The sequence below is a fragment of the Phaethon aethereus genome (genome assembly GCF_964289735.1).
Source record: "Phaethon aethereus genome assembly, chromosome: 4".
Lineage (NCBI taxonomy): Eukaryota > Metazoa > Chordata > Aves > Phaethontiformes > Phaethontidae > Phaethon > Phaethon aethereus.
The window spans coordinates 67,365,833-67,605,083 of record NC_138578.1 but is presented as its reverse complement, the minus strand read 5'-3'; the positions used below and the strand labels follow the sequence as shown (position 1 = coordinate 67,605,083).

Below are 239,251 nucleotides of genomic sequence, written 5' to 3'. Positions count from 1 at the left end.
TCAATCAGATCTCATGCACCAGAAAATGCAACCACAGAACATAAATTCATAGATGACAGTTCATTAGTTCCACCACTCAAAAAACCCACTTGGTTTCAATACCAGGATTTCAGCAGATAATGTCAGAGCTTCTCAATGAGAATTTGACCTATTTTTTCTTCTAAATGATTTAGGGATCACCTATAGATAAGATGACAAAGCAAGGATGCCACAAAGCATAACTTAAGTGTGCACTACACAAGTGTGTGTTCTGTGAGAATCACATGGAACACATAAGTAGATTACAGCATGTTTTTTAACTTGGGGCAGTATACAGCAAAGATAGTTTAAAATACAAATTAAAAGCCTAAACAGCAAACACACTTCTGCTTGAATTATTATTGCTGCATTAGTTTTAAATTATGAGAGAAGGTAGTCATGGCACTACTGTAAGCCTACAGAATCATAGAATCATTTAGGTTGGAAAAGACCTGTAAGATCATCAAGTCCAACCATTAACCTAGCACTGCCAAGTCCAACACTAAACCATGTCCCTAACCACCACATCTACACATCTTTTAAATACCTCTGGGACATGGTGACTCAACCACTTCCCTGGGCAGCCTGTTCCAATGCTTGACAAACCTTTTGGTGAAGAAATTTTTCCTAATATCCAATCTAAACCTACCCTGGCACAACTTGAGGCCATTGCCTCTTGTCCTATTGCTTGTTACTTGGGAGAAGAAACCAACACCCACCTTGCTACAACCCCCTTTCAGGTAGTTGTAGAGAGTGTTAAGGTCTCCCTTCAGCCTCCTCTTCTCCAAACTAAACCACTCCAGTTCCCTCAGCCACTCTTCATAAGACTTGTTCTCCAGACCCCTCACCAGCTTTGTTGCCCTTCTCTGGACATGCTCCAGCAACTCAATGTCCTTCTTGTAGTGAGGGGCCCAAAACTGAACACAGGATTCGAGGTGCAGCCTCACCAGTGCTGAGTACAGGGGCACAATCACTTCCCTACACCTGCTGGCCACACTATTTATGATACAAGCCAGGATGCTATTAGCCTTCTTGGCCACCTGGGCATGCTGCTGGCTCATATTCATATGAGTACCTGTACGCAGGTTTATAGCTTTGCTGCACAGACGCATTAACTAATTACCTTTTTATTATAAAAAACAAGTCATATATGAGTAAAGGACTGTAAATCTTCCATTTTTGGTACCTCCTGCCTGTTGATTATGCAGACTATGTAGCTTCTGAAATCTTTATAAATCCTCTTTGCAGTCCTTCTTACTCAGCCAACTGTGGTACGCATAACAAAGTTTAGAGACTTTTGTTCTACAAACTTTTGTCTTCTCAACCTTTGAATTTGGTAAATCATAGCACATGGACTATCATGATATGAGCGCGTGTTCTTTCTCTTACTTTGATGATGGATTGGACCATTATTACAAAACAAAAATTAGATGTTCTGTTCATTACATTCTTCCAAATTTGGTGTTCAGGTCTGGTTTTATAATAATGTAATATTGAAGGAATATGTACTGTTCTCAAATGAGGAAATAGATAGGGATTCTGATGAGCTTTGACTTGGAATCAAATCCTTTCCTGTTTCAGAGGCATGTGTGAGGGAACCAAAAATCAAATTACTTTCCTCCTTCTATAATGTTTTTGTAATGCCTTTCTCCCTCTGTCAAAAAGAGAAGAAACAGCTTGGAACAAAATCTGCATGCAAAGTAACTTATGAGGTTTTGCCCTTTTTCTACGGTAACAAAGCAAGCACTTTGTCCTGGCCCATGTTTAGTCCATAAGAGTGACTCAGATGCCAGAAAAATTCTCTGATAGCTGATCAGTCAATGTCAGTAAATCTCTAGAAGTGCCCCTAAGCCAACATCATCAGGATTGTCAAATGGGAAAAGGTGCAATTCTGGATACAGTTATTACAAAATACTTGCCAGCAAGCAAATTACGTTTAAATGGCTGAAACAGATTTCAGGTAGGCTTTCATGATACATATATAAAATTCTTAACACCCTGCATGTTTTAAACATCAGTATAATTTAAGTAAGATGTGACCCATATGGATCGAACTCACACAGTTTATTTCACTATCTCAGCTGAAACCCAAGTCCATTAACCCAGCTTTAGTTATACCTACACATAAAAGTCTTTGTCATATACAAGGTAAGACTAGCTACTATTAAAAGATCCACACACCTCAAATTTCAAGACATAAAGAAGATATTTCTGTTGCAAAAGTTTAATACACAAGTTTGCTCCTTTGTTTATCATAATACAAACAGCTTTCCCAAAACACAATTCACAGAGACCAATTCTTTGTCTATTTGTCTGAATACCAGTACTACTGAAGTCAGTGGGATTTATTTATTTTAATACATGAAGGCAAAGTTAAACTTTACTGTTTACGCCCAGATTCTGCTGTTTTGCAGTCCAATAAAATTGGCCTTTGAAAGTGGTAGAACAAGACAGGCATTAACTGTGATGTTATGTTTCAAACAACAAAGCTGTATCAATAAAATGTATTTAAAACTTCTCAAGTTAGTGTCTCAACAAAGGAAGATGCAGTCCTAAGTGAGACTCTGATTTAATTGATAAATCACTATCATCACTATTGATCTCCATTTAAATTCATTTTGGTCCCACAGTAGCTTTTTTTACCCCAGAATACAGAATTCAGGGACTGTTTTTTCCTTCTTAGAGGGGAAAAAAAAAGGGAGATAAGGATAAAAAGTAATCAGAAGAATCACAGAATCAGAATCACAGAATCACTAGGTTGGAAAGGACCTTCAAGATCATCAAGTCCAACCATTAATCCAGCACCACCATGTCCCCTAAACCATGTCCTGAAGCGCCACATCCACACGTTTTTTGAACACTTCCAGAGATGGCGACTCCACCACCTCCCTGGGCAGCCTGTTCCAATGCCTGACCACCCTCTCAGTGAAGAAATTTTTCCTAATATCCAATCTAAACCTCCCCTGGCGCAACTTGAGGCCATTTCCTCTCATTCTATCACTAGTTAGTTGGGAGAAGAGACCAACACCCTCGTCGCCACAACCCCCTTTCAGGTAGTTGTAGAGAGCGATAAGGTCTCCCCTCAGCCTCCTCTTCTCCAGACTAAACAACCCCAGTTCCCTCAGCCGCTCCTCACAAGACTTGTGCTCCAGACCCCTCACCAGTTTCGTTGCCCTTCTCTGGACACGCGCCAGCACCTCAACATCCTTCTTGTAGTGAGTGGCCCAAAACTGAACACAGTATTCAAGGTGCGGCCTCACCAGTGCCGAGTACAGGGGCACAATCACTTCCTCATAATAAGAATAATACTCATAATACTTCCTCATAAGAGCAGCTATCCTGTTCACCTGATCCACTATACTCCTTCCAATAAAGCTTGTTTTGGGATTGACTGCAAAAAAAAGGACAAGTATGAAGTGGTTCTGCCACTGGTACATCTTGGGTAATCACATATATTATCTATAATTTTACATATATATAATATTATTTATATAGCTACTTTATGATTTTCATTTCTTCCCACCTCATAAAGCAAACAGGATTTGAGAGTCCAGTTCAAAAACCACCAGAAGTGGTACTTATTTCTTCATTGACTGAAAACAGTAACTATTCAAAAATGTATATACAATTTTATAGCTGGCTATACATACACACAAGTTTTGGAGGAATGTGGTTAACAGAACCTCTGATTACTACTGTATAATGATGGCCCAGTTGTGTATGAAATATTACTGTGCTTATGTTTTTAATACGGAAACTGGAACCAACAAGAGGCATCAGCCCCTATAAAAGCCCTGGGACACCTACTACATAGGATAGCAACACCTATCCTTTGTTTAACCTGTTTTTTACCCAGTGACCTTCATCTAAAATTACCACAAAGTAATTGGCATGCAGCAAGTTTGGCCCACCCCGTGGCACTGTGTATTTGCTTACACAACAGGACTTGCAAAGGAAAGGATTTAGAACAGTGGGTCAGAAGTAGGGAGAGACAACAAAAAGCAGACCATAGCATAACAAATGAGGTCACTATTTCAAAGGACAAGGGAAAAATCTTGAATTATTAGAGCATACTTCTCTCCAGGATCTGGAGCACCATCCAAGGTTCCCAAGTTTCATCATTCCTTTCCTTTTCAGATAGAACTGTGAAACCCACTGGCCACAACCTCTGGGCTGGTGCTGCTGGTGAGGTCCTTGTCCTCCCAGTCAGATCATCATATCCATCCCTCAGGAAGTAGTTAGCCCTCACTGAGCCCTGAGAGTTAGCTCAGGAAAGGACTGAAGGCCCAGGGCTGAGCTGAAATGGCTTTCCTGGGCCCATGGGTAAGGGGTGTGGCTGGAGGCCCCAGGTGAGGCTGGTCAGGGACCATTAAGGTTTATTAATACAGACAAGGCCCTGAAACCTAACCTGTAAGAACTCTATTAGTTAAACAAAGCATCTAGTATCACAGGGAGACTGCTCTAAGTCTAAAAGTCTAAATGGCCAACATTTGTGATCCTACTTCAGCATATTATATACCTGTACATGAAACACCAGTTATGATACTGGGAATATGGATTCCTGTGGCATATTTACCCTGAGAGCCAGTATGTCTAACTCGGTTAGACATACATTTGTCATAACAGAAGCCTGACTTCTATTTCTACCCAGAAATGTAAAGCCTAGCAGAAATATATGAAGCAGACTACAAGAAATAAATCTTGCATCCTGGTTGGAATCCATCCTAAGGGACTGCAAGGTATTCACCAGGGAAAATCCTCATCTGTAGATCTGAGATGCAGGCAGGCACAAATGAGCTGCCAAACATATGTGAATCAAGAATAATTCAATTTGCATTATTAGTTTCACTTGAAATAAAAGTCCTGGGTTTTTAAAAACACAAGAATCACAAAGTTTAACCTGCTCTGCTCTTCCTGTTTCCATCATCTTCTCCACATCCTCTTCTCTTCCTGTTTTCATAGTTGTCTTTTCCTATAGCGGGGAAAAAAAGCTAGATTAAGTTAATTTTCCAGTAAAAATATCTTAAATAGAAAGATGGTTACACATTCTATTTCCCTAGAAAATATAACCTTCCAAAAAACCCAACTTATTGAGGATTTGCTGTTGATTATAGTGTTTTTGTACAGTGACTATTTCTCCAACATAAAATAAAAACTCTTAGGAAAAAGTTAATATATTGATTCTATGTTACTATTGTACTTGTGCATATAAAATCCATTTCGTGCTCTCTAGGAGCAGGAGGGGATTAAGCCAGGTTAATATAAAATACAAACGACTGACCTTTAAAAAGCAAGTGTCTGTTTTAAACATACACAAATGTATGGTAATACAATACATCAGGAAAAAAACCTCTCTGCCACATGTATAAATGATTTTAAAATTTATTTTAATTTTTATCTATAAAATAGAATGCTTTTTTCCTGCTGCTGCCCTCCATTCTCCACATACAGCTCATATACCCCATAATACTTGCCACAATTCTAAAGAGAAAATAATTCTATTATTTTCTCTTTAAAAATCTGCTACTTAAACATTGGGAAGATTCAGATCTGGAACAAGACTGACCCCTAGTGCTTATCTATTCTATTTGTTAGGTGCTTTTTTTCTTATAAAGCCAAAAATGACCCTTCTTCAGGATGGTTTGACACTGTCATTTGATGGTATATCATCTGATTGACTGTCACCACTTGAGGTAATTAGACACTTGTTTTTTTAAAGCCCAAACACACATGGATGTCAAATACCTTAAGTTCCTAGTGTCCAGTTAACTACTTCTGTTCACATTTTTGAATGCTGTCCTTAACTCTGTCGTTAATATATTCTCAGAATGTTTCCCCTTAGCTAATCATCCCCTGCCTTGCTTCTCATTAAATATCAGTCCCTATCTCACAGTATGTTCTCTAAGCTGTAACATCTCTGGAGTTTGAGCTTAATTGTCTTTCCTATTTTTAATGAGATACAGAATTTATTACTATTCTCAAGTTAGAGAATTTCTGGGAAAACAGTAGGTTCACAACAAATCCTTGAAAAATTTGGGAAAATTTCCAGTAAAAGAATCAGTCTGGAAAGAACACAAATATACGTTCCAAGAAGTCAGTCATCCATACTATCCATCTTTTCAACCACTCCCCTACAGCTGATACAAAAGGATGTTTCAATAAGGAACACAATCTGCAAGTTGGATTCAGCTTAGGTAGTTCACCCAGGGAACTAAGTAAAGTTACTTAACTGGTTAGCTAGTGAATGTTAACTGTAACCTTAAAATAGGCAAAAGTGAACTTGAAAATAAGCAAACATATCTCATGCTAGATAGAATAGCTGAGCATTTTTTGTCTCATTGGATGCTCATTCTCCAAAGGGCTTTTATTACTTTTAGACACAGGCTGAGCTTTCTTGATTTGCTACCCCAGTTTCCTCGGTGTAAGGCTCCCGTTTACAAAATGCAACTATACTCATTTTCCAGATGCTGTCGTCGGGAGAGGACTTTGAGAGAGTGGCTGAGGGCAGTACCAGAGTTTATCAGGCTTATTCAACTATTCTGCACCAACATACATTCTGGAAATCCTCTTGCCCAACACTTCTCCTCAGCCACAGCAGAGCTCCTACCCAGCGGCTTTGAAACTGCCGCTCCCACCGAAAGCGCACCCCAGAAGGCAGGGGCGAAGGCGGCCACAGCCGTGTGCCGCCCCGGCCGCTCCCCTCGACCTCCCAGGCCGCCCCAGAGAAAGATGGCGGCGCAGCACTTTCCGCGCGCCCCCCGCCTAACGGTCGCTCCGCTGGGCGGCACGCGCCAACACCCGCCCCGCCCCCAGCGCGCGGAGACGAGCACGCGCACGCCCCCCGCTTCTCCCGCCCACTGATTTTCTCGCGAGACTGGGAGCGGTTCTCGCGCCGAGTTTGAAGCTGGGGGCGCCGGCGCTGCGGCCGTTGGTGGTGCGCGCGGCGGCTGTGGGGGACGGACGGACGGACGGATTCATTCATTCGGGTGGCGGCCCAGCGGCTGGAGCAGGAGACGAGAAGCGGCTTGGCTCGGGTAGGAGCCTCGATCTGCTTGCGGTGGGCGCTCCTTCCGCCGTTAGGAGCAGCCTTGCTGCTGTAGGGCCCTGTGCGCGGACAGCAGCTCTCTGCCTTCCCGCTGAGGTCCGGAGCCGGGGAGTCGCGACGTGGCCGTCCCCGTTCTCTGCAGCCATGGGAGCAGAAAAGAAGCTCCTGCAAATCAAAGAAGCCTTTCAGCTGGCCCAGAAGCCTCACCAGAACCACGCGAAACTTGTTGTGGCTTTGAAGAGCACCTATAACCAGGTACGGCCGCCCTCGGGGCCTGCCTGCGGCTGGAGGCGCGGTGGCGCACCGGGCTGAGGGGAAAAGAGGGCGGCTCAGGATCTGCTATGCTTTCCCTTCCGAGGGCGGGGTGCCTCTCCGGCCTTGTTTCCCCTAAAATAAGCATTGAGGCCAGTATGCCGGAGAAGGGCCCTGCGACTTTAAAAAAGACAACAAGCCACGCGCTAAACTGTTACACAGAGTTATCCCCTGCAAACAGGGGTGTAGGAACAGCCCACGGCAGGTATTAATGATGGTGCTGGAAGGTGTTTGGATACCCGAGAAGTAGGTGTGACACAGGATAGCAATGGATGAGGGTGTCTGAAACCCGTTAGCAGGTAAATATAAACTGAATGGAGCCCAGCGCAGTTAAAGCAAAATACTCAGTGAAGAGTGTACAGCAGCGGGTGTGCCCTAACAGCTGGCTTTAGTGCTTTAAAAATGTAAATGGAAGCTGTCAATTATAAACCTATTTATTTTATTTTTCTGTCGTACTGCTTTTGAAAGATGGACGGTGTACTTACCTCTTTGTTGTGTTTTGGTGTTTTTTGGGTCTTTTTTTTTTCAGTTGGAAGATAGGGAAGATTTTCATGAAGAATTCATTCATTTCCTTAAGTATGCTATGGTAATCTACAGACGGGAACCAGCAGTGGAACAAGTAATCAATTTTGTGGCTAAATTCATTACTTCATTTTATCAAATGGAGAAAGAAGATGGTAGTGAGGAGGGAGAAGAGGAGAATTTACTTCAGAATTATGTGTTTAACTTTCTGCTTGAGGTACAGTAACACTGTATTATTAAACATAACAAATGAAGACTTCATGCAGTGGGGAAAACTTACTGGCACTTGAGATGATACCTATAAACTAAAACTTAAAAAGTGAAAGCAAGGCAAAGCTAGTGCTTTATGAATAACACCACTGCCCCCAACCCCCCCCAAAAACTCTATTGCCCTCCCCCCCAGTAATCTAACAACTGCATTTCAAAAGTTAGACCTGTGAGAAAATATGAAATGTTTTCTTATTTGGCTGTCAGATGTGTCATTAGCGGCTTTACTATAGGTGCATTTATAAGTGTGAAGTTGTGGACGTGAATTTATACCATTTCTTGATAAGTAAAAATATTAAAAGATCTTAATACAAATATTGTTGGCATATGTATTATTCCATTCTGCTTATTGCAAGTGTTATGTAGAAAGAAGATCAACAGTTCCAATAGCACGAAAACACAAGTAAAATTACATTTTCTTAAACTGATGTTTTGACATGGAAAAATTACTGCTCAGGCTAAGATCACTAGTCAGCGTTACTAATATCTTTTTTTTTCTTCTAATATTTTATGGAGACAGAATGGTAAGTTAGCATTGAGTGGTAAGCATGTTTCTTCTTTTGTGAAGGCATTGCTAATTATGTAAAGTGCCTCTGATGTCGGTGATTGGCCATGATTGTTTTTCAGTTCAGTGACGTTTTAATCTTATTAAAAACAAACTTAAATGGGAAAAGCTTTTGAAATACAGAAGTGTATATTTCATGTTCTGTATAGAATATTAATTACTTACATCTGCTTGTTAATAGCAGTATGTTAGAAATGAGACAAGTGTGATTATAAGAATACTTTTTTTTTTTTTCCTTTCCCTAAGTCTCACAATGCAAACAGCCATGCAGTTAGGTTTCGAACATGTCAGCTTGTTAATAAGATTTTGGGAAATATGCCGGAGAATGCCCAGATTGATGATGACTTATTTGATAAAATTAATGAAGCTATGCTGATTAGACTTCAAGATAAATTTTCGAATGTGAGAATTCAAGCTGTCTTGGCCCTTTCGAGACTTCAAGATCCTAAGGATGAAAACTGTCCTGTTGTTAATAGTAAGTAGTATTAGTTTTTTTCTTTTGTTTAAAAACATGACGTAGTATTGAGGTTTTTCTTTTGTTTTAGATTACTTTAAAACATTTTTAAGTATTGAGTAAACAAATCTTGTTTGTTTATTCTTGTAATAATTTGTAAACTGTGGAGCTCTTTGCCACAGGAGGTTGTAGATGAAAGCTGTGAATGTTCAAAGGGAAAAGACAGAACTGCTTGGAGGAGAGATCTGCTGGGCTTTAACTAAGAGAAAAATCATATTGGGCTCAGGCTGTTCTATGAACTGAATGTAGCTTATGACTACTTGCAGTTTACAACACATTGCTTGAAAATGATTCCAATTCAGAAGTGAGGCGTGCAGTGCTGTCATGTATTGCTCCATCAGCGAGAACTTTGCCAAAAATTGTAGGCCGCACTATGGATGTAAAGGAAGCTGTCAGGAAGCTGGCATATGAGGTAAACTGTATCGCTTAATATTAATTTCAAAGACTGACTTAGGAAAAAGGCTTTAAATTTTTTATTATATTTCACTGGTTAAACACTTAAGAACAGTTAAATAATTTATTTTCACTTACCAGAATTTTGAGGGGGAGTGATTTAATACAAGTGTTCAAGTTGAAACCCCTGAACTTGACTGCAGAACTTTCTTGATAGAAACTACTTTTGTGATAGAATTTGGCTCTTCAGGATCAGACAGTAAAAGTATAAATTATGTATACAATCTGTTGTTTTCTTTCTATGCATTTGGTGATGTCTGTGAAGCAGACTTTCCTCTCCGTTATGTAATAACACATAAGTAAATGAAATTAGGATCACAGCAATACTAGTGTTAAAAATAAAAATGCATATTTTTGGTATTCCAGTTTTGAGAAATATCACTCATTACTTACGTTTACATGTAGAGGTAAGGGCAAGAAAGTATGCTACTATGTGTATTTCTTGTGCAGGCATCTTAGGCAAGATTATAGGCTTAGTAGAAAGATGGGGACAGGCTTTTTAGCAGGGCCTGTTGAGATAGGACAAGGGGTAATGGTTTTAAACTAATAGAGGGCAGACTTAGACTAGATATAAGGAAGAAATGTTTCATGACGACTGTGGTGAAACCCTGGCACAGGTTGCCCAGAGAGGTGGTAGATGCCCCATCCCTGGCAGCATTCAGGGTCAGCTTGGATGGGGCTCTGAGCACCTTGATCTAGTTTAAGATGTCCCTGCGCATTGCAGGGGAGTTGAACTCCATGATCTTAAAAGGTCTCTTCCAACCCAAAGATTCTATGATAAGATCTTAAACAAAATCATTTTTTCCCTACACAGAATCATCTTCTATTCTTTCTTAACTTAGATTAAATTCTGTGTTTTAACTGAATCTCTGTGTTAGTAGGCTTTAAGAAAAGTACATACTTCAGTCATTTCATTGCAGGTATTCATTGCTCTTGGAGCTTTAAAGAGATAATAGTTTTCATATCCAGGTGTTGCATTCAAGCAGAGCTGCCAAGCTTCTAAGCTATTTGTTAACTTCATTCTTACTTTATTTTACGTTTTCTTTCATGCACAAGAATCTGCTTGTTGTGTATTGGTACAAAGCTGATGGTATAGGTCTTACAGGCTTCTATTGACTTATGATTTCTGTAAGAAATAAAACAGAGAGCTTAAAAGCACAGGTAGTTAATGAATTCAGCTGTTAACATTTGTAGAAATGTATTTTAATGGCTTTTTTTTTAAGGTTTTGGCAGAAAAAGTTCACATGAGAGCTCTGTCAATAGCACAGAGAGTGAAATTGTTGCAACAAGGACTTAATGACAGATCTGGTAAGAGATAATCTTAACATCTTAATACGAATGTTTGAGAGAATACTTTCTAATGTTTTGGGCATGATTTATGAGGAAGCTGCGACGGCAGTAAGGAGCTCAGGGAGTCATGAGGTACCAGGTAATGTTTAAGCACAAGAAATTAATTCTGCTTGATGCTTTGGTTTTCCAGTCCCCTTATAGTGGACAAACCAGAAAAGGATTGCACTTTTAAAAAACTTGAAAGCCACTAAGCTCTAAAATAAGGCCAAATGCTATTAAAATTAAAAAACAACAATGTAATTAAACACAGAAGTAGAAAAATCTAATTATTTAATTCAGTGTATTTTGAAACATGTTTTATTACAGATATTTTTGTAAGTAATAAATATATTAAAGAATTGAAATGTAAATATTAACATCAGTTTGATAATTGTTTGAAAATGTTTCCTATGTGCTTTCAAGAGAGAAATCTTCTCAGCTGGTTAGTTTTTTGTTTAACTAACTTGAATTATTTTTTTAATGAATTTTTGATTGACCCTCATTCATTTCATCATGAAGCAGCTTTATTCTTTCTAATGTCTTCCATACTGTATCATTTTTATATAAAGAGCCATTCAGAATGTACCCATAATTCTGTGTGATGGTGTTGCCAAAAGATCAAAAGGTCACAGGTCACATACATTGGAGTGGGACAATTTTGGCCTGCCTATGTAGAATGCAAAGTTGTGGGGGTTTTTTTGTTTGTTTTTTTTTTTTCTTTTTTTGCAACAATAGCAATTATATACATGAAGTTAGCCATAAAAGCTGCCAGTTAGTTACTAAGTGCTACTGTGTTATCCACATACTTTGTCTGGAAAGTCTGTACTAAGCCCGGTTGAATTTTACTCTGAGATTTTTCTTGCTTAGTGATCAGTTGCTTGTGAACTGTGAGAAATATGATCTATGTGGATATTCATTTAGAGAGCAATACGAAAGTACTATGTGCATTGGTAACTGGAGCTCTTAAAGGTGTGACATGTATGCACGTGGGTTTTTTATCTGCCTTTCTTTTTGGCTAGTTGGGGATCATGCTTGTATGTCCTTGACAGCAAAGGAAGAGGATCAGCTGAGTGCTTTCTTACGCTGTATAGAACTCCACTTAAAAGGAAGTCCACTGAAAAACTCATGTTCTGGATTACTATTTCTTATCGGTAGACTAGTTTGTTGTTTGACCTAACTTCTTGTCTGCTGGCTGCCACACACCCTGTGGCCCACCATCCTGCTCCCCCCCCGCCCCCACTTTCATCTTGACAGATAATTTTTTTGTTTTAAGGTGAAGGAGTTTCTGTTTTAGTAATCTTTCAAAGCTGGGGGGGGGAAGCTACCTTCACTTTGTTTTCCTGTGATCCTTCATTTGTGAGCAACAAGAATTTGTTGTATTCTCTTACGGAGAAGGCACAGCCCTTCTACATGGCCTATATTTTGGTGACATTGAGGTGTTCAATATAAAGAACTGCTGTCTTTTATGATCCAGAGCAGATACATTCTCTGTTGGTGTCTATCTCTTGCTTAGGATGATTCTTCATCCCAGCTGTTGAGGACTTGCTCTTTTTCTTGACACCTAGAATCACAAGTGAAAATGTCTGCCAGAGTATGTAGCCTCAATGGTATCATTGATACCATATGCTTTTTGCTGGGCAGGAGAGGTTTATGTTTCAAATTGGCTGCATTTATATGTACATCCACTAGTATTGCCTCATTTTGATCTGTTTTGCAATTTCTATAACCTTGACTATGTATATCTTTTTTGAATTTGTGTATCTGAGTAACTCCCAAGCTACAAGAGAGGGACCTGCTTGTTCAAGGTTGCTAGGTTGAAATTTTGGATGTTTTTTTTTCCACATCAGCTTCAGAACAAGGGTTTATAACTAAACAAGACCTATAAGACATAATCCAGATTCTGCTTAGTTCTACTTTTGAGGGTGTATTCAGCTGTCAATTCTCCACTCTCATTCTCTTTCCTTCTACTACATTCTACTAGTTTATGCTTTCCACCTTCTTGGAAATGTTTCTTATTCTTAGGACCCTAATTTAGCTCTTTCAAGGCCTTTTTACAGCTCTCTGAACTCTTGACTATACTTAAATGCTGTTTTCATTATCGTAAGTTACATGTAAGAGAAAAGATGAATGTTGTCAGTGTGTGTGGACTTTGTTTCCCTTATATTGGATATTGTTTTCTAAAAGGTCCAAAGAGCATACTTGTATTATCCCTAGTTATTTTATTTTTACTTCCACCAGACTTAGCCTTTCTACTTCCCTGCTTAAATCCGTGTGTATGTATTAATGATGTACATATTCTACATGTTCCCATAAATACTTTTTTCCTTGATTAAATAGTACTCTACTGATCCAGAAGCTATTTGTTCAGCATAGCAATGGGGAGGAGGGACTTAAAGTATCTTTATGTAAACTTCATAATCCAGTTGAATAATTGAATTAACAGAAGAATTCTGTGTGTCAGTTCAGATTAAAGGTCTGTTTCCAAAAGTGGCCAATTCCTAAATGCCTGAAACAGAGCAAGTATATAACGCCTCCCCAGAATACCTCCTTGCTCCGCAGGAGTTCATGGTTTGTAGATTTTCTAAGTTGAGGTGCTGTCTTGCCATGTAACAGTTTTTGGATAGCAGTGTGGTTTTGGGGCGGGGCGGGGAGAGGGGAGCAGGGGGAGAATATGTTGCCTCAAAAATGTAGTAGGGCTCCATAGGTAGTTTTTGCTTAACTGTTGTTTTTTTTTTTTTAAGGTAGCTTGGTATTTTTTGATCTTTAACATTTCAAGCCATTTAAATTCCTGTATTACTAGATGCTGTTAAGGAGGTAATGAAGAAGAAGCTGCTTCAAGCCTGGTTACGATTGACTGAAGGGGATGTTTTAGAATTGCTTCATCGACTGGATGTGGAAAACTGCCCAGAAGTGTCCATCCCAGTACTAAATGCTATGTTTTCATTATCTCCACTTCATGACTTTGTTCAGAACTGTAAAAACCTTGACAACAGGTATGCAGAAATGTTTTCATTTCCAAAAGTTGTTTTTTTGGTATGAGAAAATTAAAGGTTATATCTAAATGGGGAGCAGAGTAACTGTTACCTGTGATAAGACTGATATTGTGCTGTAAGCCGTGATGTCTCCCTGGTGTTTGTGTACTGAACTGTTTTGGATATGCTTTTTCTTCTTAAAAAGATCTGTGTTCACCAGCTGAAAATCATTGTGCCAGGTAAGCAAGAGGAAAAAATGAGAAATGTCTTTGACTTCTTGTTTCCTGAACACTCCAAAAATCACACTTTTAGAATTGAAGAGGAAGCAGTAAATTAATGCAGTGCACTCTAAAGCTATAGTTGTGGGCCTGTCTGGCTTTAAAAAGCATCGATAATGGTGAAATAAGTCTCTTACAGGCTCTGGAAATGTGTGAATATCTTAAGAGGTTCAAAGTAAAAATTGCAGTTATGGACTTGTCAGTCTGATCCTGCACAGAGCAAGGTTTCCGTTCTAAAAGACGGGGCTAACTGAGAACTTCTTAAAGAAGTAGATCTCTTAGACTAATGACATTTTGAGAAGTGAGTGAAATTATTCAGCTTGTAATGAGACTACTTGATTTGTGGAAAATATTAGGCTTGTTCTTGTATGATGTTTCTGACTACAGCTTGAGTGATGCAGTATCAGTATGATAAATGTTTAGAGTTTTCAAGGCTATGATTTCCATTTGTTAAATTTTGTTTTAAATAAAGACTTGTCAGATTAATGGGAAGCCATCAGATAAGTTTTCATCTACATGTTGTGGAGGGTTTTTTGTTTTGTTCTTTTATGTATGTGTGAGGGACCTGAAAGTAAAAATTGTTATTGATTGTTTGCAAGTAAAATGGGATTCAAGGGGGTGAAAAGTACCACTGACAGCGATACTCTGGCTTTTCTGCTTTGAGGTAGAATTAATGCATAACTTAATCTTTGTTTTCAGAAACAGAACATTATATGCCATGCTTAGCATGGAAAAGACTATGATTATAAAAAGGAGTGAGGGTCCTGTGGCTGGTAAACGGAGGATGAGCTTGTAGAGATGCTGAGAAGCAGTTCTATTCCTTTTTGCATTTGACATGCTATGATTGCTACTCGAATATTGTGTGAAGGTCTTGTATTAAGAATGGAAGAAACAATTCATAAACAGAAACTGAAAAACAATTTAATGCAGTTGTTGCATTTCCGCAGGTTAATGGAGTTCAGTTTTCCAGACTTGTATAGTGATAACAGTGTTTCATAGAATTAAAGTACTGGGGTGGTTGCTTTAGGAGATCTGAAGGGCTGAGCAGAATCTTTCTGCAAACTGATATGAACAGCCTTAAAGTACTGAGAAGTGCAATGCAGTGAGAGGCTCGGGGAGCTCTGTGTCCTCACTTAAGAAAGAGGAAGTTATTTTTCTCAGTTTTTAAGTATTTCTATGGGGAATACCTTTGACAGGATTTTATTTTCATTTTGGGAAATAGTCTGTTTCTGTGCATTTGTTTTCTTTGACCCTATTTTCTTTATTTCTCTTCATTTATTTTTGTTTAGAAAACTGATTCCCCTGGAAGACTTAACAGCTGAGAATGTGTTATATTGGAGAGGTCTCTGTGAATATCTAAAATCAAAAGGTGAAGAAGGAGAAGATTTACTAGAGCAGTTGTTGCCAGAACCAGCCATATATGCGGATTATTTATTAAGGTACATTGCATTTAAAAATAAATCTAAAATAAATTATTTTATGTTTTATTTTCTAAAGTAGAGAATACTTCTTTATTCAACTACTCAGGTTTCCTCCAAAGCTGAAGTTGTGCTTTAACAGTGACTTTTTTTGTTTTTGTTTAACTATTTTTTTTTTTTTAAGATTTTTGAGAGGATTTACTTTTAAACAAAAACTATAAAAAGCAAATTTATAACTTGAAAACAATTTTTGGAATTCCCTTTCTCATGAATTACCAGCAAGATGGACTGCTAGATCAGTAGTATATAATTCTTTGCCATTTAAGATAATACAATAATTGTTCTATCATATGCAGCTATCTTGTGTCCATCTGTTATTGCGTAGGTTGCTGTGTTTGCAAAGAGCTGCAGAAAGAGGTTTTTAGAGTTTTTAGAAACCAATAATTTTTTTTCATTGCTCTAATTTGTGAAAATAAAGTAAAATTTGTCTGCTGTCCCTAAGAGTAGTGTTTTTGAAACTGAAGGTTCATTTTCTTCTCTCTCCCTTGCTCAGGCAGGCATGCTTCCCAAAAACATATGTTTTAAGGCAATGACAGAGCTGCTAAATGAGCCAATTACAGAATATTTAATGGGGGTTAAAAAATGAATGTTTTGTTAAGTCAAACTTTTTACCCAAGTGAAGAAAGGTAAATTTTTTTTGTCTCAGCTGGATACTTTTAGTCTTCATATAAAATTTGAACAGAGTTTGTTTGTGAGCATGGAAAATGCTGAGAAATCTTATCTGAAGTATTGTACTTGCAAAATGTAAGCTTCCTGAAAGGATTATAAAACAGATCTGTTGAAAATGCTTTGTTTTGATAGATGTTTCCAATTAAAAATACGCATATTCTTTTCTTGCTTCAGTGGGTGTAGTATACTTGTAGTACTTAGAGAAATAATTGCTACTTTTCAATGTAAATATGCTAACATGTTTCTTAAATATTTAATAAATGAAGCATCTGTGCTTCCTAAATTTTGAAATGCGGATTCAATGTGGTGGGTGTAATTTTATTCTTTCATAATTAATTTAAGAGTCCAGAAAATGTTTGTTCTCCCAAAAAAAACGTTTTAGTTTTTCCAACTGATCTTACTCAAAACGCCTTCAATTATCTTCCCCTTCAGGAAGAGGCTGAGTAAGATTAATTAGGTTTGCTAGTACCTGTTTGTAGTGCCAACTGTTAAACTAGTCATTGGTGACCTGTGCCACCAGTTGTTTCAGGTAAGATTTGCGATTGTACAAATCAGAGTCTTTATTTGCACTGTGAGAGTATAGTTAGGAGGAGCAAGAAACTGCAAGTCATTGATACTTAAGAAAAAGTGCAGGACTGTAAACTTCATTTAGATATTTCACTCTTATTTGGTGCAGGTAATATTACTGTTAAAGGATAAGAAACAGCTGCCTATGTTGTTGTACTTTCAGATGCTATTAAGTAGCAGCTACATGCAAAGTTTTTGTTTTGTCCTAACTTTGAAGAAATTTTAAAAATTTGCTAAATTTAATGAGCTGTTGCTGAAAGGTATCTGCAAAGCTGTGGTAAAAATAAGCATCTTTTTACAGCTTATATCAGTATTTGAATTTTATATATTACGTTATATTCAGTATTGAATTTTGAACACAAGAAGTTTCTCTCCAGATTTTCTGAATATGCATGCTCTCATTGATAGATAAAACTTTGATAAAAAAACAATGTCTCTAGAAAAATAAAGAAACTGAACGAACCGATTACACTTTCCAAACTATGTGGCTGAGTATCTGACAACAGATTGTTGTCTTTCTGTGATGGCATACTTGATTGGATAAAGAATTTAAAATTCACTGCACACTTTAATTATTTTCTTGTATTGTGTCTTGTGGGCAATATAATACTTCTGAACATGTAGAAGAATATAGAACCTAAATATGCAGAACAATACGAGTTGTGTATGTGAAAAATGGTACATGTATACATGTATTCCTTAGATACTGCCTTTATGCAGGGGTGCAGAAATGACATCACATGTATAACTTGTCACTTTCTGTTTCTTACTGTTCTGCATTCTCGAACAAGGGATTTTTTTTAATGATGTACATGATTTTTAAACTGTACATTATTGGGTATAAATAACTTTCTGGAACTATTAAACTATGCGAAGGAGAATACAAACATTAATTCTTAAGGTTTGTAACTAGAATAGCCACTTGTTTCTACATGACAGGTTTTTGCAGGGGGTGTTTGATTTTTTTTTTTTTTTGGTGGTGTGTTGTGTGGTGACTTTTTTTTACGCTTTCCACCAATGATTCTGCATGTAATTATATCTGTTCTATTTGGATTCAGTTACCTTCAAAATATGCCAGTTCTTAGTGAAGAACAAAAAGAAGACTTTACTTGTTTTGAAAACCTGATGACAAAAGAATTTATAGGCCAGCAACTGATTCTTATCGTAGGCTGCATGGATACCACAGAAGAGGGAGGAAGGTAAACTTAAACATAAAATATGTGTTATTAAGTGTGTGGCACTTGTGCCTGTGGACAGGCATAGAGTCTCTGTTGGGAAAGTAACCTGATCAGACAGACAAAATACAGTTCTAATGGTCTCTGGAAAAAAAGGCAGGGCCTCTCTAATGGAATTGTTCCCAACAGTGTGCCAAATATCATCTGCTTGCTTTTATGGAAAAAGTTTTAACACAGATACAACACTGGGGAGAACAAATTCATTTGTTTTCATAACATATTCTTGAGATTATGAAGTGACAAGACTGTTCATTTGGAACATAGTACATAAAAAATAAAAGGAGACAAATGGATTACTACTTAGCAGATGACTTCTTGTAAGTAGCCTGTGCGTTTCTTAACTTTTTAAGCCCAGCCTGCTAAGGCCTAAAAGGTTACATATCTCTAAGATGCCAGGCTGAATTGGACTGTGTAAACTGAGTCATTCCTATAATTTGAACAGCCTTTTGATGTGAAGTAATAAGAGAGAATAAATTTGGAAGTTCATACCATCACAGGCATTTTATGAAAAATTGCAGTTAGTACAAACACAGCAATAATTTCAAACCCTCAGTGGAATGCATTATATGTAATGCTAGACTGGCAGGATAGTTTAACTTGTAATTTGTTTTGGTTTCCAGCCAGATAACTTCTACAGTATTGATACTCTGCCTGTTTTCTGCTGGTATGATCTTTCACTGGACAGTAGTGACACCTGATTAAAAAATTAATCATTTTCTAATCAAGAGAAATGAGATGAAAACAGCAAAAGACGAACATTGCTAAGTAAGAAAATGTATTCAGCAGCTAATATGGCTATAGAGAAGTTTTTCTTAAAATGTATTATAAACTCTTCATCAAACTAACTCAAAGTAGGTAAAGTATTAACTCTTACAGAAGTCTTCCATTTTCTGGAATAAGCAAACAGATTGGTTTTTTTGTTTTTTAATGCAGGAAGCATCTGTTAGTTACTTTACAAAAGATTCTCATTCTACCTGCAACTTCAACAGCCCTTATACCTCTACTTGTAGAAAGATTACTCGGTATTGTTAAGGACGATGACAGAAGGATTCAAATTGTAAGTAATTGTAAAGGCTCATGGTTTTCTAGGCTCTGCCTTCCCTGTATATCAAAAAGCCTTTACGAAGCTTTGTAACAGAAATATCAGGAATTAAAATATTTTTAGTTTGGAAAAGCATTTATGCTTTGCCACCCCTTTTTTTTTTTTTTTAATTAGCATAGCTGCTGTGGTTTTCTAAAGATCTTTAGAGCATTTGGCTGGTGTTGTAAATTTAATTCTCCAATTAGCAAAGTATTACAGCCTGTTTCAAAATAATTTGTCATATTGGATCCAAACAGTTTTGACTAGAACATTCAAAGTCAGGCTAACGTACACTTTTAGGTTTCAGATTTCTCTTCCCTCCTTTTCATAGAATTATAGAATAGTTTGGGTTGGAAGGGACCTTGAAAGGCCCTCTAGTCCAACCCCCCTGCAATGCGCAGGGACATCTTCAACTAGACCAGGTTGCTCAGAGCCCCATCCAACCTGACCTGGAATGTTCCCAGGGATGGGGCATCTACCATCTCTCTGGGCAACCTGTGCCAGTGTCTCACCACCATCATTGTGAAGAATTCCTTCCTTGTATCTAGTCTGAACCTACGCTCCTTTGGTTTGAAACCATTACCCCTTGTCCTATTGCAACAGGCCCTTCTAAAAAGTCTGTCCCAATCTTTCTCATAAGGAAGCCCCCTTGAAGTACTGGAAGGCTGCAATAAGGTCTCCTTGGAGCCTTCTCTTCTCCAGGCTGAACACCCCCAACTCTCTCAGCCTGTCCTCATAGGAGAGGTGTTCCATCCTGCTGATCATTTTGATGGCCCTCCTCTGGACCTGCTCCAGCAGGTCCGTGTCTTTTAGTTGAGATGGGTACTAAAAGCCCTTATAAGAAAAATATTTTATATAGTACAATCTTTACATACAGCATAATTATTTAAACTTGACCCCTGAAAAATGGACCCTTGGTTTTGCTCAAATGTTTTAAATGAACCTGGGACTTAAGGACAGAGACCACTTTCGGAAAACTGCAATCCTAGTATATAGGTTTGTTATATGCTTACAGTGGAAGAACTATGGTAATCTTAGCATTATAGTACAATAGTAATAGTAAATGTGTGCATTTCTATTATTTCTATTGTCCTAGTAAAATACACTTGATTCAGTACATTCTGTTGATTTGGATGCATCATGAGAGGGAGTTAAACTGAGGTGTTCTGATACAAGGCAAACAAAATTAAGACTGTCCTGTCTCATTCAGTCTTCAATTCTCCTCATGTTTCGTCTCCATTTTTTATTGACATAATGGGTCTGACTTTAAAGAAACACCTTAACCAATGCAAAAACTCTCAGCCTAGTTCTGCTTCTAGTTCTATGCATGTATCTGGGTTGAAATTAAATTACTTATGTGGCTGCTTATACTAAATATGGTGGCTTAGGCCTTGAAATGATAGTGTTCTTAGTTGCAATTGAATTGAAGTAGTAACAGATGAAAAACCTTACTCTTGTTACTGGTAATTCTTTTTAAAGCATGTGTTCAGCCCTGTAGGAGATGGTGCCTGCGAACTGTTGGCATAGAAACTGCTTAACTTATTCATGGATGTAGAGTCTTCTATTTTCTTGCTTCCTAGGTAAATGGTAGAAAACACTAGGCTTTCATGGTTAGACTATGTATTGTTAAATGGATGATTTATTTGCGGTGAATTGGCTGTTAAGGAAAACTGCACAGAAGTGTAATATTTTTTCAGAAGGATGGTATTTTAAATTTGGAAAAGTGCTTAGTATCTGACATCTGAGCTAAAATTAATGGCACTAATATGCTGTTTGTAACAATAGATTGCAGAAATTATATCAGAACTTCGTGAGCCCATTACTACAGTCGACCAGCCTGTTGATGGTGCTGAAATAAGAAGGCGGGAGCTTAAGGTAAGCAGATTTTAATTAACAAGAAAAATATTTTTTTAAGCATATCCATCTAAGAGTTTTGTATAGTAGTGTATTATTGGCTAGCGTCAATAGTGCTTTGTTGGCTAATATCATGACGGTTATGGGATTGTATTTTCTTTTTATTTCAGTTGGCTGAAATAAAAGTGAAACTTCTTGAAGCAAAAGAAGCTTTGGGAGAATGCATTACTCTGCAGGATTTTAATAGAGCATCAGTATTAAAAGATAAAATAGCTGAGTTGGAACACATGAAAAATGATCTGATGAAAGAAGCAGAGCAGCCTGAAATTAAAGAAATGCGTGTGGAGAAGGTCTCTCTTTCCCTTCCTATATTCCCAAGTGCTGGTTATGTTTTGATGTTTATTCATAGTTTTAGAAGAAAGTGTTGCTTGACCTTGTATCTAAGTTTTTAGAATTGAAAATGAACATTTATGGTGCTGGTATTCTTCTGCATGTATAGAAGCTGACGGTATGCTCTAGCGAAAAATAGATTGCAGTTAAACTGCTCTTGTCTTTTAGTAACTACAGAATTCTGAAAGGGTCTTGTTTTTACTGCTTTTACTCCTAAATAACTGAAAACATGAACCTGATTCTCTTTTTATCATTGTTTATAAACAGATTTTGATTAATGTTCTTGCACAACAAATGTGTAGTGGACAGGGAATGTTTATTTGGGTAGGGAAAAATTATGATTAATGTCCCCATTCTCCTTATCACAGCTACCATTTGTATCAATAACCTTTTTCTCTTTTTCCCTGACCCACTTGAAGAATGATCCTGAAACACTGTTGAAATGCCTGACAATGTGTTATGAGCTTCTGAAGGTCATGTCCCTTTCTAAAGGAATTGGTCCAACCATTAATGAAATCATTGAATCTCTGGTATGTAGGAATAAATACTGTTTACATTATAATAAAAATGGATACATCATAGTTGGCCCTTACATGCTGGCAGGATGGTTTGTGATTATTTCACAACCACTTTTGCTGTATCTGTAGTGCTGTGTCTGGTGCTTTTAAGGCTTCCCAGAACCTAGTGTCTTGGAGGTGCAATCCGGATACACTGTTCTGAGTACCTATGCCAGAACTGTTTGTGTCAGACAGATACTAAAATAAAACAGGAATATGGTAAATATTTGACTAACGTATGACAGCACTGAACAGGGCTGAGTTATGCTGTGCCAAATGTGGTGCTTAGGCATCTGCTTGCCACTCTTGCTTGTACTTGAATTGGGTTTTCCATCAGCCAGTTATGAAATGTCTACTAGAGAACTTTAAGGGTATCTTGTTGTTGCTGCTGGTTTTGTTTTGTTTTTGGTATGGTGTGGTTTTTTTGTTTGTTTGTGGGTGGTTTTTTTTTTTTTTTTTTTAAGCTAGTCACAACACAAGCTTTTCATCTAGGAGTGACTGGAACTCATATAGACCTTTCTTTGCATCCCTTCCATGTACAAGGAAAGATGTTTGGGGGCGATTCCCTCTGACCCGTCTCAGTTTTCTGAAGTAGTCAAGAGAAGGGCAGCAAGGAAAAGTATGGAATGGCTTCTGTATGAAGAATGACTGAACAGTAAACTGGTGAAGAGAGGACTTAGGGGTAGGGTCTGAGAGAGGTCAGAAGTCATAAGACCTGAGTGTTACGGAGAAAACTAAAAAGGATTTGTTGATCACCCCATAAAGCTAGCAACTAGCAAGCTCAAAACAAATGAGTTGATTTTTCACGTAATATGTAATCTGTGGAATTCCGTGTCACAGGATGTGTGCATGGTCAACACTTGCATAAATTTCAAGACAGACTGAGCAAATTCAAGGAAAATAAATAAGGAATGATTAGGTAGATAGGAACAGCCTCCCAGCTCTGGTGTGTCTCAGCTGCAAATTGTTGTGACCTTGACAAGAAGTATTGGGAAGTATCTACTTAGTCTGTTTATGTAATACTTTATCGGAATTTGGTTTTGATCTTTTCTGATAACTAGACAATGGGCTAGATGACTGCGTATGGGCATTCTTAGAATTCAAACTGCAAAGAAAACTACAAACCCAATTTAGACTATCTTAAATGTAGTGGAACCACACCTGATTTCTTTCAGATGTATAAAGTATTTTTAGAAATCCTAATTAGTGTTGATGTGTCCCCCAGAAACTGTTTCTTAGGTCTTTAATTTTCACATTTGTTGTTTATTCCCTTTTTCTTTTTTTAAGATCCTGCTTTTGTATCGTGTGAAAATCCAGCAGGAACAACATTACATGAACTGGGATATCTTATTTGTTGTTTAAACTTGAACTGTTTAGTAAATAGAAAAATATAAAATGATCCCGTTGGAGCATTCACCCTGTATCTAATCTGGCTTTTCTTTTGTGTGGATTTTTCCCATTGTCTTCTCAAAACTATTCCAAGTTCATGAAAGTGGCATCTGTATTTTGTAACTTGGAAGCGGGTATTGTTTCTCTGCAAGAATGCTAATGTCTTAAGAAATGTGTAGGTTTTTTGTGCTTTTTGTTATTTCACAATGAGTGGTCAACTCAATTTTGTTCGGAAACAAATATTTATTAAAAACAAACACAAAGCAAAACACTGATGTGACTTTTGCTGTTGTTTTATTGTTGATTTCAAACAGTATACTAGATAAACAGAGTATATAGTAGTTACCACTGTTCAATCCTATATCAAACTAAAATTATTTTTAGTTTAAGGGTAAGCATATTTTAGTAGTCAGTTTTTTATTTTTAATTAATGTATTTCATCTATAAAGTCTAATACTATTATTTCCAGATACTTCCTGGCGTAACTAATGTCCATCCAGCTGTGAGAAATATGGCAGTTCTGTGTTTGGGTTGCTGTGCTCTTCAGAACAAAGAATTTGCCCGACAACAGCTTGCATTGCTGTTACAGGTAAAATGTCTGATGGGAAATGGAATGATGGTCTGTGTGACTAAGTAAATAAATATAGTATGTGTAGTATAGTGTAAGTAGTATCTATAATAAGCTATTCAACACAGTTATGTTACTTGAGAACGAGTGATTCCTGATTTCCTAAAGATCTGGATCTGGAGAGGGTGGTTTCATGTAGATTTTTCTCATGTCTAATAATATTCAAGCTTATATTGTATCTTGAGAGTAGCATGCCTTTCCTTTGTAAGGTCACCTGTTGTCTTGAAAGTCTGTAGGAATTCTTTATCTGTAAGGTCTCACTGTCTCTTCCAAATCTGGATGAAATCAGCCATATATTCATGTTATTAATGTAGAAAAGAGAAGCTGTAGGATTCTGTAAGCCTTCCTTCCTTGGGAAACCAGACTAAAAATGTGACTCTGATTGTCTTTACATTTCTATTACGTACTTAACCTGTGATCTAAAGCAATATTCAAACCAAGAAATAATAGCATGGCCAAACACCTATGGATATGGAACATGTTGGATGCCATAATACCTACGACTCCCACCTTGGTGTTAAACGTTCTAATGCTGAGCTAATTACATGAAAGATGACGCTGTTGTTAACTTTTCAGACCCTGGCTTTGACACAAGTGTAGGTGGCCATCATGCTTTATTAAGAGTGTGTTCATGTACGCATTCAAGAAAACTGACAGCAGGTGTTGAGGTGATGTGCTCCGCTCAGACAAGGTGATAGAGCTGTCAGTCACTATAGCAGAAGAATTTTAGGTTCCTAAAAAGTTAGCAAATCCTATTGTTTTTAATCTGCCTTTGAGCAGATCTCATTAAAAATCAGTTTGTTTTGTTTAGAGAGGATTTAAGTTGTTTTAGCAGCTTAGAGTTTAGACTTAAGTAATTAATTTCTGTAGGTACTAAACCTCATATTCTTTGCGTAGGCTGCCATCAAAAGCAGGGTATTGGGCTGAACACATCTAGGATCTCTGGGCTAACCCACTATGTATGGTTTTATTTGAATGTTAATTTGAACTATAATACATATAGCAACCTATGCAGCTTTGACTTTTTTTACTGTCTTGTTCCCTGCTGTCTTTTTACATACTGTTTATTTTAATTATGCTATACGGTATTTCAGAGCAGAGATTATCTTACTTTTTTTTTTGTAGTGCCTAGCACTATGGAGCTTCTACAGGCAAATGGACTTTCTGTTTGTCCAATGTCTGTTTAGATGTTCAGCAATAAAATTTACATTTCTCACATGCATGTTCACTCTGTGAGTGAAATTCAGTTGACTTGATGTAATGGAAATTGCACAGATGACTTGATAAATTCTTTCTTAGACTGTCTTCTAAATTCAGATTTAAACTCATATCACACCTTCCTAAAGTCTGACATTTGTCCCAAGTATTATAAAAAGTTTCCCAAATGAAAAAATTTTATTAAAGCAAAAAATCTTATTATGCTTAATGTTAACATCAGTAGTCTACTGTAAGATGATGTATGTATTTTCTTTATTAAACCTAGGTTTTACAAATAGATAATATGAAGGTAAAGCTCAGTGCTTTAAAGGCAATCTTTGATCAACTAATGCTGTTTGGGATTGAGCCGTTTAAAGCCAGAAGAGGCAATGACTCTCAAAGTGATAATGCACATGTTGGAACTGAAAATAGTGAGGAAGTAAGTAAAACAATAGAGGACGAAGAAGAGGCTGCTACGGTTCACAGCCTCCTGCAACTTCTTTCCAGTTTCTTAGACAGTGAGGTAAGAAATACTATAAAATTTGCCTTAGTTTTGCAGAAGATTTACCATCCCATTAGTTTGCATGTGAACATTACATGATGTGTAATTGAAATTAATGGTTTAATGTTAAAATAATTGTCCTAGAAAATAACCACAACTGTGACCCTGATAGAGACTAACGTTACTATTGAGCTAGCTTTGAATTCTGTGCAGGTGCAAATATGAGAATGTACGGAATTGCTTGGCAAAATAGGATGTAGACTATGTATTATAAAGTATTAGTGAAAAGCACTGTGGTTGGTGTGTTGTGTATATGTTCTGTTCTTTCTTAAGTTTTCAGAACTTAGGACAGAAGCTGCAGAAGGCATAGCAAAACTGATGTTCTCTGGGAGGCTGATTAGTGCCAAGCTTCTTTCTCGTCTTGTTTTGTTGTGGTATAATCCTGTGACCGAAGAGGATACTCGGCTTAGGCACTGTCTGGGAGTTTTCTTCCCTTTATTTGCTTATGCAAATAGGTATGGCCTTTGTAAATTATTATGTGAACATATACATTGGTCTAGCAGCTTTAGGAACCTTTTTTGATCTTGCAGAAGTAGAAATTGCACAAATGCAAATTAGACCTAAAGGTCTAGTTCAGCCTCTTATGTATGTCCAAAAGTAATATGCATAATCTCAACCTGTGACTATTCTGAAGGCTTTCTATTAGTTCCCTCTTACCCCTGTGGCCTTTCACTTTTTTCTTTCCTAAGCTTATAATTGAAACTGTTCTTCAAGATACAGAATAAAAGATTAATCTAAAAAGATGTGCTTTACTTATTTATGCTGTTGAGCACTACAGGTAGACTTTGAAGTGTCACTAAAAAGTAGCTAGCAGGAATGCTTCAAAAGAAAATAATTGGTGCCCAGCAGATATCAAAGCAGCAGGCTGATTGGTTGTGGTTTGGGCTTTTTGTGTTGTGTGTGGGTTGTTTGGGGTTTTTTTTTGTGGATTTTTTTTGTTTGTTTTTGTTTTTATTTTTGTTGTTGTTGTTTTTGTTTTTAACCAAAGAATACTCGAATCCAAATTCACAGCAGATTCAAACTCTTGGTAGTGGACAAAGGTGGTAGAGAGCTTATGTAAGGGGATAGGAGCTTAAATAGTAATTCTCATCTCCTTTCACTTGCTGAAAAGAAAAAATGTTTAACTTTTTGGTTGTTGCTAGTAGCTTTAGCCAGTCTAAACTAGCTGAGTTTTTATCTGCTTTTTTTGACGGTTAAGAATTATATATTACCTTACCTATTTTTCCAAAACAAATTGACTTACATTTTTTGTAGCCTATAAGTTTCCACATTAAGAGGAGTAGTTCAAGGGGGAATTGGTTTGGAGAGAAAAAAAAAACCAAAACAAATGTATTTTTGCTGTTGTCAAAAAAAACAACAGAGGGAGAAATACCCAGTCTCCTTCAGAATGGGTTTTTCCCTACTTTTGAAAGTAAGTAGCAGAAAAACTAATCTCATATGCTTCTAGTATCTCTGATATTGAGTCATGAATTAAAGCTTTTAACATTGATAAATTTTTGCCTGTGAATGTTGTCTCCTGACCCTGGGAATCTTTCTCTTTTTTTATTATTACTTGTATTATTATGAGTTGAGTTCTAATGATTGCCCACCTGAGTAATTCTCTGTATTTCAAAATCATTTGCAAATGAGGCAACTCCTTCTTGGTCATAGATGACCTTTTTCTTGGAAAGAAAAACATGGTGTATGCTTTAAGCAAAAATCAGAAAAATCAGTAGAGAAAAATACTAAATCTTAGTCTGGCTCATTGGTTTGGCATCTCTGTTTAGTTAGGAAGCCTCATTAATTTTCTGTCTCAAAACATTATCTGCATTCTGGATCACAAACGGTTCATTTTTAAGATGAATCATTGTGTGATTGGTAACTGAGGGTCTTTGCTTACTGCTACTGTGTTTTCAGAATAGAATTATTAATTACCAGGCATAATTCAGAACTGTCTGCAAAATTGCCATTCAGAAAAAAACTCATGTGATGAATGAGATTTGGCTGAGGTTCTTAACTAATTTTGGTACTGATCTCACTGAATTTTAAAATTCCATTTGTTTTCTGGGTGTTGTTCTGTTAACCCCTCCATCTGGTCAAAGATATATGCAAGAGGCTTACTTTTTGCAATTAAATATTTGAACTCTGTGTGAGGAATAAAAATGCTGTCAGTGGAGTGGCATGGCATGCTAGTAACAGGGACAGGATCCTGTAACCAGTGACCAATTCTTATTCATGGAATGTTTTCTTAAAGAGTAATAAACTCTCTGGCAGCTGAAGAGGAGAAAGTTCTGCCTTGTGCCTGTATGCTACTAGACTATTTATTTATTTTTTTTAAATTTACAGGAAATAATCTGAATGATACTCCAGTTATGCTTGAGCCAATCTAAAGCCGTAAAGCTGCTGAAAGGGAGAGTTCTTGCTTCCATTCTTTCTTGCCCCAGTTTTAGTGCTGAAAAGGTCTTTTGGTTAGCTGATTTGGCTCAATAATCCAGCAGCAAACAATCTGCTTTTTAAAAATTATTTACTTTCTTGGTTTTCTCCTGTAGTTATTTGGGTTCAAATAGGAGTTTAACAAGTATCAGAAACAAAAAAGGCTTCACTTCACCAACTAGTACCTTTTTCCACACCTTACCTTTTAAATTGTTTTGACCGGTCTTGTGGAACTACGCTTTTGCACAACTTGCTGCAGAACCAAGTGCAACATAATTTTTAGGCTTGCTTGGCAGGAGTTATTAACTCTTCTGAGAAAAGGAAGTACAAGTATTTCTTCCAAAAATCTTGTTAACCACTGCATTTTTTTTTTTTACCAGGCTTTCTTGCTTTCTTACACAATGAGATGTATCCCCAAAGAAAAATGCTAGCTGGAAGGAGAAATGAGCAGAAGACAGATTCATCTAAATAAAAGATTCAGAGAAATGTATTTCTGTCCTGTAATAAAGAATATGCCTGTGTATATCAGTTAGGCTTTCAGGAAGGATGAACTTGCAAACTGTTCAGAGGCAGGAACTGTTACTTAAAACTTACTAAAAAATACTATGTGCTAGAACTTAAAAGAAATTGGTTCTGTGAAGCAGTTTTGATGTCTTGATCCTGCTGGCTGTCTCTACCAACGTGGCTGCTCCCACTTTGCTTTTACTGATGTATTGTAATGGGTCTGTGAACTTTCATCATAGAGGAGAAAATTTAGGGGTGAATTAAGGTTTAACTTTGTCTCATTATGTTACTAATGTTTGACTCGATACAGGTCTAACCAGGAATGCTTTGAAGAAGCTTACCTTCCAACTCTGCAAACACTGTTAAATGCGCCTGCAACTTCACCTTTGGCTGAAATAGATATCAGTAATGTTTCTGAACTGTTAGTGGACCTGACCAGACCAAGCGGACTGAAACCTCAGTCTAAAAAGTCTCAGGACTATCAGGTACAGTGTGTTAAACTGGAGGAAAGCAATATTTATGTCTAGAGATTAAGAACTGGCTCTGTTCACTGACTGCTAGCTGTCTGGGCCTCTCTGAGATTCCTAGTGTCAGAAGCTGGATTAAATGAGAGACTGTTCGGGTAATGAAATCTTCTAGCTTGACTTCCCTTCACCGCTGCCTTTCGTGCCCTGCCCATCCCCCAAGTTCCCCTCCCTCTTACATTTAAAAATGCTGGTAGGAAGTTGTACCATTCCTAATTGTCTATACTGGGAAAAATATTTATAAAAATCAGTTGGTGTATGTATTCAAAATACTGTATTTTAAGAAAATGTTTACTATGTAAAATTAGTCATTAGCTACTTAAATCAGAATGATCTCATTGCTGACTTTTGTAAATAGTTAGCAGCAAAATTTCCAATTATCTGATTTCTTTCCTTTACAGGACTTAACAGTGCATGATAGTTTAGCAATGAAAATTTGCAATGAAATCCTGACGGACCCAACTGCACCAGATGTTCGTATTTATGCAAAAGCTTTAAATTCACTAGAACTCAGTAGTTCTTCCACAGAGAATCTTCTTGTTCTGCTCAATGAAATTCTAGAGGTAGTACATAAATAACATGGATCTTTTTTTTAATTATTAGCAATCTAACGCTTAAAAATGAAGTGCCTTTTGTTTACTATGACAATGTGACTGGAATTTCTCTTTTAACCAGTCTTTGAAAACTAATTTTTGAGTCATTTACAAAAATCTGAGCTGATATCACTGTATAATTTACATATTTCAGCTACCGTAGAGTGTAAAACCAGTATGAAACGGTGTGCCCAACTTGATACATTTCAGTACAGTGAGTTCTTTTGATAACTGTGGTGTAGTTAATTTTTTTTTGGTTAAAATAAGATTCACTATTAAGTCTTTTGCAGTTTGGATGGCTTATCATTAGTTAATAAATAACAGCTGAAATTTTACGCCTAAACTTATGATGTAATTGTAAGATAATTAGGCAACATGACAAGGGTGCTTGATTTAAGATGAAGTGAGAAGTGACTACAAGAGTGATGTGAAAGTTTTTAGATTGATGCTTTCATTAAGAAGAAATAAAGTAAAATTTGGGTGTGTCACAGGGGAAGGCAATGGTATACAGATATGTTGAAGAGCATGCTGAATCACTATGGGCATATCATCCAGAGGTAGCTGTGCTCCAGGACTCAGCTGGAAAGGTTCAGTTGCTTTAAGGTTTTTTCTGGTTTCCTTTTAAAAAAAAAAAGTATTTCAGGGTTTCAGTGCCTGGTGTTGATGGAGAAAGTGTTTCTCCTTTCAACTTGACTAATCATTTTCATGTCACAGTAAATGTAACTAATCCTATTAGAGGGTAAATGTAATGGATAAAAGAAATAGTTGTAAAATTAAGTAGCACTTAACATTAAATTTCTCTTCTCCAGAAAGTGAAAGATAAACTGTGTCAAAGAGCTATTGAGAAGATCAAGATGAACTTGACCAAAGATCCTAATGTGGGCAAAGGCCACTCTGAAAGGACTGAGGAAACAGGCCTCTCTGAAAGGACACAGGAAACTGATACTACGTTATCTGAAAATACTAATCAAAATGAAGAAGGTAATTCAGAAGAGGTGTAGCTTAGTAGTAGGTATGCAACTGAGTGACTTGTTTAGATGTGTATGAAAATAAGTTTTAGTTTTCCTTCAGTGAATCAATCTCATTTCTGAAAAAATGAGAAAAGGTAACATCTAGTAAATATGGATACAGCTATTTGTACTGATCTATTTTCCATTTTTTTTACTGCTTTTTAATCAGATTCGGTGTCATCTTGTTACTCTAGCATAACCATGCTGTATTTTGAGTCTTAAGTTCTGCCCTGCCCTGCAGCTCTTTCTGCTAACAAAGACAAGTATTAAAATGGGCTGCCTTTTTTTTTTTTTTAAGCTTTTTGGCACACTCATGTGCTGAGTGAATACTAGTGCCAACTAATTCATCTTTAGAATGTAACTCACTAACTTGGAAGAAGAAACAAGTAGTTTTTGGGGTTTAGTCTTTGGAGTTACCATGCCTGTCCTTTTTCCAGACTGTATTATAGCAGTATATAGCCAGTATCTTCAGTGTTGACACCGATCTGTCCTTGTTACAAGCTCATATGTTGGAGCCAGATTTGTTTTTATTGCTGTTTAAGAGCTTGAATTTGAAGTAGCTGGAAGACTTGCCACTGCTTGCACAGCTTATGCAGCTGCACGTGCCTTAGCAGTGTATATTGTGCTGGTGCCACAGAAAGTGTGACATTTTCTCAGCAGAAAAGCAATTGGATGAAACTTGTTTAGGTTTGCTTGCAACTGTAAAGCAAAGATACTGACCTGTAACTGTTTTAAGGAGATCACGTTTTCTTTTAACATTGCTTTTAATAATTCTCGTATTTTCTAGTGGATTATTTCAGGGCTTTAATCTGTTTCTGGAAGTGTCAAATACTTTAATTTTTTAGTATCTTCTATGTTTTCAAATATTTATTGAATGGGAAGTTGGAATTATGATTTTGAGAAAATAGTTGTGCTGATTTCTGCTAAAATCTGATAATGCTTGTTACTATGAATTTCTCATGAAAGAGGACTTCTGAGTACTTTTTAAAAGCAGGCTGTAGGAGAAAAGTATTGTTCCCTTCCCCTCTTCCCACCCCTTTCCAAATACATTTGGGATCATTAAAAATAAAGCAGCATTTACTACTTCAAACTTGTAAATGATAGCTGTGAGCAAAAAGGGCAACAGACCCTATTTTTGTCCTTCAATTGCTGCAAAGGAGATCTGGATTTGACGTTAGGAAAAAAAGCTTCCTAGCTATAACAGTTTGCTGAAGAAAGATGTCCTAAAATTGTTAGAAATTATAAGACTAGAATACACTATTTCAGTTGGAAGGTACCTACAACAATCATCTAGTCTGACTGCCTGACCACTTCAGGGCTGACAGAAAGTTAAAGCATGTTGTTAAGGGCATTGTCCAAATGCCTTTTAAACACTGACAGGCTTGGGGCATCACCCACCTCTCTAGGAAGCCTGTTCCAGTGTTTGACAACCCTGTCTGTAAAGAAATGCTCCCTAATGCCCAGTCTAACACCCTCCTGGCACAGCTTTGAACTGTTCCCACATGTCCTATCACTGGATACCAGTGAGAAGAGATCAGCACCTCCTTCTTCACTGCCCCTCCTCAGAAAGCTGTAGAGAGCAAAGAGGTCAACCTCTCAGTCTCCTTTTCTCCAAAGTAGACAAAGCCAAAGCCCTTAGCCACTACTCATAGGGCATTCCTTCCAGTCCTTTGACCAGCTGCTTTGCCCATCTCTGAATGTATTTGAGTACCTCAACATCCTTCTTAAATTGTGAGGCACAGAACTACACACAGTAGTCAGGGTGAGGCTGCACCAAATGCTGAACACAGCGAGACAATCACCTATCTTGACCAGCTGGTCAAATTCATCCCAGGACACAGTTTCCCCTGTTGGCTGCCAGGGCACACTGCTGACTCGGATTGAGCCTGCTGTTGACCAGCACCTCCAGATCCCTTTCTGCAGGGCTCCTCTCCAGCCACTCCTCTCCCAGTTTATACTTGTGCCCAGTGTTGCTCTGTCCTGGGTGCAGTGTCTGGCATTTGGTCTTGTTAAATTTCATGCCATTAATCATTGCCCAATGCTCCAATCTGTCTAGATCTTGTCCCTCAAGAGAGTCAACAGCACTTCTTAGTTCGGTATCGTCAAGCAAACTTGCTAACGGTGCATTCAACCGCTGCTTCCGCTATCATTGATAGATTGAACAGAACAGGCCCTACAACTGAACCCTGAGAAATCCTGCTGGTGACTGGTCGCTAGCCAGATGTAGCCCCATTCACTACAACCCTTTGAGCTTTGTCCTTCAGTCCACTCTTCACCCAGCGTGCCACGAATCTGCTCATCCATTATAAAAAGCCTTACTAAAATCCAGAAAAACTGTATCTACCACCTTCCCTTCGTCCACTCGGCAGGTGACCTTATCATGGAAGGATATCAGATTAGTTAAACAGGATTTTCACTTTGTGAACCCGTGTTTACTGTGCCTGATGATTGCATTATTCTTTAAATGCCTTTCAATAGTACCCGGTATAACCTTCTCCATATTTTTTTCCAGGAACTGACGTTAGACTAACAGGTCTGTAGTTTCCAGGGTCTTCCCTCACACGCTTCTTGTAAATTGGAATGACACTGGCTAGATTCCAGTCAGCAGGGACCTCCCCAGATGCCCAAGACCTTTGGTAGATGATCGAGGCGAGTCCTGCCATAACATCCACTAGCTCCTTCAGTATTGAGATTAATCCCCTCAGGCCCCATGAGCTTGGAAACATAGAATTGTTTAGGTTGAAAAAGACCCTTGAGATCATTGAGTCCAACTGTAAACCTGACACTGCCAAGTCCAACACTAAGCACCACGTCTACATGTCTTTTAAATACCTCTGGGATGATGACTGAACCACTTGCCTGGGCAGCCTGTTCCAATACTTGACAAACCTTTTAGTGAAGAAATTTTTCCTAATGTCCAATCTAACTCCCCTGGTGCAACTTGAGGCCATTTCCTCTTGTCCTAACCCTTGTTATTTAGGAGAAGACTGACACCTACAGAGACTCGCTACAACCTCCTTTCAGGTAGTTAAGAGAGCCATAAAGTCTCCCATCAGCCTTCTCTTCTCCAGACTAAACAACCCCAGTTCCCTCAGCTGCTCCTCATAAGACTTGTTCTCCAGACCCCTCACCAGCTTCGTTGCCCTTCTCTGGACACGCTCCAGCACCTCAGCGTCTCCCTTGTAGTGAGTGGTCCAAAACTGAACACTGTATTCGAGGTGCGGCCTCATCAGTGCCGAGTACAGGGGCATGATCACTTCCCTACTCCTGCTGGCCACACTATTTCTGATACAGGCCAGGATGCTGTTGGCCTTCTTGGCCACCTGGGCACACTGCAGGCTCATATTCAGCTTATGGACATTCAGCTGACACAACTGGTCCCTTACAATTTTAGTGTTCTCAAATGGAAAGTCACTGTTCCCACACCCGTGGTCCTTGGACTCAGGCAGCCTGAGGTCCATCAGTATTGACTGAGGCAAAAAAAGCATGGAATGCCTCTACTTTTTCTTCATCCCGATTAGTCAGGTGACCATCTTCAACAAGTATTGGTCCAATGTTTTCTTTAGACCTCCTCTTGCTATTAACAGACTTTAAAAAGTTATCTGACACAACACTGGCCAGTTTCAACTCTAATATAGCTTTGGCCTTTTGTATTTTCCTCCCTGCATATATGAACCATGGCACTCTAATCTTCCTGCAAAGCCTGACCTCGCTTCCAGAAATCATACAACTTTTTCCTCTTGAGCTCCATGAGGAGCTCCCAGTTCAGCCAAGCTGATCTTCTGCCCCACTTGCTTGAATTAAGATGTCATGGAAGGGGCTAAATAATTGTTAGGAATAGTTTACATGTGACTGACCTATGCTGGGGCAGGGTTATAGCTGAGTGATGTTTCAAGCTCCCTTGTAGCCTTTTTACCTAATTTCTAGTTTATGGAAAAAGTAGAGTTAAAATTGTGTGGCTTTTTTATAACAGCCAAAATTTTAAATTGGTACTTAAGATAAATTCAAAGTTGATTATCTGTGACTTCTGCCTGTGGTATTCTGTTTAACAGAAAATAAAAAAGATGCTCTTCATACTCCAGTTAATGAAGTTAAAAGTAAAGCAATTACAAAATTGAAATCCACAAGAGACAAAGCTGGCAAAGGTATGCACTAGGTTTTTCTGGCTAAAATACTAGTTGTTTTTAAGAAAATAATTTCACACTAACTTTTTGTGAACATACAGCTATAAAAACCATTCAGTCTTCATACTCCATTGTAGTTTTTAAAATTTTATTTGTTAAAAGATTAAAATAGTCTGTTTTGTGGAAATTTTTGTGCCATTAGCCTCTCCCAACGGCACAGAATTTAAAAAGTCAGAGTACAGGATTTCAAGATAATTTGGCCACAGTCATTTACAGTAACATACAGGTGTTCATGGGAGCCGTGGTACATTGCAGGTTTTTTCTTGTTGCTTTCATTTTGTCACCACATTCTGAATATTTATATGTTTCAATGCAACATCAAACAGTGAAGAAAAATAGAAAACTAGTTTAAGAAAAGAAATGGTGTTGTGATACAAAAAGAGGCTTTTGCTTATACTTAGGACAACGGAAAGCTGCGGCAGGAGAGAGGCCTGTGAGCAGGAGAAAAACTGGCGCAACTGTAAAATGCAGTAGTGAAAGGTAAATCCTTTTCTCTCCACCAATAATATTCTCTATTCTCTATAGAATAATATTCTGTATTCCTAATACACAGATAAATACTTAAGAAGAAAAATTTTCTTTGAACTAGTACTTTTGAAACAATAGCAGGTTTGACAGCTTCACGTTTTATTATCATTGCCTAAGAGCCTGTAACTTTTTTTTAACCTACCTTTTGTGTGTGGAGTTATCACACATTTGAGCTGACAAAAGTTAATTTTTTTTTTTTTTTTGGCTTACATTATTACTCTTCTTCCGATCCCTTTTTCTGTTTTTTTAATAACTGTTCTGTGGAGGAATCAATTTTTTAATTTAAATTCTTTCCCTCCTCCACACTTTTGTTGCTTGTTCTTCAACATGTAGTTGATAAACTTCTAGAAATGACTGATAAGGGTATATACACAGTGTATTCCTTCCCTTATGATCTTATAGGATGTAGGCATTAAAATGACATAATCTTTGTAATTTTCAACTGTGCTCACACTTTCTCAAGCAAGTAATCCACGGACTTTAGAGTGACCAGGGTCAATCATTCCCTTTTGCCTGTTTGGTGTGTTTACCTTGATACCACCTAATCTTTTGGGGGTTTTGCTTATTTTGCAAGTGCTAACACTTGGTTATCTTTACTGATACTGCTCTATCACTTGGAAAATGTTAATACCTTTTTCTCAAAAAGAAAATGTTTATTATTGTTACCAAGTACTTTTGCTCTTTAAGACCATGTTTCAAGTTTGTTAATATAAAACCTCTTCAGTTTGCATAGTGTTTTTGGCCTTACTTTAAAATATTTTACATTTCAGTGGCGATGAAATTCCAGAATTGGTCCCAATGCCAAGTTCAAGGCCTTCAAGACGAGCAAAAACAGTGGCACTTGAAAAAACAAGAATGAATCTTTCAAGACTTTTGAATAGGGAAGCAGATCAATGAAGACAAAAGGAGAGCGTACTGGTACTTAACATCAGACTTGAAAAATAAGATTTTTTTTCTCTGTTGTTAGTCATATTTAACTCTTTTTATAGTATGATCATGTATAATTCTAGATTTTTCTAGGAGCTTTTAACTTCTTTTAAGTAGATGCTTTTGATGACTTTTCCCGATATGAAATCCATCATTAATGTAATAAAACCATATTAAAATATTACCTGAACAAAACTTGGATTTTTAAATTGGATTTATTTTGCTTTATAGAGAAGAATACCTTCTATCTGCAAATAAAAATTGCTGTTGGTGGTAAGTACTTAATAGTTAAAGTTGTTTTGGTATTTAACATTATTCAGAGAGATTTTGTGACCTGGAGTGGTTGCTTGTGATGGCAGCAATTTTGAATGTACCTACCTTTAATGCCCCTACTTTCTTCATTTATTGGCCTCTGTATCTGCTGACCAGTTTTTATTGTTCATGTTAACATAAAACAGAATTAATCTTTATTGTGAATTATGCTTCCTGCAGGTATGTGTCCACTTTTATTTTAAATAACGTTGAAATGGTAAAATTGATTTTACAAACCTAAGCCTCAAAGTCTGCTACTGATCTTTACCTTGTTATATAAAATCAGTAATGTGCTTTTAGAAAAGCATAAAAATATTTGTGGTACAAAATAAGATCCAATAAGGAAAGGAATACTTAAGTACAGAAAGGACAAAAAATGAAATACTTCATAAGGTCTGTGTACTGTCATTTTAAAGTGGCATACAATTGTGGTTCTTTGTAGCTTTGAAGTTCACAAACCTTTTTCTAATGGCATATCCAGGAATAGTCGGGAGTTTGAGACACAGTAAAAGATTAACTTTAAATGGCAAGTAGTAGTCACTGGTAGCTGAGCAGATTCACTCTGGAAATGCTATTTTTTTGGTTTGGAAACACTCTGTCAATCATGTCTGTCTTTTGCTATGATATAGATAATTTCCAAGGCACTCGGATAAAACTCATGTTGATTGCTTGACATGCGCATCTCAACTACTGATGCCAAATGCAGCTTTCTAAGGAACTTGTATTTAAAATAGGTAATACACTGGAAATGATAATAGTGGTAATTCTCAGAAATGGCGTAGGGACACAAGTGAAAAATAGCGTTCCCAAAGTGTAGTGCCCAAACTATTATGCTATTTTCAAGCTTGCATATAGAAAACAGACAGGATTGTGTTGCTTTTCCTCCCTTCCAGTTTTTGTTGGAAACTTGTCAAACCACAAAATGCCAAGACACACTTTTCTGCTGATATTTGCTGTTCTGAAGCTTATGTAACTGTGATGAATTATTTTTATTCATCATTTTAAACAGAATTTTGAAGTCCTGAGCTCCCTCTTTTGATAATTCTTTTCTTCAAATCCCCAACTTGTGTTCTAGTGTGAGTTTGCAGACATGCAGCAACTTGAGATCAGAGACAGTATCTGTCCCCTTGAATGCTGCCTGAACATAGTTCAAAAGGGTGATGTATTTCCTGATTATTATATTTCTGATTGTCAATCAGAGCTTCTCTTGTGCTTTTAAAGTTTAGTTGTTCTTTTTTAATTACTTCAGTTACAAGTTCTCTCTCACCCTTGCTCTTGTGAGTGGCTTGTTCTTATGCCATGAACAGAAGAGCAAACTTCAACCAACTGCTCCTAGTCCACTCTTTTGATTGAGTTTCTAGCAAAAGCAGGATCAATAAAAATTTATGAAGTCTTCTCTAGGAATGCCTTCCTGAATAAACTGAAGACCTTCAGTTTTGCCTTCTTGTTGTTCTCTTGTACCTTGCCACCCATGCAGGTTCTGTCTCTGGCATCTCTTTGGAATGCTGTACTGAAAAGATCACATTTCCCTGAAGTCAGCTCTCGGTCAGTGGACCTCTCTGCTTTGGATATGGCGTTGCTGGTGTGTATTAGTAGAAGAGAGACACTGACACAGTGGAGTGAGTTCAGTGGAGCCCCCAAGCTGGCTGGGGGGCTGGAGTGCTTGCCCTGTGGGGAGAGGCTGAGGGAGCTGGGCTTGTTCAGCCTGTGGGTGTTGGGAGGACCCCCAGTTTACCTACAAGGAGTCTGTTGAGGAGATGGAACCAGGCTCTTTATTGCACATGATGGGAGGACAAAAAATAATGGGCATAAGTTGAAACTCAGGCTAGAACTTAAGGAGAAGGCAGCAGTGGAACAGGTTGTGAACAGTTGGAATAGGTTGCCTGGAGAGGCTGTGCAGGCTCTGTCCTAGGAGGTTTTTAAGACCTGGCTGAATCAAGTCCTGAAGAGCCTCACAGCTGGCCTGCCTTAGAGCAGGCTGTAAGGCTACCAACCTCCTGAGGTCCCTGAATTACCCCGTGGTCCTCTTCCAGGCTAGAAACTTGACCAGCAGCTGGCATGTAATTTCCAGCCCCTCTGGGCTCTTCCCCTGCCCGGCTCCCTGTTGGTGTATGCTCATGCAAAATTACTTCATCTTTTGAGGAGGGATGGCTGCTTAATTGCAGGGTAGGATGATCAGATGTGTGTTGTATTTTTCAAAGCTGATTATTAGCAATAATCCAGGTTTAAAAGTATGTGGCTGACTTTCTGAGAAAGCTGGGTGTGGTAGCAATAGAGTACATCCAAAGGTGATAAGGAGCCTGGTCTGGATGTATACCTTAGTACCTGCAAGTGAAAAAGTCTTGCCTTGGTATGCATTACTCTTTCTAGCTAAAATAATGTTGCAGACTTTTATTTACTGATTATTTACTTTTTAATTATTTTTATTCTATGGGTTGAAAGTACCCAACTTCCTGGCTGCTTAATTAAGGAATAAAATTTTAATCCCTAAGATGTTCTAACTGACCTCTAAACAGCCTCTTTGTTGCTCTGAACCAGTTACTGTGCATCCTTTTGTCTTTTTGCTGGCTAAACACAACAGGGTGTCAACCATGAGCCACACTAGACCTAGAGTTGAATCTTTATTAAATAATGGTAAAATAGCAGTGGTTGCTTATTGTCAAACTTAAAGTGATCCCATGTTTATTCCTACACTAGTTTTTTTTTTTTTAAAAACCAGTTTTGAGATTGGTTTTGTTTGCTTGCCTAATAGGTCCCTTCAGACTACAAACTAAAGCACTTTCTCTTGATAAGTAGTCTTTGGCTGGTGGCTGTTGCAAGGTGAAGGGTGAGTGCTGCACCAAGAACATTTCTTTTTCTAGTTTTGTTGTTTATTGTATGACTTAAAGAAGCAGTTAGTAAGCTTGGGCTATGCCTGTATCTGATGCCTATCTGAAAACTTTTGAACTTGTAAGCCAATTGGAACTCAGTATGACATAAAGGGATCATAATTGTTAAAAGTTAATGGAAACAGACAGCTGCCTGGAGGCAAGTGACAGAAATGTTCTGGTATTTTTACTTGGTCTCTGAAATGAGAAAATCCACCTGGCATCTGCTCCTTGAAGCTGCATTACCACTGCCTGTAAGACTTTTTATGTCCCTCTTCAAGATAGCCCTGGCTCCTTACTGTTCCTTCTGCTTTGGTGGGGCTCCACTGAAGTCAACTTCAGTGCCTCTCCCCCAGGAAGTTTAATTCTCTCTCTGGCTTTCTTGCACTATAGAATCCAAGTGCATTAAATAGTTGACATACATAAAGACCCTCTTAGGCAGCGTGTCATGATGATGAATGTTCATTCTTTTAATCATGTTCTGCACTGTCTGACACTTTGGTGACCCAATATCCTTGTGGGATCTTGTGAGACTTACCCAAATTCACGACAACTTTTTCATTTCAGTTACGGGATTGCACCTGCAAACCAACAAACTTCTGTAAAGAAGCATTGCATCTTCACTTTGTTACATAAGATGATAATTTTAAGTGAATCCTTAAAACCTTTGTTTTATAAAACACAGTATCTTCCAAGGACATTTCCTTCTGGAAAATTAGTTCTTGGCAAGTAAAGGACAGACAACTTATTAAGAAGTTGAGTTAAGAAACCTCTACTCTAGCTATTGAATGTATGACTCCAGAAAAGAGAAATGTATCATATGGTTTTATTCTAACACTTTTGTTATAGCTCTATTAATAATAAAGTTTTGATGAATGAAGTACATGAACCTTGCTAAAGCTGATCTAAGCATGGAATGTGTACAATGTAGTCAGCTACAACCATTTACTACTACTTTGAGTAGAGTTCAAAATTTTGATGTTTACATTGAGTTTTCAAAGTACACGGGGGGAGGAAAAAAGGAAATAGGAAGAGCATTTACATCCATTTTAATTGGTGGCAGGCATAAATTCATAAAAACAAAAGGGGACGAAAGACCATTTAGCAGAAACCTCAAAAAGTGCAGATACAGATTTGTTGAATGACAATCTTTCCAAGAGAGTCTCCTGCAGGCTTGGCCCTTCTTTTTGACATTATAGTCCTTAAACACTGTCACACAGCAGTTTTCAAGATCAATGAAGATGAAAGCGTACTGCAGAAACAAACTGGTGGTTCAATACATTTCAATCTGTTTGCAAAGGAGATCTCAGATTAATTTACCTTTTCTTTTTACTGCTTTTCTTCGAGGTAGTTGGTCTCCACCTGTTACAGATTTGTTTTAATTGTTATTACCATAAATCTTTACATGGTCACCTATGCCACAAATTACATAATATATTAACTTTCGTGCACAAAAATAAAATTGGGAAGTAATAATTAAAGAACATAGAAAAATCACAATACTATTAAAGGGGAACATCTGATTCTGATATAAATTTGTACTGCAAGAATTTCATGATGGTCAGATGTGAAACCTTTATACTTAAAAAAAGAAAAAGTACATCAAAATGAATAATGCTAGTAGTAATATAAAGCCAAATCACAAGATCATTTCAAGATCAATGTAATAAATGCTTATTATTCAGCAGAAAAAAAGATCAGGAACAATGTACAAAATAATAGTGCAAGAACAGCTGTGATCTATTTGTTCTCATCAGTTTTGAGATTTTGGTTAAAAACTTTACAGCTGGCGAGAGATGCTGCTGAAAAACTCAGATTCCACTCAGTGGGCTGATTAAGGCACATCTTTATGGACTTCAAATGTTCATTTTCTGTGTTCATGTCTATTGAATTCTGCGGCTCCGAGACTTTCACTTGTAGTGTGCTGTGAGAAAAGGGGTGGGAGAGGGGGGGAAAAAAAATGAGAAAAAGTTTAGTATGCTTTCCTCTGCCCCTGCAAACAAGCAAACTGGTAAGAGCCAAGATGAGATGGTGACAAACTGTGTATACTGTTGGGGTGGTTTTCTTGTTTTACTATGTTCCAGAAACACTGAGGTCAGAACCTGACTGCGCTGTGCTCTCCATGTTGTACAAGTTGATCGGGCTTGTTTGCGTTCAAGTAGCCGAGGGCCTGTCCTAGGTCAGGCTCCTGCTCGTGCTGTTCCTTCGCACAGGTGAAAGAGGTGTGTTCTGCAGGCTGGCCTGCCTTAAATCGTGTCCAGCTGACTGCTGTAAAACCACAGAGCAGGAACTGGGCAACAATGTGGGGTTGTGGCTTTTTGCTGACATCGTTAACTTAGTACAGCCACAAAAGGACTAATATGTAGACAGTTTCTATTTTGTTTCAAATCTAGGAAAATAAGTAACACAAGAAGGAAAAGGAACCCAGCCCTTTGTGGAAATCACTAAGCAGACTAGGATGTAAGTGAATTGAATCATACTCTCACTGTTGCCATATAGACTCATAGAACAGTTTGGGTTGGAAGGGACCTTTAAAGTCATCTAGTCCAATGCCCCTGCAATGAGCAGGGACATTTTCAACTTGATCAGGTTGCTCAGAGCCCTGTCCAACCTGACCTTGAATGTTTCCAGTGATGGGGCATCTACCACCTCTCTGGGCAACCTGTGACTGGGTTTTACCACCCTCACTGTGAAACATTTCTTCCTTAGTATAGTATAAAAGGCACGGTAGTTATGCACACTCAGAAGACAAGAAGGTAGAGTTTGGAAATCCTAATTTCAAACCTCTCTATCCCTACTAATCTTTAAAATTTTTTTTTTCACTGCCTACTTCCTGCAGTGATCTGTGTCCTATGTGCAATTCACTGTTTCTCACCATCCTTTTCAAATATTTCAAAGACTGCAAGAATGATACAAAGTTGGAAATATTTCTAATTACTGAGATACTAAAAATGAAGTTCTATGTGTTGTAATTAAGTGTAGGAGGTAATGATCATGCTATAAACTACCTGCACATAGTTTCTCCCATCAAAGGTGTGTTTAAGCAGCAAGAATATCTCTTAATGGCTTGTACCTGCTGCATTTCAGGACACCAGGTTCATCACAGCACTTGGGTGCAAATTATCAAGGATTGAATCTGCTGAAGTAAAATGTTTATCTGGGTGAAGAGTCTAGCTAAGGACATTCAGTAATTAATTATGAGACTATAACCTAAAACATACTAGCTTGTGTTACTCAAATACTATTGATTGACTTTGATTAAACTTTTTCCTAAGTCATGCCAAGAGGGAAAGACAGCTTGTGTAACATTGTTATTTTTCACAGATGATCTGAATCACAATTTTCATTCTTCTACATTTTATGCAAGCTCTCTAGAAGGCTGTGTGCCTGTCTGGCATGGCATGTCTTTCTGGCATGGCACTCCTAATTTACTAACCCCAGTTCCTAACCCTCTGTACCTGGGGTACTGCTCCCATGCCCCACCCTTCCTTGTGTCCCCCTTCTTCTGCCTCTACTTTTTGTCTTGTTTTTGCTTTGTACCCTTTTCCTTCCTCCTGGTTTGCACATGCTCTTGTTGGTCTGGTATTTTCCTTCCCATAGGAAACACAGAGTACAAGTGTAGGTGACAGAGAAGACTTTAGTCAGCAAGGTTACTTTCTTGAATTTACCACTTCTTCAGCCTTGAAACTTTGCCCTGTGGAAAGTCAAAGCCTTTTCTTATGACCATGGGATTAAGTGTATATATGAGGTGCTGCAAGGGCTGGCTTCTGAAGTCTTGCAGCTTTCCCCACCCCTACTCAGTGTGCTTTCCAGGTGTGGCCAAGTAGCAAAACTCAAACTCTTAACAGAAATAATTAACAGCTAAATGAAGAGATAGGGCTGGAATGTTGTTTTGTTTGGGGGTTTGTGGCTGGGTTTTTTTTGGTTTTGTGTGGTTAGTGGGTTTTTTTTTTGTGGTGGTGGTGGTTGTTATTATCTAAAAGGAACATAAATGCTGTGGGAATTAAGAAATTGCAAGCTCTGAAGGAGTATATACCTGCAAAGTGCTTTAAACAACAGCATTTCTACCATCTTTAAAGCAGTAGATACATAAACCTTGTTTAGTGCTGGGCAAGTGCCAAAAAGAAAAAACTAAAGGTTCATGCTTCTCAGATGATTTGGCATGTTACTTAGTACAATTCCTAGTTTATTCACAAAGTCAGTATGGACGTTTTCCAAACACCACTGCTAGCAGCAGGCAAGTGAATACTAGGATTTAGTGCAATTGTGACAAAAATTCCTTGCCATTTGCTTGGACTGCAAATGCAGAGTGCTATGATACTGCCAAACAGCACTTTCTGAGGGCCTGTCCTACTCTTTTATCTTTTGGGGTTTGTACAGGTTTCTCTACAGGTTGTAAAAGGGAGGACTGAATTTGCAAAACTAGAACTGAAGTATATGCTGGTAATTTCATGCAGTAATTTACCTCTTACAGAAGAACTCTAGGAAACTCAAGAGTTTGGCATTTTAAGAGAATGCATAATAATGGGAATAAAAAAATGTTAATTTTTTTCAGTTCACCACTATGAGTAACATGAACATAAAAAGTTCAAGTATTTTTGGAAATTTTACCTCAGTAAAAATGAAGTGGAAAATAATACAGTTAGAGATCTGCATTAATATATTTGTTAACCAAGAAGAAAATAGTGTTTAATCTCGCTCTTCATTCTTTTACCTGTAGTGACGTATTTTCTAGCTGTTGATGTAAAAAGGTATGAAAATGGTATATTTAAATAGTATTTTTAATTACAGTCTCTGCTTTAAGGTGTAAAATTAAATAAAGCTGTTGAATTTCTCTAGCTGAATCCACCAACAGATGCTACTGTACATTTTATTCTGCTCTGCTTACAAAAGGTCGACTGTGCACTAAGCATTCCTCGAAAGAGAGATGTTTCATACAGGAACCCTCCTGGCAGGAGGACCTGAAGGTTACAGACAGATGCTACTAGAGGCCATGAAGCCTGTAGCATGTCTCTACTCAACATCCTGGAGTTCTCTACTAGTGACAGGACACACTGGTTGGCCAGTGCAAGCTGAGGATGCCTGCGCATGCTGTTGGCTTGCTTTGGATGCTGCTGCACACAAAACCGGGGTCTAGAAAACTAGATGTTTGTGGGTTTTTTTCCAGCTTTTGTAAGTCTTGATTCCCAAATCACTGTTACTAAATCATCTCTGAATTCACACTCTTTCAATAGCACTGGAATAAACAGGCAATTGCCTATTAAGTCTAACAAATCACAGCAGCCAAATTGGAATAATGCTGATGGATGCTGAAGTCCTGGCTAGTCTCCCCTGGCTACTAAGCAGCCAACGCTATGTGTGGTTGTATGGTACATCTCCAGGCCTGCTAGGACCTAAAAAGATCATCTTTCTCCACTGAAGCTTTCCTCCTACCATTAAAGCCAAGGAATTAAATAGAAAGGTTTTTGAATTCAACCTTCTATTAAAGTGAGCAACAAGGGGCTTTCCCATGCCAACAGGCAAAAGCCTGTTTTTGTCCATACTTCCAGTTAAAACTACTTGAATACAAATATTTCTAGAAATTTTGCTTCTCTGGCTTTACCCAAATCATTGTTATGATAACAAAAACACTGATTTTAATAGGAGGACATGAGAGCTATATCAACGTATGTAGTAAGTTGATAAGCTCAAAGAACATTATTTTCTTTTTGTGCTTGGCAGCCTATTTTCTATGCAGTTTGGAACTGCACTCTTCAGGAAAAATAGGAATTTGACACCTGTTGTACAGAAATTACAAAGTTAAAAAATTCTGGCTAGCTCAAGTCCACACATTTGCTGAGTTGATCTAAGTCTATGACACATCAAGGCCACCCAGCAAAAGTAGGAATAGGGATAAATGTTTCTATCTGTTAGGTGACTCCTCAGCATTTCCTATCAAAGAGATTACCATCAATGTTGTACATTTGCATGCTTTAAAATTACTATGAAAGCATCATTGTAGGGTTATGTTTCTCTCAATTTTTTGCAACACTTATTTCACAGAATAAAAACAGCTCATTCCCAACTAGCTGAGAGCTAGGTCAAACTGTTTTTTACCCTCCTGTCTGACAAAAGTTCTGCAAACCGAACTCGTTAAACACACCATCAATGATGTGCAAATTTATAGCTTGGAAAGCATGAGAGCATTTGTGACATATAGCACTGACCTGAGGCCTTTACAGAGAGGTTTCAAAAATACTGAGTAGAAATAGTAAAATTTTAGCAGCATAGAAAAATTCTCTCTATACAAACTATTCAAACATTTCCTAGAAAAGGAAATAGTGGAATATATTAGGTTAAAATCTGCAGTGACTACAGTAGGCTCAGCATGCTTTCAAACAGAGATTTGATTTGATAATGCAACATACATTGAAATTAAAGCAAGCACACACAGATTTATTGCCTCTAAAATTTAAACTCATCTTTCCACAGTGCCAAAATGCAACAACAAAGGAATCTACAAAGAAATGTCTTGTTTCCCATCATCAAATGGGTTCTCATTGTAATAAGAAATAAGATTTTTCATCTGAGTGGATGGAATCCCGTTTGGCAATCTGAGAGAAAGACAGAAAAGCCCTGGAGATGGCATACCCAATTAGATCAAAGCAAGATAGGGAGATAAGCAATATCCAGGGAATCTTTTAAAAATTAGACATAAGAGCTGGGTTTAACACTCCTGGAGGACTAAGACAAATAAAACAGTACACAAGGCAGAACCAAGACAGGAGGTGAACTGAATGGAGACAAAAAGATGGTGAGAAATCAGAACCAGACACAGTCCCAGACTGAAGTTAGGGTGGAAAAGTTTTTTGCGGTTTAACTTGCACAGAGACAAAACTATAGAGCAGTGGGTGTTTGTTGCACCTTTTGCATCACTAATTCATCTTCAAAGAAGACAGCACAACAGTAGAACCACACAACATATTGTACGCGTTTTCAGGGAAAAGTTGGGCAAGTGGAATAGGTGACAACAGTTTCAGAGCACAGTCACAGAAGTAACATGAGTTTCCCCCCAAAACCAGTCAGCTCTAGAAAATGTTCTCACTCCCTTACACATAACAGACCAGAGGCAACATAAAAGGTTTAAACTGCAACTTCATTGCAGAAATGGGGAACCAAAAGAAGTATTAAAAGAAAAAAAAAAATCAGACTTGCACAGCCATGGAAGTAGAGTTCAGTACTGCTGGCTCCCCAAAATAGAGGGCAGCCTGGAATGTATGTTGAGAAGTTTAAGTATAGACAACATTCCTGCACCCTTTTTGAGTTATAATTATTTAAAGCAGCCTGACTTAGAAAGTTGTTTAGAACTTGTGATCTTTTCGGTAAGAACCACTATGTTTTGTGTTAGTACAGATTATTTAGCGGTCCACAGAAGGCAGAGGGTTCCTAAAGAACAAGGAAGCAAAATATTAATGTAAGCTGCCTCTGAATGGGTATGAAGAAGTGGTAAAATTTTAGGGCATAATTTACTAGTGGTGATAGCATTAGACCTGTTAAAAAAAAAATAGGACTATGATCTCAAATCATTCACAGCATACTACGGTCTTCAAAGATTTCTGAAACAAAAACCAGCTAAGAATCTAGTGGTTGCAAGGAAGCATCATTAATTTTATGACGAGCATAATCAATTCTTAGCATCCAGGTACTGCTGTGAAACAGGTCTGCCTCTGATCATCAGTTCCATTGAAGAAAACTACCTAATTTCTACACATTATTAGAAGCTGGTAGCATGCAAATAAATTTAAAAAACCCTGAACACCTGTTGTGCAGATGACTACTGTTGCATTTGCCTTAGAAATGTATGTTAACAGAAAAGTTTTTTGCGATTTTTATTCTACTTATTCATAATTAAAAATGTTTTTGAATGAGGTATGATGGTACGATAAGGCTGAGGCTTGGAGGTTCAGAACTAAGTATGCTGGTTCAGGTGGTTCTCGGGAAACAGAATGCCACCATCTCAATACTGGGATGAATACAGCTACGTGAATCTTGTCATTTGAGCTGGACTAATCTCAAATCTTTAATTCATAATAGTTTTTGTCATTACAAATGCAATCATATTATGGAGGGAGATCATCTCAGAAATATGGTGAGACAGTCCCTGGGTGGTTTATAAGCCACCAGACTTCTGAATTAAGGAAGGTCAAACAATAATTTGCAAATAAGTAATTTCATTTTCTGAGAATTCTACTACTTAAATACAATTTTAAAACAGCTGTGAGTAGTAAACTGATAAATATAAGCTATCTCAGGAAAAAATATGATATACAAAAGAAGAATTTCTTCAAACATACATCTCTAGAACTTTAGACTAGAAAGACAGGTAAGAAATACCACCACAATTTTAAGAATGGATACCTTAAGTAGAGCTCTTAAATTTATATTTGTGTTGTAACTACATTTCTTAAATTTTAAAAATAAATGATTGTTACTGAATGCTTTGTAATTTATGCTAAGTGCCCCAATAAGAACATTGAAACCTGACTTTAGGTAATTCCCGCTCCCCACCCCCCCCAACCCCCCCCCAATTTGGCCTCCATTCCGAATGGAAAACATGACACAGATAAACGCACCATCTAAGTGAGGAATAAGACAATATTTTTTTGGATTAATAAAAGTATCATATTGTATTTTTACATCTTCTAGACAAGAATTTTTCAGCTAGGCTTCCATTTCATGTACAGGAAAATAATCCACTATGTGAAGCAAACAATCAAGATTTCAATAGTTTGAAATAGACAACTTTGAGGGTAAGCCTGTGTCAGTAAAACATCAAGTATAATCTCTGTATATCTGTGAAATCTGCACCTTAGATAAGAGGAACCTGTGACAAGTTCCATCTGAAAAGACTGATTTCCCTAAGCATCTTAATTTTTATGTATGCATGTATTTTAATATGAAATGTGACAGTCTTATTATTTGAATTCCTAGCAGGACCACAATTTAGAAATACTCTCCCCTGAGCTGCAAAATTAAAACAAAGAGTAAGAACACCCTACAGAAGACCTGCTTGGAAAAACATGAAGAATGTAATCACATTACTCACTAATGGCTTAACAACTGATATAAAACATTCAAACACAAGTAGAAATGCATAGGCTTACGCTTTTGGAAGGATTTTAAGTCCTAAGCTAATGCTAACTTAAGGCCATTTCTACTGGTATGTGAGCAGTAAGGAAAACAGGTCTAAAGTTGACCATCACTGAAGAAAGAGCTACAGCCAAGTTAAGCTACCTGCCGCACTTACAGATAAACCATGACAAAAGACAGCAGCACAGATTCCTTTGATGTATGCCTGAAAGCAGAGACAGAAAGGAGCACGTGGCAGTAAGCAGAGAACAGAGAGCAGGTGAGCTGGCACAGCCATTGAAAGAAAAGTTTGTGAAACTACTGTCTAAATTTAATTTATGGTAAGGAACAGATAAAGCTGAATGCAAACAGGTGAGTTTCTGCTGCTGAAACAAATCAGACAGTAAAATCTGTCAGACTGACAAAACCAAACAAAAGAATGCAGAAAAAAAGCCTAGGTCTCCATAAAGCATGAAGTTTCTCACTGAATATTTACATCCTCTTAATGAAGCAATAGATACCATTATCTCTACTCCAAAGAACCTTGAAGAATAATCTAAGCAGCCTTTACTGATATCTAGAACATGAGAGAAATCAGCATCATAAAAAGGTCCCCTTCCTTCAGTTATGAAAAAAATAGAAATATAAATTGCTAGACCTGTTCCACAAGAACAGAATGTCCAATTTGCCATAAGAACGGCAGCAGAAACAGTAACTTTTCTGGAGTTATAAAGTGTCTAGAGCTGTTGGCCCAAAAGCACGGAGCTAGGAAGACAAGGTCTGTTTATTCATCCTGATTTTGGAAGAGGCATGTATCTTTACACTGTAGGAAAAAAATTAAAAGTTACCTGGTATTCAATAAGAAAAAGTTAATTTAAAAGTAGGCATGGCTGTTCAGAAAAGATTTGCCAAACCTGGATTTGAAGAAATCTATTGATAAAGGCTGACTGACATCTTGCTCATGTGATATTATAAATCTCTGGTCAGGTGTAAGAGATGGTATGGACCAGGACAAGTACAGAGTGACAAATACGTAGTTTAAAAAAAAAAAAAAACCAACAACCCCAAAACCAAAACGAGAATGAAATTGGGCTGCACTCATTCTGCAGTGCTCCCAAGAGTATGCTTTGGCACTCACAAACATACAGCTTGGAAAAAAGAAAGCTGATGCATGATCTGAGAATCAATTAGAGTTTGGTACTAAAGGAAGGCAAAGTATGAAAAGAGGATGGAGATGAATGTGGAGCAACCAGAGCGTAATGGTCTGAATGGTCTGAACAGTGGTTCAGACATGGGCCTGAATAAAATAAATCAATAAAAGCAATGGCGTAAAATAAACAACAGTTCAGCAGAGACCATGGCAAAGTACCAACGCAGGTTTAGTCAGTTCTTTTCACAAAGATGTAGGTGCCTATAAGGGATCACATATGAAGCACAAGTCAATGCTATATCGCTGTAAAAATACAAGTACCATGACACCGGAAAAGCAGTGGGATAGCTAACATTGGAAGAGATAGCCCATGACAAGGGTGTAATTTTCATTATGCGAGCTATGGGAAGCGGTTAGACATCCTTTCTGGGCTCATCAGCCTCCCTGAAAAAGTGTGCACGCTCTCTATGTTTCTGTCAGAGAGGAAAAAAGGGAGAAAGCTGCAGGGAAACCATAGCTAGTCTGACTTCAGTTAAAGGGCGCAATATAAAAAATAGAGTTCACAAAAATCACACACTGAGAAAAAAATAATAAAGTGAGCATTTAGATGAGAAAACAAGTCAGTCAGCTGAAAGCTGGCAATCCAGTAAGGAGGAAAAAGAAATAACAGATGGAGGAGACATGAAAATTGAAGTAATTCAAGGTGATACCTTATGCATTGAAAGGAGAAGATGGAGAGAGAGGTGTCTCAAGAACAGCGTTATTTTATCAAGGTACGCTGCAACCAATGAAAACATTATTTTGAGTCATAACCTGGTTAGAAACCCGATAAAAATGTGTGGACTACATTTTAATTATTGCTCAGTTACAATAACTTCAATATTTTTTTTTGATTAGCAGTGAAATAATGTCTATCTTTTCTGTCTTTTTATAAGGCACTATTAAAAAAACCCTTGTGAACAACAAAGTAAGCAATAATTCCAATTAAATTCTAAATTGGGACCTCAATCGAGGCTCTATTTGCAGTATTTCAAATAAATGCTTTTCTCTTAAAATGGTACATTAGAAATGTTCTCAGTTCATAGGCAGCACATATACCTGTACAAACATATATAGGTACAGGTCTATAAATCAATACATTTCTATATATTTGTATTTGTAACAAAACATAACTTGGGTTTCCAAACAGTTTCTTCTGATTTATTTTAAAATATATAATAATATCTTTTAAATAACTAGGAAGTAAACTTCATTGATGAGGACTCCATAAACTTTCTTTGCTAGACTGCACACCCAAGAACACCACCGTGTTTTGTATTACATTGGAACCAGAAAGCACGACACTACCTCAGTTACCACTAAAGGCAAAACCATCAAGCTGAGATGTTGTAGTGGTGTGTGCATGTGAACATGTCCTGGGTTCAGCCAGGATAGAGTTGGTTTTCTTCACAGAAGCCAGTGTGAGGCTGTGTTTTGGATTTGGGATGAGAAAATGTTGGTAACGTGCTGATGTTTTGAGTTGTAGCTGAGCAGTCAAGGACAGTCCAGCTTCTCGTGCTGGCTGGCCAGCGAGCAGGCTGGGGGTGCACGGGGAGCTGGGAGGGGACACAGCCGGGACAGCTGACCCAGGCTGGCCAAACGGGTATTCCATACCATACAACGTCATGCTCAGTATATAAAGCTGTGACGAAGAAGGAAGGGGTGGAGGGACATTCAGAGTGATGGCATTTGTCTTCCCAAGAAACAATTACGCGTGGTGCAGCCCTGCTTCCCTGGAGATGGCTGAACGCCTGCCTGCCCATGCGGAGCGGTGAATGGATTCCTTGTTTTGCTTTGCCTGGGTGCGCGGCTTTTGCTTTACCTATTAAACTGTTTTTATCTCAAACCATGAGTTTTCTCACTTTCACTCTTCCGATTCTCTCCCCCGTCCCACCGTGGGGGGAGTGAGTGAGTGGCTGCGCGGGGCTTAGTTGCCGGCTGGGGCTAAAGCATGACAGAATGCAAAATGCTGCTCTTAAAATCTTGGACTTCCCATATAAAACAATTTCCATTCAGATATATCCATCTAATTAGTTGTAAAAATATTTGGCTTAATTAGAATCTGAAGGCTGTCAGCAGCTTTCAGAAACACTCAGTATGTTCGGGAACACACAAGATTCAAGGCCATTTTAAAGGGAGAGTCTGTCTTTTTTACGTTGACCATAGGACACACCAGAGAGAAAAAGCCTTATGATAAGAAAATGCTGTCCTTAAAATATGGCAAAAAATCTTATTTGTATTAAATTAATATCCACTTACCAAATTAATACAAGGAAGAAAGAAGACAAAAAATGAAATATAATTTCTAACAGCTACCAAATGTCTACCCACATTTGAAACAAAATTTCAGATAAGTTCATAAGATTTAGAACCACTCTGTAAAGCCCTACAAACAAGTGTTTAGACTTCCTCCTGAAATACTTTAAAATATTAGTCTCAAATCTTGTTTAAACAGAGTTATGCCTTAAAGACATTGTAATTATAGCAAAACAAAAGGACACTGCTAGCAAAAGGATAAACAGTGAGTAAACGTGGCATTATATTTGGCTTGAAAACCTAAAGGTGTCAAATCAAAGGACAGATTGCAACTATCTTTTGGTTGGTTGAAAGAGGAATTATGGAAGGAAAATCTACCCAAGAATACATGCAAACAACAGCCCAGTCATCTCACACCATTGTAAATCTTCCCCTCGATTCTGGAACTTTTGGAATGTAACTAACTGAAGATTCTAGTACAAGACACTTTACAAAAATTTGGTGAAAGAAAAAAGCCACCACTAGCTTTAGCTTACAAACAGTAGAGCAATGCAAATAAAGACACAGTACACAATTCTCTCTAAATTAAAGCATCTTTCTTGAACAGGAATATTTTCACAGAGCTCAACATCAAAATGTGGAATTGCTTCAGTATAATTCTCCTTCTTTGTGATGGCTGGACTGCATAAATACTTTATTTACAAGTTAGATCACCACAAGCTGTGTCTATCCTTTTCTATTTAAGATCAGTTGAAGCCCCGCTTTAAGGCAGCAAACTCTTAACAGAAGAGAGGATTTTTAAAAGAGTATGTACTCGTCAGATTTTCAAAAGGGCTAGGCAGGCCTGAGAAAACTACTATTTTCTCTTCTGGAGAAAGGCTTAAGCAGAAAGACAGAAGCTTGTCTATACTTATATAGTATTATCAGCTCCCTAAAGAAAGCTGAAAAATCCAACCATTTCCTCAGGACTGAGGACAAACAGGAAAGCACGAGCTTCCCAGTTTTTGAGGAAATAGAATTAAGAAGAGATAACAAAACAATACTGAATAAAATTACAAAAAAACCCACCTCAAACCACTTATGTATTAAACTGGGTATATAAATCCTATACAAAGGCTTAATGATCATGACCCTGAGCTACAGAAACTTCCTTGCAGGTAAAGGAAATGAAAGACTTCAGAGTTGAGTTCTTTGAAAGAGGTCTACTATTCAAATAAGCAAAAGTAAAAATGCTTAGCTCAGAACCCTCAAAAAGAACATGAGCAACAGCATATCCCAAGGCAGTATGTATATGAACACAGTTTAAAACAAAACAGCACCCAAAATTTATACACCTCGCACTAGATCACATGATGGGAGAAAAAGACAAAGGAAGGAAAGATTATATAACTGCATTTGGCAAGTGGAATTCTGGAGCATAAAACAAGATGGAGTATTAGAGTGTGGTATTAGAGCTGCCGTTGCTGCATTAAGGGGAATGAGGCAGAGACCACTAAGTTCGTTAAATGCGTCAGGATTTATTATACATATATAGTCAACTATATATCAAGTCTTCCCTTCCGCTTTTATACTTCTGCATTAAAAATCACAGAATCACACAGAATCACTAGGTTGGAAAGGACCTTTAAGATCATCAAGTCCAACCATTAATCCAGCGCCACCATGTCCCCTAAACCATGTCCTGAAGCGCCACATCCACACGTTTTTTGAACAGTTCCAGAGATGGCAGCTCTACCACCTCCCTGGGCAGCCTGTTCCAATGCCTGACCACTCTCTCAGTGAAGAAATTTTTCCTAATATCCAATCTAAACCTCCCCTGGCGCAACTTGAGGCCATTTCCTCTCGTCCTATCACTAGTTATTTGGGAGCAGAGACCAACACCCTCATCGCCACAACCCCCTTTCAGGTAGTTGTAGAGAGCGATAAGGTCTCCCCTCAGCCTCCTCTTCTCCAGACTAAACAACCCCAGTTCCCTCAGCCGCTCCCCATGAGACTTGTGCTCCAGACCCCTCACCAGCTTCGTTGCCCTTCTCTGGACACGCTCCAGCACCTCAACATCCTTCTTGTAGTGAGGGGCCCAAAACTGAACATAGTATTCAAGGTGCGGCCTCACCAGTGCCGAGTACAGCAGCACGATCACTTCCCTACTCCTGCTGGCCACACTATTCCTGATACAGGCCAGGAAATGTCTCACTTACTGAGAATAGTAATTAATTTCAATATTGTTCCTACATTTTCTATTAATTTTCTTACTTTGTTTTATGGCTGGCTGTGAAAAGTAACTTCTTGTCTGGCAATTATAGTTATGAAAATTTCTATCTGCTTAACTCTGCATCACAGGTGAAACTTATTCTGACGCCAAATAACCTTCTGATGAAAAGCCTTTGTGAAAAGAGCTAGGACATGGCTGTTTGAAACGGATTTCTCAAAATCAACAGCTTTAATGACTATTATACTGTGTCTCTTTCGCATTTTACCTAATAATTTAAATTTGTTCCACACAAGGAGTGTAGAATGTGCTCCTTCATGAGAGTGAAAGCTGAAGAGACTTGCTAAAAACAATCATTTTTGTCAACTGATCACTGGTGTGAGACCGTCTTTCACAGTAAAAAGTGAGTCACATTGTGTAGCCTTATCGCTACTGGATGGCACTACCATAAGACAAATAAGCAACTATACTGGAATATTAATGCCATAATAATGCAAGTGTGTAAAAAAAGTTCATAAAATCCACCCCCTCCCCCCCATTTTTAGAACATTTATGGCAGCAGAAGTCAAGTTTAAGAAAAGTTTTGTCTGTTTTCATAATAATATAGATGTTATTTTACATACACAATCAAGAGATCAATTAGACTCATAAAAATACCAAGTTTTCATAGTTAAGACTCCTAACTCTTGTAGTCAGCTTTGAAATTATTACAAAGATTAGCAAATTCTCATTTTAATTACTGCATTCTTGATCTCATTAAGATAGCATTTAAAAACAGCATTCAAATATAATGAAAAATTAAAATTGAAAACGAACATAGTCTCTTCCAACAAATACAATAGATTTTTTTTCTAAAACTCCAGATTACTTGAAGAAAAGCCAAATTATAAGGGAGAAAATGAGAAAGTTCATTTTAGGTGAAGAATAGCCTAACTTTTTCTAGTGAATTGGAATTAATTTTTTAAAGCTTTTCTATGTGAACTCCCACCCTGATACAAAAGGCAAGTAGACAGGTATGTCACGTCATCACAGCACGTAGTACTGCCTGCTACTGTAGTAGGTCCATAGGCTCCTTTGCATCTGTGATAAATCCATACTCTCTGAAGTAGATTTTAAAAATATTCAGTAAATCCTAAGTTCCTAAAATGGAGTCTTTTATTGTGTCCCATTTTATTGCTGGATAATAGATTCTCTTATCTTAGCTTGGCTCTCCTGAAGCCTTTTTTGGATCTAGCTTGGCCAAGTCCAAAGCACATGAATGTGGTCTTCAGTGTTATAAGGAAACATAATGAACCACCCTCATGGAAAGAAACATAAATGCTTTCCTAAAAACATGCTTGCATCATTTTCTTTGCCACCACAGATAGTAATAACGTTTCAGTGTTGCTAAAGAAATTAAAATGGTCGGAACATAGATTTAGTAAAAGGGAACTGCCCCTCAGCACATCAAACGCATTGCTGAAGCACACGGAAGTTCAGAAGTCAAGTAGTAACAACAGCATATGGACCAATGTATCCACTTTATCTTGAATAAAACAGGCAGTATGAAAAAATGATATGAAAAAACTCTCTTCTGTTGCTGCAATGAGTACATGACTAGTTCTGGTTGCTTGGTACTACCTTGAGCTGTAAGAACTCAATTGCTTTACTCCCACTTGCACTTTCTAACAAAAATTAAGTATACGTGAAAATACAGTAACAATGTTCTGCCTACCTGCCACAATGCTTCACAATAAAACAGCATCACAACACCTCTCTCTTTCAAGAACATTCGGTAAGACACCAAGATCAGTAAAACTTGAAGAAAAACTTTAAAAATTGACCATAAAAGTGTATATAAGAACATTTCAAGCATGACAACAGAACAATGATATAATTTATGATACCACATCAACAAGAATACAGTCCAAAGAACATATGAATGAATAATGATATTTTCATGTGCATTGAAGTTCCAGATGCAGGAATTATGTTTAAAAACACACGCATGCATAGCTAGAAATCATGTTCCTTCTTTTTAGCCAGTAGCTATACTCTAGACTAAAAATGTTTCAATGATTTCCTTGGCTAGTACAGACAATACACAATGTTGAATCAACAAGCCGAAAGAAGATGTCCTTTTCTGTATCAGACAATCCCTTGATACTGCAACAGTACCCCTAAAAAAGATTTGGGGTTACAACTGTGGAGCAAAATCCAGAATTGTAATTCTTTGCCTTTTAAAATTTCTTTTATCAATGAACTTTCTGTCATATCCTTTCTAAAGACAACGATTGATATGAGAAACTATGAGTAAAAGGGAAAATAACAAAAATTGTAAATGAAATAATGTAAAATATCAAAATAGTTATCAGATTTCCTAGAGATCCATAACTAAAGGAGGAAAGTTATCAGTTAAATAAAATCAAGTCCAAATTAAAACTAACATGAGACTATATCATAGTAATAGGTCTTACATTGCCATAGCAAGAAAAAGTTTAAAGATAAATATAATTCAAATGCCAACTTTTCTCAACTACAGTCAAAATTACGAAATAAAAGATGAGAGAGCTCTTTCTTAATTTGCAAAAAAGAGACAGATAGATATTACTCTTTCCTTTTCTAGTTCTGGCTTTTTTACAGCAATCTTATGTCAAGGTTTTATGTTGAGTTTGGCCCCAAATCAGTGATTTAAAATACAAAATAATAGTCTAATGATAAAAAAAGCTGCACTTTCAAAAAGCAGGGTTACACTGAACGAGCTTAATATGAAGAATTTTATATATCACATAAAGCACAAGAGAAATAAAGTATACAAGAGCCATAATAGTGTTTATATTACAACCTAAATTAACTGTTCAGATTATTATCAGGGATCATTTTCTACAATATAGAATACAAAGGGGGACATATGATTTTGCTCTGGTATTTTGAATAGTATTTTTTTATTCTTTAGGCAATATAATCAGATTAACTAATACAGTGTTGTTTCTACAAATGAATACTTCTACAGCAATTTAATTCTTATTGCAGAACTGCTGTGTTTGTGTTTTTTTTTTAACTTGGTATTTCACATCTTAGTTATTTTATTGAAATGAGTTGAGACTTCTGTTTAAGGAGATCTCTTCACCCTACAGAAGAAATAATTTCACAAGTGTACCCTCTTTGTAAGTAATATAATGGCCTTTCTGAGATCACAGTTGTACTACAATGTATTATGAATATCTAGCTTTAAAAATGGATTTAATTTCACACTAGGCTAAAAAGATTCCAAGCCAATACACTTAGCACAGTAACCGTATATTGTTCTTGTCTAGAATAATTTTGTATTTTAAATTGTTCTGTAAGGATTCTAATGCGCAAACCCTTTAGAGTCAGATTCCATTTGGCATTCAATGGATACTAAAATGGATCTCTGAATGAATAATTTTCAGAAGTACATAGTACCATTTTTTACTATACAATTATAAAACCATTAGAAATAATTCAATTACAATTTTTTTAAATAACTTTATGTTAATACACTGAATTTCTGCTTTATTTTTTAATTTATCCTTCCTCACAATAAGAGAAACTACACAGTGGAATGAAATTCTGTTCCTTTTGAAATCAACAGCCAGTTGTGACTGACTTCAGATATGTCAGAATTTGTTTTTGTTGTCTGTCTGAACTATATTAGTTTAGCTCTTTTTCTCTTGGTGTATTATAGCCATAACAGAATGCAACACACCTCTTGTGGCTGAAAGATTTGTACAAAATACTATACACATTTTAAAATTGCATTTCTTGCGTTATTCTGATGCTATACAATGTTTAATTTAATGACTTCTCTGAAATAAAAATGAATACCATGCAATTAAAAAAAAAAAAAAAAAAAGAAATCCAAAGTGCTTAGTTGTTTGACTTCTCCAATTCTTTAAGATTGCAACTTTAAGATGAAGGGGGGAACAGGAACTTACCTACTTGGTACTTTGGGTAATAAGTTGTCATTTGTCCACCACTGCATGATTGTCTCTTATGCCTTTTTCTTACATTTGTATCAGTGGTCTCCCATTGTGGACTTTTTCTTTTGTTTATTCTGATCAGAACTTCAGAACTACCAGCAGGATTATCATCATGGTTTACACCATTACTTAATTTTCTGCTGTAAAACTGGTCATCCAGCCTTTCAGTCACTTTAGGAGAATTAGATCCTTTAGATGTTTCCATTTCATTTTCTTGTTTCTTTAATGTATTTTGCTTAGTAGAATGGGACCTTAAAAGAGGATGTCTCTTTTCTTCCACATAGGCCTGATTGTTTTTACTTTCAACAGTTTCAGGAGAATAAATGACATTATTTAACTTAAATGAATTGTGCTGCTCAATATGGTTGATTTTTCTCAGAAATATTCTACAATCTTTAAAGGTTTTGGATTTCCAAGTATTTTGAAACAGTTTATCTTGGCTTTGTTCTTTTCTAACGTTTTGTTGGCAACAAATTGTTCCATTTGTCTCTGCATGTGACTTAAGTACAGTTGCTAAACCAGGATGTGGGTTAAAGTCAGAAGATCCCATCATCTGTCGAACAAATGCATCTCTGGCTTCATTTTCAGTTGGCAAGAGGCTACTCTGAGATTCTACCGAAGTCTGAGTGGGCTGGATTTCTACTGTATTTTTTTCCTGGAGCTTGGGCATTTCATCACTGGTTTCCCCACTTGTACATTTAAACAACTGACTTTGGCAAAAAACCTGTAAATTTTTCTTTTTTGATCTCCAGCCTCCGGGAGCCTGATTATACAGCTTTTTCGACTGTCCCCACCTATCATGCTGTAACTTCTTAAATTCATTTCTTTTTAATCTGGCTAACGTGAAATTACTTTTCATGCTTAAGACTGGAGACCTCACTATGTTATGTAATATTTGTAATTTCCTTGCTGGTTTTGAAGGAGAGGATAGTGCAAACTTTTTAAAGTGCTTTCTGAAAGGGCAAGTACTAAGATCAGATTGTTTAGTTTCCATCTTTATCTCTCTAGTACTAACTACTTCTAAAGGATTGCGAGCATTTGCCTTTCTCACTAGAGAGAGAGACTGTGTTTCTGTAGTTTGCATAAACCAGGTGCAGAGTTCATTCATATTACACCTTTTCTGAAAAAGCATTTTTATAGGTGACGTTTCAAGTTCTACAAGGCAGGAGTCTAAAGGGTTTGACATTTCAGTACTACAGTCTTGTTCAACGGGATCCCTTTTTTCACATACACATTTATCAAACTCATTTCCCCCCACTCGCAACCAGGTATTAGTTACCTGTTCAAATCTATTATTTAGTTCTTCCAACAAAGTGTCACTTGAAGTGGAAGTAGCCCACCACCTGAGAGAGGGATTTGATGAAAAAATGGGATCTGATGATATTTCATTAATGGGCCCAAATTCACCATCCTCAAGATCCTTTTTTGCATTTCCTGAATTTCTCAGTTCTGAGGTATCTTTGGATGCTGTGCTCCGATTTGATTGCCTATGTTTTTCCTTTCGATCTTTAGCTTTTTTCAAGTGGAGTTTGTAAGATTTATGTAGTAAGGCACTTCTACAAGTAAATGCACTAGGAGATGCTAATGAATGTAAAAAATGCACTGAGGGTTTTCTGTCTCTAGCAGAATGTCTTGATGGCATTTCATGTTTTCTCGACACTGCTGTAATACCATTGTTTGAGCCATCCTCTCTAGAATCTTTCTGCATGCTCTTTACTTGACCCATGTTACTGCACAGTTGATTTCTTCTCTCCTGTGGTATGTTTTTTTCTAACACATTCTGCTGTTGTAAAGGAGGCAAGCACTTGCTAATACTCACTTTCCTTTCCTGAGGTGAAACTCTATTAACAGTCACTGATATGCCGGAGATTTTCACTTTTGCTGGCCTACCAGGTTTTCGAATGGTGGTTAACGGTTTCTTAATAGGATGTATAATATTGCTGCAAGGATGCGGTGATGCTAGGTTACTCTTGATAGGTCTGACATAGTCATAACCAGAGACCTCATTTTCAGTAGAAGAATTCTGTAAGGCTTTTACCATTTCAGTCAAAGCATTTTCAGTTTCTGCATTGTGCCTCGCTTTGCTGTGGTCATTGGCAAAATTAGAATCAATGTGTTGTGTGGGCAGAATGCCGATTACATTTAGATTACCTTCAGAAACGTGTCTCTTGGTTCTTCTTGACCTTCCAAAAACAACTGTCACAGTAATATTTTTGTTGCTGTTAACTTCTTCCATTACTGCTGCATCAGATTTGGTACTTTTACCATCACTGCTAAGTTCAGGTCTACGCTCTGTACTTTCAGTCGTGTCCGTTTTTGGTTTTGGAGGCCGTCCAATAGGTCTCTTAACCTGCTTTACAACTTGAGGACCTATTTTCTTTGGTCTACCAGGTTTTCTTTTTAAAACCGATTCACTGCTACTGCTTGATTTCTCCACAACTTCGTCATTTTGTTTTGAGTCACTTAAGTTAGTTTGACCAACTGGACAAGAGCTCGTAATTGCTTCTGCATAAACACAGCTTGACTCCTCCTTGGTATCATTTTCATTGTAATTGCAATCCTTGACACAGATGGCATGAGAAGGATCTCCCGTGGCCTGTTTGTCTAACAAAGTGTTTGCGTGCCCCTGAAACAAACAAATATCTGTGCTTCCTTTAGAAGATGCAGCTGCAGATGTCAAAGTATATTTGACTCCTTCACTACTATTAACCTCTGAGACGAACATAAGTTTAATAGGACTAGAGTAGTTTAAGGGAGGTGAGATCTCCCCAGCTTCTGAAGTGGTATGCAAGTCCTCATTACTGGAAGTTGAACCAGATGAATCAAAGGTCAGAGATTTCAAAAGGCTGTCATTAATTTCTTGATCTATAACCATTTCTTGTTTGTTTGTTGTTGCACACAGAGTTTTGGTTTTACTGATGCTTGGCACATGTGAATGTGGAAGGAAGCTCTGTCCTGTGCATCCCATTTCACTCAGAGTGAACGATAAGCCTCTTCTAGCAGCTGGGTTCATAACCTGTTCATAAGCATTATCTTTTAATTTTTGGCTTATTTTGTAACTATCCAGCAGTGAGTTGTTAGTCTTTCTGGCTAAGTTTATTGTATCTTCTAAACGCTCTACAACAACTTGCAGATTTGTATCTCTCACAATTTTGCTTATATTTATGTCACTGCACCTTTCAGCATGATCATTCTTTCTTTTCATTTTTTCCAAACTTTCTAAAGACTTTTTTGCATCAGATGACTTTCTAAACACAATATTGTTCGTTACATACACAGAGTACCATCCAGGAGGCACAATGTTACGTTTAATTCTGCCTGAGATTCCATTACTCTCATCCTTTAGAGGAATCTGATCAGTCTCTTTTAAGGTTGCACAATCTCTGTGTGTTTTTAGGAGTTTCGCCTGGCTGGCTGCAATAGCACTGTTTTCTGAAAGAACTAGAAAGCTGGAGCTGGTTTGAAAATTATTAAGAGGTAGTTTGAAAGACTCTGTTTGGTGTATTGGAAAGCACATTGGCTTGGTTTGGCAATTTGTGCACGGATTACTTTCAAGGTTTTGCAAAGCCTCATCTTCTAGCGCAGTAAAAGCATGTCTTTTGTTTGGATATATTTTATCAAAATTTTTTATAGATTTCTTTGCATTTCTCTCAGAAATTGACTTTTTTCTTGCAAGAGTTTCATCAAGGCTTGCAAGCTCCCTCTTGATTTGCAAAGACTGTCGTCGAATGAATGGTGAATCAGGAGAATTATACATTGCAAATAAAGTTTCCTGACGCTTGCGGAATCTTGTTTGGATAATTTTATTTTCCATTTGTTTATCATGTTGTCGAAGTAATTCCATAAAGCTGTAATCACTTGCTTTAGCATTATGCAAAAGAGAGGTTATGAAGTCTCCTAATTTGACATCATTTTCTGGTGCCCTGTCACTGCTATTAAGTTTTACCAGATTTGTTGCTATATCTGTAGTGTCTATTGATTTTAACTTCTCATTAATACGGTCCATTAAATCTTGAAAAATGGCAGAATGTTCAGCCTTCTCAGAATTTATATAATAGTTGTTGTTTTCTTGGTCTGTTGATAGCAATATTTCATCTGAACATTCTGCCTCTCTTCTTCTGCGTGTTTTACCTTCATATTCAAATTCTCCTTTGCTTCCTTCAGCTGGCAAGAGGGATGGAGGCTGGTTGATGGATATTTCAAGGTTATTATTGTCTAAAGTTGGAAAATCTGTAACCGATCCTTCCGATGATTCAAATTCTTTACTCTGTACAGGTGATAGTGGAGGTGGTGATGGGCTGCGAGATCTATTTGAATTTTTAATGCTGTTCAAGAGATTGCAATCCTTAGTTGAATATGTACATGCTGCTGCTTTCACAGAATGCCTGTTAAAATTTTGCGATTGTTCAGCACAATACTTATGAGAACTACATGCTTTGTTCACCATTGTCTTAATACATCCAATTGCTACAGCTTGGCATGACAAAGAATGGAAATCTTTAATACAAAGAGACAGAGGTGGTAAACAAGCGTTTGGCCTTTGATTTTGTAAACAGCACCTTTTTGTCAGCATATGTCCATTGCAATTGCAAAATGAAATGTGAACATCCTCTTCGGTAAGAGAACTGGGAGTTTCAGTGTGGACCAAATGTGTTTGCTTGCAACTGCAAACTATAGGAACATTTTCATCTTGTATTAAAAATTTTAACATAGCCAAAGTCTGTTGCCAGTGATATGAACAAAAAGACTCCAAAACTTTGTTTAATGTTGATTTTCCTTTTTCCAAATTAGCTGTTTCCTCTGAATTTGCATCAGCTGTTGAGCTTGAACTGAAAATGGAAACAAATCAAAACAAAATATAAATTACAGTAAACCACCATATCTAATGTTTGTTACAATGGTTAAACTCAAGCCTAAAAACCTGAAGTTTGCAAGACAGTTCTGTTCTATTTGCACTATTCAATCATACTTGCAAGTGTCAGTAGCAATGATGTGCATCTTATCTACAGCAGTGATAGTCCCACTATAAGAATAATCAGGAAGAAATTACAGGACAAAAAGAATAGCTTGAAAAAATAGCTTCTGCTATCTAAAAGCAATTACAATAACGTTAACTTTCTGATCCTCACCATGAATCTGAGGAGCTTAGTATTACTCCCATTTCACAAATGGAGGCACAAAGGGTAAGTGCCTTGCCTAAGGTCACAACTCAAGGTTGTGGCAGAGGCAAGAATGGATCCATCTCTCCTGAATCCCACCCTAAGATAGCCATATACCAAAATGTATTGAATGCTCTTCAGGTTACTCTTAAAGATCCTTTTACAGACATTTTTATTTATCTATTTTAAAGAACACCTAATAGGCTAACAGAAAATGGGAAAAATAGCCACTTGCTACTGTTACTGTTCTTTGCAGAGAAAAGTTTCCCTTCTAGTTTTTACATAAATTTCAGTGGTGCATCACAGGCTCTTCATTGCAATATATTACATACACATACACACACGCACACAGAGATATTTCTTCATTGAACAGAGATAATCACCACTGGAATAAATAATTTCTGTGATAAAGGTTAATACCCTTTAAATCTCAAATACAGGGTAGGCCTATATCTACGTAAGACTTCCGAGCAATTGTTCTCAAAAATATTAACTCAAAATAAAGTCACTTACAAAATGCTCCCTTAACTATTTAATTACTTTCTTATAAATTATTAAAACTAATGTCACTACTTACCTAATCAATCATTTATATTGAAAAGCTGAAAAATTTCCATGGTAGAAATTAATAGAGTTATTTCTTCAATTAAATACAAAATCCTTATGCTGGATAGCAACTATCAACAGATAGTTAATAACCTAATTCAAATGTTTTACTGAAACCAATCGCACAAGCAGAAAATGTTAGAAGAATTCTGTTTTAGAAAAGTATGTATTGTTTAAACATATCACCAAACTCTGAACATGACACTAACTTTTTGCCCTACTGTTATCTCCTGTAATTTTTTTGCATTTAAGCTTGTCCTTTGGAAAAATTTCATTTTGATTTGGTTTACAACTGTATTGATCAAGGAACAAACATATTTACAAATTAATGTGCTATAGTTATATAAAGTTACCTATTCTTTAATTAGCTCATACCCAATGTTATTAGCATCAATAACAACTTTTAACTTCAGGTTTCTTTTTGGAAGTTATACATACAAATTTGTATTTTTATTGTCCCACACAGATTTTAAAGTTTAGAGCTTAAAAACAGCCAACTACGCTTAATAATTCCTCATGTTTTTCCTTCTCCTGTAATATTTAGTATGAAATGGTATATATTCAAAATCAAGCATCTAGATGATACTAACTCATAAAAGCTTAAAATAATTGTCATGGTACTAGTTGAAATTGCCATTATGTTTGAACTGAAATAATGAAGTCTTAAAAAGAAAAAAGCCCTCTTTGTACTTGCAATCTAAAGTAAACACAGTATTATTCAAGGGCATGTCATTGCCAGGATTTAACTGGTTTTGAAACACCACTACACTGAGAAGAGTCTAAGGGTTACTCAGTCCAACAAACTCAGGAGTCACGAGGTGTTGAAATGTATCACCACACTTGTGAAAACAAAGGTTATCCTAGTAAGACAACTACAGATAAAAACTAATTGCCCTCCCCACCACTGTGACTTAAATAACGTTTTGAAAGGCTAGATAGAAAAAAAAAATGGCACTAGGTCTTCAGTATTTTGTTTGTAAATTACAGTAAATTTATTAAGTACTAATTTGCTAAAATTATGGCTATAATACAGTCTTTTTAGACTGAATCTCTAGATATGTATCTTTCTGTCTGTCTAGACTTGCAAGGTATGTCTAATGCAGTTTCACTGGAGAGCTTTAATTGTAGAGAGCCTGTATCCATTAACTGCTATTTAAAATATGCTCACTGGTGGAAGAAACTTCCAGAGCCCTAAAGCCTTCTCAAAGTCAGTAATCAAAATTTCCAAAGGCCTGAAAACTGCTTTGAATCTGCTATTGTGGAGCTCAACCTGCTGTATAAAGTAATATCCTGGTTATCACAGACATACTGGACATTCCTCTAGTATGGTTTCTTTCCTGGTTATCTACCCATGTGTGAAGTCTATAATCTGCTTTCCCTTAGCGTGTGTTAGTTTCTAAAGCTGAGAGACAACTTAACTTCATCTATGCTATAGTACCACACTCCAAATCATCTGCCAAATTTGTGAAAACACACTGACCCCTTACTCGGTCAGACAAGACAAAAGGCTTAAACAATAATTTCCTAGAAGGAAGAGCTACGACTTTCACAGTTGCATACTTCCTTCCCAGAACAGTCTTACACTTCCTACAAGTCACACACAAAAAGATGGCTAGAGAGAGTGGGTAGAAAATGGAGGGGTTGAGAGATGAAAGGATCAGTACACGCTGCTCCCCCAGTACCTTTTGTGCCCAGTATCTCTGAAGACAAAAGTTAAGCCTGGAATGACATTATTTCCCTGCTGGAGGGCAGGGGCAGTTAATACCAGGGAGTGGGGATTGAGTGGAGTCCAAATTGGGCACAAAGGCAGAGATGTGATAAGGTTAAGTACTAGCCTTTCAGTGTATTATTTTATGTATTAAAAAGTAAACCTTTGCCTCCCCCACAAATCTGAAAAACTATCAGGAAAGAGCTCTAGCTGACAACTCCCAAAAGATTTCCTTCCCCAATGTTCTATCCTCTGTCATCTCGGACACAGACAAGACAAATCAACCTAGCAGCTTCTCTGCAGACTGGCAACAGGAACAAAACTGGAAACAGAACATACTTTCAAGTACTCATATGAACAGCATAGAACTATTATAGAACTATAAATTTGTCTTACAGAAATGTTTGTTTTCTGACTCAGTTACTAAGTAAATAAATTCCTCAAATAAAAAGCTATATATTATCCGTAATATATAATAGATTTTTTTTGGCTGCAGACTAAAGGATTTAACTGTTATAAAATTAGTTTTCTGAACTTCTTCTCATTTATGGGTAATGCATCAATTCTGAGAAATCATCCTTCCTTAAAGCTACTACTTCTGATATATAAAATTCTCAGTAAATTAGTCACATGCTTAAATTGTACAGTTCTTGATCTTATGCCACTGCTAATAAACTTGTGCCTCAGGAGTAAGTCAAATGAGTCAGTGTACAGGTTTTTGTTTCTTTCTTTTTTTTTACTGAATGAGCAAATCAATCACACATCAGTGTTGTAAAATTATGTGCAAAAGCATTGAAGTGCTTTACTACAAATTACAACGTAGAAACACGTTAACTAAACAATTAAATTCATACAATCAGATTTAGGAATATAACAACACAAAGAAGAAACAGAATTACAGTACATTTACAACACAAGACAAATACATGGAATTCATTAGAAAATATTGTAATAAATAATTCATGAATTATAGTGCAATTGATTTATGCATAAATATAACTAATCGCCTAAAAATCAGTTGTTAACAAAAATCTGTCAAAAATCAAGGCAGCCACAGAGTTTTACTAAATTACTGCGACAATGGAAATACTGCAATTAAAAAACAAATACAAGTATTTGTACTGTAAACAACTAAAAAAATCAGTCTCACTAAAGTTAATATACAATTTAATATAAAATTGTCATTAGCTACCAGAAATGGTTTAAACAGCTTTACTGAGCAGTAGTTCTAAAAACAGAGGCACTGTTTTTTAATATAAAATACTTGAGAAACATTCAAATAAGTAGAAAGCATGTAGGGCTTGCTTTCACCTTCATTTAAAATTCTGCTGAAACAGGAATTTTCAGAAATTGTCAATTACTAAGTAGTGACTGGTAACTGAATTTATAAAACAGTTCAAAATGTGTAATTTAAATGACATTTAATGGAATACATAGGGGTTGGGGAAGGAGAATCTACACATTTCCCTGCCTTTCCTTAGTTGTGTAATCAAAGGTTAGCCTAATAATTAGAAACAAATAAGTCTGTTCCTTTAAACACTTACAGGTTGAGTATCATCTATAAACTATCAAAAAATATTTTAATATACTATTTCTGACCAAAAAATAAATACAAGTACTAAAATGTTGAAAATTAAGTATAATATTACATACAAAACTACTGAGTACTGTTAAGTCAATAGTAAAATGATCCCTGATTTTATGAATCCTGTTAAATTTTTTTGGTCAGGTCATCTTTTAAATGATACAAAAAGAGTACTGTAACTTGCCTTCAATATAAACTTCTGACTCAAATTTATAACATTGTCTGAAGAGTAGAAAACATCAGCATGGTACAAATATTAGGCAATGTATTGAAGCCCAAAACTTTTGCAAGTAAAACTGTATAAAGACAGATCTTGAAATGTTTAAGGTTTTTTCAACTTCACTTTTCAGTGGGGATATATTCACAAATTAATCCTTCTGGCCCTCACAAAATATGGCTTAATTTTTTAAAATGAAAGATGACCCTGACATCTGCTGTTTTGTGACCTCCTTGTTATCAGGTAGTTTTGCTTAAAAAAAGGATTCATTCTGTAATATGCAAGTAAACCTTAATCACTGAAGAAGATTCAGTATAGATCTGAGAGACCAAAGAACTGAGACACTGGTTGTGCAGTTTCAAATGATTATTCTGTTTTAAAATGGAAGTTGTTATTTTTTAGTAGTGTTAATAAATATGGGTTAGATTTTGCCATCAACGTTGCAGTACACTGGCAAATTTATCTATAAATCAAATTACCTGATGTGGCCCATATGTATCTAATGTGCCGTTTCTTTTATATAATTAATCTATACACATACATACTTAAGTGGTGGTGGTGGTGGAAGTATGCATGTGCACCAAATGTAAAAGTTGGAGAAAAGTCTTCCTATGCCAAATTAGATGCATAGAGAAAAAAACGACATTTTGAGAGGAAAAGGGCATTTATGCTTAGTATCAAATGTATGAAGCAAGCCCCCATTCTGAGTATGTAGATAGATACCTTGTGTTATTACCAAAAAAATTAAGTATGATATCAAGTCCAATGTGAATATTTTGAAATTCATGTAAAAACTGCAATATGAAGGTAATTGGTCTCCCTTAACTTCTGTTAAAAGTTACATATTTAAAGTGAACTGCCTAATGTCTAACTACCAAATTTATAAAGAATTTATATTACTGAAAGTTCAAAACAGCTTCACTGTTTAATATTTGTATTTCTATCAAGACCCTGAACTGCAAATTTGGTTATTAGCAAAATGATAATGTAACTTGGTATTCATCTTGATAAACTGAAAATGTTTTGAAATGTCACAGCAGCAAATACATTACAGTTACAGTGAGGTTTTTCAATAGGAGTGTGACACAATCCTTAAATAATTTTTAAGTAGTCATAACATCAACTAACCAGCACGTTTAAACAAAAAAACGAAACAAACCCAAATCATTCTCAAGCTCATTCTGTGCACATTATGAACATGCTCGAAGTTGCATTCCAACTTTCTTTTTAAGCCTTACAAGTTACCTTATTTGTCAAACTAAAAAGGAAAATTATGTCAAAGTCTAAATTATTTTATGCTCTTAGTATTCCATCTTATTTCATATTTAATAATTCTATAACTACAGTAATTTCTCATGTTTCATAAGTGTACACTTTGTAAACACCAATTTCTTTCTAAACCAACAACAAAATTTTCTTAAAATGATAAAAAATGCAGTTTATGCCTGCTAAACACACATTTTTAGTAATGAAATGTTTTTCTTACTTGTATTGGATATTTAAGTAACGATGAACTTTTTTTTCTTTCACAGAATGTACTATATCCTACTAATACTTCACAAATCCACTTCCTTGTAAGGAACTAGCTTTTTAAAAAAATCCCTTGATTTGTATAATCTGAGTTACTTACAATTTATTGCAAGTATTCTGTGAAGTATAAAAGTCTGCTAAGCCTTGGTCATGTATTTCCGTAATAAGATGGATTATTGAATGGGTGGAGTGGTTCTTCACCAATTAAAAATTATGCTTCACATGACAAATACTTGTTTTCCCAAAACATCTTTATGCTATTGACTACTAAATAAAACCTGAATCTTTTCACCTATTTATACAAGGATTATATTAAATACACACTACCAGAATTAAGTGAGCAACTCTATAATTCTGTCCACAGTGAAAACCCTGAATAAAACTATTTTTCAAAAGGCATGTGTGTGGTTTTTGAACTGTATAATTTCTTGTCTTCTGTCAGAGTGAGCATATGTATTTCTCACACAGTGTGTGTATACAGACATATATACACACACACAAAACAATTCGCTAACAATTACTCTACACAGGCTTGCCACTATTTTTGCAGCTGCCAGTCCCTGAATCTGTCATATTAAATAAGCCAGTATCTGGTAATCGGAGTTTCTTCTTCGGCGGAGTCTTCAGTGTTCCAGATCTTTCTTTTACTTTATATTCTAAAGTGCTGTGAGGTACCCCATAAATTCCTTGTGCTTTGGAAACACTCATTTTCCCACTCATTACCATGGCAATTGCTTCTTCCATTATTTCATGATCATACTGCCGATAGCGGCCACGTTTTTTTCTTGGTTGCTTATTATCTTTACGATCCAAACTATCTTCTGTATTTTCTGAGGTTCCATCTACTGTCCCATTCTTAGCATTAAGACACAAAGGAGAGAGGTCCCCATGCAGAAAGTAGGAGTCAACACTTGAGTGAGTTACAGGTCCAGAACATTCAATTTTGTTCTGTTTAGGGAGTATATTTTTCAATTTTTGAAGAGCTGATCCTTCTAAGACTGAGGAGGTTTTAGAAACGTGGTACATAACATCCAGAAGACCAGCAGTATCAGACTGTGTTTTGGACACAGAACTTATTCTTAGCTGAGGAATTTTTAATTGTACAGTAGGACTTGAAGTTTCATATTGTAGATTTTCACTTTTTTCTTTAAATTGAGTGACCATTCTCTGTAGAGTTAACTGGTGGAGGTAACTGGAAGCTGTTGGGAATTTTAATTCTGAGGTTTCAAGTAGACTGAGTTTACTTTTTTCTGTGCGCTCTGCTTGAGCTCTTGCCCACAAGGCTACCTTTTGTAGGACTGCACAAGTTTCTTTACTGTCTTTAAATGAATAACTATCATTGAAATCTCGAGTTTTGTTTTTAAAAGGTGCAGGCTTTCCTGCTGGTAAGGCTTCTAAGTGGAGAAGTAAAGTTTTTTGAGGTATGCCATAAAGTATGCCTGCTTTATTTATGTCCAGTGCTCCAGACTGAATGTCTTTCAAAGCTTTTGAGAGCAAACCATCTGCAAACTCAGCACTTCTTTCCACATAGTCCTCTCTGTGTCTGTGTAGTCTCCTGGATGGATGGAATGAAACGATGGTAAACTGATGTATGAGAGACTCTCACACAGCTATGGAAGGGAAGGGTCCACTCCTTTATTATACTCCTTGCTTCGGTAACATCACTGCTTCTGATACTTTTAAGCCTTTGAGATGTGGTAGTTAAATGATTATCCTAGCAAAATGTTACAGTTCTGGTAGGACAGTGCATCAAAAATCATACGGTGGCTTCTATAGCAGCCCTTCCAAGAACTTTATATCCTAGCTCAGTATTTGATAATATTCTCATGTGCTTGCTATATTCCCTTGTTCACATGCTTGCAGAGCAACACTTATAATTTTAATTATACAATTAACGTTCCATTAAATACCCAAATCCTGAAGGAGTTTTTGTTAGTAGAAACGTGACGTTACCGCTAAACAAGTAATAAAAGAGTCAACCCCCTCATAAGAAAATCTGCAGCAATAAGTACATAACTACACACAAACATCCCAGACTTACACAAAACTAGGCTTTCTACAACAATAAGATAAAGTGCTGTAGTTAACAATCAAGTCAATTTTGGCAAAATAAAACACAGTTTTAAAAACTTCTAGCCACTATTTACAACTCTCTAATTACAAAGTCATATTCATTTTAAAACTTCTTCATATCAGCAAATTAATAAAATGCAATTTTACATTATTCAACAAATACTGCTATCATAGTCCTATTTGTAATACATTACTTGGTAAGACGTACAGGTGACAAAAAGGGTCCTGCTATGGCTAGTGGATGGGAAGATGCCAAGATCGTAACAAAATCCAACATAACAATGTGTTTCACTAGTTTTGTGGTAGCTTTCAGCAGATGCAATAACGTTTTTCTTGCTGAATAAAAAAATTTAACCATTTGCCACCACACACCATAGTCAGAACCATGATGTAAGTATAAGCATGATGATTAAGAGCTCTCTCTCTCACACGCGCTTGCTCTCTCTCTCTTATTAAGGATTATTATAGATAATAGTCATTTAACTTGTTCATGTTAGTTGAAGAATATTTTAAATCTAAATATTAACATGGTCATTTTTGTCCAAAATTGAAGTTTCCTAAATAAAAGAATTCTGAAAGAATATATTTACATTTTCTTCTTCTACTATCCTGTAACTTTTAGTGTGTTATGTAATCAGTTTTCAGTTCATTTTTAGTAACATGAACTAAAGTTTGGTGATTGTTCTGATAACTTTTCTTTAAACAGAAAAAAAGGAAAAAAAGACAAATGAAACATATGATATATACATAGACACACACTTATGAGTGACAAAAATTATTCTGAAAGCAAAGTAGGAACCACATGTGTGTGTCAGTATATACAAATATGTTATGAACATAAAACCTGACTTTAGAGAAGAGAAACCTGGATTGTCTTTTACATAAGCTGAAGAGAGTCCTAAACGTTGCTTACCCAGACACTGAGTTTTCAGAACACAATGGATCATATTTTGGTTCTTCCAACCTTGCATTTTTCTTTGTAGAGAGATCTAGCACTCCATCCCCTGCAAAGAACAAGTAGTGATGATAACAGTTGTTTAAGGATCATCTCAGAAATTTTGTTAGCAAATGTTTGTACCTATGGCACAATTTTTAAGCAGTTACTTTATCTTGTAAAATTTCTGACATCTTATTCCTTTAACAATGTCAGCTGTCAGCAAATGGTTTTATGTATTTGATTTGTAACAAAACTTTTTAAAATTAAGAGGAAATAAAAAATACAACTCCAAAAATGAAGTCTTAGACAGAAACATGTGACTGCTTTCCTAAAAGTCATGTACGCATGTATGTCGCACTGTTTACTTTCAAGGCAACCAAAGCAATGCACTTCATAATATTATTATTCATATATTAATATTTACACACTGTAAACAAAGAAGCCTGATAATGCAGTTAAAATCTACGTAACTAAATCATAGGCTTACATAGGACAATAGAGACCTCAGGAGGTCTGTAGACCAACCGCCTGCTCAGAGCAGGGTTGGCTATGAGACCAGACCAGGTTACTGGATGAGAAAGTAGCACCCCAGTAACTAGGAAGAGAGCTTAAGTCCAATATAGAGGTTTAAGCATAAGACCTATGTCATTAAAGGTTCTAACAGTTTGTTTATACATATTCCCCCTGCTGCCCCCACAGATACGCAATAATGAAACTAGAGAAATAGAAAGACCTAAACTGGGGTGGGAGTCCGCTCTGTTAAGTCACTGGCAAATGTTAAATTCAAGATTTATAGTTGGCTATTGAGTCTATGAAGTATTGAAATAGAAAACCATATTTTTTAAATATCAATATTTAAGAACATTGAAAATTAAAGAAACAAATTAGCACCTGAAATACTCCTTCTAGTTTAAGTTTTTGTAAAAAAAAAAAAAAAAAAAAAAAATCACATTTAAACTACAGATAAATCCCCTAAATATATTTAATTTCATACCTTTCTTCCTTGGTTCTCTGTTTCAAACTGGGGCTGTTTTGTGTGCCTGAGCTCTGCGAATCCAATTTTGAGTTTTGAGTTTTGACATGTAGTTCAACATTCAACTCTACAAGCAACCTTATGCTAGCGCTTTTTACAGTACTGTCATTTTCATGTTACTGTGTATTATTTCTAAAACATAAATCAACTGAGTATCTTTTCCCACAGCCTCAGATGCAGACATGAAGCATGGGCTGAATAGTCCAAATACCCACACTCGAATAAGAAGTCAGAGAAATTGTTAGGATAAAATCTCCTTTATACCAATACTGCAAAGAAATAGTTTTGTGTAATAATCAAATCCAGCTATTTGTTTTGGACCATTTTTAACAATTTTTTACTGTTTTTCCCCAACTATTTTGTATTAATTAAAAAAGGGTAAAGAGAGAAAAAGTAGCATCATAAGTTAGCATAAGCGGAAAAAATATTTATAAACATGCCACTTGTCAAAGATGCTCCTTTTGTCCTGAACATGTTCCTTTCAAAGTCTTCCTTAGCCCTAAAAAAGTTAAAGGAAGGCTAATCAACCTTTCTGATGCAGTGGTATTCCAGAAAGAAAAGCCAATTAAAAAAAATAACAGAAATAGTCTACAGGGACTATTTGGCTTACCCAGCTAGAAAGTATCCCAAATACCTAAGCTCACAATATCCCCGAGTCCTGTGCAACAGACAGATTCCGTCTGTTATGTTGTGTCAGTCATACAAAGTACATCTCCCTTTCTTAAGTGTTTGTGCATTCCCTTTCACAACAGTTTCTCCATCTTCTTTGATATTCATAGGCACTATGATAAAAGAAGTTTAGAAAAGATCACTGGACAAAAAAAATACTTCACAGTTCACAACTCATCAAGTTATGAAGAGCTAATCATCTCTCTATTCAATATACAAAAAAAATTGAAGCTAATTTCATTTTTAGGGAAAAAAAATCCCAAACACCAACAAACACAACCCCAAAACTCACAAGATTCCATAATGAAACCTTAATGAAAATAATTTTAATTTACAATCATTCAGAAATGGCTTTGACAACACAAGGCCATGAGTAAGTTGAAAAATGACAAAAAAAGAACACAATGCTGAAAATGCAGGCTCCTGAAACAAAAAATTAGATACATTTTGGGCCTCTAAAAGGCAAGCAGAACTGATGAGTCATTTCAGATTCAAGACAGTTGGTTCCTCCAACACAGCAAATGTATTCATTAAGTATATGACACTTCCCCGAAGATGAAAGCTTTATAGGAAGATGATCCTCAGTAAAGAGTAAAAAGAGAATCATACAAGAAATTTTATATACATACAAAATACCAGATAAAGCCACCACACACCAGGCTTTTATTCAGCGATTTCACTTAAAAAAAAAAAACCAAACCAAAAACCCCCAAACCAAACAACACAAAACCCCCAAAAATTGATGCAGAAAGAGCTGATAAGTCAAAAAGATTCATTAAAAATACATAGTAGCTCCTGGTTTTGGTAGATCATCCTGCTTTGTAGTATTATCTATTATTATAATGAAGGAGCACCTACAGTTGGTAGGAAAGTGAGAGCATTTGCTCTAAAGCTTTAAGACATAATGAAATGCTACCTAGTAAAATGAATGTATGTATATATACACAGTAGAGACATTCACTTTGGTTCAATAGGTACAAGATAAAGAAGTTTGCAAATAGGCATCCTACAGATGGACAAAGTACCTTGCAAGGTAGGAATAGCTTTTTTAAACCAAGCCAGAACTTTCCATTATTTCTATCAAATCGCTCAAAACAGGTATTTAGGTAAGAATTCTGGACAAGAACTGAATGACATCAGGAACAGAAAAACCACTCTTTAAGGGGGTTTTAATAAAAGACATGGAATTACTTCCACTGTTTAGCTGAAGCCATGACTACTAACTACACAGTCTTCACAGACAATACTATGATACACTGGACAATATAGAAAAAATTATTAGAAGTTTTTCAGGTCTGCTGCTCAGGGTATTCTCTTGGGTTATTTCTATGCAAATTAAATGATTCTGATCTTCACAGATATGGCTCAACCTCTGGCTTTTGCTTCTCAGCACCAGATCATCAGGTACAGCAATACCATGATGTAACCATGACCAAAAGGTCATCTTCAAAATAATCAGGACCACAATCACTTGAAAATCCTCCAGACTAGTGATGTTAGAGTAACAGAGGGGGAAGAGCAAGTAACAGAAGCTGTATAGGTCACCCTTGAGTTCCTACAATTGGTAGGAGTACTGAGTCTAGCAAACTTCTCTGGTTTTTTTCTGTTTCAGGAAACCTCTCACTAGCTATTATGAATTGCCTTACTAAGTCAGACAATCTACTCTATCCAGTCCTCAGTCTCAAGACAGGAAAACCTCTACTCAGAGTGGGAGAGTACGTCAGCCTGGCCACTACCTGCAGCTCATTCCTCTTCTGCTCTCCCAGTAGCTGCTATCATTGGATTAGGGATCTCAGAGATATATCCTGGTCTACTCTAGCTTTAGTTTCTGGCCTTGGTTCCGTTAGCTGGGAAGTTGTCTAAGGCCTTTTGTGAGCTCAGTGACACTGTCCATCTCCACAACCTCCTGTTACAGCAATGCAAAAGCTGCCCCTTACTCTTTTTTTCCTCCTAAGAAGTTTCAGCAAGCCCTGCCTAGTTCTAATATTGTGAGATTTAGTAAATAACTCTCCCTTTATCTTATGTGGTAAAGTATATAGCTGTATATTGAGTGTCCATGGCAAGGTCTTAGCAGCACCTTTGAGGCGACGTCAGGGCCTGCCCTGTGCCAGACACAGATGGTTGTTGCTGTATCTCGCCAGAGCCTCTGGGACAACACAATAAAGAAAGGGCAAAAGGTGATGGATGAAGAGAGAGAAAGAGGGAACAAAAAGAATAAGAAAACAGCAGACAGAAGCCCAATGGCAGAGGAAGATGGTAGAGAGAAACCTTTAGGTACAGACTGTGGACACCCCATACCCATTCCCCTTGCACCACAGGTGTGGTGGTGGTCACAAGTGAGTCTGGAGTGAAGCTAAGCCTGAGAAAGGGGGGAGGAAAGGTGGTGGTGTAATGTGTTTTTTGTTTCCCACTACCTGAATTTAATATTTATTTTAATAGGGAATAATTTAAGTTATTTTCCCCCAAGTAAAGTCTGTTTTGCCCATGATGGCAAGCAGTAAGCAATGATCATGGCCTTATCTCAACTCATGAGCTCTCTTTCCTGTTCTTCCTGTTTTCTCCCTGTGCCACTGAGGGGGGAGCAAGCAAGGCAGCGCCTGACAAGGAGCTTGGCTGTTAGGCACCACGGCAGCCAAGGAAGAAATAAACACCTACTCCCCTCAAAAATGCACCTTTTTAGAGTAACCTTATCATGCAGAAGTATTAAACAAATTGTTTCTTGAAAATATTTACAGCTCATACAATTTATCTTCAGGAACATAGCATGTGCACCTTCAAAAAGCGTAATATTTTCCCCCAATACATATGGTAAGAACAGTGTATTAGGAAAATAAAAGGTTATTTTCATTAAGTGTTTGGAATTCTTTCAATAGCCCTGAACATAGCAATCAAAAGGCCACACAACATGTGATCCCAGTTGCCATTCTAACTTCAGTGTGGATTTTCCAGAGATACGAAACCACTTTTCAAAAATTAAGAACCGTTTCCAAATTCTAGTCCATTTTTCAGAAATTTTCATTTTGCTACAAATTTTGGTGAAATCACATGCACATTGTTAAACCGGATAATAAAATGCTACTTTAAATCATTTAAACAGAATTTTTGACTGGAATTATCCTTATTTTTCCTACTTCTGCAATAATAGCCAACAACAATGACAAAGCTACAGCATAGCTGTAAAAAGCTCATGCAGCAAAATGTCACACATTGCCAGCTACCTTCTGATGTCTTCCAATCTATGATGGAACAATGAAACAAGGAAATCTATGCAAATTCTCTTGCATTTTTCTGCTATGTTTACAAGCTATCATTTTTCCTAGAAGATACAGCAACAAGAATAAGCTTGTGTAGCTAAACTAACAGATTATGTATTTGTACAGTTTATACTTCTGCCTCTTGCAAGTCACTTTGCTTAGCAGCTTGACAGTGATCAACTCTCCCATATCTATCAAGGGACAGAAGCCTCTTGCATCAAAGTTAGCTGCTGCTGGGAACACTCCCGAAAGAGCTCAGCATCATGACTGCAAAAGAAACTAATAAGTTGCTTCAGGATATTCCAAGACAGTTCCTCACTCAATATTTTACCCTATAAGGATGCTGCTTCTTCATTGGTTTAATTTGGAGGACATGTAATATTGCAAAAACACTCAATACCACCCTACATGTTAGTTGCAGTGCACGGAAAACAAATTTTCTTTCACTATACAGAGTATTCTTTTCAAGGCCTGGACAGTCTTACACGGATTAGGAAAAAAGAACAAGATACACGTATTTCTTGAGCCAGTTGCTTCTAACTGACTGACGGTGAAGTAACTGCCTGATTAATGACCAGCAGGGTGCAAAGGAGTTAAAGCACCTTGCTAAGTTACCATACTTCCACACGTAGAAGAAAGGAGAGCATAATGTGGGACTCTGCCATCAGTCAGGTGCCAGCTGGACATACCTGGATGAAAGTACTTAAATACTCAGTACTGAATGATTCAGCACCAGTGGTGCAACAGGTTGACTTTGGCCAGTGGGTAGTCCCCCACCCAGCCCCCCTCTCACTCCCTCCCAATGGGGTTGGGGGCTAAAAAATAAGATGAAAAAGGTCATTAAGATAAATACAGGGAGATCACTTACCAGTTACCATCACAGGCAAAACAGACTTGGGGAAAATTAATGTACTGCAAATTAAAATAGATTTGGATAATGACAAAAAGACAAAAATCAAAGCACCTCCCCACCCCACCTTTTCCCAGGCTCAACTTCACTCACAACTCGTCTACCTCTCTCCCCCATCCCCAGGTGGCACAGGGGGATATGGAATAGGGGTTACAGTCAGTACGATTCCTCTCCACAGCTCCTTCCTCCTCACACTTTTCCCCTGCTCCACTGTGAGTTCTCAACAGGATGCAGTTCCTTCAGAAAAATATCCAACTGCTCCAATCTGGGGTCTTCCATGGGCCATAGAGCGAATATCTGCTCCAGAGTGGTCTCTGACATAAGCTGCAGGGAAATACCTGCTCTGATGCCTGGAGTGCCTCTCCCTCCTTCTCTGACCTTGTTGTTCATCTTGCTGTTTCTCACTGTGCCTGTCCAGCATTTTTGCTCTGAAGTAGGTTTTCACAGAGGCACCACAAACCTCACCAGTGTGCTCTGCTTTGGCCTGTTGTGGGGCTGTTGCAGAGCTGGCTGTGCCTAGCACAGGGCAGTTCCTGATCTCTTCTCACAGATGCCACGTCTGCAGCTCTTCCTAACTACCAAAACATTGCCATGTAAACCCAATACACAGGGGTATGAGGTCTGGAAGTGTCAGACCTGAGTATTTTGGGAGTACTTCAGAGATGGCCCACAGGTACTGGGGGAAAGTAAGAAGCTTTCTTAAATGAAGATAAAATCATCCATACATCTTCAGTGGCAGAATCTTATTTCAATATTGAGCTAGCACTTAGCTTGGACATGCTCAGTGCAAAAAAAAATGCTTCTAGTGATCTGGAAAATAAAGATTACTCCTTCCTGTCAACTTAAGAAAACAGACAGTCTTGTTCCTTTACTGTGGCAGTGATTCTTGGACTTCTTTAGAGAATTCATTTTAAAGACAACTGCTGTAAATACGAAGTACCTGCCTAAACAGAAAATGAACCTGAAGTATTTATACTGAGGTCATTATCTGTTTCATGGGACTTGCATTTAAAAGATTTCATCTTTGAGGACCCATCAAAGCAATGTAAAAATTTGAACTTCCTACTCTGTTACTTCACTTGGAAATTATAACAGGAATTACAAATAGCAAATGATAAAAAGAGTTGCACAACAATGAAAAGACACTACTAAGAAGGGAACCATAGTATAGCTTTTACAAGTCTGCAGACTGAAGTGGGAGATGGGAAGCACAATACAACTTCCAGGGCAGATAAGATGCCTTGAAACTGTTCTCCAGCTACAGTCTTGTTTCAATACTTCATCTCATTTCGGCAGCTCTAAACTTCACAGCAAGACTAGTATGTTTAACATCTGCAAAGCACTCCAGCAAACATGTCTGTATAAGTTCTGAGAATTTACAATATTTTACACAGTATACAAGTTTTACATACTAGACTATGTATGCTGAGCAACAATTTTAGCCTCAGATGTTTTGCTGAAGACGCACAATTCTGAACTTGCTGTTCACCCTCATTATAAGAACGATTCAAATGATACAAAAAAAGATTAAAGTACCTCAACCTCTCTACACTTGGAAGATTTTTTTGGACAAAAGATCAATGGATTTTCAAGTAGCTGAGGGTGGTAGCAGAACTTTCTTCCCGTCCCTGTCCCATTCACCCTCTGCCTTTCATTTAATTCCTCAAAGATTTATTTTGGCTTATTGAGGACCAGAACCTGTCTTTGGGGACTTTGCTCCCTCAAGGACATTTTAAATTAGTTATTCTTTCTAAAGAGCTGTTGAAGTAAGCAACATGCTATTGTGCTGACAATAGGAAAGTACTTTTTATTGCCCTTGCAAAAGAAACATGCTTCAACCTTGCCCATTATAAGTCTCTCAAAATCTGTAATTCATCCATGGCAGAGGTATGTCAAAGCACAATAGGTATTTCCTCAGGACTTGATCTGTACAAGGTATTCGCTAAACCCAGGAATGAACTGGTTTCTGCTGACCACACAGAACAAAAGCATGAATTCCCCAATTTCTTAATGTTTCTCCTGTCAAAGAGAAGGGGATGCTTAATCTAGAATAGGTATGTTTAGCAAGGTAAATCCATGTTAGAATTCCCTTCCCCCATCCACCCAAAGTTGTGTCATCTAAAAGGCTGCATCGTTAAGTACACATGTACGAAATGCGCTTTCATTCTGACCAATGTACATTTTTAAAAAAAAAAACTTAATTCTGTAGTTCTACCTTCTTTTAACTTTTTTAGTATGGTATGTGACATACAAGTAAACTTCTCCATTTGGTCTGCAGGTTTTTTGGTTTAACATGTACCCTTAAAAAAGACAAAAGTTGCTTTTGCCACTGCTTTCAGTTGCACGTAACAGTCACAACCCTTCCTGAAAATTGCTACTAATCCAAATCAAGTTCAAAGTCCAAAACACTCTTGTGATTATACTGTTACCAGTTTCAAATAGCAATATTCCTCAAGGCAAAGAAATTATTTCCTTTTTGTAAGTGATAGCGAGACAGACTTCATTTTTCTTTTTCTAGCTTTACTCTCGATTAAGAAAGTTGCACTGATCTATAATGACTAAGACATGTAGTATGGAAATCTCCTCCTAAATTTATCTTCTCTTTCCATCATTCTAACCAGAACTGAAGTGTCAAAGAATTGAAATGTCCAAGGGCTGACACAGGCAGAATACCTTTCCTCTCTGAAATTCTAGTATCTTTCTCTCTTTTCTCAGAGGACTTCTTAACAGCCATTTCTTCAACAAAATCCTGACCCACTGTTACTTGTGACAGCCACAGATGAGCTGTCTTACATACAGTGTTCTAAAGCTGAGAAATTCTGATGCTACTTATTTAATGTAGGCATTCAAAAAATTGGAATTTTTATCTGCTAACACACAATATGAAAAGGTGTTTTTAGAAAGAATGTGGGGGTTTTCTTGGCTTTTTTTTTTTCCTTCCCCAGTTCTCTTATAACATTTTTCCTGGTGTTTGAAGGAAAAAGGTATGAGTTTTCTTTAAGTGTTAAGTCGATGCAATGCCAACTTTCCGTCAACCTTATTTTAATCACATAGGATAAATTTTTTTTTTTACCCTATATACTGATTACTACTTTGGAAAGACAAAACTTGCAGATATTTGACACAGACACTTTTTTTTTTTCTTTTTTAAAGGAATAAGACATCATAAGGTAATGAATGACAGCAAAACACAGATAAGCAGATACAGAAATTTACCTTGCTGAGTATTCTGTTCTTGAGTTCGATTCACAGTGAGGTCTAGAGGGCTATCCTGTTCTTCCTGAAGGGAGTTATCCGTTTGGTTCATTTGGATACTTTTACATATCAGATTTGGTTCAAACGATGAACCATTTCTGTTCTCTTGAATTTTGCTACTTTTTGAAATGTACTCAATTGCAAACTGACGGATCATTTTTTTCATTAATTCCTGAGCAACTAGGGGAATGTTAGGATCACAGTTCTGAGGAAGATCTAGGAATAAAAAACAACAACAACACAGGCAACAGATTTATTAAAAAACTCAAACTTAATTATTTTTCTTTAGATAAATACTTGCTGTAAGCACAATCAATATGTAGTAAGTACATGTGTAATGAACACATTAATTCATAGATCTAGTAAGTTTTCCTTATGAGCTTTCCTAACTGGAGATCACTTGGAAGAACATGTTTAGCACACATCAGCAACTTTTACCTTATTCCTCTGTCATAGCATGCAAGTCAAACTATGTTGGTAGATAAGTAATGCAGGTATGGTAGTCAGGATCTGTATTTATTGTTGGTAAATAAACTGAATTTTCATTTGCAGACTTTTCATTTTCAGTTTTGAAAATGAAGAATTTTGAATAAAAGCAATGGAAGTTAAATAAAGCTATGAATTAATAAAGACATTACTTTCAAAGAACAATTATAATAAAAATAACTTGTTTTAAAGTGCAGTTCTATAGATTAGTCCTTTTCATAACATTGAACAGTTGGACTTTTGAAGGGCTGAACTTAAAAAAGAGAAAGAAAATCTGTTTCGCTTACATACTAGATTATAACCCCATTGTAGATTCAGGATTGCAATGTCTAAACTGATACGATGCTACTTGAAGTGTCCCATACAAATTGTAGTAATACAAGCAATTTAATTTTACAATGAAATTGTAAATTTTTATTGTAAAGTCTTACAGGATTTTCAGAACAGGACATTTTCAAAATCCTACCAATGAAAACATTTAGGAGAAAAGCTTTATTTCCTATTCTAAACTGTGTACACCCTATTTTTTGTTTGTGTGTGTAACAGTCCCGTGGAAAGAAGTGTTTCACTTTGAAAACAAAAAAATAATAAAAGGATCAAACATGAGATACCTATGACTTTAATATCGTCTGTCAGTTAGAAAAAAGTTAAACCTTTTACTAACAAACATAACTGAATCTACATTTGTAAATCACTGTAAAAAGAACCTAATATAAATAGAAGTACCAGAAAGATACAGAACTTAGCATAAATAACAATGTAATCAGGAAACTCACTTAAAGTAGGCTTTATTACTCATCAGTGCAATACTGCACTGATGACTGCAATACTTCATTTCACAAGACAAGCACAATTGCCCATACTCAAAAAGATTTACATTCTTCCTTAAAGTGGCAGTAGTAGTACTCATTTCACTATCCCACTCTTCCTTTTTTCCTTCAACTCTATACACACACACACAAAACCCAAAAATATCCTTTCCAATGTTTTAATCAGTGCCCATCCTTGAGTTCATAGGTAATGAGTGAAACGGATTTCATCAAGAAGGGACAGGGACTTAAAGGAAGTGTGAATGTGATACTTAAGTAGCTTTTAGCTCAGCCTTGATTGCCTGAAAGAAACACCAAAAGACATGATGGCAGTTACTGGGATACCTGTTTCAGACTAATATAAGACAGACAGATGATAAATTGAGTTTTACTTTCATGGAAGTGGAGAAACTAAAAGGATTGGATCAGGTAGATGTTTGCACGTGAAGTGTAAATTTCCCAAGAGATAGTTTAGAGGATCACACAGCATACTCGCTCAAGGATTTTACGTCAATGAAGTTTTACCCATCTACTAGCAAGAGAGTGACCACTGAGACAGATCAAAGAATGCTGCTCAAGTTTAGGATGAATGCATAGAAGATTTTTTTTTGTTTCTTTCAGGTTTATTGAAAATATATTCCATTCTGAGAATATATTTTACACCAAGAGTATTGCAAGGAATTACAAATATGCACCTATGTGATCCGCTGTCTAAAGCATACAAGAGGGCAGCTGACTGTTCAGATGCTTGTGTCAATACCTTTTGGTTGGCCCTTCAGTAATGCCTTATGTAATAAAGTGAAGCTCCAACATTTTCAAAGACTGAATATATACTAGACGTGTTGTCTTCAAGAGACCTTTATGCAAGGCATGACAAACCAAGTCTGCTCATGGTTGAAACTCTATCTTCTGACAATCTTTCAACCAGATCTCTAGCAAAATTTCTGAAAGTGGTAAGCATTTTTAGAGGAGAGTTATGAGGTGAAATTCTAAATGATGGAAGATACCTGCAAAGAAAAAGACCTCTCCCCATCATGTAACACCCAGGCAAAGGTATTCTTTGTTTATTGGTATTTCCCGATTCCTAAATAATGAATCCAATAAATGTTCAACTGGAATTCTGTCATCCTGGAGACACACTTACAAAGAAAGAAAAAATTCAACAAAAGACATTGAAGCAGTAACGCAAGAGGCATAAAAATGCTAACGTATATGCAAAAATAACAAAAGAACAAGGAAAGTCAAGAGATGGAATTGAAAAACTGAATTACCCAGGAACAACAGTAAAGTGTCTGCATGACAGGGGCATCACAGTTCTGGACAAAGAAAACTACTGATCAATAGCTTAGCTTAAAAAAAACAAACCAAAACAAACCCAAAGGCAAGCAAAGTAAAATCTGAGAGCCAGTAATCAAGAAACTCATACAAAATTAAAGACATGAAACATCATCAACAATAAATAGTCTACCGGATACCTGGTCTGGAACAACGCTGCTTATACAGAGAAATTAGTTTGTTGAATGCACCCAAGAAAACTCCTTAGAAGATTTTTTTGGAAAACAGGTGATCATCGTTGCAAGTGGGAAAGATGGTTATTTTACACCCTGGTATGATCTGTGCCTTTAAAAAGCAAAAGATCATAGAGCACAGGGGATGCAAACCATTAGCTGGAAAACACATCAGCCTGTAATAAATTTTTGCTTATTAATCACCATCCCCAGCATCAATTATTATAAAACTGCAAGACAAAACTCCTTCAGAACTGCCAAGTTTCTATTGCCTTTCTATTCCATTTTAGACTCTTCACACTGGTAACATCCAAGCATGAATTGCTTTTAGACACTTGAAGGAGAAGCTTGTTTTTACATTAGGAGAAAGTCATCTTTTGACCTAGTTGGAATAACAAAACATTTATTTCTTGCTCTTATAATACTTTAGTTAGTATTAGCTTTTTTTTTTTCCTAATAATTTCTAAAGACTCCCTATGGAAGAAAAAATGCAGCAAAATTTCTCATATAATCAACTCCTGCAGTTACTGCCAGTTTACTCAAAAAAGGTAATACTGGGGGAGGGGGGGGGGAAGTATCCCTGAGCATATAATCTGGAAGATATGCTCCAGGGGTGCAGCTGAAGTGCTCTTGCTGCTAACGCACATTCAATCTACAGGGCTAGACCACATTTAGTCTAAGCTTAACTGCCATAAATGCAAATAGTGTTGCTATCGCATCTTCAGTATCGACTGTTCTATCGTGTAAGTCATTAAATCGTAATTCCTGTTGGAAGGACCCTGGGAGGCCTCTAGTAAAACTGCCTGCTCAGAACACAGTCAACTATGAGATCAAATCAGGTTGCTCTGGATTTTAGCCAGTTGGGTCTTGAATACTTCCATGGATGGAGATTGTACAACCTCTCTGGGTAGCCTGTTCCGCTGCATGCCTGTTCTCATTCTTCCTTAAATGTAAAGACCCTCTCATTTCAATTTGTCTGTAATCTTCCATTGTCCTGCTATGTACCACTGTAAAGAGTTTGACCCTGTCTTCTCAGCAACCTCCTCAGAGGTACTGGAAAGCTGCTCTTGATCCATTCCTATTAATGCTGCTTTGCTTCCTAATGGAGAAGGAAGCTGTGGATGCATTACTACTACTTCATATTACAAGTTATTTAGAGTATTTTGAAGTTAGAAATAATTTCCCAAAGCTCTCCAAATGATACAGATCAGAAATGAGAGAGATGTTAGATATTCAAATGAAAGAAGAGAGTTATATAGTTTCATATACTATTTTCTTTTTACACGCTATAGATTAAAAAAAAAAAAAAAAAAGACTTTTTACGGGTAAATGCAACTTTTATATAAGTTTTAGTAATATAAACCTCCTGAGTGGTCAGAATAGGGTACACACACTTGAAGTGTATTATATAAAACCTAATTACTTACATTCAATGACTGTAAGTCTGTAATGAAAACATGTAGAGACCTGTAATTTTAAGTTCAGATGGTAAAGTTTCACTACACATGGGAAATTTGTAATTAGTCATATAAAATTCTTAAATGAAATTTAATGTATTTTGGGGTAAGAAAAGCATTAGGTCTCTGAGCTTAGTATCACTAGCAAATATTTCTTAATTATTATCAGCAGATGGCACCAGATAGACTTTGTATGACCTAAATTTTTTTATTTTAAGATATTTTAATAGGAGTCATGACTATAGCTACTTAGAAAGTTTTAAATCTACATGCCTACATGTATTTAAACTTCCATTTTTCACACAATTAATTTACAACACAAGGCAGCTGTATTTACTCCATGGAACATGTACGTACATACACACTACTTCAAACCCAGTAGAACGGTCTCCAAGGTTTTGGAGTAAAAGGTAGCTCTGATGTTCCTCTAGTTTCTCTCAGATCAGTGTAGACCTCCTGATATTATTAGGATAAGAGAAGGCTAAATGACACATTTGTATGATATAATCTGGTATTTTCCGCTTGTGATTTTCAAGATTACAGTCAGAATGCAAAAAAAGGCAGTAATAAAGATGATGTGTGATTATGGCTAATTGCAATTGTTTATTTTAATTCAAAGCTCACATTTAGGATTCAGACTTCCTCCGTTTATGTACTGCACCACCTCGTAACTATTCAAATCCATATTCTTAATTATTTTGTACATTAACACGATGTGTGATCGTTAGACTGCAATGCACAAAATAACAACTGATTTAACTGATAGTTCAGATGTACACATATATTTGGCAGGACAATGGACAAGGAGTTAAAAGTTCCCAAAACAGTGTTCCACAACAATATGCTATATCTTGAAAAACAGTATTTTTTCATTAAAGAGTCAAACGAGTGATTTAATTTCTTCTCTGATACAATACCAAAAGGCAGTGGAAACCAGCAGGGAATCGCAACCTCCCTTGTACTTTATGATCCTGTTGTGTGAGTAACAGAACTAAGAGCACCTGGTTGTTTATCGGCATGTTTCCTGTATTCACTCCAGGTCTTGCCTCTTCACAAAAAGCGACACATGTTTTCCGAAGCTATCCCACCTCAACAGCCACCGAACTGTCCCAACAATATTCTTAGCTCTATCCATAAACTTGTCCGGCTCACTGTCAGATCACCAGCAAGTTAAAAAAAGTATACAGTTAATTTGATTGATCAACAATCAGAAGGAATAAGGGCCAAGTTCACCTTAGTTTTTTGTTCTTGTAAACATTCAACATTTTTCCTTCCTCTACTCAGATGGTAATTTCCATTACTCTGAGATTTTCTTAAATGCAGTTGAAAATGATCAAGAAATTCAGGAGTCACTGAAGACAGTAACACTGGCAGGCAAGCAGGCAGCACAAAAAGTATGTTTTACTTCCTTAAGAAAGAAGCTGAAATCCTGATAAACATTATTTCCTGATGAACTTGTGTAAGAGGGATAGCAAGGATGTCATACAAGTTTACTGCAAAAGCTGTGACAGAATTCTTGGTTCTTACAGAAAACTTTTCAGGTTTTGAAAGGACAAGTTAGATTACTTAAAATTTTTAATAAAAAGGAACTGCAGGTATTTGATCAAGTAGTGGGTACATCTCAAAACTACGCTTTTAGAAAGTAACACTTTTTTTTGTAGTCTGAGATTATGTGTGCAAGATTACATTTTCATAGGTTTACCAGGTTACACACATACTGTCTAAGACACATAACAAGCTCATGAGATCTCTGTATCTCTGAGATACAAAGAATAGGAGAACATAAAGAGTTAAATGCAGGTATACGGTATGGTGTAAGAAAGCCATAGTCATGAATGGAAGTATTTTAGAATATAAGACAGAAACCTAGAAAAAAGAACTTCAAAAAGCTTACAGGGAAATTAGCTTTGTATGGAAAACATAGCACTGAAGATACTTGACAGAGCTGCCCAGAGAATCTGGAAAGATTCAAGTCATCCTGACCATTTTAGTTCCTCTAATTTTGTGTCTCAATTCCTTAATTTCTACAAAGGCTTTTCAGGTTTCTATCTTCTCCTGGTGGATCATGTCCTGAAAACAGAACCTGATTCACAACTGTGAATGAATTTAAATGACCTTTTCTTTTTCTTTGTTTTTCTTTAAAGAGGTCACATTAATATGGCATGGAAAAAAACCAACCTTCCAAGAACATACAATGTGGATCACTAGAAACCCATTAAATTAGTTATCTGTGATCAAAATGTCTGATCAAGCTCTTAAACATGGTTCTGCCATGTAATGATGACCACATGTGCCATATTCTAAAATATTCACAGTTGGAAAAAAAAAAAAGGATTAATATCTATTTTTTTAAAGCACAGCATGGTTTTTCCCTCCTAATTGCTTCTTTGACAAAAGAAAATGGATGCGTTTTAATGTTACGTAAGTGGAAAAGTATCAGTCTAGTCCACTTACACCACCAAATGGCTAGGGAGAGATGTCATACCTAGGAAGAAAGCATCTCGTTTTCAGATATATTGTTTGATGGAAACAATCAATGTTTCATGACAAAAAGTACTTTGGCTTTACTGAGGTGTTGGCTGAGGACAGGACTTTTTAAAGATAACTACCTACCAAACTGGTCTTTCGCTAACAGAGAGTGAAGATAGGTTCCTAGTAGGAAGACTTTGTTACTTACAGCCTCTCAAGAGTTTACCCAACTTGGCAGCAATTCTATCATCCTCTTAAAAGAAAAGAGGATTCGTCTTTGGCTGGGATTCTACAGACAAATCCTCACCTATGAATGCCCAAAGGTTGTATGCTGTAAACAATGATACAGCATAGCTGTGTGTTTCGAGATTTTCTGAACTAGTTTCTTGATGTCAAAACAAACAAAAAAAACCCCAAATCACCCTCAAAAGCAGTCGGCTAATTAAAAAACCCAGACATATACTAACTTGTTCTAAAAGAATAGGGTAATGAGACTAAATAAACACAACTCTCAAATTTGCTCACTAGTCCTAGAAGTTGTTCATAGAGGCCCTAAATGAAACAGGGATAGTTACAATAATAAAAGACAGTATATGATCTTGAGGAGTTTGCAATCGAAACAAGTGAAACAAATGTTACTTCCATTTTAAAGACAGCCAACCAAGAATTCTACATTTTTTTGGACAATGAAAGGGCATCTGTTTTAGTACCAGGTATAAGAACTGTTCCTTAGGTAAGCAATTACCTATTCCTTTTTTCCTAAGTTGATAACTGTTCTCAAAAACCTACAAAAACTCAGAAAGCAGACTTGGGATTTTCCTAGTAAAACTCTTCATCTTCTTCCTACAAAGCCAAGACAATCATTTAAATACTTCATAAATTGGTTTCACATGTCCTTCGCAGATACAAAAATTTTTTTTCCTTTTCACTTCCTATAATTTGAACAACTTAAGAGACTTTGCTGGAACCTGAACTGAAGCAATATTCTTGGAAAATTCTTCAGCAAAGTACCACTTACCCAGGAATACACAAGTCCTTCAGAGAATCACAAAAATAATCATAAAAAACTTCGGTTTTGTTTTTCAACAGTCAAAATCTTTTTAATCTAGCATTACTGATCTGGCAGATCAAAAAGCCTAAGGAAGATGCTAAAAGCCAAATGCTCTTTCTGAAAAGCTTCACAAAAGTCATTCACTCCAGTAAGGTGAGGTCATGCCAAGTTTCACTTCTCCTGTGATAAAAGTTCCTCTCAAGGAGAATCAAAAGACAGCATCTCCAGCAGAGGCATAATGCAGGCAAACTTTGAAAAACACTGTACATCAAGACCAAGAAAAGATCTGAGAAAATAGAAATTTGAAGGAATTAAAACACCTGCCTAGGAAGATGCCATGTAGCTGGGCCCATGATGAAAAATATAGTAAGAATTTCAGAAGTGATGAGGTGGCAACTTCATTGGATATTTTATTACAAATGGAAAATAGTCGGTTTTAAAGAAAGCCTAGGAACAAAGATGGACTCAAAATGCTGTTGCACTCCATTCAAAGTTCTTTAAAGCCCTAAGAAAATGTAGCCTGAATGGACAGATGTTCTGTACAGATAAAGATTCCACTCACCCCAGGTTCAAGGGCATAGTAATCTCTTCCTGTTATAGCAAGGTGAAAGGGAGAAAATAAACTTTGTATTTTTTTTCCCACCTATGTGAAGAAAGAGAATGTATCTGACTCTCTCTAGCTCTTTGTTAGAGCAAGAGAGGGTTGTCACCCTAGTCACACTCACCTACTTTGACATTCAAGTACACCTACCAAACCCAAGAGAAACCTGTGATAGTTGAAGTTACTGAGTAGAGCTGCATTCACATTCCTTACATGGAAATTTAAGGAAGAAAATTAGTATTTTTGCTGGTGTTGACACTAGCTAAATAACTTACATGAACCAAGCTGATTTGTCAGTCACTTGTGTATTGCTGTAACTTGCTAAGTGCCAAAGAACAAGGATAGTAAAAGAATTAATGAGTTACTAAATACTATATTTTGACAAGAAGTTTCAATCTCTGACTTGGATGTATTTGTAGTAGCAGCTTTTGTGTGAGAAGATCCCAAATCCCATTTTGCTCTCACCTAAAACAGTCTTCCTGCTGAAAACTAGAAGTGAAAGTTTAGGAACAGAAAATGTTCAAATGTGTAAAATTCCAGAGAATGGCATCTGAAGTTGGCATGAAAACAAAGTAGCAACTCATGGTAAAAAAAACAATATAATGAACAGGGATTCAAGAGAACGACACACAACGCAATAGGACTAACAGCAATGGCAAATAGGAGTAGTGGTTCATCTGGTGATTCAAGTAAGCAAAGAAAAAGATTACGGGAAACCAAAGGAATAAAGAAGAGAAACAGCATTTAGCAGATCAATAAAAACTACTTGAGAATCAAAATCAACCCTAAATAATTTGATTCTTCTAGATTTGTGTCATATCTCTTAATATAAAAGACATGCTTTTATTACCTTTCTTTCGAAAGAGTGCATTTAGATAGTTTTCTGCTTGGCATTCAATCTTATCAGTGTTGGACTGGCCCTGAGATGACAGTTCCTCTGTAGGTGTTGACTGTGAAGAACCGATAACTGATGCACGATCCTAGAAGACATATGAAGATTATAACATCTTTCAGAAGTTAGTCTATTGGTAGTAAAATTTACAAGTAATTATTGCGCTATTAAGTGAAAAAGAACCACTAAAAAGAAATTTACTATGAAGCCAAACCACCTCACGCCCTCTGATAGCCAAAGTATCTTAAATCAAAATGCGGTATTAACCTATTTGCAAAATTCAATTCTCTGATTCTTACTTTCATAACAAAAATTGGGTGTTGGGGAGTCATGCTTGATATCATGTTCATACTTACACTGACTGTTTCTTTGTGTAAATTACAAAAGGAACATTTCTCATCCATAGACCAGTCAGTTAGCTCTTCTGGCTCACAGTCTTAAAAGAAGAAAAAAACCTAGATGTTTTAAACAAGTAAAAATGGATTTTGAGAACAAAATACACATCCTACAATTCTCTTAGATAAATTCCATCATAATCTAACATGCACTTATTGGTAAAATGTAGTCAATAGTATTCAATGCTTCAGACATTTCCGAAGTCTTGTCTGGCTCACATGGCTCAGCTTTCAAATAGCTGAGGGCACCTTTCCTAGAAGGAAAGGTAAACTCATACATTTCAACTGATTACCTTTCACAGTTACTGGAGGCATCTGTATACTGTAAATAAAGCTCTGAATTTCAGCCACCATTCCTTTTAACAAAAGTGTGCAAACTTGTAGCAAACTAAGCTAGGAATTAGGATATGGACTCCTCGCCACTTGAGCTACATGTATTGTACTTGCAATATTTTAATTTCTTTATACCATCACTACAAGTAAACCAAAGCCCTATACTCACTTGTAGCACTTGATTTATTTACAAAACTTTAAAATATATGTTTTATTGGAAGACATACTTTAGACTTGAGGGAATACAGGACTTAAACAGATCGCCTCTATCCATTGTCTTCTCCTACTGAATGAAGACACGGTATCTATTTTCTTTAAACAAGTTGTTAAGCTCCATTTCAAAAGCTAAGAGTTTTCCATCACATACTCTTCTCTTACCAAACCACGACTTGTTTTAAAGCTTTTCCCAAACCACTGCTAACAGTTAAAATTAACCTTCCAATTTCTTGTTTAAATTTACTCATGGCAAGTTACTCCAGTTTGTTTTTGTGGCATTCTTATACCTAAACCGTTATTGTTCATGGATATTTAGCACCTTGATGTATTTACAGAGAATATAATTACCCCTGCTTTACACTTCATTTTGCTAGGCTAACCTAATCCACTCTGTTTTCTCTCATGAGATTCAACCCCGTCTTTTCTGCACCATTCTCACTTGAACACCTGTTTCCTGAACAAAGGTGACCAAGATGATGCCCTTCTTTTACATTTACACCAGAGTTTCTTAAACTGTATACAGTACTTTTCCTACACTATCCTAGTTGTGCATGAATCTATTACAGCTGCAGCATTTTGGCAGGTGACTGTGAACCTGATAAACTACACCACCAAGGTTCCTCTCCATCCCATTCATTTCCAGTTCATGTACTTACAACCTAAGCAACATTTCCCCCTCCCCCCTATTAATTACCAAATATATTTCCTCCTTTTCTCTGTACCACTAAATTACAATCACAGTTCTCTTAAGGAGGTTCTTGAAGTTATCTGCTTTCAGTAACACACTGTGGTAGATTGACCTTGGCTGGCTGCCAATCCCACCCAGCAGCTCTCTCCCCCTTCTCAACAGGGCAGAGGGAGAAAATAAGATGAAAAAACTTGTGGGTCAAGATAAAGACAGGGAGATCACTTACCAATTACTGTCACAGGGAAGCCAGACTCAACTTGTGGAAAATTAATTTCATTTATTGTGAATAAAAACAGATTTTCATAATGGGAAAGGCAAAACTAAAACCACCTTACTACCCCTTGTTCCCTGGCTTCAACTTCACTCCTTCATTCCTGACTCTTCTACCCCCACCCCCACCCCAAATGGTGCAAGAAGGATGGGGAAGAGGGGCTTGTCTTCAGTTCAGAAGAGTTCCTCTCTGCCTCTCCCTCCTCCTCACATTTTCCCCCTGCTCCAGCACGGGTTCCTTCCCACAGGTTACAGGCATTCATGAACTGCTCCAGTGTGGGTCCTTCCCACAGCTGCAGTTCTTCACAAACTCCTCTAGCATGTGTCTTCTCCACAGGGCACTGTCCTTCAGGGAAAGACCGCTCCACAGGCCCACAGTTCACGCCAGAAAACCCGCTCCTGTGTGGGCTTCTCTCTATGTGCAGCAATTCCTGCCAGGAGGCTGTTCCAGCACAGGCTCTCCATGAGCCTGTAGCTTCCTTCAAGGCATCTCCAGCTACTTTACTGTGGGGTCCTCCATGGGCTGCACTGTGGGTATCTGTTCCGGTGTGGTCCTCCAGGGGCTGCAAGGGGATCTCTGCTCTGGTACCTGGAGCACCTCCTCTCCCCTCTCCCTTCTCTGACCTCGCTGTGTGCAGGGTTGTTTCCCGCTCTCCGCTCCCTCCCCCGCAGCTACTGAGCTTTTACTCTTTCTTAAATATATTATCACAGAGGCATCAGAAATAAAATTAATCTGAAAAAATGAGGTTCTTGAGTGCAAACATAATCCAAGTAATTCTATTATTATTTAAATCTAGTTTACTCAGCTCTAAAATGCTAATTTAGAACAGAATTCTGTATTAACAACGTGTTATATGCTTCCATAGGCAGGAAGGATTTTTTCCTGAATGGACAGTAACAAAAAATAATGAGCTATTTTTGCTGAACTCGTCTAGCTGTCCCAGCCTGTTAGAGCTCTTCCTTTAAGATGTCCACAGATGAAAAAACCCCACACTATTCTTTCATAACAAATTCATGTTTTCATAGTTTTCCTTGCAACGACAATAAATCTACTTATGAATGTTGGGATTCCGTGCATAACTCCAAGACAGGTTTTATATTTTCAGAGAAATTCTTCTGCCTCGGAATCCTGAAGTTCCACTGTTAAAAGTCGAACTAGAGAACAATCGCTGTGTGTCACCAAAAAAAGCAAACCTTGAGAAACATCAGCTCTACATAACACTAAATTTATTAAAAAAAAGTATAAACCATGTACAACTGTGAGCTAAGCAAAACTGCCGTCAGATAGCAGATGTATACCAGATATATGCATCCAACAGTCTCAGGTCACCACCACAGAAAGCATAATGAGAGCAGCATTAGTTTTTAACTAGAGGTAGACAACCATACTCGCAGAAAGATCAGAGGCACAGATAGCACTTTGAGCAGAACAAACTTCCTCTTAGCTGCATTCATTTTAGGATCATGATCATCTCCCCTCCCCATTTTATCTTGCTTGAGGACAGCTGATGAAAGTTGTAGTGACAACCTACAACACTTGCTAGCCCATGAGAAAAAGTTGTTAAGACTATGCAAAGAGCATTTTAATACTAAGCATGATACAGATCATTACTTGAAACCAAAGTCATTTAGTAAAAAGCTGTTAAACCTGTTTCCATTTTTTAATTAAAAAATGGCCAACTTTGACAGTAACGACCACCTTTTTTAATTCCTTAAGCCACTCAAATCTTTGTTTCCCCAAAGCATTTTTCCCCAAGGAGTCATCTTGAATTAAATAAATACAGACATATGTAGTACTGAATAGATTCCATGTTTACCTTTTCAAATGTGAAATAATTGTCCAGTAAATCTAAATATGATAGCTTAAAAGAAGTCAACCCTTACTTTCCAGTATTTTCTGCATTATTATTACAATGTCCCAATAAATTTGCCAGGTATTTGTCACAATTCTGAACAAATCGTCCCCCTTCTTTTTATATGGCACTACTGCTTCCTAATAAGTCCATTAGAATATCTGAGGTGTTTATCGTGTTCCCTCATCTTTTTAATTTCATAAAAACTTGAATGGTATTACAGACCTGTATTTCTAATATAATTTTTCACCCCATTACTTTATATATGAATAAACATTCCAGAACAACCTAAGGAAAAATAAAACACTCTCAAATAATACTTTCATCCTGTATAGAGTTTTCTTCCTGACAGAGAAAGAATGATAAGAAAGCAGCTTTTCTCCCACAAGACACTTTTTTTCCATAAGAGAACAGAACCCCAGCACATAGTCCCAAAAAAGAAAATACACACATACCAGATGATTAGAGGAAAAGATTTGTAACAGTTTAGCTAAATATCCGGAACCAGAATGTAGAATAACAATTTACCTGGGAATCTACTTAGCTGAAAACGGGTATAAGCAAAGTACTAGAAAGCCCTAAGGATTCCGTGACACAGGAAGTCTCGAGCTCCTTCAGAGCATGACCAAGGTCAGATGCCAAGATATAGAACTTGACACCTACACAACCAGAAGCTGCACTATCAAAGCAGTCATGAAAAAAAACCCTGCTGCTGAATAAAAGAAGTGACGAGAACCATTTAAGCAAGCTCAAGGTAAGTCCTACATATACATCATATAAGAATTTCAAGATAACGAAAAAAATCTCATCATCTTCAGGTAGCTATCTGTTGTCATGGATGGCTATCTCAGTTCAATTAGTTTGGCTTCTAAGCAAGATTGTTTCTGAGGTTTACAAGATATTTTATTTGAAAAGTAAAAAAACCTAGTAAATCTGAAGCATACCTTTTACCATTTAAATTTGTCATTACAATTTATTATTCTCTTAAGCGACTTTGAGAGAATATAATACAATAATTTTATCTACAGACCAAAAACTATTTTGAGACAGAACTAAAGAAGAAATATATCAATTAACACACTCATGTTACATTTTATACTTTTTTTTTTCTATGCTACAAACAACACATAAAACCAGCACGTAAGAGAAAAAGTGCTACTGTAGCTAAACGGCATGTATTTCAGCTGATTTCCACACATTTCTGGATAAGCAAGCTATATAATTTCTTGAGGTTTGTTAAAAGAAACATACACTCTTGCTAATGAGGCATAATACTGCATATTGACAGTACTGGTTCAGTGGTTATGATGAGAAAAATAGACACCTTACAAGATGCAGTGATTTAGGCATGTTGCTAAGAGTCTAAAAACTTGGGTTCTGATTCCAATTCTACCAACCATACGTTTTGTTAACCAAGGCAAATTATTTACACTGTATCTTAGTATTATTATTCAAAGTGAAAAGTGGCCCTTAATTTATGATAGTGGAAAGATTTATAAAAAAATGTTACTCAAGCGTTCTGTATTAATCTTTATAATGCAATTCAAACCTCAAATCAGAAATAGCTTTGCAGCCTATACTACAAGGTCTGCGTCTACTCTGTTTGTATCAAACATGGCAATTTCAAATGGGATTGCTGAAGTTACAGATGCTATATCCATGAAAACTAAACAAAAATAGTAAGGTAAGGTGAGCATCCCAACCTAACACTCCTCCGTCTCTTCTACAGTTGCTCCAAAGTAAAAGCACTTTTGAAAATGAACTTGACAGAAGACTTCCTTCTACATTTCAGAGCAATTTTGTGCTAGATTTTCCTCCTCTGCTTTTGTTAAAGACTGATAAATCATTTCATACTTAACTAAAGACTCAGGTGTTATTGACAGCTACTCCAGCAAAACCAAACCCATTTGGAATAAGGCTAGGTCTTGTAAGGGTAATGGAAAATATATATTTTTATATATATACACACACTCTTAAACATATAAATACTTTTAATATATATACAAATATATATAAAGAACTTTATTTTAAAAATACATATATAAAGACATAAAAATATACAAAAAGCTTCAATTTTCTTGACCACTACCAAGAAAACCAAACTAGCACTCATTAACTTCCTTTTTCCAATTAACGTCAGTAGAAACCCGAGCAGCTTGTCTTCCCTTTCTAAAAGGTGTCCAAAAAATGAAGTAGAAGATGGATTATTCCAGAAAAGTAGAACTTTCTCATGAGAGCTTCTCAGGAAAGCTTAGCTAATCCAAAATTTCCCTGCATAGGAACAAAACCTAGGTACCATTTTACCTAGTATCTTGCCTTTGCACAGTATTGACAAGAACATGACGAAATAAACATTAGAAAGAAAAATGAGTGACGATTTCCTTTTTAGAATTCAACACATACTTTAAACTACTTTTAACTAAAAAAGAAAAACTAATAAAATAATGTCATTGCACTAAAAGCTGGCTCATTTACCTTCAAATAAACTGAGGTCTCTTCGTAGCCTTGGTCCATAAAGCCCTTCTAAAATACTTTCAAAACCTGGAGACAAAAGAAACATTTAAAACAGTAAATCAAAAGTTTCTTAAAAAGAAAGCAAATTTGAGAACACTGGCAACAAGTATTCTCAAATTCTGAGAGCAATTCCCAAAATTGTTACATTTATCACACAAATATTTTCTCCTTCCAACTATAGTACTATTCAACAGAATTAGAAGATAAAAATAAGACAAGGCAACTGCCATCTGCACACAATCAGCCTTTTAAGCTGTGCCCCAACAACCTCATTAGACTTAAAATAACCACCACAGAATCTTAAAGGTGGGAGGATTAACCTCATAGCTCTACATAAGTTAAGTAGTCTCTCTCTTAACACTAAGAATTAAAATCATGTATGGAGAAGGGAAAAAAAAAGAAAAAACGAGGAAACTTTCAAAACTAGAAACTTCTCATTTATGATCGCCTGAAATTACATAATCCAAGTAAGCTAATATTTCTACAAATATAAAAAAGAAAGCTTATTTTGCTTCTGATATCATAACAGTTCTCTCTCATCCTGCATATATGTACAAAAATGTTTTAAAATTGAGGATTAGATAAATCCAATTATTTTCCAGATTTACCAGCTAGCCTATTTAGATATTTGGTAAAATGACATACATTTGTTATGAGAAGGGAGAAGAGACACAGAGCAAACCAAATTATTTAAAAAAAAAAACAAACCCACAACAAAAAAACAGAAGAGGAGGTGCATGACAACTGATGAAATACGGTGAGAATTTACATCATCATCAATATAACAGAAGTTTTGTTCAATATAGAAATAGTTTCCAAGTACCCCTTCTTTTCTCCTTCGAAGTAATAAGCTTATTTTCAACTAAGAGGATAACTCAAAGCAGTATTTGAATGTTCTCATTCTTCATACTCAAGACCTGTCTATATTAAAGATGTAGGTATTTTACACTATTTTGCAAGACTGTTTTATCATCACACCACGTAAGATACCAGTATCTTCAGGAAATAACTAGCTACAATCAACAAAGAACATTTAAAATCCTAAGATTTGCTCATCAGCTGTGATGCCCTCTAAGACAACACAACAAACTGCTCTCATCAAAAATGACATTTACTTTTTGGTTTAGAGTGTATGTCCTTCTATAAGGAAGAATAAATACGTACCATATCTTAAGTAGCATGTTAAAAAATATATTAAAATCATAACATAGACAAGAGAAGCTATCTTAACACATAGGAGCTGTTCATCTTGACAGTTCATGTTTTGTTAAAATTTACCTTTCAATTTTGTACTATTTTAAAATTTTAACATATGAATTATATATTATTAGATCAGATTTATTATCATTATACTTGCTATAAATCTCTTTGAGCTATAAATATGTACTTCTACTTTAATTTTTCACTTTTCTTTGTAATAAATAGTCCTATGCGAGAACACACATTAAGTGACAAAACCACTGTCCTCTCACAAATATATGTAATTTAAAAACACAATCTACAAAAACTAGAAAGCAAAAATCCAAGGCCCAAGCATACACTAAAAATTACCTTAAAGCATTATCCACCGTCTTTGATTCAATGTAATCTAAATTCACATCATATTAGTATTGCACAAATTTTCAGTTCTTCTGGCTTCAAAGGGTTATGGTCAAAAAAAGCAAGAGAGATGAAAATGTCTGAAGTTAAGACAGCAATTCCCCAAACACAATGGTCTAGAAATATAAAACACACTATGTGTATTATTATGATCATTCATGTTATAAACTGCAAGCCACTGCAGCTCAGCAGCTCTCCAATACTTAAGTTCTTGCAATTAAGAAGAATGCGATTTCCAGACTTCCATACAGCTTGCATTAAAGATGGCAATTAGCATACCCCCCACACACTGTTTTTTGTTTTCCTGAGCAAAGGACACACCAACCCACTTCTCTGCTAGTTCACCAAACTTAGTTCCATCCCACCCATCCAAAGTGACACTTCTCTTACAAGTCGTCCCAGAACTTCCACATGGAGCAACAATTTAGACTGTACTCAATATGATCATTTGCTTCCTCAACTTTGGACACTTTCTTTTAAATGAAAGCTTACTTGCACAACTTAACAACACAGAATCTTTTTCCAGACCTTATTCTAAAGTTTTCCCAGAAAAGATGTGTACTACTTCCACTTCGTGCAGTTTTCTACAAAGTTCTTCTGCTTTTCAGCAGAATTGATACAATTTTAATTTAGCCTTCATGGGAAGATCCACTTTAGTTTCTAGTACAGCTGCTGATGAATATGTGCCAGCACTGTTTCATAAAATGGAACCACCTGAACCCAGGCATGTCAACAAACCTTTGTTTTACTTCATAAGACAGTATGCATAAGCAAATGGTAGTAGCAGTTTTGGAACTCTTCAGAACCTGAAAAGTCCACAGATACCAGTCAGAAATATACTTTGCTTATACCTCTTGTGATTCACCAATTAAAAAAAAAATCTGCTCTAAATTAATTTTATAGGTATTTTTGTGTCTCTGATGGCGGTGGCTGATCACCTCCTCAATCCCAAACTACCAATACTTGAGCCCTGACACTTTCTAGTTCCAAAGAGAAAAGAAACACCATTGGCTCTATTAACCTGCAATGCCCTTATCTGTCAAATTCCCTTTACTTCTAATAAATTTCTTCTGTTACAAGAAGTAAGACAAATAAGTATCTTCACGTAAGAAGAGTATCAGCTTTCTCCATATCTGACACTCTTTAGCCAAGTCAGGTTCCTCCAACAGTCTTCATCAACAGAAGTTTATGATGCAGCTAGTCTCTTAACCCAGTTAGAAGTTTCCAGAGTTTGCCTTCCTGAACAGTCATGAACAGTTCTTTTCCCTGACATTAACTCTCCCTCTACGCCATGACCATGACGCTTTCCTCACTCAGGGCTAGGATGAGGCGTCCCCAGGACGTGAGGAGGCTGGAAGTTGTCCAACTACATGGTCACCATGAAGAGGCCAAAGGAGATCTTTAGTAGATCAAAGCTAACTCCAGGGAAAATGCTGAATGACACCACAGCCCAGGTGTTGATCCAGGGGAAAGACTTTGAGAGGAGCAAACACATCTGTGGATCAACATCTGGCTGCAGGCAGGACCAGCTCTTAAGTCATTAAGATCCTCTCAGGAACAAAGAATGTTAGAGAGAGAGGACCCATTTGGTAACACAAATCACCATTACCAACAGACTTGCCTCATAAGACCTGCTACTCATTATTAAAGAACTGATCAGTGATGCGACAGTTGGTGATCTTGGCCACAGCAGCCATGAGATGGAGTTTAGGAGTCCAAGGGAAGTGAGGAACTTGAGCAGTTGAGTAGTATCCCTGAGCTTAGCAGTCACTGATTTACACAGGGCTTCAAACTAGGTTTGCCAGGGAAGTGGAGACTGAAGCCTAGAAAGTAGGAGAATGGCAGAGAGGGTAAATGCACAGGACAACACAAGTGAGGATCTTACAGTCCCCCTGAAAAAGGGACACATCTTAAGTAACTGTACATGAATGCGTTCAGCACAGGAAGCAAGCACAAGGGATTTGAAATCAGAGCACCTGAACTATCTCACTGGGAGTACATGGTATGGTGAGATAGTTCACACAACTAGAGAACGGCAGTGCATGGATACTGGCTTTTAGGAAAGGAGAAGTGAGAAAGCCGAGGAGGACAGTGCTTATATTTTATGAAAAGAACCTAAGCAAATGGAACTTTAGTGTGGAATGAGCTACAGGACAGCTGAAAAATCCATGGGGCAGGATTCAGCCAGGGGAACGTCATGGTGAACATCTGTTACAGACTGCTCAATCAAGGGTAAGTAGGTGAAGCCTTCAAAAAAAACAAAGAAAAAATGCTGCACAATCACAGGCCTTAGATCTCATGAAAAATATCAATTACCTGACGTCTGATGGAAACGCAATACGGTAAGCGCACAGGCAACCCACAAGTTTTCTGTGGTGCTTGGAAGACAAACCTGACTGAGGTGGTAGACAAGCTCAACAGGGGAGGAGCTCTGCTAGACCTGCTACTCATTATTAAAGAACTGATCAGTGATGTGACAGTTGGTGATCTTGGCCACAGCAGCCATGAGATGGAGTTTAGGAGTCCAAGGGAAGTGAGGAACTTGAGCAGTTGAGTAGTAGCCCTGAGCTTAGCAGTCACTGATTTACACAAGCACAATGAAGCTAGAAGTAGGACTGCTGTACTGTCTTGTCTAAACCAGAGAAGTCTTAAATGGGCCAAGGACCTGTGGCAAGGTTTTTATAAGAGTTAGGAGGATAGCTCAATAAAGTCAAAGAAATTGGAAAGGTAAGAGTAATTACCACTACTGAGCAATTCAGAAACCATTACTTTGTGAATTATTTCCAGTTATTTAAGTGTGTCTACAAGTTTACTCAGATTTAAGAGTATTAAAACAGGATTATTAAATCCAATGTAAGTCTTTAGACTGCCTTCACAACTTTTAAGTAAAGTCTTCCTTAAAGAGAAACTACCCCTCAATTGTCTCATAGAACTTTATGATTTAAGGCTTCCATAGCATTTTATTACTGTAATCTACTTAGTGTCTGTCACCTTAAAAGCCTATCTACATTAGAAAGCGTACGCTGCCAAGTACGAAGAGTACAGGCTGTAAAATTCTTTGTTACGTGTAAAACGGAGTATCAAATGGATACATTCCATGGAAGCTTCCCACATTGTACACAGACTTACAGAGGTATTCAAGGAACACACAAGGACTCTTCCACACTGTATGATCAAATACAGCCATTTTTCATCTACTCTTAAGCAGTAGTGTGGCTATGTATTATAAAGGCCTCTTCCCTCCAGAAACTAGTAAATAGTTAAGCGGTACACGTCACTGTGGAAGCTAGCTACAGAGTACATTCTATGTTGCACCGAGTCTATAGAGGAAATCGCAAGGTTCAGACTTAGAATTTTTAATACAAGGTTGGCCTAGGTTAACTTTGGACAGACATAACTGAACAAATGCACAATACAAATTGAGGTCAAACAGGTTTATTTATACATTGGCTGTTGTTATATAGCCAATGACCAGGTATCCGCAGGGTACTCAGCCCCCTGAGCTGGAAGATGGGGATGGAGAGCACAATAAACTCGTCATAATCCAGCAGGGAACAGTTAAGGACCTGTTAAGCCACCTGGACACCCGCAAAGTCTATGGGGCCTGATGGGATCCACCCTAGAGTACTGAGCGAGCTGGCAGAGGAGCTTGCCAAGCCACTCTCCATCATCTATCAGCAGTCCTGGTTAACAGGGGAGGTCCTAGACGACTGGAGGCTTGCCAATGTGACACCCACCTACAAGAAAGGCCGGAAGGAGGATCCCGGGAACTACAGGCCTGTCAGCCTGACCTCCGTACCGGGGAATATCATGGAGCAGTTCATCTTGAGAGTGCTCACGGAACATGTAAAGGACAACCAAGGGATCAGGCCCAGCCAGCATGGGTTCATGAAAGGCAGGTCCTGCCTGACCAACCTGATCTCCTTCTATGACCAGGTGACCCGCCTAGTGGATGAGGGAAAGGCTGTGGATGTTGTCTACCTGGACTTTAGTAAAGCCTTTGACAGCATCTCCCACAACATTCTCCTGGAGAAACTGGTGGCCTGCGGCTTAGACAGGTATACTCTTCGCTGGGTAAAGAACTGGCTGGATGGCTGAGCCCAGAGAGTTATGGTGAACGGAGTTCAGTCCAGCTGGCGGCCAGTCACAAGTTCCCCAGGGCTCAGTTCTGGGGCCGGTCTTGTTCAATATCTTTATTGATGATCTGGATGAGGGGATCGAGTGCTCCCTCAGTAAACTGGCAGACGACACCAAGTTGGGTGGGAGTGTTGATCTGCTGGAGGGTAGGAGGGCTCTGCAGAGGGATCTGGACAGGCTGGATCGATGGGCCGAGATCAACTGTATGAGTTTTAATAAGGCCAAGTGCCAGGTCCTGCCCTTGGGTCACAACAACGCCATGCAACGCTACAGGCTTGGGGAGCAGTGGCTGGAGTGTTGCCCAACAGAAAAGGACCTGGGGGTGCTGGTCAACAGCCGGCTGAGTATGAGCCAGCAGTGTGTCTGGGTGGCCAAGAAGGCCAGCAGCATCCTGGCCTGTATCAGCAATAGTGTAGCCAGCAGGAGTAGGAAAGTGATTGTGCCCCTGTACTCGGCACTGGTGAGGCCGCACCTCGAATCCTGTGTTCAGTTTTGGGCCCCTCACTACAAGAAGGTGCTGGAACGTGTCCAGAGAAGGGCAACGAAGCTGGTGAGGGGTCTGGAGCACAAGTCTTACAATGAGCAGCTGAGGGAACTGGGGTTGTTCAGTCTGGAGAAGAGGAGGCTGAGGGGAGACCTTATCGCTCTCTAAAACTACTTGAAAGGGGGTTGTGGTGACATGGGTGTTGGTCTCTTCTCCCAAGTAACTAGTGACAGCACGAGAGGAAATGGCCTCAAGTTGCACCAGGGTAGGTTTAGATTGGGTATTAGGAAGAATTTCTTCACCGAGTGGTCAAGCATTGGAACAGGCTGCCCAGGGAGGTGGTGGAGACGCCATCTCTGGAAGTATTCAAAAAACATTTGGATGCGGCGCTTTGGGACATGGTTCAGGGGGCATGGTTGGTGTTGGGTTAACAGTTGGACTCAGTGATCTTGAAGGTCCCTTCCAACCTTAATGATTCTGTGATTCTGTTTTTCCAAAAGCTATATCTCCATAATGTTTCTGAGAGGAAATAGTTATTTTAGCCTCACAGTTGATCCCAATTCAATACCTCCTCAAAGCATCCCTCTCCTCCTTTCCCCTCTGTATCCTCTAGGTGATCACAACTGAGACTGCAAGTATGTTTTCAACAAATTTGTTTGAATGGCTCGGGCTATGGGTTAGGAGAACAGCCAAAAATAATAACTATCATGTAATAAATGGAGGCTGACATTTGAGTCCTGCTTTCAAGTGCACCACCTGGTGGGTCTCAAGATAGGAGATGTAATTGGAAAAGAGAACAGTAGTATATGTACAGGTTGTATTAAAGTGTTTTTTGATAGGTTTGGTACACCCTACATCATACTAATGTCTTGATTCCCCTAGTCTTGTTTATGGCCATATTAACTCCAGTGTTTCTATCTTCTTTTCAAAAGGAAGCCCATTTCATAAAAGCATATATTTCCATTCACCCTGCACTCTTCAGTCCTTCACGAGTAGTCTTTTTTTTTTTCTTTCCATTTACATGTTGCTATTTCAGAAGTAATCCAGTCCTAGGGCTATAGCTACAAGGCGCTTTTTTTGTTAAAGTTACTGTATTTGAGACATTTTACTAGCATTGAATCCATTTTAGTTAAAAAAGCATGCCTTTTATCTTTGGTCTTCTACTCAGCGCTAGAATACAATACTACTAAATCTCAAGGAGAGGCCTGACAAGACTTAGGCAAACTATAGTAATTACAATTCGTGCAGGGGCATACTGAGGTACTTGCCTAGTCACATGGATTCTTCAGTTATCCTGTTACAACTAACTAGCTCACATGTGGTAGCCACCAAGTTAAAAAAAAAAAAGGTGAAGAAAACCCCTATAATTCAAATTCTCATCAGAGCAATGACTTCACAAGTCACCTAGAAAATCCTTTACTTCTACTTGCTCTCCCCTCCCCTGATCTGCTGCAGCTTTTTCCACTTCAGGAAGGTATAAGCACAGATGAACTGATAAAAAGCTTTCAGTTAAAATATTTCTAAATAAATTCACTTTTTGGTTTGATACTTTTCTAAGCCATAAAGACTGTTTTAGTCATATCTCTGGATGCATACCAGAAATGGTAGATAAGTGTTCTTACATAGATAGACAAAATTTAAATGGCAGAGTGAGATCCTTAACAATATCGCTCATCTGATTCATATTTACTGCTCTATTTTTCATCTTAATGCTGAAAGGTTTCCCATTAGAAGAGATCATGCTGCTCTCTGTGTGTTGTGTTAAGGAATTTGGAAAATACTGGGTGCATGGAAATTAAGTTCTGCTTTTTCCCTTCTTTTCCAGCATATCCTCAGTTAGGCATACAGTGAGACTGCTGCACACTGCCTCAAAGGAAGAGGCGTGCACACGTATTTTTACTACAATGAAACAAGACTTGAAGCTTAAAGCACTACAGCCTCTGGAGGTGCCACAGGAAAGAAAAGGATCTTGAGTCTCTGTAAAACACAACTCCATTAACCCATCTAACAAAGTTAGCAGAATCCTATGTCAGAACCTTCACAACATCTGCGTGCCTAGAAATTAACTTATCACAAGAACTTCCATCACCTGCCATTTTGTAGCTTACTATACCAAGAATCACATCTGAATCACAGTAGTTCAAGTTGTTTACTCAAGTCCAAATAACTTGTTATTTCGCTTCTTAAGTAAAAATCAGGCTTTATCCATCTTCCTATTTAAGATAAAGATGCTGTTAAGTAACATGCATCAGCAAGGAAGATTGATATCACCTTGTTTTTGAGTTGATTCAATATTCTAAGCACAATAATGGAATCAAAAGTTGAAGTAGAAAAAATTGCACATTCTAAGCAGTGCGGCATTTAGTCCATTAATGCTGCTTTTAAAATCAACACTAATGTGAAAGTAGGTTCAGAATTGCTGATTTCTATTCTTAGAGGACTGTGAAATTTAACAAATGGTCTTTAAAATGTAATTAGGAAAGTCCAAATAATAGGATGACATTTAATGAGATTAGGCACAGTCCTACCAGATACTGCATTAAAATGAAACTTCCACCTCTTATTTTTTGGTGTTCTGTAGAAAACAAGTTAGTGTTAAAGTTAGTGTTACTTTATCTTGTTGTTAGACTTGATTACAACTAAGAGTTCAATTCCTGCTTCTGAGTTTTCCTTTGACCACAGCAACATGGTTATCTAGTTTTCATACAAATTCTGTTCCTATTTTGAAGTCATACAACCCATACTTGGAGGTGGTATTTCTTAATCTATGAAGACTATTACAGAAATTGTATGAGGAGTCTCAGAAACTAAAAATCACCCTGAAAAGAAATTATGGACAAGTACGTACCAGAAGACAGATCCTACACACCCCAGTTTATTGCCCTAACCAATAGGTTAACCTGCTTAACTGCTAGCCTGCTTTGCCCCATACACCTGCTAGCCTGCTTTGCCCCATACACTTTCGTTTAAGTAGCAGTAACTTCATGGCAACGTACAACACACAAACACGCAGTTCTGAGCGAACTCACTGATGTAACTGGCATTACCACTAGAAGTAAAAATTTCCCCTTTGTATGTGAAAATGGCAGTTAAGAACCTTAGACTTCGTTCTTCCACACCAGAGCAATGACTTACAAGAGTGGGTTTTTTTTTTTTAAACCCTTGGCACTTCACCCTCTGTCACTCAACTAAGAAGTGATCCCTCTGAAAACTGCATTTAAAAAAGCATTGTAAGAAAGGGACTTAGAGCTCATGTTCAGTGACCTTTTAGTTTCTACTCATATGAACGTACAACCTTCTGAAGTATATGCCCCCATTTTACAGGTGCTGCTTGCACTTTGTATTCCACCACATTTGACGCTGCGGAAGGTCATTGGTTCCCCTGAAAAATGGTTACTTGCTTGTAAATCTTGCATTTTTTGGGTCTCCAAATAAAGAAATCATCTCCTGCTTCCATGTGACAGGAAAAAAAAAATTGTATCAGAAACTCAAACCCCTCAAGAACATGTGTTTATTGCTCAGCCATCACCAAATTCCTTTGATACGTCAGAACACTCTCAACTGATTTCGAAAACATTTTCTAAGTTTTCTGTTGTACTAATCCAAAATTTTGGAAAACATTAGTTACATCAATCTTTTTCCTTGTTACACCTAGTTACCTTTATCCTACCATTAGGACACAAGCAGCAACTCCCTTACAACTTAAAGGAGAATATTCTGTAGAGAATACAGTTATTTTCATGTTTTGTAAGACTAGAGCAGTGTGTTTAACATAGTAACTTTAATTAGATGTTAACATCTCTGTCTATATCTTCTGCTTCTCTCTTCCTTCCACAGGTCAGCAGCTGCCCTCTCTGCCCCCATAGATGGATTCATAATCTTAGTCTTGTTTATATATTGACATCATCCTAAAAGTCACAGGTTTTTTTTTGTTGGTGGTGGTTTGTTTTTTGTTTGGTTGGGTTTTTTTCAATCTACTATAAGAAAAATTTGATAAGGATCAACCAGGTTATGAACCACTGAAGCACAAAGTTTAAAAAAGAAAAAACAAAAAAACCAAACAACAAAAAACCCAACAAGCAAACTCTCAAACAATTATTTACACAAACGGTAAGAAAAAAAATAAACTAGCTTGCTGGGTAGAATACTCAAGATATAGAGCATGACAACAGAACCAAAAATTAATAAATCTTTATGCAAATGTTATCTTTTTCCTGTTTGTTATGTCACTACAGAATATCTACTCAGTAAAATTCATTATTTGATAAAATGCTGGCCAGATTCTCAGGTAAAAAACAGCCCATGTTTCTCACAAAAAAATTCTTGGGACACACTTTAGGACAGATTTCACATAGGGGTGGGATAGGGAGAGGGGCTTCTGTTGAATGTCTTGTCTAGCTTGAATTCACTCTTTGCTTATAGCATTAAAAAAAAAGTATTCTTATAATAGAAAGTTCTAAACATTTCACATAATACACTCATTTTCTTTACCATATTGATTCAGATCCCTAAGCAAACAGGAATGAACATACCAGAGATTCCAATGTGAAAGGGAGGAAATCCTCTATTTAGACTCCCAAGACAAACTCCAAACCATAGCTAAAAAAGATACTTGTCCCTCTAATGCAAACCTTGAGTCCAAGAATTAAAGTAGTTGAGGACACTGCTGCTGCCACTGAGAAGAGATAGGGTGACCAAAAATTGAAGTAAGACCACAGAACAAGTTCAGTTCTAACTGGCTGCTTTTCACTTAAGATAAAAATCCTTGCTTTGAACTTTTTAGGCTGTGTTTGATTGAGGGGATGCCCACAGCGATGAAACATAGTTTCCAAAAAGAATATATACATCAAAAGAGCTAGCTATAACATTAAGCAGAATACAAAGAAGGAATAATATTCCAGTGCTAGGGAGACCAACACTGGCGATACCTCAGCAGCAAAACAAAAAGAGGAAATGTCCTGCCTCCCCGCAATTGTTCAACAATTTTAAAGAACAGGGTGGCAGCCAACAGGAGAAAAAAAAAAAAAAAAACAATAAGATTTGTAGGTTAAGTAAAGACTTAGATTAGCATTGATTCTGAGTTCAGGTCTATTTTTCAGGTACTTATAAACCACAGTAAGAAAAATAAGGTTCAACAAAAAATGGAAGCATCTCCACACTCCAAAGTAATCTTCTATGCCAGTAAGAATGAGTCCACGTGGCACTTTTTACTGTAACTTCCAGACACCATCAAAATTAAAATTAGATTTAATTTCTAATGTGGTAAGCAAGATATTTTGAGAAATTTGTGTTATTTCTCATTTAAAAGGCACAAGGAAAATACTTCAGAAGTGACTGTGCCGCTCTGTGGATAGGGGGAGAGAAAAATGCTTCTATGTGACAGTTACTAGAACTTAATTTCTGTTCTCTCTAAAAACTCTTCCGTCTTTGAACAGTGATGCAATACCAGCTGTCACACAGGGACACTTAGATATGGAATTGGTGTGAATATCGGTGTTCTTAGATACTAAAGCTTATCCTACTGCCTTTTTTTTTTTTTTTCAAAACACCACATCAAAAAGTTATCTAGATACCAACTGTTACTCAGAACAGTGCTAGCAATAATTTCAGCCAGCTTATAGTCTGTATCCTTAGAGAAGGAAATTCAGAGGTCATAAGTCACTGTAAAAGAAGATAACATCCAGCCTGGAAAAATGCTTGCAACTTCCTCATTTGGTATCAATTTAACCATTTTACAACATGAGGAGCATAATGCCCAGGACTAAAACATAGAAACAACTGTCACTTTCAGAAGACCACGTGCCTGAGGCATGTTCTTGTTTCTTAACCATAATTTTAATATATACAGGAAGACTGAGAAATTTCGCTATTTTACCTAAAAAAAGTTTAGGATCGCCAAAGGCTTCTTTTCTACATGAAGGCCTAGTCAGACATTCACTAAATCATCATGGAAAAGTGAAGTCCACACCAAATCTGTAACAACAAATAGGTCACAACATTGATTTACTACTATGTAGTATCAGACATCTAACCAGCATCTGGGAGAAAGTCTAGCAGTCAACTAATGAATAAATAGGTCTGGCACACTTCCTGGATTATCAGAATCAAAGAGCATGAAGCTTTCTGCTAAGAAGGGAGACCTAGCTGAAAGTTGTTAGAGAAAAATACAGTTATCAGAAAACACCAGTTCACTGAGCCAATATTTAGTTCAAAACATTCCTAGGCTGATTGGCTTTTGAGAAACTGAAGGTTAGGATTCTGTACTACATTATGGGTCTACTGCAAGCTAATGAAGTTGCAAGCTTTCAGGAGCATTCCATGAAACTGATGCCTGACAGTAAGCTTAACAAGTAAGTGGAATTTCCTAAGGGATTCGGAGTTTCACAGGAATTTTCAGGAGGTTTCTTTTCAATTAAGATTTATGCATCATTCAAACAATCTGTCTATTCCCTACAAACTGCAAACCATTTTGAAATGAACAGAAGAAAAGTAATTCTTATCTCCCAGTAGACTCAACTCCCTCGTATTCAGAAACTATTCATTGGTTTCTATTATTTTTTTAAAAAGTTTGAAATGGACTGAAATTCTGCAACTAGACTGCACTGATAGTGGTTCCTGGAAATCAATTGACACTTACCTCTTATCTGCTGAAGCTACAGAATGAAAGGCATCTTATATCTAGATGCCAAATTATAACACTGTAAGTGAACTATCAACTCTATAAATCTCAGCACTGCATTCTTCAGAGTATTTATTTCCAAAGGAGTTAAGACACACATCAAAACCAGTTTGTTGGAAAAATGTAATCATTCTAGACATACCACAGTTTTACCAAGAAATGAGTGCAACATACCTTTAAACTAGCAGTTACTTTTAAATTCGTCATAAGTTTACTTTTCTGCATTTTATAATACATATGCCATGTATTTTCATTTTTAACTTACAGCTTATTTTTATGAATAGCTGTTTCTAAAAAAAAAAAAAACCCCAAAAAAAACCCACACAGCAAAAACAAAAAAAACCCCACAACCTCAAACAGCCATCATTTTTGTATCCAGGCAAAATTTGGCTTGGCAAATAAGACAAAACTTAGAGCTGGCAACACGTCAACTAGGTCAACAAGAATTGGACACTTACCTACGCAAAAACTTCACTTGAAATAAAAAGTACTAACCATGTTCCCTTTCTCTAAAAGATTTTCCGGAATTTTGCAAGGGCATGTAGTGACAGGACAAGGGGTAACAGCTTTAAACTGAAAGAGGGTAAATTTAGACCAGACAGAAGGAAGAAATTCTTCACTGTGAGGGTGCTGAGGCACTGGCACAGGTTGCCCAGAGAAGTTGTGGATGTCCCATCCCTGGAAGTGTTCAAGGCCAGGTTGGATGGGGCTTTGAGCAACCTGGTCTAGTGGAAAGTGTCCCTGCCCCTTGCAGCAGGATTAGAACTACATGATCTTTAAGGTCCCTTTCAACCCAAGCCATTCTATGATTCTATGAATTCAAGGTTAAAATTGTAAGTGTCTCAGATGCTCCAGTGAGATTGGAAGAACTCTACATTCAGCTAAACTGTAATTTCAAATGAGTTCTTAAACATGCTCAGTACATAGAAGAAACAATGACACTGTTCAAAGTAGGTAGGCAGTGCATCTCAACTTACTTGTCATGGACAACCAGCCTGTAATCTACATCTTCTAAGTGTACTTCTGCTGAACTTGCATAATATACTGCAAAAAATACACACGGACTGAATTCCCTCATTTCCCACTGAAGATTGAAAAAGCAGAAATACAGAAACAGAGACTTTAAACAAAAATTTTAGCTTCACATTAGACACTCTCATCGGATGAAAGATGTCATATAGAAGAGAACAGGAAAAAGTTAAATTAGTCTATTTTTGCTTTTAGCATTTGACACAATTCAAAGATTAAGCAGGTGTGTTTGGGTCAGGTTTTTTTTTGCTTTTTTAAAGCAAATAGCACATATCTGTACAAATTTTTTATAAACTTCCTCCCAATGATTAAATGGCACAAGACAAAGCATGAAATGGTAAAATGTGAAGTGTGGGACTCAGACCCTCATGTGCTGTGGAACAGAACCTATATACTGCTCAAATGAAGCCATATACCAGTTCTGAGAATTTATTGGGAGATAATAAGTTTTGTTAACAATTCTGTAATTAATTTCTGATTACATTCTATAAAACACACATTACTAACAATTGTCCAACCTGACCTGGGGAGCAGGGGGTGGAACCCCACAAAGGAAAAACAGATACTTCAAATACCTAATGGCAAGATTCCAAATATTTTAATCATGCGGAGAGCAGACAAGAGCTCTTACACAAGGCTGATGGGTTTAAACAGGAGGCTATTCTGCCTTAGAAACACTCTATGCCTTCTGTATTCTAGCACTGGCTCTTCCTTAGCAGGAGCAAACATTCATTATTTCCAGACAGACATTGATTTTCAGTTCTAAATTTATTAGTCTGCATTAAAAATAACGAGAAGAGATACCTCTTCATTTTATACTGTGCAAAAATGGAAAAAATTATGTCCCTATTTTGTTCTCTTAAACAACAAAAACTCAGCACAAATTCTGTCCTAAGTTTAAGCAGATAAAAAAAAATTGCATTTGAATCAGAAGCTTTAAGCAAAACAGCTACTGTTTTTTGTTGGGTTTTTTTTTGGGGGGTGGGGTGTTTTTCTGCGTTTTGTGAGTTGGTTTTGGGGGGGTTTTTTTGGTTGTTGTTGTTGGGTTTGGGGTTGTTTTTTTTTTTTGGACCATGAATTTTAAGATAAATAGAAAAAGATAGAATCTTTACCAGATTTCACCATTCCATTCACAATCTAGTGAGGTTCTTTGACCCAAGACAGCCATATCCTATTGCTTCCCACAAGTCTCAAGCAAAGCAAAACAGGAAACTTCAGTACTTCAAACTGATCTGTAAGTAGGGTACTTTTTCTAAATTGTTTTGTTAAGAGGGAAGACAACAGCAATCACTTAGGGAAGCCAACAAAACTGCAAGGTCAAGAATACAGGAATCTGATTTCTTAAAAGCAAGGTGTGATTACAGTCTGCATTTCCAGTGAGAGAGAAACTCCTGCAGGAATCAGATAAATCTTGGTTCCAACATTCTGGAAAACTTCACGTGCAGTTACTTAGCTGGTACCAAACTTCTCAATCAGTCTCATAGGTCAAAGTCACTCATATCCCACACACAGAGCAAAACAGCCTTTATTACTAATCTGCAAGGTTGAGAATGAAGGAGGAGAAAATGCCAGAATATCACCAGAGATGTACAACTGATAAAGCTGTCGAGTACCCAGTTTATAATTGTTCTGTATGTCATATAATCAGGTCAGTTGGTTGTTAAAGGGCAAGTGGAGAACTACAGTACCAAACAGAAGGAAGGACAGTTAACAACTCTTCAAATACACCATCCAAATCACTGCCAAGTAGCTGCTCTTGCAGACAACAGTACAAGAGGATGCTCTGGCTCTTCCGAGTTTGTGATGGTTTGTGGTGCTGGTGGCTGAATGAGGCAGACAAGGTGAGCAGGTGGTGTGCAATCCATTGTTCCTACCTAGGAAATTACTACAAAAGGCCTCGAGAAAAGGAGTCACTCTTACTGCCTTTAAGATGTGCTGTTAATATCAGTTTCCTCAAAGCGATTTGATTCCTTTGAGGAAAGATTTTTCCTTTGAGAAGATTCTTCCTTTGAGAAGAAAGATTTTAAGAAGCAGCCAAGATCTCCTCAGACACTATGGAAGAGCCAGAAATGACTTCAAGTCACATTAAGTACCAGCCCTCAAAATGCTAGTATATGTAATAACCTGAAATAAAGGCCTCAAAAAGTTGGGCTTGAGCCAGTAAAATCCCCTCCTGAACTATTGGACAAGTATTTTTAAAAGTCACCAATTAAGAGGCATATTCAGCAAGTGAGACCACAGATTTCAATAACTGACATCATCACATTAAATAAGCAAGTTTCCTTAAGACACACTACAGTGGGTTTCTCTCACAACTTTTTCTCCTGCAGCGTCAAGAGCAGAAAGCAGACTAGTTGAATAAGAAATCCATGACCCCTTGAATTTTCAGTTTACTCCCTAAAGGTTTGTGGGATAAAGAGTGCTTGCCAGAGATAATGACAATAATTCCAACATGACTGATTTACAGACAAATGCTTCCTCCAAAATTTGTAGGATTTACTAAACAGTTTCTCTCTTACGTGAATTCTCCAGTGACACCCTCATGTTTTGTCGAGAAGCCCTAGTTTTAAGAAAACACCCTGCCCTGTGCAAGTGAAGTAATGAGGTACGGAACGCAGAAGTATCCAGGCCTCAAGTAATCTACCATTGTTTCCAAGGACTGTGCACAAAAGTTGATCTAGGGTCAGCAGCGAAGTGCAGTTCTTCACACCAGCACTAAGCTCAGAGCACTCTGGACACTTCCAACATTTCAAGAACAGAACTCCTGATGTCACAACTTACAACTAGAGAATCCAGTTTCCTTGGGACAGAACACATTTGTTCAGGAGTCAGTAGTCTTAGACAAGGGTGCAGACAGGAAATGAAACTACTTTCCAATATATCCTAACCAGTCTGATGGTCTTGCTGAAGAAATTCTCGCCAAGAAGGTGTGACATTTGGCATTCCAACAGAGAAAGCCAGTATCAGTTTGGGGGGTTTTGTTGTTGCTGTTTGAAGCGCAGTGAGGAATTAAAATAAACTACAGTAAGACACCTAATGAAAAAGGGAGAGGCCAAAATCAAGAGCCACCTCACATTTCTCAGCTCCACATTAGACAGCTGAGAAGACCTGATGACATGGAAGAGGAGTGCACGTTTTCAGAAACCACTATAGCAAACTAGTATAAAACGCCTATGGCATATACATCAGTTAAGAGTTAGGACAGATACATGAACTGGCATCACAAGCCAACGGGAATTGTCAAGCCTGAGGGGAATTTGCACAATGCACGTAAAACAGGTATGGAACTGACAAAAAAGTAAGATGACAACAACAAGTAATACTGAAGGAGATGGTCCAGCCTGGAGAAGGGTTCTTAGGCAATTTCCTTAAGAGTAAGTTTTACCTTGCTAAATACATTTTTGCAACAATCAAAAGCAGCATACAAGTACATCTGAAATTCTGATTCATAAGCACAGAATACTAAGCAGGCCTCAAAGATTCAAACGTAACATTTCATTTCACATCAGTATATAAAGTGCAGGAACATACACCTGGAAGCAAGTAAAGAATCCACTAAGAGTTGCAGTTGAAATTACTTTAACCAAATGATCTTGTTTCCTGACAGATCACAGGACAATTGAACAATTCCTCAGATTTAGCCATCAACAGAAAAAGGTGTGACAAGACCTCCATCAGGAGAGCTTTGAAACAAAGCCTCCTGAACCGCTTCCTTATGGCAAAACTCTCTAAATGTCACCAGATCTCTGACCTCAAACACCACGTACCTCAGCAGAGTGGAACACGCAACTTAACAGCTGGCAGAATTCCAAAGTAAATAGGTAGAATGGTAAAAGTGAGTTTATAAACCATATTTCCCCAAGAACCATTGTACTATATAGCTTCCAAGTTTGCTTTTAATCAGCTAAGTACTACCTGTGAGCTCTGTACAGCCTGATCTACAAAAGTTTTAATTTTCAACTCCTCAGCCCAAGCAGCTAACCCTTCTTGCTCTCCATCCCCTTTTTCCTCGTTTAACTTACTTCTTGCCATGATGATCCACTACATGCTACAGTCTAAAGGACCTTCCCTCTGCCAAGCACGTTCAGTTGATGCCAGAGAAGGAGTGGGCTCTCCTGCTCCTCAGAGGGCCTACCTGACCCCGTCATACTATGATCAGTTTGTCCAAGGAGTAAATAAAACATGCTTCTTGTAATAACAGCCTCTTGTTGACAGGAACAAAAAAAAAGTAACATCAACAAGAAAAACTGAGAGGAATTTGAGGATGGTACACTCAAACTAGTACCTACCATGAAGAAATCAGCAAGCTAATTACCCCACCACCAGAGGAAAGGGCAGAACTTAACACCATTCAACAAAAGACATCAGCAGCTGTGTATGCCTATCTTACACTTGCCTGTACACTCCCATCAGACAGACATCTGCTTTGAATATATGCCAGCAAAGGCATACATAGAATCATTTAGGTCAGAAAAGATCCTTACAAACCATCAAGTCCAACTGCAAATCTAACACTGCCAAGTCCACCACTAACCCGTGTCCCTAAGCACCACATCTACACATCTTTTAAGCACCTCCAGGGATGGTGACTCAACCACTTCCCTGGTAAGCCTGTTCCAGGGCTTGACAAACTTTTCGTTGAAGAATTTTTTCCTAATATCCAACAAAACCTCCCCTGGGCCAACTTGAGGCCATTTCATAAACCAGCAAGTCAAATGTTCATAACTGGGCAAATAAAATCCAAATGCATAATGAATTATAATGTATTACTGAAGACCCAATACAACTTCTGTGAAGGGAAGTCAGACTTCAAACATGACTGAGTTATTTGAAGATGTCAGTAGGCATGTAGACATGGGACAGAGTAAATCAAGATTTCAAAATGACATCTATTGACATCCATCTCCAAAAGCTTTAAAAACTTCCCACACAAGTCTTGCATAGATAAGTAACTGTTTAAAAGACAGAAGTAAATGCTTAGTTTTCACAGCAGAAGGTCACAAACAAGAGCGTCCCAGGATTGCCTTTGCTCTTACAACCAAAGAGGTTATCTAGTACAGTGACAATCCACTGCCCAGTACAGTCTAGTATTAGCAGCAAAGAAAAATCAAGAGAACATCAGAGGAACTTCAAAATATTGAGTTATCAAGGTGGTAAAAATAAAAAAAAATTACCAAAAGCAAGTAAGTATTATGCTAAATAGTGGAGAAAAATTTTCATATTAGAGAGACAGTAATGGACTCTGAACTGACTTATCACTCAAATTTTATCTTGGGGTTCAGATATATAGTTCTGCAAAAGGATGAGCAGGTTTGCCACCACATAAATTCACAATGATGTGATCTTGTATACATGTAGTTCTAGTTTCCCCGTCTCAAGAAGAGAGCAGAACTAAGAAAATACAAGAAAGGAAGGAAGAATGATCAAATTTCATAAACAGCTGCTCTACAAGTAAAATGTAAGAACTCTTCAGTTTGGGGGATGGAAGAGATGGCCAAGGGAAGATAAGTCAGGTCTTCAGGAAAGAAGAAAATTGGAAAAAAGCCGCATGAACAGGAAACACCTTTGCCATCCTTTGCCTTTTTTAAGTAATGGTTTCATGTGGTGCTTCCACTTCTTGTTTCAGGACCAACAGAAGAGTCACATAACACAATATAAGCAGGGGACATCAGAGATCCACTGAAGTTTTATGTTGCTTCAAAAAAATCACACCCCCCCCAAAGAATCAACAGTAACTTATGGTAGAATAATCTAGTAAATCCATTATAAAAACCCAGAGAACTGTTTTTCTCCCAAGGATCAAGACAAGTGTCACTGAAAGCTGGAAGATATTTCAGAAATATCATTGTATATTAATTATTTTTTCCCTAGCAGTCCACCACTGGCTGTAGACCATAGAACCTAGACTAGACAGACTTACTCTGATCTAGTAGAGCTGTTCTTATGTGGTAATGCAGAGACAGATTATTATGACCTCCAGCCAACATGGTCCGGACTACACTTTGTTTGAAATACTCTTTTGAATGGGTTCTACAGAGTCATGCTAACTGGAACAGGAGGAAAGGAAAATAGTCAAACAGATCACAAGAATAGAGAGCTTATTATAGCCTCTACACCGCAACTGGGATTGTATCACAGGGCAGACAGTAAACTTCAGACAATATCCGCTATTAACACTTTGCACTAGCTTGTACATTTGTAGCTACATTTTTTTCATTTGTCTGAGAACTACTTGTTTAAAATTCAAATCCACTACAGCGACTCTTGAGTCATTAGTGCTTGTTATCCATCAACACTCAGTTTTTACTATGTTAAATAAGCTATAATGTGTGAATAGGAATAAATATGGAAAGGTGAAAAATAGAGGTTTTCCTTATGTTTTCCCCTTCTAAATGACAGTGTTGCCACGATACATTAAAACTGTGGATAAGTTAAGGCTAGAGGTTAGGACACTTCTAGCCAGAATGAGTTTGGAATCAATTTCCAAAAAGAGAACAATTAAATCCTTCCAACTGGCTACTGATTAGTATATGAAAGTGTGATAACAAGGTAACAGACTTCTTGACCTGGCAAGATTGCCAGAGACTGACATTTCCTGAATAAGGTGGTAGGAAAACACATACACCTCTTTTCCTCAAGCACCATGAGATGGGATATCTAGCAGCAGTACATATAGAAAGAAATAGATGGGATTAGACACTTAAAGGAAGACATCACACAAGTCTCCTGGACTGAAAGAGGTAAAGTATAATTTGCCTTGATGAGCATGTTTGTGTTGTAATGCAAGTGAGTTGTGAAGACACTCCGTATAGAAACACATAAAAATCAAAATCTGAGAGCAAACCATTTCCTTTAATGTCACTGACAATAAATAAAAAGAAAGGTTTGGAACCAAAGACAAATGGGTGGTTTTAAGGGGAAGTCAAAGATAGGAAATGACTGCTTATGAAAGTTGAAGGATAGAGAAACAGCGTGGTCCAGGAAGAGTAATGAAGGAGTATGAACCAGAATCACAGGTAAATCCACAGTCACTGCATTATTCAGCTGGTAGCAGAGCAAACTTTTGACACAGTTTGGCACAGTTAGCACTACAGCCCTTATGCAGAGCAGTCTAAGGCAGCAGCAGATCCTAAATAGATCCTATTTTTCTCCCCCCTCATCAGATGGCTAACACCAGAATGACCTGCAGCTGAACTACAGGTCAAAGCAGTACCCATTTGATACTCCTCCACCATACTCAGATTAGGAGTAGCTACACTTCGGTGAAGTCAAATCTTCATATTTAACTTGCTGTGGCACACTTTCTGTTCTGTGAGCCAAACTGACAGCTGCAATCACAAGCTGGAGTCCTTTAAAGCAGTCTTCTATAATCTACATCATATATGACAGCAATGATCATTATTAATCAAAGGATGTCCAGCAGATTTGCACCAGTAGTATTTTAACCTGGCAGTATACAATTGTGTACTGCTTTTAGAATGGAAAATAAAAAATACAATGTGCAAAGCTTTTTGACAGTAGTTATGAAAAGCAGCAGTATATTCAACCCTAGATTAATTACACTGCCGTCTGACCTATTAGTGGCTCAGCAGACTAGGAATGCACTAAAACTTTATAAAGCAGTGGAATTATGACAGTGAGAACTATTACTCATATACAAGATTTTAACTAGATTTTAATGAATATGATTTGAAGAAGCTGCAAACTATGGAATAAAGAAGATAAATATGTATAACCTGAAAATTAAGCATTTTTAAAAGCAGTCAGTAGCATTTTAGAATAAAACAGATTGCAAAACAGCTACTTCCAATGGACAGCTCATTAAACATGAGTAATCAATCCCCAGGTGCCACAAAAGCTAACATATCTCAAAATTGGAAAGCAGGACCCTACCAAGTTATACAGAAACCAAAGGCTTAGGAATAGTAGTTAAAGAGGTCACAAATTCAGTGAGCTTTCATTTACCAACAGACTTAAAAAAATTCACATCCAGTGACATTTACCCGACCCTCACTCCTATAATACAACACATGCTGCTACGGAGATGCAAGCCTGGATGGATGTTGAGAACCAAACACAATTAAAAGCAGCAGCTGAGATGCCAGAAGAATTTTGCAAAGAATAAAATGTTTAGCTAAGAAGGAGTTAATCCAGCTTCTCAAGATACTACACAGGAACCTGGTCTGTGCCAGAAGTGGAAACAAAAAGAACTGACAACCTGACACATGGGTCTTTGATCTGCAGAGTCACATGCTGCAGACCACACCCCATAAAAAGGAATTCAGCCTCTACCTCTCAATGCACCTCAATGCATTTCTGCCGATTCAGAGTCCCCCATTTTTTGTAACACATCTTCTATGCACTTACAGGCTCAAACAGATGTGCCACTACCATCCATCTTCCCTCCCCTACTCTCTCCTTCCTTCTTCCTGGCTTCTCTATGCCTTTTGTGGATGGAAGGATAAAGTGGTAGATTATCGGGGGGTGGGGGGGTGGGAGAGTGGTGGTGGATATCGCATAATTACTTTACACCCTTGAAGTTCTTTGTTTGCTTTATGGATGGTAGTTAAATTTATAATGCCATCTTATTTTTCATAAGTTTATACTAGACATGCGAGTCTCAAATTCAGTTCTGTTCCAACCTCTATCAGTGTTCCAACCTACCTTATCAAAAAGTTCTGTCTACGCACATGGAAAAGAGCAAGGTTCAAGAATTACATAAAAGACATAAAAGTGGTCCTAACTGGGACAAAGAATTTTAAGTTAGTGAAGTCTATAAAGTTCTGGCTGACCTCTACACTTTACATAAAACACACTGAACTCTAAAGGTTAGAATAACAACCTTGTTTGAAGCCCTAATACTTGAGTCATACTCAAGAAGAAAGGATCCATTGTAACTATCTATTCAAAACACCCATATAGTACAGCTGAAAAATAAAAAAAAGCAAGGGCAGATAAGGGGAAGAGGTACTAATTTTTCCCGTTTTAGCTGTAGGCAGTACTAGCTTTGGCTACTTGCCAGCAGCTGGAATACAGCTCCTCAACAGCTTACACTGATCTGGTAAATTGATCAGCACAACAGATTCCTCTTATTGTTTCCCTTACACAACTACTAGTACTTATTACCATAGCAAGACAGTTCAGGAGACTCAACTAACAGAAAACCAACCCAGAGCAACAATAATCACAGTAGCCCCTGTGTCCGTCCGTCGTCATCCGTGTCCCGTCCCCCCCAACTAACTTAAAACAGAGCGGTAGTTCACTACTACATCAGACAAGTTCCACTACAAAGGAAGAACAAGTGGAAAGATGTTATCGTTCACAGTACTGTATTCTTGCTCTTGTCAACAATCTTTGATTAAGATGCTGTTCCGCCAGTGAGTTTCCAGCTCACTTCGAACCCCCCAAAAAACTGTTGCTAAAATAGGCAGTTAGTAAAAATCAGAAGCCTTGTGCTGTCCAGTAAAGCTACTTATACTTGACTCAGGAGAAGAAGCAGGTATATACTAAACCTGATCAGGAAACCGACCCAAGTTAAATTAGATCTCACCTTTTCTTTCCTATTCTTCCTCCTGCCACATTTCCCCTCCTGTTTTCTAGATTAGTTTTACAGTCTAGTTTGTTGAACTGTTTAATAAATGAATGCTCATACCAGTCAACATAAATCATGAAGCTAGGTACAGTGAGTCCAGAAAGGAAAAAAATATAAAATTGTGTTATGCATCAATAAAAAACCCCCGAACTTTACCAACGTCAACCATTAGTACACAGTTAGTGAATACCAATACAAGGGAAGAACCAAGACTGAATTGCTGTGACAATATCTGTACTCCATAGTTTTGGTTTACACAAGTTCCAGTTTAAGAAACTCTTAGGGCCTACAATGTAGAAAGACTATCAGAGTTTAAATTTCTCAGCTCACTATCAGCCATATAAAAAGTAAGCAGATACCATATAAGAACATACAGTAAGAAAGTTCAAGCTTTGCCTAAAAACATTGACAAAGATTATGTTAGTTCCTGGAACACTTAAAAACCAAACTTCTTCCATATACCAGTATCTAGACATAAGGAGCACCAAAAACATAATCACATCGATCAATCAATACTACTGAAGTTACGTATACCTACTTGCATGCTCTGCAACATGTTTCTGTTCCAAGTGCAAAAAATTCATACAAAGCATTGCTTGCATCCTGCGTGGTCCATGGACTAGTCTGTGTAGCAGGTCTTTCATAAAATTATGCTCCATACATCCTCATAATTGCATGTTAACAAGAGATCAGCAAACTAGTACCACATCTACTGCTAAATATGCAGAACTTCCCCCCCCCCCCCCCACCTTTTAAACTAAGCTCCTGGGTGTCATTACTCTAACTTTTCTTCTACCATTTTCCCAAGTAAAAATTTCTCTGAAGAGTCAAACACAAGATTGACTTCAAAAACACATAATGACAGTGGTAGGCAATTACTTCTTTCCGAGAGAAAAGCTGATGACTTGAAACGGATTGTGAGAGGACATGGAAAGAAGCTCATTTAACACTACATATTTGAAACAAAGATAGTCCAACACAAGCAAAACAAACCCCATGTGTTTTCTCTTATTTCAGTCTAAAGACAGTTAATGCGATACATACACCACAGCACCTTCCAATGACATATATATACACACACACACTGACCATATTTCCCCCCCCCCCGCCTCTTTTCTTAACCTGCTTAGTTCAGGGGAAATCAGGACAGTATGTTTTGGGCTGTGTTCCATTCCTGGCAGCTGACAGTGCCATAGGCAGCTAAACCAACCCAATGACTTATTTCTGCTATTACCCACCCTGCTTCTATTGCACAGTCCCACCCCCATCCTTGTGCTAGCACCAGCATCCATCAGATTTAATTTTTTTTTTTGCAAGCCCTTAACTCCTCTCAACAGAGAGCTGACCAGCTACTGACTGAAAGCAGATCAGACAGGGGTTCGATGAGTACCAGTGCAAGCATACAAGCAGCAGGAGCACACAGTCAGGATTGCGGTTTCTCCCTTCTGGTACCAGTTCTGTGAGGCTTGATGATGCAAGATGGCACTTGACTGTATTCTTAGATTGTGGCTTCATAAGTGTTCAATGCTAATGCTGCCTGGAACACCTGCCTCTAATACTAGTTTGAGCTATTCCCTTATATGATACTGCCTTCCTCCATTGCATCAAAAACTGCCTGTGAACCTGTGCTGTGATTTTGATCTCCATTTAATTCCTGTTCTTCTTCCAATGTTTGCAGTAACACTGAAATTACTTCCCTGATCTGTTTTACACTGCAACCACACCAAGAGTCTCATATCACAGCTCAAAGCATGACAGATCCACAGGAACATCTTACACCAGCGTTACTGCCCATCATCTTGGATGATGGCACTATGGCCATAGCAAGCTTGTTTACTGTTTAAAGAAGCTGGAGTGCCAAGGAAGCAGAAGAGTTCAAAGCAGGTATCATTTTGAAATCATTCCTGCATACAGTCTGTTAGTGGCTTGACAGGTAATAGAGCATCGAGCTATCAAAATAATCAGTAGCAGATAGACAAGAACATTATAGATGTATAGTAAAATAACTAGTTCTGACACTACTACTGTGGCACCTATAGAAAAATCACCTACAACCGCAGCAGTATTACAAAAAACGGTGACACTAACCTGCTGCAACGTACTTACAGCCACAGTGAAAATTAGAACACTTCTGCATATTGTGGGAATAAAGACACAAAGCAGTTAATGTAGGAGTGTTGCAAGCATGGGGATAATACCAAATGCAGTAGATACGAATCTTTTGTTGGGGGTGGTGGTGGGAATTCCTCTTCCTGGAAAGTGTACTTGAGAGACAGCTTGTTCAAAAATAGTAAGCTGGAACAGAAGTTCAAATACTTTCTAAAAAAATTGAAAGTCTAGATGCATCAAAACAGAATTAGATGCACCAATGTATCCTTGTTTAGAGGGGAAAAAAACTCGGGAAAAAACTTTACAAGAGTAAAGGAGTATTTGTATGTTAGATTTCACAAGTGTACAAAAATGGATTTTCACTTTGATCAAATTTCAGTTTTCATAGGAAGGCAATACCAAGGCTATTCCCTGTCAAATGGTTGCCCTTGAGCTGCAGCAGGGGAACAGTAAAACTTCTACCCTTTCCCTCCCCCCAAAATAGCAATGCTTTTTTTTTTTTTAGATTACTTGAGATAATATTTTAAACTTTCATTTTCAAAACAAAAGATTATTCAGAGTCTTTTCTATTTTCACAATACAATGCAAGGCTCTAGCAAGATTTCAACTTCCATGACTGGGTTTACCTGGCACTTTCTATTAAAAAGCCTCAAGTTACTCCTCCAAACTCTACCTACAGGATACCATGATAACATAGTAAAAAGCACCACCTCATGCTAATGCTTTTTTTTTTGCACCCCAGCAATTACTAGGTCTCTCCTCTGTACCTATTCGTGAAAGTTATGGGGACTCAATGTATTTGCCAACTCTCTACTTCTAAGGTTCATATTAAATCAGAGTGATCAATGACTGCTTGGAAAAACTGCATAAATCCTGTTTCTTCAGGCTGACCACAGTACAAATCTAGACTTTTACAGCGTCATACTACCAAAGCCTCTCAATCCAGTAGAATGCATTTAACCAATTCACATTACAAAGTTTTAACAAAAGAGCACCAAAGAGCAATTTAACTGTTCTGATATTCACCTCTATAAAATATCTTGCAATTTAAACCACCACACAACTCAGTTGCTGGATAAGTTAGGTACTTCAACTCTGAACTTTATAGCACTTTTCCATAAACACAGAATTTAGAATGAAGGTATTTTGTTTCTTAGTTTGTCACAAAGACTGTACCTAGGACAAAACATACCCAAAAGTGCTGCTGTAAACAGTACTTGTTAGCACGTATTATGCATGCTGTAAGAACACTGATAGAATCAAGATCTTCAGGTGCCTTCAAAAGTGTCTAGTTTTGAACTCTGATCGAGTCATGCAAGAGTTAGGTACATCCACAAGCATAAGTCTAGGCATCTTAGGAATGTTTGTGCTCAACATAACGCACACAAAGATTACCATCTGAACAGCCATTTTGTACAGAACACCTATTTAGAATTTCTGTGACTATACTCCATTAATCTACAATGTGAAGTCTTTAGTACCTTCAAATATGTTTAGATACCAAATAAGAGTATTCTCAGTAGCGTCAGTGAAATTTTATCACTGTTTTCCTTCTCAAATTCTTTAAATGCTTGAATATTTTGACCTGAGATTTTAAATCATATTCCACAGGTCACAAATTAACATAACAGGCTGGCAAAACCCAAGCTTTTAATTCTAAAGCCCATGCAAATATTCAAGTCTGCAACGAGGTTTTGACAATTCAGCAATCAAGCCCTTCGAGCAGAGGTCCCTAACCATCACTGACCCACAAGCAAACAGTACATTGCAGGCAACTGAGTATTACTTCGGTCTCACTGTTGCGGCTATTAACAATCTGCTGACTATGAGCCTCAAGCTGGGCAATCACCGTCTTGGAAGTATTATCACTGTCTCATTTCACAGTTTCCATAAAGTAAGTGGATGAGGAATCCTTTACAGATAAAGGATTTCAAAGCGCTGAAGTGATTATACTACAGAAATGCAAATATCAAATCTAGCATCAATACAGTAAGTGATACAAGACATCAAAATAAAGTTATTAATCTGAAGGGTTTAGCAGAAACAATACAACATGTTCAAGGAGTGTGTACTTTCTTGCTTCGCCCTCTGAACATAATGCTTGACAAATGATAGCCCACAGAACCATGTCACCTTTCAATATTTTTTAATTAAAAAAACACTAAGGGTAGAACAACCTGAGGTTTTTTGTGGCGGTGGGTTTTTTTTGTTTGTTTTAGGATTGCCAGTAAGCTAGTTCAAGAATGTAGGGGCTACTACTTTACCACATAGTTTTCCTCACTTTGCTGCAAATGTATGATTCTTGAGAAGGGTGGAGAAAGAAAAAATAAGTTACGCCAAATCTATCATATTCACACCCCCGCCCCCATGCTGCCATTTCAGCCATCAACCGGACAATTGTTCAGACCTTCCAGTTAATGCTAACTTTGTTAAGACTCTTCAAATCCTTAGGAATACTTTGCTGAGAGAGAACAACCATTTTTACTTTGGAAGTTAATCTGAGCTAATGTAAGTTATTTTACAGAAGTTAATGCTACAGAATTTAAAAGGAGTAAAGAAAAAAAACCCCACCAACCCAAACCTGTTAAGTGAACTCTACCACCATTATCCTTACTACTCACTTTTCTTGCCACTTTTGTTTACACTTTCTCTCAGATAAGGGCTGCTCAACAGGCACGCCAAGTAACAGCTCTCAACTGAAATAGCTCTTGACTAACTATTAAACCACAACCAATGTCCTTCCTCCTTAGTAGCTACTAATCGTTTTGGGGTTCCTTTCTATTAACTGAATTTTGCACCATGAATGTACAAAGAAATCATATCCTAATTAACTTTCATCTTAAGGAGAAGAAAATTGAGCATGAAGTGACACCTCAGTGCAATCAGCGTAAAGTAAATAAGTAATTATATTATGGTTTTACACTTTGCAATTCTCAGTGAATAAACAACCCAAAAAACAACTTTGAAGAAGTTCCCTGAACACAACAGACCTGCCCAGCAGAGGACCCAACATATGGTGATATTTTGTCTTATAGAGCATTCATTAGAGCATTTCTTTGTACTCCTTGTCTGTGTTGATCATGCTGCCTAATTGTGTTCCTGGAATCCATGTGACAGCATACCATTACCACCTGTAAGTCCCGTCAGTCAGTAATTGTCAAGCAGACTTTTAGGATTTCAGTTTAAATTTAAAACTGAAATGACATTACAGGTAACCAGAGGAGCAGCCACTTGTGTATTTTGAAAGACATCGGTCCACCAGATTTAAGTTTATCACAGCATCTATGCCAATGAACTAGCTCTCCCTACATATTCTAATTAAACTGCATTCCTTGCACACAAAGCATTATATAAATGTATTCGTGTATGGAAATATAAAAACATTGTTTTCCTAAACAATACTATAACTTGAAGGATTAAAAAGATAGTGCAAGCATACCCAGGTGTCTTAATATACACACAGGTGTTAGGTGTTTAAAAGGGTTATTGGGGCAACACAGCAAGACCGAGGAGCACATGTGCATGAAGAAGCTTAACAGGCTACTGAAAATATGGGAAAAAACCCAAACCCACACACCCAGACAAAGCTAATCACCTGTAATTATTAGCGTATCTACTTGTTAGATGTTTACTCCTTACTTCGATCTCGTCTCAAAGCACAGGCAGAAGCACGGAATGAAGTGCTGCTCACCCTCCCAGTTACAGCTGGATGCGTTTCCACCGCTCAGCCGTCAAGGAGGACCAGTTACCGACACTAGCTCGCTACTGGAGCATTCTATCTATTTCCCTAAGAAGGGAAGCGGCTGTTGAAGCGATACAAACAAGCAGTTCCTGGCATCAAAGCTCTCACCACCACCCCGCCGAACCAAAAAAAAAAAAACCAAAAAAAAAACCCACCCCAAACCGAAGTGGCCCCCGCCTCGAGGTGGCAGCGCGGCGGCGCACACGTAACAAACGCTGCCCGCCCGCGGGAACGGGGCTGGCCAGCCAGGGCAGAGCGGCGAGCCGTTAGCCCGGTGGGCCGGCGTTAGACCAGCAGGCCCCTGTTAGCCCGGCGAACCCGTGCCCCCCGCCGGTGCCCCGGCAGGGCTCCCCCCGCGCGGGAACGCCGCCGAGGCGGCCGCAAGAGACCGCGCGCCCCCGCGCAGACAGGCTGCAGGGGGCGGGGGGGTGTCACGTGACCGGGAGGGGGGCCGGGGACACGACGACACCCTCACAGCACGAGAGCCACCGGGGCAGCCCCGGGGCGGCGGGGGGGGGGGGGGGGGGGTGTGAGTGCGAAGAGAGAACTGCCGTCGCCATGACAACTTCCAGGGGGCAGGGAAAACTTCAAATCCCAACCGTCAGTGCACGAGCGGCTCCCTCTTAAAGGCGCACACACACCACACACACAGGCGGGCTCCCTCCCCCCCTCCGCCCCCCAGGCTCTGGCGATGGAGGAGGAGAGGAGGGGGGCAGCCACCGGCACTCGCCGCGCGAACGAGGAGAAGCAGAGACAAAAGGACCCGAGCCGAGAAAGGGTCTCGGTCGGCGGCGAAGGGTGGTACCGAGCAGCCCCAAGCGAAGGCGTAACACCCACCCTGCGCTGCCTGGAGGCGGCTTAGGACCTTCGCTCTCCCCCACAGACCCCGGCTCCGCTTCCGCCCTCCGAGAGAGCCGCTAGAGCAGCTACTCCATCCCCGGTCCCCCCCGTCTCCCCCGCCCACTCGGGAGCCCCGGGCTCAGGGCGCCTCGCCTGCTTCCCCCACGGAGACCCCTCTGTCCTCAGGGACCCCGCTGCCCTCTCCCCAGCCCCTCGGTCCCCCCACTGCGGCCAGGATACCCCCGCCGCCGTCCCCTCTCTTACCCACACAGTGCATGAGCCGGTGCCGCCAGGAGTCGAGTTCTCGGCGGACTCCCCTGCGCTCCGCCGTGCAGCGGGGGCTCCGGCACTGGGAGGCGGCAGCAGGAGGAGCGGGAGCCGCGGCGGCCATTCTGTCTGTTCCCTTTTCCATCTGCCTCTGACCTCACGCCCGCTCATTTACATACGAGCGCGCGCGCCACCCAGAAGAGCCGCGCGCTCCCCCGGCTACTCTCCCTCCCCCCCACCCCCCCCCTTGCCTCGTCGAGCGCGTGCCCGCGCGCCCCCCCCCCACACCTCCTCCCCCCCCCCGCTCAGCATCCGGGGCGGGGAGCGCGCGCGCCGCCTGGCGGGGTGATTGACACGTGTCCCCGCTCCTCGTGGGGGCCCCCACCCCGCCTCGCGCCCTCCCGGGCCCCAGCCTTCTCCGCAGGCAGCGGGCCGGTTCGGTTACTGGGCCGAAAACGGGCACTCTCTCCCTCCCCCCCCCCCGCCCCGTTTCTCTTCGGGGTATGTGTGTCGTCCCCCCGGCCTACAAATCCCGCAGGGCAGCGCGCCACCTGCTCCACCCCAACCAGGGCAGGCAGCAGCAATGCACGCCGGGAGTTGTAGTTCGTTGAGGGAGGGGGAACGGCACCCACCCCCGAAGACTCCCCAGCGGGAGGGCACCCCGGACGGTCCTTCCAACGGCTCCGCGCTGCCCGAACCCCAACGCCGCAGGGCGACCCTCGCCCCACACCTCCCAGCACCGCAGCGCGCTCGAAAGCAACTCCGGGTTAAGAGGATTTCAAAAACCGGCGCGGCTCTCGCTTTCACCCCGCGGTCTGCCTGGGGTGCTGCTCTGAGCAGGGCCCGCTCGTGGCCCGCGGTCCCCCCGCAGCCTCTTTCACCTCTTCGCCCACAGCTGACGCCCCGGGGCCGCTGCCCATCATGGCAGCCCGTTCCCCCTTCCCTCCCTCGGTCCCCCGCCGGCAGGACGCGGCTCTCGCAGGAGGGAAGGCACGGTGCTATGCCTTCCTACCTAGCTTGCCAAGTTCACTCCGCAGGGAGATTGTCAAAGTTCTTTAAATTACTGCTCAGTTCACCACACTGTTTTTAACAGCTTTGCGTTCAGCCTACTTTTTATAAGGACGTTGATCACAGAGTGGGACAGGGAGGCAAGCCAGGAGCCGGCATCACGCAGAACACGGCGTTATCTCCCACCCCCCCTTTGGAAAAGGCTAGCATGGAAAGTAGACGCACATCAGTTTAGTTCAGTATCTGGGAACACGCCTGAGAAAGCTTACTATCAACCTACGAATGACTCCAGAGCTAAAGTCGGATTAAGGTAACTGCAAGAAAGTTAACACACAAACGTCAGATCGGATTGACCGGAGCATTTGACAGCCCCTGGGACAGCCAGTTTTGCTGCTCTGCTCACCCTCACGCTGCACCTCCGGACTCCAGCACATGACAGACATCCCTCAGCGCCAGTCTAACGTGACAATTGCTACCCATGCCTTGCAAGAGAGCGATTAGCAGTCGTGAATTCCCCAGACAGAAGAATCAAGATCTCACTGTTTTCTCAGATCCTGGTGCATCTTTGAGTGCCTCCTCCTCCCCCACGCGCCCCTCCTCTGAACAGTCTTTGTATGCAGCGTTACTTCAGCAAGAAATGGCATTTTCTGTGCCTATTTGCAGGTTGTGATAGAAAAGAGCATTTAATAAGGCCATAGAAGAGATACTTTTGTTTCTCCCCTCCCTCCCCCGTATGGGTTGAGGGAGCAATGCAGGAAATAGTCATGTCACCCCTATCTAGACACAATTTTTTTTTTTTCCCTTGTGCTAGAGGATGAGCAGAGTTAGTAACAGCGATATTGCATCAAAGCTGCAGAGGGGCTTCAACTTTGAACAAAGAACAGGCAGCCGTTCCCCACTCGTTCATCCCTCTACGTATCTATGCAGAGTGTCAGTGCAACCAGAAGCAGGGCTATTCGGAACGGAGCCCTTACCTCCTTTCAGTGGAGCATTTCAGGAGAATGGCAAGATTGGAAGTGCAGGTGAAGAGGCAACCTACTGCTTCCTCTAGCTGTTCATCACAGCAGCCAGCACTACATGGCAAGCGGCAGCTTCGCAGTCTCTTGGCTTCCTCCTCTCTCACCTCAGATCTGTTGCGAGTACCTTGGCTCTCTTACCTGCACTGGATTTGCAAACAGCAACAAAAATTACCAGCCTTGTCTCAGAGAAAAAGCAAAAACGAAGGCAACTCCAGTAAGGTGCTGTCAAAGTTTGCACAAACTGAAACCAAACCTCATTTGGGTAGAATGCATCTGTTTTGAACTAGTAATAGTCTCTTTTTTTTTTTGCCACAAAACAGGCTTCAAAGAAAAAAAAAACCAAACCAGGTGTGCATTTTCTTCTCCTGCAAATCTTCCATGGTGTATATTTCCTTCTGAAATTCTTAAAGATGTTCTTTTTTGTGGATGAAGGACATATTCAGGGATTGCCTGTAGAGCACAGCCCTGAAGATCAGTTCTGCTTCCACTGGAATGAACAAAACTTTGGTAACAGTTGACAGCTCATGTCTCTTTTTGTAAAGAATTTTCATAAAAATAAACTTTGTTGCTTCTGTAAAACAGCTAATTGAGCTTAATAAATTAGACACACAGGAATTTTAAACAGTATTCATTTAACTGAATCCCTGAGGTTATCTGACATGAATAGTTTTGTAGGGACACAAATGCCCCACATCAGAAGAGTTTTATTTTGAGATGTCTATGATTAAATAAAGAGTAGAGAGGAAACTACACCACCCCCGCATTTTGTTCACTTGACACACTTTTTGTTGTAGTTTCAAGGTTCCTCCCATTTGAAAGACTACTCCGTGCATGAAAGAAAAAAGAAAGAAAACCTGGCTGACAAAGCTGGTGGGCAGATTTCAGGGAATAGGATGAGGAAAGGGGAAAGAAAAAATTTCAAACTGAATTTTTATAGTTGCCTAGATTTTGAACTCCTACGCCTTCTGAAAATACTGCCTAGACATCAGATATGCTGTAGATACTAGGTTTTGAACTACTCCCTCCTTTTGAGATTTTTTTTATTCTCCCAGACTTAAAACTGAACCAAGCAACCCAAGGGTCCTGCTTCATCAAACCATCAGGGGTGTTATTTTTACATTAGCTGTACTGGTTTTTCTTCTCTATGAAAATGGCTTTCTGGCCAAGATGTCACTTTGTTTGTGGATTTGTACTCGATTTTATAGAAGCAATTCCACTTTTCTGAACAAGGGTTGGATCAAAACTCCAAGGCTGATTGAGGGCAGAAGCTGGAGCAGCGAGGGATAACTTCAATTTAGTTAATTTTAGCTGCCTATCCTAGCTAATTTTTCTGGGATCAGAGAGTCAGTTACTTAGAAATGGCTCTGGAGGCAAAGTCCAGTATAATTTTGTTTGACGCTACAGGAATTACTAGTGCTGTTCTTTCTGTATGTTTCATCTCATATTAATTTTGGGGTAAAGAGGAATTAAAATAGTCACAGATGCTTACAGTTTGATACCACAATTTGATTAATTCAAAATCTGACATTTTGAATTAATTTTTTTGAACACACATTGGGGAGATTTAACTATCTTACTGAAACATTGCAAAAGTGTTCATCACCAAAACCTCTTTATAATTAATTCCCGAAGGTGAAATTCACTCCTGTACAGACAGCTTTGCATGGCTCTTTGTCACGTAAGTACTGCTTTGTGGAAACTGGGGGTAAGGATGAAGTGTAATTAAAGCAGTCTAACTTGAACAGTCAAAACCCTGTAGTAAGCCTTTGCAGATGCTATCCTGAAGTGAATGCATCCTGAAGTGGTGAGCTCCCCGTCTCACAGGAATGCCATTTGCAAACCTGGAAATGGTCAGTGTTCCGGGTAAAACAGAAAGAGTTAAATGATGAATTGCATGATAGCTATATGAATGAGCATTGCAGAGAATCATTCATAGTTGAAAGATATATTGCAGCAGATGATAGAAGGGCTAGAAAAAATAACGCTAGAGGAGATTTCTTCATAAACACTAACATGATCATTTAGATACAGGATCTAGCCAAACTGAATTAGGGCTATTTAGCAATCAGTGCGAATATTAGATTGCCAATACATGACTACTTAAACCTACTTGCAATATCCATTTTTTATCAATTTAGCACATTATAAAGAATTCAGAGGTGTTCATAAGATATACCACTTTCGCGGTGTCAGATGTAGCAAAAATGTCACTTTAAGCAATTAATTATATAGGCCATTCTTCCATTATTTTTAAGTTATCATTTTTTCCTCACTGATCATTGAGGTCTTAATCTTAAAAAATGCTAGGTGACTTAGCACACAGCTTCCACAGAAGAAGCTCTGAGAAGCAAACCTTCCAGTTCCGTTCAGCAATCTGCATATGCTTTTATTCATGCTTTGAAGGCAGAATCGCTGTGGTCACTCCTAAAGGCACATTCATACAAAGTATTTAAGTTGCTCTAGAGTTGCCTGCATAAGGTGGAGTTCAGTCAGGAGCTGGAAAACTACACTTATTCAAAAGCAACGGGATTTTTCAGGCACAGCCTCATCCTTAGATTCAGGCTGTGATGAGTGGACAGCCAGCACAGATAGCAGTTATGTGACAGTCTGGTAAAATACAAAATTTCATCAAGTAGAATACCATGAATTTCAGAGATTTAAACTGATAGACTGTACTATAAAAAGCTAGTTGGCAACCTCCAAAACAGAGGTAAGCACAGACAGCTTGGGGAACGATAATTATCTTGCCACTGCAGCTGGATTTGTATGGTTTGAGGCACTACTGCTCCACCTAGTATTTCACCTACTGTCAGTAGATACCTCCACTATTTCAAGTTTGATATAAAGCCTATTCTTTTTCCTCCAGTGGAGGAGGAAAGTAACCCCCAGCAGAAGAAGCTGGGCTAGCAGCTGTAGTGCAGTACAGCGAGAAAGCTGTGAGAGAGGCCGTCCCGTTATCTATGTCTTCCCTGCCTGTGGGGGCAAGCAACACAGCTCAGCTTAAAAGATTATGCCTAATCAAATAGTTTAGGCTTTGAATTTTCACAACAATCTCAATCAGTGTGAAGTTACACAAAAAATATCTTTAAAAAACAGAATTTAAAAAAATTGCTAAATTCCTTCACAGTTAAAGACATCTGGGTTAGGGGCTCTGTGAGTGTTGAAACTTAAACCCAAAACATTTCCTTGCATTGTCATCAGTTCTAGTATGGAAAACGAAAGCTCAAACTCAAATAAGAACAATTGGAGAAGTTTCCATTTCACACACAGGTGAAAGAATGATCTTTTTAACAGGGCAGAAAAGTCAGGTATCTTCAGGTCTACTCACTGGCTTTTGGATCACCAGGAAGAAGTACAATTTGCAAGTGTTCCAGGCTCCTGAGTTTCAGGCCTGTGCTCCTATAAAATTCAAAATAGTTTACAAATGGTGATGTGTGCAGAGGCTGTAATTTAATACTATATATCTTACAGGTGAAGAAAGAAATGGCACTTGCTTACATCTGAAATCTTGGGGTATAATATTTGGTATTCAGTGACCACATATTTCAGCAATATATACAAGGAAAAGTACTGTTGTCTCTTAATCACAGGGTCTGCTTTTGTGAACCTCATCAGCATTGGTTGATATCACCGTCTTTCAACATATGTTACATACGATACAACAACTGTATCTATGCACAGGTCAGTAGGAGGCTAGCCAAGGTGAATTTCTAAGTGCACAATAAGATTTTTTAGCCAAAACCTGCTCCGTGACTCTCCACCTAGAGAAAGGTATCAGGAAATTCATGAAGCGAAGCTTTCCTCAAGTAGGAAGGCAGCACTAAACAATCAAATCAGCACTATATTTGCAGCCTTGTTACTGGCTTAATTCTAAGTACACGAAACATGATTATCACAGGCAGATGATGATGTTTCACAAAGTTCTTTATCCCTTGTATAGGAAGGTAAAAGATGGGAAAATGCTTCTTATCATCTGTTCTAGCAGTAGTGCTGTTAAAGCTGTGAGGATCTAAATAGGTAAACCAAAAGTTTGTATCTGAGCGGATGTTTTCTTATCAGACCATCTAATTAACTTAGCGAAAAGCAGTCAAGCTTTCAAGAACACCAATATCCTTCATGTCCTGCGTACATTAACTACACTAACTGATTTAATAGAGCTGTCACTTCCATGTATCAAACTAGCCTTGTCTGTAGCAAGCAAGCATTATAATAAGACTACAGTAAATGTTTATAAAATAGATGTACTCGATTTTACATGGGTAACTAAAACACAAATAAAGCTTTCAGTTTAATACCATTTTAGAATACACAGTGAAATTTTCATAGCTTATTTTCAGATCTTTGTTTATCACTACTCTTTAGAGGCTGAGCGTCTGGTGATACTGGGGCCAAAGGGCCATGGTCTCATCACACACATATTCTGCTCTGCAAGAGCGCACGTGTATGAAGGTTACATTACATTTAGACAAACCCCTAGAGCCAGAAAAAAAAAAAATTAAAAAAATCACACAAATTTTATGGTGAGCTGAGCACATTTGATCAGAGTGGAATCCAAAATGTGACTTTACAGAATCACTCCTCAAAGCAGAGCTACATTTCCATGCACAGTAAGGTAGAAAAAAAAGAGGGCTTTAAACAACACAGGCTCGTAAGGTGAAATCAAATGCTAACATGCAAACTACAGAAAAGGCTCTGTGGTTTTAGCTTACAAAAAAAACCATTAGTATACTTTGCAACTAGAAATATAGCAACTTTTGTTCAGTACTAATTTAAAACATTTATTATTCTTAAAGTGTTCTTATGAGGATGATATATCCTATGTTTCAGTACTAGCCTGGCAGAAAAAGATGCGTAAGTGAAAGGAGCCAGCTTGAAAAGCCAAAAAATAAAAAATTAGTCTTCTATAGATTAGACTGCTGTTTTAACATGTCATTATTTGACTATTAAAATTAAATTTAGAGGGAAGGTAAAGTCCAATATATACTCCTAATTGATGTCTCCATAGCACTATCTATCAAATATGGCTGTTTTTTCCTTCCATTTAAACTGTTATCCTATGTTCCACACAGCTGAGTAATGTCACTCACTCGCACTAAAGTTTCCCAAGTGGCCAAGTAATTTAAGTATGCCATCGCCAGAGCAACTCTGCAGCTGAAAATATACTGCTATTAAACCCAGAGAGAATAGATCACTAATTGCAGCTTAATATTAGAGATAGACATGAAATACTGAGCCCGCCATCGGAGCATGCGCTGGCAGCCAAACTTACACTATTATTGAAAAGGCAAAGAAGTGTTTACTGTCTTCATGAATGACTTTTACAATTACACTAGCTGAGTACTCACTGAAGTTAATATAAGGCTGCTAGTTCTGCCGCAGACCACGGATTAATTATTATATAAGCTAAGGAGGAAATTTTTTCCTCCCAGTACCGCTCCTCCTTGCGTGGGACGTCACAGTGGGTGGGTTTCCCTGTATGACAGTAGCGCCAACAGAGCATGCAACAAGATACAGCACACGTGGAGCATCAAACAGGGGATGTGGTTCCTTCTCCCAGAAGGGCTGCAGTCGAGAGAGGGAGCGTATCGCATAAGCGACACTCAACTCAGAAGCTGGCTGCTCCAGTAGAGTCGCTGCCCAGGAAGCAGAGCGTCGGGTACCACCTCCTAGGTCTCGAGCATCTCTCTGTGAGTGGATGCGTGTGTGATTCTGGGAGGAGGAAGGTGTATGCCTGTAACAAGTTTTTGTTTTTTGTTTTTACTGCAGAAATTCATGGTTTGGAGTCCTTTACAACTGTTTCCAGCTGCAGTTTCCAGCATAGGCTGGAATTTTATAGCCAGCCTAACCAGCATCCACCATGGGAGGTGGTAGGAAATGAGACTGAATGGCTGATTGGTCACTTGAGTAAAGCAGTTTATTACCTGTAACATCATTTGCAGAGTTATTGCCTCTCGAAGTAGATCTCTTCATGGTCTGATTTAGAACAACTATTTTTATTACATCTATAAGCTTCATCTTATCAATTTTATATATAAACTTTCTTTTAGCTGAATTGTCTGTGATTTCGGTTATGTTATCTTCTGAATCCCGCACCCAACTCCCTTCTCCCTCCTTTCCCACCAATTCCATCTCTTCCATTCTCAAGCTAAACATCTCAATTTGAAGAAAAGTAGAAGAAAGAGAAAGGAGGAATATTGTGGATGAAATTCACCACCTGTTTAGCAAAATAAATGGAGAGCAATATGATTTTTCAGACCCAAAATAATTTGAAAATAAGGACGTGGTTATACTTGAAGTGCAACTATTTCACTAGCTAGATCACTGCTGTGGGGTTTAGTTTGCTATTGCCTTGTATTGCTTCACATAACTGCATTCTTGAAATGTTTGGGTTTTTTTCTGTTCGTTCTCAATAGGTATCTTTTCATGCGGTTTTAATCAATTTCAGTAGTGCTGCAAAAGGACTGAAAATAACATTTCTATTTTGCAAAGGCAGTTAATTCAACATAACCAAGATATTTTCTTATTATACCTTTTTTCACACGTAGATTTTTAAAATCAAACACATGGAATGATTTTTTTGTTCATGTTACTTCTCAAGGAGCTTTTTTTAAACTTGATCTTATGATTTTTTTACATTGTCTGACCATTTTCACATTAATTTTTAAAGACTATTTTTGTATTAGGTTAGTTCAAACAAATTAACAGAACAATTATAGATTCACATTAAGTATTCCTTTTTGGGACTCCATGAAGTAATCGCCTCAGCTAATAAAAAAAATGAAGTCACAGTAGGCTGAATATGACAGACTGAACAGTTCCTCATTGGATTCCTGCTGAGAAAAGCAGACAGCAGAGTAGATCTACTGCAGATCATCATAATGAAAAGCGTAACATTGCTGTTGTCCTTTCCCATAATTAGATAGTCCCTGGAAGGGCCTTTTTCATTCCCATTATTCAGGGGTTCAGATGCAAACAGAATTAATCTTTCCCTTCTCTTAAGCAAGTCCATTTCTTCCAAAAACCCAAACATTTGTTTCTTTCATTTCCTTCCTCTTGTTTAAAATTTAAGTGTTTTAAGTTCCTACCATTTGCCTTGAAGGATGTTTTCACAGCTAGATATCTATATTCCCTGGCAATGCCTCCCCACAGTGCAGAGCAAGACGGCTAAGAAACCGGTGTGGATCCGAAAGTGCTAGAACCGCTTCAGAGCGATGCTGGGATCCTGATCCTTCAAGTTTGGGCACAGTGCCACAGTGATCCAGATATATTCCTTCTCTATCCAGTCTCTCCATTATATTACTTTCCACTGTGCAATTTTTCTTGCCTTGCTGCTTAGGGTTGAATCAAGGTTTGTTTTCAACCTTTTCTGCACTATTATGTATGTAATTTCTTTCAAAGGGAAGCCAAGAGGCCCCTGTCTTCACTGATTCTACAGTCTTGAGCTTAAAGAAATAACAGAATTTGTAATGCAAGTGTGAGAGCTGGCAATGTTTTGTTCTCCCAGGTAGAGACTCTATCTTAACTGTAGTGAGTCACTATTAAAAATAAAAAAATTAACCATAGACTTAAGTGTTACACAAACACTGTTACAAGCCAAGGCTGTACACCACTTCATCAGCTTTGGCTGACAACGTTTCAATACTGAGTATTTTTCATACCCTTGTAACGAGCCCTCCCCATTCATATTATTTGTCATATACTTAGGCCTTTAGGTACTCTCACAACCAGCTTTTCTCAACATTTTTCAACCAGCTGTTGCTGCTATAAAATAGATTCCAGTGTGATTCAACGAGTCATTCATCCAAAGGAGGTGCTAAGAATGTCTTAACCCAACAGCACAGGTTGCTGATGATTAAAGTGGGCTCTAATCTTCTATCCGTATACCTACAGGACTGCGAAACTGGAATAGATTTAGCTACAAACTCATTGCTGAAAGCACATAAGCTTTTAAAATCCAAAGCAATTCTGATCTTGATTTTGGTCTTTTTAAAATTTTTTATTATTTTGAAGACAGCAAATCTCTAAGGAGCCTATCGCCAGTCCTCAGATTCAAAAAAACTGCAAGAGATCATGCACTTCCACTAGTAATTCAGCTATTTCAATCTGGAATTCTTTTAGAACTCGAGTCTCAGTGATTTATTTTTTGTGTTTATTTTAACAACTTGTTCCATGGCTCTTGCATAGCCACTTTCATTTCAGACAACTTCTCTGCCAAGTTCCCTCCTCCCAGAAACAAAGGGTTCAGCATAAGGATCTCCCTAGCTTCTCCCACCTCCAACACTGATGCAAAGAACTCATTAAGCTCCTCAGCAGTGGCCTCGTCACCTGTGAGGGCTCCTTTTATACATGAAGTGCTACTTCTAAAATAAATCTCAGCTCCGTTTGCACCTTGACCTTGTACAACTGTTTTGCATGATTATTGGCAACAGATTATGGGAAATAGCATCTTTTCACTGCTAGGATCAATATTTTTTATCAGTGAAAATATTCTATTTTAAAACATCTTGCATTTCCTTTGTAGAAAAGGAAAGGATAGTAAGAACATACTAGCTGGAATATAAATAGAGTCTAAGTGACAGAATTTTCCCTGTGCTTTCAGGGATATTGGGACTTTTAGCAGAGATGCAGCCTTACCAGGTGTGGCCTGCAAGATGGGAGCTTGGTCTGCTGCTGGGGAATTCCTGTGTAGCTGTATATAGATCTGTAGGCTGCTGGGCAGGAGCTTGTGCGTACATGAAAAATAATCTCCCCAAAACGACCCGATGAGCTAAGACAGAACTTGGCCTGTCGGGTAGAAACCAGTCAAGGTCAGCACGACTTACTACAACGCACAAGTAACTTTACATGTAGAGTGCTGCGTACGTGTACAAATTCACCAGCGCAAAACCCCCACTCGAGTATTCTAGTGCTTATCAGGTTTCCCTTACCACAGCTATCACGTTTTCACCCTGGTCCTGCCCACAAAGGGTCCCTGGCTACATATGTCAGAGCTTCAACAAAGGTTTGCCCACTCCAGCACTGTAAAAGTTGTGCAAGTAGTAACGAAAACTCCTCTCCCCTTATTTTCATATGCATGCCATCAGTTGGTTAAGTGTAGGGGAAACTTAAATATTTAAGCTAATTCTGTGCCCAGTGAGGGGATAACTGTAACAACTTTCTTACCCCTATGTAATTACAAAACATTTCTCACATTTAACCAAACATGCCAATTCTAATCTCGCTGTTTCTTGTCTCTGCAGAGCTAAATGCAGCCACAGCATTCTGGTTTTCTTCCTTATGACACACACTCTCCTGTTATTCTCAGCTGCTCAAAGCATTTGGTTAAAACAGCCATACTTTCTCTTATTAAAGATACCTAAGAGCACCGTGCTTAATGTTTAAACAGCTCAATGTGTACCCAATTATGAAAGCAACTAATTTAGTGAAAGACTAGATTAACTGCCATCTGTGGCCTGATTGTTTGTTAAACATGAGTACTGCTGACCCAAATTGTCACAAACAAAGTTTTATACAGCATGCGACCCAGTGACAAATCAATGTTGCCCAAGGATGTTGTGATATGAAGAAAGTTCAACATTAAGTGTTAAATATTATTATACCACTTCCATTACCAATTTGTACAGTGTATATTACTTGGGATGCATTTTATCTGTTTCGCAGAAGTGAAACCTTGGAGTTTGCTAATAGAATAATGCTGCTGTTAGTGATGTAATAGGCAATACAAGAATCACGTCTAGGATAAAATGATAGATATATACACAGTAGAGGACAAAAAGCTGGAGTGAAAGGTATGAAACAAAACCAAGCTGGAGAAACAAATGAAGCAGAAGCTTGAACTAAGATCAGCCCTCATGGTAGGACTCTACATGGATATACAGCTGGTCACCAAATAGGCACTGCAACTATTTAGCTAATCCATACAAAGTGGACAGCAAAAAGAAAGAGCACGTGAGCCAGCAGACAGGCAAGCCTTGCCCTAAGCCCTCGGTGGTATGATAGCTATCAGGCTCTTCTCCGTACTCAGAGCTGTCTAGTCTAACTTCCTAGGGCAAAGGATAATGTGCTTTGTGTCTCCCATGATCTGGCTGAATATCATGGACTATTTGGGAAGGAAAACACAACCAAATGGCAGAGCTGCCCTTTCCCCTCCTACCCCTATGCACCAGCCTTTGTTAACAGTGCATGAAGGCATCATTTCAGGAACATCATCACTCTCAGGCCAAAAACACTAGATGGATATGATCAACATTTGTGAGTTTTTTCAGATAGTCCTCAAAATTGTATTTTTTAAAGAAGTAAACAATGACAATTTTCTTTTAAGAAATATGCTCCACCATGTAATATGTTGATTTATATTTTGGAGTCACGTTTATTAAGTGGATGAGAGAAAAAAGTCAGGTTTGATATGATGCCTCAGAAATATTTGGAGTGTAATACTAAGCCTCTCATAAGTGAGAGGGGAAGCAAAGAGGTATTTCTACATTGCAGTTGCAAAGTAAGCCATATTCTAGAGTTCAATTTTGTTTTATTTTTGTGGTCCCTGCTGGCCTGTTTTCTAGCTTCTCTATGCACTTAAAAAGGAAGAATAGGCATCAGAATTTTTAAAATCACAGAAGTGAGATACTGAAAGTAAAATCACTTTGGTTAAAGGATACTCATTACTTCCCTGCTGGAATAGAACTGTCTGAATCACATTAGCCTTTCTAGAGAAACTTATTGGGTCTGTGCTGTTGTCGCTGGAGTTTTTTTTACTATTGCTGCCTCGAATATGTCTCTCCATTTAGTAGGAAATGAGCATGTTTCTTTTTTCCTATAAATGCTTAGTCTTCCACTTGGCTGTACTGAGACCCACATTTTATTTAGTAAGCTGGGTGCAATAAGCTCATTCTCACCATCCTTGACAAATGCAATAAATTTTGCACAAGGTGCAAGTTTTCATCTTTGGGATCTTCTGTTTACTTTCAGATCATTAAAGAAAGCTTCAAAACAGAAATCCTTTTTTTTGAGTATCAAATAATGTTGGAGTCTTCTGCCAACGTTTACTGAGGCCCACTAAGCTAAATTATTCAATAAGGATTTCCTGCTTATGACACTACCTTGTCAGATGCTTCACATCTTCAAAGGAGGATTAAAAATATTGTGCTATATTTCTAATAAAACAATGTCACTCAAGATAAAGTCAAATACAGAAGTATAGAATGTCACAAGTTATAAATTGTTCCCTCATTATGTCAATGGTCAATAACTTTCTACATTGTATAATGTAGAAAGAAGGGTAATTAAGAAGAGCATTAAATAATTTCCAAAATGTAAAAGACAGGTTGAAAATGCTTTAATTTAAAACATGTGAAATTTCACTCACCACTGAAAGTCTGGGCTTCTGCACTTCATACTATGAGGTAAATAAATTTAATATCTGTTAAGACCTTCTCCTCTAAAGGTATGTAAAGTTTCTTTTCTCCTTTATTTCATATCTCAAATCTGAAATTTCAATCTCATATCTTGTCAAAAACTCGAGATGTTTAAGACATCACATCTAATTTAACTTTGTTTTTTGCTTGTACCTTTCACAGCAACCCTTCATACAGTGTCTAATGCAACTGTTCTAGCCAAGACAGGAATTGGCTATACCATCTACAGCTAGATTTTACCCTTGGAAGGGCAGCTGTGCTCCCACTAGAAGCAGGTAAGATGATGTAGTAGGTCTATCAAAAGATACAAACTTAAGTGACGGCGTGATTCTACCCATGGGAAAACAGTCATCCTTTTGGTCATCTGGAAAGACATTTCCTCTTAATTACAGAGGTATTCAGTCGAACAATAACATGCCTTGGAGCAGGGAAATGCATTTAAAACAAGTCTTCTGGAGCCAATATGTTTCCTTAAAGTGCCAGTTTGTAACATTGAAAATAAACAAACAAACAAACAAACAAACCTTAAAGGTGAAGAAACAGTTCAACTCCATGCAGTCTGGATGACCTGTGGCACATTTTTCTCTCAGAAACAAAGCCATGTATATATACATATAAACATATACACATATCCCTGTGTGCACACACACAAACCAGTAGCAATCCCTCATCATGCCAGCAAAGCTCAGCATGAAAATGAAAGTCAAAAGAAAGTAATATTGAAACATATTACCGAACAATTTTTCCTCCTTCGCATTGCTTCTCATTTTTAAGACAGAATTAGAGAGACGTGTGAGTATGGTCTTACCAACTCAGCAAAAGTACATAAAGAAAGGGTCATCATGGCAATTTTTTTTCTTCTGTATATCGAGAACAAATTTTGCTTCTTTATGTAAGTGACAGGCAAGAGTAGCTAGAGGAAGAGGTTGTAAGGAAATCCTCTTGGTATGAACTACAAAAACCTCTAAGCTACATAAGTTTCCTGAGGTTTCATTTTAATGAACCTTTAATTTCATTTTGGTATAGCTTGCTTGAGAAATGATTACTTAGAAATCATCTTTCCTCAAAATATGAAATGATCTGGTAGTCATTTTGCTTCTTTCCCGGAGGTAGAATAAGGATCCTGGAGTTTATGGAAAGGTTGCTTGAGGATCTGCTGACTTGCCTCTTAACATAACCAATGCTCCTCTCTCCAGCCCATACTGTCTGCTTTGTAGGCAAGATCAGCAGATCCTTGTTAAAATAAAATATCAAAAAGAAAACCCAGAATCAAAAGTCTTTAATGTGCTATCTTCAAAAGAATCAGAGCAAAGAAAAAAATATTAAAATACTCACCCAGTATGAACACTGAATAATTCAAAACAGAAGCTTATCAATCCCCAAAGAAGGGCTATAAATCAGCACCCCTTTTTTTTTTCCCCGGGATATTTCACATTAGAAGATAGGACACAAAGATTATTTTTATCTAATCTGATCACTCAAGCTTGGAGTTATAACCATTCCTATTATGAGAGTCAGTTCACTTTTATTCAATGTTTTGTTAATAAATCCATGACTGGGCACAGAGAGAATAGCTGCCTACCTGTACTGCTCTGGCTGATGCACTGTGGCCAGGTGAAGTCCACAGGGGAGAGGGAAGTAGTTCCCCTGGGAGCAGTTAACCATGCTCACCTGGGAGAAGGTTTAGGTGTGAAAGAATAGGTCCATTACAATAAGTGATTTCTTTACTACATAATGAGAAAAAATCTTGCCTTTTTAGGAAGGTGAGAAAGAAGACACAGGGAATTTGCAAATGGAAACAAATTTGTGAAAGAGTTAGGGTTAAGTTACTGTACTGTGAACGTTCAAAGAGTTAAGTCTCAGAGGGAATAAAAAGAAGTTGGCTTTCTTGAGGAGATTATGCAGTGTGTACTCAGTTTGGGAAACTTCTGGATAAGAAAAATGGCCTGCAAAGAAAGCCCTATCCTCTAGGGGCTAAGTGGGTAGAGGACAGTTTGTTCTCAAACCATTTTTAAAAAATATGTCTCAATATTTCTGAATTTGCTCTAGTTACAGGATTAGTTTGTTCTCTGTTATTATTTGTCCAATGGAATGTCTTCTTAGGGATTATAAATTTACAGTATCTTTGGGTGAATTTATCTTTAAAAATGGTGAAACTGACCTAACATCAAGTTTCTGGTTGAATTTGTCTTCTTTTTTTGAATAAGTTTAAGCCTCGACTCTGCAAGGCAATTTATGTAGATAAGTGTTCGCACTTGTAGCAATCTTCAAAAAAATCCATCCTAGTTTACCTGACTGCAAATAAATGGGTATACATATAGCTAAAAAATAAAGATATTTGTGTTCTCGTCTCATTATTCAGATCTGTATCTCCAAAATAATGATGTCTTTTGTCATCCAGTAGCCATTTTTGGTAATTAATTCTTAGTAAATCTTGGTTTAAAATGTACAAGACTGAGACTATATATGGTATCTTTTGTTCTGGAGGAAAGAGTAACACCAAATCTGAAATATAATCTGCACAGGGGTGGTTTTTCTACCCCTGAAATGAAATGCAGTAAGTATTTAACAACCTGAACAACACTTACAGAGAATGAAGATCAAACTTTGGACTAATAGGTGCCCTTGCTGATGTTATAACTGCATCTGGCTTGATTCTGGTGTGAGCAGAATAAGCTGTGTTTACTGAAATCTGTGAGTTTTCCAGAATAACTAACAACATTGTTTCCACTTTTTATGAGGTATGTTGGGGAATGATTAGTAAAGACAAAGTTGTAGAATGGCTTTTGTATGAATTCAGTGAACATAAAATATTCTGTGCTGAATTACCATTTTTAAGAATAAATGTTCTGTTGTTTACAGTGATCAATAGGATTATACCGACTCTATATCATGTTTTCTTACTTGTTTTGGTTTTTTAAATGTGATTTAATCATACCATCTTTATGTATTTCTCATTCTTTAAAAATTAACATTTTAATTAAACTGTACTGAAATTATTTCTTTGTAAATATTTACTCAGAAAGCTGCTTCACAAGGGTGAGGGACAGGAAAGAGCTCTCTGCCATATACACTGAACGGTTATGGTTGGAATTACTGCAAACCTAAACACCATATCTATTTAGCAATAGAAGTAAGAAATGGTTCAAATTGTTATGAGGAAAAACAAAAAGGGGAAAGGAAGAAATGTTTTTTCCTTCCAGAAATAGTCTAGTGCTTAGAAACATATCAATCTCCAATGACAACAATGAGATTTCTAAATAAAGTTCAAATTGGTATGACAGCATTAAGAAAGCCAACAAAACTAGCATGCACAGAATTTACTCAGCTTGATTCCCCTTTCTTTAGTCTGAATACTTTCCTTCTCTGCTTCTGTATAGAATTATAAAATGGAGTCTACGTAAAGCTATAGTTATCGGTTATACCAGCGTATAGCTGTAATTCAGGAAAGCACTTAAGTAGGTGATTGACTTCAAGCACCCACTTACCCATTTGCCTAATTAGAAATGAACTTAAGCGCATACCAAAAGTTCTCTCCTGGATTGGTTTTGCGCTGTGCCTGTTGGCTGCAGCAGAGCACGGAGCTATCTGAGCTAGTTTGAAAGCCGCTTGCTCAGGGGCTGGAACACAGTCTATAACCACAGCTGCCTGGCGCTCAGGGGGTTTCACTGACTTGCTTCCCGTGCTCCGGCTGCCTCGGTGCAGCCTGTGAAGTGACGCAGCTCGCCGCGTACACCTCCTTCTCTTAGTCTGCTCTAGTTGCAGTTGCCTCCCTTTGTGTTCCCAAGGTTCTGCCGTTTCTTTTGTAGGGAAAGTACTAACAGACCTCGAAATCAGAGGGATCATAGTAGCTCAAATAAAGGGCTTATGATCATGAACCCTGAAACGTGGTACAAAAAGACCTTGCTCGGTAGCAGTGTCATTCTAGATGCGCTTGAATGTCTTTGCCGATTTGATTTTAAAGGTGCAAATATGTCTAGACTTTTGTTTTTGTGCATGTCCAAGGCTGTTGGGGGCTTGCCTATGTTCTACCTCAGTCTGGCAGCTATCTGGGAACTGTTTCTCTACCAAATCCTCTAAGCAGCTTGATCTGGGAGGCATTCTTGGAGCACACCTAATACTTACTGCAGGATTAGGCCCTTGGCAAAATGCAGTTGTAATGTTTTTTCAAAACCAGTGCTAGGGATCACGTTCTGTAATGGCAGCTACCACTACCTGCAGACTGTCAGCAAGTATTCCCGTCTTTAACAGAAATGTCCTATCCAATAAGTTAGAGCTGAGCTCTCTCTCTCCTATCCAATTTATCACAAATTCCTTTCTGCATGATGTCACAGTGTCGGTAGGACGGACAGAGAGCGCCTTCTCCCTCAGATTACCCGCAGGTTCGTGGTTGTATGTATTTCTTGAGAGGGAGAGGTTTAAATCTCTGCAGGTGGAGGCAGGAGCGGAGATTGGATCACCTTGTTGGGTTTGTTATCTAAGAGGTGAAGATGTGTTGACAAGAAGGATTTGTGAGAGAGAACCTGGAAGCTTAAGTCTCAGGGATGGCTTATCACTGGGTATTTTGGGAAACCCATAGAGTTAGAAGCTGAACCATTGGCAAGGGAGGACATGATATTGCACTGAATTGTTATACACCTCATAAGAAGAGAAGAACTTGCTGCCGTCTGTTTCAGTCACCATAGCGCTTATGATTTCTCTTAAAAATCTTGTTTTTCAGTGGTTTGTACATTTAAACATCAAACCTCCCGTGGCACTTCTCTGGACAGAATGGCTATGGCACATCAGCAAGTGGCTTCATCCATTGAACCTGTAGAGTTATGCACTGGTGATCAGGTCCTATGTCCCCATTATTTATACTTCTGGAGGTTTACTTTGGACTTGCTGTAGTCTGGCCCCCTGGAATAGCTGTCTGGCCAGGAGTGGACACTAGTAGATGTGTTTCTGGAACGTACCTTCTAGCTTAGTTTCATCTGAAAATAATGTAGCTTTTGCACTCTAAAACAGCTCTGTAATGTGAAGTGGAGCATAGTACGTGGCGATGAGCGGGAGACATGCTTGAAAACACTAACTTTTGGTTGAACTAAAATGCTAATGTAGGTAGTCCTAATATAATTTTCCTTCAGTAAAGATAACAATCCAATTCCAACTTATTAACAGCGAAATACCTTGTCTGACAGTGTTGAAACATAAGTGCGATTTTATTCATGACCTCAGGTATCACTTTGATATATCTGAAAGAACTATGTAAGTAAATATATGATGGTAACTCCATACTATCTCAGAGCAAGTGATGAATGAAATGACTAGAGCATTAGGGTTTTTTTTGTTAGACGGGTGCTTATTTGCTAACAAAATGAAGACCTAGTTGTTTAGCATCTTTCAACACAAAACCACAAAAATATTTTCTTCTAGTAGATATTCCTGCAAAAAAAAATCTCATTAAACTTTTGGAAATCCTTTTTTAAAGACTTGCTTCTGGCACTTAGTAGTTATTTGGTTTATTCTTTGTTTTTTAATACTACACCGCAATGGGGTACAATGTCAGATGATTATATTTCAAATTAAAGAACTCTCTCCCTTAAGATATTGTGCTTGGAAATGAGCAGTTGAATAAGCTGTTCTGGACAATCTTTTTCCAGTCCCAGTGGTCTGTCACCATCTTCATGCTTGGCAATACTCACAAGTTGAAGGGGAAGGAAATTCAGGACTGTGTATTACTGTACTCATAAGTGGGTGCCTAAGTCTACACTGGGTTCAGCTGCACAAAGCATGCACTTAAATACTGTCTTGATTGGGGATGTATTTAGTATAGTTAGTTTAGATGCCTGGCCAAAGAGCAGCTAAAATGAAGTAGCAGGACTTTTGACTTCAATAGAGTCAGTAGGGTTGATGATGCTTGCACAGATCTATATTAAAAAAGATTCAGAACTGGGGTAAAATAAGATTAGTGCCGATCTTCTCCTGGCTATAAATGCAGACAGAGTTTATGTAAACTTAATTTTAACCATGTTATTTGTAATCTCCTACTTCTTTTTGTTCCCTATTCTTGCTGCTCTGCAAAAGAGCTAGTTTCACTTAAGTTAACAGGATATTTGCTCAAACATCCTGTTAGTGCAAACCCTATGGGTGTTAAAACCCACATCTGCTGTTTGTAATTAACTAATCTAAAGTGTTTTAAAGGCATATAAAAAGTTGAGATATGAATTCAACACAAAAAGACTCTCAAGTCTGCATAGAAGTTTGACGTGAGGATGGAGTGTCAGCATTAAATGTCAGCTGGGTTATTGAAAATTTTGATCATATAATTGAGATTGTTTCAGTGCATTTTATTGTAGTAAATACGCTAGGGCATGCTCAAGTCAATATGAATCATCAGTGTACTATCAGAAAGATATAAAGTAAGTAAGTACTCACATAAGTAAAGCTGTAAGTCATAAAAGAGACAGGTAATCGTATACATGAAAGTAACATCTTTGCTGCAGATTTGTCCCTTAGTCGTAACTCCATTATCTATCTCTCCAGGTTCTCACTACAGTTATGACAGACATTAATTTTGCCCACACTGTGCTCAGTAATGCTGTCATCGTCTTCACTCATATCAGATAATTGATTTGATTTAGAAGATTTTTGCTGTATTGTGCCTAAGGAATAGAAAGAACTTCACTTTCTGTATTCTTGCTATCAAACTGATGTCAACATAGTATAGGGCTGTTTACTGTTGCTTCCTCGCTTTTAGTTTCCTTTCTGATAACTAGGAACTACTGTCTTTCCACACAAGCTATGAAGACTTGATTCTATCACTCATTTTGCACGGACCATGTCTTGGTCACTCAATAGCCCAATATATTTTTGTGTAAACATACATGATTACATTTAAAATTTGTGGAATACTACTTTAGTGTTACAGTGTTGCATTTATTTCTAATTTTTATTGTAGGAAAATTCAGGCAATCTTTTGAAATTTAATCGGTGGATGTTATAGACTAACTAAATTTGTAGTTAAGCAAAAAAAATCATTATTTAGGCCTTGAAATGTGAGAATATGAATTGAGGACATTGTTTGAGTTTTGGGGGTATCAGTGCTAGGTGTAAATGAAACATTGAGTATATATTAAACCATTGACTCACTCTTCAAAGGTATATTTAATAAATGGGCACAATTTGTGTCTTAAAGCCATACCTTCACATGGGGAAGCTAAGTGTCAGATTATGTCTGTCTGGTTTTCTAGCTTGACGGTAGTGAAATTTAATATAGTGCTGTTCACAAGCCAGCATATGAGTCTTTAGGGACCAGGTATTAATTGGAAATTGCCAGTGTGCAGTATCACTCTCCATCAGTCTCTCAACTTCTCTTTCTATCCCTGACAAGACCTATACATTTCTGCATCAGTGGTGGTAGAGGCAGAAGGGGCTGGACTGGAGGGCTGAACAGACCTGACCTTATTGGCTCTGTGGTTCCCAAAACCTCTTCTACGCTCTCATAGCAGGTACCAGGAAACTTCTAATCCATTTGCAAAACAGGGCTGAAAAGACCAAGGCAGGGAAATGGCTGTTTATTATGTAAATTTATCTTATTCTTAGGTATTCTTGCACCCTGTTAGGAGCTAATTCACAAAATTTTCTTTGACATATGTCATTCTCATTGTTTAATCCAATAAACAATTAATGTTTGCAGAAATGAAGTCTAATCTGGAAGTCAAAGCATTTTATGTTGTGTCATAAACTATTTTTGTGGCAAGTAAAATAATTTTTAAATGTGTACAGTGTTTCACAACCATTGTTGTGAAATAATAGAATAAATTATTTATTTTATCTCTTAAAATAAGCGTTGCATATTTTACTGTGAGAATTCACCAAAACTTAAGCTTTGTTGATAGGATTTTGTAGGTAGCATTCTTTGACAGCCACTTAAAAAAAAAAAAAAAGAAAAATTAATGCAGTATTTTGATCTCCATAGTTACTTACTATATTCTAATAACATTTTACAATTTTAAAGATGAAAACTGACATAAGATATAAGTTGTTAAATGCTTTAATTTCATCTGCATTTTTTGTGTCAAAAATAATTTTAATATTAAAGGACAACTGTAGACTCCTAATGACTTGAATACAGTTTGACTGTTTTCATGAAGTGCTCTGTGGGATGTCAGAATATTTAATTCAGGATGTTAAAAACATCCCAAAATGTCACAATAATTATATCACAGCAGGCAATTAAAACACTGGAAAATGCCAACTGACTAAGTGTGTTCTCAGTTATTTAGGAAACTAACGAGAGAGTGACACATAAAGCAGAAAATACAAATTATAACCACAGAATCCAATATACATTATAATTAATTTTAATATAAAATGCATATTAAAATAAAGCAACCTGTCTTAACAAAAGCAAATAAATACTTATTTAAAGCTGCCATTTGAGCCTTAGGCTCTATAATTCTCCAGGCATAAGAAACTGTTTTTATGTTTCCCCTTCATTATTTAGTTAATTAGTTATATGTTTGTATTATACCACTGTAATACGGGCTTGCTCATGAAGCCCTTACTGACTACAGTGGTTCCATTCACTGCACTGTAATAGTCTCTGCCAAATTCTCCACGTGTCCTTAAATTAGTCTAAGGGCAGCTAGGGAAGATCTGCTGTGTGCTTGCAGGGTGGAAAATACAACTCCCTTCACAGCAGGTCAGAGGCACTGTAAAATCTGCATTGACTCTGGGAAGTTACAGCGCTGGTGAGGATACCGATTGCTAGACAGAAAATAATAGAGGCTTGGAGTTCTGCTAGCAGAATTCTTGCATTTGAATGGCAATGGGTTAATCGAAGCGGCAATGAAATAAGAGAGAGATGCTTTTGATTTCATCTGGACAGGGATTTAATCCATAATTATTAAGCCAACATCCTATTCTAGCAGACACTATGGAAAGCAACTTGTCCTATTCAACCTAGGGGAAAGAAATACTGTAAGAAGCACGACTGGAGAAAAAAAAGAAAAAAGAAAAAGGGGGGATTTAATAAAGATGACAATAGGCAATTATTCTCATTAGTTAATGAGGCTGGAATAACTATTATTACTGCAACTGAATAGCTTAAATAACACAAAAATATACACCATGTCAGGCAGGAGAAGAAACTGCGAGAAGTGGCTGAGAAATCGCTGTCACTCATCCTGTCCGAAGCTGCAGCAGGCAACAGCCTGTTTGCTCCCTGTTAAGGTTGTCTGTGGCAACCATTACCTGGGAATCCAACAGAAATTTAACCGGATAAATCATTGTTGCTACCGAAGGGCAACAGTTTAGTGGTTTAGTCTTGCCCCTTCCCTTGAGCGCACATGGACATTCACGCAGCTGCAAGGTGAACTGGGCCTGGCACTGATCTGGGTAGAAACTAACCCCCCCAAACGTAATTTTCACGGAGATGAGATCTTGGGCTGGTGCACCACGTGTCTTCCCGAGTGCTAGTGTTAGCACAAGATGGGGAACAGGAACTGGGAAGGGGGGAAGGAGACAGGCTCAACCTCTTCAGCAGTAGTGTGGATCTACACTGTATTAAACTAACTGGGGAATCGTGGCATTAAGTGTCATCTTGCATTCCTGATTGCAACAGTTTAGACAGAATGAATTATTGCTGCACTGATCTGAACACTGAAAACATGAGTATTTAGCACTCTTTTAAAATCAGTACACTTTTACAGTTCCTTGACATGAAATAATCCTCTGTAAGAGTGCTGTATGCACTGAAAGCCGGAAAGCCATCTCAGGAAAAAGAGTAACAATCTGTTTTTTTGTGGCCCCCATTGCTTGTTCTTAAAAACTTAAGCAGTATTTTGTACTTCCTTGGTTGTTTTTTACACATCTAGAGTTGGTTGTGGCTGGGGATGATCCATTTGCAGCTGAGTTTCCTTTTTGTATCTGGCATCATGTGGTGGTCAGTGACCACTCAGCCCTTACATCGCTTGCATTGTGTGTTATTTTGAGGTCTGTTTTTTTGCTTCTGGCTCTATATTTATGTCACACCTTGGGCAGGTTGTTGAGAGCTGATATCTGGCTCATTACACAGCCTTCGAGCACCACTTGTTGCTGGCAGGCCTTCAAGAGCAAGATTTTTGGGCCAACTGATGACCTATTACTTCTGGAAAAAACCAAAACCAAACCCTACTCTTCTCTTCTGTCTAGTTTTGAGTCAGACTGAAGGATGACTCCAATCCACTCTCCATCATTTATCAGCAGTCCTGGTTTACAGGGGAGGTCCCAGAAGACTGGAGGCTTGCCAGTGTGACACCCATCTACAAGAAAGGCCAGATGGAGGATCCTGGGAACTACAGGCCTGTCAGCCTGACCTCCGTGCCGGGGAAGATCATGGAGTGGTTCGTCTTGAGAGTGCTCACAGGGCATGTGCAGGACAACCAAGGGATCAGGCCCAGCCAGCATGGGTTCATGAAAGGCAGGTCCTGCCTGACCAACCTGATCTCCTTCTATGACCAGGTGACCCACCTAGTGGATGAGGGAAAGGCTGTGGATGTTGTCTACCTGGACTTTAGTAAAGCCTTTGACAGCGTCTCCCACAGCGTTCTCCTGGAGAAACTGGCATCTCGTGGCTTGGACGGGTTTACTCTTCACTGGATAAAGAACTGGCTGGATGGCCGAGCCCAGAGAGTTGTGGTGAATGGCATTAAATCCAGCTGGCGGCTGGTCACGTCACAAGCGGTGTTCCCCAGGGCTCAGTTCTGGGGCCGGTCTTGTTCAATATCTTTATTGATGATCTGGATGAGGGGATCGAGTGCTCCCTCAGTAAGTTTGCAGATGACACCAAGTTGGATGGGAGTGTCGATCTGCTGGAGGATAGGAGGGCTCTGCAGAGGGATCTGGACAGGCTGGATCGATGGGCCGAGATCAACTGTATGAGGCTTAATAAGGCCAAGTGCCGGGTCCTGCCCTTGGGTCACAACAACCCCATGCAACGCTACAGGCTTGGGGAAGTGTGGCTGGAGAGCTGCCCGGCGGAAAAGGACCTGGGGGTGCTGGTTGACAGCTGGCTGAATATGAGCTGGCAGTGTGCCCAGGTGGCCAAGAAGGCCAGCAGCATCCTGGCCTGTATAGCAATATTGTGGCCAGCAGGAGTAGGGAAGTGATTGTGCCCCTGTACTCGGCAACGGTGAGGCCACACCTTGAACACTGTGTTCAGTTTTGGGCCCCTCACTACAAGAAGGATGTTGAGGTGCTGGAGCATGTCCAAAGAAGGGCAACAAAACTGGTGAGGGGTCTGGAGCACAAGTCCTATGAGGAATGGCTGAGGGAACTGGGGTTGTTTAGTCTGGAGAAGAGGAGGCTCAGGGGAGACCTTATCACTCTCTACAACTACCTGAAAGGGGGTTGTGGCGACAAGGGTGTTGGTCTCTTCTCCCAAGTAACTAGTGATAGGACGAGAGGAAATGGCCTCAAGTTGCGCCAGGGGAGGTTGAGATTAGGTATTAGGAACCATTTCTTTATGGAGAGAGTGGTCAAGCATTGGAACAGGCTGCCCAGGGAGGTGGTGGAGTCGCCATCACTGGAAGTGTTCAAAAAACATGTGGATGTGGCGCTTCAGGACATGGTTTAGGGGACATGGTGGTGCTGGATTAATGGTTGGACTTGATGATCTTGAAGGTCCTTTCCAACCTAGTGATTCTGTGATTCTGTGATGAGATGGAAATCTTGTCTTTCCTCATTTGGTTGCTGTTAGGTAAGTGTACATATCACACCTACCTGAAGGGTGATTCCTATTCTGATTGAAATCTGACCCGGTGCCCTGAAAGAGACCCTGGTGCCCTGGGGGTCTAAAGGCTAAGTAGCTGAGGTATAAAAAATTATATTCTTTCATATCTACACATACAGACTAAATGAACTAATTTCAGTGTGTCAGCTCAAATAAAACTGAAGCTTCCAATTCTGTCACTTTTATCTGTATAGGTCCTTTTTTTCCTTACAAACACCTTCAGGAGTGTTCTTTTTGAGTCATCAAGAAGGGTCTAGGAGTACTTTGTGTTCTAGTGCTAGTTATCTTAAGTACAAACATGGGAGAGATATATATATATATTTGTCTGAGATATATAGAAAGTGCTTAGAGAAATTTCTATGTGTGTATATATATATCAAAGAATTTTTGTGTTGCTGGAAAGCCAAGGTAGAAAAAGTAAGAGTACTGGCTAGCTCCATCCCAATACACCTTTTCTTTCCAGAAAGATCAGTATATTTCTCTCTCTAGTAGTTGCTATGAAATAAACAACATTTTTACACTCCAGATTAAGAAAGGGATGATAATTAAAAAAACCCCAAACAACTGCAAACCCTAAATGTTGGGAACTCTTGTATTTAGTACAGACCTTACTCTGGTTTACTCAGCTCCATATTTCAGTGTCTTGTTTGGTTTATTGCATTAAGGAGAGCACTAAATAAACAGAAAAAGACACAGTCCATGAGATCTCTTAAAACGGCAGACAAGATGCACTTGCATGAGAACTCTGCAACGTCTTCAACTTTACTACCCGTTCATATTATTACAGATTTCATATAAAAACTGCTGAAGGCTAGTTTTGAAAGGTACATCAGTAGCTTCTTTTGCCCTTCAGGACTAATCTTACATCTGTTCTGCTGTTGGTAACAACTATGGGTGAGTCTCATGAAAGGAAACAATGAAAACAGCAATCACAGAACCATAGAATAGTTTGGGTTGGAAGGGACCTTTAAATGCCATCTAGTCCAACCCCCTGCAATGAGCAGGGACATCTTCAACTAGAGTACGTTGCTCAGAGCCCCGTCCAACCTGACCTTGGAAGTTTCCTACCTGTTAATCTGCTTTTCCTGTATTTTTCTATATTAGTGAAGAAATGTTTCACTTTGCTTCACACACTGAAACAGAACTGATTTTTTTTTCTCCCCTGAAATCTGTCTTCCTGAAGTCATCTTTTTTTTTCTCCTTACGAAAGTCTTTCAGTCTGCTTTGCAATGATGCCAGCTACTCCTTTTAAACAGGTTTATTTTTTTCTCCTTTGCTATGAAAGGATGACTATTGCGGAGCACCTGTAAAGAAGAGAGTTAAAGAAACCTACTGAACAGCTAGAAATTACCAATTTGTGATTTCCTTGAAAAAGAAAATCTGGACAGACACAGATTATACTCATTTTTATGAAGCTCTTTTCAGTCACAAAGGCATTAGAAAAGGTATTTATAGCTGACCTTTGAAGATTCATACTTCCTTTCAGTGCAGAACTATAGAATTTTGTCCTAAGTGTTTTATTACATCTTTATAGTTACAAATGACACATACTTTTTATAAAAGAAGTTCTAAACCAATTTTTCGAAGGCCATTGAAGCAATATCATAATACATGAACAATTTCCATTGTTTAAAAAGGTGAAAGAACTCTGAGGATATTTTTATTCCATGTAAGGTAGAAGGTAAAATATTATTAATTAATAAATGAATAAATATCATATGTTTCTGATGTTGAACTTTGTACTTTTCCTACACAAAAGAAATTTCTGCCTGTTATCCTGAGGGAAGAAAAATGTTTTCTTTCCTTACAAAAGCACAGCCTCTCAGGTTTAAAAAAAAAAAAAAAGGTATGGAAGCAGAAAACTATAAAATAATTGTTGTTTCTGAATAACAGTAAAAAATTATAGCCTCTTTGGTTTAAGAAGTACTGTGAAAGACTTTGGTTTTTCAAAAATGAACTTTCTTTCCTTTATATTGTTTCATTTTTTCCCCCTAGTTGAACCGGCTTTTCTAAAAACACATATGTAGTAGAGCACCATGCTGCAAGATGGTATTCTGCAAATGTGTCTGAATGACTGTACTCACAGTAACTAAACCCCTTTTAGTATCAACTGCGTTACTCAATACAGAGAAAATCATAGCCTTTAGGCTAAAATAATATTTTAGCAATATCCCACATAATTTTACCTCTCAGTTGAGGTGGCTATAAAGTAAAAAAAAAAAAAAAAGCAAAAGCTCGCAAACATTAAATTAGATTTACTACATGCCTTAGGGAGTTTCACTACCTAAATGACTGGTACTTTACTATCTTTTTAGGTGTATTAATCTTCTATGGCATAAAGAAATAATATTTTAAAAAAATTAAAACAGTCCTAAAAGGTTATATAGTAAAATGTTCAGTACCTGTTAATAATTTTTAATATAACTTCCCAAAATTATTTTCAGTTATTTTTTGTTTCTTTTCTGCCAAAATACCTATTAAAAAGAAAATCTATAGCAGCATTAGACCATACAAACATTGGTTCCAGCTCTTGAATTCAAAGACATACATTTTATTAACAATCTTGAAACTGAAAGTTGCAATGAAGTTAACTCCCCCTTTTCCTTTTCTCTTTGAGGCCAGAACACTCCAGAAGAAAGCATCTGTATTTTAAAATTATAGATTAAATTAAAAGTTGTATATGTAGTTCTGTCATGTTCTGAAGAATTATTGTTTTCAAATCTGTGATTATTAAATTGTGAAACCAAGTGCGTTTAATCTAGGTGAAGGTCTAGCAGTTCATACAACCTTAACCATGGAGCTGAGCAATGCCTCTGTATTTCTACTTTCTCTTTTGTCATCAAGCTGGCTGAAAATTCAACATCGTAGTATTTTCCAATTAAAAATCTTTCACTGAAATCAGTAATTTTTGTTTGCCAGCTTTATTGAAAAAAAAAAAAGAACTTAGTAGGTTTCTGGTGTTTGTTTTGTTTTGTTTTTGTTTTGCTAAAAGGAAATAGCAAATGAGAACAGCATTTTGGGAATATTTATTTCCAATACTGATGGCTTTCTGAAAGCTTTCTTGTCTTGCAGACAAGAACAAACAAGTAAGAATTAACTTCTGCAAAGCTACAAAGAACAATAGTGCAGGTGCTGTTATTTCATGGTGGTGGGGAGCGCACAGTTCCCCAAGAAATCTCAGTGTAAGAGGGTAGAGCTTAGGACAGTTGGCTGTAACATGCCAGGTAGGTTCCTATGGTCATAACTGAAATGCACAAAATCCAGTTAGGTCTTTTAAGGATGAAAAAAATCAACACATTCCTTAAAGCAGGATTACATAGGTGTATACACAACACAGGACTGGGAAGACATTTGCATGCTCTTTGACAGACTTGACACTCCCACCAGTTTTACATCTGTCTCAGTCCCAATATAATTTTCAATGAGGAATAAACTGTTCATCTCAAAAAGGCAATTCATCCCTATAAGCAATGTGTTCTGTGTTTATTAGAAGCAAACATGGAAAGACATGATAGTTGCCTTTAGTAGACATGGATCAGTGCAGTCGGTGGCTTGTTTTACACTTGGACCAAGGTCTACAGTAGAACTAGTGGAGACTAGCTTTCAGTTGATCAGTGTTTAAATCTTTCTCTCTCATCTCACAGAACACCCTGATGTGCTAATGCTCTTGTCCTCTCTCCCTCTTTTTTTTTCTAGCTCCTAAATCACTTCCATGTTTGGCTGGGCATGTAGCAGCTGATGCAGAGGCTGGCTTAGTCCATGTATATACTGTCTGGGTAACGGGAAACTGCTGGAGTTACACTGTCTTGCTTTAAACAGGGACATGAGTTTGGGTCTATCTTCTCCAAACAGCTGTCAATTATCAGACACATTTGTAGAAATTTGTATCTTCATATAATCTGTTTTAAAGTGGTCAGTGGGATGAAAAGCTAGCAGAGTACAGATGACAATTGACAGTGCTGCCACATAAATCTCATTTGCTTAGGAAATCAGAATAAAATTGATGTGGGAGGGTCAGGATAGAAATTGGGACATATGAAAAGTTTCTCAAGGGAAAAAAAGCAAAATTATATCATCTTGAAAAGCATTCTTTTATGTTGTTCAGGTCAGTTAAATAGCTGAAATGACATGAAATGTATGATTTCTGGGTTATTTACATATTATAAATTTATTCTGTTTCAAAACAAATACATAGTTCTTAAACAAAAATAACAATAATAATTGTAGAAAATTGATGTACTCAGTTCTCTCCCCCCTCCCCCATTTCTGGTGTTTAATTTTCCAACAGATCTACTGTATTCAATTGCCTTGATTAACTTTTTGAGGAATTTAGCTTTGATACTCTAAGTGGTATAATAATAATTTCAGACATTACATTATCCATGCATAGATCATTTACTTGGGCAGTTTTTGGTGATTTATGAGACATACTATATTTGTGATAATAACATCCTTTGACTTCATCCTAATAAGAGTAATTGTGTGCTTATTTAGGGAGTAGGTCTCTGAAATCTTCTAATCTCTTTTTTGCTATGGTTTGCCTTGATCTGGCCTCTTAACCCACCTGCCTCTTCTGTTCTTCCACTGCTCATCTGTCTGTTGGCAGAGACAGAGACGTGAAAGGCAAGAAGATCGAATTAGCGATGACCATGGAAAGTAGGTCAGAAAGCAGTGATAGATTTCTAGTGGTTCTCAGTCTGAAAGCTGCTTGACTGTAAAAACCTTTGTGTATTAGTTTTTGGGCTAATTAATTTTTTAGTGAAAAATAAACCTCCTAATTCAATTACCAATTCTTTCATATTTTGACTCTCATTTGTTTCCTATAATTCTTAAGAAATCATCACTTCAGCTGTACATAAACAACAGGGAAAAATACTTATAGCTGGGATTTCCCCTCCTGTGCACTGATGACGTTATTCCTGAGAGACTTGTGAATTCGCTACCTGTTAAACCAAATCCCTTTTGTCTTTTCTCTTTATGTGATTTTAAATATCCTGCTACAGCTGATGATAATAGAGATTTGAAAAGCATTAATTTAATGTGGAAAGGAGAAGATACTAATCTAGCCTTGAGAGGTTTCAACAACCCTTTTCCTCCTTAGTGTCCTCCCCTTGTGAACGGAAAGGTTTCAGGTGGCTTTGGTAGCCCTGTTCTTATGCATGGTCTTTCAGTAGGGAATTAGCAGGGTTGCTTAGGAAAACAGCACAAATAAATAACTCTCACAGTTGGAAGACTAATGGCATACAGTGACCAATCATTAGAAAAAAATCTAGTGTCAGGAAGCTGGAAGAAGCAAAGACAGTTTAATCCATAACTTCTGGTTAGTTAAAAGGACCGGTGTCCCAAACTTTCCAGCTAATCTACTTCGAAGAGGATATCCAAAGCATTAATTAAACACCGAAATTCCATGATCTTCAGTGTTAGAAGAACTAGCTCTGATTTTCTGTGCTGAATAACCACTTCAGGCTTGACTTGTTTCCACTGTCACAAGCGATATTTCCTTAGCACTGCAAATTGTAAACCTGGCAAATTGCTGTCGTTAAGTAATTGTGCTCTCTGTGTGACCAAGGCAGCCGGTTTGTAACCTGCCCCACTCCCGTGCCCCTTCCCAGCTCTGTGTCGTGCCAGGCTCGCTGACGGGAGCGTTGTCTGCCAGAATTTGGAGAAAAACCACCACTTGCTTCACTCAGGGTAAATAAACAATCATTGGATTCAAAAGGAAAATGCACACAAGGCAATTTCTGTCTCTTTCAAGCTGCCTTTTGAGACCGTGAACGCTCGTGAGATATTTTAAAATGACAGAGCAGCAAAAAAGTGGAATGGCTCCTGCCTTGTTTCTGGCAGGTTTGTGCTCCGTTGCTGAGCCTGTGCCCTCGTTACCCAGGGAACTGAGCACGAGGCATCTCTGCCGGGCACCCGCTCGGCTGGCAGGTTGTCAGCAGAATTTAGGGTGGTGTCTTCTATAGCGATTGAAAAATTCCGTAATTTATTTGGTTTTTTTTTTTAATCTCTAAAGGAGGTTAAATGCGGCTGCTTTCGAGTAGTTTACGGTTGAAGAGTACGCTTCGGAGCGCAGTTAGAGAAGACTGGCTGGCGGATGGGTGTAGTTTGGGTCGGGTCAGCCACTGCGAGTGCCCAAAAGCACGCTGAAGCTTCCCTGACAGCTGCAGAAAATATATAAATGCTATGTCCAGAATGCAAGTAGCAATGAAGGAGTAACTGCGGTCTTTAATCCACCTGTTGTTGTGGTAGATATAGAAAAATTCCTTTACATTGGTGATCTTATAGAAAGTTTTGAGTACAAGCGATACGGAGTCTATGTGGTAGTGCGGGATTTGCTGGGAAGGCTCGGCATGGCCGAGGGCCCTTTGCTTGTGGCGCTCGCTCCGGTGCCATTATTAATATTTACAGAAGGCGGCACCTACAACTTTCAGACTTTATAGGAGGCAAAGTCTTTGTCTCAAATTTATGAGCCACCTCAGAGGAATTCACCTGTACTGCACGTAATCTAACAGTGTAAATAAGAAATAGTTTTTATGTTTTTTTCAGCTTTGTTAATTTGTTTAGCCAGCACTTTTGTCTTTTCAGTCTGTGAAGCTATAATATATAAATACATAACACATAAATAATGTAATTTATAATATATAAACCTTCATATATAAAGCTATAAAACTTCAAAATAGATTAAAAGGATTATCTCTAAAAATGCATGTTTTGATTATATGACTGAAGACTGACTCTCTAACTATGAGGCTTATTGCAATTGCCTTAAAAGCTTTGGGAGAGACTGGAATCCCAGTAGACCCATGCAATAATCTACGAGTTTCCAGTTATGCTCTTTTACAAGACAGTATGTTCAGAACAGCGTGACCTAGCAGTAAATATTTACAGACCTGACCTAAAATATTTTAAAATCTTTTTTCTGATACCTAATGAAGGGATAGGATAAAGAAGGAATTTACATGTATTTATATATGTTTGGTGTGTACATGAACCTGTTGAAAGCCTCACACAGATACAGAACAGTGAAAACTGGGTGAATGACAAACAGGCTCAAACACTGAAAATGTAATAAAATGTGTTTTTCCAAAATAGGGCATAAAAATTTGTGCTAGTGTGTGTGAGGCTGGGAAAGGGTGGGGAAGGAGAAGGATAAAGATTTTATTGGCACTTCTAAGAATGAGTTGTCTAACTTCTTTATGAGGAATGTACTCTTCCCAGAATCATGGCTATAAAACCTTTTATCATTTTCTGTCCGGTACCTATTTGATGGTCTTTTCATGTCGCTGTCTTTAATTGCATAAAATAGAAACAGGCAGATGCAAAATAGGATGATGTAACTGTTCCACAAGTTACACAAGTTAATAGTTACACACCAGTTATACAAGCTCTGAATTAACAGTTTTATATAATTCATTGCTGGAGCCTGATTTGGGTTTCAAGAAAAGTCAATCTCAAATCATCCTATAACGTATCTCTTCAGAAGAGCAACTGACAACTTGTCAGCTTAGTTGAAGAGCTGAGAAAACTCAAACCAACTTTAGCTGATACTTTTCAAAGGAATTTGAATGGACAAGGAATTCCCAGTGTTCCTTGTCCTACAGGAACTGGTCTTCAGAAAGCGAGTTTGGGACTTCCTGATAATCAAAAGCACTTGATATATTTAAAATTGGGCACCTGAAGATAAAGTATACTCAACCAGCTTTTGACCTTGTGGTTGTTTTTTTTTTCCCCTTTGTTTTTCCTGAGTTTTCTTTCAGTTGTCTAAACTCATTTTTCCTGTTTGTTCTGCCCATCGCCTTTTAGGCAGGACAAAAAAGGTGTAGGTTCCACAACGTGTCACAGCTGCTGTTTTGCACTAGTGAATTCCACATCACTGAAGAAAATGATTAATCAGTATATTGAAATACTGAGCAACATTTTGACTTTGAATTGCCATATGTTTCAGGTGTTGCTTGTCAGTTTATAGAGAATATAGATTATAAGCTATCAGATGGCCATACTGGTTTTCCAAATCCTCTTCCCTGCTCTGAACACAGTTTTGGAGAAAACCCTGTGCTTCAGAAGTGTGTGAGGACACTCTTTAAAATAAGCATGAACTTGAACTGCATATAAAAGTTTTCCTGGTTCAAGGTCTAAGGAGTAACAACAAGATAATTCTCTGAGAGGTCATCAGGTATTAAAGGTGTTGTAAAAACTTGCTGGAGACAACTGGAAACCAGTAAATGAAGTATTTATTATGGGATACAGTAGTGACAACTTTTCTTCTACCCTCTTTTTCTATGAACAAAAAACCAGCCAGGCTTTTCCACCTGGCCTAAACTTTCTAGGAAAAAAGGACAGAACTGATGCTGAGGAAGGTCTGCAAGGTGATGCAGCCCAGATCTGAAAAGCTGTGATTAGTCAACAACTGGACAAGGTGAGAGCTTCGGTGAAAATGTTTCACCCAGGGAACAGCTGAGCTGAATTATGATGAATAGAAGTGATCCAGAGGACTGAGCTAGGGATTCAACACCTTTCATGAGTTTGTAACCTTCCAGGAGTAGGACTAAGGATATGAAAGAGCTGATTATTTTCCTGTGGGTAACGGTGAGATGAGGTGCCTTAGACATTTTGTTAGTGCTCTGTTCTTGGGGTTTGGCATATTTAATTCTCCACAGACGCTCTCTTCTGTTGCTACCACTCTGTGGGACTCATTGGAGGCTTGTTCTGATGAACTTACGACAATAAGTTCAGTTTCCAATTATGCTGGAAAAAATTATCACTTTATGTGTAGAGAGGTATTTCGCCTATGGATTTACTTTGTGCCAGGCCTAAAGGTGCTTGCATGTACAAGTTGTGAGCAAGAGTCTTGTCCTAAACACTGAGAGGCATGCTTCCTTTAATCCACTTCCAGAACATCCCATTTTGCTTGTGGAAGTGTGTAATAACAACACCACAATTCTAATTCTGTTTGAGAAGGTGTAATCTGTAAGGATTGAATATATGAAGGCTATCTGTAAGGATTGAATATATGAAGGCTATCTGTAAGGACTGAATATATGAAGGCTATGAGTTTAAGCAATGACTTACGTGCTTTCATAGCATGCTGATTAATATGAACTAACATTTTCAGTGAGTAGTTGGCTGTACCTTATTCTTCTCAAGAACCTTTCACAGGTGTACAGGATGAATATACCATATAAAATTTAGACGAGTGCCATCTGATGTCTGAATATAATTTAAGTAACTACATGTAGAAATTAAACATCTACATAAAGCAGTAAACCCCTTTTGAACATAAAAATGAGTGCCATTAGCAGCTGGAATTTGCATAGAACCTTTTAAATCCAAACCCACTTTTGCTGCACTCAGAAACTGGCAACATATGGTGGCAGAGCACAGAATAAGGCTATATTTAGTCTTGTATGACAGGTGTAAACAAATATTTAGATGAAAGAGGATGGGCTTTTTATTGATAACATATCCTGAAATGTGTATTTTTCCAGAAGTTAAATGCTTGTGGATTTGTCTTTTGGCTAGTGAATATTTTCTTATAAGCAGAGAAATTCTGCGATAGAGATAGAGAGCTCATTTTTTGCCTACAGGATTTAACTATGCTTTTGCTAAAGGTAGTTCAAAACTTCCACATTACCAAAAGCATTAGATGGCCCTTATAACAGAAGAAAGCAAGCAAATTTTAAAAATTGCAACTTTAAAAAAAAAAATGTGGTAACACACCTTAAATGGATAATTCTGTAGGCAAATTCTGTGGAAAATCCATTACATAAAAAAGAAGGAGTAGGCATGGAATCATTTCTGTGCTTGGGGCAAAAGCCTTCCTCGTAACAGACTTGACTGGAGTGTGCTGGTCCCTGCTAGACACTGGGCTTGGTAGGTTTAGTCTGACCAGTATGCAATTCCTTATTTTAGTGCTGGATCAAGGCACTATGAAGAATTCAGACTGCAGTTTTATCTAGTAAGGGAGAGAAAAAGGCATTCAGGTATATGACATCGGCACTAAGGTAGGCAGTTCCAAGCATTCTGCAGCTGCAGAGCGGATCTGTAAATAACTGCTCTATGTCTTGGTTTCTAAGCCCACAGGGTACACCTGAGTCATGCATTCAAGAATGTACTTGCAACTATGACAGCCTGAAATCATTGTTTCGACTACATGAAAGCTGCAAGTCTCATTTCATGGCATCAGTTTGAGAGCTTAGGCCTTAAAAACCCCTTTTGTACTGAAAGTTTGTGACTTATGGCAAAAGTGGCTGTGAGATTGTCAGCAATCAAGCTCATGTGCAAGCAGTATATTGTGATTTCCACTGCATATTAGCAGTGGGGTGCAGTCTTGTGTCTGGCGTTTGTTTTTGTATGTTTTTCGAGTAGTGTTGAAGAGTGTTCTTCAACTGAATGGGAAAACTCAGCTGGTCTGAAAAGTAGTACCTCTTAATTTCAGTGGGAGCTAGTGGCCATTTTCAGTGTGCAGGTTTGGGTACTCTACTGAGTGTGAAAACTGTTAAAAAGAAAAAAAAGCCTTCAAAACCCAAAATATGCAATATAGAACATTAAGATGTTTCTTATAGAAATTCCTTGTGTTTGGTAGTGAGTGGAAAAGTGGGGCTGAGTACGTCCACAGCTGCCACTAAAAAAGCCGCTACAGCTGGTTACCCTGACCCGCCAGGAGCTACAGGGCTCATGGGCTCTTCCAGAGGCTACTACTCTGTGCCTCGGGGTCCACCTTGAACCCCAGCTCTCACATGGACCAGATTTGCTCCGCCTTGCCCAGCCACAAAGACTGAAACGGACCTGGTTCACCCCTTGGGTTTCTTTATTAAGGCTGTACGGCAACTGAAAAGCATTGAGAGCGTTTTGCTCCTTAATTGTCACCAGCACCATAGCATTAATTACCCAGCAACTTGAATCAAACTTACACCTCTCCTTCACAGCTGTCTAATCAGCCTTAGACAAAATCCTATAGATTATAATTTTCATCATGTGCCTTTTTAACTGGTGAATTAATTTATTAATATGCAAAACATGTACACAAAAACGAGTCATTAGCAGCACCACATGTTCAGTACAAGCTATATATGTTTGAAAGCTATTTCTGGTATTTCCCAGGCTGCATGTCTTTCTCCACACAGTGCCACAAGTAGACTTTCCCTTGTCCTTTAATGGACTACGGACATCTTTCCTGCCAGTCTCTACTTCAGTTGCACAGTTATGCTAATTAGACTTTGAATCTTCCGTATCTTCATATCATTGTGTTAATGACCTTTGCCCAGCATCACTTGAACATTCTTCTGGTCAACGGGAATCTTTTTATGCTTGGGACATAAGCTGTCTGAGATACGGACCTTTTGTTACGTATGTGTACAGTGCTTAGCACAGTCCTCAGTCTGGAGCCGCCGGAACTCTACTCCTGAAGTGTTTCTAAGCATCTGAAACTGGCAGCAGAATTTAACACTTCCAGTCTGTAACCAGTTGGCATTATCAATCTGTTTCGTTATGTGTCTGAGTGCTGTTTAAAGATCTGTAATAATGAACAAATTTCTATCATTAGAGAGACGAGACTACGGCATTTAATTTCAAAATAGCAGCACGAGCTCACACTTTCAACAAGAATCACTTAGAAATAAGAATACTCATCCTGATTCCTTTTCTAGAATATGCCCATCTATTGTGATTTGCATTAAAAATAAACTATTTTTAAGCTAGGGATTCTTTAAGTTATACTACCTGTTGGTGTCATGTATTCACTGTGTGCAATTAAAAGTTTAGAGTGACATACTGTCACCAGAAGGAAATACTATAAATAAAGAAAAAGTCCAGTTTTGCATAAAAAAGGACCCAGTCCTGCTCTGCAAAGCCACACAACACCTCCCTGTTGTGAATTGGGCATTTCTCTATTTGCACATCACAGTGAAAATCAGGGTCCTAATGACAACTGATTGTTATTGTATGTACTATAACTAAATTATAGACAGCTTCCATTTTCTACTTGTCTCTCACTGCATGTGGGAATAGAGTTGTATTTAATAATTCAAGCATCAATTTTTGCAAAATGCATGCCCTGATCCCAGTTTTTTTCCATTACTGCAAAAAGAGCTCAGGTCACAAAATGATCTGTAGTTAAAAAAGGAAAAAAGTCATAGTAGCGAAAAGTCAAAGACGATGCACACAAATGAATAAGGATGGCTATAATAAGATATCTGCAATTAGAGTAATTTATGACATATGGGAAGAAAAAAGAGAGGACAACAGAGCAAATCCGCTATAGCAATGAATTACAGCATTTAATGACAGTCTTGATTACTAACAAACATGATGGTATTCAGGACATTGGAATGAACTCTGCAGCGGTCTAAAAAAGCAATATTTTGAGGAAAGATACCTTTACTAGTCTAACCACAGTATGATAAAAAGAGGAGAGCCTTCAGGTGCATATGTTTATTTTCCACACAGACTTTCAACACCATCCGCTGTTTCGAAGCCTTATTTCCCAAGAGAGTTGAATCTTTTCTAGCAGTTTGTCAATGTATTCTAAGAAACAAATGACCTGCCTCTTTGAAGAACTATATATTTGTCAGAAAATCAAGTGTTACGACTAACTTTCAATGTACAGTTGGCTTTAATTTGGATCAACTTGTATCACAACAATGTAAAAAATAACCTACAACTGTTCAGGAGCATTTTGTGATTGCCTCCAAAGGTAACGCAAGAGGCTTGCCCCACCAAGAGCCTTGCATAACAGATTTCTGTTTCCTCGTCTTTAACCACATTTCTGAACCAAGCACCGCACTGGGTTTACGTGGCGAGGCGTGGGCAGCCGGGGGGCTGCAGGGCGGCCTCTGTGAGGAGACGCAGGGCCTGCTCTGCGCCGGACACAGCCGGTTCCAGCCGGCTCCAGCCCACCAACTGCCGGGCACGGCTGGGCCCTCGGGGACCTGTGGGGAGCCTCTAGTTAAACGTATTTAAGAAAGACAAGGAAACACCAGACAGATTGAGAGCGGGAGAGAGAGTGAGGAACAGCCCTGCAAATGCCAAGGCCAGAGAAGAAGAGAGCTGCTGCAGGTGCTGGAGCAGGGATTTCCCTGCAGCCCATGGAGGACTCCACGCCAGAGTAGGTGGATATTCCCTGAAGGAACTGTGGCCTGTGAGGGACCCGTGCTGGAGCAGGGGAAAGGTGTGACAAGGAAGGAGCAGCAGAGAGGAACCATTACGGACTGACCACAACCCCCCATTCCCCTGCCCGCTCTGCACCACTCAGGGCTGGGGGGAGGTGAGAAGGGGCAGGAGCGGAGCGAAGTCGAGCCTGGGAAGAAGGCAAGTAAGGTGTTTCAATTTTTGTTTGTCTTTCTCACTACAGAAATCTATTTTAAGTGGTACTACATGAAATCCATTTTTCCCAAGTTGAGTAGGTTTCGCTCCTGATGATAACTGATAAGCCGTCTCCCTGTCTTTATCCCAGCCCATCTTACTCTGTCTTATTTTCTCCCCCTGTCCTGTTGAAGAGGGGGAGTGACAGGGAGGCTGGGTCTGAGTTTGGTCCTCACTACAAATAAATCTGTTTTCCTTACGTGCACTGTAATTCAGTTTTCCACAAACTACAATCCAAATGTACATATAATTCCCAATTTTCTATACTCTATGCTTTTTGCATTTTAGTAAGAAAAAGCCATCATAAAGTACTTTGTTACTGTATTTTATGTTTCCTTCTAGAGTGGAAGCTTAGAAAGAGCTGAGCAAACCTGTCTTCACATTCAGTGATCCAGTTCTTAAACATGTTTTCATCCTAGTCCTATTTTTCCTATTTGCTACACTGCAGAGTTCAGTTTCTGTGTGTAAACAGAATATTTGATCTACTTTTTTATTTATGGATTATTATTATTTTATTAACATTCTGTTATTCAAAGCACCAAACTGGGAACAACAAAAAAAGAGGCAAAAATATGTTCTGAGCATTGCAAACACCTGAAGAGCATTTAGCCATTATCAGTCTGCTCTCTGTACACCCTTATGGTCATGGGAAGAAGATCCCTTCCTTGCTTCTTAATTGCTGAAAGCCCTTTAAAAAGCTTTTTCATTATTATAACTGCTACAACTATGAGTGTGATTACTTAAAATAAATACATGACTCCTCAGCAAGACTTTTGAGTAGGAGCGTGGCCCGATGCGCTGCCCTGTGAATGCGACGTCCTTTGCCTCCAGCAGGCTGCGGGGAGGCACGCTGTGCATCGCTCTCTAAAACCCGTTTGGCCGCTTTCCCAGATCGCCCTCCGTTCAGATCTGAGTTCTCAATGGGTTTCAATTAATGTAACAAGACTAATTAACTGTATAAGAGTAGGGATTTTCTTAGAGTTACTGACAATGCATCTATTTAATAGTACCTTGGAAATTCATTGTTTCTTGTTCTAGAAGAAAAATACACAAAGCCAGTGGGTTACTGGGGGTGAAAATAAGGAGCACAAATTTCTGTATTTGCCTCTGAACCCGACCAAACGACAAAGTTACTAGAAACAAGTAGTCGAAGGAGAATGAGACACCTTTCTGACTGTTTCTCCAACAACTTTACCAGAAAGCCTCTGCTGAAACCAGTATCATACAGAACTGCTGTTTTGATTTCACAGCAGAAGATTATCCCTGTACTGGTACCTAGCACTCAAGAACTGTTAAAAATAGCCATCATGTAAAAAAGACGACTATCCCCTGGGCTCTTTTTCATGGTACTGTAATATTTTTGTGATCAAGTTTCAGTACCAGACAATGTTAATTACAAGTTCTCCATATCATTTTGCCTAAACCCTGGCTTGGTGTAGCACCCTGAATGTTGAGAGATCATTTATGCCTTTATTATTCAAGATCCTTACTTTGAGGTTGTCACCAAGTGTGCCACTCAGTATCACTTTTTGTTGTGGGGGGATCATCACTTGCTGCAAGAAAGTGGAGTGTGACCTGGATTACATGAGCTATTAAACACCACCAGATGGTAACAAGTGCTGATAGCCACAACCTTTTAACACTTGAATCATGTATCTGAAACTGAAAGCATAAGCATCAATTTGCCAATCCTCTGAGACATCTGATTGCAGGTTTTATGGAAATGTATTTTAAGAAAGATGTTTGAAATATAACCTTATCTGTAGAAGAAAGGCATTTTAGTCACATACTGTACTGGATAATTCATATGTGGATCAATGGGCTGAGGTCAGTTGTATGAGGTTTAACAAGGCCAAGTGCTGGGTCCTGCACTTCAGTAACAACAACCGCATGCAACGCTACAGGCTTGGGGAGGAGTGGCTAGAGAGTTGCCCAGCGGAAAAGGACCTGGGGGTGCTGGTTGACAGCCAGCTGAATATGAGCCGGCAGTGTGCCCAGGTGGCCAGGAAGGCCAACAGCATCCTGGCTTGTATTGCAAATAGTGTGGCCAGCAAGAGTAGGGAAATGATTGTGCCCCTGTACTCGGCACTGGTGAGGCTGCACCTTGAATCCCGTGTTCAGTTTTGGGCCCCTCACTACAAGAAGGACATTGAGTTGCTGGAGCATGTCCAAAGAAGGTCAATGAAGCTGGTGAGGGGTCTGGAGAACAAGTCTTATGAGGAGCGGCTGAAGGAACTGGGGTTGTTTAATCTGGAGAAGAGGAGGCTGAGGGGAGACCTTATCGCTCTCTGCAACTACCTGAAAGGGGGTTGTGGTGACGTGGGTGTTGGTCTCTTCTCCCAAGTAACTAGTGATAGGACGAGAGGAAATGGCCTCAAGTTGCGCCAGGAGAGGTTGAGATTAGGTATTAGGAACCATTTCTTTATGGAGAGAGTGGTCAAGCATTGGAACAGGCTGCCCAGGGAGGTGGTGGAGTCACCATCACTGGAAGTGTTCAAATAACGTGTGGACGTGGCACTTCAGGATATGGTTTAGTGGGCATGGTGGTGTTGGGTTGATGGTTGGACTTGATGATCTTAAAGGTCCTTTCAAATCTTAATGACTCTGTGATTCCGTGATTCTGTGGCTGTGATGAGTATTCTGTGGACGTGATGTGGTATGGTATTGTAATAAGTATGCTATCCAATTCAGGATTCATTACTATCATATTTATGCATGTTTCTTGGTTAGAAAAGACTTCTTTTTATTATTAGAATAGAATTTCAGTGATTTCTTTTTTTGCCTTATTAAAGAATGCTCATTATTTTTTTTATATGAATCCTGAAAGTCAATAGTAAAAGAAGGAATGAGAAGATGAAAGAAAATAGTAGCACTTGTTTGTTTCATTTTATTGAATAGTAAACATCAAGGTCCGGAAGGAACCCATTTTCCTAAGAAGAAAATGTCTTAATATGCAATAATAAGTATCTTTCTAAAAATACTAGTCTTAGGTATAGCACTAAGAAGTTATACTAGTATTTTATGTTAAAAACTTTCTACTTAATACATGAGTATTTTCAGTATGCAAACCAAGAACGATGCCCAAATTATAAGTAGCCCCTACAGTCCAGACTGTTAAGCGTGAGGAGGTAAATTCTCCCAGGAGTCTGCACACATACAAACTGCAGTCCTCACTGTAGGGTTTTTTTGTTTTTTTTCAGTTGAACTGAATCTTGAATTTTGTGGTCAGCAACTAAGAAGTAAACTGTGGTAATGATATTTCCAATTACTTCTTTGTTATTCTGCAGTCTCATCTTTACAGTTTTCTACTTTTCAAAAACAGTATTAGAAGTCACTAGGGAGTCACTTCTGCCTCTTAGAGGAATGAGATTTCTTTGGCTACAATACAAGGCAGGGCTATTCAGGATCTGATCTGAAGTTTATTCAATTAAATAGGAGGATTCCCACTGATTTTACTGAGGTTTGAGTGAGACTTTTAAGTGGTGCACTGTGATCCTATGTGTTTTTAGTGGCATTTATCTGAAGGAAAAGGTCCTGACTGTTTTTTGACGTGGACAATAGGTAGTTACTTTTGTCTCAGCAAAACAGATGCAAAACATTACTGTTCTGATTCTTCTCTTTGTGCTGAAGTAAATACTCTACAAGATTCAAGGCAATGAAACATCAAACAAAGGTAGGATCGGAGAATAGTTTAAGGACAATAAACTGGCCAATGGAGACATATCTACTGAAGGGCAGAACTCCTACTGATAATTAACAGAAACCCAGTCAATAAATCACCTCTGAAATGTAGCAAATAGCTCATTAGGAGCCACCTACTGAAACTGCTTACCTGATTAAAGCTGTGTATCTAATGTGTTATGTATAGAATGAGGCCATTATGAATGCTCTATTTGTGTATAGTGTATGAAAACTTCAATTTCTTTTCAAACCACCTCTGAAGAAAAGCTTGTGGAAACAAACAAAACCATTAATTGCTGACCTATGTCATTCTTTCTTATTTTCATTTTAGAAAATCAGTTAAACAAAGATCAACAAATGTATTTTGCAATCTGTTACTATAACTTAAAAAATGTTGGTGCAGGAGCCAGAAATTAGAAAAGTGGTATAAACAGCTTTGCCATTACTGCCTTCAAAAACACAGCAAGCCATAAGCAGTACAGGGGAATCACAGCTTAGGGACAAGAATGGGAAATATGAACCAAAAACCCAATAAATGTTTATGTTGTTGTCTTTCTAACAACATTTCATCCTTCGTATTACTCTCAAATTGTCTATGCACTTGTTTTCCATTTTTATCCTATTTGTATGTGACAAGAGCTGTACCTATTGTCATATAAAAGTGAAACTCTTCCAACTGTAACTTCTAACTCTTCTAACTTCCCCAAATTCCTATAATTCAAAATCTTTTAGTTACCAAAATTGTTTTTAGGACATTAGACCTATTTAATACCAATTCCATAGTTACTATTCTCTATTTTTTATATGGAAATATCCTCAAAAGCACTTACCCTTTAAACTCTCAAATGCTGTAAGTTAACTTTACATTTGTATTACATTTGTGAAACAGCCTTTTTTTACATGTGCTGGTGGCTCCTTACATGAATCGTAGACTTTTTCTAGTTCTCTCAGTAATCTGCATTTAGCCAGTTTCCCAGCCATTATGCACTTCACAGAATCCCAAAGTCACAGAACAGTAGAAATTGGAAGGGGCATCTGGAGATCTAGTGCAACCCCCTTGCTCAGAGCAAGTTGCCCAGCACTGTGTCCCATTTGGGTTCCATCTCCAGGGATGGAAACTGCAGCTTCTCTAGGCAACCTGTTCCAGTGTTCAACCACCCTCACAGTAAAAATGTTTTTTTCTTGTATTCATTTTTTATGCCGTCTAGCTAAGACTTGCTAAGACAGTTGAGTGTCTGCACAGCTTCCAAACACAAGAGGTCTCTTCAAGAGCAAAAGAGCAAAATCCACTGGCAAGTTTCTTTCTAGGGCAGGACAGATGCACAACAATAAGGGTCGGTGAAGGCTACTAGTAAAAAATAGTCTTCTTTAAACATAAATAAATTTCTAAAATTTAAATTTAAATTCTCAAGTAGTTAAGGAGCCATATCCATTACGTCAGTTTAAAAAAAAAACAAGATCAAGCTCATAAAACACATTTTGGTATTCAGTGCCAATTGGGTGAAGGGAGGAGGAAGTACTGTGCAAACTGTTACTGGGTGTATTATTGTGACAGCATTTCCGTTATACTTACACAAAGCTACTTGAAAACACATAATTTTTACTGGCCTTATTTTCATTTGCTAATATTACACCTGAAGTGGACTAGATGACCTTTAAAGGTCCCTTCCAACCCAAGGATTCTATGAGTCTATGAAGTGAGTAACCACTTTCTTTGTAACTACCATGCAACAAAACTCTAGAAAGGAAGCATCCTTGCAAGTTGGAGTTCATAACTCCAAATTGTCATCCCGAGGATAAGTGTGCTTTTCTTCTGTTCAACTTCCAGTTTTACCCTGGAGACCCTAAATGATTCTGACTTGAGAAAAACTTGTCCTTTCATCACATCATGATTTAAATTTTACCCAGTCATAATTATTTCAGTTGGTTTTCAGTGAGAGTTTACTTGTTTTAAGTTTGGTTTGGTTTTGTTGATAGAGGAGAAAATTTGGGATTTTTTCACTCCAAGTTTGAGAGGCTTGAATTCCATTTTAGACACCCTCACACCCTTTCCTACTGACACAAATACATGAATGCTCTCAAAGGGGTTACTAAGGAAACCAGAAACTATGGTAACCTAGTCTAGAAGCATTCTTATTTGTCCAAGGAGATGGAAAGGAAAATTCAGGCAATGCAAACTGCAGTCACACTGAAGGTCCTGATCTTTCCTTTTCCTTTCAGCTGCAGCAGACCTTCTGTTTCTCATATTCCCTTTCCAGCAATGCTATCAAACCAGAATTTTGACTCAGATAAAAGGAGAGAAACATCACTGCAGTAATGTAAATGAACATAAATGAGGGTAAATAGATTTGGGCAGTATTACTACACCAAACTGGTAAATGTATTTAATTTTTCCTTTTACCATTAGGTCAAAAATCCCTCAAACTTCAATTATTCTTCTAGCATTAACATAACAGCTTGGTCAGCCATGCACCATGTTGCCTGCCTTTGCTCTGAGGAGTAAGGTGGTGTGTTAGCAATACTCTTTGCAGAATCTCTTGTCAAAGCCATCACCTTGCACATGCTTATACTCACTTTTAGTTCTGCTGTCATAAATAGTCTCACTGAATAAAAGCTATCGAGAGCTAGTAAATGCTCTATCATTGCTAAGTAATGGTGCTTCATTAGAAGTGAAGGGAGCTCAACAGCTCATCAAACTGGTCAGGAGATATTTCAATTGTGCCTTGTAGAAACAATCCTTTTGCCACTGAATTCAGCAACAAAACATTCTCTGATTGCAGGGCGCCCAACAAAATTTAGTAATGGATAACGAAAAAATAACAAATGTCATAATGAAGGAAGAGTTTAATCTTGACCACATTCACTCCTTTAAAGCTTTGTGGAAAATAAGAGCTGTTTATGCTGCAGGATAAGCTCATTAGCTTAGAAACAGGGAAATACAAATTGCCTATGGTTGAATACATGTGTATATCTTTGCTAATGGTCTGATTCAGCAAGCTGGAGTATTGAACAGCACCAATGCAAATAGATTTACTGAAATTAGTGAAATTATTCCCATGAGGTCATTTGAATCAGGGTTACAGGACTGGACCCTGTCTTAGCAAAAAGTGTAAGTTGTGTCAGAAAAAATTGGCTACAATGTTCAACACAATGCTTAATGCATTGATGCAAGAAATTGCTAGCATCGAGTATTTTTCTAAGTAAGTGGAGCATCCAGGGAAGAACGTGGCTTTCTTACTTAAGCAAGAATAGCAAGTAGATTTGTAAAAGTTCATGTTCTTTAAGCACGGCTTCTGGAAAATTAAAAAATAAAAGAATGTTTGTATATACCATACATTACTAAATTAGGAAAGAACATGAAACAGACTAGTTACGTTATTGATATGTTTTTATTACTGAGTAGATGTGCTCATCAATAACAAACTGATTAGCATCATGCACAAAATGATTGTTGCTGAAAAAAACATTCTGAGCAGAACTGTGGCATTCTGTGCATGTAAGCTAGAGGGACAAGAGATGGTGTGAAATCCCTCCCATTTAGCATATCTACTTCAGAGGTAGCCAGGATTCTGTTGCTATGAGAGAGGGAGCAAGCTGACCTGTGCTGAATGGTAGACAGAGCGTTTTAGTCACACAAGCAAAAATACAAGAGCTAGGAAAAAAATCATCTGATACTAACTGATAAAGGGAGTTAATTAAATGGGGAAGTCACATTATAAAATGGCACGAAGTCCTCTTTGCTATCTGCATGTGTTATGACCTATGGCTGGCAGTACATATTTTGTTAGATTAGCAAATATTTACAAAGTAAACTGCAGTTCAGAGGACATGAAATGTGTGAATTAGTTATTAAGAACATACCTGAAACTTTACTGCTATCATTTGCTAATTAATATTTTAATGGGAAGGTTGACCGTATCATGTGGAAAACTATTTTCCATAATCACAATTTAGATGAATGTTATTCTTGCTTTGACAAATACTCTGGAGAAAAAAAAGAACGCTAATGGATATATTGGCTAGAACAAATGGTTTTATGCTAGGTCAATTTGTACTACATATGATATGCTAATATGGACCATTTGGATCAACAGTGTCACTCCCTGTTTGCATTTGCAGGTTAAAACCCTTGTTTATGCAACTGTGGGCACAGATTACAAAGGAGATACTGCTCAGTTTTTGTGCTGTGGAAGCACTGTGTAAACCCCACAAAATCCTCATCCCTGAGTAGCCCATGGGTCTTGATGGGAGCACCATTAAAGACAGTGGAGGAAGTAAATAAAAAGCAGGAACATTTCTCTCCTCCAGAATCCAGATGTACCAAAGAAAAAGTAAAGTCTCACGTGAGAGCTCCAGAGGGGAAGGAAATCTGCTTTGCTACTCAGCAAGTAGGAAGGAAGAAATTTGAGGAATGGAGGCATGAAGGGAAATAGTTGAAGTATTCTGTCCCTACCTGCTCACAAACCTGCAGACAGAGCTGTAGAAAAGCGGCTAATAGTCTGCTTGATGACTTGTCAGGCTTGACTTGCTTATCTGTCCTCTTCCCTGTAAGTGGAAGGGAAAAAACAAAATACAGAAAATAATGAGTTTCCTTGTATCTTCCTTCTTTATCAAACCCCTCTCCTGTTATACTCTGTCTCCTACAGCAGCATGATAGGACCTGCAAGTCCTGCTCAAGCTTTGTTACCCATTATGACCGATGTTAGCCATACCTTCTGGTTCTGCCTTACTCAGTGTTTATGGTACTGTGCTTTTGCTCTGTCATAAATGAGAGCAGCTACTCTGAAAAAAGAGGGAGCATAACTTGCTGCTGGAGGCTTGCTTTTGTTGCCTTATGACTAACCCAGTACTTTAAACTTTCGGGAGCAGTGAAGAATGATTGGTTGCAGGGACATATCATATCTTTGAAAAGAAAGGCAATGCTGTCTTTTGCTTTAATCCAGCCTATTAGTATGACATCACTACATTTTCATAACAAATTTGGCTGTATAAGCAGATATAAGTCCATGCCAATACCCAAAATTATTGTTTGGTTCCTTGTTTTGGCTGTATCAGTCCATTTTGATTCCATGCCCTTTGATGTATGACTGATTTATGTCAGTATTTTAAACCAGGCCTATTCCCCAACTCATAGCCATAATTCAGGTGGCCCATTGCAGTTTTTCTATACATAGATCTCATCTTCTGAATTTAGCCATTTGATTTTCCATATGAAACTCCAAATTAAAAAATGAGGGAGGGGGAGGAAAACAAAAACTGATAATGAGGATGGATACAACTTTTTCATTTCTAATGTACAGAAAATTCAGTTTCTTTCCTGGGAAATAAAAGGAAGATGTAAGAGCCCAAACAGTTTATGACTGTTAGATGGACTTTTGCTACCTATTGATATTCATGTGCCCAGACACATTTTTTATTTTAGATTCACTATTGCTTTTGGCTACAACTACAGAAAGTGATGAGTCTACCAGCCAGTCAAGTGTGTACAACTCCAGTTTCTGGAGCATCTAAAATTTTCACTTCTGTTCAGGCAGCTGAATCCTTCTCAATCTGTCTACTATACAGAATAAAGCTTACCTGTTGAATTAGTTTTTCTGTTGAACATCTGCTATTAGTGATCCAGTGGTCTATGAAATTTATTCTATGGAGCACTCAATTCTGCCTCTGAGCCCATGAGTCCATCACAGCTGGGTGATGGATTTTTCTTCTGTGTTCAAGTTCTTGTCTGTTCCTGTAACTAGGGAATATGCAAGTCAGATTTTTCAGCAGATCAGCTTGCCAACAAATACTATTTAATTACCTAGTGTGACTTTCTGGATGTCAAAGGCTGTTACATTGCATACTGATCTCCCCGTTTAATCCAAAGATTTCAGTTAGTGAAAATCATTCCAAATGTTGGGAGACCGAACAGTGGTACATTCATTGTCCTGAATGATCTGTTGCAAGCAGCAGCAGCAGTTTACACTTGCCAAATCTAGTGATAGAGATATGATCATGTGAGCCGAACACTTCAGTCAGACATGCTAAGAAAGTGGACTGTGCAGCAGCAAAACAAGCATATTGATCTGTCCTGTGTCCCTTCTCTGTTATTGACTAATATCATAAGTCTTAAGAAAAAGCTTTCTCTCTCTCTGAATGCATCTCTGAGCTGTGTGTTGCAGAGAAAAGGAAGGGAAAAAATTCCTAATATAATTAAGGGACTGACTGAATCCCTGAAGCATGAGTTTTGATAAATAAAATGCTAAATGAATTCTGGGCTGGCAATGCTATTCTCCAGTTCCTTCTAAAATTGGCAGGTGGGGATTTGCCAGGGGCTAAAGTGACCCCCAGCCCTCATTCAGATCACTCTTCCTCCCAATTGTTCCCATTGCAGATCCATGCACGATGCTTTGGCTTTTTTCTTTGTCCTGGGACACTGACATTGTGGAGGGTTGTGCCTGCTGCTGCTGCTGCTCTTTTGCTGGTGAGAGATCCTGAAGCACATGAGAAAGCTGGAGCACAGCATCCCAACAGAGGCATCTGTACCACTCCCAGGGACAGTTTGTACCCGCAAACCCATGCTTACATATCACTGGCAGAGTGGGCCATTGTACAGCTGGGCATGGGAGCCCTTCTGTGCCTTAGGGGATGATTGCTGGCCTGGAGCCCCTGATTCACCCTTGAGCTTGCCCATGTCTGACATTGGAACTACACCAGGAGTCCCCCAGTCCTTCAGAATAGCCCTAGACTGCTCCAGTGAGCTCCCCAGCTAGTTACTGTGGGGACCTTGGATAGAAGATACTCAGCATTAACTGAAAGAATTAATTTTAGCAAATGCTCCTTCACATCTTTTTTGTCAGCAGATGGTAAACTTTTATTGCATCCTTAACATCATATGGGATGTAACATCCCCTTCTGCTTCATTACAAATGCAGAATGGAGATAAATAATGGATAGTTCTGTCAAATATACTCCACTACTTGTGACTTTAATATCTACATCTAGCAACATACATAGTAATGGATTTTGCCTTTTTTTTTTTTTTTTTGTCTTTTGGCCATAGTCAACTCTTACTGACTTAATCTCCAGATTATGCTGGAGAAAGGTGGCTAGGAAGCTCTAGGTTAGTGGAAAAATCTGGATGGTATGAATATTACGAATCTGGCTGAAAAGCAAAATGTTTTTGTAGTTACTTGGAACTTTCTTTGGGCTCAATAAAGCTCATTTAGCTCCAGAACTCAACATTGGCTTGTCCAGGTACATGCTGGCTTTGTGCATTTGTAACTTGGGTGCTGGGGCTGCTCACATTATGCTGTTCACATGCTGCTGTGCCAATCTAAGAAGCTCCCCTAGAATTGGGGTTCTTAGAAGTGCAATTCTGAGGCACTGAGATGATTCTGCAGGAGCAAGATTAGGGCTGCTGAGCTTACAACCTCAGCCTTTGTATCACATGGAAGAAGTTGAATTGTTTCTGGGCAAGAGTTGTCCTGGGATTAATATATCTCTGTTTTGTTGTTTCTGAGGTTGAGCCAGCAAGCTCTGTCAGACCCAGGAAGTTCTGCATCCATAGCAATAATAATTCACAATCTGGGTAAATGTCAGTTGACTGTGTGTTTAAGTAGTTCCATGAGCAGTGGAAGTGGTGAAGTCTGGTCTGCTACGAGTTTGTATCTTGTAGTTAATTTACTTCTTAACTATATTATACTAAAACACAGCATGATCCCACCCTTCTTTGACATAAAATAGCACAAGTAGAATTTGTATAATCATGTTTAAAATGTGAAGTACAGAAGCTTATATTTTGGGGTCCTTTTCAGTATGAAGTCAGCCTTTTTTTCAACCAACTGCAGCCTTTAATATACTTACAAGGATCTGTAATCAAAAGCTGATGAGATGTCCAGAAAATGACAACAAACCCAATTTTTCTTATTACCCCAGTTCTCATAACACTAGAGTTTGGAATAGGAATGATTAAGAGTTTGCAGAGTGAGAAAAGCATGGCATAATTAAGCTTAGATTTGTTTACCTGATTACCTGGGGTGAGAGGATCAGATACACCATTTATTGAAATAAAATGTCAGTATGCAAGAGCAGAGAAGCGTTAGAACCATATCATACAGTTTAATTGTGTGTTATATTTGCCAAATACATGCTGTTTCATTGAGATCAAATTAATAGCTGAAAACAGGCAGGTGAAAACAAGTATGTATGGGGCCTTCATCATACCTTTTATCAGGGCATTCAGTTTTTAATAGACAAGTAAGAAGAAAACTGTGCACAATATCCACTTTTATTAAAAACAAATTGAGGTTCTGGTCTTCTGTGAGATCATAATTTTTGGAGAGGCCTTCTGTTGTTTTAGCTCCTTTTTCTTTTTTTGTTGTTTTAGCCCCCTTTTCCTTCAGTAGACATATTCATTCATTTAAAAATATACTAATAGATACTTTCTCCTGAAGTACTACTGCAGAAAAAATAAAACCTGTGTACTCTCCTGAAAATGATGAACAAGCTTTTACCTCAGTATGAGCTCTCAGAAAGAATTCTCAAAAATACAAACCTGAAATAAAAGTGTAATGAAGATCGGTATATTCTATTTTTGTACAAGATCTGTTAACAGGGTATCTGATTCTCTGTATACCTGTTTTACATCAGTTTTACAGTCAGTGAAGTGACACACAATATTTTTTCTTGCTTTTCTTTGCCTAAAGAGGAAGATAGTTCTTGTGAGTTGCTATTCTGTACAAGGTTTGCAACTTAGTTGTATTTAAAATTAATGACAAATAACCATTGGATAGATGCAAGCTATGATAAGCTTCCTCAACTGTACTGAAAAGTGTGTTTAGAAGTATGGAACCTATGCCTCCACTCTCCAGATGTGAGGAAAGGGCGTTGCCCAGTTAAAACCATATTTACCCCTATTCTGAGTACAGATATCTTTTCCTTTAAAATTCCCTTCAGTACTCCATGGAAGTAAGTTCTCCCTCCATTAAGAAACCAGAAAAACTACAGTTGAGGTCAAAACCTGACAAAGGCAATGATTTTGAGAAGGATGTGGGACAACACGTGGGATGATATGGGATTTCCAGTCCATCGACATTGTGGGTTTTCATTTTCTCTTAGGAAACAACATGCAATATTTACAAGCCCTTGTCAAATTTTAGAGTCTTAAAGCAAACAGTTTTATAATGCTTGCTTACAATTTTCAACCTAATATATTCTAAAAAATAAGCATTGAAAAACATATTTGCGCACCTGAAAAGTTAAAAACCCTCTGTTACTGATCAGTGCCTCCAAGAAAATAAAATTGCTTGTGCTTAGTGCATTTTGCATCCTTTATTCTAGTGCCTAATTTTAAGCATCTGTGTCTGAAAACTATAGCATGGTAACACAGTTTTCAGTAATAGACACCTTGAGAGCCTCTGCTTTCTCCACACAACCCCTTTCCCTCTGCTTTCCACATGAATTACTATTTGAAATCAAATAGCCACTTTGGTGTATCACTAGCCTAGTATTGAGGACTCCATGTAAGGGTTAACAAATACAAGCCACAAAAGGGAATCTGTTACAGACCATGTAATAAAAATAGAAAAAATCTGCCTATAAAGTATGGAGAGGAAAAAGTGTAATTACTTTTAAAAACAAGTGTAAGAGAATTTATGGAGCAAGAACCTCTAATCACTCTTAGAGGTTTTAAAATCAAATGCATTGATTTTATAATATATTAATTCACCATGAAGCAACAATATTTTGAACCTTATTATAACAGATAAATTTGACTGAACTGGAAATTTAATAAATTTGGCTCCTTTAGAAAGAGTTATTAGAAAGTAAGGGTTCTGATTAAATCTAGAGAATTATCAGAAAATCTTCAAAGTCATTATTCTGTATCAGGAAAGAGACTAATTTGCTTAAAAACTCACCCTAATTCAGCGCTGCAATGAAGATAATAGAAATAGAAAAACAGTCTATGAAACAGAAGAAAAGCAAAAGAGAGAGAAATGAGCTTCAATCTAGAGAATAGAAAGTTGGTAATAAAATAGAAATTGGAAAAAAATCATGGCTGCCAGTAAAAAGGATAATAGAATATTTTTTCCAGTTACATTGGGAACAAAGGAGATCCTACTAATGGGATAGACCATTATGAAGTTGGACATGGCTAAAGTGAAGATAGTTACTCAGGAAATGTTCAACAACTCTTCCTATTCCCTGTTTGGAGAGGTTGATGTACAGGAGTTCCAGAAGAACAAGGAAGAACTTTCTAGCCTTCTCACAGAAATAGAGTTCATACCACTGCTGATGTCAATGACTGGAGTCTAGAGTTTGAAAAGAGTTGGCTAAGACACCTAGTTTGCTAGTGGTAATTTTAATAAACACTTGAATACTGGGGAAGTTCCATGCGGTTGAAAACTAACCCCATTTGTGCCAGTAATTCAAAAGGGCAAGAGATATGTAAATGTATGTAAATATATTCTGGTTGTCCTGAAATCAAAACCAAGTGAAATAGTGTGAAAATTGTTATCTGATAAAGACATTAAAGCATAGGAGTACAATTTGTTGTGGTTAATGTGACTTTAAGGAAATAGATACTTTCAAATAGGCCTGATCTTTTTATTGCATTGAATGTGAATTTTGGTACACAAAATTTCTGTAGATATAGAGTAAATAAAGTTTTTTATAATAAGTACAGTGAATAATATTCTGTTGAAAAATTAGATTTATAGCACAGAAAAAAAACATTAACTAAGTGGACTAAGGATTAGCTCTATGACAGATTTCAAGTGCTAGTCAATGGTGAATCATCATCAAATGGTGGATTTCCTGGTGAGGTACTACTCAGATTGGTATTAGGCTTAATGTTTCTTCAACATTTCCGCAATGATACAAGGAAGCAAATATGAAATCAGTGATGATAAAATGTGCGGATGGAGATGTAAATAATGCTGAAGATTTGGTGGTTGTTTAGAGAAATCTGGATGGCTTGATTAGCTCGACCTATTCAAGGAATACTGCTGTTCAGGAGTACTGTATCTAAAAGTGTTCAGCGGTGAACTGAGACTTTAGGCGACTTCAGCCTAGAAAATGGTGTATATAGTTTCAGACTGATAGTTTCAGACTGATAGTTTCAGTCTTACCTGTGTCTTTTGCTGTGTGAGTTTTTTCTCTAACGTAGTCTACATTTCTGTATCTGTAAGTAGCCCAGCAATGCTGGTCCTTTTCACAGATGTTCACATCTTTTGGTCATGCTTTTCTTCCACTTTTCATGCATGAAAATATTTCTTGTGAAGATCTTAGTATCAGCTGTATGACAAAATGTACAAACACACGCACACACGTCTTTTGAACTTTCAGCATGTTGGCTATGCAATGTAATGGGAATAGCAGTGCAAGAGTCACCCAACAGGTAAATTGAACATATACAGATGTACATAGCATTTTTGAAAGGTTGGCTACCAGCACATATGCAATGTATTTCTTACATTAAAAAAAATTAACCTTAGCCTTCTCTCAAAAAATCTCTCTGAGGTATTGAAAAAATTCCTAATTTATGTATTCTACTATTAAACTTAAACAATGCATTCTCTTTTCTTTTCTTTTCTTTTCTTTTCTTTTCTTTTCTTTTCTTTTCTTTTCTTTTCTTTTCTTTTCTTTTCTTTTCTTTTCTTTTCTTTTCTTTTCTTTTCTTTTCTTTTCTTTTCTTTTCTTTTCTTTTCTTTTCTTTTCTTTTCTTTTCTTTTCTTTTCTTTTCTTCTCTTCTCTTCTCTTCTCTTCTCTTCTCTTCTCTTCTCTTCTCTTCTCTTCTCTTCTCTTCTCTTCTCTTCTCTTCTCTTCTCTTCTCTTCTCTTCTCTCTCGTCTCGTCTCGTCTCGTCTCGTCTCGTCTCGTCTTTCTTTTCTTTTCTTTTCTTTTCTTTTCTTTTCTTTTCTTTTCTTTTCTTTTCTTTTCTTTTCTTTTCTTTTCTTTTCTTTTCTTTTCTTTTCTTTTCTTTTCTTTTCTTTTCTTTTCTTTTCTTTTCTTTTCTTTTCTTTTCTTTTCTTTTCTTTTCTTTTCTTTTCTTTTCTTTTCTTTTCTTTTCTTTTCTTTTCTTTTCTTTTCTTTTTCTTTTCTTTTCTTTTTCTCTTCTTCTCTTCTCTTCTCTTCTCTTCTCTTCTCTTCTCTTCTCTTCTCTTCTCTTCTCTTCTCTTCTCTTCTCTTTCCTTTTCTTTCCTTTTCTTCTCTTCTCTTTCCTTTCTTTTCTTTTCTTCTCTTCTCTTTCCTTTTCTTTTCTTTTCTTCTCTTTTCTCTCTCCTTTCCTTTCCTTTCCTTTCCTTTCCTTTCCTTTCCTTTCCTTTCCTTTCCTTTCCTTTCCTTGCCTTTCCTTGCCTTGCCTTGCCTTGCCTTGCCTTGCCTTGCCTTGCCTTGCCTTGCCTTGCCTTGCCTTGCCTTGCCTTGCCTTGCCTTGCCTTGCCTTGCCTTGCCTTGCCTTGCCTTGCCTTGCCTTGCCTTGCCTTGCCTTGCCTTGCCTTGCCTTTCCCTTTCCCTTTCCCTTTCCCTTTCCCTTTCCCTTTCCCTTTCCCTTTCCCTTTCCCTTTCCCTTTCCCTTTCCCTTTCCCTTTCCCTTTCCCTTTCCCTTTCCCTCCCTTTTTCCCTTTCCCTTTTTCCCTTTCCCTTTTTCCCTTTCCCTTTTTCCCTTTCCCTTTTTCCCTTTTTCCCTTTCCCTTTTTCCCTTTCCCTTTCCCTTTCCCTTTCCCTCAGTGGTCAGCACATGCAACTACCGGTTCTTTTGTTTTCTCTTTGATTCTCAGAATGATGAGTCTCTTATGATATTCATCCTTTCCCATTGGACAAAGTGAAAGTTTGGGCTCCATTACTCTACACTCTGATGATAAAAACATACATGTGGAAAGTCTCCTTAAATTCTCCTTCTGTTGTTTTAGCCCCCTTTTCCTTCAGTAGACATATTCATTCATTTAAAAATGTACTAATAGATACTTTCCCCTGAAGTACTACTGCAGATTCCATCTTTTCCACTTTATTTTTACTCTCAGATTAAGTTCCCATTGTTTGTTAACCTGGACAGTTGTTAACAACAACCACAAGCGGCTGTGTGGTGCTTAGTTGCCGGCTGGGGTTAAACCATGACAACAGTGTTTTTTTATAACCCTGAGCACTATCAATCTAAGTTTTAAAACATGAGGCTTTTTTTGAAACTAATGTAATTGCTTTTGGCACCACACTGCCAATGCACTAATTGAAAACTAACAAATCTTTTGCAGCAAGGCTCTTAGTTTTATCACCTGCTGCTGCAATTCTGTGCCTTGTGCCTATGAGCTATCTTTGAGCTAAGGGTTTTTCTTCTCTTTGCCTTTACTGCCTTACATCTTCTTTCAAATATTCAATCATAATTTGGTTTGTATTGCCTGGCCAAGTGACTTTAGTGCAGCTCTTGAAAACTCATTTGAAGTATGTCTGCTTGTTTGCTTCCAGGTTCATTTCTTGTAGTATTTTGTCCCCTCCATAACATCAGAATATCAGCTGATATTCTTCCATAAACTTTACTTTGATTTGTGTGACTTGCTTGGCAAGTTCTAATTGCTATTTTAGGACAAGTCTCACTCCACAGATACTGTGTCCCAGATCTCAGTTATGATTTTTTACTTTAGCAGAAGTTCAATCTCCCACATTTACAATATTAGCTTTTCAGTTTTATATCAGTCAAAAAATAGTTTCCTTGTTCTTTGAACTGTTACATAAAACATATACATTGTGTTTTATTTTTAATGTGACAATGCAGAACTTCTCACATTTCAAAATCACAACTTCATAGCTATCCTCCTCTGCTTGAATTGACTGAAATCTGTTAAAAACAAGTACATTAGAAAAATTGCTTATGAAATTACAGCTACTCCCGATTCTTCCTTTTAGCTGGTGACTGTCTAACATTATGAGAAGTTTTAGGAAAAACACAATGCTAGTTTAAGACATGCTGTGGTGGGTTGATACTGGCTGGATGCCAGGAGGCCACCAAAGCCTCTCTATCACTCCCCTCCTCAACAAAGGAGAGAAAATACAACAACAGGCTTGTGGGTCAAGATCAGGGCAGGGAGAGATCACTCGCCAATTACCGTCATAGGCAAAACAGACTCGACTCAGGGAACTTAATTTAATTTATTACCAATCAAATCAGAATAGGTTAATGAGAAATAAATGATAAATCTTAAAACACCTTCCCCCCACCCCTCCCTTCTTCCTGGGCTCAACTTCACTCATGAGTTTTTCTATCTCCTCCCCCTGAGCGGCACAGGGGGACGGGGAATGGGGGTTGTGGTCAGTTCGTCACACGCTGTCTCTGCCGCTCCTTCCTCCTCAGGGGAGGACTCCTCACCCTCTGCCCTGCTCCAGCGTGGGGTCCCTCCCACAGGAGACAGTCCTCCATGAACTTCTCCCATGTGAGAAGTTCACAAACTGCTCCAACCTGGATCACTTCCACATGGTGCCGTCCTTCAGGAACAGGCTGCTCCAGCATGGGTCCCCCACGGGGTCACAAGTCCTGCCAGCAAACCTGCTCCAGCATGCGCTCCATCTCTCCACGGGGCCACAGGTCCAGCGTGGGCTTCCCAGGGGTCACAGCCTCCTTCGAGCACCCTCCTGCTCCAGTGTGGGGTTCCTCCCTGGGCTGCAGGTGGATATCTGCTCCACTGTGGAGCTCCATGGGCTGCAGAGGCACAGCCTGCTTCACCATGGTCTTCACCCTGGGCTGCTGGGGAATATCTGCTTTGGCACCCAGAGCCCCTCCTGCCCCTCCTTCTGCTCTGACCTTGGTGTCTGCAGAGTTGTTTCTCTCACATAGTTTCACTCCTGTCCTGGTTGCTGTTGCGTAAGAGTTTTTTCCCCTTCTTAACTATGTCATCCCAGAGGTGCTGCCACCATCGCTGATAGGCTCGGCCTTGGCCAGTGGTGGGTGCGTCTTGGAGCCGGCTGGCCTTGGCTCTATTGGACATAGGGGAAGCTTCTAGCGTCTTCTCACAGAAGCCACCCCTGTAGCCTACCTGTTACCAAAACCTTGCTATGCAAACCCAATACACATGGTCAGAAAGTAATTGATGTTACTGGCTTAGAATTCTGTAGAAGAAAAGGTGAGCTACACAAGCTTACTGTGACTTCTGTATGATAAGAATCATGTATGTGCAAGTGCAGGCATATTAAAAAAAATCAAGGACAGTTAAAATGTTGAAATGTAAATGACTCGAATTTTCAAAATGTTGAATGTTAGGAGCAAATTAATATAATATCCGTCTATCCTCGTGATGACAAGCTCTTTATCAGGTAACAGCAAACAATGTTTGCATGGATTTATAATAAACACAGAATCTCAATTTTAATTGAAAAGCAATCTGTGTGCTTAAAACTTCTTGTTTTTTTTCAACTATATCAGCAGATAAAATAGCAGATATATCCTTGCTTAATTTTAATTGACTGCATCCTCCATATTGGCTTTCTATAACATTTCCAAGTTTGAAGATACTTTGGCAGGTGCTGGCAGTGAGACATTGTGCAGGTCCTAAGAGACAAATGGATGCTACAGGGTAGGGTAGGATTGTATTGGGCTCCCGATCATTTCCCTTCTTGCTGCAAGGGAAACTCAGCTGCAGGAGGGATGGTCAGTGAGGGTATGGGGCTCTGAAGGATTCCGCACATGGGTCTAAGGCCTTGATAATTTCCAGAGAGGGAGAGCAACCATGGAAAAAAAAAACAGGAGAGACACAGTAGCGTGGCTCTTAGCTTCTGTGATTTTTAAGATGATTGAAAAATAAGACATTGTTCTGCTGTAGATTACATAAAACTACTGTTATTAATCATTCAGAATCTCTGGAGGTTCCCAAACTTGTGGGTTCCACCTTGAAATACTGCCAAGTTTGGCTCTGGGTTCACAGTAATTGAAGTATTGCCTAACAGTTAAATCAGGAATGCAAACTGTATGTCAGACTGTTTAATTAGTGGCCTTATCGGTTTAGTGAGCTTTTATGTGGATGGTGTTTCACACACTACAAGGTGGAGGTAAAAAATGGAAGAAATCCATGAATATCTGTAAAAAGACCTGACCTGCAGAAAACCGATGCAGGTCCTGCAGCCCAGCATAGAAGCTGTGGAGAAAATTCAAAGACTTTATGTTGAGAACATTGACCAATAGATTTTAAAAAACAGTAGCAGAACTCTGTGAATGAAGAAGGATATTACATCATGTTTCAACATGATCGGGGGATAGAAAACTTAGAAAGCATTAATTTACTCTCTGCGATTTATGAACGAAATGGTTTCTGACAATTTTAGATTCATAAGAACAAGATAAAGAAGTTCTTCAGCTCCAAATACTGTCTTGGGTTGCAATACGATTACAAGCATATGCCTGCAACCTTTCTACCAACATGGATCTCAGACAATGAGGAAAATCATTGCTCAAAGAATTATTTAAAGCTGCTCCTCCCTTGTGTGCAAACTAATCTGAATTAGTTGTCTAAAGGCAGAGAAGGCATATCTCAATTTTTTATATATATTTGTGTTAAGAGGAGCCTTAAATCTGCTGAACATAAGTTTACTTATGCAGTTTATAAATACAATGGAAAAACCTAAAAATAATCAGGTGAAAGTGGGTATAAACTACCAAAGACCAGCACATAACTGGCTCTTGATGAATGGTAAATCTGATGGCTTCTTTGGGTCTGTAATATAATACTTAACGACTTAATATTAAAAAACGTGTTTGTGGGAAAAATGGGTGGGCAAAGGTGTGAAGAGATATGTCATTTCTGTAAAAGACAAGTAGGGGGAGAATGAGAAAAAATTTTACATAAAACTTAACAGAGCAGTTGAGAGAATATCATTAAAGGCAGTTGTGTTTTCTGAGGTTAGTAAGTTTGTTCAAAACTTTTATAATTGTTAAAAAAAATCACAGGGAGTAATTTTCCACTTGACTCAGGAGAGTTGGTTGTTGTTTTTCTGTATTATTATGTAGTCATGTCTGCAGAAATATTGACCTTTGTGTACACTTGACTAAGAATGTGACTATTTCGGGATTCTTTGGAAAATGGGTCCATAAACTTTTTAAGTCTTTGTGTGAAGGACTTTTAAGATACTGACTTCAGTGCTTTTGAAGGACTTGAATTATGATTTAAAAAGGAATAAGTAAATATAGTATATTATATATTTTTACAGTTGCATTTTATGGAATATTTAATACCAAGTGACTGAGTGTATATATTGAGACATATTTTCTTCTTCACCAAAAATCATTCACAAATGGAGATTTCTGGAGCTATACAGTTACTGCTGTCATTTCAGTTAGAGAGCGTGGATTGCTTTATTCTCAAGGGTTACATCAGTTTATGCAGAGGACCTTCCCTTTTAAAAGCATTTTAATTTTTATGACATATGCTTACGTTTATTTTTCCCTTAGACGTTTTATGTTATAATTGAGCTGAACTTGCAGTTAGAAATTCCACATATTTCTGTCAAAAGTAGTTCTCTTGAGGCTGATGTGAGTTATTTGTAAAGATATTTCATAGGTAACAAGAAAATTTCATCTTCAAGGAAGCTAATAATACAGTTTAGACTAGAAACTTAATACGGTGATACAAATCTTTGTGAACACACCAAGCAAAATATTATGCATGACATTGATAATGGTGCTTATACATCTTTTACTAGTTTCTGATCATCACTCTAACATATTTCCTAGACTTTCAAACAGATTGTGAAGCATGAAGTTCACATAAATTTGTGTCAAAGGGTCAAAAAAGATAAAGTCTTTTCCATCTAGGATGCAGAGGAAGCCTTCTTTGTGTAGCTAGCATACATTTTTTTAATCTGATGGATAGAAGAGGTTATGTGTGCCTTGGAAGAAGTGCTACATCACCAAAGGCTTCCCTGGAATGTCAGCATATTTTTCCTTATATATATACTTACATACAAAAACCTTACCAAGTTATACTCTACTGGACAGCATACTATTAGTTCCCATCTGTACTTAGTGAAGACATGTTACAAAATGAAATGCTTCTCAGGGTAAAATTAATAAATGAATTGTTTAAATACATTTTGACAGGTAGTTTTCTATTTTGCCAAGAATTAGGTGGAACAGCTATGGATGTAGCAGGTAAATATGACTCACCCATTGACATGTTACATTTATTTTATATACATGCTATTCTAAATTGATTTTTTTTCCCCAGAAGGCAGAAAATCTGAAAAATACAGAGTACATTAGTTTAATAGAGTTCAGGATATAGGAAACCCATCAGGTCTTGAACTCCAAGGCTGGGATTCACTGGTTTAAGTAAGTGATTTTTTTCTTTTTCCATTATACCACCAGATTAGTGATTGGCTTGGCACGATCACCAAAAGATTTATAGATCTGTACTTAAATGAATGCTACAGGCTTTTATTGTGCTACAAGAGTATTCTCACTAGACTATGCAGCTCTCACTAAAGTAAATTAAAACCATAGTTTATATTCATATGCAAAGTAAAGCTTTCTTTGAAGTTTGTGATTATTAACATGTTTGAGGTTAAGCAGGTATTTATATAAATTGCTGGGTAAGGGCTAGTCTGTTCAGTATTTTGGAGAAACAAATTCAAATGTCCTGAATCAACTGCTGCTGATTTAATTTCCATGGCTGTGAGATCTGTCCCTGTGGACTGTGGGGAAGGAAAAAGAACAACAAAAAAAAAGCAACTCTAGCAGTTGTAATGAAGACCTTCTTCACTGATGAGTGCCTTAGCCCTAAACTTGAGCAAAGTGCTGTATGAGAAGCCATCTCTTCCAAAAAAGTAAGAAAGAGATGTGAAAAGATACAGATCGAACATGAAAAGAGAAGTGCACAGGAATATAGGGCTGGAAATGGTCACCTGCGTCATCAGATCTAATTCTCTGTAACCCTCAGCAGTCATACCGCGTATAAAAGGTCCACAGTATCATCTGTGCTACACACTGTCTATACATCTTATGGGCCATAAAACATTTCTGCATCCCATAAAAATTCAAGCTCTGTAATAAAAGATGAAAGTCTTAGCTAAAATGTTCCACAGGAAGACATCAGGAGAGACTGTGGTCATTTCATTGTCAGCGCACTAGCGGGATGTTTGTTAAATAACTTTTCCAGATGATCCCAGAAAAAAACACTCCATATGAACAAAAATCACAGTGGCTCTTGATTCTCTCATACAAGAAAACTCCTTCTCAGTCCCAGTTCTACTGGTCTTTTTAAGAATAATAATTGCTGTAAAGGGTGTATTTGTTATTTTGGATTACCTTCACAAAGTGAATCCAAGACAACTTCCATTTTTACATATGCATTGATGGATGTGGAGTATCCTTGAACACAGAACTGCTATAGTGTCTACCTCTAAATGAGACTCTGCTTTAATTTGTTAAATATAGAAGTTATATGCTGGCCAGAGCATAACATCAGTAAAAAAATCACCTCCCTTTTTCTGTAAGAAAAAAGGCTGATCTTTACATGAACCAGTGAAAATCAAACTAAATAAAGATGTTAAATTATCTGTGTAGTATCAGCCATGCCATCTTATACTAAATGCAGCATAGGTGTGCATTGTAGGTGTATCATCCAAGTCTTACTGTCAATTTATTTTGATTTCTCTTGTCGCAAATGCTGCCCTGGCCTGCAACTCTTGGTGTATCTTTTATATAGAGCAGCCAGGCAACCACATATGAAATACAGTGATATTCTAGGACTGTGTTGTCCTTGTGAACCTTTTCTAATCATTTAACTTAACCCAACAGGACACAAAGCTCTCTGTTAGAAAGGAACTTGTAGGGGATTGAGCTGATGTTGGGAACTCCCATGTGGACTTTGTGGGATCAAAATAGCACTTGGGCATGGATCTTGGGCAAATTGCTTAGACCTGTTTTAGCGTCTGCTGAAAACCTGCAGCTCAGCATAGTCTACATGATATTTAATTCCCTTTGAAAGACATGGGAGATAGGTATTTAAATAATAATTAAACTTTTGTGGTTCTAGCTACTAATAAATAATAAATTTTAGGCACCTAATTTGCTTTGAAATCAACTAGATTAGGAACCTCCGCTTCCTAGAGGCCTTCTTAAATGTCCACCTGGATTTTTATCTCTGTCAGTCTGTCCTTTAGCATCTTGTATTTTCTGTTTCTTATCCTTGATTAGCCATCTTCACTAGCATGTTCACAAGATAAATACTTTAAGCATCACAATGCTGGGGACCACTGAAGAACTCACATAGGTAGTGTACATACTGGTCAATTGTACCTCTCAGCCACGTGATAATTGTGTTCGTTTCAGCTAGCTTCATCCTTTCAGAAAGGACTAGCAGATCAATTGTTTCCAGAGCTGTGAAGCAGCAAGGTTAGGCCTTTTGCTCAGCATCTGTGTTAAAAAGAAAATGTTATTGTAACCTTCGCTGACTGAAGAATACTCGAAGCACAAAAATAGTATTCTTTATAATTGCTTTTGTAAAGCAGTCTTAAACAAAGAAACTGGAGAGCTTTATATGGTGAAGGCAGAACAATGACTGTCAGGGAAAGCTGAACTGTTCTGAACACTGCAGTACAATGGAGCTTCACAGAGCTACAATTTGGTAGTCCTTTACCAGGCCAAGGAGACACAGCTATAAGGTTTTTCCCTAAAATATGAATTTTAATTTAGAATAGGAAGGATTTTTTGTTTGCTTCTTTGTTTTCTGTGCAATTTTTGGAGCCTGAAGTGTGTCCTATTCCAGAAAGGAAAATCTCAAAAAGTGTTCACAACTAAAAATGAGGAAAATAGTCTGCTCAAGTCAATTGAAATGCTTTATTCAACAGCTTCAAATATTTCTCCTCTATTTGACTAGTTTTTTTTAAACTTTTTCTTTTGTTATAATTACATTCCGAAGTTATTTTTAGTTCAGGAAGAGTAATTTTAAAATTTCGAAGCACCGGGGTGAAATATTTTGATGTTTTCTGAACTTTTTATATGTTGTTTTCCAGATTTTCCAAGGTCAGTTCTTTCCTGATTCAAATGAATAGGCATTTTCTGATTAATGAAAGATTCCCATTGCTGTTTTTAAAGGCTCTTTTTACAACAAGGACAAAGCTATTATTATTTGATACTTACATTACATGTATTCTGGTATCTGTAATTAATAGTACAGGATATATTCATTATCAGTTGAATTTTGGTACCTCCTAATGAATATCTTTTGTTTCTTGGGAAGCTTCATTTTGTTACTATGTTTCCAGTAGGATTTAGTATATGTTGTCAGTGTCTGCTGCAGACCACTAATGCAACCACTGGCCATGGCAACCTTACCGTCTATACTGTTTCCAATATAGAATATGAGAAGTGTACATGAAGTCCTTAAAAATATTTAGGCAGTGGTCTGTTATTAAAGTGTTTGGGGGCCACTGCTCCAGATACTTGCTATATTCTTTTATCCTTGGGGAGGAGCCACAGCTTAGTTTCAGAAAGACTAACGGTAAATTATTCAGTTGTTTAAGTGTTTTAGGCATTACAGCAGCTAAATGGATCCCACTGCAGTTCTGGCATCCTGAAGCAGTTCTGCTGTGACTCACAGAGGTACTAATGAGGTTACCTGGGTGCATTGTCGATGAGCAACTGTCCCTGCAAGCCATTGCCGGTTCCTGCCCCTCAAGCCCCCAGCCCCTGTCTGCTGCGAGGGCGATGCCCAGCTGAGATGGGGCAGCTGGGGACGACAAGAATGGGAGCCAGCACACACAGTACGGTGGCTTCAGGCTTACCCTCCTGTCTCTAAGAACAGATTTTGGCTCAAATTCCGCAGGATGATGTATTAGGGCAATGGATGAAGACAGAGAAAATGCTAAAGGCCCTGAGGGCTTGCGGAACACTAAGCTTTGGACCCAGGACCCTCACTGAACATTCAGCTACATCAGTGGAAATACATGGTCAGAGGAGAGGAAGGAATTGGCAATGAAATACAACAGGAACAGTGAGGTAGCCCTATGTTTTTAATTATCAATTAATACAGAGAATAAATGTAGCAAAGTGAAAGAATTACTTTTAAGTGAAAATAGCACAAGTTCACACTCCAAAGAACTGTGATGGTAAGATGAGGAAGTGCTTAATTTTTGAAACCAGTGAGTCATCCTTATGGAGGAAGTTCTGTTTGAGTAAAAGAAATGTAGCTGGGTAGAATGGAAATATTATCCTCCTTAAATGTAGTTTTTAATACATAAGTTAGCTATCAAAGCTTGGTGTGATTTTGCAGGAAAGGACAAGTTCTGGTAGTAATCATACCATACACTCAAACTGAAGCTGTATTCTCAATGAGTTTAAGTACAGCTAGCTAACATGATGCTGAACATGACTTGTCCTTTGCTATATCAGCTGCAAAATCAGCATTATGTTTGCAACTGTTAAAAATGGAATAGGATGAAAACGTCCTGTGTAAGCAGGACTGTTGAGCTACTGTATAAATAAAGAGATTTTATTGCTATTTTATTATACTCTCACACATAATGGAAAAAATTGTTACAATATCCAACGCTGAACTCACGTTTCTAAAGTAATTTTGAAAAACAATATCATAGATGTTAACAAATCTGCTTTTGGCTTTGCTGCTGCATGAAGTAAAATATCATAAAATTACCAATAGATAAAACGCCTTGCTTGATTTCTTAAGGAATATTCTGTCAGAAGGTTTTCCTGTCCCTCCCATAAAGAATCATGCAACAAACACATTCATAGAGCTGAGTCTTTCATATTCACACTTTACCAACCTCTATATTAAAAAAGTAGCTTCCCCCTTCTTTGTGAATATTTAGTAGCAAACATCAGGCTGCAGTCAAATCTTATTCTGTGAAGAATTCATTTTATACAGAAAATATTTTAGGGACCATTTACTGAAAGAGTATTAAGGAACTAATCATGAAATTAAAGTAATTTATGTTTATTTATTGTGTTTTTTTCTCTAAACTCTAAATTTATTGTGTTTTTTTCTCTAAACTCTAATGAAATGGTTTGGGAAATATTTACGTAAATTTTGAGGTATGATAGAATATTTTAAGTTGGTCCAGTACACTGAGCAACAGAATTTCATTAATACCAGTGAGACCTCCTCCAAATCAAATCAAACAACCCTAGTTTTCATTTTCATCTACAAGAAAATGCTATAAAATTCACACAAATGTGCAGATTTGTACTTTAGAATTACTTAGTAGATTTTAATGATTCAATTTCTATTGACCAGAAAATCCCATCAGGAAGTTGCTGCTTTGCAAAATCAGTATCAACACTTCAGTTCCCTAAAAGGTGTTCAAGGCCATGGGAAATAACATTAATGCCCTAATCAGAAAACTGGATCAAGGATCTTTCCCTGTCCTTTTTGTCATAATCTTCAAGATTCAGCTGTCTCTACTTTTCCTCCTCTTCTCTTTCTCCCAAAGAGGAGAACCCTACCTGCTGATCCCTTTTTAAATGTGAAGACCCTCATACTGCTCCATCACATCTCAGCAGCCTTTCTGTCTTCTTTCTGCTCCCAGTCTCAAAACAAGAGGACTGGTCTAACTCTTATAGCACTGCTGTCAGTACTGAGCTCTACATACTGCTTTTTTTGCCTTTTAGTCCAAGATTTCCTCTCATTTTTTTGGCTCCTGTTTGATCTTTCAGTTCTGTATTTGTGGTCCTTGTTCTTAGTCCCATTTGAACAAATGCAAATAGCTGGTTATGGTTCCTTCTGCTTCAAAAGCAGAACAGCAGCAGCTTTGCCTGTATACATTGTTACTGACACAGACCTATCAGTCATGCTTAAGCTGTTCCATGGAGAAGTGGCATCTTAATGGATTGTATGACTTTCTGCTCTTCAAGCAGCTATTCAGGCTTCCTCTATAAAGAAAGTTCTAGGGAGCTGTCTTGCTGCTTTACATGTGTATTGGGGTTAGCTATGCCTCTGCGATGTCCTGACCCGAGAGACACTCTCCCTATCAGTGGGGGAGAATCACAGAATCACCAAGGTTGGAAAGGACCTTCAAGATCATCAAGTCCAGCCGTTAATCCAGTACCACCATGTCCCCTAAACCATGTCTTGAAGCACCACATCCACACATTTTTTGAACACTTCCAGAGATGGTGACTGCACCACCTCCCTGGGCAGCCTGTTCCAATGCTTGACCACCCTGTTGGTGAAGACATTTTTCCTAATATCCAATCTAAACCTCCCCTGGCGCAACTTGAGGCCATTTCCTCTCGTTCTATCACTAGTTACTTGGGAGAAGAGACCAACACCCTTGTCGCCACAACCCCCTTTCAGGTAGTTGTAGAGAGTGATAAGGTCTCCCCTCAGCCTCCTCTTCTCCAGACTGAACAACCCCAGTTCCCTCAGCCGCTCCTCATAAGACTTGTGCTCCAGCCCCCTCACCAGCTTCGTTGCCCTTCTCTGGACATGCTCAAGAAGAATCTATCAGAGGTCCTACGTGCTGGGCTTCCTCCTTGGCAAGGGAGCAGAGCAGGAATTACCCCTGTGGAGCCTTCCAGGCTGTAAAAGAACTGAGCTACTGTAGCACTCAATCTTTTGATGTTAAAGCAATTGGTCCCTGCCAGGACTTCAGTGCCTCATTCCTCTTCCTGGAGCCAACCTCCTCTGTACTACTCACATAAGACACTAATGCCCTAGGCACTGCCCGATCCCTCTCACTACTTCCCTTGGCATTTGCCAAATCACCCACACCATCTGTGTTCACACCTGGAGTCATACTCAGTCACTTTGAAGTCCTTAGGCTTTACTCTTGGGTTTACTCTCCCCAAATGTGCTCTTTTCTCCATCAGCATAGCAGCTCTATGTCTCTCCAGACTTAATTCATGTGCTGCTGCTTCCCTTTTTCTCCCTCCCTCATCTTCTGCAAAGCACCCCGAAGATGGTCTGCAGGCAGTGAGATTGTCATGGTTTAGCCCCAGCTGGCAACTAAGCACCACGCAGCCGCTCACTCACTCCCCCTCCCGCAGTGGGACGGGGGAGAGAATTAGGAAAAACCTCATGGGTTGAGATAAACACGGTTTAATAGGACAGAAAGAAAGAAGGGAACAATAATGATAATACCAACAAAGGAATGTACAAGAACAAGTGAGGCCCAATACAGAAATTGCTCACCACCCCGTGATCGACAGCCCGTCCCCGAGCAGCGATTTCTGCCCCCCCGGTCAACTCCAGTTTATGTACTGGGCATGACGTCGTATGGTAGGGAATATCTCTTTGGCCAGTCTGGGTCAGCTGTCCCGGCTGTGTCCCCTCCCAGCTCCCCGTGCACCCCCAGCCTGCTTGCTGGCAGGCCAGCACAAGAAGCTGGACTGTCCTTGACGGCTCAGCAACAACCCAAAACATCAGCACATTATCAACAGTTCCTCATCCCAAATCCAAAACACAGTCTCACACTAGCTTCTGTGAGGAAAACCAGCTCTATCCTGGCTGAAACCAGGACAGAGATCTTCAAATCAGAATAGGTGGTCAGTGCTCTGAGACTGAACTGTCTGTGTCATATTTTTTAAACAGAACAGCAGGTAAACTAGCAAACATTAGGAGGAAAGTTCAGAAGAGAGGCAGCTGCAGTTTAGTCAGGCTGTCTGTCAACCTTAACATGCAAAAACTAGTTTTAAAGTGAAAGGTCCAAGCGTTGCTACATTTCTAGTGAAAGAACATTATCTTTGTTCGAAACAGGTCCTAAGAGCTGATTTTAACCCTTTTTTACAGGAGTCTCTACTCCAGATAACTCCCAAGTGCTCTGGAAACCTTCTTCTCTGCTCTTTAGGCTTTGTGTGTGAACACAAAGGAGATTGTGTGTCTTCATTACTCTATATCACACCAGCACCTTTAAGGCTCTGTTATTCATCCCTTACACTCAGTGTTATGACTGAAGTCTTCCCAATGTCAGCCTTACAGCTCATAAGGCTTTGATGGGGTTTCCATTACCTCTTTGGGATCATCTGCCAATAAGAGTGGATCTAATGAAGCTAGTAATAAGCTAAGTAATAAGGTTGAGCTAGGACAAACTCAAGGGAGACAGTGGTGGCTTCCCCTGAAAATTATGGTGCTTCTTAAGCTGCATCTGGCTTTATCAGCCCCTCATCAGCCCTAAGACAACACCAAGGTAGGCAAGAGAGAAATTCAGAAGTATTCCTGTAGCTCTAACTCTTGTTGGGACTAATCCAGTGATTTTTTGACAGGGATCAACAGATACATGCTGTGACATGAGTGTGAAAGGGTCTGCAGGATTCCGGACATAACAGTAGGAGAGGAGGTACTGGATGTAAGGCTGGCTTTTCCTGTCAGAGGAACATCTGCTCTCCTAGGTCTTCCACAACAATTAGTTGTGAATGGGTTAGAGCTGTCAGTCACATGAAGATTTCCTTGTAGATGGTGTTTTTCTTGACCCTGAGACACACCAAAGGCCTATAATCTGGTAGTGTGTATGTATGTGTAATGTCTATTGCCAGGTTTGCCACTCCCAAGTGTGGACATGAGAAAATCGGTATTCCTGAGTAAGTTTTCTCCTTCAGGCAGGTATGACTGTCAGAAGTGATGGGAAACTTCATTTCGCTTGTTGGACCAGAAGGGAAGGAGAGGTACAGTAGCTCTCTCCTCCTGTGCCTAACGTGGCTTAGCATGGGTCTTCATGGTCAGGACTAGCTTGACTGGAGAAGTTGTTTTGGGGTCAAGAAGACAAAGGAGGAGGCGCAAGAACAATGTATGACTAGTCTGATTCCTTCATTTAGCTCATATCCTCTGCTGTGCCCTGTCCTGGCTACACAGGTGTCATTGGTTGTGAGAACAGTGTCAGACCATGGCTTTAAGGCTCTGCAAGTCTGGGCTTAGCTATTCTGGTTTTAAGTCTAGCAATAAATCAAAACTACTTAGTTAATCTTACTATAAGTTTCATAAGTATTCCAGGTTTGAAGTCTCTTGGGCCTTAATTCTTAACTATACACCTTAATCATAAATTTTACCCTTCTTAACGACTGACATAAAATTTCCATTTCAAGTCTCCATTTCACATACATATTTTAAGAATTGGAAGACAGGAATAATTTTAAGTTTGTTTGAATAAATCTAATTGTGCATCACTATATTTCAAAATAATTTTATAGGGCACTTTTGAATTTCATTTTTCCTCCCTTTTAAAGTATTTTTCTTGAAAGAACATTGTAACATTCTCTTTAGCTTTCTCCTTTCTGTCTTGTGTGCTGGTGATTGACTGTCCTGGTTTCAACTGGGATATAATTAATTTTCTTCATAGAAGCTAGTATGAAGCTATGTTTTGGATTTGGGATGAGAAAATGTTGATAACATACTGATGTTTTGAGTTGTTGCTAAGCAGTCAAGGACAGTCCAGCTTCTCGTGCTGGCCTGCCAGTAAGGAGGCTGCGGGTACGCAGGAAGCTGGGAGGGGACACAGCCAGGACAGCTGACCCAAACTGACCAAAGGGATATTCCATACCATATGAAATCATGCTTGGTATATAAAGCTGGGCAAAGAAGGAAGGGGAGGGGGCACATTCGGAGTGATGGCATCTGTCTTCCCAAGAAACTATTACGCGTGGTGCAGCCCTGCTTCCCTGGAGATGGCTGAACACCTGCCTGCCCATGGGGAGTGGTGAATGAATTCCTTGGTTTGCTTTGCTTGCGTGTGCGGCTTTTGCTTTACCTATTAAACTGCCTTTATCTCAGACCATGAGTTTCCTCACTTTTGCTCTTCCAATTCTCTCCCCCATCCCACCATGGAGGGGTGAGTGAGCAGCTGCGTGGGGCTTAGTTGCTGGCTGGGATTAAACCACAACAGAAGCAGATTAGCAGGTTTTTTGGCCTGGGATCCCTGTTAATGTAGGCTACTATATTAAGCTTTTCACCTCAGCTAGAACATTAATAACTTGTGCTTTCAGGAATTAAATATCATATTCACAGTTTCTTTGATTCTTTTCTTATTGGTTTTCTTTGAACAAAAGGTCCTGTTCTAATGGTCCAAACTCAGAGTGATTGAGACCAGAGGACATAATTTTTTCCCTTTTGGATTATTTTTTGACAGCCTTTCTATTTTTGTAAGATTGTTCAATATATCATTTTCCTCACATGAGAGAAAGCAGTTATTATGTTTTACTTGCCAATGGTGCAGAAAATGACACGAATGTTTTGCTTACTGAGCATTCTTAAAGTTCTTCCTGAACATTAGGCATCTATAAAAATAGGGTATTAGTTTTGATTAGCACCAATAGATTTTTTTTTTTGCCTTTAAGATGCATCTATTTTGGGTGCAAATAATTAAAAACAATGTCATTAGTAAAATAGATGAGAGATACTATTGATCAGAGAGACACATATATTAAGTATTCTGGTGTCGATATGAACATAAGCTTGTTACAGAGACCTCTTGTTGGCAAGCTTATTTTTAAAAAGTCATTATTATAAATTGCTTCAACTAGTCATATCATATAAAATCTACTTGTACTGTAATATTCCAGATGCTTGATTACTGTTCTTCAGTGTAGCAAGTTGCCAATTTCTCCCTCCTGAGAATGTGTGACAGATTGTAATACAATCTGTTGATGTTCTTGATTGTAACTGAAGTACATCATTGTCACCCATGCTAAAAAGCTGGGACATATACTGTAAATGTATAATTTTGTGAAATGTATGCTAGTGTTCTGTGTTCCAGCAATTTCAAATGGTACATGGCAATATATTTGATCTGATGAGGAGCAGAATCAGAGGCAGAGGAAAACAAAGCAAATAATCAGAGCTGCAAAATGTAGTGGATATGCTAATTCTATGAAAAATACAGGTTAAATTGTCTTTGGTGTGTGTGCTGGTGTTTGGGGAGAGATAGAGGAAAATAAAAGCGGAAACCATACTTGTGTTGGTCCCTACCCTCCATTTTCTTCTCCAAAAGGTCTGGGCACAACAGCCATCCAAGCACAAAGTTGCAAATGGCTTGAAAATGAATGGTAGAAAGGAAGGAAGATCACACGCATGTGCTACACCACCTCACTGAGCTTCCACGGAGGGGCAGAGGCATGGCATGGTATGCACTCTCCCTTTGTGTGCTCTGGTCCATGAAGGGAAGAAGAAGAGACTTTTGCTGGCTGATGATATACTTGTGCCATGGGGTCGAAAAAAGAATTTGTGGCAGTTTTAAAGAGGGATAAATATTACAGCCAAGTCAATGACTGTCAATAAATCAGGAAACGTGGATTGTTTATTCCCTCCCTTCCACTGTGGAGGAAGATCAGAGAGAGAAAGGGGTTTTTATTTGTTCTCCTAACATCATAAGATAGTGGTATTTTCTTCCTTCCTGCATATAGTGCTCTGTGTTCATGGATGCAATGTGCCCGACAGTCATGAGATATTAAAGTTTGGTTACAACAGCAAAGAGAAAGAACTTCTGTTTACTTTATTGCTCGTCTTTTACTAAATGTCTTGGAAAGGTACAATAATCCAACAGAAATTGAGTCTCTTGGCATTTAGGTGTAAGATCAGGCTCTGACATATTACAGAATCACAGAATCATTTAGGTTGGAAAAGACCTTTAAGATCATCAATTCCAACCACCAACCCAACACCACCATGCCCACTAAACCATGTCCTGAAGTACCATGTCTACACGTTTTTTGAACACTTGCAGGGATGGTGACTCCACCACCTCCCTGGGCAGCATATTCCAATGCTTGACCAATCTCTCAGTAAAGAAATTTTTCCTGATGTATCTAGTCTAATATTGAAGGGCATGAGACACGGCTGCTCTACTGAAACTCTAAACTGCGTGTGCACATTTGTAAATGTACTTTATGGAATTCTCTGGAAACAACTTATAGTTATCTCAGGCTATAATTCAGTCTGAGGGGAAAAATAACTTGATGTTAATTCACAGCTTTATTAGTTACACTGAAAATGTTATTTTTGAAACATGTCACTTTGAAAACAGCCTTTGTTCTTAATTGTATTGGATTCCAGTAGGGAAGCTCTGTAATTTCCATGGTGTATGAGGTAGCTGTGATACACACTGAAACAGAAAGCTGGCTTACAAAGGGTGGATATATCTGAAAGGAATTACTAGGTTCTGCCTGCCGCTTTGAAAGGAGCACACGAAGTCAAATTGCTAGACCTGCTTCCCTGGCAGTTTGTGAAGCCATTCAGTGGGAACAAATTTAACTTTTAGGTAAACGTGTTGCTCAGGTCACGTTCTCCTATCTTTGCTTGTGCTGAATAATACCTCTCACTATGAAGTCAATCATTTCCATGTTGTGAAACTGGTAATTGTAAAGGTGGCAGAATTGGTAGGTTACTGTACAGGCAAATGTTATTTACATGATATTTTTAGTCTTAGGAGGACTAGGAGTGTTTTTAGTCTTAGGAGGATGGATATAGTTTCCTGGATAGTATCCTAAAGATAGTATATAGTTAAATTATTTATTATAAATATTGCATAAAACTCAGTAAGTAGCTGTTTATTTACTACCAGCCAATATTCAAGTACATGATATTAAATTCACCAGGCTATGGGTTTTTTACTTACTGAACATGACCGGTCCTATCTCTGGACTATGTTGCTGTACCAAGGGAGAGTATTAACTGCATATGAAGATTTGAAAAAGTATACATGTATGTACTTACTTTTTTTGGTAGCGGATGGTGCTGAAAGTAGATTGTCTCAGAGGGGTCATTAGAGGATAATATGGAGGTCAAACAAACAAATTTATGTCTTAACGTAAGTAATATTCAGTAACATAGACTCTCATTTTAAGGTGTTACATTGCTGATAGCTTCAATATTAACTGAAAATCTTCTGTGGTGCCCAATACTTATGCATGCAAGTAGGCCTGTTGATGTCAAAAGTTTCCAGGTCAATGTACTTTGTCTGTCTGTTATTTTTATAACTGTTATTTCCTGAAAATTCCTCACAAGATGAGCTGGTGATAGTGTTATTACAACTGAACATAATTAAAAGAGGAAACTGAGGCACAATCACCCATTTTCTGCAGAGATATCCGTAAGAGGTTATCTCTAAAACCCCAATAAAATAGTGTCATAAACTTTGTCCTGGATTCTTGTCAAGGTTTTGGTCTGTTCTGACACCAAGCTTAGCAGATCCATCTGGCTTCTAAGTATGCATTTGTGCTCAGACTGTGGTGAGTTTGGAGGCTCTGGCTGCTTTTTTGGGGGAGAAGCCCCACTTTCAGCTAACGTCTGGCAACGGTGTTTTCCTGTAAGAGAAAATTATAAGAGAAATCCTGGTCATAGAAGGAGATCAGGTTGGTCAAGCAGGACCTGCCTTTCATGAACCCATGCTGGCTGGGCCTGATCCCTTGGTTGTCCTGCACATGCCCTGTGAGCACTCTCAAGACGAACCGCTCCATGATCTTCCCCGGTACGGAGGTCAGGCTGACAGGCCTGTAGTTCCCAGGATCCTCTTCCGGCCTTTCTTGTAGATGGGCATCACATTGGCAAGCCTCCATTCTTCTGGGACCTCCCCTGTTACCCAGGACTGCTGATAAATGATGGCGAGTACAGCTCTCTCAGTACTCTCGGGTGGATCCCATCAGGTCCCATAGACTTGTGGGTGTCCAGGTGGTTTAACATGTCCTTAACTGCTTCCTCCTGGCTTATGGGCAGGTTACTGTGCTCTCCATCCCCATCTTCTTAGTTCAGGGGGCTGAGTACCCTGCAGATACCTGGACTGGCTATTGAAGACTGAGGGAAAGAAGGCATTAAGTACCTCAGCCTTGTCCTCGTCCTTGGAGACAATGTTCCCCGCCATATCCTGTAGGGAATGGAGATTCTCTTTGCCTCTCTTTTTGTTGTTAATATATTTGTAGAAGCATTTTTTATTAACCTTTACAACTCTGGCCAGACTGAGCTCTAGCTGGGCTTTTGCCTTTCTAATTTTGTCCCTGCTTGACCTAACGAGATCCTTGTACACTTCGTGAGTTGCCTGCCCCTTCTTCCAGAGATCATAAACTCCCCTCTTTTCCCTGAGTCCCAGCAAAATCTCCCTGTTCATCCAGGCCGGTCGCCTTCCCCGCCAGCTCTTCTTACGGCACATGGGGACCGCCTGCTCCTGCGCCTTTAAGATTTCCTTCTTGAAGACTGTCCAGCCTTCCTGGACCCCTTTGTCCTTCAGGACTGTCTCCCAAGGGACTCTCTCAACCAGTGACCTGAACAGGCCAAAGTCTGCCCTCCAGAAGTCCATGGTAGCAGTTTTGCTGACCCCTCTCCTTACTTCGCTCACAATTGAGAATTCTATCATGTCGTGGTCGCTAAGCCCAAGATGGCCTCCAACCACCACATCTCTCACCAGTCCTTCTCTGTTTGTAAACAGCAGGTCCAGCAAGGCACCTCCCCTGGTGGGCTCACTCACCAGCTGTGTCAGGAAGTTATCCTCCACACACTCCAGAAACCTCCCAGATTTTTTCCTCTCTGGCCGTGTTATACTTCCAGCAGATATCACGTAGATTGAAGTCCCCCACAAGAACAAGGGCCAGTGAATGTGAGACTTCTGCCAGTCGCTTATAGAATGTCTCATCTATCTCTTCGTCCTGGTTGGGTGGTCTGTAACAGACTCCCAGCAAGATATCTGCCTCATTGGCCTTCCCCCTCATCCTTACCCATAAGCACTCCACTTGGTCTTTACAATCATTGATTTCTATAGAATCAAAACACTCCCTAACATACAGAGCCACCTCACCACCTCTCCTTCGTTGCCTATCCCTTCGGAAGAGCTTATAGCCATCCATTGCAGCACTCCAGTCATGAGAAGCATCCCACCATGTTTCTGTGATGGCAACTACATCATAGCTGTCCTGCTGCACAATGGCTTCCAGCTCCTCCTGCGTGCATTGGTGTAGATGCACTTGATCTGGGCTATCGATTTCAACTCTGGCATGCCACCCCTAGGCTCAACTCTAGTGAGCCTGGTTTTATCCCCTCCCCTCTTCAAATCTAGTTTCAAGCCCTCTCGACGAGGCCCGCCAACTCATAAGCAAGAATCCTTTTGCCCCTCGGAGTCGGTTGCAGTCCATCTGCTGTGAGGAGGCCCAGTGCTATGTAAACCGCCCTGTGGTCAAAAAACCCCAAATTCTGACGATGGCACCAGCCCCTGAGCCATGTGTTGATCAGATGTGCTTTCCTGTTCCTTTCAGCGTTCTTCCCTGTCACTGAAGGGATTGATGAAAACACTACCTGTGCTCCTGCTCCATCGACCAGTCGCCCCAGTGCTCTCAGGTCCTTTTTGACTGCCTTTGGGCTTCTTAGTGCAACCTCATCGTTGCCAACCTGCATGACCAGCAGTGGGTAGTAATCAGGTCATTAGCCTGTGATGGAGGAATCTCTGCAGCAATGTGGGACTGGGCCATGGAGATAAATGTGCCCTTTGTAGTCTGCTTAGAAGTAGTATGAGCCCTAAGTATTACAGTGAAAAGCAAAACTCCTATAATGATGATAAAATGTAATGCTGAATAAAGGGTGTTTGCAGTCACCCTTTATGAGGTCATGTAATGTGATTTACGAAATTGGAAAGATTGCTTTTCTTGTGTGAAACATTCATTTAAAACCCTTGCATAGAAATGGCTGGGCTTTGTTTTGATTTTTTATTATTTTCAGGGAAGAAAACAAAACTAACAATGACAGACTTTGTATGTGTATGTATTCATTTGTGTGAAAAATTCTCTATAAACATAAGCCATATTTTACTGTGGGTTGAGATATGTCACATTCTCTTCTACACCAGGACCGTTCTTTTGTCCTCCAACAAATAGATGTTTCTCTTTAAAGATTAAGAAATGAGAACCTGGGCAGTAGGTCAGTGGGTAATATATACCTGCTCTCACTTGTTTAAATTATATTTCCTCTTTACACTGTGTCTCAGCAGTATCTGGAGACTATTGTTCCCTAGGCTAATGCAATCTTTCCACATGAAAAGCTCTTGATACGTTCCTTATCTACACTCCAGTTGCTGGCACCAGTGTTTCATCTGTTTGGTGCTAAAATGCACAGAAAGCAAATACACATAATTTCAATGTTGAGGTATCCTTCTTCTAGAATCTTTAGCTCAGCTTATTTTCATTAAGTAATGTTTTTCCTGTCAGAAATATACATGCCCTCGTGTCCTTCACCCTGGAGAGAGAGTAAGAAATGAAGGGAAAGGGTCTATGAGGCTTCAAAAGCAAAAATGTTTGGAGCCATACTGCCTTTCAAACAAATATAGGAAGATTTACCTTGTGGATGTGAGCACATACAGAATTGTTACATCTTTCTTATTGCCCATTTTTACACAGATGCATACGCACACATTCACTCATTTCACTTGTGACATGACAGCTATTAACAATGGTGTTATCTAAAATAAATAAAAAAAGACCTGGTGCTGTTTGATGCTAAAGCCTTTTTTCTGCTATTAGTATCAATGCAAGTCCACGCTGCACATTACCTAACAGAATTAGTTCAATTTATCGTGTTCATTTTTATTCTTGAGCTTTTATGAAGTATTTATGGATGTTCATTTAAAAATGCAGATCTGCATGAGATTGATTTTTTTTAGAGGAGCAAAAGCTTGTTTGCTCTTACTAGCTTGAACTGGTATGACTGGGGACTCAACATTTCTGAAAATTCAGATTCATATCAATCTACCAAAATTCATTACACTTAACTTATAGCATGACATTATGAAGTCTGGAATATCTCTCATATCTCACTCAAACTCAGTATGAATATTAAAAATAAAAATATCATTAAAATATACTTTCTATACAAAATCAGATTTGCAAATACATAAATTAATTTTCCCTGTAAAACTCCAGAAGTCTCTCCACATCTGAAATAACTTAAAAAAATCTTAAAAATTACAGAGGTGATGAACTGCCACAACAGTTTAGCCATGCACAAACTATTCAATTACCAGATTATTAACAGAACAGAGAACTGTATATCATAATGTTGAAAAAAATTCAGTTACTTGCCACAAGACATATATTGTATCAGTCAGAACAAAAAGAATGTAAGGTACTGAAAGTAAAGCCCATAATTTACTGATCATGTGCTAAAAAATTAAATATTGTAATATTTAATTATAAGCTTTTATATGAATAATTTTATAAAAGAAAGCAAGATCTTGTAGAAAGACAATCTTAATGCAGTCATAGGTCTTGGCTTTCATATGCCTCCTTTTTATTTCAGATTATTGTTAATTATAAATATGAATACTTCTAAAGTACCTTCACATCTAATATTTAATTATCAATAATTTGTAATTTATCATCTTTGCATAGTCACCCTGTATTGCTATTATAATTACTTGTTTTTAATTAAAATTAATACAAAATTTGACAAATGTAAAAACCCTAGCATTATAGAGATAATTATTTATATAAAAAGTAAAGTCTCTCATTACCCTGGGAGATAAAAAGGCCTTTAGCAGTGGGAATGTTATCAGCCTCTAGTGACCAACTGTTTTCTCCTCAATAATTAAAGCAAGTAAATGTACCCAAAATTTATCCTTTTTAACCTCTGCAGTTATGCAGACTCTGTGCTGACTGTAGACAGTAGTGAAAGATACTGGCATTATGCCAGGGACATTTTTCTCAGTCTTAAATACCATAGAATTGTCATCAACATACTGTGTGAGGATCCTGCTGAGCTGTATTTCTTTTCATAATGAGTGTTCTTAAGCATTTGAAATAGAAATAAAAATCATAAATCATTTTTGTAAGGGATTAAAAGAACGTGAATACTCAGATATTTACCTTTGCTTTTGTAAACAACTGTAGTCAAAACCAACTTTCAAGATAAAAAGTTACTCATCCTCTTATTCTGCTGAATCTTCATGGGGGTTTGAATCAGTGGTCTAGTAACTAACGGGTCCAATTCCCAGAACTATTTCACTATCATTTTGGTTTACCAGACTTTTCCTTATACTAGGAGACAGTCATTTGCAGAATCAATCCCTGGCGAATGGGTGTGAACTGAGTTTTAGGCTTATTCTCTGCGGAAGATTCAGGTTTACTTATGCCCAGGTGGGGTTTCCATTTACAATTGCTCTGGAGCCCAGTGTGGTAGGCTGCAAGAAGGTTTGTGGGATTAAGACTATTATTGTGAGTATATGTCTTTATTTTCAAAACATGTCCATTACTTTTGAGAGGTTACTGAATATGCAGAACAACTCAAAATGAGACTAACAACTGACCAGCTGGCCTAAAAGATTTATCACCAGGAGGTACATTAGCATCTCTAGTTCAGTGTTGCATTCAGTTTCCTAGTATTGTTGCAGCTACAAAAAATACAGCCCATTTGAGGCTTAATTCCTCAAATGTAGCTCACCATGAGTGGTGTTAGATGACCTCAGCAAGCATATAGTCCACATTTTTAAAGAAATGTATAGGTCTCAAGATACTGAAAAGCTTCATGCTATTAGCAGAGGTGGCAGTCACCTCAGTAAGTGCTTTGGAAAATTCTTTAAAGCATGTATCTATGTCGCAAAGCACTGAAATACCTCCTCACTTAAGCAAATAACTTGCGATACCCTTATGAGCTACTATAAACTCCTGAAAATCAAAGGCAAAAGAAGCATTAAGTGCAGCATTTGAACAGGCTGGGAATTAGGGCAGCCTGTGCAAGCTCAAGGGTTACCCAGCGGAGATTAGAACCTGGTGGCTGTACTTGTATCTAAGTACATCTCCCCTGTTTCATCAGGTCACACTGTTCTCCCTAGGACAGACAGCTGGTCACCTCAATTTAGGAGATAGCAAGGTGTCAGTAAGATTTGGCTCAGTAAGACTTGCCCTTGTCCGTTCAGTTCTTGTTTTGGGGACTTTGTGTTTAAGTGCTCATTAAGAAGATTTTACATGTTACCTCTTTCTCCACTTCAGAGCTATTACAAAATTACCCTACAGTTTGTGATATAGTTCACTAAGTTAGTTATCACTTGTGAAGCTCTCCCTCCTCCTGCCCACCATTTTTTCTACAGCTATTTAGACATGCCATTTTTCTCCCTTGTCCACAGCCATGCTAAGGTCCTAATTTACTAACATCTAAAATGTTATGTCATCTCAGGGATCTCCCTGAGTTTCTTTTAGTCAATTGGGTGTTGCCAGAATTCTGTTAGAATCACTTGAACCCTTGCTTCAGGATGTCATGTTTACTAGATTAAAATAGTGGTGGTTGGTGGTTGAGAACAAAGGCTGCTGAAGTCAGCAGAAAGAATCCAATCCCTCTGAGAAAGTGAATATTCAGAAAATGGTATCTTACCAAAGATACATCATTAGTTTGTTACAAGTGGAATCAACATGCATTATCTGCTGTACACAGGCCAAGACTGCTGTTTGACATTTACCTGAGTAATAAAGGGAAAAAGATCTAGCTGGGAAAATAAGTCACTGAAAGTATTGTGGTAAGAGTGGGAGGATTCCTACCCATCTAAGTCTTCTAAATGTTTTTCCCTAAATTAAGACAAGTTAGAAATTAGCAGAAAAAACATTGAGTAGGAATTTCAATCGCAGCAGGCTACAAGAAGCAATGTAACAATTTATTCCACTTGCACGTCAGCACCAGTCCTTTTTCTCCTCTTTGGGTGACGCTGTGCTATGTTATTGGTAATAGGCACTGTAACAGACACTGCAGCAGTGTAAAGGAAGACTCCCTTCCCAGAAGGACTCTGATATAAATGTGGCAGTCCTGCTGTGAGTCTGGGACCCTCTCTGCTTATCAACGTGGTGGCAGCCAGCACCAGCCATGTGGCACAGTCAAGGCTGGCCCTGTGGAGGAAACACATTTTCCTCCTCCTCCTCCAGATCTCACACGCACACTGCCTTGTGCAGGAGATGCTCCTTCCCCTATGTCCAAAATGTGCTTGGACACGGTGATAACCCTTGATGTGGGAATGCACCACTCCAAATCCCTGTGGGCACTGGTGCGGCAATGGCATGCCACTCCTCTGTATGCCACATGCCTCTGTGCTGTCACTCAGAAAGGTGGAGGCAGGTAACTTGGGATGCTTTTCCCCACCTCTAAGCCAGAGCAGATACCCTAAGTCCTACATGGGCAAAAACCTGCTCCCTGCCTTGCATTTCCTTTGGATGAGGTAGCAGCTTGGTTTGCACTGGTCCTGCACAAGACCTGTTTTCTTGGGGAAAAGAGTCATTGTGGGTGAGGTGGAAGAATCACTCAAGATGAATTCTGCTTGCAGGCAACATGTTGGTTCAATCTGGGCTAAGTGAACAAAATACGGCAGGTGGAAAAGAAAGCCCAGAGCAATGGAGTGACTTACTTCAAAGGCTGAAATTCAGTTCCTATGTAAATGTAGATTTATTTTTCTTAAGCTGAAGGTAGGTGACTGTTGGACCATCTAATAAAAAAATCATGTATTCTACGTTACCTGAAGTTTCAAAATCAGGATGTGAGGTCTTTATAAAAGACATTCTAGCTAAATTACACAATGAAGCATAGAATATATGATCAGATTCAGAAGATTATCACAAAACCTCTGTGTGGGGCCCTCAAAAACTGCAGGTCTGTTATTTATTCAGTGTCACAAAGGAGAAATTGTGGAGGACAGAATGAACTTCATGTTGAATACCAAGACTGGCTGATATCCTCAGTGCTAACCTACAGATCCTGATGGGATCACTTGTGTTTTATGTAAATACATTCTGAAATAAATGACTAAAACCACTGTCAGAGAGTGAGTTCTATAAATGAAGCATAATCACATAGGCAATGTACACAAGCACTTTTTCGTAGTAATGCATCTTGCCTATCCTAAATGTGCCTGTTTATGACAATATGCTCTGATGTAATTTACTAAAATAGGGCATTTATCAAAGTTGCAGAAACATGTGTTTGTCTTTCCAGGTGAAAGAAATGTGTTAACAGGTTTTGAATGATATACAGTATATGTAGCACATTCCTTAGACCTCAGGGATATAGAGTAGCAGCTTTGTTTAATGGGCACAAAAGCTGATGTTCCTCTGTCAGGTTTGCTAATTTCTTCTAAACCCTGAAGTTTCAGCTCTTTGAATATTATTTTGTTTTGCAAGTAATTTGTTGGAGTTATGAAGACTCTCTGAAGAACAAAACACTATTCAATGTGAAAAGAGAGGTACAAACTGTACCTTACTTTCTTCCAAAGTAAACATCTTGAAGTCTGGGTCCCTAGCCATGATCTGTGTAGCCATAATCTACCCCTGACTTTGCTAGAGGTGTAAGAATTACACCAAGTAAAGATTTGGAGCAGAATCTCTTTATCTTTTGTTTTAACATCCAAGTTATTTTCCGTTTAGTATAATCAAACACTTTGATTCCATTGACTTAATTTGTATTTCTATATAATTAAACTTTGCTTTGTCCACCAGAGTTGTCATTACTTCACTTTTCCAGGAAGTTCCCAGGGGCTGCCTTCTGTTTGCAGTTGATGCTTACAATCTTTTTCTGCTGATTTTACTGTCAGTTTAATTGCTGTTGAAAACAAATTGTAGGATATATGCAAGCTGGACAGGTCTCATCTCTTTTAAAGTCTCATTTTTACTGTAGCATTTACAAATCCAGGCTACCTATCACAGAGATGGATTTACAATGATTACGTGTTTACTAGTTCTTCCATCGTTTTGTATACTAACATTTATTTTATCAATTCATGTGATGCAGTCCCATGTGAATTAATTTAACTCAGCTAATGTATAATTAGTGTTTCTCTCCACCCCCATGTTTGCTACCTTAGCCAGCTGGGAATTCTGCTTGTACTTTATGTTCCAGAGAAATCAGAGATTATCAGTGTTTGAATTATTTTCTTACTTCATGTATTCTTCTTCAGAAATGTGATTAATTTGTAAATCAGAATTTCAGAATCCCTTTTGTTTTTTAAATACTGTAAGAGATATGAACAAGGGTATTTTTTAGTGTCTTTTAAACTGAGTCATTTACTCTCATATATTACCACTTTTCTGGTCTTCTCTAAAATTGCTGCTTTTATGCAAATGGCCCCATATCTCTCTAGGTTACCATGGCATTGCAGAATATGACCTCTGAGGTCATCTGGTCCAATCCCATGCTCAAAGAAGGTCTTTGCAGTTACATCAGGTTGCCTAGAGACATATCCATAAGAGTTCTAGATGTCTCCAAGGACAGAGACCACCTCTCTGGACAACCTGCTCCAGGGTTCAACTTTGCCCATTGGGAGATGTTTTTTTCCTCATAGAATTGTCCTTCCTGTGACTTGTGTCTGTTGCTTTACATCCTTCCACTGTGCCTTTCCAAGGAGAGTTTGGCGCTGTCTTCCCTATGATCACGCATGAGGTAGAGAGCAGTAAAGTTCCCCCTCAGTCCCCTCTTCTCCAAGCTGAAGAAACCCACCTTCAGCTTCTCCATGTATGCCATGTGCCTCAGTCCCTGCCCATCTTGACAGCCCTCCACATCTTGCAAAAAGCGCTGTTTCTGTGTTATACCACTGAACAACGTACTGTATAGCACATTGTTCCGGTTTTGGCTGGGATAGAGTTAATTTTCTTCATAGCAGCTAGTAGGGGGCTATGTTTTGGGTCTGTGCTGAAAACAGTGTTGATAATACAGGGATTTTTTAGTTATTGCTGAGCAGTGCTTACACACAGTCAAGGCCTTTTCTGCTTCTCAACCTGCCACACCAGCAAGTAGGCTGAGGGTGCACAAGAATTTCGGAGGGGACACAGCTGGGACAGCTGACCCAAACTGGCCAAAGGGATATTCCATACCATATGACATCATGCTTAATATACAAAGTTGGGGTGAAGAAGAAGGAAGGGGTGGGAGGACATTCAGAGTGATGGCACTTGTCTTCTCAAGTAACCACTATGCGTGATGGAGCCCTGCTTTCCTGGAGATGGCTGAACACCTGCCTGCCCATGGGGAGTGGTGAATGAATTCCTTGTTTTGCTTTGCTTGTGTGTGTGGCTTTTGCTTTACCTCTTAAACTGTGTTTATCTCAAACCATGAATTTTCTCACTTTTACCCTTCCGATTCTCTCCCCCATCCCACTGGGGTTTGGGAGTGAGAGAGCAGCTGCGTGGTGCTTAGTTGCTGGCTGGGGTTAAACCACAACACACATATTTAATGAATCCTTACAGTACATTGAATTTTGGCAGCCTGGTGGAAAGAATACAGGACAATGGCATCGAAGGTCAGATGATCTGCACTTTTCACATTTCTCTTCCATGTGCAGATGACAGGCAGTATCTGTACTAAGCAGTATATGATCCAGTGAGGATCTCCCCAACTACACCTAATAGAAACTGTCTTTTGGGGGATTAATTTTTTGTGAGCTCACTTACAATCCAAGGATTTGTCAAATATAAAATGTACAAATTTAAACACAGTTTTTTTAGGATGTATCTTACAATTCTGTATGACAATTTATTAATGTGTTAATATTTGTAGTCTAGTACCTGAGAAAGCTTTAGTAAAACCAAAATATATAAAAAGCCAGCATATCAGGATTCATGCTTCCTTGTGGGTATAGCCCGTATATTTAATGGAAGATTCTTTAGCTTTCTTATATTTTTAAATTTTATTCCTTCATATGACTGTGAATATCATTAACTACTTAGAAGTTATGATGGCATTTTGTCTTCACATATTCTTGTTTGAGCAGTATTACTTGTAGGTGCTACTTGTAGGATCAGTGCTACTTTTTATATCTGCTTTGGGGAAAAAACCCCACAAGACCTAATAATTTCCATTTTGTGAACTTTTTTCTGCAGAACTGTGATTCAAGAGTATTAGGTCAGGAACTCCATAACCCCATGAATTTACTTTAGCCAATTTGTGTTCAAAGGAGAACTGTAGAGGGATTCCTGCTTACCTGGTCATTTTGTGAAGCTAGAAATTGAAAATTATTTTCTGTTGATTTATCTGCCTCTAGGAGCATCCTCCTCTTACTTAACTTATGCTGTGTCATTGTTTAGCCCCAGCCGGCAACTAAGCCCCACGCAGCTGCTTGCTCACTCCCCCACGGTGGGACGGGGGAAAGAATCGGAAGAGTAAAAGTGAGGAAACTCATGGTTTGAGATAAAGACAGATTAATAAATAAAGCAAAAGCCGCGCACGCAAGCAAAGCAGAACAAGGAATCCATTCACCACTCCCCATGGGCAGGCGGGTGTTCAGCCATCTCCAGGGAAGCAGGGCTCCATCACACGTAACGGTTTCTTGGGAAGACAGACGCCATCATCTGAACGTCCCTCCACCCCTTCCTTCTTCATCCCAGCTTTGTATACTGAGCATGATGTTATATGGTATGCAATATCTCTTTGGCCAGCCTGAGTCAGCTGTCCTGGCTGTGTCCCCTCACAGCTTCCCGTGCACCCCCAGCCTTCTTGCTAGTAGGCCAGCACGAGAAGCTGGACTGTCCTTGACTACTTAGCAACAACTCAAAACGTCAGTATGTTATCAACATTTTCTCATCCCAAATCCAAAACATAGCCTCACACTAGCTTCTATGAAGAAATTAACTCTACCTTGGCTGAAACCAGGACACACTGCAAGCTGCCCACCCGACCCCATACCAGTAGTTGCCATCAATGAAAACAGATGATTGGCACCGTGATTCTTTTAAATGAAAAACACGCATATGTATCCTAGATGTGGTTTCCTGTTTTCCTAGACCAAAAGGCCCGTCTATTAGTCCCCCAGCTTTTGCTATATTCCTAGTATGGCATCTTCATTTATTCCTGCTTCCTCTAAAAATGTCACACATTTTTTCTACTACTGTCTGCAATTTTCTTACATCCTCCCTTTCTTTGTGTGTATACATAGGTTGTTGTGTGAGTGAGAGCCATATAGGAATAAAGGAAACATACTAAAACTTGCCCTGATGACCTGGCAGTGACTGGATGCCAGGGGAAAGCAAAGCCATTTCAGAGGCAAAACAAAGGTGTAAGGTCAAATGCTTCACTACCTGGCCTGACAACTCTCCTAATGCTCTTTGCTTTTGTTCACTTTGACAAAAGTCTGTACTGGCCATTTTTGTTAGTACACAAAACTGGCAGCCTGAAACACTAATGGATATGTAAAGAACATTTATGAATCCTCAGACCAATCCCTTAGACCTCAGGGGCTGGAATTTGCTGATGTTAATTCCTGATTATCCTCAGGAAATCTTTTCCAGGGTGCCATGAGTTAAGTAGATATAAGTTCTCTGATAAACACAATGGTTAATGAACATTGTAATAAAATTCCCAGTACTGCTAACAAGCATAACTACATTGATTCCCAGGTGTAAGAAATCAGGAAAGGAAGGTAAGAGACCTGCATATCTGAGCTGAGACCTGCTGGTCAAACTAAAGGGCAAGAAGGAAATGCACAGGCAGTGGAAGCAGGGACAGGTATCCTGAGAAGAGTACAGAGATGCTGCCTGGTTGTGTAGGGATGGGGTCAGGAAGGCCAAGGTGTGGCTGGAGCTGAACTTGGCAAGGGATGCAAAGAATGATAAGAAGGGCTTCTACAGATATGACAGCCAGAAAAAGAAGGTCAAAGAAAGCGTACCCCCACAATGATCAAGGCTGGCAAACTGGTAACAACAAGATGAGAAGGCCGAGGTACTCAACAACTTCTTTGCCTTAGTCTTCACTGGCAGTCTCTCTTCTCACACCTCTCGAGGGGTTGGACCGCAAGATGGGGATAGGAGGAGCAAAGTCCTTCCCACTGTAAGAGAAGATCAGGTTTGAGACCACCTGAGAAACCTGGACATGCATAAGTCTATGGGACCTGATGAGATGCATCCCGGAGTCCTGAGGCTAATGTAGTTGCCAAGCTACTCTCCATGATATTTGAAAAGTCATAGCAGTCAGATGAAGTCTCTGGAGACTTGAAAAAGGGAAACATTGCACCCATTTTTAAAAAGGGTAGGAAAGGAGGACCCTGGGAACTACCAACCCGTCAGCCTCACATCTGTGCCTAGGAAGATCATGGAACAGATCCTCTTACAAGCTATTCTAAGGAGTGCGGGGAGGTGATTCAAGACAGTCAGCGTGGCTTCACCAAGGGCAAGCCCTGCCTGACCAACCTAGTGGTCTTCTGTGACAGAGTGACTACCTCAGTGGACAAGGGGAAGAGCTACTGATGTCATCTATCTGGACTTCTGTAAGGCCTTTGACACGGTCCTCCACAACATTCGTCTCTCTATATTGGAGAGAGAGGGATTTGATGGGTGGACTGTTAGGTGGATGAGGAACTGCTTGGATGGTCGCATCCAGAGGGTAGTGGTTAATGTCTCAATGTCCAGATGGAGATTTGTGACAAGTGGTGTACCTCAGGGGTCCATACTGTGACCAGTACTCTTTAATAGCTTCATCAATGACATAGTGGGAGTGAGTGCACCCTCAGCAAATTTGCAGATGACACCAAGCTGAGCGGTGCAGTTGACATGCCTGAGGGACAGGATGCCATGCAGAGGCACCTGGACAAATTCGAGAAGTGAGCCTGTGTGAACGTCATGAGATTCAACAAGGCCAAATGCAGGGTCCTGCACCTGGGTTGGGGCAACCCCCAGTATCAGTACAGGCTGGGGATGAAGAGATCGAGAGCAGTGCCACCGAGAAGGACTTGTGGGTGCTGGTGGATGAAAAGCTGGACATGAGCTGGCAATGTGCACTTACAGCCCAGAAGGCCAACCATATCCTGGGCTGCATCCAAAGCAGCGTGGCCAGCAGGTCAAGCCCCTCTACTCCACTCTGATGAGACCCCACCTGCAGTGCTGTGTCCAGCTCTGGAGCCCTCAGCACAGGAAAGACATGGACCTGTTGGAGCAGGTCCAGTGGAGGCCAGAAAAATGATCAGAGGGGTGTAACACCTCTTGTATGAAGAAGGGCTGAGAGAGTAGGGGATGTTCAGTGTGGAGAAGAGAAGGCTCTGGTGAGACCTTACTGCAGCCTTTCAGTACTTCAAGGGGACTTATAAGACAGTTGGAGAAAGACTTTTTAGCAGGGCATGTAGTGATAGGACAAGGGGCAATGGCTTTAAAATGAAGAGGAGTAGATTTAGACTAGATATAAGGAAGAAATGCTGCACTATGAGGGTGGTAGGGCACTGGAACAGGTTGCCCAGAGAATTTGTGGATGCCCCATCCCTGGAAACATTCAAGGCCGGGTTGGATGGGGCTTTGAGCAACCTGCTCTAGTTGAAGATGTCCCTGCCCATGGCAGAAAGGTTGGAACTAGATGATCTTGAAGGTCCCTTCCAACCCAAACCATTCTATGATTCTATGATTCTATGATTCTATGATTCTATGATTCTATGATCCTTCCAGTCTCCAATTCCCTTTTTTTAACTTTTTTTGGATACTTCCACCAGTGATGGCCTACAAAATGTCAGTACTGTTAGGTGTCTATGAAGTCAGTGAGCTCTCTGACTGAAAAAAGTTTTTCTCTTAACAAAGAAAATGGATATAATTCTAGGACCTGGGGGATTGCAAGTTCCAAAAGAGAGAGGGAGAAGGATTCCCTATTCCTGCCTTGGAGTTCTTCAAGTGTTAGATGAGTACCATTTTAAGCCCTTGTACATCTTAGAGTATCTTGCTCTAGACAAATTACCAGTCAGTGAAAGCAGCTTCAGGTCCTGAAGTATCAGCTGAACAGCGCAAAAGTGCTGCATCAAAGCCAGAGATAGGACCCGTTGTTCTTGGCATTGTGTCCTAATTTATTCAGTGATTAATCCCTACATCCTACCAGAAATCAAACCACTACAGCAGAGCATGACCACTAGTTAAGTTATTAGGGGTCATGGTCTAGATCTGATATGTCAGTATAATGCACTGCCTTAGACTGCAATGGATACCTCATCTGTTTCCCCATGAGACTTGTGCTGTGGAGCAGACAAGCTGCGGGGTTCTCAGGGCAGACCAAATTATCCCCAGCACTCATTTGACATCTGAATACTGTTGTGGTTTAGCCCCAGCAGGCAACTAAGCACCACACAGCAGCTTGTTCACTCCCCCCTCCCCCAGTGGGACAAGGGAGAGAATTGGGAAAAAACTGGTGGGTTGAAATAAAAACAGTTTAATAGGAGAGCAAGAGAGAAGGAAACAACGATAACAACAATAATAAGGACAAAGGAATGTACAAGAACAAGTGATGCCCAATACAGCAATTGCTCACCACCCGGTGATTGATAGCTCATCCCCGAGCAGCGATTCCCACCCCCCTGGCTAACACCAGTTTCTGTACTGGGCATGATGTTATATGGTAGGGAATATCCCTTTGGCCAGCCTGGGTCAGCTGTCCTGGCTGTGTCCCCTCCCAGCTTCCTGTGCACCCCCAGCCTTCTTGCTAGCAGGCCAGCACAAGAAGCTGGACTGTTAGCAACAACTCAAAACATCAGCATGTTATCAACATTTTCTCATCCCAAATCCAAAACATAGACTCACACTAGCTTCTGTGAAGAAAACCAGCTCTATCCTGGCTGAAACCAGGACAAATACTCACATCCATGGCGTCAGAACTAACAAATTCATCTGAAGTAGCCCTTGTAGGGCTACCACTAGTTTGTCAGCAAGCTTTGGAAAGAGCATTCCCGAAGGTCCTCACGGTCCAATGTACCACTCTCTCAGTTCAGGCATCTAGAGACAGGTCTGCACTTAACACTAACTCTGGTGGGCCCCTTCCATAGAGGTAAATATGCTGCAGAGGGCAGAGTGGAAATCTTTTAGGACCTCATGAAAGAGAGAGCTTGTTACAGCAATTGCCTTAAAATATTCCCAGAGGGGAACATTTTCAGAGCTGCAACATGCACCTGGTAGGACTTGAAGCTAGAAGTAGGGAAACCTTTCTTTTCATTAGTAGGCGAGGACTGTGTGACCGCAAGTTCTCCCAGTGTGCAGGAGTGAAAGACAAGAATGATCAAGAATAAAGGACCTGTGAAAAATGACCAAACTCTTAACAAAGGTACAACTGCTGTTATTTTTGAGTGTATGCAATGTGTTGCATTCTCGAGAGTTTGCACAGAGCTTGAAACAGTCATTCTTTGATGCAGACTCTTCTGATCATCTGAAAATGTGTTACCTCAAAAGTCAATCGATGTTTTATTTGCAATTTAGATTTATTAAGTTGTTTATTGGAATTGAATGTACACTTGTTCGTGTGGTTTAGCTTTCAGATGTTGCTGTGGTTGAGGTTTTGAGATGGAGGACTCTGACTCATACCAGAGAAATAATCCTCTTGTAATATATTTTCACTATATAATTTTTGCTTCAAAATGAAGCAAAGTCAGCAGATATTTATTTTAACCAAAAAAAAAAAGAAAACATAACAAAAAGGTGTGTGTTATTTAAGAACTTTGTTGTGGAAAAATGGATCAGAGTCTTGGTAAATTGCAACCACGCTTGGGGAATTTCAGTCTCCAGTGCCACAAAGGTAGGTTTTTGTTCAGTTATGACTATACTTTTGTTAAAGAGACGTACATATTGGAAACATTTCTAATTCTTTATTTTGATTACTACTCCACTTAATTTTAGAACATTTACTTTTAATGGGGTTTTTTCAAGCTTTCTAGCCTCATTGGTCTGAAAAGAGGTTACCAGGGTGTAGCCCATGATCTGTGAGAACATCCATGCACAGGTTCTGTTCTACACGGAATTTGATTTTAACTTTGCTACTTCATCTTAATAAACTGATTTTACTACTCTTCTGGCTTAAGATAATTCATTTTGTTACCCCATAGTTGGCCATCCATTGTTCAAGTGTGGTGCATTGACCTTGGCTAGATGCCAAGTGCTCACCAAAATGGGTCTACCACTCCCTGTTCTCAGCTGGACAGGAGAGAGAAATACAACAGGCTTGTGGGTTGAGGAATGGACAGGGAGAGATCACTCACCAATTACCATCATGGACAAAAGAGACTTGACTCATTAACTACCAATCAAATGAGAGTAGGATAATGAGAAATAAAACCAAATCTTAAAAAACCGCCTTCCCCCCACCCTTCCCTTCTTCCTGGGCTCAACTTCACTCCTGATTTCTTTCTACTTCCTCCCACCCCCGAGCAGCGCAGGGGGACGGGGAATGGCGGTTGTGGTCAGTTCATCACACATTGTCTCTGCCGCTCCTTCCTCCTCAGGGGAGGACTCCTCACCCTCTGCCCTGCTCCAGCCTGGGGTCCCTCCCACGGGAGACCGTCCTCCATGGACTTCTCCAGTATGAGTCCTTCCCACGGGCTGCAGTTCTTCATGAACTGCTCCAGCCTGGGTCCCCCCACGGGTGCCGTCCTTCAGGAAAAGGCTGCTCGAGCCTGGGCCCCCCCACGGGTGCCGTCCTTCAGGAACAGGCTGCTCCAGCCTGGCCCCTCGCGGGGTCCCAGGTCCTGCCAGCAAACCTGCTCCAGCCGGGGCTCCTCTCTCTCCCCACGGGGCCACAGGCCCTGCCAGGAGCTGGCCCCAGTGCAGGCTGCCCACGGGGTCACGGCCTCCTTCGGGCATCCCCCTGCTCTGGCGTGGGGCCCTCCCCGGGTGCGGGTGGAGATCTGCTCCCCCGTGGAGCTCCATGGCTGCAGGGGCACAGCCGGCCTCCCTGTCGGCTTCCCCAGGGGCTGCCGGGGAACTTCTGCCCCGGCGCCTGGAGCCCTCCTGCTCCTCCTGCTGCTCTGACCTGGGGGGCTGCAGGGCTGTTGCTGTCACATGTTCTCACTCCTCTCTCTTGGTTGCTGTTGCATAGCAGGATTTTTCCCCTTCTTTAAGTATGTTATCGTGGAGGTGCTACCACCATTGCAGATTGCCCCAGCTTTGGCACGTGGCAGGTCTGTCTTGGAGCTGGCTGGCACTGGCTCTGTCGGACATGGGAACAGCTTCTGGCAGCTTCTCACAGCAGCCACCCCTGTAGTGCCCCCTCCCCCCACCCCAAAAAAACTTTTCATGCAAACCCAATACATGGGGGAAGAATGAATGATATGGGAATGTTTAGCGTATTGAAAGGAAGACTATGGAGTGATGTGGTAACAATCTTCTGTATGTAAAGGCTGCTGCAGAGAAGAAGAGGTTTGTATGTACTCTGTCTCCATGGTGGCTGAAACAAGATGAGTCCCAACCAAGGGAGGTTCAGATTGAATGTTAGAAAGGATTTGCCAAGACCCTTGAAATACTAGAATGGGTTGTCCAGTGAGTAAGAGCAGGCTGGACAAACTGGTCAGGTATGATACATAATTGATTCTGGCTGGGCACTTTCTAGACGTCTGAGATTTCTTTCAACCCTACGATTAGATGTTTCTACCATAAGTGATGCCGTAGCATTCCTTTCTTTGGGACTTCATACATGCAGGCAAAATTTGCCTTAAGAGCCAAAAGAACAAGGATAACTAAAGAATATTTGTGGCTTTGGTGTCTTCTCTTGTTTATGTATTTTTTTTCAGATCACAACAGATACTGAAAGTATCAATTTATTCCAGTTAACATTTAAAACTAGAACTTACTTAATAGGTGTTATATGCCCAATAATTAACCTTACTGGCTTTGGTGAAAATAAAACGGGAACATTTCTAAAAGAGAAATTAATATTAATAGAATATTAGGTACAGAATCTAAGTTGAATCACAAGCACTGTTTGGCCTACTAATTAATTTGACTACCTTACAGTAGGATAATTTTTTCTCAAGACTCTTCCATCTATGCTGATTGTTACGATAAATTCTGACAATTGTAATCATAGGATAATTTACATTTCACTTAAGAAAATAATTTAAGTGGGATCAGTATGAGTATAGGCAATTCAGAAGTTCAAGTAATTACTTAAGATGCTAGTATGTTAAATAAGCATTTGTCTTGATTTGGACAGTATGTCAATTAAAACTTAGCCCAAGTGCTACGTAGTAAAAGTTACAGCCCTGGTTTTAATGCTGCTGTCAGACATGCTAAATAAAGGGAGTAAGTTCACCTCTATTTTAAGCTTTCATAAACCTGAATGACTCAGGAGTGGGGAGACCATGAATGTATGATCATGCACTTCCTGGACAAAATATAAAGGTGCCATCCCCTGCCATCACTGAGGGAAGGGGTGGCAGTGGAAATGCAATCTGTCATCGCAAGGTGATTTATTTCTCAGTGGAGCAGGAGACCTTCCTGGCCCACCGAACTGCCGTTTAATTTGCACCTCACTGAGCCAGCAAGGATGAAGCCAGCCAAAAATCACTAAAGTATGTTTGCATAGCAAGAAAGAACTAAAAAGTGCTTCCAATGCTTGAGTGAAAGCCTAAAACTACCACTAATAAACAGTGTTTGTCTATTGCCATGGCAATAAAATGACATTCCTGCCTCTGTGCTGTGATATTCCATTATGGTAGCTAGAATGTCACAAACGTATTTTGCAGGCAAAACAGAAAGAGGAAAAGGAGTGAAACATAAAGCAGTACTGTTCACATGCTTAGGTGCTAAAGGGATGTGCAGAAAATATGCATTGCATCATAATTTTGGCTTAACTTTGTCAATAGACTCTGAAGCCATTCTCTATGTACAAAAAAAATTTTAATAGATGGAAAAATAGAAATGTTAGCGAGGAACGAGACATCTTGCTCACTCCACCCAAAAAAAAGAATCTAAGAAAATACTCAGCTTCCTCTTGGCTCCTGTGGCCTATTTGAAGTGCTGGTTACCTTGGAAATTCTCAAAAGCACAGATGCTAGAGGTGGAAAAGACTTATGAGGTCACCTAAAGCATTACCTTGCCAGCACAAAAAAGTTTTGTGTTGTCAAGATTTTTTTCAAGAGAAAATCATGTTCACTGTTAGCTTTCTTCCTCAGGTTAGACCTATAGTTGATCTCTGGAAGGGTGTTTATTTCCTTGAAGGTGCTACAGGGGACACTATCTCTCCAAAGCTAAGGTTTACTCTAGATACTTATTATAAAGATTATTTTCTACTTTTAATAACTATACTGGAACAAAACTTCATCTTTAGAACAAGTAGATTTTTGGGGAGAATTATTCTCTTTTATAGAGAAACGATATATAAAGAAACTTGTATAACTCATTATCACTTTAGCTTTTGTAGACAACAGCTGAATTCACTCATGTAAATTCATGCAAATTCACTAAACCCAGTGGATCTATTAGCACCCATTGGAGATCTAGTCCTTCATCTTTGTCCTGAGTAGAGGAAGGTGTACACTTTTGTCCATCTGCAACACTGAAATATGCTGTAAACTGCCTGTTTGCTAAAAACATTCAATGACTGGGGTTTTTTTTGTGGGCTCCAGCTTTCAAGTTGCTAGCCTAGCAGAGTATGTATTAGATGATAGCTAAGGAGGTAACGTTTCTTCTCCTATTCTCATCCTTAGAGAGTATCTCATTCCTGAATGTTTTTGTTTCTTGTGTGTAAAATGTAGATAATGGTAATCCTTTGCAAAGAGCTTTGCAATCTGTATTTGAAACATGCTGCTTATAGCAATAGCCTGCAGGCTATTACTACTTTCAAATGGACTGCCACCCTGATTTGGCAGAGGGAGGTGGCGTTAATCCTGAAGCCTCTTGGACTGTAGGACAAGGTTTCAGACTTGGCTCCCACACTCACCAATCTTTCAGGCATGTGCAAAGCTCGTCTCTTTTTTTCCTTTGAGGAGGCATGGTCTGACATACTGCGCAGTGAGAGAGCCAGTCTGATTCTCAGTTTGGTGGTGCTAATAATAAATATTGATTCTTTTAGAAATAGTTGTACTGACCTTTAAGAGGGCTGCCAGAATCTGGGCTGAGCACTGCCAGAATTTGCTTTTTCAATGAATGTATTCAATGAATGACATTACAAAAAGGTTGCATTTCCTCCCCACCAACAGCTTGAATATAAACTGATTATACTGATATATTAAAGACAAAATAATGTAAGTCTCATTTGTCATCAACGAAATCATAGAATTACATTGTGTACTTGAAATAAATTTGCACACTTTTGCTGTAATTGTCAAGAATATTCTGGCTCTTGTCTCTAGAAATCATTGTTTTTTCTTATCTTGCTAATGTTTCTGAGGGAGGAATGCAGGGGGTCCTTAAGGCTGAGAAAGATATTGATGTTATTCCATAAGCCTTTCTGAATGAACAGAAGAGATTCTTTGCTCCATGAGTGTTTACAGTTTTATTTGATTATTTTTTTCAGTGGGAAAATTATTTAATCTGTCTCTAAGTTGAACACGTGAGATTCCAGACTCTTTATGGTCCATTTGGATATCAGAAAAGCAGGAGGAAGAATTAAACATTCACTTGGGTGCCCCTTTTCCTTTGCCTCTGTTGCTCCCTGAGGACCTCGTACCACACTGGCTGCCTGTGAACTGCCATTTCAGAAGGTGTTGTGGATTGGAACAGAACTACCTAGCCTTCAACAGGCTGTCTGTTTTTGATGGTGGGATATTAGGAAGAGATTGCTATGGAAATTGCTGTTTGAATCTTTTCTGCCATTGATATTCCTTCCCTGCAATGGAGGACTGACTGTGCACCAATGCTGTAAAAGGAGGAAGGATGATGCCCAGGAGGTCTAAGGTGCATTCAGAAGTATACATGAGAGCTTGAAATAAATTCTTCTTCCTCATGGCTCCCCTCCATTCTCTGTTTTAATTGTGTTCCTTAAATGACTGGAGAACTGGTTACAGATGGAGAGGGCTCTCCCACATACACTGCGGCAGGCAGTATTAAGGCATACTCAAAGGAGATGGTGCTGCCTTTTGGCTTTTCTGTGTTCTCCCTGGGAGCCAGTGGTCCAGGCAAACCTAATGTAATGGCAGAAAGGTGGCAGAATAGCCTGAAGTTCTAGGGAGCAGGGCTTGATTCTTATCCTGCAATTTTGGAAAAAGCCTAAAAAACATCCTCTGATGAAGCCATGCTGTAAGCAGAACTGTAAGCTAGCAGAGTACTTTGTTTCTGAGGTCTAGACTCATGCTTTGTGACAGTTGAACACTTTTGATTATGCACTGCAATTATTGGGCTTAAAATCTGGTGGAGAACAGAAAAGCTTGCTATAATATCGCTGTGTCACTTTCCATGTGCTGAGATATATTGATAAAATGCATCCCAGTCTATTTTTTTTTCCTTTGTTTTTTTTTCTGAGAGTCCTGTGAGTGCTATTCACTTTGTTCTTGGTTGTTGGTTTTTTTTTTTTCTCGTTTCTACCTCTGGCCTGCAGGTTTAGGAAAAGTAGCAGTGATGCCTATTGAATTTCATACCACAGCACTTTTCACTAGTGATTTATCTGAGACCAGTTTTTCAATATGTGGTCGATACAGGATGTAAGAAAATGATGTGTAAAATGTTTAGATAAAACCCACAAATCCAAATCCAAAATGTAGCAGAAATGTAAAATAATTGTCTCCTGAACTTTCCAGGGAAAGAAACAAGCTACATGCTATCTCATGCTGAACCTTCTTTGAAATACAGCCTTCCTTTACTGGTGGAGGGAAAGGAGAAGTAATGTTTCTTGGTTTTAATGCAAAAGCATTTTTTGCTTGAAGATCCATTTTTGGATTTAAGCATATGGAATATCAACATCTTTCATATTTCTATACAAAAATGTCAGGCAAAAGTTGTTAGAACAAACCAACAGATTTTGGGACTGAGAAGTTTTCCTTCTACCTCCTGATGCTGTATTTGTTTTCTGTGACAGTGCATGGAAAGAAAAATTCTTTCATGCACACAACTTTAATTTTCATCATAGTATACTCACTGGTAGTGCAGACTTTCAGCTGTAATGTAATCCTGACCTTTTCTCTGAAACCTGAAAGTTCGTAAAGTTTCGAAAGGCAAAATCTGTGTAAGGGTGCTGTAGATGTAAAGTAAAGGGACTGAAAGAAGGAAAAGCATGTTTTTTCACCTAGCCAAAATTGTCATTCTGAACTCATTCACCCTTTTGTTAAATCAGCCAGCCATTTATTGAGTCAGACATCCTTACTGTTCTAAATTGAGCCCCACGGAGACCTTGTTCAGTTTAGCTTATGCTCTCAGTGGAGAGCCAGCAATATTTATTATGAGGTCTGAACAGCAGGATAATCATTTACACTGTTTGGGAGATTCTGATGTAACCTTTTTACATCTTGTGATAGAAATTTCCAGTCTTAAGCAACATGTCAACACAGAAACAAAAGATCACTCTTTCTGTGAACCTAAAAATTTTGTAACAAAATAAGTTACATAGGAGTGGTTACAAAGAAATTGAAAAGTGCATAATTATCATTGATTTTACTGGGCTTCATCTCAGACATTAGTGTTTCATGTTTGGACTGAGTTTCTGTACATGCATCTATGTGTGCACATATATGCAAAACATTACAAAGTGTTTCTCATCTTTTTAGTGTTTCCTATATTCTATAGAATTTGTAATGCTTTTCAAAAGCAGAATGAAGCATGACAATATTTGCAGAACTGAGGAAATCACTCCCAATTCTCACACATGATACCTGATGTAACATGACAGTTAACAGCAGAGATGTTCTTTCATATTAAGTAAAATACCATGTAATGTCAATTAAATAATTGACCGGGTGCTTCTAACAAACAGGTATACATCAGGGGAAATGTCATGTCAAGAACATTCAGCAAAAGCTTAGAAACAACGGAGGTATTAGAAAAAAAATGTGATGATACTAAAATGAACTTGTAACATCTCTAGAAAACACCTTTAATTGTTGAGATTCAATTTTACATCATCCAGGAGAAGAGTGGAAGAGCATGTACTAAGATTTGTGAAGAGCTATGAGCACTAAACTGCTAGTTCTGAAATAAAGTGCCTTCAGATGTAAGATTTTGCTGTAATCAACTATGTGGAGAGGATACAACTGGGACTGTCAGTTCACAGCTCAGCTTCTCTTCTAAAAAGCCAGTTCCTCTTTCATTCCCTCAATGCTTAAGACAGCCATTTTTGAAAGAGAGATTTGTATTAGGAGAATTACTAATTTCTAAATGTTACTTTAAAAGTTGTGGGCAAACTCTGTATGTGAATTTTTAAATAATACTTTAAGGAATAATTAATTTGTTTTCTGTTAGTCCTTTTGAGTCAGATTCCTATTTCCTTTCCTAAATAACTCACATTAATTTACCAGAAATACAGATGTTCAACAGAGGAAAGATAAATTGACTTAAATTTTTTTCTAAACAGTGTCATAATTTTAAAAATAATTGCCAAAAGGTGAATTGATTTGAACACGAGGCTATCCCAAGCCTGTTTAAAAGTGTAGATTTTAAATTATTAGTCTTGATATCTGCAGTCATTTTAGCTTATTGATCCTCTTATCAGCTGGAATGATTTGCCTGGCACTCCAAGTATTAAGAACCCCTCTGAGTTGGAAGCAAGACAGGAAATAACACTTCAAGAAAAGCCCGAACTTTTCTCCATACTACTTTCTTTAAAAAAACCCCAAAACAGCAAACAAAAAGCCACACAAAAAAGTATTGCTGTTTTTGGGAAGACTCCTGCAATCCTTACTCTGGTGAGACAGGCCCGGATAGAGTATTGCTCAGTCAAGTACTTTATGGTTGGCTGCTGAGTTACTGAACTATGGCAAAGGGCAATTTATGTTCCTTCTTACTGCAGCAGCACATTTCTGTTACACATCATTCTGTTTTTAGCTTAACATCTGATGACAACTGGCAATAAGGCAATTAGGAAGACGCTACTGCTGACTTGAATTATAAATACTCTGTTAAATGCAAAAAACCTTATGTTCACTATTGAACTGTACCCTTGTTGCATTGTGCACTTAAAGCCAGGAAATGTCAAAGTTAAACGTGGCCTTTACTCTGCCCCCTGGTGTATATGCATTACAATACAGCCTTTAATTACATGATTTCAACAATTTCTCATATAATAGAGTGCAAAAACACGCCATAGTTTCGAAGTTTAGATACAAACGCAAAGCTTAATGTAGTACTCCTTTTTTACTCTTCTTCTGTATAAATTAAATGGTCATGACATTTCAGAGCATGCTGTAAATAATGTGTTGAAAAAACTTCAGTAGAAAAGAAAAAGTGTGATTAAAATAAATATTCATAGCAAATAGCACATATATGTGAAAAAACATCTCATCAGAGTAAACGCTCCTTTTGTGATTTATATTTTAGACAACTTTTATTTAATTTTGGACAAACATGCTTAGGAATGGGACAAAATCTTGTTTTCCTTAAATGCCTCTATATAAAAACGTTGTAACAAAAACTGGATTTTTTGAGCATCAATACTACTATGTTATTACTGTAATTATTGCATTTCCTAATCTCCGAGTTATTTACATTTTAGTATTTGGAACGTGCACTAAAAAAGGGGAGTGCTACTCTCCTTTTGTGAGGTGGAAAGTTAAAGCACAAAGAGGTAGGTCCCTAAATGGTTTCAGGCAGTCACACGGCCTTCTGAACTGCTGTCATTGACGTAGCTGGAGCTCAAGACAACACATACAGGTTTCCTTTAAAAACTAGACAAGGTGGACACTGCTAGTGGAGGCTGTGCAACTTATCATAGAAGAATCCTCTGTCAGGTGCTAGTCTGTAATGAAGTATGTGCCACTGGACCCATGCTAAGTGGTCCATGCTTTTTTCTCTGGTAACTTGCACAGTCCAGGCTGCTTTCTCCATAGCAGTATCCACCTTGTCTATTGGCATGACCAGTTAGCATAGATAAATCCATTTTACCTTACACTAGGTACCCAAATCTCAGCAAAATCCTAAACTCTAAGCTCGATTTGCAGGCAGTTAGTACCAATATAGGCATAAAGAGTACAAGGTCAGCCAGTACTGTTACCACCTCTCTTAGAAATCTCTTTTAGGATGAAATACATCCCTCTCGCTGGAGATGCAAATCATTTTCTTTGCAGTATTGGGAAGAAACCTTGATATCTGATGTACATTGGGTACTTTGCATCATCAGAAGTTAAACGAGATCAGCCTGGTTCAAAGAGTCTTGCCCAAAGTTATGTTGTGAGCCTATGGCTGATCAGAGTGCAAGATCAGGACTGTCTGACTCGGACTGATACCCTTAGTAATTGCACACTCTTCTTGCATGTGGTGCAAAATTGAAACACTGAGCATTAAAAGCTAAAGAAACAGCCTCATCCCCTGTGGCTTGCTAAAAATCCCATGAACTGGAATCAGTTCAATTCTTATGCCCTTTTCAACTAAGTAAAACATGATTTAGTGAAACTCAACTGCATTACCAATAATGCTAGCCAGCATGCTTGACTGAAAGTTATAGTGCATTGGCCAAGCCTGAGAGATTATTGAGAAGATGGGACTGCATAAATCTTGCCCATAGAGATGCTCAGCTAAACTTGTACGTAGTCATTAAAGTATGAGACACCATTTTAAGGGCTACAATGGAATTTCAAAGCTGAATTTCTTATTAGCTGTCCTGTAACTGAATGGCTTTTTGTTATGGCTAGTGGAAACTAAAATAAAAGAGTCAAAGAGAAGAATGCTTAGGTAAAGCTTGAAAAAAACTGTGTGAAGTTGTCCACAATGTTACTGCAGAAGAATTTTTCCTTCCAAAAATCCTCTTTACTTTTTCATAAAGGGCTGATGGTATTTGCACCGTTAGATGACTTAATGAGGAGAACAAACTTGTTAGAGAAATTCATATCACAGAAGTGCATCAGAATTGACTGAGAGTCAGAGAGAGATTGTTTCCATTCTGTTGTGCTGTAATATTTTTATCCTATACTTTTTGATCTGCTGCAATAAATTGATTTCATTTGAGTACTGGAGTATTCTGCTCTGTTAAGGCAAAATTTCTTGTGCTTGTGATTAAGACTCTTTGCCTGGTGAAAATGAATTAAAATACACTGAAAGTGTGCTTATGTCCCTTGAGTGTTCTGTTTATCTTTGCTTCTGCCATCTGTGTTAATCACAACAGGAAAGCCTAGCTTCTAATCTTAATACAGCACATACAATGTTTTTGAATAATGACCAGGTGAAATATGAAAAAAAAGGAAAACTAATTTTACCTCTGGAAACAAAAGGACATTTTAAAGGGCAAACTATTATTCTCAGCATCTACTTGTTCTAATTCCAGAATGCTTCTGCTAAATTCATTTGCATCTAAGAAACCTCATGATCAAGGTCACAGTTCTTCTACATATAGACAAAATTCCTATTTTTTATAGTGCACTTCCTAGAGAATATTGAAAACCCTCTCCATGATCAATTTTGTGTTCACAACTCTTTCTAAGTCTCTGGCCACATACATATTAATAATATGTATGAAACAAATTAATCTAGCTCAATTACATATTTATCCCTTTAAAATATTTTCTTGGTGGATTTTATAAGCTCTGTTGAGATGGGAATTGCCAAGGCAATCCTAAAACTAAGAAAATCAGTTAATAGTAAAAAAGAGACTCTTAGCATCATTTTCATCATTGAGAACTAAACAAAAGCAGGAAAACAAACTTACTTTTGCCTTATTTCTCATGCCCCAGGTTCTCATCTATATATGACACCACAAATCCAGTATGTCGTAAACATCTTCTGGCCTTTACATTTTCCTGGCCTGAGGTAAGAAAACGAGTTATTTAATCTCTTGTCTGGATCAGACTCATTAGGACTGTGGCATGTCTTCCTCATTCACAAACGGCAAGCAGAGACCTGATGTCTTGTTTCTCAAGGGCTCTTAATTGTGTTACATGCTGTTTTCTCAAAATAATCTCTTCCTTGATTATCTGTGCAATGTCAGGCTCCCTTCCTCCTAAATACATACATTGTTATCTTTACTTTCACTGGCTCATGTGTACTGTGGAAAAGTACCTTTGAAGGCTATTCAGCTTCTGATTATATTAAATCAAACTGTTTGGTATAGTTTTTGGGTGACATACCTGATTCCCTTGTTGAGGGACCCAATAATAATTTCCTTGAAACTAGTTAAGATGTATCTTAATATCAGGCTGTGCTCTTCAGCTTGGGATGATTAAATGAAGTGGGCCATCCAATGTTCAGATCTCCAAAGTATACAAAATTGTACCCTTCTGTCTGAAAAAATGCTGTGAATCTTAGTCTGCTTTACAAAATAAACAAAGATAGAAGTAGATATTGAACAAGATACCAGATAAAGTATCTTAAGAAACAGAACATTACCTGTCTTTTAGAATTTGGGTTAATAATACAGAACAAATCCTTAGCAGTGATAGATCTTGACGTGCCCTTCCTGCCAATTTACTAGCTCTGAAAAATTAGCAACATACACACCTCTAAAATGAAATCATTAAGCACAACCTCACAGAGCTGTTCAGATAACTGAAACACATACACGCACATGTGCATGCCTGTGACCATTTAACTTTATATACACTGTGCAAATGCCACAGGAAAACCAGTTTTTCTTCCCAAATTTGTGATGAGCTTAGCCAGATTTGTGGTTTGTTTTACTGGGGTAGATCATGGAGTAGATTATCACTCAGTGTGAGTAAGGATAACAGAAGGAGGCCCTAACTAATTATGTAGATGTATTATGATTAATAAATAATAACCACAATTATTGAGGAATGGCTTAACCAATAAGGTCTTTAATAAATGTTTAATAGTTAAAATCCATGATAAACAAAACCAGATGGCAACATAGCATATTGCCAAGTCCCATTTGTGCAGCACCGAGTATACAGCCTTATTAGTTCTGAAAGCCCAAATGAAATGTATCTCGAATGAATTGACCTTAAGAAAAAAGTAATTGGGATCTATTTTCATTGTGACTTTGCATGATTATATAGTGCCTATATACCCCTGGAGTAGAAGTGTCTTTTTTGTATCATTGATTGGTTTATTGAAATTATCCATATGCTCTAGACAAGTTACTTTGGTTTATTTCTTTAATTGCTAGTTTCAGAATAAAACTCAATAGCAGAATGGGAATAAATATGGCCTATGCCTATACCAATCCTTTTAATAACACATAGCTTTTAGGTGAAGTCCATAGCTATGCTACTGCTTCTTGCTTCTCTACAAAAGAGAAATATGTATTTTATTTTTCATTGGAGTTGTGATTAATCTGTCTCTGTGTAGATGATCTTGGTCTAGATTCCATGTTCTCAATGCAGCACATTTAATGGGCTTTTGGACATTTTAAAATGAGATACAAAGGGTCAATACTTGCATCAACTTCTTGAGTTTCTAGTTTGTCTTACTTAAAGATTTGATCAAAAAATGACTGAAGTTAGTAGGTGCTCTTCCAGTGACCACATAGTTTTGAGATTACCTTTCTACCTAGAGTAGTCCTGTGATCATGACATGGCTGATCAATGACAGCTAAAGAGCTGCTGTGTAGCAGGGTTCTCAATGTTCTCACTAAACTAACTTAATTAACTTAAGCCTGGTTTTGCTGGACCTGCTCCAGGTCTTGCTGACGTTATTTTCCGTTTGTTGTGTTTGTTAGGTCCTCCCTATCATTCCTGTTGTTTCTAAGGTAAGCATTTAACCTACGAAAGTAATGTTTGAACTTTATGATAAAGAAATAACGTGAGAGTGGATTCCGTTTTAAAGTATCCTGAGTATTACCTGTCCGTCCCATGTAACATATCAAAAAACACTCAGAGGCAAAAAAACCCCCTCTTCCTCCTGAGGAAGCAAATGATTGGAATAATTTATTTGAAGAACATATATATGCATTGATGTAACATCAATAGCCTAATGGCTGGGTCCTAGGTCCAGATTTCAGTCTAGCTACTGATTCACCTAAGCTAGCTTTTGTCTTTGCTCTTAAGAAAACAAGAAAAGTGCACCCTTAACTTGAATTTGCTTTTAGTCAAGATCTGAATAAAACCAAGACAGTTTGTAATTATTATAAGAGTTAAAAACTTTGTGGTGAAGGCTGATCTTGCTTCCTGCTAGCCAACTCACCAAATACTACAGCTTTTGATGTTTCTTATTCAACAATGTTTCTTTCCAGCAAAAAAGAGGAATGCAGCACTCAGCTCTGCTGTGTTATCCTCAGCAAAAGCAAGGAACTTGACGTGGCTCCAGCCAAAGCACTTAAGCTCCTTCTGAAGGAAGTAGCTGCTCTCACTTCAACAGCTCATCCTTCCTATACTGGGAGGCTTTTGAACCAGGGAGAAGGGAATAACATGCTCCATTTCTCCTCATTTCACAGCCAATTCTCTTGCTTGCACCCATTTTAGCAATTAGATCCAGTTGCCCTTTGGTGTTTCTTGCAGGGCTCATGTCCCTTGTCTCAAGGGGAAACCAGAATTTTTCTTAACAGTAGCAACAGAGTGCTTTTCATCGTTTGTTCTTTCAAGTTAGCTTTATTGCATGGGTAGTGTTGGATAAAATGCTGTCGTCCTGTCCAAGGTGAAGAGCAGAACCTACTACTTTGCTATATGAGCAAATTTTAAACAGGACCAAGGCCAAAAAAAATATCACTTAACACGTTGCAGTGTTCAAGTCTTCCCTGTTGTGCTTTTGGTCTGTGCTAACCAGCATCTTCCTAAACAGCTCTGGGGTTGGCTTTGGGAGTGAGTACAGGCAGAGGACCATTTCTAAAAATCAGCTTTTGTGGGACCCCTGTTTAAAAATACAAGCACAAACTGTTTTGGTCTACATGGCTGCACCGCCAGAGAATGGCTGCAAATGTGTTCAGATTCCTAAGATGGATTGACACGGTGTAGACACAAACTTTGTGTCTTGGTTCTCCTTTTGTAAACAAAGATAAAAGTACTTCCACACATAACACTTCCAGGAGCTTAACAGAAAATACATTAAAGATGATGAAGCACTTACGTATTAAGCTGTCCGTAGTTATATAAATAACCCAATTAGAGGCCACAAATTACTGGTTTTATATAACAGTATGGATTAGTATTGCTATGCACAGCATAGAATTGTTATAGAACAAGAAAAATAATATATTCAGTGACAATTAAAAAAGCTAGAAAAATAAGCCTGATAGAAAGTAGTTATTTAGATGGTATAAAATTAGCCCATGGAACTCATTGTCACAAGTTTAATTAAGACATTTTGCTCACTACAATTCAAACATGATTAGGATTTATGTGAATAAATAACTCACTGGAACTAGGCTACCTTGGTTAAAATGTGGCTTCAAACCACCGTGTAGTTAATAAGTAAGTCTCTAAATAGTCCCTGAGGGCTTCTTACATCTTGTGCTGCTGAATGTTTGCAACTAATAATAGCACGAAGTGCCTTACAAAGAGACATGAACTCCCAAATTTGAAAACAAATTCCAAAATGTTTTTTGGGATCTTTTAATCTTAATTCTTAACAGTAGCAAAAGGATAAAAAGACATTTTTGTAATGTTTGGTGGAAAGCTGTGGAAGGCAAGGAAATGCTTAATTCTGTTTACATTTGAGTTGCAGACAGAGTGGGTGAGAGGTGAAGAATGGAACGGCAAGAGGGTGATGTCCAAATGCAAATCCTCAGAGACTTCAGTTCCTTTGAAAATAATTTACTGAAGCACTGAATGCAGAGATTAAGTATTGGATAATAATGATAAGTACTATATACTAAAATTGAGGACTAATTTAAATATAAAACTCTTTGCATTTCCTTCCTACCTAGAAAAGTGAATATTTTTTCTGAATGTTTTCAAACTATTTTGCAGAAAAATTATTAAGATCAGAAGGAAAATTTTTCAAAGCAGAACAATGTTTCTTTCATGATTGGTGATGCACTTTTTACCAACTTCGAATTTAGAGAGGACAATTTAATCAAATGTAAATATTTTCAAAATCTGAATTAACTGAGACTGGAAGGCAATTTTTTTTCCTCCAGCAACTAGAAGTTTGGCTAAATGCTTGACTAATAGAATAAAAGAGAGAGTATGAAATGGAAAATGACAGAAAATACATGTCTTCCCCTCTTCCCTGTTAACTTCTTTTTTAATGTAATCTTCCAACTCTCTGCATTGTCTTTTCCTTTTTAAAATCTCATTTCTCTCCTTTTTCTTTCTCCTCCTTTTCAATGTATTGCCTTGTCTTATTTTGTCTGTCTCAATCTTTATGCTTGCTGATCCTCACATAACCCTTGCTCATCTTACTCCCAGTCTGAATTTCTCTTTCTTTCTCTCTTTTTTTCCGTCCCAACCCTTCCCACTTTCCTCATGCAGAAAAAAGGTTTTTCTGTGACTCCAAAATTTTCTTACTTGGAGGGATAATGGTAAGGTATCGGAAATGGGACTGACCTTAGCAACTGACATTTCTTCTGAGTAATTCCAGACAGAGCGAGGTACTTACGGGTTAAGAGAGAAGGTGGTATCTCAGTCCACTAAGAGGATTTCTACATGCAAAACAGATGGCAGGTACAAGTGAGCTCTCTTACTTCCATTTATGAGGCTTTGTGTGAAAATATGTGGAAATTTTTCTCGTGCTGCTTAGAGGAGCATTAAAATCTTCACCAGTGATGTGGCAGAGTAATAAAATACTGTCCGATACATGCATTATTTCTCTTCTGTAAAACATTTGTCATGCTAACTCCTAAGAGATGATGAAATTACAGTTCAAAGAGATAGAATTACATAACAAATACTAATATTACAATTATAATGGATTATAAATGCATTCAGAGAAATGCTCTAGAAAGGTAATCTGCACTGTAACAGCTGGTTTTAAATTGTCAGTACTCGTCTGAGATTTTTACTAACTATGCTGATTTTTACTAATAATGCTTATCAATCTATATATTTGCAACTGTACCTGCACCACATAATCGTAGAAACAACAGCAAGAAGCTAACAACACGGGTAGATATTTTCACTCCTGTTGCCAATATGTATATTTGGCGATACATTGTGACTTTATAGAAGACATTTCCCTTTTCCAAGAGGAGTTTGATGTCAGCGTATGACCTAAGTTCAAGTTAGTTAGCGTTAATTTTCTCACTACAGAGGTTTTGTAATGTTGGCAGTGGGGTAATCCTTTCTGGTAGGAATTGAGAAGCCTCTAAGAATGCAAAGTGTTGTCAAAACCAGAAATGTCTACACGTATACAGTTTCAGAATGTTTAGAATGAGAAAGAAATGCCAAAAAAGATATAATCTAATTAAATATGGGCTTCCATATTGTGGCATTAAAACATATAAAAATAAAATTTATACTTTTATTGCCAAATTTCTCCCTGTTGAGAATAAGCACACCACCCTCATGTTGAAAGAATTAAATGTGACACCTCAAAACTAGAGCTTTATTAAATAAAACCCCCTCAAGTAGATGTTTATTTCATAAGCAGCTGTCCTACCAGCATAACATATCAGTGGTCTATGTTAACAACAAGCTTTTTGTGAGTTTTTTATAAAGTGCCCTAGGTATGCAAAATTACTGTATGAAAAAGACCATAAACACTGTCACTGCCCTAAAAGGTTTACCTTCTAAACATGACACAGTATGCCTAAAACTGGGAAAGATGATACGGAATGGAATTCTAAAACAGAAAATTACAAGTATTTTTTCCTTGTCTTATTTCTGAAAAAAACTTTAGTATAAATGAGGGAATTACTGGAGAGGTATGAGAAGAAGATTTTGAGAATGCCAGATGTGGGAGCAGACTAGACAGTGGGCAGAGCCAGTAAGGCAGTTTGGGAGGATTTGTAATGCCCACGTACTCCAGAGGTGTCTGTCTGTGCTGCCATCGTTACCTACAGGCCAGGCCGTATTCATTAACCTACTCCCGTGAAACTGAAGTTACCCATTTTCTGCACAACACTTGACTCTTCCGCTACATCTCGTTGGCCATCAAAGTGAGTGAGACTTGAAGGAAAATCAAGGAAATCAAGGAAAATCAAAATATCACCCCCCTCCAGCTGTAAATAGCAGCATGGAAACATGACTGCATCTGCCATGGAGCCATCCAAAACAGTCTCTATGTTTCAGTGTCTTTTCTATTCCACAGTGCCCCCACACTAGTTCTGTTTTCAAGGTCACTATGACATTTTTATACCTGTCACTCAAAGAACACAGAAACTAGCCATGGTTACAATGACTATGGTAGCAATTTCAGTTGTTTAAAAGAGCTAAAATAACCAGAAAGTTCAGTTGGTGAACAGCCTATTTATCTTGTGATTCAGACATCATTTGAAGATAACGTTTCCTGGAATTGATGCATATCTGTGTATGTGTTTAATCCAGGAGAGACCTTTTACTTTTTGCAAGAGGGCAATCAGCTAAGCACTACACTTCCTCTATCTGATCTGTTATCTTAGACACTAAGGTAAGAGTTTAGAATTTTTCAAGAGGTAGATTTTAAAATGTAAAGTATACTGAGGAATAAAATAAGTTGTTTTTCTGATTCATTCACTTTCTGAAGGCTTATGAATTAAATAGCTGACATTCCATTCATTACCATTCATGAAACATCAGTTAGTAAGGACTTCTCCCTATGGCTTTACTCAGTGGCGGGTTTCTACATGAGTAGTATTTAGTCACATGTGAATTTAGTCACATTTAGTCTGTGAATATAATTAATAAACCTCAGTATCTCAGTCCTCAAAGCTTATCCAGCACTGCACTGAAGCTAGTCATTCCATGGCAAAATGATGAAAAACTCTGTATGCTACAAATACTACCATAGCACTATTTTAGATTTAGTATAAAACTGCTGTGAATGACTTAATGAAGTGCAAAGAAAGAGGGGATCATTAACTAAATGGGAAATAGGTTTCCCCACCTGTAAAATGGGGATAATCATTCTTACTTCTCCTGAAGAGTATTAATAGCTGCTAGAAAAATGTGCTCTGGTTTTGTAATTATTACTGTTAGAAGACAAGCAAAATGAAATAATTTATAATATGCTTTCAAATGGATGTCCAGACTATGGAACAAATACTTTTTAGGGCTGTCTGAGTACAGTTTGAACACTAATTAACTGGATTAGAATCTGATTTAATTACATTTTGTTGTATGAAAAAAAATCTTTTGGATGAATACTCTGTTCCTTTAATTTTTTTTTTTAATTTTTATTTACTGGTTAAACAAAACCAAAAAAGGGAATAGTGAATTCAAAGAAAGAATGCTTGTGGGAGGAATATATAAAGGTTAAATTAAATTGGTCTCTGGACCAATTCAAGATGTAAAAATAAGGCCATTTAGATCTGTTACCTAGGTGGTGTTTGAGCTGTGACTGTTTATGTCATATACCCACACAGAAACTAGAGTGGACTCCTCCAGTCTAGATTACTGTCAATCTCTTCTATAAACATGTCTTTCTCTGAGCTGTTAATTGTGAAGAGAAAGGAAGATTTTCAGCAGAATGAAGGCACTCATTTCAGTAAACCTGATTAGAGGATTGTTCACATGCTGGGAAAGGCTAAAGCATCTACGAATTAATCTTTATATAATACAATCTATATAGGACTAACTTGATGGTGCAGATAATAGTAAAGTATTTATTTGGTCTGTGCTTCAGCACAGCCCACTTTGGCCTTGGAAGCTGTTTGACCATGGTATCATGATAGTATGCCCAAATCAGTAACTCCTGTGAGAGGCAGTAGGTCCAAAGTAGCTCTGATGTGGCTGCAGGGCTTCTGACCTCCTTCTGGTGTCCCTTGAGACCAGGTGCTCTGAGGAAGGTGGTGGGGCATTTCTGCATCAGGCATCCAAACACCCACATGACCTTGGACAGGTATTCTTTAGTGATGTTTAGATGAGGTTTCCTCTAAGTGTTTCATGACCAATAAACATGCAGTGCAGCTGCTCCTCATCGATCGTGGTATTTACCACAGGGATGTAAACCAACTGTTAAATAGACAACCTAAGTATTTCTCTTAAAAGCTCACTTATAATATCTAAAAATGTTTTCAGGTTCCTCGTTACTTTTTCATCTTTGAAGTGATGTATGAAAAAAAGGTATGGATCTTCATTTTTCCTTACTACAATAGGCTTTGAAGTGGCCACGTTCCCTCCTCCACAGACTTCCTCTCAAGCTGAAAATACTCTGCATCTTCAGTGAGATCTTATAGTTACAGTAACTGCTTATTCATTATAGCATGAAAGCTTAAGTATTTTGGTAACTTCAGAAAGTGTTGTATGAGTATGTATTTTCAGGTGTATACACATGGACAATTCAGCCCCCTGAACTGGAAGATGGGGATGGAGAGCACAGTAACCTGCCCATAATCCAGGAGGAAGCAGTTAAGGACATGTTAAACCACCTGGACACACACAAGTCTATGGGGCCTGATGGGATCCACCCAAGAGTACTGAGGGAACTGGCGGAGGAGCTTGCCAAGCCACTCTCCATCATTTATCAGCAGTCCTGGGTAACAGGGGAGGTCCCAGAAGAATGGAGGCTTGCCAATGTGATGCCCATCTACAAGAAAGGCCGGAAGGAGGATCCTGGGAACTACAGGCCTGTCAGCCTGACCTCCGTACCGGGGAAGATCATGGAGCGGTTCGTCTTGAGAGTGCTCACAGGGCATGTGCAGGACAACCAAGGGATCAGGCCCAGCCAGCATGGGTTCATGAAAGGCAGGTCCTGCTTTACCAACCTCATCTCCTTCTATGACCAGGTGACCCACTTAGTGGATGAGGGAAAGGCTGTGGATGTTGTCTGCCTGGACTTTAGTAAAGCCTTTGACAGCGTCTCCCACAGCATTCTCCTGGAGAAACTGGCGGCTCGTGGCTTGGACGGGTATACACTTCGCTGGGTGAGGAACTGGTTGGATGGCCGAGCCCAGAGAGTTGTGGTGAACGGCATTAAATCCAACTGGCATCCAGTCACAAGCGGTGTTCCCCAGGGCTTGGTTCTGGGTCGGGTCTTGTTCGATATCTTTATCTGGATGAGGGGATCGAGTGCTCCCTCACTAAGTTTGCAGACGACACCAAGTTGGGTGAGAGTGTTGATCTGCTGGAGGGTAGGAGGGCTCTGCAGAGGGATCTGGACAGGCTGGGTCAATGGGCAGAGGTCAACTGTATGAGGTTTAATAAGGCCAAGTGCCAGGTCCTGCACTTGGGTCACAACAACCCCATGCAATGCTACAGGCTTGGGGAGGAGTGGCTGGAGAGCTGCCCGGTGGAAAAGGACCTGTGGGTGCTGGTTGAGAGCCGGCTGAGTATGAGCCAGCAGTGTGCCCAGGTGGCCAAGAAGGCCAACAGCATCCTGGCCTGTATCAGAAAAAGTGTGGCCAGCAGGAGTAGGGAAGTGATCATGCCCCTGTACTCGGCACTGGTAAGGCTGCACCTTGAATCCCGTGTTCAGTTTTGGGCCCCTCACTACAAGAAGGATGCTGAGGTGCTTGAGCGTGTCCAGAGAAGGGCAACGAAACTGGTGAGGGGTCTGGAGCACAAGTCTCATGGGGAGCGGCTGAGGGAGCTGGTGTTGTTTAGTCTGGAGAAGAGGAGGCTGAGGGGAGACCTCATTGCTCTCTACAACTACCTGAAAGGGAGTTGTGGCGACGTGGGTGTTGGTCTCTGCTCCCAAGTAACTAGTGATAGGACGAGAGGAAATGGCCTCAAGTTGTGCCAGGGGAGGTTTAGATTGGGTATTAGGAAAAATTTTTTCACCGAGAGGGTGGTCAAGCGTTGGAACAGGCTGCCCAGGGAGGTGGTGGAGTCGCCATCACTGGAAGTGTTCAAAAAACATGTGGATGTGGCGCTTCAGGACATGGTTTAGGGGACATGGTGGTGCTGGATTAATAGTTGGACTTGATGATCTTAAAGGTCCTTTCCAACCTTAGTGATTCTGTGATTCTGTGATTCTGTGATTCTGTGATATGTACACATGCACTCATAAGCATAAGAGGTTCTGTATTGTTTTCTTAATTACTTTAGGATTTTGAACAATAATCTTTAAATAGTTTTTTATTTTAGACTTTCTGCACCCAGAAAAGAAAATGAGAATGTTAAGCATATGATCTAAAGGATTACAAGGGTATTTGGAAGTGCTGTTTTTACTACATAAGGCCCGTGATTTACAGTGTTCTAATCATGAAGTGCATTTTCAAATTACAGAAGGCTTCAATGGGAGATGAGAGAAACTGAAATAAAAATGAAGCTGCAAAAATACACTGCTTTACTTAGTTTAGGTAATTTCCCAGTGTGTTTGAACTATATTGTAGTGTTCAAATCCAAATTGCATTTGTGAATGTTGTCATGTATTAAGTCACGTCATTGTTATTTGTGTAATTATATTTACTGGCTTTGTAGCAAATTGCTTTCGGAGCAACCTAGTGATTAAAATATAGTTCCTAAAAAGCACTATTCATTAAGCTTAGTAAATATTCTAGATGTGTTGACTTCAACTGATTAACTAGTAACTTGCATAACAGGAGAAAGAACTTTTATTTGGAATTGCCTATAGAATACTTAGCTTGTGGTGTACTAACAGTTTACCCCAAAGAGACACCTATAATAATATTTTAAAAAAGCATGAACGATGAAAAATCTTGTATTACCTAGCTAGAAGTGAGATATTTCACTTGCTTATTTAAAAAATACAATACTCAGTATTATAACTGTGATTTAATGTGATATTATTATTATGTGATATTATAATTATAACTGTGATTCTGTGATAATTTCTGCTACAATGTTCTTTCACCATATGTTCTTGTTCACAGAAAACCAGGTGTTGCCGAGTTTACCACCTGATAGTCACAGAATCACTGAATCACAGAATCACTAAGGTTGGAAAGGACCTTCAAGATCATCAAGTCCAACTATTAATCCAGCGCCACCTGTTCCCTAAACCA

The 239,251-nt window shown here is 38.6% G+C and overlaps 2 protein-coding genes across 4 annotated transcripts; one reads left to right on the top strand and one right to left on the bottom strand.

The window, feature by feature from the left end:
* Positions 1-7,207: 7,207 nt before the first annotated feature.
* On the top strand, positions 7,208-36,594 carry NCAPG (non-SMC condensin I complex subunit G; the record flags this gene model as incomplete). Its single annotated transcript, XM_081999586.1, has 21 exons — positions 7,208-7,318; positions 7,905-8,114; positions 8,976-9,204; positions 9,510-9,655; positions 10,920-11,004; positions 13,826-14,018; positions 15,565-15,714; positions 18,048-18,188; positions 19,158-19,281; positions 21,091-21,180; positions 21,330-21,509; positions 21,969-22,079; positions 23,965-24,084; positions 25,607-25,843; positions 26,156-26,337; positions 29,109-29,283; positions 29,724-29,885; positions 30,725-30,896; positions 34,978-35,070; positions 35,511-35,589; positions 36,408-36,594. 21 exons carry the CDS (start codon positions 7,208-7,210, stop codon positions 36,532-36,534), a joined length of 3,117 nt encoding a protein of 1,038 aa, XP_081855712.1. The 3' UTR covers positions 36,535-36,594.
* Positions 36,595-41,483: 4,889 nt separating this feature from the next.
* Positions 41,484-127,589, bottom strand: LCORL (ligand dependent nuclear receptor corepressor like; the record flags this gene model as incomplete). Of its 3 annotated transcripts, none has more annotated exons than XM_081998715.1 (7): positions 41,484-41,667; positions 72,280-72,370; positions 81,386-81,640; positions 90,656-90,785; positions 91,054-91,133; positions 96,928-96,993; positions 127,442-127,589. In XM_081998715.1, 7 exons carry the CDS (start codon positions 127,587-127,589, stop codon positions 41,484-41,486), a joined length of 954 nt encoding a protein of 317 aa, XP_081854841.1. The 3 variants fall into 3 exon arrangements, with proteins under 3 accessions (XP_081854841.1, XP_081854840.1, XP_081854842.1); XM_081998714.1 differs by lacking the exon at positions 41,484-41,667 and adding an exon at positions 69,816-70,848; XM_081998716.1 differs by lacking the exons at positions 41,484-41,667; positions 72,280-72,370 and adding an exon at positions 70,772-70,848.
* Between the last annotated feature and the right edge of the window lie 111,662 nt (positions 127,590-239,251).